Source organism: Anser anser (genome assembly GCF_964211835.1).
Source record: "Anser anser genome assembly, chromosome: 16".
In the NCBI taxonomy this organism is placed as follows: domain Eukaryota; kingdom Metazoa; phylum Chordata; class Aves; order Anseriformes; family Anatidae; genus Anser; species Anser anser.
In genome coordinates, this window is record NC_139737.1 from 14,263,618 (window position 1) to 14,518,307 (window position 254,690).

Below are 254,690 nucleotides of genomic sequence, written 5' to 3' on the forward strand. Positions count from 1 at the left end.
GCCCTGAGCCTGAACGCAGCAAGAAGCCCCAAGTGCACCAAATAAATCAAAGCTCACAATTCACCAGGACCAAGAAGCGGAGGCTTTCCTACAGATTTTATATGCAGGACGATTTACGATTTAATTTAAACGTGCAGTTTCCAGCTGTTTCTTTTTGCAAGCAATCACCTAGGCTACATTAACCTGATGGTGACGTACTGCTGTCCCGGGGAGCCCTCAGAGAGACAGAGCGAGACCACAGCGCTCAGAGCTGCGAATTTCCCCGTTTATCTTGGCGGGGGTGAACACAATTTTGCCAGCGAAGCAGGTCCACACACCTTCAGCGTGTCATTGCCAGCCGCTGCTGTCGAAAGGGCTGGCTGTACAGCAGCGTGTCTTCCGTGGGCTGTTCCCTTCCTTCGCTTAGAGCCTCCCACCATCGAGGGATGCGAGCTGTCAAGGGGGTGAGGGAGGTGCAGGAGGCCTGGGAAGGTGCTGCAGTTATGCTGGAGCATCACAGAGCAGGTTATAGGTTTGGAAGGGGGCTGTGAGTTCAGAAGGCTTTTTATCATACGTCTTGTGGCAGTGGATGTGGCCACAGGTGTTACGCTTTGACACACCTCTGAACAAATTCTAATTCTCCCTGCCTCTTGGGTTCTGCCAGGGGAATGGCGGCGTAGCAGCAGCTCCTCGCAGGCTCTGGTCAGACCTTAAGCTGACCCTGTGGGAGACTCTGGTCGTTATCAGGACGTGAGCTCGCAAACCGGGCAGCTCCCTTCGCAGGCAGAGCTCGGCTGGCTGCCAGCAGACTCGCAGGGAGCGCAGTGCTGAGCCTCCCGTGCCGCTTTGGAGACTCCCTTTTGCCACCAGAAGTGCGTTCAGAAATGCCTCTGAAGATGGCAGCTGCTAGAAGAGGTAGTGATCCTTCCCTCTGAGCGGGGCTGGCTGCAGTGTGGTGGGGGTTGCGGCAGATCCCTTTCTTGCGAGGCCTCATGAGCAAGGCTTCTCGGGGGCCTGGAGATACGTAATCTTTAACAAAAAAAACCCTGCTGTTTCAGAAGAAAGGGCTTTTAGGAATTTCCAGTGCCCAAATCTGGACATGCCAGACAGCTCCCAGGCTGTCCACCGTCACAAACCTCAGCTTGTACAGCTCTGCGTGGCAGCGAGGGTGGGCACAAACCCCTGGCTGCTCCGAGAGCCCCCTCTCATCTCGTTCTCGTGAGCTAGGGGCAAGCACCTCTTCCAACAGGAGAGGTGTCTGAAACAGCCTTTTGACTATGTTTAGATTTAAAAATCTAACAGTGACTAAAGCAGTTTGCATAATAAACAGCTCTAGAGCCAGAAATATTTGTCTGCTCTGGTTAAAAAAAGGAAGTCCTCAGATCCTCTTCTGAAGACTGCAAGAAAGTGACAGAGCTTTCCCTTTGCAGCACATAAATATGCAGTGCAAATAGGTGGCTGCTGTCCCTGTTACATTTTGATGCATCTCTTCAGATAGCCTGGCAGGGCTGGGTTATTTTAGTGTCAAATCAAAGCTCTGCTTGTGTGTAGAAGCTGAGGAGAGGGGCAGGCTGTGTCGCAGGGTGGAAGCTCCAAGAAGACTGGAGGCAGCCCTGGGAGCCAGGTACCAGCCACGCATACTAAACCTGCCGTTTAGCACACCGAAGAGAAAACCCCTTCGGTAGAGCTACTGCAGAGCAGGAACAAACGTCCTCAGACAGGGTCAGGGAGGGACTGTTGTTACAGGAAGGTACGTGATTCGTTCTCACGTTAGCTAAAAGAACATAAAGCTTTTGTTTTCTTTTTACCCTCAGTTTCCTCACAAGAGGAAAAATTAAAAGGCCTGTTCGTATTGAGAAAAAAAAAAACTTGCTGGCTGATCCCTTTTAAAAAGCAGGAGCCGCTGAGGAGCCCCGCACGGTGCCGCCGCCCGGCTGAGGGGCGCTGAGGGGCCGCCCCGCTCCCCCTCCCCACACGGCCCGGCGCCGCCATGTTCCGCTGCCAGCGCGGGGCGGGGCCAGCGCGCCGGGGGGCGGGGCTCGGCATGCAAAGAGAGCCCTGCAGGGGTGGGGCGGGGCGCATGCGCAGCGGGGGAACGGGCTCTTACACAATGCCGCGGGTTCGTCCGGCGGCGGGGAGGGGCGTGGCGGAGCATGCAAATGAAGGGCAGCTTGCGCGGCGCGATTGGAGGAGAGGGAGGAAGGGGCGGGGTCGGATATGTAAAAGTCTGTGCCGGAGGGGGCGGGCGAGTCGGCGGCGTTCGGAGGGAGCCTGAGGATGGTGACGGGGGCGTGGTCTGTATGTAAATATACCCGGTGGGGGCGGGGCTTGTATGCAAATGCAAGAGCTGCCGTTTCCTGGCTCCCGCCCCGGCGTTCTGTCTAACGTAGCCCTGGCCCCGCCCCTTGGGTAACCGGCGGCGCGGCTGCGCAGTGCGCCGAAAGTCGGACTTAGCGTCTGTTACACAACGGCTGAGCAGCCAGGGGCTGCGCTCTCGGCGCGTCTCCGCTCCGCGCGTCCCCGGCGGCTCGGCTCGGCTCGGCTCGGCTCCCTTCTTTCCTCTGCCCCTGCTCCGCTCGGCCTCCCGCACCCTCCGGCATGAGCGGGGACCAGCTGCACAACGATTCCCAGGTGAGCGCCCCTGCACCGCCCCCGTGCCCCGGGGGTCCCCAGCCCTTCGCCGCCCTCCGGGGGGGGTCCCTGGGGGGCCCGGCAGAGCCCCCCCCGCTGCCCCTCTCAGCGCTGGGGTTCGCGGCCCGGTGCTGCCCCCTGCCTGCCCCCCCGCGGGGTGACCCACGGGGCTGGGGTGAGCCCTGTCAAGCCGGCCTGCCACCCCCCCCCCCCCCCCAACCCCTTGCTGAGCCCCCCCCGGGGACAGGTCCCCCCCGAGAAGCGGGCTGGGGGACAGGGGACCCCGGGGAGAGGGGCAGGGGGCGGCGGGGCGACCTCCCCCATCACCCCCATCCTCATCCCAGGGTGGTTTTTTTTTGTTTTTTTTTTTTGGGGGGGGGGGGCACCCCGGGGAGCCGCGCGGGTCCGGATCCCCTCCCCGCCGTGAAGGACACCTTCTGCATCGTGCTTCTCATTTGGTTATTTAATTCTCCTAAAAATCAGAGGGAATTGGGGGGGGGGGGATTCGGGGGGAGAATTGGCGGGGGGGGGGGGTGGTTTGGGGGGGATCCGTGGCCCCGGGTAGCTAAAGAAGTGACCCCCCCCTGCCGGGACGGCGCTTTTCACGGCCTCTCCGTGTCTCCTCTCCCCGCAGATCGAGGCGGATTTCCGAGCCAACGGTGAGTGAGCGTGGCGGCCCGGCCGCGCCGCGCACAGACATGGCGTCCCAGAGACTAAGTCCCGGCTCCGCGCTCACCGGCCCCATTGTTCCCATCGAGCCGCCCCGAACGGCCCCTGGCCGCCCCCCCCGGCCCCCCGCCACCCCCTCAGCCCCTAGTGGGGGCACCGGAGGCCCCCGATCCGCTCCCCTCGGCCCCGCCGGGGTCGCCTTTGGGCCCCGATTCCTCCCTGGAAAGTCGCCTTGTCGACGGTCGGGACTTAGTCTCTGCGCCATTTTCTTTTTCTCCTCTCTTCTGTGTGGCTTTCGCTCCTTCTCCTCCTCCTCCTCCTCCTCCTCGCCAGCCGCCGAGGAGCTGCCCTCCTGCCGGGGAGCCGGGCAGCCAGCCCCAGCCCCTGCTCGGCGAAGGGGAAAGCGAAGTTGTTTTATTTATTTTGGGGGGTTAAATAAATCCCCGAGCCGTTTTTATCGCGGCCTCCCTTCCTCCCTTCCCCCCCCCCCCACGGCTCCCCGGCCCTGTTCCTTTCAGGGAATCCCTCCCTTCCCCTAAAATGAAAGGTGATTGCAACATGTTGCTCTTCAGAAGGATCTGCTGCATCCATTTTAAGAAGGCTCTTACTCCTTTCCTGCCTGGTTAACTGATGGAACTTTACCTTGCTGGGTGGGGCTTTTTAATTAAAATAAAAGCCCACGTTAGGATGAAAAAAAAAAAAAAAACCCAACTACACAAGCAGTGCAGACAATTCCAGAAAGGTAGACAGCATCGCTTCCGTAAGTTTGCAAGCTATAACTGTTCATTTCATTTAGAAACACTGGAGGAGTCCTGTGATTTTTTTTTTAATTTATTTTTATATATCTGAATATATACATATATCTGTCTGTTATTTATATTCATATATATTCCTGTATATATAAACCTCATAGCTACTGCCTTTTTTGACTGTACATTAATTTTTCCAGGATGCTAAGTGATCGCAACCCCCCTCCCCGTGCCATTAAGTGCCAAACCAAAGGGTGTGAGCAAGGTGGGGGGAGCTGGCAGGGTCCGACCTACCTTTGTGTGCCTGTGTTGTTGTCGCTCTCTTTGGGATGTTTGAGGAACTCTGAGCTCTCCCCCGAACGGTAGAGGACAAAAAATGGTTGAAGATGGCTTTGCTTTACTCAGTGCTCTCTTACAACAATATTTAGCATGCTTTTCTGGGCAGTGCCCATGTGCCCTGGTTGCTTTGTAGGCTAATGTGTGTAAATATTTACAAATCTGCGTTTGTGTGCACCTCTCTTTCTGTCCATTCATCGGAATGTGATTGTCTGTGTGCAGTTGGAGTGTGCAGTAGTTTTTGAACTTTATTCCCATTCTGGTGCTATAGCAAATCTCTAGGAATAAATTTTAGCAGGAAGAAAAAGGCAAAGTGGATTTCCCAAGAAGTGCAGTAGGAACTCTTGAGGCAACTTAAATACAAGCATGTATGTGAATACTTGTAGCCTTTTTATGCTGAGAAATATTTGCCTCGCGATCATTTCTATTTAGGGAAAAGTACTCCCTGGAAAGCTTCAGTTACTTGCTGATTTACATAGGGGAAACGATGCACATTTCGACCCTTCCCCTTCAGCTTCCAGTGAAGCTCTTTGAGGGTTTTCTCTCCTCTGTTATGACCATGGGCCATGTTATTCTTACAGGGTTTTAGGCATTCAGTGCTTAAAACTCCCCCAGTTTTGATTTCTACCATGTGTTGGAAGAATTCAGGACGCAAATTTAAAGTAAGATACCTTGATGTAAAAACTGAATTCCTGGTAAATCGAACACGCAGTGAATTTGTACCAGCGTAGGTATCAGCACCCTTTTCCTCCTATTGAAATTATTTTTATGGCTGTCACGAAACATTGTGGCCGATCGGAGGTCCCGAAAATCCAAAATCCTCTTCAGTGGTGAAAGGTGCGTGTAACCCTGTTAGTCTTGTTACGAGAATAATGCTGAATAGTCGCTGTCCTCCCTGACCTTGCGACCAGGACTGATCTTCCTGAAAACCTGTCACCTCTGCTTGTGCTGCAGCTTGTTTCCTCCACCCAGTTCTTTGCACTTCTGTGTTGGGAATTGTCACGCATGGTCTGAGAAAAGCAGCCCTGCTTTAGGCGTAGTGGTGGTGCTCTGGCTCCTATTCTAGTTTTCATCCTATTTAGTGGCAGAGTGGAAGTGGGTGGTGGGAATCTCAAGTACGTTTTCTTCTTAGAGTTGGTTTGTGCTTCGGTTATTGTCAGACGGCTCTGAGCAGTAGAGGCAAAGTTTCCTTTTCGGCTGCCTTTGGTCTTCACGTTTGGGGAAAGGGAAGTCTTTCTGAGGGCTAATTCAAACTGTTGAATGGACCAGCAGTAAACGTTTTCATTAACAAAAAGTGCTTTGGGTGACTTCTGATTAGTGTATCAGTCAGAGGGCAACTTAAGCGCTTGAAAGCTTCCTGTTGTTACAAATGTCTTTCATATTTAGGTCAGGGGACATACTGCCTTCCCTGTGATCATGCAAGGTGTTGCAGCCGAAGCAGGGTGGGTGGAGGTGGATCTGCCAGCTGATTGCAGGTCACAGAGGAGCACGCTGGCTGTAGCAAAGAACTTGGATCTTATTCCGGGCCGGTTTCATTGATAGCAGGATACTATTAGGTATGAGAGAGGATGCCACTTGTAAATATGTGTTCTTGGCTATTTCTTGACATCAAATAGCCAGATCCTTCTGGCTACTCTAAGCAAGAGTGTCCTGGGCAAATTCCAGCTTGGGTAATTGCATTCCATCTCGATATCCAGATTCTCCCTCCTGTTTAATTTGGCCATAGTGGGTGATTTTTTTCACCTTAACTGTATTTTTAGTGGCGGTACACGCTGCAAAGAATTTTCCATGTTCGGCCCTAGCAGTGGCTGTTTGCAAACCATCCCGAGAACAATATTGTGCTGAAACAGTAAGTCTTTTTTGCAAGTAACGTCCTACAGTCTTCAGCATGCTAGAAGGGAAGCGGTAGTCTAAACCTGTCATTTCCAAGAACAGCTTGGTCATTGAAAATGACCCCTTCTTCACAGCTGTGAATGTTGAGTCATAACTGTGTACCCTGGAGTACAGAAGAGATTCTGATATTTTTTTTTTTCCCCTCACTTGGTGAATTTGAGGTCGCTTCAGATGTAAAACCTGCTTGGATTCTGTTTAGTTTAGCTTTAAGAGCTTTATTGCTAAGGTTGAGTATAACAGCTTCTTGCTCCTGAGGACAACGTTGAGACTGAAAGGAATTTATCTTAACTTTCAATTCTCTTATTATGCTTGTGGGGTGCAGTAGATAAAACTTATTTTTGGTTGCAAAATGATCAAATTCAAGACAAAGGCTCCTAAACTGCAGTAACTGCTGCGAGTGCCATGGCCGTTTGTCAGCCTGCAGGCAGAGCTGCTATAAGATCCAGCACTTTTTTAAAATCCAGCACTCTTCTAGGTAGGAAGGGAAGGCATTACCCGAAGTGAAGAAAGATGCCTTGACCAATAATGATAAGACTGAATTTGCAACCATTAGAGTATGTTAACAGGAGTCGTGTGTGAATTTGTCTGTCTAGAAGTCATCTAGAAGCCAAGCGTGTTTGAGTGGGAGGCTCGCTTTAATTGCAGTTTTGGGATGGGGGTGGTGGTGAGTCCTTTCTGCTCCAGCTTGTGCTGCTTATCAGAAACTGGCAGGTTTTTTTGTTGTCCTGAATGCTTATATGGCACCTCGGTATATCAGGGTGAAGATGTGAAGGGGAGTGAGCAAGAGGGAAATGTAATTTAAATAGCCAGGGTGCTGAACAAATGCCTTACAAGTTAGGGTATTTCAGCACCCTTGTGTTCCGCATTAAATTCACTTTTCCTTTACAACGACAGAGCTGGGCACACAAAAGGTGGGGATGGCTTAAATGCTGGCAGGCTGAACACCAACACAGCAGAGGTCCTGAAGGTTTTTTGGTGGTTGGGAACCAATCTGCTGGCACCCTGGTTTGTTCTTCCTCCCCTCTGCCTCATTGGTGTCTTCTGGATGGGCAGGAGGATTTTTGGAAGGAGAGCAGGGTCACGTCCGCTGGGTCTGTGTACCTTAGCGCTGCTGCGGGAGCCGCAGTACCAAACAAACCTCCTGAAGTTAGGAAGCTGGAAGGTAAACTCTTGTGTTCTATCCCTGCACACATCAGGGCGAAAGCGTCTCTTAAGTTCCCTGGGAGCGTGATGTCATCGGCGCTTTTAAATGTCAAACGTTTGGCCAGGGATCCACCATACAAAAGGTAGCTAATGGTATTTAGAAGCAGATTGATATCTCCGCGGAAAATTTCCTTTCCCTTTTTTGTGCTACGTTCCTTAGGACGCACGTTTCCATGTAGCTTGTTCCTTCCAACACAAGCCTTGAATCTGCCTCCTCCAGCCCAAGGCGCTGGGCGAGCCAGCGCTGTGAGCAGTGCTGCCCACAGCCGGTCCTCGGAGCAACACTCAGGGCAGTTTTAAATCTGAAACTTCAAATCTGAAAAATATTTCGTGTCAGACCCTGATCCTTGTGAGGTTTTTAATGTGTGTGTGTTTTTTTGTTTTGTTTTGTTTTTTAGCATTGGTTTCTAGCATCTCCAGCAATCTTTTGCAAGGACTGTAGGATATAACAGTGCAGCTTTCCTACAGGAGTCCCCGAGATGCTGGCAGTGAGGGTATCCTGCAGTAAGTTGATCATTTCTGACACGTCTCAGAAAGGCAGACTGCAGGGAGACCTTGTGAAATGTAAATAAAAATATTGCTGGTAAGCTGCTCCTGCGTCTCATGCGCTGCATAAGTTGTTTGCATGTATTTTCCCAGCAGTAGCTTCAGAAGGGCTTTGTGAAGACCTAGAGGTCTGTTGTGTTAATTGTTCCGACACGTTCAGCGTTCAGGTTAGGACTTAATGGGTGTCTTGTGGGAGTGGGGAGTTGAACGCATTTGTTATCTGCGGCCAACTTTTGTTTTTGTTAAAACTCAGCAGAATTACCTAAATGTGCTGGAAGATGTGTTTTGGGGGTTAATGGCCTGTGTGCTTTCTACTTTCAGATTCTCTTAAGATGTTTTTCCTTTTACTGCAGTATTAAGCAATATTCCTATCGGGGCTGCTTTGTTTACTTTGTAAAACATGAAAAAATTTTAACCAAGGAACCAATATTTATGCAAAAGTGTGGCTTTTTACATGGCTTTACGTAAACTAGGCACACGGCTCATAAGCATAATCGAACAAATTCAGATTTAATTTCATTTTACAACTGTGATTTCAGATATTTGTCGGATAGTTCATTGAATTCCAACCTCCTGAGTTGTGCTGTCAGCAGAAACTGCAATAATATGTAATTATAGCAAGTACTTAACATCTCATTGACTCAAATTCCTCTGTTAATGATTTCACTGGATTCCTGTTAAAGTAATACCTGCTGAAATAGCACAAGTCACTGCCCTCTTAGAGAGACTCGCGGCCAGATTCTTACCGATGGTGTAAATTGCTGTGATCCCACTAAAATCAGCGGAGTCCTGACATTATACCTGCTCCTTTGTTGTTGAACCGGAGGGATGGGCTTTAATGATACGCTGACTTCTTTATGAAAAGGATAATTTAACTTAAGAAATCAGCGCAGATTTCTTTCTGCGGCTTTTCAAGATAGGATAGTTTCTCTTTCAAGTCTGCTTGAGCTGGCTGGGCTAATAAAATTCCTGATATCCTTGTAAGACATGCAGTCATTCAGAAATATTTATTGGCTTATTAAATTGAATTGCCTTTGCAGCTGCTAGTTTTATGGAAACTGCCCCAAGTTTTATATAAAACCTCACACTGAAACATGAGAGCAAAATGCTGTTTAGCACTGTGTATTCTGCTCCTGCCTGTGTTCTTAAAGGAGTCGTAGGTGCCCAAATCTGAGGGAGGATCCTCGTAGCGGAAGGCGGTGTGTATCACCTTGCTTTTCTGAGGCTGTTTTCTTTGACCGAGGCAGCGTCAGATGACAAATAAGCCCAGCCATGCCTTCTCCCTGCATGACTATCAGTTCTGAGCTGTTTAGCACTGTCAGCGTTTAAATATGTACCATCATTAGACTTCAAAACGCTTTCTCCCCTTAAATGAACAAGAGGAGGGCAGGGACTTGCCGGTATTCCAGCAGTGTGTGAGTTTGTTGCTGACCTGTGCTTCTGAAAGAGCAGCTGAAAATCACAGCTTAAAAACAAGTCTTCAGCACGGTGGGACGAATCCTCCTGAACAGTATTCCCGGTTGCGGCTGTGTACTTCCTCTGTTCTTAAACGCCTGCTCCAGGGAGCTCCCACTCTGGCTGGTTTAACACGGGAATTCCTACGGTGCTGAAGCGCTCTTCTGGGCAGAGCCTTTTCTGCTCTTTCCCAGTTCTGCAGAGCAAGGTGTAGTGGCTGCCCGGTGTCTGCGGGGCTGAAATGTTTCTTAGCACAGCATTTGTTCACAATGTCCTTGCTGACACAGACGCTAAGTATTTCCAGTGGGTTTTATCGGGTTTATCGTTAACAAATCTTTTCGATGCTAGCTTTTTAAACTGATAATGGTAAGGAGAGAGCTGCGGTAACATCTCCTGGTATCACAGAGGTGGGACACTCGGAAAGTGATGTGAAGAAAGGGGTGAAGCTACTCCTGTGGTCCATGGGGTATAAAGAACAGTTGGTAGTTGCTGTTGGCCTTAGGAACATGAGCATTATGCGTATTTTTTTTCAAATTGAAATTTGCTTCCTAAATTTGGCCTCAGCTGATGAACAAGTGAGAGCTGCAGACCTGAGACTGAAAGCAGAGAGAACAGAGCCGCTATCAGTCCTGAAACTCATTCTTTTGTAGCACCTGCGAAATATCAATGGTCCTCAAACTTCTTTGAAGTATAAGTAGCATTTTGTTAAACCTCGGCCCGCGTTACAGTGTCAGCAGAGATGCAGGTGTGAAATGTTCCAGTCCTTGCAATAAGCAATACTTTGGGAAATCCTCCAGCACAAGGAGTGCTCCTGATGCTCTTGGGGAAGTAGGAGACATCAGCAATTAGTTCCCCGTTAACTGCTAATAACAGAGGGGGAGCTCTGCAGTGAGGGAAGGTGAGCGGAGAAGGGATTGCACCTTGAAAAAGAATTGCCTCATATGTTTGTGAGATCTGTTGCAAAGTTGTGCTGACGTTTCCCATAGTCTCAGGCCTTTTTGTCTGTTAGAACAACACAACTGAGTGTGGAAAAAGAAACCGATGGATAGGGTTTGTGAAAACTACGTTTTATACCGTTGCTCCACTCGGGGGGAGTTTCCTTTGTTCGTAGCTGCTACCTCAATCCCAGCAGCTTCGCTTGGAGCTGGTCGCTGTAGTAGCTCAGCTCAGGCAGGTCGCTTGCACTGACAACCGCTCTGCGCCTTCAGGCCGCCAGCTCCCACCCCAAAGGAGTCACAAGGACTGACCGGACAGCGCTGAGCCTGCTTTGCTTCTGTCATGGAAAACTTTGGAGGCAGGGGCTGGGAAACGTCTGAAATACGTACCTTGATGGGATGGGGGCAGTGCAGGCTCAAATACGGGAGGCATGGCAGGAAAGCTGGTGTAGGTACTTGCCGTTCAGCTTCAGCAGACAGTGCCTCATCAAGAAAAACAACACGTCTCCACCTGAAGTACCTAAGTCGTTTCTTAGGTTTGAAGGCCATAACCCCTGGAACTGGGATGATTGTGGGGTGAACAGGGGCAGCATCGGGCCATTGGGAAACTCTCTTGTAAGAAGGATCCTGTCAGGCTCTTAAAGCCAAAAGGTGCTTCTCACAAAGCTGCTGATCAGCAGATCTTTTGGGCTTCTCTATCGATATTTTGGAAATGACTGCGCTTGTTCATGTTCACGAGCTCACCATATGTTTTGTGCAGTTGTGAGCTGTGGGGGTGTGCGTCTGTATTTTTATCTCATACCTTCATCAGTGAGAAGGGGTTTTCAAGGAGCGTTACAAAAACAGTGGCTTCCTTCGGAGCATGGCAGAGTGCTAAGCTTTGTGGTGCCCACCAAAAAACGGAGATTAGCTCCTTCGTAATGGTGCCCTGCGTGGATGGCTGCCTCTTACAGGCAGACGGACACAGACATACACCATTTTAGCACACAGTACGGCTCTCTTTGAGGGAGGACTGCTCCCATTCTCAGTGCAGCCATAGTTCGGATTCCTCAAAATGTCCGTTTCTCCTGTAACGCCATTTTTCAAAGATTTCCTACAAAATAAGATGCTGGTGACTTTCGCTAAGTGCTGCTGAGTTCGAAGTCCCTCAGTCATTTGCGACATCACAGTAATCTTTGCAGCAAGCATCTGGGACCTCACTAGTAAAGAATTCGGCAGTGTGAGAGAGTAAATGATGGGCAGAAATGAAACACGAGGTCTCATGTTCAGCACGGGTAAGACTGCATGCAGCTTGTCCGTCTGAAACAGCCTGGGCTAATGCCTGAGCATTGTTCAGCAGCTCTGGAATGAGCTTCCCAAATGCTTTGTAATTCCTGAAGCCTTGGGCTCGCTCCACTACTCAGCGTATGCTGCATGGGACTGGAAGTTGTCTCGTCTCCATCCAAGTGTCTGTCATTCTGGTGCAGCTGGAAGATCGGTGTGGCAGTGCCTAAATAGAATAGCGTTAACAACTTTTTCAAGATTTTTTTTTTTTAATCGAGCAGGGATGTGCCTTCGTGGTAAGAAGTCAAGAAAATAATTAGTAAGAACGGAGTAATGCCCAAGCACAGATAACTTTTTAACTTCTCCTGGCATTTGTCACTTACCCTGATCTATTGCCTAGCACAGCTTCTTACACGAGAATATAAATCTCAGAGTGTTACCCAGGAGCTATTTTCTTCCTTTATTTGCAACCTTTCTTCCCTACACCTTTTAGATTTGAATGGCAACGTGGTATTTTTTTCCTTGTGTGTAGCACGGCGTAGATGATCAGTGTTTTAGGGTCAGGGCGATGTACTTCAGCTGAACTTTTTATTGATGGCGATGTATCACTGCCCAAGGCTTATATTGCAATATTTGAACAAGGGCCAGGTTTGTCAAACAGCTGTTCGTCTTCCTCGGAGCTTGCAGCTCTTGTTTTGGAGAGATGGCTCGAGGTGGCCTAAAAAGACCTTTTTGGGAGGTGAATGAGGAAAAAGCGGAAGCTCACAAAAACGTTTGTTTTCCTCTGGAATACGACAAATGTCTGTTGTGGGTTTCTAAGTATCAGAAATAAGAGTTCAGAAACCCATAGTGGTCTTGCAAGCGAAGCGCAGAGAGTTCTGCAGTTGGGATAGCATGGCAAGAGACAGGCTGCTATTTCTGCTGTCTGCAAAGCAGTTTTATGGGGGGAAAAGTACAAACGGTGGCAGGGGACAGGCTGTAATGTCGCTTGTGAAACGAGGTATTTGGGACACCTGATAACCAGGTAGGAGAGCTGCCTTGCTTGATCTTCGCTGCGGTGGACGCGACTCAGAGGTGAGCTTGTCCTGTCCCCGGGGAATCCAGCAGCTCCACGAGCTGACGATGGTTATTCCAGCATCGGGCTTTGTGCGATGCGGCCGTGCCAGCTCTCGGCGCGGTCTGTGCTGCTTGGTGATCCTTCCAGGCTGTGCGGGGATGCAGGGTCGAGTACAGAGAGAGACTTCAGAAGGTGGAGGCAGGGAGCACCGGGGAGGGACGTTCTGTTACGGACCCCGTGCCTGGGCTTAAGGTCCTGTGTGCCATGTACATTGTTACCCTGTCCTAAGGCCCTGCTGTTTAAATAGGCAGCCTGGGAGAGGGGGAGGGCTGTGCTCTTTGCAAAGGTGGAGAAGCGAGAACAGAGTGGGAGTGACTTCTCCCAGCACAGAAATAGGCACAAAGCTGTCTGGCTAGGACTAAGGTTCAATTCCAACTTGGACTTTTGTTTTTGATCTTTAATTCTCTCCAGTCGACGACTGAAATGGTTAGGAAAAAGCAGTACAAAAAAAAAAAAAAAACAAACCTTTCTGCGGTTTCAGCTTATATTTTTAGATGCAGAATGCATCTCAGGAGCTAAAGCCTGTATATTTTTTTTCTGTACTAAATAATTTGACAAATTTACAAATGTTGCATGTCGAGTTTTGTAATCAGTGAAACTGCTGGATTTACAGCAGTGAGATCAGTGGTTTCCTGGTCTGCGTGCGGGGTTCTGGCACCACGTACTTCTCAGGTTAGTCTCTTGCACCACACATGCCAGCATACACGAGTGTCTGCTAACTGTGCCTTGAGCAATAGGAAAAGCATCAGCAGAGCACATTGCGTCTTTTGGCAGTTTGTGAATCCTAGCAAGCATGTGAGTAAGATCAATTACCGAAGAGATAAAACAGCAGGGAAGGGCAGGTACCAGTTCGTACTTGCCTCAGAAGGTACCCTTACGAGTTAGACGAGCACTCTCCATTTTAATCGAGCCGTTTGGGAAGCTGGAAGCAGGAACCCTTTGGAGAGATCCGTGTGAGTATGATTCATTGCAACACAAGCAGCGTGTACAAAATGGAGGGATGGAGTAGCACTACTGACGTAGGCTGAGGTTTGTACGCTAGAGTTAATGACCACCAGATGGGGAATAAAAAGCTGCCTGCTCCTCTTCTGAGGACCGAGAATGTCATTGGAGCTATTAAAATGTGCTCTCTCTGTTGTAACGCTTCCTTGTGTGCAGTAAACCCCTTTACGTGCGGATCACAGTAAGCCTTCCTCACTGCTGTTTCCCCTCAATGCTTAGATTTTAGCTTCGGTTTTTATGGAGGATGAGGTTCCTTCGGTTTGGTACAAGTCAGAGATACAGAGGGAAAAGGCTTGGGTGCTTTCTGGCAGGAGGAGAGCAAGGTGCAGGTTGTGTTGTAGCGCGCTGCCGCGAATTGCCAGATCTCGTGGCAGCAGCTTCGTGTGTCTAGAAGTACAATGCAAAAGATTAATTCGTAACAAAAGTGACATTAATGCTTCGGCAGCGTTGCCCCGTCCCCGTGTAGATGTCATCTTCATCCGTCCTTTTAGCAAAGAAGCAGCAGCACAACTCAGGCAGGATATCTGCCAGTGCTGCTAACTCCGAGTCTCGCAAGGCATCGTGCTGGAGCTGTTTGGTCACGGGCTGCAGCACCTTGCTCCAGCAGATGGAAACATCTCTCCAGCTCTCCGGGATGTCTTTGCCTCATGAAGGTGGATAATGAGTTTTTTTTGAAGAGTCTTTTCTTTTTGTTTTCTTCCATCCTCTGGTGTTCTTCCTACTCCAAAACCAGGAAGCCTCTCGGAGGAGCTAGCCTCTTGTCTGAGTCATAGTATTATAGCTGTGTGTGTCACCTGCGCTTTATTAGGGAAGCACAAGCAAGCTGTCCTTGAAATACCTGTTTTTATGAGTAGATGCAGTCTTCTAATTTAAAATGTGCTTCTCTCTGGAGTTTGATGGCTGTCGTAAACAATTAAGTTTTCCTTTTATCATCAAGTGGGCTTATTCAGCATCGCTTGTATTTAAAGCAAGCTTCTTTTTAGGTCTTTAGACTGCTTTAATTGTCTAGATGTGAGGAGAAAATGGGGCTTAGCACTTGACGCTCTGTGCTTGGATTCTTAAGTTGTTGGTGGGTGTCTGGTGCTGAGAGCGTCCAGCACGCTGCGGTTGTACTTGTCCTGGTCCATAGCTTGTCTTGCAGTGCTTGGAGACAGAGCAGGTAGCAACAAGCTGGCTATGCTAGTAATTAAATCCTTAAATTGAACTTTATGCAGAAGTCAAGCACTGGAATTGATGATCAGTTTCTTGTTTCATAAATGAAGGTGTAAAGCTGTTGCTCTTCAGCTTTTCCAAGCATTGACTTCATGGCTAGCGCTTGCCCCTTCCCTCCTGCCCCGTCCTGTTGTTGAGACATTTGTCCAGCGCCGTGCGATCTGCGGTTCCTGGCACTGCTGTGCCTCGCTGTCGGGGCGCGAACCTGTGTGTGTGCTGAGTTAAAAACGTTCTGGTTTTCTGTGCTCGTGAACATGCCTCTTACCGTACTCATCCTGTGCAACTCTTCTCTCTGTTAGGAATCCGATTTTTGGGTTGTTTTTTGAAGCTGCTGGTGCTGCTTTTGCGAGCCAGATTGATCCGTTCTGCGTGCAGTTTAGCAAGCAGGTTACGTCTGGTGCTGACAGCAGGGAGAGCTGGTTCAGAAGGTGGGTTGGGTCTGCTAGGAACAGATCGGTGTGCCTCGGGCTTTACTCACCAGCGTGCTCGGTTAGAAGGATCAACAACAATAACCCCTGGCCACGTTTCTGAAGGATCGGCAGGTTTACAGAGTTGTGGTGTGCTGAAGTCAGTGTGTTTTTAAACGGAGTCCTTTGTGGATTTGTGGAGAATGGAGCTGCGGAGCATTGTTTTGTGAAATGCATCCCCTGTAGCTGTATTTCCCAAGACCAAGAAACAGTGTTCAAAACAGATGTGAGCCTCATCTATTAATGTCAAAATTAGTTTGTTTTTAATTTAAGTTCTAATGTTTTTCTCCCTTTCTGTAAACACTCCACCCATCTACCCAGGCACAGGAGCCTTGTCCTCAGATGCTAACCCAGGCTACGAAACCTTAAACCCCAGAGGGAACTTGTTAGCATGTAGTTCGAGGAGCCTTCTTTGCATCACACTAGTGTGTTTGTGTTTTGGGAGGGCAATTGAGCCGGGGAAAGGAACACTTCTCGGCTTCATTTTTATAGAGGAGTCCTGGAGAAGAAGTCTGTCAACTTGCACATGGCAAATATTTACTTTTTGAATGGAATCGAAATAAATATGCTATTAGATTTTTCTGAGCTGAGTTTTTATAGTGCCCCTTTGTGTACACTCACGGTTTAATCTCAGCAGAGCTCTGGAATTAGTCTTTGGCAATTAGCTCAATAGGCGAATGCAGCCAAAGAAGTTCTCACTTCAATTGTTCTTCCCCAATACTGAAAAAAATAGTAATTTTGTTGGGGTCTGTGGACTACAAACAAGTTTAATGGCGTTTTTAATAGCTGTTTCAGTGACTGGAAAGGTAAGCCTTCTGCTAGTTTTCACTTTGGACAAGGGCTGGTATCCAACAGGGCTTGCTTGTAAGCATCCATGAGCGTTTGAAGGCTTAAAGAAGGCAAATCAGTGGCGTGGCTCGTAGGTCTTATTTCCGTGTTCTGAAGTCAGTGTCATTTTGTCAGCAAGCGTCAGTGATGTTTGCTCGGTTCTTCATCCTGTAAGCTGTATCCTAAATTTTAACCACCTCCTTCCCATCATTCCTAAGTAACCAAACGATAGATCAGTAGCATTGTTAGTGCTTTGCTAAATACTGGTATGCCATTTCCCAAATCCTGTGAGCCAAATGGGTTTAAGTACATGGAGAACTAGATTCAGATCAAATTACTGATGGAGATTGATACTCTAAAAAAGACGTCAGTACAGGAATAAGTTGTCAAGCGTCTTTGTAGACCGAGTCAAATGAGGTTTCTTCCCTGTTGGTCACTGCAGTTTACTCTTGCCCTTGCTCAAACCAGAATTGCTCTTGCATCCGGCTGTGCAGTAGTTCATAAAGCAACTTCTAGAGCACACCTCGATGGAACAAATGCTGATTTAAATGCACACTTAATTGTAGTGAAGTTAGATTTTTGAGAACATGATGCTTGGCATTAGCAAACAGTTTCCTTGTGTTACTTGTGTGTGGCTATTGCTTTCTGCACTAAAAAAAAAAAAAGGAAGTGCAGTTTCTGTATCATCAGGGCAGCTGTCTTGCTGTAAAATGCTAGAGCTGAGATTCCAGGATTCCTTACAGTGACTGTAGTGGCACAAAGTATCTCGTTTTATATTTCAATCGCTAGGTAACTGGTACTTTCTGTAAAATCTTTTGTCGTGAAAACCAGTGTGGAACTGTTTTCCAGGTCACAGATGCTTTCTCGCGTAGAGGCTCCTGAACTATTTTGCCTCTTAGAGCTGCAAAGAAATGTCCTTAGGAAACCAGGTTAACCTAATAGTGTTTCTAGCCAATGTGGAGTGTTTAGTAACGTCACCACTAGAAGTGAAACGCTACTGTTAAAGCAGTTACTTTAATTTTCAATTTCATCATACCCTTATCTCCGGGGGTATCTGGATCTGTGAGTCCAGGGTGTTAGTCTTGGGGAGGGAACATGAAGTTAAAGATCTCACATCTCTTGCTGATTTTCAGTACAGGTTTTTTGCATTCATCCTCTACCTTATTAGAGCTGCTCATCATGCAGTTTGCTCACTTGCAGGCTTTACGTAATATTACCACTATGCATTAATAAAGACTCGAGGCTCCCGTATATCGGTATCACTGCCTTTTCACATCTGATTGTCTCAAGTAAAGCTGATCACAGGTCACAGCTGTGATCACAGGAAAAACAGGGAGTTTGTTCTGGTCTGCAAGGGACTAGAGTACAGGAAGTAAGATAATTGCTAGCTGTAAAAGATCCAAGTTCAAAAATAAACTGGTACATTTAAAAACTTGCAAACAGCGTTGCCTAAATGCATGGAGCCTCAAACAGGTTCGAGTGCGTTCAAGCACTGCGGGTTCAGAAGCCCCTGGGGCTGCTGCGCTCCTCTGGGGCAAGCAGCTTCCCGAGAGGAAGGGAATGGGGGAACCCAGCACGGATGGCTCCCGGGGCGCCTCGGTCCGGGAAGGGAAGGAAAGGCAGGAGGAAACGGGACAGCAGCTGCTCCGGGCTGTCTGCAGAGGAGCAAATGCTAAATCCCTGCAGTGGCTGTAGCTTTCAAGGTGGCACTGGTCCTCGATGTAAAATTCATCTTAAAATTTAACAGAGGTACTGTTTTAACTTTGACTCTAACAGTATTTGTAATAAACCTTTAAAAATTTGTCTCAACATAAGTAAGACTGGCAGTCAAGAAACCTTTAAAATATTTATTTCCTAGCATTATAGCTGAGCCGTTCAGGAATTAATTATTAGATTGTAAATATTCGTACTAGTTACCCTTGTTTCCTTTGCCTATTTCTGCCATCAAATGAGCAGGTGCAAAGCAATCTCTTAATTTTTCTTTCGGAACACTCCTGCAAATAAGCTGTACCATTTTGTTTTCTCATTTCAGATTACATTAACGAGGAATAACAAACTCTTGAGTCCCTGTGGGTGCTTCTGTAGTGCTCGTAGTTCTTTGAGCATCTTTCTAAGCCTCTTACCAACCGACTTCTTAAAATACCTAAGTGATGTCAGGCTTCGTGTTCAGAAAACTTGAAAAATAGTGCGATCGTGTTGCTGTAGCTGTAAAGCAGAACCTCAGAGATGATGGAAGTCATTAGTTAAGCACTTGTGTCTTGAAGTGCAGTGATAAACCAACCATTGAAGACTCTTTGCACCTGCAGCATATTTCCTTCAGTTTGAACAGCTCATTTAGTGACTATGATAGTGGAAACCATTTGAAAGCTGAAAAAGGGAAGCTAACTTTCACACCTAGTTATTTCTGCATTGGTAAAGACGGGTCTGCTCGTAAAATTGAGGAACGAGTTAACCAGAAGCAATTGGTTCTGTTCAGTTTTCAAGGATTACGCTTCTCTCCTTTTAATAGGGTCTAGGCGTGAAACAATGTAAATGTTTTTCTCCCGTTCATAAGTCATTCAAGGCATTTGTGAATCTCGTGTGTGATGGAATCTGAAAATGTTGCCTGTGAGTTTAATAAAATTTTGATATCCATCCAGAGATGCAAGCCATTCAGAAGGGGGGGGGGGGGAGGGTAAGAATATGTAGAGCTGCTTTTAATTGAAGTTAGGAGTTTATTAAGCATACTGATCTGCAATGGCAGGTTACATGGGCTTTCAGGTACCTGTGTCGGTGTGATTTAACAGCCGGCAGCTAGTGAGACTTGACCTGTATTTAACAAAACAGAACACCAACACGTAACAGGGCTAAAATCAGTGACTTCAAGTAACGCTTCTTGTCTATTGGTTTGAATGGAAGGCTTCTGGTGGAGTGGGCGCGCTGCATGTAGGAGCTCTGCTTATTAGTCATGTAAGTATTGCCAGCACAGCCTTGTGCATTTTAAAACTCACATTTCAAGCTGCTGTCACCTGTGCTGCTACAGAGGTGGCTCTGTGTCCTCGCTGCCTCCCTCTCAGTAGGCTCAGGAGCACTGCGGGAAGTGCGGAAATCTCGGCTGTCACTGAACCTTTTGTTTAGTCCCGTGCCTCCCGTGTGTTCTGGCTGGCACCAGATTTCTTCTTGTACGTTAATTGTGGCAATGTCTCCTTAAGGCAGGGGAGCTGCGTTCCCCCCCTTGTCTTGAGAGTGGGACTTGGGGCAGCGCCGGCTGGTGATGAGACGTTTGCAGACAACTGCTGGATTTAGCCTGGCGTGGGTGCGCGGTCGCATAACTCACCCGCAGTGCAGGCGGAGGTGAGGTGGTCTGCGTCCAGCCAGCGTGCCCCGGGCTTGGAAAAATGCTTGGAGGTGGGGGGGCACCACGGCACCAGCAAACCCACTGGCTGGGATCGGCGTGGGAGTTGCTTCTGCAGAGAGGAAACGAACATGATAAAAGACCAATCGCTTACGTTGTTTTGAAATAAACTTTTTATAACACTGGCCCATTAGTTCAGCTTTGTGGGCACGATATTAGGCAAGTAGTAGGATAAACATCTGATTCCGGAGCTTAAAACAGCAGTACTGCTTGGCAGAGCTAATTTCAGCATCGTACCAGCCGCTTGCTGTCTTGCAGGCTCAATGTGTACCGTAATACGGAGCAGTGCGGAGGCCTTGGGCTGTTCCCAAGGGTGCTGCCGCCTCAGGCCTTTCCTGCCCACAGCAGGCAGAAGACCAGCACTGGCCAAAGCCACATCTCGTTGTCCAGGGCTGGTTAATAAAAACCTTTGAACAATGCCATTAGAGCCTCTCTGAGGATGCTGGGCACTGCTTGCACTGCTCCTGCGTGCACACATGTGCATGACGCTGCCCGCTGACAGGAGTCTCGTCGCTGACTGCAGTAGGAGAAGCATTTCAATGCGTCTGCGTGTTTTGATCTGTGGGAATTTGGGTTTCGGGGAGCCCCTGTCCTGGGTCAGGCCCGGGATAGCCGAATGTGCCAGCCCTGTCCTCATGCTGTTGGGGTGAGCGCTGGCTTGGTTTGAGCTGCTCTTGAGAAATCCCTCGTGCGCTGAGGAAGTGTCAGGATTTCAGGGAATCTTTAAAGAAAAATAAAATAAAAACAAAACTCTTTTTAGTGAATCCAAAAATACTAGTGATTTACACAGCCAGCAAGTGAAAATATTTTTCTAGTTGACACCATTTGCAGAGTAATTATTTCAGACAACACAGCTGTTTTCCTGCTGGCTAATGCAGTTTTTAAAATTGAAACTTTACTTCTTATGCCTCAATATGATACGAATCTCCTTATTTTTTAATATAGCTGAAGTTTCCATTATCTCCTCTAAGAGCTGGGAGTTAGTTTTCTCCTTTCTTCCTCCTGATTCACCTGTCTTAAAGGTTTGGCTGCATGCGGGAAGCAGCTGTTGACTTTGCATTACAAATTGCGTTGTTTGCACCTTTCTGCTACTGGTACAGAGAGCAGTTGGAGGCGGAAAAACCTTCTGCTAGGGGCACTGACTCAGCCTGTGGATGGAGTACAGTACGTGAAGTTCTCTGACTGCAGCGCAAATGTGTCAGGTTGCACCAAAAGGTTTGCTTTGCTCTTGACCCAGTCTGCTGAGGTAACTGGTAAAGCTGCTCCCTGGGTGCTTTCTCATCAAAAATTTCCAGAAAGGGTGATTCAGCCCACCTCCGTGTGTCAGTGGTGCAGGCAGGAGCCCAGTCCCTGCACTCCTTGCTGAAGAGCTAGGCTTGCTCCTTCTCCCACAGTTGAACGTAACCTGGACAAGATTCTCCAAGCCGTGACGGACCCGAAGAGGTTCACCTCAGGAGGAGCTGAGCCTCTTTCTCAAGGAGCCGTGGATCAGCCGGTGCAGGCAGCAAGCGAGCCTGGTGAGCCTGGGCGCAGGGGCCAAGCAGCAGTGAGCTCGGCGTTCCAGCACAGCTGTCACGTCCTTCCCGAGGGGGACTGCTGAAGTTCAGGGTGGTGTCCCCAAAGTTCTGCTGGATGAGAACTCAAGAGCTGAAAGGGTCAGCTAGCGGGAAGATAAGGGTTAACTGAGCCACGTTGCTTTGAACCATGTTGAAGTAAGGGATAGGTTATCTTCTGCAGCCGCTGATGACTCTGAAGTCTAAACATGACGGCGTGTTGCAACTGCCCGGCCGCAGCACGCTCCAGAGAAGCAAGGCAGAAGGCGAGCAGAGGCGGGAGCACCCCTGGGCCTAGCTCCCCAGCGGCTGAGCGTGACCCTGGGCCGCTCCTTTGTCTCCATCTGCACGGTGCGGACACGGCTCCTTTGTCTCTTCCTGAGAGCTGACTGCGTGCGACAGCGCTGCGTGGCAGCTCCTGTGCCAAGCCTTGGGTCCGTGCTGAAGGTTTGTTGCTTTCTGACTCCGGCAGTGGGATCAGTCTCCCTCGCATTATCCATTTGAACGCCCTTAAATTTTACTTTCTTTCATCATTTTGAGCTAGTTTTATACTCCTGTATGCTAGACCGGCTTGTGTGCAATCGTCCAGCCCTTCTCAGTCCTTCCTGCTGTGCCGGTTACGTTAACTGCATTTTGCACAATGGGGAGGAAACGGATGTGAATTTGGAGAAACGTGAGATTAGATGGTCTAGTAAAAATCATTCAGTGTTAGGGGATCCAAAGGAAATCCACAGGGAACCTACCTGCAGCTTCTATTTTATGCAACTTTTTTTCCCAAAGCTGATTCTTGTTTGTGTGTTCCCCAGCAACATTCACTTTATGCACCCATCAGCCCTCCAGAGTCCGTCCTGTACACGTCTGTTAGCTAATTGGAATACACGTTTGTAACGAGCGTAAGGCTTTTGGAACCAGGGAGGTAATGAAGCACAGGCTTGTAGCCGTCCTTTGTTTGCTCCTACGTTTTGGATCTGATTGGGAAATGCAGACAGAGGCAGAGCTGACTTTGAAATGGGTCACTAGCTAGCTGCCACAGTTGTCTAGCTTTCCACTTTTCTATCTATTAGGACCCCTTCGCTGACCCTGAAAAGTAATTGTGGGCTAGTCTGAGGTGGGAGGAGGAAGAATTGATGCTGAGGGAAAGCAAGACGGTGGCTGAACATGACAAGGGCTAGGAGTGAAGCAGGCGTATACCAAATAAACTTAGACATGCTTCCAGCGCGTCCTGGAGTATTCCTGAGTCCCCCGGTGCTCACTGGGTGGGTTTTTCCTTAGACCCTGCTCTGGCTTCCTGCTGTGCAGAGATGTGATGGGCAGTGCCTTCTGAAAATCAAGGCAAAAGCATATCTTCAGTCTTGCTGCTGCTTTAAAGATGTACATACAGTGCGTAGCTGTGCTTATGCATGTGGGTAAAGACTTCTAAACCAACAGGAAAAAATGCTGAAACTATTTCTGCCCCAGTAAGGGAAGGAGTCCATTACTGTGCACGCTAGTCAAATTCTGAATGGAGGAGGCTATGGAAAGCACTTCTACTCATAAAATAGTGTAGCCATATAAGAATAAACTTTGCTAGGGACAAGAACAGGGTGAGTCTTATCTTCTTTTCTTAAGAGACTACTCCTGACTTTCCTCTCTTCCGTGCTAGGAGCTTTTTAAGCTGTGTGCTGATGCTGGCAGTTCTGACTTGCTGTTTTATTTTATTCTGCTTGGTTAATGGAAGCATATTAATGGATTTCATTCTCTGACTCTTATTTATGCAATTACAGGAGAATGTGTTACGTCCTGGGAATCCCTGGAAACACATGTTTCTGTTCACATTGATTTTTTTTTTTTCATTTTTGAATGCAAATAGTGGGTTGAAACTTCATTGTTGCCTCTCAGTCGGGAGCCCTTTGGCATGTGTAAGAAGCAGCTCTTAATTTAGCCTTTCTCTACTGATCAAACATGTATTTTCATGCTTTATAAGGCTTCCCCACTCTTGTCCTTTGTGTAGTGTGTTCTAGTGCAATTGTTCTTGCAGTGATTTTGTGTTTTTTAACTCAATGACTAAGATATGCTGCAGAATAGTTGTATGTGAACATGCCACCTTTTTCAGAAGAGGCTGTGGAGAAGGCACTGACAGTTCATTAGACTTGCTGCTGTCTGTGCTGTTGGGTTGCTGCAGAATACATTCAGTATAGCAATGTAAGGTCATCGTCCTTTTGTAACACAGAGCATCTCAATTATTCAAGCGTTAATTGCTGATAATCAGAGAATTTAGTATTTCCCTAGCAGGTGAAAATATTTGGTGCACAGAAACTGAGTGATTAATCCAGCTGGGGAAAAAAAAAAGGGCTCAAAACAAGTGTATTGAAGAATATCTGCCCTTCACTTTCTAAATAAGCTCTCACAGCATGTCTTGCTTATCAACCCAACTTCTGCAGGTTTGTTTAGATTGATGAAATGCCAGCAGTGACATTTGCTTCAGGTTAACTTCATTCATGTCCCTGAGGCCTCAGTCACACAATATAGGAATGATCAGTCTGTGTTTGTTTTTTTTCTGGCCTCCTTAACCTATCCATGATAAGCTTTAAAGTTTTGGAAGGATAAACGAGTGTGCAGCTCAGCTTGCAGACTTGGTGCTGTGCCACTGTGCTCTCTCCCTGTTAGCACTTCTGTCACATTGTTTACCTTTCTTCCTTAGATTGAAGTTGCCCTGGGGTTTCGGTGGAGCAGAAGGTGCGTTAATCTTGTTTTGCAAACTTTGTATTTTAAAAGCTGTGTAAGATCCTTGCTTGCATAATAAAACTTCACTGGGGAGAAAGTGGAACTTCTCAATAAGTTCACAGGAATTATTCTATTCCTATAGATAGAGGCTGGAGACATTTCTTCAGCAATTTATCTATTTATCGGATTACAAGATGAATGAAGAATGCAGCAACTAAGGGGTCTGTCTTGTTCTGAAGCCAAGTATCCCAGCAAAATCCTTTTAAGGAAAAAAACACAATATCTGTCTGCCCCTCTGGTGTATCTTGCCTCAGATAACTGAAAAAAGTATGGAGAGGGGCTGTAAGGTCATTGGCTTTACTCTTCCCATCAAAATTAGGCAGTTTTCAAGCTTTAGGAAAGCAGAAGTGAAGGATACCAAGTAGTGTGGTCGGTTCTGGCTCAGACCAGATGTTTGCTTGGTGGACTACTTTGTGAACAGGAGAGGAGGATGCAGCAGTTCTTTGTCTTGGAAGAACTACCCGGGAAAACAGGTTGACTCAAATCTACTTAGTGTTGATATATGTCTTCATTTGAACCCTTGGAAAAGGGAGAATGCACTTTGCTGGAGTCGGTTTATTATTAAGTTACTGCCTTAGGATGAACTGTTTGCTTATTCTGTTGTACTTTTCCAGACTCTGTTCTCAATGAAGCTTTCTTGTCTCTTTCCTCTATTTTTTCCCTTGTATGTTTGGAAAATAAATAATGAGTATATGAAGCTTCCAACCAAGAGCTGCTTTCCACTTGTGTTTAGTCAAAATTGATTTAGATGTTTGGCAGTAAAGCATAAAATTCGTGTCTTACTATAGTTTATGAAGGAAAACAGAGAGGTTTCTTTAAACACTGTTAAGAAAGTGTCAGCCTCCCTGGACTGGTGCACCTGATTCAGTGATACACCTGAAGCAAAGTAAGTTTGTGATAGCACAGCAACTATACTTCATTTGAATTAGACTTCAGAAAGGGTTTTCAGTATTTAGAAATAGCTTTGATATCTATTTAGAGTCAGAATAGGCTGTCTAGTGTACAGGCACGTCTGTGTAATAATAAAATGCAAAATATTATTGTGGAAATAATAAAATACATAAAAGTACACAACAGGCCAGAGAGAATCCGCAGCAGTGTTGATTGCGGAGATGCCTTTCAACACCGTAGGTAAAGGATTGCATGTGAAGTTGATTTTGAAAGGTGTACATGTTCTTTTAATTATGGCACTCAAAACGAGGAATTGGAAGCCCAGCAATCTTGTTTTGCTGTCGTAGTGGTTTCCCTCCTTTCTTGGCACAAACTGAACGCCTGGTCCTGCTTCTTTCACTGAATGTCACACTTAGGAAGCATTGCTTGCCCAAACTGTATTTCAGTCAGATCAGATGATGATGTTCTGGTGAATTACTCTGATCGAGGTAATGGCTATGGGGGTCTCAAATCCTGGTCTCGGTGTTTTAGTCACTCTCATTTCAGGACTCCAAATATTTTGCAGCCAGCTATTGGAGAAATAAAACAGCACAGCAAACAGACCTGCAATACCTTTCCAGGGTAAATGTTTTATGTGTATTCTGTAGTTGCGTAAATAGGGCCATTAGGCCAGTAAGTGACTTATCCCGTTTCAGATGGGAAGTTTATTTTAGATTATGGTTTTGTGTTCCAGAGTATCATCCACAATACCGTCATCTGTCTGTAAAACACCTTCTGGGTATGTTTGGTATGGTTTTTGTTGTTTTTGAGACTTCTAGCTGCATACAGATGTTGTCCCTGATACCTGGATGCAATTCTGTTTTCTGTACAATAGTTTTTCTTCCCCTTTTTTTCAGCTACAGCAATGACAATCCACTTAAACAAAGTCCAGAAACAGTGTAATCAATTACTGGAACACCATGATCATACTGTGACTTTCTCCAACTGCAATACAAACATTGTAGAAAAATATAAAGCTCTTCCACACTGGTCTCTGGCCTTGCAGAGAGATCTTGACAAATTAAAAGAGCTGGGCAATCACTAATTGCATGAAGTTTAACAAGACCAAGTGCCACATTCAGCACCTGGGATGGGGCAACCCTGGCTGTACGTATAGATGAGGACGAGAGGCTGGAGAGCAGTCCCACAGAAAGGGATCTGGGGTTTCTGGTCAATGCCAAGCCAAATATGAATCGGGAGCATGCCCCAGTAGCCCAAAAGTCCAACCCTGTCCTGGGGTGCCTCAGGCATGGCGTGGCTAGCCTGGCGAGGGAAGGGATTCTCCTGCTCTGCTCTGCGCCAGTGCGGCCTCACCTCGAGCACTGTGTGCAGTTTTGGGTGCCACAACATAAGAAGGACCTAAAATTATTAGAGAGCCTCTGAAGGAGGGCTACAAAGATGGTAAAGGGTCTGGAAGGCAAGTTGTATGAGGAGTGGCTGAGCTCGTTGGGTTTGTTCAGCCCAGAGCAGAGCAGGCTGAGGGGAGGCCTCATGGCGGCCTGCAGCTCCCTCACGAGGGGAGCGGAGGGGCAGGCGCTGAGCTCTGCTCTCTGGGGACAGCGACAGGACCCGAGGGAACGGCACGGAGCTGGGACGGGGAGGTCAGGCTGAGTGTTAGGGAAAGGCTCTTCACTCAGAGGGTGATCAGGCACTGGGGCAGGCTGCCCAGGGCAGTGGTCAGCGCACCAAGCCTGCTGGAGTTCAAGAAGCGTTTGGACAACGCTCTCAGACACAGGGTCTGATTTTTGGGTGGCCCTGTGAGGAGCCAGGAGCTGGACTTGATGATCCTGGTAGGTCCCTTCCAACTCAGGACAGTGATTGATTGATCAGGACGGATTATTGTATGTGCCTTTTGAAATTGTAAATCAAAACATGTAAATTCAAGTGACTTGCCCAAAGCCATAACCTGTCTGACAGAGAGGATCCCCATCCCCTGTGCCTCAGACTGTCCAGCTTTCTGCATATGGCTGCCCTTGTGAGCCCTATGGGTTCTTCAAATGGGTTTCTGCATCTCCACACAGTAGCTCCTTTCTCAGATGAATGGTTTATAAATTGACCAGAGCCTCACAAAGCAACCTTTACACACATGGAATTGCAGTTGTTTGTTTAGGTAACCTGCCAACCACATCACTGTTCATGTTAAAGATCTTTGATATTGACTGAACGTTACAATCTTTCTACTTCCAAGTGTAATCTATATGTTGTCAAAGTTGCTCCAACACTAAACTGTTGTGATCAGATGCCTGAGGCAAAAGTACATATTCTTTGCCAGGAATATGAAGAGTGTTTTAGACACCTTGAACTACGTTCACGTGTTTGAGCATTCATAGCCCTTCCAGGCATCATTTAACCAACTGAACCTTAATGAATCAAATGGTAGTCTTTTATACCCTGTATATGGGAAATTAGAACTCAGAAGTAATATGATTTAGTAAAATAAATGGTAACAAATGGTAAAATTTGACTTATAAAACTGGAAGGTAAGAGGCCTTTTTCTGATCATCTACACTTCAAGATGACTGCTTCTGGGAAGAGCCTGGGAGGAGGAGAAAAATCTGTGAAATTGTTTCATTGAGGTAATACGGGGTCTTTTTGCTTTGCTTACTTTTATGTCACTACAAATGAGAAGGAAATTAGGCTAAACTGTAAAAATGCTGTAGTTGTGTAGTAAATGGTCTAAGAGGTGTTACAGCTGTAAAGAGACCACCAATTTCTCAGGTGAGGATGGCTATTGAGAGAAGATTTTGGTTTGACCAGTTTTTGAAACTAATCCAGTGTTACTGAATTATCTCTTTCAGCTGCATAATTTAGCAGTGGAACTGAAGCATTTTTTGTTTTTGTTTTTTAAGACTTTCTTCCCTTTTCCAGAGAAGAGACTGAAAAGTTGCATACATACAATCACCCTGCTGTAACACAATACATCCTCTATTGCAATTGCGAAGGATTTCTTGCTTGTGCTTCAAGTTTGAGATGGATAAAAGTCCCAGTAATAGAAAGCACACCACACTCATATATACCAATGATTCTGAGAAAGCCTTAAAAGCTCGTATGTTTCTCTTGTAACCTGTAACTAGTATCAAGGCACTGGACCTGGGGCAGAAATTTCAGCCCATTTGCTCAAGCAGAAGTGTCATGGAAGTAACAAGTAGTTAAAATGTTTTTTTGACATGGTAGTGTGACTTCCCCCCCCTTTCTTCATACTACATCTTCGGATTTGGAGACAGATTTCAGTCCCAAGAATCAAGTAAGCTTAAATTGCCATTCTGGACATCAGTGTAGATGGTGTTTTGAACAGACAAAATATCAGCATACTTACTAATTGAGGTATTTCTAGGCTGTCTAATGGAGAGAAACAAGTGGGGTATTGCTGGAACCAGAAGGAAAATACAAAAACCCCTTATCCCCAAAACTTAGTCTGTTCTTTTGTTATATTTTGCTGTTGGCAGAAACCTGTCTGTAAGCAGGTTGATAAAGTATTCAAATTGTACTTGAAAAAAACTACAAGAGCGTGAACCCAAAGATGGCAAATACGGAAGGCTAGTAGATTTATCTAAAAAAGCTACTGTTGATGAGGAATTGGAGTTACCAGGTGTTTATTTGCCAGCTATCTCACTTAGTTTAAGAGAAATGAGAAGGGCCAGATTGTTGCTCTCATCCTTTCTTCAGTGCTTAAAAAGATGATTCTAAAGCAAACTGCCAACGATATTCTCCCAGATCATATTACTAGCTGCACTGATTTGTTGTACAAGAGCCTATTTCCCTCTATGCAATTTCAGGGTTTAACTAGAAATGTTGCCACAAAAACTGAAATATTAACGTAAGGAGTAGGCCTGCTTCCCTTGATACGTAAGTAAACTTTATTGGGGGAGCGGGGAGAGAAGAGTGCTCAAAAGGATTTTAAAAGCCAACGATCTTTTCATATGAATTAAGACTATAGTTCCCTGTACGTTGGTTTTGTGGCCAGCCCAGCCCGTTAAGGCCATTGAGGAGGAGGCTGCTGGCACGCTGCCTCCCCAGGTGCCGACTGCCCGCCGCAGGAGGGCTTTCTCTTCCTGCAGCTCTCTTCTCGTCATGCTGTAGTTAAATAGATGCCTGGCCTTTTACAGCTCTGTTCCTGGATAAAGAGGAAAACTGCACTGTTCCAGTAATACGTGTATACAAGTATTGCAAATAGGGTTATGACTCAGCCTTTCCGCAGAGACTTAATGGCGGGGGGGGGGGAGACGACAAAACAGGGCCACAGACCAAAAGTGCTTAGAATTTCCCATCCCTAAATCAGGCGTCCTTGTAATTAAACAGAGTTCAAAGATGAATCAACATACAAAAATGCAGAGCTGCTCGTGATTGTTGGAGGTACAGAGAGAAAGGCAGGAATAGCAGGGGGACTGCGGTAATCTTTTGGAGACATACCAGGCTCAGCATTAACAGACAGGCATCCAGTGCCAGAGACATCAAGCTCTCTAGAACAGAAGAGATGCCAAACGCTCTGTTTGGGTTAGTGGATACCAAAGGGAGAGCCTTAGGGGTGGTGGATCCCTGCCCAGTGAGCGTAACCCCTGTCCCTACTGTAACCTTGATGCTGGAGAGACTCATTGACTTCTGAAATCCTTTAAATGTCACACGGGCGTTTGGGCATTTGAACTTTGCTCACAGTAGATAGTGGAGTCTGCTAATGCTCCTGGAGAATTAGTCATATATATCTCCTTGTTTAGCACGAGAGGGAGCAGACATAAGGAAAGACATAAAAGGCAGGAAACAAATGTAAATGTGTGTGATAGTGTCTGACCTCACTCCAGCTCATGTGAGGCTGGATCTGGTCAACTGTTAGTTGGCTGCAAGCTGGGGGAGAGTTACTGGAGGCTGAAGGATTCTTCTAGGAATTGATACACGAAGTACATCAAAGAAGATATAGACGGTAGTCATGAGCATTTCCATTGATCGCTTCTGTATTAATGAGGTTTGGTGTGAGGAGCTCCATTGTGTCCTAAAGTTTCGTTCTAAATTCAGTTTTCTGCCGCCTGTGTAATGCGGTGGAGAGGATGTCATACTGGTTTCTGTGAAGTGGGGACACAAACTGGAATAGCTGAACTTGTTTTGTCAGCCACCAAATAACCATCAAGTTGGTCTGCTAGATAAAGCCAGTCTGGAAAAAAATATATGACGTGCCATTGTGTCCTTTTTAGCAATCCAGTCTCCTGAACTGCATTCAGCTCCACCCTCAAAAAAATAAAAATAAAAAAAATCTGAGAGTTTCAATGCCTTCTGGTGATGTTCATGTGTCGGCTCAGGGTTATTTAATAAAAGCTTTAGAAGTTCTCAGTCTTAACCTACCTTATGGCATGGTGTCAGAAAGCGACAGCATGGAGTCTGAGCGCTAGGCAAATATTCCAGAGTAATTTAATTCTTAGGAGATGTGTCTGGGAGGTAGTATGCTTGCCTGCATGGAAGTACTGAATTTCAGGTGTTGTCCGGTGTGTTGAGAGGCCCAGTACGTATCCAGGGTTGACTGCACTCAGGTTAAAGCTCTCCCGCCAGCTTTTCCCTTCTGCTTACAAAACCATGCACACAACCTCCTGTTCCCCAGCCGCTAAGGCCTGCCTTTTAGGCAGAATACCTCTATAAAAAGGCTTTTCTGCTAGAAGTCTTTCGGCAATGGAAAGCTAGGGAAGACAAATGCCACCAAGCAGAGCTGGTTTAATTTTTATTTATTTATTTATTTATTTATTTTTACTCTTGTACCGGGCTTGCGTTGCCTGAAAGCAATGAGTTATTGGAAGCAGAGCAGAGGATTGCGTTGTTGGGCTCCAGTGACTCCACGGGTATGGCCCTAGAACTACTTCTCAAAAGCAAATACTAATTTCAGCTGGAAAGCACAAGTCATTTGGAAGGGCATCTGGAGAAGAAAGGAAAAGGCTGTTCCGTTTTGCAGGGTTTTGCAAAAAAAAAAATGATCACGTGGCTCTAAGCTCTAAAGAGAATAGCATTGAATAGTTGCACACATTTTCCATCAGTTTGTTGTTATAAAAAAATTGCGTGTTGGTTTCTGCTCCCTTAAAAATGAGTATGTTGTAAAATGAGTGTGCGTATTTCTATGTATAGCATCGTGATGTTTTTTCTAGTGATTTACCTACTCATCAAGTGTCAATAGATGGCTGTTCGCTTCAGCCGGTGCTTTAGGAATTGGGGAGTGAACTCTGTGGAATAAAATGCAGGCAGTTTGCAAACAGCCTGAACTTCCAGCTCCTGGCTAAATTGAAGAATCTGAAGTGTGAAATGTGCTGCGAAAACGCTTTTGCCAGTGAAATGTGTGCTGTCCTGGTGGGAAGGAGAAGGGTACCAAGAAATTGCTTCTTGGCACTTCAGAGAGCGTAGGTGTCCGGTCCCTGCACGGTTCGTTAGAGGTTGCTGGCAAATAGGTTTTGTTGTTTGGGTACTTGCAAACTCTGAGGTGGTTATGCTCTAACGCCAAATGTTGCACAAATCCTGCCACATACCTGGGTATCAAAGGGCAGAAAATTCGATCTTGCTCTTCAAATGTGTATGTGGTGTGGAGGGCAGCACCGGGAAGTGTTGCCAAGTTTGGGAGGATCGAGGCAGAAGGCAAGCTGGAGGCTTCAACGTCAATGTTTGTGTGTTGGTTTGTGCTGTTTTCCTGCAGGTGTCTGAAAGCAGCACCTGAAGTTAGGGCAGCAGCAGGTTGCGATCGGTGGAAATGTGTGACTGGGGGGCTCCCCACAAAAACCGGTTGAATATTGTGAGTTTGGAAGCACTGGTGTCAGGTAAGGAGAAAAATGAACTTGTGGCAAAAGACGTGGAGGATGAAGGCGGTTCCTGGCTCTGCAATGCATTTCCCTTGTGACTGTGGACATCTCAAACTCCTTCTGTTGCAGTTTCCTATTGTCATACGGGGGCAGTCGCCTTTTTAGAGGCATGTTAACATCTTTACAATCGATTAATCATTACTGCCTTACATCCAAGATCTGTGGTGGAAGTGCTGGCACTATTATCCGAAAGCAGTTGCCAAAGTCATCACAGCCTTTCAGGTATCCTGAAGAGCTATTTAATTTTAGTTGCTTGAGAAATGTGTATTAAAAAAAAAAGAGAAGTTGAGGGGAGTGTTTTGGCATGGGTTACAGGAGTGACCTTGCCTGTAGGTGGTTGTGCCTTTTGTCCTGGGTTTGAGGTGCTAATTCAGCCTCAGCTCCTTCCTGATCTACTTATAAAGAACATTTATGGGCCTAAAAATGCTCGTCAGTGCTTAGTTAAAATTCCAACTCTGTTGCTCTTTCGCTTTGGCGGATCTTGTTTTCTTCAGTGCTTTGGAAGGACCTCATTGTTTATTGCACGGTGCAGTTGTCACCGAGGATGGAAAATGTAACTGGAAGTAGAAATTGATACCACTAAAATTACAGTGTTTGTGTACACTCACTGTGTGTGCCATCTCCTATTTCTGACTCGTCACTTAAATTGGACCAGTCCTGACCTGTGTAGGTGGGTTTCCACCAGCACGTGCTCATTGCAGCTCTCCCGTTGCACTGTCTGGGCCCTGTTATGGAAGGGAGGTAAGTGTCTCCTAGTGTCCCCTGCAGGAGACGGCATGAGGAGAGAGTTCCCTGTCTGTTTTTCTTCCTCCATCTTTTGTTTTCCTCTTCCCTCATCGTTTGATCTTTCCCTCGCTGTGTGCCTGTCATGCCACGTGGGCATAAAAATAAGATGATTTTAAGGGGGGGGAGCGTTGGTGCCCTTTGTCTAGACTAGATACTTGTGGAAATAGTGACTACATTTTAGATCCAGCAAGCCTAACGTTTCAGCTTTATGCTCGGTTTCTGTATCCTTGTAATCTATTTGACATGAAATATTGACAGGCATAGGAAGCTAGGTTTCAGGTCTCTGCAGAAAGATTCAACTTGCTGTAGCCATACTTAACTAGTTAACAAAATGGGTCGTGTTTCTTCAGGATCTGTAAAGGTTTTAAAGATCATTGAACTAAGGACCGTATAAATGCAGCTGTTGCCAAGGTAAATTAACTTGTCCTGCAGGAACAATGAATCCATTTAGGACCTCTGAAAACTAAGATTTTTGTTACAAATTTTGCATCTCACGAAATACTGGAATGGGGTGGGGAAACATGCAGAGGTTCATGAGGGAGGCATGGAGTTTTCTCCCAACTTCATTTCTTAATTTTTTTTGCCTCTCTGCTTGCAGATTCTCACAAACACAAAGATAAACACAAAGACCGAGAACACCGGCACAAAGAGCACAAGAAGGACAAGGAAAAAGACCGGGAAAAGTCCAAGCACAGTAATAGGTGAGGAAAAAATTGACCAAACCCTCGTAGGCTAAACCTCTGTTGCTCATGCAATCTTAGAATTTACGAGTGTAGGTGATTAAAGTCTAAATTATGTAATTGCATGCATTTCTATATGGGTAGCTTAAGCTGTGCATCTTGCAAATGGGATCCAATATTTTTGTGTATAAGATTATTGTAGCATAGTGTGACTGAAGGTGAAAACTAGTTTAACCTCATCTTCATGGAGACTGATGAATTTTGCTCGTAATCTTTTGTGTGTTTGCAATTGTTTGTCAGAAACGTGGAGCACTCATAAGTGTTGCTGTAAACCCTGCTGTTTTAGCATAGATGAACCTGATGTGACTACTCAGGCTCCTAATAATTAGTAGCATCTGGAAAAATGGTCCCCTGGAGTGATGGCGATGTCCTTGGCCTTTTCCTATAACGACTGAATATCTCAGCGCTGTCAGGCAGCTTGTGGGGCAATCCTTTTTACATTCGCCAGGCATTATGAGCACGTCTCAGCTGCTGGGTTAGATGATAAATCTGAAAGGATTGCCTGCTGGTTTGTCTGGTCCGCATGACAACTGCACTGCCGCTGTCTGGGGAACGTGTGTCATGGGACTCACCTGCAATATCACCCACACTGAACATAAGATAAGCATTTGTTTACTCTGCGATGATGGGGGGCACTTGCAGTGGTGGTGGGTTCCACAGGCCAGTCTTTCTCCTAACGTAAGCTGTGGATTATAAGAACCGGAATATGCAGGTCTGTCCTTGGTGACTTGGTATAACACAGAGGGGCAGCTGTGTCACACACAGGGCATTACACAGAGAAGCTTTCCTAGTTGTAACTCCTGACATGCAAGCGCCATGGAGTCTACACTGAGTATTTGCAAATCAGGCGCTGGAGGGTAAGTTTCTGTCCCAGCACTTGGTGACCGGCAGGGAGTGTTTGTTATGGCCAAGCAAATGTTCTTAACTAATGGCTGTGCAAATGTGACAACCCAAACTAAAAACAAATGGGTAGTCTGTATTAACAATTTCTATTAAGAAGCAAAGAAAAAAATGAGTGTGTGCTGAGCAATGGGTTTGTTTTATTGGGGTCACACTTTTCCTGTGACCTTTTAAGAAGTTGTATAGCTTTCTTTTAGTTTCTTCTTCACAAATAGATGACAGGAAAAAAAAATCTAAGCAAATTAAGTTGCAGCATTTACTGGCTTCCATGGCAAAGACTAAATGCTTTGGACACATTGTTTGCGCTTTTCTTTTTTTCTCATGTATCTCTATTGCTGTGTTTTCTGATTTTTCTTATAGTCAAGCATGTGCCCCAAAACTGATTTTACCTCACATTTCCAAGTGTTTATTGCTTCACTTGGAAACCATTCTCCTGCAATCTTAGCAAAGTACATTCTTTTGTAAGGAGTAATGTAAGCACGATCTTTTCAAACTTCCAGAATTCATTAATGATTTGGCTTTCTCTGTGTGGGAGGTGGAAGGATATTTTTAACTGGAAGAAATATTTTTCACCAACTAATTATGACTTGTAAGTTGAAGCTGCCCAGTGCTAATTGTGTAAATAATAAATAACAAAACATTAAAAAGGAGATAAGAATGGCTAATGTGTTGTGTGAGTTGTTGCTTTGTCATGAGCTGATATGTAAACATTCTTTATCTTGAAGTAATTCCTCCCTCCCTTCAGCATTGCCTTGAAGTCCCTGTAAGAAAGGTAGCACTTTTTCTAGACACTGCGCTTAAAGCTTCCAGTTATTTTCATTTAAATATTCGTTTGTTCTTTGAGCACGATATACTGCATTTTTCCTTTCACAAAAGGACGCACCTGTGTGGATAACGTGACTGAATGCATGTTTTGCAGGGTTGTTCTTTGAGGCGTATTTTGGGAAGAGATTACATGATATTGCCTTGCCCCTTAGGCCACTGCACAGGGTGGGACAGTTCCCCAGGCTGAGCGCACAGCTTGCAACATTTTTCCATAGTGTTTCCTGCATTTTAAAACTGACACCTTAAGAATTAATGTATTGGACTGCTGAATCGTGGAGGTGTCATTCAGGGAAGATAACGTACGCAGAAACATGTGCAGTGCTCTGGTTGGATCCATCCTTCAGGAGTCTTCTAAGATCTGCACTGCCCCATTCGTGCTCAGTCGTGCACGAGGCATGCGGCCACTGGCGGTGCAAGCCCAGCTGTCTTCTAACAAACCTTTTAGAAATAACTGACCCCATAATTGAAATTTAAGCACTTCCTCTCCGAGTCTTTCGATTCAGCTGTCATGCATGTAATTCCATGAATATTAAGCTGTGCCTGTAAGGGTTAGAGTTAGGTAACAATTGTCTTATGGAGGAGATAGCCCAACAGCTCACATCATGGGGGTGGAGGAAGATCTGTGATGAGCATGGAATTACTTAGAGGGGAGCTTCTGGAAGGACCTGAACGGAGCGTGTTCTTGTGGCCCGGTGACTGCCAAGTGTTGATGTGGAAGGTGAGACTCCAAGGATGGCAGAGAGCAGACTAGTGAGTTACTGGACAGGATGGGGAAGGACCGGAGCAAGCTGCAGAAGTGTACAGTTAGAAGTCCTGTCTTTGAAAATATGGAGTTTCATCCTAATACAAAACCTGGGGTGGTTAAACAGAACGTGAACCTGGGAGGGGGCAAAAACCACCAGCATCCATCCTGAAACTCCTGCTGGCCCTGCGCATACTCCTCGATGAACTTCAGTTATGGCTCTGTTAATACGGTTGCTGTACCAAACTACTTCCTTGGACAGAACCAAGAGTAAATGAGAAGTCTGGGTTTTAGGATGGCCTCTGTGACTGTGCGACTGGTGTGCAGTAGTTGGGAATCATTCCAGTGACTGTCAAGCGCCTCTCGCTATCTTACTGCTAAGCAGACAGCTTGCAATGAACAGGTTAAGGGGACTATTGATCACTTTGCTATTTTTAATAGCTTTTGATTTTTACCAGCAATTGGAGGGGAGGAAGCTGCTTTGCAGGGAAATACTGGAGAATTGTCCCGTCTAAAGCGTTGTCTTTCTTGTGATGTAACAAGACAGAGTTCTTGTTGGAGGAAGATGTAAAGCACAGCAGGTGAGCAGAGGCAGTGGCTGGTAGGCTCTGAGAGGCTCTGCCCTGCTAATGAGAATCCCAGTAGCCATACGTCTTGCATTTGGCAATGAAATGTGAGTGAAAATAGCTGTTACTCCACTAGAAATTAGACAAAACTTACAAGGTACCAAGAATGTGGGATTTTCCAGTGGTTTCTACCTGTACGGGGAGTTCTTACAGCATTTGATACAAACTTCTTGCTAAAACTGAAAAGGAATCTTTTAGAAAATTTTCTTAGATTAATCGAATTGCACTTAAATCTTGAGAAGTTCCATTCTGGACTTCAAGTCATCAGCTTTTATATTGCAGGAGATGTTCTGTATCTTTTTTAGCTCTTAAAGAGGTTGAGCTGTGTGTTAGCAGAAATCCAAGCCGTTGTTGCTGGAGAAACTTGGGCTTGTACCTGTGTGATGTGTTGTGCAGCGTCTGAAGCATCCCCTGACTGCTTCCTGAGAAGTTTGGTATTGCGTCACGCATCGCATGCAGTTTTAGAGCATTGTCTGGTTGCATCCAAAGCAGATCATTTTTAATGTCTGTCTGCGGTAGTGTCACCATTTCATCTCCTGCCTGGTACTAAAACAAGGTTTTTAAAATAAAACCTACGTCAAGAAGGCAGAAAAGCTCCCGAATAAATGTTTCCTGTATCCAGACTTTGAAGGAAGGATCTACGCTGTCAAGATAAATCCCAGAAATACCTAAAATAGATTATCTTAATTTAATATGGCAGAAGTGTGTGGACTGGGATGTGGAACTTCCTAATTTTGCTTCTTGCTTTCTTCCTTTCCCACTCAGAAGATGACACTCCTGTACCTTAATCACTTCCTTGTAGCTGTAGTGAACTGGGAGAGCCTTCCTGTGCCTCATGAGGGTCTTCTCAAAGATCTTTCACCCTCCAAGAAAGTGTAAAGCCCATAAAACAAAACTTAGAGAATAAATCCACATCATTATCAAGCAATCGCTATCAAGCAAAGTGTTTTCTTTTGTTCCTTTTCTCAACCCTTTATTTCCTGGTTCCCCAAAGAAAATCTTACACACACTCATTAAATATAAATGTCGGTAGTTAAAAAAAATAAAATGAAACAAATCTGATGTGGCAATAGGTTTCTGATCTCTGGGAGACGAGCATCTCAAACAAGGAGACCGTGTAAAATAATGAAATAATGGTCCCTTTGAAGCCAAGGCGTGTAAGAGATTGGTGTCGAAGTGTTCACAGTAATGAGTGTCTTTCTGCTGGGTGTCCTGGGCTTTGCGTGGAGCGTGGCCTGTGCCGTGCAGAAATGGCTGTGACAGTGAACGGGAGTAAAGGGGCTCCTCTCGCAGTGCCGATCCCTGCTGTCAGTGTGACAGGCATCTGAGCTGCAGGAAAAAATCCTCTGTCAGATTGCATATTCCCTTCGTTTACAAAATCTCCTGTGATCACAGCTTGAGATGAACAGAAGCAGGGAACATACGGGATTTATAGACCTGATCTTCACTGGCATCTTCTGAGTTTTGTGGTTTTGCTAGGAAAAACAGATCCAAGGCATTTGCTTGTGGTGAATGAAAATAAATTTCAGTTCTGGCATCTCACACACCTCCTGACGGATTTATTAAGTGATCCCGAACTGCGAGGAACTGTGTGCATCTGGGGCACGAAGAGGCAGAGAGATCTGCCTTAGGGTTTCAGCGCCCCTGTTCCCCTAGTGTGGGTGCTTCGGTTTTTCTCCCCCTCTTGAGCGCACAGTTGACCTCCATTAGCTTTCTAACGTGATCCCTTCTAGTAGCAAAAATTTCTGCTTTTTCATTTAACGGTGTACCTGATTTTCTAGCACAGGCGTAGAAAGTACTTGCTCTGCCTGATCCTCATCTCAGTGTGTGAGGAGTGTTTGACTTCCGAGTATTTTTATCACCTATTGATTAATGCAGCTTTTTATCTCGTTCCCCTTGCTGAAAGCTTGATCTCTTATCTGTGAGCACCGAAGGAAAGACTCCAGCTCTGGGAAAAAATGGCTTCAGATTTTTACCATGTTGCTGAAATCCCAGCAGAACCGTCGAGGCTCACGTGCTCATACCCCTTAATACCATACGACAGCTCTCTAGCAGCGAGCGCTGAACACTGCAAGGCAGCTGAAAACTTGGCCTTTGCCGGGGTGCCTCCTGTTCCTGAAACTCCCCGCACAGCCAGCCGGTCCTTGGTATGCGTTAGTCTGCACGTGAGCCCATTTTTCCATTAGTACCGTGCTACGTCAAAGGAGACACGGGCCGCGTGACGTAGGCTCTGTCCCTTTGTGTTTTTAGATTTAGCTAAAGTCACAGCTTCCTTTTATTTTACGCTTCAGTTGTGCCGCAGCAGTTAGCGAGGAGGCAAGCGGAGCTCTGCTCGCGGCAGGCTCTGCGGCTTGCTAGTAGCAGCTTCTCAGTCGCAAGCTAATTACAGCTGGGAAAATGAGAGAGGAAAAACAAGAGACGCTTTAGATAAAGCACCCTTCCCAGCTTGTGATTCTGAAGCTGGAATGGAAGAGGGCCTGGGAAGGGATTATTAACGTACATGAATGGCACCTGAAGAATGCGGCGTTGAATTACGGCGACGCTGTTGTAGTTCGGAGAAGGAAGCTGTGAGCGGCACATCTGCCGCTCTTTGGAAGCACTTCCCACTCACGGCTTTCCCAAGTGGTCGCAGCCGAAGCAGCTGCTGCCAGGTGCCTGCTCTCCCTCCCTCTCCTGCCTTCCCGCGGGCATCCTCGCCGGGCACCGCAGCTGTACTTGCAGGGGAGAGGGTCGCTTCCGTTAGGTTTCTTGCCTTGGGCACGCCATCCTGAAAGCTCCAAGGCCTTCCAATGCCCTTGCTCACGCTAAAGCTCTGAGGCAGCACGCTAGCAAAAAGGCTGCAGTGCGCTAGGAGATGCACTGCTACTTGTCCGCCCTTCGTCTGAACTACGCCAGTGCCACGGGATGTCCCTGGGTGATGCAGTCCCTGGTTCTGCCTGCCCCGTGGGGGTGTTACGGTATCCTACTCGCTTGTACTTTATGTTAAAAATGAAGAGTGGAGCAGGTTGGCAGCATTAAGCACTGCCAGAGGGGCAGAACTTGGAGTGCTGTTGCGGTGGTCCAGTTGTAATGGCCGGGGTGCAAAGGAAGGTCTGGTGCTGCCGGCGCGGCTGGGCATTTCTGAACCAGCGTGTGAACAAGTGTGTTGTCACCATTGTCCTCTCGTCAGGCTCACTTGCAGTGAAATTGCCTGTCTTCTGGGGGTTTTGCCATCCTACCTCAGTGACTCGAAGCTGGTTTGTTGGCAGAAAGGTATGTGCAGCAAAGGATCCGCAGTGCTCTGAGACGGGGATCCAGGATAAAAAATATCTGGGTGCCTGTGGTATCGAGCCCTTCTTGTTCGGTTGTTCTGTCTGTTTGCTTTTAAAGAAAAGTGAGTTTTTTCCTCCAATTTTGAATTGGCAAGGAAGACAGACTTCGGATCTTTAAATTGTTCCCAATCCCTCCTAATAATAGCTTTGAGGATGTCTGGAAATAGCTTTCTGATGGAAGGCTGAAGCCTCTTCTTTAGGGTAAGGATGGCATCCTGTTGCCTTCTCTTTTCTTTCGAGATTAGTGTGGTGGTTAAATTGTGTTCCCCTGGAGGCTCGCATAAGTGTCTTAGCTAACTGAAAGACCAGTGCTGCTCAGCTTGCTGGCTGAAGTTGGTATGTGACAAACTTGCTTTGCTTTTGGAGAAAAATAACTTATTTTTTTTAGGATTGTTGGTAGATGACTTTGTTGTCAGTGTGTTCCCAAACGAGCTTTATCAAGAGACGCAGATTTCAGGCTCTCCCAGGGAAGAGTAGCACATGCCTTCATCTCTTCGTGTCACCTGGGGAATTTCTTCCAGCCGCATACCAGGGCCAACAACCAGGGCCTCAGGTCTGGCCACCAACACTTGTTTTGAAAACGAAGCTGCGGAGCGAAACCAGAGACCGGCTTATCTTGGGTTATCTGAGCCCATGTTGCTTCAGTGAGAAATCTGCTTCGGTGCTTGCTGCAAAGCAAAGAGGAAGGATGGTCTCGTGATTTATTTAAGAAAAACAAAAAAAAAGAGGACAGACTGAATCAGGAATCCAGGCTTCTTGCTTCTGACTCCAGCGATGGTAAATGTTAGCTTTAGACTGCATGCTGCTTTTCACTGGTGGCCGTGATGGTGGCCCTCTCAACAGGGACATCATTCAGGTTTCTACTGAAGCAACCAAAAGTTTTTAGCACTTTTTTCTTCCCCCAGTAGCGTGTAAGCATTCGGCACACGTAAAGACTGTCACTGCTTTTCTAGGCCAATGGGATTTTCTGCCTTTTTCAGTTTTAGCTTTGCAGGTGTAGATTGCCATCTATTAATCTGCTTTTAGTCACATTTTGTGTACTTCCTGGGCTCTACTCAGCACACTGAAAGCTAGTGCTTTTGGCTGCCAGTGAGAATGAGTATGGTGCTTCTGAAAACTTACCTTTTAAAAAAAAAAAAAAAAATCTTTCTATTTCAAATTCCCAAGCAACAGGCACAGTCATGAACTGTACCCTAGAGAGCTAACCCCATTGATGGCAGTGGATACTGTGCTTTGGAGATGCAAACTGTTGACAGAGTAGAACATGTTATTGCAAGTAGAATTTAAATACCAAATAAGAACAATAAAGTGTCAAAAAGGAGATGTAAGCAGGCTTACAGAAAGCAAGATGGATCTAAGCCCTGTGTTTCTTTGTTTTTGTTTTTCCTCTGTATGATGGTACACGTTTGTAATTGAAATACTTTAATCTTTGGTGAACGAGGTGCCTGTCTTGCATACAGATAACAGAACAAGGTGTCAGGTCAGAATTTCCAGACTTTTGAGTTTAAAAAAGATTGCTAACACCCATGGGGTTTTGTGCTTTCGGTTGCTCAGTGAATCTAGTTGAAGCAAAGGAAGAACGAAACGGGTATCTCGAGTCTGAGATACCGATGAATAAACAGGATAAGGAAACTGGAACGTCTAATCTGAGTGAGAGTAGCAGGCATCTCCTGGATTTCTGAGGTTCAGTGTCAGGATGTTCTGTATGTACTTGCATGTCTTGATCACACCGTGTACACAACACGATCTGCTGGGTAAGAATAGTCTGCAGTTGTTGAACCTTCACTCACAGCCAACATGTGGTGCTGTGCGTCTGCCTGCAAGAATTTCTAGAGTGCCAGTGGCCTTTTAATGTTTAGGCATTTCACTTTGGTTTTATATGTAGTATAAAGAGAAGTTGCTAGAGAGTTAAAAATGAAACTGGTTTCTCTTCCTACTGGTCTCTTTTGATGCAACACAGTATATGAATGTACTGATTTCCTCTAGAGATTAGTTTTCTTACTTTATCCACTTGGGTTTGGAAGGCCAGCGTGTATTGATTGGAGTATGCGCCACCCTAAGCTTGAATAATTGAAACCTTTCGTAGGTTCAGGGCCATTTGTGCTGGTGTGATGTGAGGTTCTGAACCTCGCTGGACTTTACACTGCAGCTGGGTGTGGGGTGACGTGTTTGTGACTGGTTGCCTTCCTCTTCGTCACACGCAAACGTTACGGGAGCTGGTTAACATGCTGCTTGCTTTCTGTAGGCATCAAACATCCAAGCCTCCTGCAGTCTTTTTTTTTTTAATAGAAACAAGACTTGAAGCCTATGTCTTCTTTAAACCTCCCCCTGGCATTCCAGGCTTGCTGTTTTCCAGGGCTGTGTTCTCCCAGGTTGGTTTGGGCTTCACTTCAGTGTTGAAATAACCAAAATAAGGAAGCTGCCTGCTTCTGGTACAGCTTTGCGTTAAATTGCGTCTTCTGAAGGAGAAGCAGAGCGTCCCAGAGAGCAGCAGGGATGGAGCGTGCTGTCAGAGGCAAGTGTGAGGAGGAGCGTGAACTGCCAGCGTGAGGAAGGCAGTGGGCTTGGTGCTTAACCATGCCCAGCAGAAGAGAGCCCAATTTCCACTGTGCCTGTGGCTTGCTTGAGCCCGCTGTGATGCCAGAGTACCCCCAGCCATACATATGGGCGTGTATTGGAGGCCCATTGAATTGACAGGCTTGTTGTTCGGCTTTGCAGCAGCGCGACTAAGCCGCGTGCTCGGTCCTTACAATTTGTACCGTGAGTATGGTGAGAGCATTTCCTCGTTTTCTGGCTCCAACCAGTCATTCCACAAGAAACTCGTTTTCATTTGTAAGCAGGGATGTTTCCTAGCTTGCTCTCTGGTTGATGGGAAACGTTGGAAAATGCGATCTAAATTTACCCAAACGTCTCAGAAATCAGAAAGGGGTGAAACTGAATTTAAAAAGTACCTCAATTTTATTTTCCTTGGGGGTATCTTTTTCCTCCTTTGCGACTTGGGGCATTAGGCATGCAGTGCTGTAACGTCAGGCTGAGCTCTAGCAGAGCAGACGGCCTTGGAGGCTCCTCTGGTGGGTGCCCGTCCTGGCCTGCGGAGCCAGGGCACTGCCGCGGTGCTTCTGGGGCCCAGCTGCTGAAACAGCTCCGAGTGAGGACTGCGGCGTTATTCCTGCCTTTTCTGTTTGACTTTGCATAAACACAAGGACACCGCATATCCTGTTCACTCTGGTTTTCCCATCTGTTTGAGAACAGTAGAGATCAGCGATTTTCTCTTGGTTCCAGAGGAGGGCTGTTAAACTTGTTGTCGGAACAAAAGCTCACATGGGCATTGACAGGATGGACAGCTCTATTGCAGTGACCTTTTATGTGGACGTAAAGAAGAAAAGCAGAGACGGTGGGAATTCAAGCTGAAGCATTGTACTACTTTAAGCGTAGCAGTTGTGGATTTCATTGGCAGTCCAGGCTGACGGGGTTTTCCTGATGGGAAGTGGTGGCTGCGGTTTTGTGGCGCGTTCCTCTTCCTCCTGAGGAAAATGGAAGACATGTAGCAGGAGGCTGGGTTGGATCTTCCTGTTCAGCTGTCACTGACGTTTTGGGGTTGGTAATGATGTGGGCTCTCTTTTTACCATTGGGGGTTCAGTGTGTTGGTTACATTGCTTCGGGTGTCCCCAAACATACACTCTTGTCTTGCAGTGAGCACAAAGATTCCTCGGAAAAGAAACACAAAGACAAGGAGAAAACCAAACACAAAGATGGCAGCTCAGAGAAACACAAAGACAAACACAAAGATAAAGACAAGGAGAAGAGAAAGGAAGAGAAGGTAGGTGTCTCCTGTGGGACAGATGAGAGAATGGTTCTGGTTTATACTGCTGAATGGTGAAAAGTCAGTGGGGTGCGTGTGGCTTACGCCTCAGAGTTTTTATTAACCTGGAGAGAGGTATCCCGACGCTAATGACTAGAGAGAGAGGTGTTTTGTGGAGTGCTAGATGAGAAGATACAAGGGCTTTATCTGCGGGTATTGGGAATGGAAACAGTTCCTCAGTGGAGCTGCGTCTGCTTGCTTTACATTTTTCCATGTTAGTATTTTTCACGTTGCCGAGCTTAAATTCAGAGACGAGAAAGGAAAAAAAATCTTGTTAATCTCATTCCTTCTGTATGAGGACAAACAGACAAGCACTGAATGTTGGACTGATTATACACTTCAGTTCCTTCCATAGCTGGGAGTCAAGGGCCAGAAAATACTGAATCAACTAGTACTTACAGAAAATGTTGGCTCTTTGGTGCGTCATGTTGTTCTCAGGACTGCAGGGGATAAAGGTACCCTTTGGTTCCTTCAGCAAATTAGGTATCCTGCCTGTGGTATATGTTGGAAAAACAAGGTGCTCTGGGCAGCGCTAATCAGCTCCTGTTTCTCTTGTTTTTCAGATGAAATCTTCTGGCGATATAAAGATAAAGAAGGAAAAGGAAAATGGTTTCTCCAGGTAAGAAACAAGCTCTGTGATCTGAAAAAAGTAGCATTTTTGGCTTTTTAGTTGCTCGGTTTTGACTACTCTCACATGGTCTTGGGGAAAAAATTGTGAATGCTTTTGACCCCTTCAGATGATATATCCTCCCCATCTGAGGGAACTGGTGGTAATTGATCCACTGACTTAGTAACTAGAGATGAAGCTGTTGAACACCTGGTGTCTGCCTGCACTTGCTGGCTTTGTCCAAGTATCAAATAGTTGATTTCTGCTGAGAACAGATTGAACCATGGAAAAATTGATAGTTGGACTTGAAAGCACCTCTGTTGTAGTTGTAAAAATGGGTACTTGAACCCTGCAAGTAGTCTTTTGGAGATGGGACCTTGTAAAGGCAGTCCAGATTGCCTTTGAGTGTCTTTCATGTAAGTGACTAGAGGCTAAAGCCTTTCCGGGTAAGGGAAATGGTTATGTAAAATGAGGTACCTTCAGAAAAATTCTAATGTCTGCTAAATTCCTCCTACTTATAGAGCTTCCTGGACTTAGGTGTTGGATCAGTCATCACTGAATAGCTTTATTAAAATCCCGAAGTGAGCAATTCTTAGAAAAATGTTTTTTCTTAATATTTGACCAGCTAATATCTGCCACTTAACCAGTGGCTGGATTTGGACATTCTTAAGGTGGTGCGTCTGGTCCACTGACATATTGGAGATGTATCGGGTGTGATAGGTGTGTCTGTGTGTGTCCATATCTGTTTTCAGGATGTGTTTTCAATCATACCCAGTTCTGAGTCCACTTAGAAAACCAATAATTAAAAAAACCCTTCTTGTCTCACCATGTTCTGTGGATGCAGAGAGTTTGGGAGAAGGCATCTGTTTAGCTGGTGCCTGTTAGTGATTCTTTCCACATTTTGAATGTGCCCTCATCCGTTTCATTTTCTTACTCCTGCTTAAAAATGCAGACTCTGTAGTTATGCTTGGCACAGGAAAGAGGCGCCCTCTCCAGGCCTTTTGGAGGATACTCTGGAAATAAAGCAATGATGTTTAGGTGGTTTATGGTGTAGGAGACTATTTTTATAATGCTTTCTGACCTCTACCATTTGGCAGAATTTCATGCATGTGCTAGCCTTGTCAGGGACATTGGATGTTCTCACGTCAAAGTAACTGGGCCTTCTTTCGGTCTGAGTGTTTTCTGTGTTAAAAAAAAAAAAAAAAAAGCCTGGAGGAATCATCACTATTGTGCCTTCTTGAAGGCCAAGATCTGGCTAAGAGCAATTATTCTCCTGCTGAAATGTTCTTTTACAAGTTCAGATGGTTTTGATTTTCTTCTTTAAGACTTGGGAGCATGAGCAATATTACAGCCTTGGGAACAATGCAAGTCAAGGTTCAGCTTGCTCATGCAGCTCCTTTCTTTTAATATTTTCATGCTTTATTTCCCACTATTGCAAAACATTGGGAAATGTTTCAGTATTAAAATAGATAAAATTCCTAACAGCTTAATAGACAGTACTACTAGGTTTCTGCCTGGAAGAGAAAACAAATGGGACAAATCTCTTTTACCATAGATGTTTTGCAACTGTGTGCGTGCTGCAGACTCGTGTCTTAGTTGATCATATGTGATGCCGCTGAAATGGCTTCTTACAGTAGCACGGATCTGTTTGCTCTGAGTTGCATCTGCCAGCACTGCAGTGGCTTTACAGCTGTGAAAGAGCAAACTGTCTTGTTCTGCTTCATGGACACATTACCAGCTAAAATAAGACTCCAGAATGTCTCTTGCTGTCTGTGATCTACAAAGCAAAATGCTGCTTTTTTTTCTCCCACTCCACCCAATCGCAGAACGCGTGTGTTGACTTGGAAACTGAGTCAATTTGATACAGAAATTTTGGATTGAATATGAATAGGAAAGCCCAAGATGGCAGTTACTTTTTGTACCTGAGTAGAGTATCACTAAGTGCTTCAAAATGTAATTTTGGACTCTTTGCGATGTCTTTTTATTTATGAAGATAAGTGGAATGCTTCTGTGAAATCTAGAAATAATGAGCATGTTTAAAGAGAGAGTCTCTCTACCCACTCATACCGTATTTTTCTGCTATTACTGGTGTCTGGGGGACATTATGGCTGAAAGCGTTGAGCCTAATTTAATATTTGTGGTTTGAGAGGAACAGGATTGTTTGCTTCCCGCAGTTTGGATAGTGAAAATAGACTAATCAATTTACCTTTGCCAGATCTTTGTTTCCTTCTCTGCTTTTCATATGCCTCAATATTTAGTTGGCAAAACATTCAGGAGAATAGCTTTCAAGTCTCTGTTTACTTGACAATCTTTTATCAGGCTCAGTAAGGATATTGAGCTGAAACTACGTAACGTCCCTATGTGACTACACACATGCACGGATTTCAGTTTTGTTTTAGAAGTGCTGCAGTTGTTTTTACTCAGAACCTCAAAGAAACAATGAAATCCAAGCTGTTTGTTGAAATCGATCTCTGCGTTGCTTGAGAAATAGCAAATGTGTAGCTGCTGAAAGGCTTTTTCCTTGTGCTGTCTGTGGAAGTTCAGAGAACAATGCACCTCAGGTGTTTGGGGTCTGAGGAAGACAACCCAGACCAGAACTGGAAGGACGTGCCTTTTTTTGCAGATTATCATCTCTTAAACTGAGGTGGTGCTGGTTGCTATGAATCTTACTGTTTGAAGTTTAGAACCACCTTTATTTCTTTTTGTAGTCCGCCACGTATTAAAGATGAACCAGATGATGATGGGTTTTATGCTTCTCCTAAAGAGGACTCCAAACCACTGAAGAGACCTCGAGAAGATGATGAGTAAGTGGCCTGGGTACTGGGGACTTGAATGCTTGCCTTTAGTTTTAAAAGCAGAACACTAAGGGAGCAGGTAGGATATCAGATATTCAACATGTGCTGGTTCAGATGTGGGACTGAAGATCTGAGACCAGTTGCCTTGTGCTGTGAGAAGTTCTATGAGCAGGGCAAGGGTAGTATTTGTGCTGTCTATGGAAAAATACCATTATCTGCTTCTGCAGATAGTGTTGGAAATTACTGCAGTGTTAGTAAATAATAATAATAATAAAAAAACACGCAGAAGGTAAATGGAGAAAAGACAGTGATGAAGACTGTAAAGCCTAAACCTGAACAAGTGAGGTATTAGTGCTAGCTAAGTGGCTGCAGTGGTTTCTGTTGGATGAGGAAACAACTGCTCAAGAGGAAGAAAACGCAGTCGGCCTATTCAGGGTAGGGAGGAGGTTTGCATGCACTGCTTGACATTCCCTTTAAAAAAGTTCTTAATACGTTGTGGGTTATGCTGAGGGTTTGTCTAAATCGAAAGAAAAATACACATGATGTTTGATGTATAATAGCCCACCCAGTAAATAAAAGTGCAGCTCCATCGTGCTGTGATCTGTCACCATCCATGTATGTCCAACTTTCAGATGGTGTGACCTTGTTAGAGGTCTCGAGTTAAAGGGTTGGAGGAGTTTAACCAGAGCGGCATTCTGTTCCTATGTGGTAGTTCTCAGTTTCCAAGAGAGACGGGTGTGACATCTTTTCTTTTGTGTAATCATTTGCTGCCTTCTGTTAAGTTTTCATGACCTCCCATCTTGTGCCTGCAATGGAAAGATTAAGAATTTGCCAGCAGTCAATTTTGCTATTGTTCAGACTAGTGGGGGATGCAAAAATTGGGCCTTGTGGGCAGATCCCAGACTGATGACTAGAAGAGGGGCAGCGGGTTGGAGGGGAACATGCCACTAAGCTTTTGCTGATTTATCCGATCCCATGCAATCACTGGGTGGCTGCTAATGCTCTTGAATGGGTTCTTCCTCAAGGAAGGTTTTTGCTTCAGCAGTCTGAAACTTCTGGACAATTATTTGCAGCAACAGCCCATGTTTGTTTGTTTTCTATAGGCTGTTCTCCTGGATAGGGATTATTCAGCCTTCTGAGAGAGCAGGGCACAAAATTATGTTCTTTAGAGATGAAATATGCCAGTAATAGTATGAACTTGCACACAAGTTTTGTATGTGTAGGATTTTATTTTTATACTCAAAAGTTGATTATTTTCATCAGCTAGTCTCTGTTCTTACAGTGCTGAGTACAAACCCAAGAAAATCAAAACAGAAGACATAAAGAAAGCAAAGAAAAGGAAACAAGAGGAAGAAGAGGTAATGCAGAAGACAAGCTTATTTCTTGCAAGAAAAGCAAGACTGACAATTTGGTGTTGAATTATGTAGAGCAGGGGGAATCTGATTCAAGGGAAAAAAGGCAGGGACCAGTCCTGGGACAAAGCTGCGTGTGGTAGATCCACTCTGATGGTGTGAGTTAACTTGTCTGTGCCATAATGGATAAAGTCAGGAGACGTTTCTCTCCTACACGTAAAACAAGAGATGGAGAAGATGCCTCTGGAATGTGAACTCACAGCCTGTTCTTGGCAGTTCAGTCTTTCTGTTAAGAAGCTTGCAGAGGGTAGAGGAGCCTTATTAACAATATCTGGTAGTTGCACAAATGATGTAGCACAGTTCAGGAGCAGAGGAGATGAAACCTAGATTAGCTGCTAGAAAGACACTTAAAGCTTTTAGGTGAAGCCTAGGATGGAAATTAGGAAAGGGAGTTGGCATGGAGATGTTAGCCATAATTTGAGACTAAAGATCTGTGTTGCTGCATCTAGCAAAGACACCCTTGCGAAGCACATGTTGCAAGCAGCCTCTGGTAGCATGGTTTATTCTCTAGTTTTTAATAGAAGTGTCTCTATAGTGAACGTATGCCATACATTCCCAGAAGCCACCTTACAGAGCTACAGCTGTGCTTTATAGCATTTGCCAGATTAGATACAACTAATGCAGGCCCAGGAGGGTGTTCCTATAACTGAGCAATCATGTTACTGTGGCCCAGACTTGCTGCTTATCAGATGAGGCACAATAACTGGCTTTGTGCACTTAACATGCCCCACTTCTACAGCAAAATAATTTGGCTTAAAACTTTGAAGTGGGGCCATCAGTAGACTGACTTAAGAAGATGGTCTAAGAGCACACTTAGGTATTTAGGCCTCAGTAATTCAGTTGTTTGTGGCCAAACTAATGCATCCCAAGAGACGGTTGTTTAGTTTTAAAGCATCTTTTCCTGGGAGAAGAGGAAGGAGTGGAATGTGGTAGCTTGTTCCAACAGCTTCTCACTCATTTTACAGGACAGCAAAGCAAAGAAAGCTAAGAGCAAAGATAAGAAAGTTCCTGAGGCAGACAAGAGAAAGAAGCCGAAAAAAGAAGAGGAGCAAAAATGGAAATGGTAACTATATATTGATGATGTCTGCTACCCTCTGCACCTGCACTTTCCCTGTTACCTCCCATGCTGACTGAGTAAGCACATCTGACTTTTTGTTGATTCATGAGGATTTGTTCTGAATAATTGGCTTACTTTCTGGTAAGCCTTAAATAAACTTCTCATTGAGGATGTTCATCCTCTCAAGTAGAAGTGAAAATCCCTTTTTTGCTATACCAAAGACAAAAAATGTTTCTATCTGTAGAACAGAGAGGCTACCCGTAACGATTAGCTACTGATGTTCTTGTGCCCAGAACCTGGCCCTTACTGACACTCTTCAAAGCAATATGAAAGCTTGTGAGCTTGGGCTATCAGCAGGAATGTTATAAATGTGTGCAAATGTGTTAGCTGATATGGTTCTGATGTAGCTTTATTTTAGTGGGTCTTCTCTGTGTTGTATAAGGCTACAACATTGAGTGTCCACTCTGCTGTTTGAGTTGGATGTCAAGTGTGTGTCTCACAAAACTGGTCCTGTCTCAGGCACAAGAATAAAGGCTGGTCAAGTGACCAGTTAAGCTTGGGCTATTTGGAAAATGAATTTTGAAAATAAGCTTTGAATGGAAAGTGCTTTCTTGCCCATGATCCTAAAGTAAAATCACTAACTGACGTTGTTTTATTTGGCACTTAAATTTTTAGAGCCTTTTCTAATAGATCTGAACTTCATGGTTTGTGTGGAAGACAGTCCTACGCTGCATCAGTAGTCCTCTATGAGAAAAATGCTAGTTTTTTTTAAACTATCCATAGTAATATAATCTATTGTTAATGCTAGATTTGAGGAACTTGTGTGTTTTGAAGTTATTACTTGTGTGTTTTGAAGTTCAGACCTTAGTACTTCCCTAGATTTACTGTGTATGTGGTTTTCAAAAGCGTATGTGTTTTCTGCACTCCTGTAGTCTTCTGTAATGTGTTTTTATGACCTTTTGGAGAAGATGTTTCCATGAGCGTTTTCTTTCCTCAGATCAATTGGCAGTTCTAAATAGATCTGTGGTGTCAGAGGATTGCAAAGGCATTCCCTTAAATCCTTTCAGGCTCAGTCTTTCACATGTGTACACACGCACATGCACACACCCTTATTGTCTCCATTATTGATTCACCTTTAAAAAAAAATCTTCTGCATTGTTCATAGTCTGCATATTCCTTTGATTGCTACAGCTTCCTCAAATAGAACATCAGCACTTGAGTGTTTTTTCGTACTTGTCTTCTCTCCAAAATTTAGTTTTCAGGCCTTTCCCTGTAACTGTTCTGTTTTTTTTTTCTTAGTGGTCTGCTTTTCCTCGGTCCCTCTGACAGCATATTTTCAATGTGCTTTGACATTGAAGGAACTTGAAGTGAGAGAAAGCCACCGAAGGTCTCTTTAAGCCTAATGATCTGTCTTTTTTGACTTTGTGTCAGCTCTCCTTGCTGGTTCTGTCTGACTTTACTATAACTAATACCACAGCTCCTTTTTATTGTAGTCTGTATCCTTCAACAGCAGAGCTGTGCTGGAAAGCCTTACAATTCTCCCCTCATCTGCCTCGGCAGCACAATTCCAGGTAGATGTGTTAAGCTCTGAGATTTGTGCTTACTGTTGAGGGGAAAACTGCCTTTGAAAGCACGTTTTGCAAAACCTGGCAGTAGGTAACTGCATCCTTCTGCTGATGGTTCGTGTCATCCATCTGCGGCTTTGTATAGCATGTCTGCTGGACAGGGTTTCATCTGCACTTCAATTGCATCTCTTAAGGGCATTTTATGTTCCATCTGAGCCAATTTTCTGAAAGTCTGATATCTTTTTTTGGCTGCTTCCTCAAGCGCTTGCTGCCTTGATCATTTTCATCCTCACTTACATGGATGCTTGATGCTAGCCGTTCCCAAGGCATTGGCATTGTTCATCACCACGTGGGGATCTTTCTTAGAGGTCGTTTTCACACCCTGTCAGCGTGAAATATGAGATCCAGAAGCACACCTTACGAGCACTTCTCCCACCTTGCGTTACAATAAGTTAATTACCTTGAAAGAACATATCCCTGAGGTACATTCTGTTTTTTGTCAGAATTTTCTGTTTTCATTCCAAATGAAAACCAGTCCTAAACTACCGTCCTGAGTCACCCTGGCGTTCTTGGATTTGCTGCGAGGTTTAAATAAGGAGCCTGTGTGACTGATTGGCACAGTTTCTGCTGAAATTAGTAAGGTGGTTTTCTTGATAGATACCATTCTCCTTGCTCCTGCCAAAACATTTGCAGAACGTTGCTCTAGGAGCAAGAGCTACCACAGGCAGGTTTTTTATTGTTTAAAACCAAATGAGGACCAAAAAAAGGGCTGAACTCAGGAGGCTCGCTTCTGTCTTTTGTCTTGATGTTTACATACGAGGTTTAAGAAGGTGGAGGTGGGGCTGAAAATGATTTGTGATCTCTTTGTGGCAAACTTTCTGGTAGTTGTGGGTTTAGAAACCACCGTATGGATCTCGTGTTTCCTTATAGCCCTCCCAACAGGCTTCAGCTATCTAATTACCTTAGAATTACCTTACCTAAAGAAAAAACTCAGGTCTAGTGCTTCAGTCAAAGGTGGTGCCTTTCTAGCTAGAGTAAAATACTATCTCATACAGTTGTTGTTCTTCCTAAATTGCCGACATACAGGGACTGCTGAAGCATTTTGAGTAATTTCTAGCAGAAGCTCTTTTCTCCGAACAATGCTCATCTTCTGTACGGTGGCCATGACGTCTCATTAGGAATGAAGTATTTAATTGTGCGTCACGCTTCCGGAGGTGCATTGCAGTACGTGTGCATTTCTTCTGGGTGCAGCAGCAGCTGAGAAGGAAACTACTCCATAGGGCTGGCACGAGGGGGAAGTTTAAAGTTCTTATATCGTCGTGGCTGCTCAACAGAGTGGTCGGGGTAACTCAAAGACTGAGCACTGTGACAGGTTAATGGTCTTCCAGTTGATTGATCACCAAGGTAAAACAGCCTGTCTCAGCGGGGGATCCTGTGCCAGCTGTATGGAGCAGGAATGTTCTGGTAATCGTGGAAGAAGCGGAGAGGGGAGGGAATATGGAATCAGTGGCTTGGGCACGGGACACCAGGAGCTGGGGGAGGAAGCGGGCCTGGTGGGACTCCTGTCCCCTGTAGAGGAATTGCTGACCCTGTGAGTTTGTTCAGCTGGAACGTGGGATTGGCGGCGCCTACCTTGCTGTGCCGAGAAGCTTGATGTGTCATTTACAAAACACTTTTTATAGAGGTGCTCCAAGGCAAGTTTGCTTTTTTCTTTGCTACTCTGCTTTTCTTCAAGAACACTTCTTCGTACCCAAAGAATTTCAATGAATTTAAAATGACAAAGCAGGTTTTAGTCTTTCTTGTCCAAGCAGGTTTGTTCTCATTTAGGTCGTAAAGGAACATCTGTTTCTTTATCTCTGCCCTTAATGGGATGCTTGTCCACATCTGAAAGCAGCTGCGTAATATACTACAGTTGTTTGGCTTTGCTGAGCAGGCATCCTGGACCTGATGTTAGATCACAGCTGACTATAATTTGGCATGATCCTTGATGCTTTACGAGACTGAATTCTTCATTTTCTCAAGTTCTAAGCTTTTTCAGCTGTGTCTTTGTGAAAGGAGGAGCAAGTGGCAGGTGAGGACTATGCTGTATCAGATATCTGTGACCCAAGGTGTTCTGTTTGTGGACGTTGCTGTGCTTTTGTTTTTGTTTAAAAAGAAAAAAAGCGTGAATATTTGTTCTTGGCCAGTGTCTGGCACAGTAATGACTGCTTTCTAATTTTCTGTAGCATACTCTTACACCAACATAACAATACAATGAAGACTAGGAACTTAATTATACTGGTTCATATGTTTCTCTTGAAGGTGGGAAGAAGAGCGCTACCCTGAAGGAATTAAGTGGAAGTTCCTAGAGCATAAAGGTCCTGTGTTTGCTCCGCCATATGAACCTCTGCCTGAGAATGTCAAATTCTACTATGATGGTGAGTTAATCTGCAATTCCAGCTTGCACTCTCAGGGCATTGTTGCAATCTTCTGAGGGGATGAGGAGGTGGATTTGTTTCAGTGGTTAGTTTAAGAAAAGTTCTTCAACAGCTTAGAAAAGGGCGGGTCTGTAGAAGTAAAGGGAACAGCCTGCTGAATTGACACGGAGATGAACTTGTTCCCGTTCTGCTGTGGTAAATCTGTCGGCTTCATTAATAACGTGAGAGGGGGTCTGATGCCCAAGAGTAGCATTGTGTAACCAGTACAGTACATAATTAGAGCTACTTCGTCACTGGTCATCTTCAGGCTTGCTTTGTGTTCCTCAACATTATGAATTGAAATTTCCATAATCTGTAATTAATTTTGTGATCATTCCGTGGCATTAATGGAACGAAACTAGGTAGTTTTGTTTTACAAATGATTAGGATCTTGCAGGAATGCAGGGGATCAGCCTGATCTCAAGAATGTAGCCCCCCAGTGTATGTCATGCTCCCGTTTAGCTGCTATTGTGCGTCGGAGAACTAATTGATGTGGGGTTCTAATCCGCTGGGCTGACTGGTTGTTAGAGGCTCATGTGGATAGGATTATATGATGTGATGCCTGATGGAGACTGGACTTGATGACCCATGTATTTCCTTCTAGTTCTGTGATCATGTTAAATGAAGGATCAAATTAGCCCAGGATTAAATTAAGTGGGAGGCATTTGAGTGGATGAAAATGTAATTTTTGGCGAAGTGGACATCTGTGTGTGGAACTCTTCCAGAAGCAATGTGATATTTTCATGTGACGTGACACATATTAAAATACTGAGAAATAGGTGGCACTCACTTTCAGCAGCAAGGTAGTGAAATAAACCTACTGCATCCTATTGAAGACCATCTCTAAGCAAACAGCACAATGATCAAGGATGCCCATTTTCCTCTAGCTGTCTTAGGGCTTGATAAGAACTTGTAGCAAGGTTGCAAATATTTCTCTCCCTCTACTGAAGAATATATATGATCTCTCCTGCTGTCTAGTTAAGAAGAGGGGCGAATTATGCTATAATTATCCCTTTCGTGCAGGCAGCAATGAGCTTCCATCTTGCCACCTATTTCACAAAACCTCCTGGAAACGCAGGGATTTGTTGCAACCTCTGTCTTTGTCATGGCAAGAATTGATCAATAGGCTCAAAAATTAGGGGCGGGGATGGATCCTGGCACACAAAGCAATCGCATACATCTTCCCTGAGAAACCGGGGGGGGGGGAGGGCATCAGATGGCTGATTTACACAGCAGCTGCTGAGACCGCTGTCTGTGCTTACAAGGCATTGTCTAATTTCAAGATTATCCTAGGATGATTTGTAGAGTCCAATAATCACGCTGTGCCAGCCAGCTGCCAGAGCTCACTGGAGGAATCCCTCCCTTGCCTGGTGATTGCACTGCAGCGAGGCTGGCCCTGATTTCGTCCAACACGACTGCGGGGCTATTGTCAGTGCTTACAATACCGCGCTCGGGGAGTCTGAAATGCCAAAAGCCATCTTTAAGGGCTTGGCTATATTTTTGAGTGACTATGGGTTAACGAGCTACTGCTCGTACCACAAAGGCGGCTTGAACTTGTGTGTTTAAGGCAGCTTGAACTCGCTGTTTTTCTGTAGATGGACAAGATAACAGTGGAGATGATGGCAGTGGTGTTTGTCACTGCAGTGTGGTCTCTTCTGCCTGTTATGTCCCTGGGTTTGCTCCCTGACTCGGTTTTTACGACAGCAAACTAATGCTCAGGGCTCTGAAATAAATCTGTTGTGTTTTTTTTTAATATATAATACTGTCACTGAGAGCTTTTTCAAACTTTTTTAAAAGTGGGAATTATGTACAAGGAAATCTGTTCTAAAGTGATTAGGTAAAGATGACTGAGCCTGTACTACTCTTTAGGGATTTGGGAACAACTTTGGTCATTTAAGCCCCATAATGTGTTGCTTACTTGATAGCCTCTTTCAAGCTAGACTTGCAGCCTGGAAAAAAAACACTTCCCTTGCTGTCTCTCCCTTCCCCCATTTCCTGTTGTAGGCAAACAAATGTAGTATTTTAGGTTGCAGCTTACAAACTGGCAGAGTTTCTGCTGGTTTTGTTTAATTGTGCGATGTTCGCAGATCGCTGGGAGGACTTTTTGCCTAAGTCCCGTTTTACAAGACTTTATGGATCTTCAGGCTCTATAGAAAACTCCCGTGCTTTAATTTTGGAGATGCTGTAACTTTTCCAACCATGGAGTAAATCAAAAGCATGCTATTTTTTTCCACTAGCATAGAATCAACCGTAGTGTTTCTTGTATTGACTTTTGTGCAGTAAAACAGTCATTAAAAAATCCCCAGGTGTTGACTGCCTGCCAGCCCACGGGGACTTCAAATATTCCTTGCAACTAGCTGGAGATGTGAGTTGCATGCAAAGTCCTTCACGGGGTTCGCTCACATGTTGTCAGGAATGCTGTCTGGACTGAAAAGACACTCAGTAGGAATGTTAGATGTTGTTGAATCTACAGCTCCGGTGTTGCAGCAGCCTCCGTTCCCTTGTGTCCTAGCCTTTTTCCTTGCAGCAGTTTCAGTTTGTACTGCAGTCTTGCAGATAAGCTGAAATGTGACCTCCCTGCTCACCCAAAGCTCAGTCTGTCTCAAAAATGACTATCTTTTGAGCCTGATTTGGAGATAGAGGAACACATTCCCACAGTGAAGGACTCAGGCTATTAGCAGAATCCTGACACATTTCCCTGCAATGAAGGCGAATTAAATATTTGGCATCGCTTTCCAGCCTATTTGTGGTGTGTATATATAGGAAGGGCTCTTCCTGGCTAGAAATAGCTAAAGGCTAGAAGGGGTGTTCCAAAGCATGTCTGTCTGTGGGTAGGAGAGGAATACAGAGCCTGTATTTCCCATATGTCTGAGTGCCGGAATATGAATTTTAATGAAATTCCTTGCCTCTTCCACTTCAAACAGCAGTATCTCCCCAGGAGCGTACGCACCACAGGGAGGGCTCAGCACAGGGTTTCCTGCAAGAGGCCTTTTCCCCTTCCTGCCCTGCGTCTCTCAGACACCACATCAGACTGTTATTGCTTTTTAATAATGTTTAACTTCCAGAGAGGACTTTTTTTCAAAATCTTTGATGGTAGGTCGAGCAAGTGTCTTCCTCTGTTTCTTTTGCCCATCCAATTTGCAGTACTATGTAACACTTTTGTGAAAAACTTCAGAGTGGTATAAGTATGCTCTTCTTTAAGGGAGTTACTGTGGCTTCTTTCTGGCTTCAGTTCCTAATTTTACCACGTGCTTTAAAAATAAAACCTTTCTTTGTAGGTAAAGTCATGAAGCTGAGCACCAAAGCAGAAGAAGTTGCCACATTCTTTGCAAAAATGCTTGATCACGAATACACTACGAAGGAGATCTTCAGGAAAAACTTTTTCAAAGACTGGAGAAAGGTACGCGGGTAGTCTCGGGCTGTGGTGACTGCAGGCGTGGCTGGTGTCTCCTCGCTGCTAGGCAGTGAACAGAGGCTGCTGTCCTAGGCTCCTGCCTAGGAGAGCTAGCTTGTGGCAACTGCAAGTTGCCTCAGGCCTTAGCCATGAGGTTTCCAGGTAGTCCTACAGCTTCTTCAAGAAGGAAGGCCCTCAGATGTTTCTAAACTGAATGTCAGAATTTTCCAAACCAAATTTGCCTGTTGCGTGATGGGGTTATAGCTGATCTGACCGTTAAATGCTTTGAAGGGCCTTCCTTATAGCAGAAGGAAGCCCTTTCCAAAGACCTAAAAGCCAGACCTTCCTCAGTGAACCTACCAGCCACAAGGTCAAACCTTTAGATTAGATGACCCAGTTCTCCTAGATGGGTTACTGGATTTTACTCCCTCAACAGTGCCAGCCCCTGTTAGTTGAGAGTGCTTTGCAAGCTGGTACAGCATTGCCCAGTGCTTGCAGAGATGAGGCCATGCATTGTGTACGCCCTGTTTCTTGTCCTTTGCTCTTTGACCTTAGCTGGAGTCAGCATGTACAAGAATTTAGGGATTCTTGGGGGATTACTCTGAGAACCTATGCGTTGTCTCTGTTTAAGCTGTCACGGGTAGGGTGAGCTCTATTATACGTGTATGAAAATGTAAAGCACTACTTTTCTTTCTGCAAGGAAATGACCTCTGAAGAGAAGAGCACTATCACCAACCTCAGCAAGTGTGACTTCACCCACATGAGCCAGTATTTCAAAGCTCAGACGGAAGCTAGGAAACAGATGTCCAAGGAGGAGAAACAGGTACCAGAGGGGATTCTAGGAGACTTCTTGATGCTTAGCTGGCTTGTAAACATCTTAGTGTAATTGTTCCTCTGCCTGCCTTGCCATTTATAAGTCATTGTTTACTAGCTTTCACACTATTACGTTCATGTTAATTGTAGAAATCTTTACTCTGCAGCTTAAGTAGTGCAAAGCACTGTGTTTGCAGCTGAACCTTCATCCTGATTTAAAATGATAGTGATCGGGGTTAAGGCTCCTGATCCTGCTTAGGTAAACAAAGAGAATAAGAGGTGTTATGTTTGATGGGACCCTTGGTCCCTGGCCAGTAATGAGCAGTGTATGCTCAGGTAAGGACAGATTTTTATTTTAAGAGTTCCTTAGGTTTGAAGGGCAAAATTGAGGATAGTGAAATGGATGCCGCAATGATAGTTGTGAGTAAAATATATAGAGAAAAAATCTTTAAAATTAGGTCTCCACTTAATGCAGTTTTGTAATCAAAAATGGAATTTTATTTTCAGTAGCATGGCTACAGTGGCTTGTGGGCAAAAAAGTCGATTTTGAATGAATGAAACATACTGCATGAAACTTACTACAATAAAAGTTGGAAACTGGCCCCAAGTTCTCAGTTGATCCTTTCCGACACTACAGTAATTCTCCTTGGAGTGAGGGGCCTGGTGGCTTGGAATTACAGCCTTTGGGGTCAGGAGTCCTGCCAAAGTAGAGTGCCCATGTCATACTGCTGTTTCGGTTTGATATACATGGGGGAGCCTTTCCTGGTTCCCACTCACCGTAACTATTGAAGTGGAGCAGAAGTGGCTTTTACTGTTAAGTTTCTTAGCTTGTGCACCAGTGCTGTCTATGGGACAGATAGTTTATTTTGGGCTGAGATGTTTTTATTTTTCCCTACTTTTCCTTCCATGTTATTAGAGTTCAAGCACAGAAGTATGCAGTGAAATCTCAGCACGTTCTTAGGAGACCATGTTCTGCCTTTGAGACCATTTGCTGACACAGACTTCACATGCCTTTAGCAGCAGACTGGAGACATTCCTCTGCCTGCTTTCTGATGCTGAGTTCAGACACAGAAAACTTTTTTTTCCCCCTATATAAACAACAAGATGCAATGTCCAGTGGATGTCACCTGCTTGTTCTGGGCTGAATATAGATTATAAACCAGCAGTACTGTGGTGGGGCTGTTGTACTTAAATGGCCTTTGTAGATGTGGTATGTGGTGGAGGTAAATGCTTCTGTTGTGGCAGAGTAGGGCTGGTGAAGATAAATATTAATCTGTTCCACTCAAATACAGGTTTTAAGAGGGTTTTTGTACTTTTTTTCCTTTTTTCCTGCTTGTCTTGTTTCCTGCATCTTATGAATACTTACCTGAGCAGTCTGCTGCCCTGTGTGTTGGTACAGCACTTGGCACGACCGGAGTCTGGCTTTGAGTTGGTCTTCGGTGTTACTGGAGTGCAAATATCAAAAATATTCAGTCTTATTGTGTAGAGATGTGTGGTGCTGGTCATAGTACTTCATCTTTGCTTTTGGCTTTTTCCAGAAAATCAAAGAGGAAAATGAGCGGCTATTGAAGGAATATGGCTACTGTGTGATGGACAACCACAAAGAGAGGATCGCAAACTTTAAGATTGAACCTCCAGGTCTCTTCCGAGGTCGTGGGAATCATCCCAAAATGGGCATGTTGAAGAGACGCATCATGCCGGAAGATATCATCATTAACTGCAGCAAGTAAGCACTGTGTGCTTTGCTTTCTAGTTAGGATAGCTTCTTTTCTAAAAACCAGTAGGGGTTCCTGTGCAAGCATGTAGAGATACACATGCTGCTTATCTTAGATTTACGTGGATAAGAAACTGAGTCATACAAGCAGAGACTGAACAAGACTATCACGAGTTTCATGTAGAACTTTGTCGACGCATTTTCTTCCTCATCCTCATGTGCTTAAACATTCTTTCCTGCTGCAAATGCCTAACATTAATTTTGTACTAGGTAGGTTGTCCTGCTTTGTTAAACGCTAGGGTTTGATGGGCTTCTCTTTGGTCTTGTCCTGATAAGCATCTTCACTATCATAGTGTCCACAAATCAAAGTTGGTCCTAGGAATGTGTTGCCACTGATAGCAATTACACTTGATCTTTTGCTACTCTGATTCACTTGATTTCCCACTTGTTGAAATTTGTAATTACTTTGCCTTGGTTTCTTTGCCTGTGCTTTCTTCATGTGATGGTATTCATTACTTCTCTCCATTTTGAAGCTTAAAAATCTCTTTAAATAGCTTTTTTTTGTTGTCCTCTTAACTCTGTGCAGGGATTCCAAGATCCCTCCCCCTCCACCAGGACACAAATGGAAGGAGGTTCGGCATGATAACAAGGTTACCTGGCTAGTGTCGTGGACTGAGAACATCCAAGGCTCTATCAAATACATCATGTTGAACCCCAGCTCAAGAATTAAGGTACAGATTTAGTTAATAATAATAAGAAGAAAATACTGGTCATGAAGCAAATGTAGCTGTTGGCTAGGAGAGTGATAGGAAGTAAGTATCTTGCTATTTCATCCTGTGCTGATCGAATTCATATGAAAGTACACGTGCTTCTGTTCTGTCTTGAAAAAATAGAATGCAACTGCTGCACAAGAGAGATGAAATCTGAAAACTCTATACGTATTGAAAAGCAATATTGTGTCATTCCTTGTAGGAATCCTTTACTCTTTATAAGCTGAAAAGGCAGTAATTCACCCAAGAATGGACTTGTTCTGGTGGATATTTTATCTTCTTTTGGCCCTGATTTGGCCCCTGCCTGATCACATAGTGAAATTCTAGCTGTGGGCCGATCATTAGTCAGTTCTAAAATTTAAAACGTGGCCAGGTTACTGGCTGAGAAGACTGATAAGGAGCCCATGGCTGAAGGAAAGCAAACCCTGCTGTGGGAGCAAATAAGTGGGCAATGGATCAGTTCCATAAAAGAAATGATGAGCCTGTTGAACTATAAGTAGTTTCCAGTTTTGGGGATAGAATTTAAGTTCTTCTCATAAAATCAGTTTTCTAAGAGATTTTTTTTCCTGTATTGGAAAGGAGGAGTTTGTCCTACAAGTGTGAGAGAAATCTGTTCCTTGTTAATTTACGTCTTCTTTTTGCCATGACTTGAACGTATAATAATACTGATGAACTGAACTGGTGGTGTTGCTTGTACGTTTTATGGGTATTTAATTAAACAGATGAAAGAATCTAAGCGTTATCTGAATAGAGCAGAGGAAACCATTTATATATTGAGAAGCACGGAAGACATAATGTCTCCTTGCGTCTCTATAGTTGCTTCCGTGCAAGCATTTCATATCATGGAAATCTGAATTGCTTACAGCTGCCTGGCAGCATAGTTTGGAGCTGAGCTGTTTTAGCAGTGAAGTCTCAGTGCTTTTGTGCAGTGAGACCATTTGCCACTCATACTTGTAAAACCTTGAGAGGCAGATTGGAACTGGTCCTCTGCCTGCTTTCTGATGCTGACTGTATTCCAACTTTCTCTGCAGGGTGAGAAGGACTGGCAGAAGTACGAGACAGCTCGGAGGTTGAAGAAGTGTGTAGATAAAATCCGAAATCAATATAGAGAAGATTGGAAATCCAAAGAGATGAAAGTGCGGCAGAGGGCTGTGGCGCTGTACTTCATTGATAAAGTAAGGCTCCTTCCCCAGCGCACTCCTCTTACCTTTCCTGTCCTGTTGGGAATACTCGGGACTGCTGTGTGTCTGTTCCTAAAGCAGAATTGAGCCCAGTTACTAAGGTATCCTGAGACTTTCTGGTGGGCAGGAATCCCACCCCTCTCCTTTTCCTTCCCATTACCTGGAAATCAAGAGCAATAAACTATTGTACTGACTATGGCTATTTCAGGCAGCATTGTTTTAGCTCAAAATTCACAGCTGGGTTCCAGAATCTCCCAGTTGGATTACTGGGAACTTTGTGTGGACCTTTTGTCTCCAGCTGTTTCAGTTTTCCTGCTGGGAGTTCTGCTACTTGGTCACCTCATAGTCGCAAGGTTTCATAATTATGCTCAGTTTTTCACTGCAGAATAAAGAAAACTGAAGTTGTATTGATTCACTTAATACTATTTAAGGCCAGCTCCCATAGAGTTGTTGCCCTACTACGTTTGATTTTGACCAACCAAATTAACAGTTTGTGTTCAGAATGGTTTGATTTAAATAGGGGAACTTCAATTTGAATAATTGTGGTTTCATATGAATGTTTAAGGTTTTCTTCAAAAATCAGAAATAGGTTTAGCCAGTACAGTTACAACATATTTTTATGCAGCCAAATGTAGCCTTTAGATTACTTACGTACCCTGAAGAAAGTGTCATATATGCTGTTTAAAATGTGTTTCTTTAGCATACTGTGAAGAGTAAGAAGGTGCATAACTAATGGACTTTCTGATTTTGTATCAGGTTGAATTCACTTGGAAGTCAGTCAAATATTTTAAAAAACAGCAAACATTTTGAAATGAACTTTGTTAGTTGATCAGAACTACCCTATAATTTGAGTTAATTAACGTGAGAAAGCTGGTAAAACATCTTGCTTTAATCTTCCTTTTTGAAATGAAGGTAATTTGGTAGAATGATAGAAGACTTTTGGCATTAGTGTAGGGTTATTTAAAACATTTAAAGGCAACCTAGGGAGTTTCTGAGAATTTTGTTTTGTCCCTTCAAAAGCATATTTCTCCCTTTTCTACTGTGGACACCCCTGATTTGTAGGCCCATATCTGAAAGTTTCTAGTATCTATCCGCTACTGAGATGGTTCGAAATGCTTACCTCTCTTGTCTTGGTGTAAATGTAGCTTGCTCTGAGAGCTGGAAATGAAAAAGAAGAAGGAGAGACAGCTGACACCGTGGGCTGCTGCTCTCTGAGAGTAGAACATATCAAGCTGCATCCTGAACTGGACGGCCAGGAATACGTGGTTGAGTTTGACTTCCTCGGAAAAGACTCCATCCGATACTACAACAAAGTCCCTGTGGAGAAGAGGGTAAGGCACCTCCACGAACGCATACACAGTCTGAAATGCAGAAAAATCCGGTCAACGCGGTCTTAGTGGCAGTAAGAGGGTACTTTGTCATTGGTCAGAAAGCAAGTCAGTTAATGTCCTTCCCTTCTTACCGGTTGTGCCTTGGGAAGGGAGAAGGCTTACGCACTGATACTTCTGGTCTGTGTACATGGGTATCTACCAACCACGACTTCTTTCTTAGTGTTATTTTCTTTATTCCTGTCGCCCACCAATTACTGATCTGTTGTGATCTTGGCATTATTCCAGAACAAATCCCCATAAAGCAATGTGAACTGGAGGGCACTGTCCAAAAAGGCTGCTTTTGTGGGTATAACCAGGCTTTGCACCTCACCCACACCTCTGCAGTTAGCACAGCATGTTAGATAACACATGTGCAATACTGTGGTAATTGTAATGACAGAGAGCCATAAGTGTCAACCTCTTGGCAAATGAAATGCTGGGGGGGGAGATAAACAAACTATAGCTGCTATAGGAATCTAGAATTCTTATTTCTTTGTTTAAAGGGGGGAAAAAAACAAAACAAGAAAACATCTTTCAGTTTAAATTTATTTAGTGTTGATCGCTCTTGGTGTCTCTCCTTTAATGCTTATAATGGGGAATTGATTATTTTGGAACTAGAAATCTCTCCATCTCTCCGTATAAGGTATCTAGAGAGGAAGAACGTGTGTTGATGAGAAGCTGGGAACTAGGGATTTGGAGTACACAGAGCTGGGATTTGTGGTCTCTGTGTAATCAAAAAGGTTTTGATTATTTCCCCGCCTCAGTGAGACTTGTTTGGGATGGACTTGTGTGAAACATTTACTGCAGTAATGAGAAGGGCTGGGTTTTGGTAGCTTTAACTCCATGGGAAATTGCTCAGGGGTCTCTTTGGTCGGAATAACCATGGAGAGTAAGGGGAGTAGGTGGTAGCTTTGGAGTCTCTTTCTCTGTTAGGTAGCTAAGCCAGAGCAGAATCGAGTCTTCTGAAATATGGATCTAAAGAGTGAGCATAAAGGACATCAGATGCTCAGGACTCAGGATTGCTGGGGAAGAATTTTAAACACAAGTGTTGTCTTGAGAGATGATGGCCTTTGCCTATTGGGAAGTAACGTCCAGAAGTAATGTCCAGCATCATCGGTGTTGCCTGAAAACAGTTCAAGTGGTGTCTCGGCAGCGTTGCTTCTACCCAGCACTGTTCAGTCCGAGTGCCTTAAGATGAGTGTTTTGTCTTCTTGCAGGTTTTTAAGAATCTCCAGTTGTTCATGGAGAACAAGCAGCCTGAGGATGACCTCTTCGACCGCCTCAATGTAAGCACGTAGTTACTGGTGAGGAATGGTGGTAGAGCACCAGGCTCACTCCGCACCAGGCAATAATAGCTGCTCTGTTCCAAAAATGGTTTCAGTAGCAGGTTTTGTTTCTTGTTTTTTTTCAGAGCTGTCCTGGGTGACCTGAGTGAAAGACACACACCTGAGTGAGAGTGTCTCTCAATCTGGTGTCTGTATTGCTCACTGTGCCTGCAGGTTCCTGAAGTGATGGGCTTTTGCCCTGTGGAGCTTGGCTGGCTCTGACATGGGAAGGTTTTTTCAAAGTTCAGAAAAGATGATTGTGAGTTGACGGATTTTCAGATGCCATCCCTGGTTGCACATTTGGCACTGTGGGAGCACTGTGGTTGTTTAAGCACCTTCCCTGGGATGGGACAGGCATGTCCCTCCTACCTACTGGGAACCAAAACCTCTACAGTGAAGAAAACTTGACTGTTTATGATACTTGATCCTGATCTAATACTTGCTGGTTCTTTATTCACTTTTCCTGGGGTTTCAGTGAAGTTTTGGCCATTGGGTGTCAGGTCTGAGTCCACTAGTTAGGTTTTGGCTGTGAACTGTGTGTCTTCATTAGCAGTGTGTCCAGAGGTTTCACTACTGAAGTCAATTCTAATGCTGTCATCTTCTTTCTGCTTCTTTAGACCAGTATCTTAAATAAACATCTTCAAGACCTTATGGAGGGACTGACAGCCAAGGTATTCCGTACTTACAACGCCTCCATCACGCTACAGCAGCAGCTCAAGGAGCTCACTAATCGTAAGTCCTGTCCTTGCAACCGTGAGGGGAACAGTTCCCATCCTGCAATCCAGACCTGCCTTCCTCAGCTTAACCTTGTATCTGCATACCACTGCCTGGTTGCAGTTCTCCCAGTGTAAATGTCAAACAGCTGAAGTCTGACCAAAAATCTGTTGCCAATCTTTTGGGGGTAGCTGAGCAGCCCAGCACTGGGGCAGTGCAAAGCTCATCTGTGAGCGTACTATGGTTTGCCTGCCAAGATATGCCTGGCTTTAACCAAATCTTTCACTTGTTTCCTCTTAGCTGTAAAAGGCTGTAGGTGGCAGGCAAGGCAGATACCTCTGTAACAGCCCCATGTTTCTTGGCTGCTCATTAACAACTTCTCTGCTGAGCACTGCTCCCTTGCACGTCAACAACTTTACAAAATGGACACGTTTGGAGGAAACTGAAGTCCAACAGCATCTTGAGCAGTATGGTCCTGCTGCCCTCTACTCACTCTGAGCATGGATGTGCTTCCTGAGTGGCAAATGTCTTTGTTGCTATTGATGGAACCAGCACAGAAAGTTAGGGTCTGGGATGGAAGTGGTCAGGCTCTTAGCGCTGTGGTTAGAGCGCAGTGTTGAGACTGTTCCATCAGAGAGCAAGGTCACTTCTGCAGTGGCTGTGAGATTGCAGGGATGGTGGGATGCTGGCTGGGACTCCTTGGCCCTGGAGAATACCGGTTGTTCACCACTTTCTTGTACTTTGCAGCGGATGATAACATCCCAGCGAAAATCCTTTCCTATAACCGTGCCAACAGAGCGGTTGCCATTTTGTGTAACCACCAGAGGGCTCCGCCGAAGACCTTCGAGAAGTCCATGATGAACCTTCAGAGCAAGGTACTCTGAGTTGCTGCATCTCACAAGTCGTGTTTCCTTTCAGATGAGGAAAAATGGAAGCAGAGCCTGCTCTCCCCTGTCAGGAATTGATTAGTGCTGCATCAGAGATTGGCCTGCTTGGAGAGGCAGACTCTAGAAGCACAATATTGAGCTGAAAGGACCACACTTCAGTTAGTCGTCTTTTACTTGTAAAGACCAAGGCCAGACCCTTTATTTGCCATTCATCACATAGCAGTGTTCTGCTGCCATCAAAATTTCAGGGCAGCAGCCTAGCTCTGATCTGCTTCCCCTAAAGAGCCCAGAGTGGACATCCGTTCCTACTGCGTGAATCCCAGGCCACTGTCAGTGCAGGCTGTGTACGTGGTGCGTTATGCCCCTCTGACCTGACCTCTTCCTTTGCAGATTGTTTCTGGTGAAGGCCATGAGGTCCAAAGGGGTTAGGTCTGTTCCTGGTCTGGCGTTAGAATAACCTTCACATAAGGACTTCTGGTTTGGCACTGCAGTGACCCCTGCTTCTGTAACACCTAACATGGCTGCCTTCACCCTAGATCTTAGAGCCTGGGGAATGGTTGAAGGGGCTGAAAAATGCTAAATCTCCCTGAATTCTAAACTTACCAGAGGAGAGCTGCCTGAAGCCTTAACAGTTTTCAGCCTGTAGGATTTGGTGGCAAGAACCCATCCCTGCTGAGGGAACAAGGATCATCCTTCTGTGGTGCCATCAGAGCTGGTACTGGTGGGACACGCTGGAGACACACTTGGGTGTAGCTGTGTGAGAAGGCTTCTGGTAGCTTTCTGTCAGCGCCACCTTGTCTTTGGCCCTGTTTTGGGGGAATACAATACTAGGGCCCTGTTTTCTGAGGGGAACTTTTAACCACGATAGGACTTGCAGCAAACTGAAAGGCTAGTGGCCCAGTTGTTCTGCAGAACTGTGTCTGAGCGCTGATAAATTCTGACCGTGCTCACAAACTCGCTCCCTTGGTCATGCTGTCCAGGGGTGACCGTCACAGTTGTCTGCAGATTGTTCACAGTGCTGCCCTCTGGTTTTGCCTCTCCTAGATCGATGCCAAGAAGGAGCAGTTAGCTGATGCCAGGAGAGAACTGAAAAGCGCCAAAGCTGATGCCAAGGTCCGGAGGGATGAGAAGTCTAAAAAGTAAGGCTGGTGTTACGAGGCTGTGCAATGCTCCCAGTACTTTGAGCTCCAAATGGGTGCTTCAGCCCTGTGTTCTGTTTCCCCAGCCTGTGATCCAGGAGATTTGGGAAGACTTTCTCAAGCTTTCTTGTCCCCTCTTTCTTCTGTGCATGAAGAAATGGCCTTCAAGCTGAGGAGCATAGGGTGTCCCGACACTGCGGTTCCTGAAGTGGCCTGTAGCGTTAGTCTGCACTGTGTCCCTGAGCACCCGCCAGTGCCAGTGTAGCCACCCTGCTGCCCAGGACCAAGCAAAGTAATGGATCGAGCGTGCAACATTGCCGTCTTTAAGGGGAGCCAGGAGTTACCCACTTGCAAATGCACTTTCCTGGATCCTGCTCTGCTCTGGAAGCTCACAGTGCAGACGTTGTGTGCGCTCTGTGGAATAGTCACAGGGGTCCTGAGTTAAGGGAGTTCTGAAGGCAGAATCTCTATGTGACTTTTAGAGAGGGAAAGTTGGGCTGGATTTAAAGCGGGCGTAGCATCAGTATAGTTGAGGCTGTTGCTTCCAACCCTTTAAAGCAAAACTGCTGCTTAGGATTTCTGCGCTGCCTCTTTGAAAACGTCTATTCTTAATTGCATGTGCTGATTGTTTTGTGTCATTATCTGTGCTGACACAACTGCCTTTTGAGGCTGGTGGCATTGCTTATCTTGAGCAGAGTCCCTTTGCCTTCCTGCAGTGCTGCTGTTTCAAGCCCAGTAGGGCATCAGGCATTAAATATTTTTCCTCCCTCACCCCAGGACAGTGGAGAGCAAGAAGAAAGCAGTGCAGAGGATTGAGGAGCAGCTGATGAAGCTGGAGGTTCAGGCTACAGATAGGGAGGAGAACAAGCAGATTGCCTTGGGCACCTCCAAACTCAACTATCTGGATCCCAGGATCTCCGTTGCTTGGTAAGCGTCTGCCCTGGGCTGTGCTGGAGGGAACTGCTCCTTCCCCTGTGTGCAGTCCCGCAGGTAGTAGACAAGGGCTGTGGCTGAGAGCAGTGCCCCTGTGCACAGAGAGACAGAGCTCTCTGGCCTTCCCTTACGTGTTAAAATGGTTTGGGGAAGCTTTTAATGAATCTCTTGGGGCAGATGTCATGTGCCAGCCACTGCCAGCACTGCACTGGGAGGTGGTGGGTCAGAGAACCTGCAGGGTGCGCTGCTGGGAGGCCGCTCCTGCTCAGCTGGGCGGATTGTCTCGCAGCGAAGCAGGGCTTGGACGGTGCTGGGGGAAGCAGAGCAGCTCTGCTGCACCACGAGGGGCTGGGGGCCTGTGTCGTGCTCACCCTAACGGCATCTCCTCTTCTGCAGGTGTAAGAAGTGGGGAATTCCTATAGAGAAGATATATAACAAAACCCAGCGAGAGAAATTTGCCTGGGCTATCGACATGGCAGAGGAAGACTATGAGTTTTAACCTGTTTTTAATGAGCTGAATGTTATGGGGGAAAAAAAAAAAAAAGGGGGAGTAGCCTGGTTTTTAGGAAGATTGATAAACTGTGAGCCTTACTTGTCCTTGGATATGCTGGGGAAGGGGGAGGAAAGGGGCAAGTGAGCATCAGATAAAACAGCCAACATCTTGTAGAAAGCATAACCTGGAAATATCCTAAAGGAGCTGAGCCAGTTGTCCTATGGACAACTTATTTAAAAATGTTTCAGAGATCCAAATTCTAGCTGTCTGGTTTGTGTGGTTTTTCTCTTGAGGCAGAGCAAGTGGATGGGGGATTTGTCAACCTTCCGCCAGGCAAATTCACCATCACACTGAGAGCGTGGGAATCTTTAGCTACTGTATACAAAATCCAATTATATTGGTGCGTTTTTACAGTTAGGGTTTTGCAATAACTTCTATATTTTAATAGAAAATGGACTCCTTAACCCCTGCCCTTCCCCTCCCCCTCCCGCCCCATTTCAGAATTTAACAAAAAAAAAAAATTTAAGAAACCCAACGCACCTGTTACAGCTGTCACTTACTGTCATGGAAATACCCAATTTTTTTTAAAATTGTCACTTGAAACAGTCGTGGCATCGGAACATGAATTCCAAATATCCACCGCATTTGTTCAAAGCAAAGCGTGATGGGAAATCGGCCTCCTGACTTTTGAGTGTTCCTTTTTTTTAAATGTGAATTTTTATTTCTTTTAATTATTTTAAAATATTTAAACTGTTTTTTCTTGATCTTAAAGATCGTGTAGATTGGGGGAGCGGGTGGGGGGGGCCGCGTGATAGGGAGATGCGTGTGAAATCTGAGGACAAGTGAAATCTGCAACAAATGACATTCCCATCACCCTTTGTTCTGAGCACGCTCTGTACACTTCAAGAATATCTACTTTTTAGGTTTGTCAGACTGTTTTACCTTTTCCCCCCCTTTTTTTCTAAGCCCCACTCCCCTCTTTTACTTGAAAGATTTTATTGTGTAAAAAGAAGTTTCACAGGTCAATAAATTTCGAGGGAAATGAGCATCGGTCCAAAAAGGAAAATAATCGAGATTTTAGGGCTTTTATTTTTTTCTTTTGTAATTGTGTAAAAAAATTTTAAAAAATTAAAAAGCAGAATTTTAATGTGAAACCTTTTTTTGCTATAATCATTAGTTTTAGAGGCATTGTTAGCGTAGTGTGTGTGCGAAGACCATTTCCTGCAGCCTTTCCTCAACAAGTATCTTCTATTTTTATCATGAATTCCCTTTTAATCAACTGTAGGTTATTTAAAATAAATTCCTACAACTTAACTGAGTGTTGGTGTCCGTGTGTTCTTTCACCTCAGGCCCTGGGCCGAGGTCCCCAGTCCTGCCCCTAGCTTGGGGGGGGCTGTCAGGCTGATGCCACGCTGGATGGTCCCAAAAATGGGGCTGAGCCCCTGTCCCTGCAGCCCCGTAGAGCGGCTGCTGCCTCCACGGTGAGGCCCTGGAGCCTCACTCGTCCCACCAGGGCCGCACGGAGGATGCTGAGCGCGTGGCAGGGTGTGTGGGGAGGGACCAAGCGACGTGTCTCCACCAGGGATGGGTTGTGGGGGGGTTCAGAAGGATGCCAGGGATCTAAAACTGAAGCAGCTGGCTGCAGCTGGCTTTTTGGAGGGGACGAGACTTCCCACGGCAGCTGGAAGCAGTCGCTGCAGTGCTTTAACTCTCCAGTGCCTTGTGCTGAGTCGCGGTGGCCCTGTGGGCATCTCTGCTGTGGTGCTGCCGAGGTTGGTCAGCGTGTTTTGGAGCCTTGGTTAGAGGCACGGAGAGCTGACCAGGCTGTCCCCCCAGCCTGGGATCTCGCTGCCTGTTCAGGAGCTCGTGTTGGTGCCAGGGCTTCGAGGGGTCCCTCAGCTCGCCTGGTTCCCAAATCTGGTCTGCGCTCCCTACGTGGCAGCGTGCTTCCCTGGCTTTGTGCAAACCGCAGTGAAACAGCCGCAGCCTGACCTGCCGAGCTCGTTTGGTGCAGAGCCGCTCGGGCCCTGTGCTCGCCTCGGCCCGGGAACCCCTCGCCCCGTGGGGCAGCAGGATGGGCTGAGATCCGAGCTCCTGGCGTGCTCTCTGCTGCCTTCCACCAGCCCCGGTGCTGGGGAGCAGCCTGCGGGGAGCCGAGCCTGGAGCAGACCCCGGCCCCTTCCCCGAGGCTGGAGCAGCACTTTTGGGGCTCCCAAACCCGCCGAGGGTGGCTGCAGCGTCAGGCCCAGCCCTGCCGCCTCTCCCCAGCCTGCCCCAGCTCCCCGCTGTGCTGTTTGGAGGTGCTTTGTTGTGGCTGCGAAGCCTCACGGCTTGGCAGCAGGCACCGTTTACTCTCTGGGGCCTTTCCAAGGTGCAGCGGAGAAAATGCCAACTGACGAGGAAAAGGGCTCATTGTGCTCCCAACCTGCCCGTGCCTGGAACAATGCGGCCCGTAAAAATATCCTTTCTATTTATACAGCTTGCCCGAGTGAACCTCCCGGATCCTGTGCTGCTGAGCAGGGAAAAGTGCTTCTCCCTTCCCCTGGCGGCTCGGTGTTGATGGAGAAACGGCCGGGAAAGCTGCTGCGTCCTGCTCTGCGTCCCACCGCCGCCACCCCGGAGCACCCAGTCCTAGCCTGCTGGGGTGCCCCCACCTCGGGGTGCCACCGCTCGGGGCAGCTTGCCTTCCCCAGCAGCGCTGGGCCGGGTGCTGCCCTGGGGTGGGCAGTGGGGGCTGAGCCCAAACCTCTCCTGGCATCACGGGTGGTCCTCCTGCTCCCTGTGCCGCCGGGGGGCTTTTTTGGGGTCACCTGGGAGACGTCGGGGCCAGGCGTGCGGCTCCTCTGGCTCCCAGCCAGATGGAGGGAGGCGGGTTTGGAGCAGGGGGGACCCCAGCCCTGTGCCCGTGACCCGGTTTGTGCCTGGCAGTGAGGGAAACTGAGGCAGCGAGCGGTGACGTGAGCGGAGCAGGGGGCAAAACGCCCCTAAACTGGACCCCGTGTGCTGCAAACCCGGGCAGGCCAAGGGGAGGCTGCAAACCCCGCTGGCTGCGGCCCCATCCCCCTCGGAGCCTTACGGGCTGCAAATTGGAACCAGGTGAAGGCAGGAGGTGAAAGAAAGTGCGTGTGCCTCGCAGCCACGCCGGGCGGCGGGCTCAGGCTGGGGCAGGTTTCCCCTCGGGTGTTTTATATAACCCAGCGGGTTCTGAGGAGCCTGGAAGGGGCAGCGGGACCCCAGGGGCAGGGGGAGCGGGAACGGGGGGCACTCGTGCGGCAGGCACCGTGCCAGCATCGCCGGCTGTGTGGCCCCGGCGGGTCTGCTGAGTCCATCGCGGGCAGGAAACCTCCTCGTGCTGCCCTGCCTCTGCTGCCAGCACCCCGGGACGGGGCAGCTCAGCACCACCGCCCCTAAGGTGCTCCAGGACTCTTTCTCCAATTGCTGCGGGGCCAGAAAAGCTCTTCCCCAGGTGATTCTTCTCAGCCGTTGGGTTGGTTTTTCACTTGCCCACCCTGGGGGCTGTGTTTCCAAGAGCAGCAGCGCAGAACAGACGGGGAACGAATAAATAACCCGGGGGGTTCACCTCTCCTGGGGACTGCAAGGTGCCAGGTACCGCTTGGGCACCTCCTCGCGGCGCAGGGTCCCCGGGGTTTTGTGGTGGTGCTGGGGCACTCATGTCAGAGGGATGGTGAACCAGGGTTTTGTTTCCCTGGGTTTTGCTCCCCAGCCCCAGAGCGAGGCCCTTCTCCAAACAGCGCCTGCGAGGAGAGACTTGCAGCGAGTGCAAGGGGGAATTTCTCCGAAAGCAAAGCGCCCCCAGCCTGACCCGCTGCACCCCGACCCCGGTGCGGGGAGTTGGGCTGGGACAGCCGGGGACCCGACGGATGTTTCTGCTGGGGGCAATCACTGCTGCCCGGAGCAGGAGCCGGCACCGCCGAAGGATGCTGGCAGGCAGCAGGCAAACAAAAGCGGGTTTGCGTGCTGCAAAATTAAACCGTGAAATTCCTCGGCACGCAGCATCGCGGACGCTGGAAGATTATGCAAGCCTACAAAGCGATTAGGCAAACTTGGAGAAGAAAAAAATCCAGCCAAGACACCTCATCACAAGGCTCCACCGCCTGCCCGAGCGAGCCAGGTCTGCGGAGCCGGGGGGGACACAGGGGGCTCAGACTCCCCCGGCAGCATCTGCCCATGCTCTCCGTGAGTGAGCCCAGGAGGTGTTTGGGAGCAAGGCAGTCACCTTTTCTGCTTCTTCGATGGCCATGCTCCCTGCTCAGGTTTTGCCCTCAAAAACAAGGGTGTGCCCGTAACGCTCGGCTATTTCAAGGGCTCTGGGAGCCGGCTGCTTCCTGCTGGTCCCGAGCGGGGCCACTCCACCAGCAAGGAGCAGCTTCCCTGGGGAGCAGGGGGCCGGGAGGAGGCCCCCCCGGGCTGGAGGCTCACCTGGCTGCCTCGCCAGCGCCGTCACACTCCATTGTGGGGCAGGTCCAAGCTCTTATCCCACTGTTGGTCCTTTCCTGCCTTCCAAATGCCCTAGAATTGGGTAGGATCCTAAACTGGGTAGGATCCTAAACAACTGTGAACCTTGTAGGGCTGCTCACGCATGTCCCTGTGAAGCCTCCACGCGTGTAGCCGGGGGTACGTCCCGTCAACCTCCCCCGGTGCCGACCCCTGCCCACACCACGCTGCTCTCGGGCACCGGGGCCGTGCTCGCCCTCGCTGCCTGCCAGGCTGGGCGACGCACCCGGCCACCAAACCCGAGGAAATCACGGGCTTTAACCGCATGAATGGAGCAAACCACCCCGAAACGCTGCCGAATTCAACCGCTTATTCCCTCGCAAAACCCCGGTTTTGTGTCCCCTCCGCCACGGCCCGGGCCCCCCACGCCGAGCGGCCCCGTTGGCCTCCCCCTGCTATGGGGCACGGCCGCGGTCCCGCACGGCTCCTGCAGCTGTTTGGCAGCCGCACATCTGCCGGCCAGCTGGGCCTGGCTGCGGGGCCGGGGTGCTGCCTGGGGGGCCCGGGGGGGCTCTGCCCCCAGCCCCGTGCCGCCGCCTGCTTCTCCCGCTGTCCCCAGGTGCAGCTGGGCCCCCACCCCCCCAATTTATCCCCCAAAAGATCCGATTTGGGTCCAGCCGCCGGTGCAATGCTTGCGGGGAGGTCTGGGGACCTGCAGCCCCCCGTTGCCCCGAGTGTCCCCCCCAGGTTGGGCCCCCCCCCCCCACCGGTGGCCGTGTCCCCCGGAGCACGAGGGGCACTGGGGTGGGAGCACGGAGCTCTGGGGGCCGAGCCGAGGGGCGGCGGCGTGCGGCACCCCACGGCCCCCCGGTGCCGTGAGGAGGCTGCGGCGTGCCCCTGGCACCCCCCGGAGCCCCCCGCTGGCTGTGCCGCGCACCCCACGGCCCCCCCGAACCCCACGCGTGTCCCCCCGTCCCCCCCCCCATTCCCCCCAGGGCTCCCCAGACGCGGCGCGGGGTGCGCGGAGCCTCCCCGGCCTCAACCCCCCGCGCGTGGGGGCGGGCGCGCCGCGAGGCTCCGCGCTCCTCCTCCTCGCTCCTCCTCCTGCCCTTCCTCCTCCTCCTCCTCCTCCTCCTCCTCCTCCTCCTCCTCCCCGCCGGCCGGGCGGGCACGGGGCGCGGCGGCGGCGCTGCGGGCGCTCCCGCTCCCGCTCCCCTTTGTTCGGAGGCAGCGGCGGAGGCTGCGGGAGCCGATGGCGGCCGGGCCGGGCGGCGGCGGCCCCGGGGCGCCCAGCGAGGCGGAGGCCGCTCACCTCTGCCGCAGCCTGGAGGTGGGCACCGTCATGACCCTCTTCTACTCCAAAAAGTCGCAGCGGCCCGAGAGGAAAACTTTCCAGGTGAAGCTGGAGACCCGGCAGGTCACCTGGAGCCGAGGCTCCGAGAAGACCGAGGGAGCCGGTGAGTGAGCGAGGGGGGCTCCCCCCGACCCCCCCGGGCTCCCCTCGCCCCCCCCCCCCCCCGACGCCCCGGCCTCCCCCGATCCCGCAGCCCCTCCGGTCCCCCCCCGGTCCCCCCCCGGCGCCCCCCGGCGCAGGGCAGGAAAGGCAGGACGAGGTTTTCCTGCTTCCTGCGGGCGGGGGGCTGGGGGGGGACACGCAGCCCCTCGCCTCCCTGCGGCTCCCCGGAGCTGCCCCGGGGGGAGGCTCGGTGGGAGGGGAAAAGGGGGGTGTGGGGTGGGGGAATAAAATAAAAATCAAAACCTTAAAAAAAAAAAGGAGCGAGCAGCGCTGTGTGCCCGGCGTCCCCGCGGGGCACAGCACGCGATGATGGGGAGCGGGGCCGCCTGTGGTGCCCGCGGCTTGGTGGTGCCCGGGGGGAGCCCAAAGGCCCCCAGTGGGCTCCAGCAGCCTCCTGCGGCCCTGAGCCCCGAGGACGGGCACGGAGCCGGTGCCCCTGCCCTTGCTGATGGCACCTCGGGGCTGTGGCGAGGACAGAGAGGAGGCACGAGCAGTCGTTGGAGCCCTTTTGGGGTCGCATCTCGGAGCAACAGACGAGAGGAAGCAGAAGGCGCGCGAAGCACCCCCAAATGCTGCAACGTGGGTCCTGCCTCCTCGCATCTGCCCCGGGATGCTGCGGGGTCGGGGTCGGCGGCGTCGGCCTCGGTGCAGCCCCTGCGAGCCGTGGTGGTGGCGGTGCGGGGTTAGGGGCAGAGCAGCGGTCGGGCAGGGCAGGGGAAGGATTTGCAAGAGCTGTGAGCGTGAAACCACGGAGATAGGTGGGAAGGGGGAGAGGAGGGAGGCCCCGCGCTAGGAAACTTCCAGCCTGGGTTTCCTTGGCTGCTGCTTCGCTGTTTTATTTTTTTTATTCTTGGAACTCCCTGTCCCACCCCGAGCATCCCTGTTCGGTGGCCCCGTGCGGGCGATGGGGTGCTGGCCTCGCCACGGGCCACGGTGGAGGTCGTTGTCTTCTGCTGGCCCTGAGTGGCAAGGTTGGAAACTTGGAGTCTTACCGGGGCCTCCGGCGAAGGCCAGAGGTGGAGGCGCCGGCTGTGCCTCTGTAGCAGGACCCTGAAATGCCGGAGCTTTGGTTCTCCTGCCCACCTGGGAGCCTTCTGGCTTCTCCCCAGCAGCATCTCCAGGCACGTCTGGAAGGAGACGTGGGCCCTGTTGATGTTTTGGTGATGCCGAGCTCCCCGAGGAGCTTTAGGGCAGCGGGAGCAAGGGAGGAGCCTGAGGTTCTCCGTCTGCCCAGGCTTTAAGGCATGTTTAAATGTCACCATTTTTAAGGCATGTTTAAAAGACACCGGTTCGTGGTGGTGTCCGTGGGGGAACAAGCCCTGGGGGGACCGACGCTCCCGCTGGCCTCCTGCGGGCAGACCTCAGCACCTGCTGGAGCCTCAGGGAGGCTGGGACCTCACCTCGGGGTGAAGCTCTGGCTTCGGCACCGAAGCTGGGGCAGCGACGATGGCCGTAATGCTGCGCCCATGAGGGCTTCTTGTGCTCTGCCAACGGCCACAGGCTGGTCGGTAAATCAGAGAGTGTGTCCCGGGGACCGAGACGGTTACATGAAACTCCACAGGTTGCCAGCGAAAAGAATAATGCAGGTTGTGAACTCGGACCAGCCGGGTCCCTCGCCTCACCTGGGGAGTCCCCAGGGGGCTGCCCCGGGGGGAGCTGCCAGCCTGGTGGCCGCAGGCTCCGTGTCCCTGCATGCTCCTCGCGGGGCACACACGCCTTTTGGCACGGTGAGGTGGGAGAGGGCGTTACGGCGGAGCTGCCGTTTCCCCAGCCCCAGGCTGGGCTCCTCCGGTGTTCCCCAGCCCCTCCTCTTGCCCCGCTCCCTTTGCGGGACTTTCTACGTGGAAGCGTGGCAGTTCCAGGTGGAATTACGGGGTTTTGTGCTTAAATAGTGCCTGTTGTGCTGACACGGTGTGCGGGCAGGCCAGGCAGTGCCACGCCGCTGGTGTCCAGCGTTACCAGGCAGTTGGCCAATTCCCCCAGTTCATGGGATTTGGTTTCTCTGTGGAAAAGGGATGCCTGGGAAAACCCAGCTCCATTTGGCATGGGAAACGTGCTGGCTTACTGCCCTCCTGGCTCATCCCACCCTTTACCAGTGCAGCGTTCACGTGGCCACGGCGTGAACCAGATGGGGAGCTGACCCGGGGCGAAGCTTCCAGCCCAGGGAGCTCCGGCCAGGAGCAACCACCGAGCCGGGCTGGGAGCAGGAGGCTGGGGCTGGCGGCGAGGGCTGGGGATCGGTCCCCGCAGGGCTGCTGCTCGGGACGTAGCTCGCATGTGTGTGCAGCTGTGAGCCGAGGAGAACAGGCAGCTGTCAGGAGGTGTGATGTGCCTGGGCGTGGGGCAGCATCCCCACCGGGCAGCGCCGGGGGGTCTGCAGGTCACCAACTGCACAGCTCGTGGGTCAGGAATGAACAATCCCGTGTTTCCTGAGGGATGGAGAACGGAGAGGAGCTTTGGATGCCCCTGGGCGCGAGTTGGTTGCCTAAGTAGGAATGATCCTGCGTTTTTTATCTGTTTTGGAGCAGGAGAGCATCTGCATCGTATCACACAGCTCTCAGACTTGGGTTGCATCTGTGTAGAGTCCTTGTCTCGGTGCAGGGCCTGTCTCCCCGAGCACCCCAGCGTGGCGGATCCGTGCTCTGCCCCCGGCAGGCTTAGCAGCGAGCTGTGCATTCGGTGGGCAGCGCCGGGGGACCCGGCTCTACCGCCCACCTCGCTGCAGGACCGGGGGCTGCAGCTCGGGAAGCCCCACGCTGCGTGGGAGGCAGGGCAAGGAGCGGCACGGGGCTCGTCCCCGGGTGGCCTTGGGCACGTGGATTGAGTCTGCGGCGTGCCGGGAGGGGACGGCTCATGGGCACGGCCCTTCGGTGCTCCGTGGCGTGGTGCTTCCAGGTTCAGGGTGTCCGTGGCAAAGCCCGCGGTGTCTCGTGCTCTTCGTGGCGGCGAGCTCGGGGTCGTGCCTCGGGGGTGGCATCGCCGTCGGTGCTATTGAGCGCTGGATGCGCACGCAGAGGCACAGGCGAGCGGGTGCCCTCGTTGTCCCCACCAGACTCACCCACGTCGCCTTCCTCCTGCCTGCTGGCCAGGGTGCCAGGGCCGGGGGGACCCTCGCTGGTGTCACAGCCCCCTCCGTCCTCGCTCCGTGACCCTTGTGTAGCGCTTTGTGCGTGCTGCATAAAGAGCCACCTTGTGCGCTGGGCAGCGCCGGCTGCCGGCGCGCGTCCCCCCGGGGAGCGGCGTCGGGCAGCAGGCAGAGCGGGGCTGCAGCCGGCTGGGCGCGGGGATGGAGAACCTCTTCTGTCCCACCCCTGCCCCGCCGCCTGCTTCGCCGAGAGCCCCTGCGTGGCCGGGAGCCGCTGATGGAGCGGGAGGAGGGGGAGACCTCGGGGACGGGGGGAGCAGCTCGCTTTATAAAGCTGCGGCCTCCGTCTCCCGGCGGTTTTGAAACCAAAACGATGGGCGAAAAGCAATCCCGGTACGTGCAAAAAAAAAAAAAAAAAAAAAAATTGTCATTTTTCAATTCCTATTTGTTTTTATCCAAAGTGGTTTCAGTCAGCTCGAATTATCAGCGCGTTGCTTTCGTGCTAATCGCCTCTGCAGAGGGTTTGGCTGTGATGGTGGGAAGAGCTCTACTAATTTTCTATTCTTTTTGCTAATCATCCAAAGCAAAGTAGAGCTAATCCCTTGAGTCCTTTGTCTTTTATGCATTTTTTTTAAACTTCCTGCGTTATGTAATTCTTTTTTAATGTAAAAGGGTCCTGCCTTCATAACTTCACATACTGGGGGGTTATAGGCCAGTTTCTAATTGACCTGTTTTCCTTGAAACACGTCAGAAAATTCAGAGAGCTTGCTCAGAGAGCGAGCTGAAAATTTGGAGCAGATGTTTGTTTTATAGGGGAGAGAGGGGGGAAAAAAAAAAAAAACACCTCGAGAAAACCCTGGATGCATTCTTGCTTTCAGTGAAATGAGCTCAGTCCCGTGGAGGTGGAGGGAAGCCATCGCACCAAGCCCAGGCCAGTGCAAAAGAAAAGGCAGGAACAGTAAAATACAAATACTACAAAGAGACTGAAGGGCAGCTCACGCTCACCTCGTCCTTGTGAGCTACGTGATACTTTCGTTAACCCACCAAGGTACAGCAAAAGAAAGAAAGAAAAAAAAAGCCATCCAGATAAGCTTTGGGGTTTGGAGCCCTTGGGATTCAAGCAGGAGTGGCTCTGGGGAATCGGCAGGCTCTGGAGCGGGACCTGCGTGGGGAAGCCTGGGTCGGTGGGCTGAGACCTGTGCTCTGTGTGCTCCTGCCGTGGAGCCGTGGTGTCCGTCCGTCTGGCTCCTTCCTTTCTCAGGCGGCCCCGTGCAACGTGTTGCTTTTTTATGGGTTTTAAACCCAGTAATGCAAACGTGCTGGGGAGGTTCTGTGCAGCACCGGGAGGGTGAGCAGCAGCCAGTCCGGGGACCCCAAGCGCTCCCGTCTTTAAGGAAAAGCGATGAGGCCAGCCTTCCTCCCAGCCCACTCCGAGGGCAGGCAGTGGGGTGCTGAGCATGGTGAGAAGCATCCAGAGGAGCTGCATCTGAACAGCTGCCTTTCGGAGGTCTCCTAACCCTCGCGCTCTTGGTGCCGTCAGCTCCCACCTCCAGGGGCAGCTCTGTTGCAGGGTTTCCTACATGGCTGTTAACGTGCCCTGTCTGCGAGCCTCGCGCTCATCCAGCACGTCTGGTGACCTTCGCCGCTCTTTTCCTGAGCCTCCCGGTCTGCGCCGCGGGGTGGCCGCTCCTATCAGCGCTGGCAAAGCGTTCGCTCGGCCCCGTTATCTAATCGGGGCGCTGCGAGCACCCCGCCGGCGTGCGGCTGCCGGCAATACCCATCGCCGGCCCCCAGGCCCGGGGGAGCGGGCGGGCGGCCTCCTGTCTATCTGGCAGATTGCAGGGGGAGGCGAAAAGGCTCGCCCACAGTCTCAGCGGGAGTCGGTGCTGAAGTCCCTGTCCCCAGGCGGTGCGTGTGGCAGCGCGGGCTTGGCCACCGGGTTGTAGCCAAGGTGCAGCCTTCGTCTGGGTTTTGTGGCCCTGGGAGCGCAGGCACTGCTCTTCAGCTGAGACGTTCTCCTGCAGAGCTCCGGGACTGCTGTGTCCCCTGGGAGGTGACCGAAGTGACGCTGCTGCGCTGCGATGGGGACGCAGAGCAGGGACGCATCCCCTCGCAGTCGTCCATGGGCCGGGTTCGGCTTCCTTTCTTGAGTGCAGCCGTGAGCGTCTCACCGCCGTGAAGATGCGGAGTGGGAGAGGAGGTGCCGTGGACAAGCCACCAGCTTCCCAGGGAGCTTTTCTTGCCCTGAGCTGCCACCGTGTGAACGCTCCACGGTGCTGTGAGCACAGCAGGAGCCCCGCGAGTGCAAGCACGCACCCTATAGCTGAACCTTCTCCTGGTGTCCTGCCCTGAAGGGCTGCAGCGGCTCAGCTGGTGGCCAGTAGCTCATGGGGCTGCTGGAGCTTGAGCACATCCATGTGTCTGTGTCCGGAGTGGGATCCCACTCGGATCGCTGCAAACACCAGCGCTGGGCATCTCCTCCGGGTGTTCTCGGGGTCAAAGGAGCCAGCAGCGCCATCGGGAGCCGCGGGGCAGCGCTGCCACCAGCGGGGACAGGGCTGGGCGTGCCACGTGCCGCGTGCCCCTTCCTGGGCTGCTGCGGGCTGGGTGAGAGCTGGCGCGAGGCGGGGGGATAGGGGTGGGTGCACGGGGGGCCAGAGGAGCTCACAGCCCCTGGTGGGGAGGTGCAGGGCTTCAATCGCAGGAAAGAACGCGAGGCCCGGAGTTTAAACCATTGGCTAAACCTTATTACATAATAGAAGGAAATGGGTGAAATCAGTGGGGAGGTGGTTTTTTTTTTTTTGTTTTTTGTTTTTTTTTTCTGGTGTGCTCTCAGGTTTAAGGGCAGTGGAAAGCACTGAAATGAAAATGTAAGCCCTTACAGTGCCTTGGAAAAGTTATCCCCCTCCCACCCGCATCCCTTCCCCTTGGCCTGACAAATTTGGAGAGCTGGTGGTGGAAGGATGCTCCGAGAGAGCAACTGGCACGACGCCTGCCTGGAGCAGGATGAGGGCAGCGGGTACTGCAAAAAGGTTCCTGCGTTTGACAGGTACCTGCGGCTGTACGGCGAAGCTTATTTGGTGTCTGAAAGCTGGATGCTCACGGAAACCTGCAGCCGTTCGAGCAAGCTCGTACCAGGGAGGCTGGTCGGCTCATTTCCGTGTTTGATGCTGGCTCTCTCTTCCTGGTGTCACGTATAGGATCGCCCTAATATCTCACACATCCTCTGCGTGGCCATGGAGCCCTGCCACGCCTGGGGGCAGCTTCGGTGCGCTCGCGGCTGCTCCTCTGCTCGTCTCCCACCCGCCGTGTCTTCTGCCGCCGAGGTGTCCCCCTGCCCAAAGCCGTCAGAAAGGGGGCACGGGGACAACAGCCGCTCCCAAGGGGACTTGGCAGCGCTGGAGAAAGCTTCTTTCCTCCGAACGGTTTTAGTGCTTAAGTTTTGTGCTTTGAGGATTTTTATGTTGCGCAAAGAGCTGCTTGTCAGGGGAAACACACCCCCCCCCCCTTTTTTTTTTTGAGAGAGAGATTTTTGATGCTGATTCAGATTAGCAACTTCGATTTCTGAAAGTTTTCTGCCCTTCCTAAGGCTGCAGGGTGGGGTGGCACTTCTACAGGGCAGCCTTCGCCCTGCCGGCTTTGCTTTTTGTCCCTCCTTTCCTGGCGCTGCCCATCTCCGGGCACCTCAGTGCAGCCCCGAGCCCCACCACGCCGAGGTGGTGTGGGCCCTCTCCCAGCTGGGATGGAGCTGCAGCCCCTGCCGGCATTGCAGGGGGCAGGGGTGGGCACAATTCAGCCTGCAGCGTGAAACAGGGCTTCTGGGGTTAAGTCATTCCTGCCCCTAAAAAGCAAAAGGTCGAGGGATGGAGCATCTCACGGCAGCTGGCAACGTGAAGTCTGGAGGGGCCAGCAGAGCTTTATGAAGCTGACGGCCTGCACTCTGAAGTCTCACCAAAACTGGGATTTTTAAATTGCTTTTTGTGCTGAGTGTGTGGTCAGGTGGCTTTTCAGCTCCATTTGGAGCTGTGCATTCTGGGTTTAGCTGGCTGGAAAGCCACGTAAAACCATCCAGACTCGAAAATGGACCTTTCTCTTGCTTTCCTCTGCAGCTCATACCTTCTATTTACAAAAACTTGTGGTTCTGAGGTTTCAGTCAATAATCTCTTCTCGTGTTGCTAATGCGGTGCCCAGGAGCGCGCCTGGCGTTCTGCAGGCAAACCAGCCCGCATTGTTGTTTTAAAGATTTTCCAGACAAAGGTCGCAATCCGGCAAGTGAGCTCCCACAAAGGGGATGCTTTGCTGAGCTGACTTTGCCTGCAGGCCTCGAGGAGGAGGAGGAGAGCAGCGCTGCGGCAGAGAAGTCAGAACTGTGCCTGTTGGGCTATTTTTTTCCCCCACCCCTGTTACAAAGGCATTTACTTTCTTGAGCGTGACTTTTTTTTTTTTTTTTTGCCTTGACACATAAAATCACCACTCCTGGATTGTCGCAGGCTGCCGTGCTCTCCGTGGTATCATTTTGCATCCTCTGGTGTGAAGCATGTGGTGCTGCCACGCTGGCTTCTGCCACCAGCCTCACCTGGCTGCCGTGCCCCTGGGCTGCTGCGGCACCCGGTGCCCGGTCGTGTCCCTGCCACAGGTCCCCTGACTCACCCTGAGGCACGTTGCAAATTTCCCATTTCTCTTTCCCAAACCGTGTAAGGATCTATCAATGCTGGGACCACACCAGCCAGGGCCTGAAACCAAGGTCGCTCGCCTTCCTGGCAAGCATCTGCTCCACAGTGGGCCCTGGCTGCCGACCCCTGCGTGGGGCAGCAATGTGCCCCCCTGGTTTGCAGACCTTTTTGACTCCTTTTGTGACTCTGCCAGCCCAGGGCAGCGGTCGCCTGGGCTGGTTTTGGATGAAGTGATGCGGGCAGGTCGGGCCTGCGTGCCAGGGCGAGCGGTTTCTCTGTGTTCCTTGTCCCCGAGAAGCCTTCACGAGCGCGCGCGTGCTGGAGAGACATCAAGGCGGGCTGCTCCCTGCGGGGACGCTGGGTAGAGCAGCTGCTCGAGAGGCTTTTTCCTGTTTACTCGCTCCAAGAAGTGCCGGGTAACGTGGTGATTAAAAGACATCCCTCCCGCCTGTGCCTGCGTTGTCCTCCTCCTCCTCCTCCTCCTCCTCCCGGCCCTGTCTGTGGGGTCACGCTGTCGCTGCATCTGCAGAGCGTCATAAAGATGGCGCAGGTTATTTGGTCGCTTTGCTGCGTGCGTGCTGCTCTATTTCCCTCCTCTTCCTCCGCTCTCTAGCTGCAGGGTCTGCTCTGTTGATCATTGTGGCTCTTGCAGCCGGTGTGCGGGTCCCAGGCCAGGTCCCGGGGCGGACACGGGGTGTCCAAGGGGACTTTCACCCCTCCGCACCCTGCCTGCACCCCATGGGTCTGCCTTCCAGCTGCCGGAGAGGCACGGGGCTGGGTTTGTTTGCCGAGCACTCAGGTGCTGCCTGACGACATGGCCTTTCTCCGCAGGAGCTGAGGGTGAGCCTCAGAAAGCCCTGGGCTGAGTCAGGCCACGGCAGGTAGCCCATGAGCAGCTCATCAGTAGGGCCAGCCCCGGTGAGGAAGGCTTCCTTCGTCCTCCTGTGGCTGGGACACAACTCAGCTCTCAGTGAAGCCTCAGAAAGTTTACTCTTTCTGAGGAAAAAAAAATGGGTTTGCTGTTAACCCTGGTGCAGATCAGTGCATGAGCAGGAGGTCTCTGGTGCTGGGGACCAAATACCTCACAGGTGGGGTTTAAAAAAACACAAGCTGTAGCAGAGCCTGGCTGTGAGGCCGTGAAGACCAGCACCAAGAGCTCCTGCTTCTTCCACGTGAACTGAAGGTAGCGCCTCGTCCTGGGACATGTCTGCCTGGTGCTTGGATGGTGCTGTGCCCTGGTGCCAGGCTGCTCCAGTGGCCGCAAGTGACTCAGCACCAGGCAGGATCTTTATGTTATTCTCTCCTTCCCAATTTTACTCCGGCACTGAGGAGCTCAAGCACTTGCAGCGACAGGAATAAGCCACCTCGTTGGTGCTCATTTAGTGTTCCGGGTAGCAGTCATCTTTGCTGTGAAGTTACTGTCACGGAAACTCAATTGCGTCGAGGGGTGGGATGGATGAAAAGTGAGTCATGGCATCTGAGCGTCGCTGGCATTTGCTGGGAGTGTGACAAGTCTTCTGTTTCCACTCCTCACCTCTGTGCCCGCCCCGTCCTGGGGACAGCCTGTGGTCACTCTTGTCTCCGTTTGCCTTGTGGTGAGCCGTGACGCTGTGGGCACAAGAGCCAAGAACATAAAACCCCGCAGAGAGCTGCAACGAGCGCGTGCTGCTGTCGGGCACCCAGCTCCACCATGGCTCCCAGCTGGGCCTGCCATGCCGGCAGCGGCGTGAGGCCTGCCCATCCTCCCTGCTCGCTCTGTGCTCTCAGCCCCATCCTGTTCCCCTCGTGTATGGTGCTGAGGGCTGTGCTGGCAGTGGGGGGGAGGGAGGCGTGGGGGGTGTCTTAAAGCATCGCTTTAAGCTCCAGGAGGGACGTGGAGATGCCGCCTGGCCCCTTGCCTCGCAGGCGCGGTGCCATGTCAGGTGCCTCGCCTCCATCGATCCGCCTGCGTCCTCTGCGGTACCTTTCGGATCTGGTTACCACTGCACGTCCGCTCCGCAGGGAGGGAGGGAGGCTGGAGGAGCTCTTCAGCCTCCCCCATCCTCCCCCCCTTTTATTGCCTTCCTGTAAGGCCGTTACGCTCCTAGCCGGGGCAGGGCTGAGGGGACGGAGTCCTCGATACCAGGCAGGAGAAGGTCACCTTGGGGCGGCTCGTGGAGCTGTCCCGGCCCTGCCAGCCATCCGGCAGCACCGCTGCGGAGCTTCCTCTTTCCATGTGAGTCAGTGGAAGCTTCTGCCTCTCAAACGGAGCAGGCCGGTGACTGAGGGCTGCCGCCGGCTGTAATTTATCAGGAGAAGGGATGTGTTTTTTAAAGCAGTGTCCAGGCAGGCCAAACCCAGGGCTCAGCCTGGCTGGTGTTGCTGTTTGGGATGGACACACACGCTCCCACACCCTGCATGGTGCGGGTGCAAGAAGTCTGGGGGCTTTCATGGTGCTGGCCTTGTGTGTGCTGGGGAGCAGGCCTGGCCACCATGGACACCCAGCTTTGGCTTCAGCACCAGCCAGTGATCCTGGCACAACACCCCCAGCTCCCCTGGATATAATTTCTGTGGAAAACAAGAGAGGGCCCAGGAGCAGCCCCAGAGCAAGGGATGCCATCCAGCTGCCTCCTCCCCATGGGCGGGAGGGGAGCAGGGCCCTGCCGCTGCCTTCCTGACACCACCAGTGTCCGACAGGGACAAGTTGTGTGTCCCCAACGCAGGCACCGGGCTGGGGGGGTTCTGCCTCGTGAGCTGTGACTCCGCATTTGTGTTCTGCAAGGCTAGTCCTGCTGCCTGGGGCTCAGCCCTGCTCGTGGTGGCTGTCCTGAAGTGGGGTGCCTGCACCCCGCTGGAGACCGACAAGGAAATTGCAGAGAGAGACCTCAAACTGCACAACGGTGGCTGGTGGGAGGGCGCCCGGGGGGAGCTTATCCGATAGATTTGCCCTGTCCTTGGCGTTTCCTGAGGCGTGCCCTGCTGGCCAGGGACAAGGTGTGGGCTGGGTGTGCTGTCACCAGTAGTCACTGAGGGGATGTCTCCACCCCGAGGTCCCAGAGGCTCATGAGGCACGGAAGGATTTGGGGAACTGCTGCCTGCAGATCTGTGGGCTCCTGGTGCTTCGTCAGGGGCCCGGGCTGTGGCAGAAACAAGTGGCTATGTCTCAGGGCTGGTGTGCCATGTTCGCTCCCCTGCTTTACTTGCTGCTGTGGTTTCTTGGCCTCCTCGGCTCAGGGATGGGCACAGTGCTGCCATGTGTGTAGCACAGCGGGAGGCGCTGAGGGCTGAGGTTCCTGTGGCCTGTCCCCACGGGTGCTGCCCAGGGGACTGCAGCAGAGGCTGAGGAAGGGGCTGGAGCACCCCGCCAGAACTGGACGCTACCTGGCGTGAGAGGCAGTGCCCTGCTCGGCCATATGGCGGTGCTGGGGACGTGGCCTGCTCTGCAGGGCAGGGAGGCAGCTCCCGAGCGTGAAGCCGGCCCTCGGAGGCTGAGACAGGCACAGTGGAAACTGCCAGCCTTTACATCCCCGCTCTGCTGGGCTGTGGGCAGAGATCGCGAGATAGCGGCATCCTGCTTTGCTCACTTGGGGGACCAGCTTTGGGGTTTTTTTTAACACATGCCTTCTTGCAGCTGAGAGTAATCTGGAGAGATGTGCTGATGATGCAGGATAGGCAGTTGTCAGCCCCCAGCCACCTCTGCTGCTAGCAGCAGGAGGATGTTTGTGAGACCTTGAAGGTCGCCTGCATGATGCCGAAGCTGGTGGAGCAGCAAGGCAGGGGCTGCCTGGGAGAGGTGGGAGCTGCTCTGTAGGGACAGGGTGGTGCCCTGGCACAACCTTTGCCTCCCTGCTCCAGCCCACAGCACCCAGGAGGGAGGACAGGCGGGCAGTTCCTCGTGTCCTGCTCCAGACCGCATGGCTGCAGAGCTGTGAAGGCTGAGAGAGAGAGAGCTGGGGATATTCAGCCTGGGGAAGAGAAGGCTCTGGGGAGACCTCATTGGAGCCTTTCAATACTTAAAGGGGGCTTATAAAAAGGATGGAGGACTTACTTGGGTAGATAATGATAGGACAAGGGGGAATGGTCTTAAACTAAAAGAGGATAGACTTAGACTAAACGTTAAGAAGAAATTTTTCACTGTAAGGGTGGTGAGGCACTGGCACAAGCTTCCCAGAGAAGCTGTGGATGCCCCATCCCTGGAGGTGTTCAAGGCCAGGCTGGATGGGGCCTTGGCCAGTCTCATCTAGTGGGTGGCATCCCTGCCTATGGTGGCGTTAGAACTAGGTGATCTCTAAGGTCCCTTCCAACCCAAGCCATTCTACGAAGCACCTCCAAGTCCCCTGCGCATCTCCTTGTCACTTCCGCTGCCCACGATAAGGATTTCGGGGGGGGTTGGGCACAGGGAGGGGGAGCAACCAGAGCTCAGAAGCCGCAGCACACGTGATGCCGAGGTGCAGCCGAGGCAGCGGCAGCTCGAGGCGAGGGCAGGAAGCCCCAGTGCCCACAGAGCAGCTGTTGGCCCCCACGTGCTGCCTGCGCTGCTGGGGGAGCTGCTGCCGGGGGGGAATCCCACGAAGCACTCTGCCCCGTCCCTCCAGCGGCGGTCAGCCAGGATCTGGGCCCCGGGTTCGTGCTATTCGCAGCCATCCAGGCGGACTGGGAACTCCCGTGTCCCATCAGAGCTGTTTGTTCCGAGCATCCTCCCTGCCAAAGCGCTCTGTGGATGCAGCTGCCTCTGCAGCAGAACCATCGCAGCAACCGCTTCAGAGCAACGCTCAGCGGCTCAGAGCAAACGCTGCAGGTTGCTGCTGCGGGTAGCGGGTGAGACGTACCGACTTGCTGGAGCAACCTGAGGCACGACCCAGCCAAGTCTGGAGGGGAAAATAGCTTAACCTGCATCTTCTCCTGAGACCGGAGAGGTTCCTGCAAGTGCATTGCAGAAGCAAGAGCGGTGGGACCCAACAGGCCCCCAAGCACCAGGGCTGCCATGTCCCTCCCTGGGGCAGTAGTGGCAGTGAGAGAGCTTTTTGCAGGGTTTTCGGGTGCCTCACTAAAATGGCAGCGCATCCGTTTTCGGTTCACAGAAGGGACCAGGGACTTGCTGGGGCACAGGGCTCTGCTGTGCCGGCGTTTCTTTTCTTTTGGTTTCTGTGGACGCCTCAGACCCGCAAAGGAGCCATCAGGTCGGATTTGAGGCCCCAGCTGGTTTATTGTTTCTCTGGCTGGAGCAGCCATCTGCTAATGCTGTGGGATCGTATTCCTCCAGAAACCTGAGAGCTGATGCACGGAAGCACTGATGGCAGCGCGGCGTGGCCAGGAGGAGGGTGCAGAAACCCAGCGCTGCATCTCCGTGCGCAGACACTGTTAATTCACCGTTGCACTGCCTGGTTTCGTCTTGTCTATTAAGGAGAGCTTGTGGAGCTAATGCTGAGCTGTTACTGTGAAAACCCGGACTAATGAGAGATGCACGGCTCTTCCCTCTGAGATAGGTTTCTAATGCGGCGAGGTTCCTGCTTTCTTTTGGATGGGATATTAGGTATTGTAGCCCGCTTCTGGTGTTCACCAGGGGCGCAGCACGGTTTTGTAAAAGCCGCCTTAGTAACGACTGCGGTCCAGTCAGGTTCAAGCTCAGATCGTTGCTGTCTGCAAGATGCCCGCATCATCCCCGTTGGATGCGGCACAGTGCACGGCAGACACGCCATCAGGAGGATTTCAGCATCGTGCAACCCCCGGCACCTGAGGTGGCTGCGTTTTGGCAGGGACGGATCCACGTGTGGACACGGGACGGGCTCACGCGGAGCCTCGCAGACGAAGGGGGCTCGCTGGCTGCTGCGGGGCACGGCGCCTGGCTCCAGACCGCGAGGTGCTGGAGGCTCTGGCCCCGCTCCAGCAAAGCACTTAGTGCTCGCTTGACCGTTCCTCTGCAGCCCGGTGGGATTCTTGCATCTCCCCGCGTGGCATTCGGTTGCAGACAGCGCACCAGAAGCAGCCTGGGTAGGGCGAGGGCAGCCCAGCCTCCTGCTGCAAACCTCTGCAGCAGCCAGCACCAGCCCGAGCAGCACGTTCAGTGGGCTCCTATCAAAGTATTCTGAGGGAAATACCACTGCTTTATTTTATTCCCCGTGCTGTTACGTAATAGATTTCTCTGATTTCTGCCCCGACACACACGTACAAGTCGGGTCTTTTTTTTTTTTTTTCCATCTTCCTCACTTCTCACTTTCCCTGCGTGCCGGACCTCCCTCCTGTGAGTGATGGGAGGGCCAGAAATAATCATTGTGTTCGGGGCAACGTCCACTGCCAAAAAGCATGAAGACATTTCTTGCTGGCTTGGTACTGGAGGAAGAAGCCCAAAGGCTTCTCCGCCACCGCAGGACAGGATCAGCCTGTGCCAGCTGAGGTCAGGCTGCAGTGAGAGTGAGCGTGCGGCTCTCCCTGCGCTGTTGGTCCCCACGCAGCCACGCTGCACCCAGATGTGCTTGCCAGGGGGGTGGGTGGGTGTTTGCTTGGAGGCTGTCCCTGACAAATCCATCCTGGAAGGTAATCTTGCCTAAATCCTGTTTTTTTGTTTTTTTTTTTTTTCTTTTTTAATCAGTCTGACATCTTTCCAAAAACCCTCTGGAGGTGGAGATTTTGCAACCCTTGGAGCCCGTTGCAGGGTGTCCTTATCCTCACGCGTTACAATGCCCGCTCCATCACGGGTTATAAGCGAGGCCTGGGTGAAGTTCCAGTTGTGAACAGCTGAAGGGTGGATCTGGCTTTCATGTAACCAGAGGGGAATTTTTTTTTTTCCTAAGTGGTGCAGGGGGTGGGTCTGTGGCCAGTTTTTTCTTTCTGGTGTAACCTGCTCCTGCGGAAGGGAAGGCTGCTGGCCCAGAAACGCGACCGTGTCCTTTTTGAAAAGGCGTGTGGAGGTCAAGGCTTTCTCTCCCTCGTCCTGCTGCTGTCCACGTGGGATGAAGACCAGCGCCCGCTTTCTGCAGTGGCTGCTCCGTCCCACAGCGGGGCGATGAGATGTGGTTCACCCCGGTGACAGGTTGCCTCTCTTTGGCGGGTTTATCCAGGGTTATCTGGCACTTGTTCCTCCGCCCTGGCACATGTGGTCCCACCAGATGCTCTTCCCCTAGTCCTCGGCAGCATCCCTGGTAGGTCATTCCCAGCACAGACCCACGGTGCGGTGGGACCTCGAGCTTCCCTGTCCGTCTGTCCTTGAGGGAAGCCCAAGAGGGAAGAGCATGGTGGCCATCAAGGAAGCCACCTTCTTCTCGGTGGCCCCCGGCACCTGCCACAGCAGTTGTGGTCAGGGCAAGCTTCGGGGCAATAAAAAGAAAAGTGGGTGGCCGAAGCTCGCAAGAGCATGGAGAGAGGTGGCAGCAGGCTCTGGGTTTCCTGTTTGCCTTCCGGAGGGTGGCTGGTGTTTGCTGAGGTGTCTGTGTTTTACTTGTGGCCCTCGCAAGCAGAGGTGGAAATATTTATGGGCTGGGGTTGGTTTGGTGTCTGGAATAGGGTGCCAGGCCTTGGCACTGGTGGGGAGGGCTGGGGAGCGTGGCATTGGGGTGTGTGGGACGGGGTTTTGGTGCAAGCAGAGGGAAAGAGGAGACGTGAGACGTGGCTTGTAGGCTTGCACCCCCTGCTGAAGCAGAGCTGGGGCGGCCTTTCCTCCCCTCCCCACTGCCAGCTGACCGCTGGTCCCAGGCTGGTGCCGGGGGCTTGAAGCCTGGCAGGGGCACAGCTGGTGTGGAGACACCTCGCATATTGGGGATGGTGGCGTCCGTGTTCGCTGTGCCTCCTGCTGAAGTCATTTCCTTCCAGGGTGCAGGGGGCCGGGAAGGCGTTTGAGTCACTCGAGGCAGTGGGGCTGGAGGAGGATGATGGTGCTGCTGCGTGGCAAGGTGCGAGCTGCAGAAACCAAACCCTGAACCGCCTTCTCCCCGGCGCACGCGGGCGTGTTTGGGAGGATGAGAGAGATGAGCAAGCAGCTGCAGGCACGCGTGGGCTGGAGCTCGTTACCTGCTCCCCTGCGTGCATGGTGCTCGCGGCAGTGCACCCCAGGAGTAGCCCGCACCCCTGTGCCTTCGTTGGGTGCCCCGTCTGCTCTGGGGGCTCTCCCTGGTGTGGATTTTTGGGGATGCGGTTTGTAAGGGTAGCTCGCAACCTTCACAACCCCGCGGGCACTTTGCAGCGAGAGGCGGATGCGGGACAGAGTCAGAGCGCCGCGGTGCGCCGGCACGGTGCGGGGTTAGGCCCTTGGAAGGAGGCTGCCGAAATAGCAGAGACAGCACATGCTGGTGGTTACCGCCTACCATGAAAACCAGCTCTTTCCCACTGCTTTTGTCAAATCCTCCGACAGGAATAGCCTTTGCTGTGCGTGTGATGGAGGCAAAGACCGCAGCTGTGATGCATTTTTTTATGCTAGCGATAGAGGAACATGTCATGCCGCTAAGGTTGTGAGCACGTGGATGGATTACGACGGGGCAGGCTAATGTTTGAACCTCCAGACAGCCAGTTTCTAAAGGGCAGGTGATGCCTTAGAAAGGCACAGCCCTGCTCGTTTTAGGGAGCTTGTTCAGCTGCCCTTCACAGCCCAAGGAGCTGCATCTCTCTGTGCACTTGTCCTTGGTTGCAGTGGCCAAACGGGGTGTCTCTGTATCAGGAAATGAGGGGGCTGTGATCGTGTCTGGATGCACACCGCTGTGCTGCGTGGTGTAGCCTGTCCAGGGGTGAAAGACCCCTTGACAAGGTTTCAGTGGGATTCTCTTCTTTATACATATTTTTGTGCACATGCAGAGTGCACAAGCCAGCACAAAATGGTTTTATAGCAAGCATCCAAGGCTGCTGCTGTGACTGCTTCAACAGCAGTGGTTTAAAAAGGTTCCCAAGGCTCCTTGTACAAGGTCTGGGACAAGTCTCCCCAGCACCAGGCCACATCTCCCGGCTTGCTGTGGGGTTTGCTGGGAGCAGGCCCCTTCCCCCGTGAGCCGGTGCAGCGCTGCCAGCCTCTGCTGCGGTTGCTGAGCAGGTCGCGTTTCTGTCTAGCTCTAAACTAGAGCAAATTGAAATGAAAGGCGAGTCGATCCACAGTGACTGCCCTAAGTGGAGTTTAATTGGGATGAATTACACGCCAGGTTTGCAGTAATCGCCATCCCACACTGCTCAGAAGCATCGTCTGCTTTGGAAACGTGACTCAGAACTGTTGTTATTTGATTCCCCCGAGCATTTAAGAAACTCTTTTTCCAGGAAGCAAAGATTCTTGGGTTTGGGGTTTTTTGTTGTTTCTGCTGCTGTGTTCTCTGTGTTTGATGGTAATGAGCGTCCTTTCCCAGAATTTCCTCTGGGGAGGAGGCTGAGGCACTCTCTCCCCAGCATCCCTCCATCTCCTTTGGCTCACCTCGTGTTTAAGATCCTGGCACGCTCTACCCCGCTGCAGATTCCCTCGGCCGCGGTGGCCGGGGCGAGTTAGCTGCTGCTCTCCTCCTCCTTGAGCGCTGGGGAAGCCGTAGCTGTGCCCAGCCTGGTTCTCACCTCCCGGCCATGTTCCTTGCTGTCGCACTGCTGCCCAACGTGTCACCTTTGGGGGAGCTCCAGGGGACAGCTGTTGAGCTGCGACACCAGCCCCGTGGCCTCGGGAATATCCAAAGGACAGCGCTGTCCCCGTGTCACTGCTGGTGCTGCCCACTCTGCAGCAGCCTTGGTCTCAAAGAGAAGCTGGAATTGTTAAAATAAAGCCCGTGGGACTCACACAGATGAGAGCAGGTCCAGGGGTCCTGGTACCGCTTGGAGCGGGACGGGGGGTCACCTCTCGAGAGATGGGAGAGCTGTCGGGGCAGGGGAAGGTGCCAGAAACTGCAGCCATAATTTAGGGGGAAAAGGGAGAAGGGAAGAAGAGGGGTCACAGAGTTGTTTAAACCAGGAACCAACTCAGGTTTCAATATCGAATTTGGATAGGAGTGGATCTTGAACCCATGGTGTTTGTAAGACGCAGAGGCTGCAAGCAGGGTTTCGTTGAGCTGGGCAGAAGGCTGTGCCCCCAGAGGTTTCACCCCAGCAGAAAGGCTCCTGTTTAAAAAGAAAACAAAGTGACTCTCGTAAAGGCAAAAACCCCTGCAGTTCACAGACGTAGGTTGAGCAGAGGAAGAAAGAGTGAGGTGTGAAGCTGACGGGCGAAGGAACCTGCAGGAACCAGAGCTCTGCCCTCTGCTCCTCGCGACTGGGGAGCGCCTGGGTGAAATACCGAAGCCTCCCTGGGGACACGGGGACAAACAGGGACAGGGCTGGCTCGGAGGCTTTCTGGGGAACCAGCATGAAGGGGCTGTGCTCGCAGGCTTGTGTGCGCATGGTCTCGTAAGCATGCGAAGAGAGTGGTAGAGGCAGGTACCCAAGAGGTCAGGGAAGCCCAGGTGCTGGAGCTGAGCCGTGGAGAGCTTGGTACCCTCCTGCCACAGCCATCACATACCAGGGGGCAGTCCAGCTGCACAATCCATGCCCTTCCTTCTACTCTGATGTGGCATTTAGGATCTACAGAGCCTCATCTTCTTGGGAATTTCAACTCTTCACTGACCTCTTATTTTTTCCCCTTTGTCTCATAGTGGACATTCGTGAAATCAAAGAGATTCGCCCAGGAAAGAATTCGCGCGATTTTGACCGGTACCAGGAGGATCCATGTTTCCGAGCGGACCAGTCTCACTGCTTCGTTGTCCTCTATGGCACAGAGTTCAGGCTGAAGACCCTCAGCCTGCAAGGTAAAGCACTGGGTAAAGCCCCTGGGCAGGGCGGGCAGGCCCTTCGCAGACTTCCCAGGCATCCTTCCAAGGGTGAGCTGGAACAAGTCCCCGGGCACATAGATGCCTTTTTGGCCATGCTGAAGGGATGCCTTTGGAAGCAGGTGACAGCAGTTCCCTGACGGGTACGCACTGAACCAGGCTCTGGTTAAGTCAGTTGATTCACCCAGTGTAGCCAGAAGTTACATGAACTGAACACCCTGCTTCGAAACTTGCAGTAGTGTTCTTATCTCAGCTTGGCACGTCAGTGCTCGTCAGCTGAGCTTCCTCAGCCATGCACATGGAGGGCTAAGAGCTCGCTTGTCCCTGCCCTGCAGTCCTGAGCAAGGAGATGTGTCTGGCTGCTGCTGGCGGCACGGGGTGACTCTGACGCCTCGGTCCCAGCTTTCCTAAACATCTCGTCCAGTGACGTAAGCCGGACTCGGAGCACCCAGCCTTACGCTTTGCTACTGAAAGAGCAGAGCCTCGTGCTGCCGAGTTTCCTCTTGTATGGAAGACAGGCTCGTAATCACTCGCTGCAGTTCAGCTGGTGGATCTGCCGTGTTCAGCTAGCAGTACTCACCCTTGGGTCTCATTTAGACCCCTGTAGGGGGTTGTGCTGACCCCTGAGTGTCCATGGCACATCTGCCTTCTGGCTTGTGCTGCAGCCCGCAGGGACAGAGCCAGCCCTTCTGCCCTCGGGGAGGCTGCAGCGGGAGCCGGGGGGGCTGAGGAGGAGCTGGCACACCTTCCCCGGGAGCTGCTGGCCCCTGTCACCCAGCCCAGCCTGGGCATTGCTCCTCGGGGACAGAGGTGACACCCAGCTCTCAGGAGGGGCATGGAAGAGTGCAGGGGCACGGGGTCCAGCCAGCCACATACGTCCCGGGGGGTGGGCAGGAGCTGGGCAGGGAGAGGAGCGCACCAGAGCGTCTGCAGGGGTGGGAGCTGTTGGGAGGGGGTGAAGGAAGAAGGAAGGCATTCAAGACATCGGGGGTAGCCTCAAGAGGGGCTGGTGACCTGCCTCTGTGTCCCTTCCTCCCATTTCTCCTCTTCCTTCTTTCCGCAGCCACATCCGAGGAGGAGGTCAACATGTGGATCAAGGGGCTGAACTGGCTGGTGGCAGATACCCTAAGGGCTGCCACCCCGCTGCAGATTGAGAGGTGGGGAGCTTGGCCCTGTCCCGTGCTTGTGTTATTTTCCCTTCTCCATCCCTTGCGGTGCTGCTCCCACCCTGGAGCGCCGTGCTGGGGTCAGACCTGTACAGCAGCGCGTGGTCGGCGGTGTCCGCAGCTGCTGGGCTGGGCGATGAGGTCTCCTTCCCCCCCCCCGGGGCCGCGGTGACCTGGTGCTCCTGTATGAGGGGCTTCATCCCACTGACCTGCCGTCCTACGGCATCTGCGGCCAGGCAGAGCCTGACCTCGTGCCTCTCCTTTCAGGTGGCTCAGGAAGCAGTTCTACTCGCTGGATCGCAACCGGGAGGACAGGTAAAAATGGAGAGAAAACACTCATTTGCACACACGTTTGTACAAAGAAGCCTCATCCTACCCAGTGCCAGAGTCCCCGTGTTTAACAGAAGCCCACCTTGCTCGAACCAGCCATGCAGCGCTGCTAGAGCCCCCAGGAAGCCCCCCGGCACGGTGCCCTCCCAGCCCCTGCTCGGTTTGGGTGCTGGATGAGGCCCCTGGTTTGCAGTGCTTGCAAGAGAGGGCTTGAGCTGTAAGCACTTACCTCTGGCTTAAAAATCCACAGCAAAGGCTAGGGTCTGTGTTGGGTCCTGTAGGGTTTTAGTTTTCACTTCCAAGAAAGCTTAATCCAAGCTCCAATACTTCCCTGGCTCATTTTCACTGAATTAAAAAAAAATCAAAAAATTATCTCATTTCCCTGACCTGTTTCTCAGCGATTTGGACCCAGGAAGACCTTGAGACCCCGTAGCTGTGAAACACCCTCACCCCAAGCTGGCAGCACCGAAGGAGCAGAGCTCCTTTATCCTCCTCGAGACCTGTGGCTCACCCAGCTGCGCCCTTCATCTGCCCGGGCTTTCTGCCCTGGAAGCAGAGCCCCTTGTCGGGAGCCGAAAAGCCTTCCAGGGGTCAGCTGGACCTGGCTAAGACTGGGAGACAGGAGTGCTTTGCCTTGCTGCAATCCCAGCGCAGAGGATGCGCTCAGCTCTTAACCCCCAGGGGACCGGGGGAGCCTCGCCTCTCCTGCTCCCCCTGCTTAGGTCAGCCGGGGAGGTGCCTGCGGGTGGCAGCGATGGCAGTGCTGCAGACACAGGCCCTGTCTGTCCTGTCCTGTAAGCAAAGAACTGATGTGGCTGAAATTGGGGTCTGACTTCTGTTGTCATTGGAGGGGGAGCGCGCTGGAGGTAGCCCGCCCCGTCCCACTGCTCGCAGAGGGACGTGGTCGTGGTGGTCATGAGAAACCCGGGCTAGGTGTCCGTGCTGTAACAGCCTGCCGCTGCCAGGAACGGGGGACCAGCGGCTCCCCCAGTCCCTCCTGGTTTTGTCTTTGCAAGGATTTGTGCCGTGCCGAGAGCAGCGCGGTGCATTGGGGTTTGGCGGAGGAGGGGTAAATCCTCTCCGAGGCAGAACGGGAAGGAAAAAGGCACCCTTAATCCCCTGCAGCTGCTCCGCACGTGCCACACACCTTTCAAATCCCGGCTCAGGTTTTATGCACATCGTACTGGTGTTCGCTGGGGACTGGGCACCGGGGGAAGGAGGCAGGAGTGCGGCTCGCTGGCTGCTTCGAGCAGAGCCCTCGTCCCATCGCTGTGGCCGGGTCCTTGGCGTGCATCACTGACCCCCTTTGTTTGAAAACTGTCTGAATTCGGCAATGGGGAACGTGTGTGGGGGTGGCCGCGTGGGGGGTTGCAGTGTGAACGCAAGAGAAATGGAAAAAATTGGTCCTTTTTCTCATCCGGTTACACAGTAACGCTGCTGAAATGGCATCGGGACAGGACAAAAGAGGCTGAACGTACAGCTTCGTCTGCCCAAGGCACGTTCAGCAGTCGAAAGGCAGTCTCTTACATCTCTCCTGTTGTTTTTCTTAATATCATCTTTGTATTAGCATTTAGAATTAAGCCAGGAAAAGGCCGTGTATTCTTTATCTGTCAATCAAGGGAAGGGGATTAAATGCAAAGCATTTAATTGAAAGAGCTGCTGCTCCAGCCCAGGCTGCGAGCGGCGCACAACAGAAATGCCGCAGCGTAGAGGGGGGAAAGCAGAAAGGTTTCAGGCCTCCCCATCCTACAAGCATCCGTGTGTTCCCTGCAAAGCAGAGACGGCAACTGCAGGTCCTTACAGACCTTTGGATGATGTCTTCCCCTGACTTTGGTGTCGCGTTTTGCTTTTACTTCTGAGCCGGGCAGCGGGGTTTGAAAAGGGAGCGAGGTGTTCTTTGAACACAAACCCCCCGCAGCACAGGCAGCTTTGGGGCAGCTGAAGTTCCCCATTCCCACCCCCTGCTGGGGTCCCAAGCCAGCAGCGGCCACCGGTGGCCGCGTGCCCCTGGCCGGAGCCCACCCAGCCGCGGGCCTCGCAGCGCACAGATGCTGCCTGTTTGCACTGGCGGCCGTGCCTCTGGGTGTTTGTTTTTCCAGGGGAGGTTAGGTGGGAAGAGGAGGATAACAGGATGCTGGTTTTTTTTTCCTAGCTCCAGGGGAGGCCGTTTCACCTCTGGCTAGGAAAGCTGCCCGAGGCTGGGAGCAGAGTTAGAGCACCGGGAGCGGGGAATGTTTTCATGCCCTTGGAGAGGGCTGGATCCGTCCTCTGGCTTCTTCATCCTAAGCCCTTAAAAAAACTTCCGCAGAAGAAGAAGAAAGTTTTTGTGTGTTGTTGTTTTTTTTTTAACTTTCTAGTCTCAAAATAGTACCAAGTTATTTTTCCAAGCTCTCCAGCACTTTAACCTTATTACTAACACAGTAAATAAAATCATCCCATGCCCTGCCCTCCTACCAGAAACAGAGGGGAAATGCTGGTCGGAGCTTTTACATGGTTTGTTCTTTCCTCTCCTTGTTTTGTCACCACGATGAGCAGTGCCTTGGCGCAACACCTCCCGGGGACAACAGCCCTCTGGTGCTGGGGCAGGGCTCTGGGGGTGGCCGCTGCGTCCCATCCCTTCCTTCCTGCCAAAGCTCCTTTGTGGGCTCAGCATCACGGGGAAGGGATGGCCCGTGGCACACAACCAGCACATATCACATTGTCCCTGGTGTATTTAGTTGGGCCCAAGTCCGTGAGCGTTCCCGGTGCCAGGCCTGCCCCGTGCGTTGCAGGATGGGGCAGCATCCTCCAGGGTCCCGGCTCCCACTTGCTTTTGAGGATCAGGCACAAAAGCACCACTGATGATCGCTGGGCAGACTTGGAGGAATTGTCGTCAATGCAGGCGCTACCTCCACCTCCTTCTGTGTGTCAGGGATCAGATTTTGGTCTCCCAGCTTCCATGCTGGGGCGCAGATGCTCTAAAGGTGCTTCTGCCCGGTCGCTCCCAGCAGCCGGCAGGCGCCGTGTGCCCGCTGCAGCCTCGGCTCCCAGGGGCCACGTGAGGCGAGGATGCTGGGGCTTGCCCCGCAGTGCCAGCGGCTTGCAGGAGCTGTCTGCAGTTCCCAGCAGGATGTAGGCAGCCCTGTCCCATCTCTGTGCGCTCCCTGTGCACAGCATACACGTGAAAATGTAAAACATTCTTCCCTTTCGCCTTTGGGTCCCAACCCCGGTGTGCTCCCAGGGATGCGCGTCCGTCCTCGCCTTTCACAGCTGATGCCTTGGTCCCAGAGCTCCTGAACGTGTTTTCCCTCTTTGCCCTGCCAGGATCTCCGCCAAGGACCTGAAGAACATGCTGTCCCAGGTCAACTACCGTGTCCCCAACATGAGGTTCCTGCGGGAGCGGCTGACGGTGAGCACGCGGCCCCGCTGCTCTCCCCTTCGGGCTGGGTCCCTGGGCAGCGCCGCTGCCTGCCCACGTGTCAGCTCACCTAGGAAAGGTCCCACCAAAGAGGAGCGTGCACCTTGTCTCTTGCAGTTTCTAGATATTGCAGGTATTCCCTGCCAGCAAAAAAGGAAACAATCCTTTTGTAACTATTCAAGTAAGCTGTAATGCTTGCTATGTGGGTGAGCCTGGGGAAGCACGTAACGGGGGCTTAGGATGCGCCCATGTCCTGGGTGCTGTCGGGGTCCCGTTGGCCCTAGTGGAGACATATGAAGGTAGGAGGCAAAGGCTGGCCACGTTCTGGCCTTTCCCTCCTCCTCTGCAAAATCCTGGGGGCAGGTGACACCCGCAGGTGACAGGAGTGCAGTCCTCTTGCTTGTGGCTCTGTAAAACCTCGGTGTTTGTGGGTTTTTTTGGCTGTAGGACGTGGAGCAGAGGAACGGGGATATCACGTACGGGCAGTTTGCACAGCTCTACCGCAGCCTGATGTTCAGTGCCCAGAAAATGGTAAGAGCTCAATTCTCCAGGGTGGGGTAGGGGAAGCAGAGATAATATTTATTACTGGGCATCCCCTCTTAATTGCCTTCTTAGCCCTGCCTCCCTCCACTAATAGCTCCTGTTTCCTACCTCTGGGCTAGGGAAGGCAGGGAGCACGTAAGTTATTGCTTTTGCCTGAGAGCCAACCTAATGCCTGTGCTTCTTCTTTTGCAGATGGATGTCCCGTTCCTAGACAGGTGGATAACTTTCTTGTGCTTGCGGGGGAAGGGGCTGCTGCTTTTTGCTCCTTCGCGTGCTTTGGTGCCTGCCGCAGTGGGTCTGGGACGAGGCATGCTGCGTGCTCCTTGTCACAGCGCTGCGTGCGTTTCTGTGCGCTGTGAACAAGCACCTTTGTTGTAGATGTTTCAGGTCAAGTTGGGGCTCTCTTCCTCCCAGATGTCCCTCTGGGAGCCAGCTCAGGTCAGCTGCACCCAAAAAAAATTGTGGTTTTTTTTGTGGAGTAACGAGACCCCCTAGAAGTTTCCCCAAAGGTACCCTCATGGTTGGTGCTCACTGGGCGCTGCGGCCGTAAGCGATGGGCCACCCGTAAGCTCTTGGGCTCCTCTCCAGGCAGTCCCTTCCCTCAGCTGTGCACAGCACTGCCAGCTCCGTGTCTGTTTTCTTGTCTTGGTCCCAGGCATGGCCCCTGGTTGTGCGCTACAGCTTGGTACAGCCCAGCCCTGCCTCCCTGAGCCCCCAGCCTCCGAATACCCGGAGGTCTGGCCTGGCTGCAGTCACCCTTGGCAGCCCCAATCCTCTTTAGCTCTTTTCACTCTTTCATACAAGAAGAAACCCCGTTTTTGTACAACTCAGTCCCTCTGATGACTTTTGCTGCCCTTGACTGGAGTTTCACCGCCCTTGAGCAAAGTTTCACATCGTCAGCCCCTTGCTGTGAGCCCTGGGCTGCCCAGGAGCACGGGACGAGGAGATGGAAGCTCAGCTGCCGTGTGTTTGCCATCGTGCCTTGCTGACCATCGTGCTCAGGGTGCACGGCGTGGGTCGCCTGCTGTGCCGCGTGGCTTGCGGGTGGCCTCTGGCGCAATGCTGCAGCCAGGCATCACAGGAGTGACTGACGTTTCTCTCCTTGTGTTCTCAGGGGTGGAGAAAGGTCCGAGCACTTCAGGGTGTCGCTGCTGGAGTTCCAGAAGTTCCTGCTGGAGTACCAGAGGGTGAGCTCGGGACGGGCGAGGGGAGGGGATAGCTGTAGGGACCCGCTTCTCTGTGGGGTTGGAGTTTCACCAAGTCCTTGGGGCTGGTGCAGAAGGCAGCCAAAGCTCCCTGGGCCATCCTGAGCAGTAGCTGATCCATCTGCTTGCTGCCTTTGCTTCTAAAAGCCATCTTTTGGAGGCATTCGGTGAGCTCAGTGTGTGCTCAGACACCCATGTGGGTGCCCGCAGCCTGTTTGCAGAGCGTGCAGACCCTTCTTGCAGGCTCTCGCAATGCCGTGCCTCGGGTGGGAGCACAGGGCCTCTGCTGTGTGCCATTCTCCCATCTCCCACAGCTGCAGGGAGGACAAAATGAAGCAGCAGAGACGCAGCCGTTTGGGTGACTTAATGCAAGACAGCCAGGGAGAGAGAGGAACCAAAGGAAGCCACGCTGGCTTCTGCTGCGGGGGGAGCTGGGAGAGCAGATGTGTGCAAAGGAGCTCTCAGGAAGAAAAATGCACAATGCCCAGACGATGAAGACCACTTAAAAAGGGGCCAGATTGCCGCAGTTGCGCACTATCTGGTATTTGTGCTGATGGTTGAATTCCCAGGCAGAGATGGTTAAAGCTTCTAGTTGGGCAAGCTGCTGTGGTTTTGAATAACGCTTCCTGAAACGCTTCCTCCTTGATGTCTCTTCTGGGGTTTGCAGGAGCTCTGGGCTGCAGATACCCTCCAGGTACAGGAATTCATGTTCAACTTCCTGCGGGACCCTTTGAGAGAGATCGACGAGCCGTATTTCTCCCTGGACGAGGTACGGCACCTCGGATGGCTAACGGGAGGGCGGGAGGTGCCCAGGGGAGGGGGGCTGCGTCTTCGAGGCGTGACAGTGCTGGAGGGGAGGGTGCTGTAAGCAGGGTGATCCCCTAGGGCAGCCGTTTGCTGAGCTGCTCAAGGGAAGGTTGGCACAGGGAACGACTTCTGGGGACTCTGCTGGTGGTGGATGTGTGCAGCTGGGAGCCCTCCTCGGGCACTTCATTTGGGGAGTGAGAGGTTACGCAGGGGTACACGTCCTTTTGCTCCATGTAAGCATCTTTTCAAAGCAAGGAACTTTGTTATCAGCCTTGCTGGAAACAAAAGAATAAAAACAGCTGGAGATCACCATGTCACAGGCCCTCTGGACCAAGTCCCATCCAGAAGTCCCTTGATCCGCGTGGCCATAGTGAGCTGTTGCTGCCGTGTGAGCTGCAAAATAAAATGCAGAGCTATTGATTTGTCTCCAGCTGGGGCAGTCTAAGGATTTGTGCGCAGATATCTGGCAGGGAGCAGAAGATAGGTGCTAATGCCTGGAGCTGTGTTGCTCAGGCACGTTGGGTCACGTAGCTGTGCACTGGGCAGGATTCGGTCAGGCCCCCGCTGCCTGGTCCCGGTGCAGCCAGTTGGCACCTCGCGTTGCAGGATGCGGTCTGTGCTGAGCTTAGGAAATAGCTGCTCGCCAAGGGTGAGCTCTGTGTGTGAAACTGAACCGCAGCGCCCAAAGCCTCCGCATCAGTAACACGCTTCTGTTTCTTCCTGAGCAGTTTCTCACCTTCCTGTTTTCCAAAGAGAACAGCATCTGGAACTCGCAGCTGGACATGGTGTGTCCGGAGAACATGAACAACCCCCTCTCCCATTACTGGATCTCCTCCTCGCACAACACGTAAGGACCCCGGAGTGGCTCCCTGCGCCTGCCCCTGCCCAGCGTCCCGTGCTAGGGGGCTCTGGTCCCGGCGAGCTGACGAGCAGCCCTTTAGACATGGGATCAGCACTTCAGACACCCTCCGCTTGGTGTCCCAGTCCTCCCTTCATGGTTTAGCCATCTGTGTTGTGCTCTGACACTGGCAGCACAGCACATCTGCACAGACTGGGCTTTGAGGTCCCAGGCTGTCTCTCGGGCAGTTTCCTTCCACGGGCACCATCGCCTTGCACAGCCTGTAGGAGGAGAGGTGCTACAAAACGGGCAGGCTGAAATTGGCCATTTGCTTCTCCCCTGGTGGAAGCATTCTTTGCCAAGGGGCACGTGCACTGGCTGTGCTCCCTGTTCACCCAGTGCAGTGGCAGCACATCAGCCCAAATTTAAAGGACTGAAAGCCTGGGGAGCAGACGGTGGCTGAGCTCCTGCCTGCAGGGGCTGGACCAGCTCTCAGAGCGGTGGCAATGGCGCTGGGTGCAGGGGCATTGTGCCCACCTAGGGCTTGTAGGAGCCATGAATACAGCCCTTGCAGTGGGGATGGAGCCGCGCAGGGCTGCGATGTCCCAGGAGCCATCCCCACCCTGCCTGTGGCTGACGTGCTCATCTTCCCTCACGTGGCAGGTACCTGACCGGGGACCAGTTCTCGAGCGAGTCCTCGCTGGAGGCGTACGCCCGCTGCTTGCGCATGGGATGCCGCTGCATCGAACGTGAGTACCGGTGCCACCAGCAGTTTTGTCACCGTTGTCGCGACAGCTGGCAGCGGTCGGCCAAGTCTCCGTGCGGAGGCAGGGCTGCAGGAGGCGGTGTAACCACCGCGGTGGGCTGGAGAGGCTGAGGCTGTTCGCTGCACGGCGCTGCCTGGCGCCTGCCTGAGCCCTTGGTCCCCCAGAGAGGGCTGGCCTTGCACCTCTCCGTTATTTCCACCCAACGTGAGCTCCCAGCAGTGCCCACTCTCATGTCCGTGTCCTGCCCAGATTGCAGCCCCTGGGCTCATTTCCCCCTTGGGTCTCTTTCAGTGGATTGCTGGGATGGTCCTGACGGCATGCCGGTCATCTACCATGGGCACACCTTAACCACCAAGATCAAGTTCTCTGACGTCTTGGTCACTATCAAGGAGCACGCCTTCGTCACCTCCGAGTGAGTACCGCAGGCACCTGGGCTGCCACGAGCAGAGCTGTCAGAAAGGCAAAGAGCGGGCAGGCACCACCTGCAGCCAGGCGAAGCCCACCTGTACCAGGGACCTGGCACAAGACCGTGCATCTGGGACTCAGCGGGAAGAGAACGTGCTGTTGTGGCTCCAGCCAAGGGGAGATTTCACCCTGAAAAGAGTCTCGTGGGAGGGAAGGCTGTGGGTAAAGCTCAGCAGCTTGCCAGTCCCCTGCCCACAGCCAGTGGTGGGGACACCTTGCTGGAGGCCATTTACACTGAAGGCTCGAGACAGCACAGCTGCAGACGCAGCACAGAGAGGTGTGGGTGCAGACTGCTCTCGGAGGGCACAGAAGCCAGGTTTTCAGCGGAGCTTCCTGCAGACACGGCTCCAGTAATGGCAGCTCTTTTCCTCCTGCCAGCTTCCCCGTCATTCTGTCCATCGAGGACCACTGCAGCATTGCTCAGCAGAGGAACATGGCTCAGAATTTCAAGAAGGTTTTTGGGGACATGCTCTTGACCAAACCAGTAGATATTTCTGCTGACGGGCTCCCCTCTCCAAATCAGCTCAAGAGGAAGATTCTCATCAAGGTGAGCTCCCTTCCCCGGCAGAGCTGATAAATGGAGAGAGTAGGGGCAGGTTTGGCTCTGGGACCATGGGGAGCTGCCTGCTTTTGGAAGGGCTTGGCTGTGGCATGAACCCTGAACCGTGGTTGTATTTATGTCAATGTCCCTGGTTAATTCTACCTTGAGAAAAAGGGTTGGGTCTGGATACAGATGGGAATTCCCCCAAAGTTTTAGGGCAGTTTGGCTTCAGGTCCCTCCCGTAGCCCCATTTTGCGCGCACTGTGGGTGATGACCTCTGCCTGCTTCACCGCTGGAATTTCTCGCTCCGGGGTTACCGTGGCCCCATACCAGCCGCAGAGGACACCGTCTGCGTGACTGACAGTGCTCGGGGTGGAAGTGGAAACCTGCTGCTGAAAGCATGGGGAGACAAAGAGCTTCTCTTGCTTTGTAGGAGCTACTGGGACATGAGCCCAGCAGCTGGGTGCTGCCATGGGAGGATACTGGTATTTCTACAGCAGAAATCACCTCCGGGAAGACAGGGTGGCACGTCAGTGCCATGAGACAGTCTCTTACCTTGGTCCTTTTGGTCTGGGGGGACCCGCTGTAGGAGACCTGGAGTTTCAAGGCTGTTCACTGGGAAACCCGTGCTGCTTTTGGGTGCCCGCTCCGCTCGAGGTGCCTTACTCACTCTCTTGTCCCACAGCACAAGAAGCTGGCCGAGGGCAGTGCTTACGAGGAGCTGCCCACCTCCGTGATGTACTCCGAGAACGACATCAGCAACTCCATCAAGAACGGGATCCTCTACCTGGAAGACCCCATCAATCACGTACGTGTCCGCCACCGCTACCCCAGGCTCCGTAAATGACGCCACGGGGTGCTCGAGGGAGATCCCTTACGCGGGGCTGTTTGCCCCTCCTGGGCCTCAGGAGTGCCAGACCCACGGGTCGCTGACGGCCGGGGGAGTTTTGATGCTGTGCTCTCCCCTAGGCGTCTCCCGCCGGCCCTGCTAGCGGCGCAAGGCTGAGCTCAGGGAGCTCTGGGCTGGTGCACGGCAGCCGCTTCGCTGCTCTTGCGCGACCCGCGTAACGCGCTGGCTGCTCCTGCAGCAAGTCGTGGCGGCAGCCCAGAGCCGGCTGCCTCCTGCCCGAACGCTTCCCGCACCTAAAGGAGCATTCTGCTTCGTAAAGCGCTGAGCATTCATTTCAGCAGGTGTGTTTACTTACCCGCAGTCTGCTTCTTCAGCTGCTTTGCTTTGATGAGGATCTTTCAGGCAAAAATGTATATGAAAGAGCCATTTTTTTTTGGGAGAACAACAGCGCAATGGTAAAGCCGCACAGCCGTCTCTGTTACCCCCATCTCTGATAGCCCCCCTGCCGAATCCATGCCCAATGTTTCCTTTTTGCAGTGATTTGCTCTTCATTTGGTCATCTTTTAATACACGCTGGGGTGGCTGCAGCATGATCTGCAGTCACTTCGTGTGTCAGACCTGTCGCGTGCAGGTTTTTTCGCTGCTGATAAACCCATGCTTCAGATCGGGGGCATGCCTTGGGAGCTCCTGTTTCTCTCCACTGAAACCGGTGCTGTTGGTGACTCTCCTTCCCAAACCCAATCACCCCCCACTGCTTGTGCTAATCGGGGAGAGAAGATCCCACCGACGGGTGCTGGGCCAGCTCGGTGCTTCCTCAGGGGGCCTCTTGCCCAGAGTTTGTCTCCTTGCAGGAGTGGAACCCGCATTACTTTGTCCTGACCAGCAGCAAGATCTATTACTCGGGGGAGACAACCAGTGACCAAGGAAACGAGGATGAGGAAGAGCAGAAGGAGGTGAGGGCTCCCTTGTGCGATGGTAAGTTGCTCCCCTCGGGAAAGGAACTCGCTGCCCAGGGGGCTGAGCACCTCCACTGCCAGCTTCAGAGGGAGATGCTGTGATGGGAAAGGTGGGAGCTGGTTCAGAAAGCCGCCGACCCTTGTTAAAGCCCCGCACGCGGAGCAGCCCCCGGTGACCCCAGTCTGTGCCTTCTTCCCTCCAGGTGAGCAACAGCACGGAGCTGCACTCCACGGAGAAGTGGTTTCATGGCAAGCTGGGAGCGGGGCGCGACGGGCGGCACATAGCCGAGAGGCTGCTGACGGAGTACTGCATCGAGACGGGGGCCCCCGACGGCTCCTTCCTTGTCAGGGAGAGCGAGACCTTTGTCGGGGACTACACCCTCTCCTTCTGGTAAGGGCTCGTGAGCTGCTCTGCGTGGCGCTGCTGGGGTGGTCTTCACCTCGGCACGGTCCCGGTGGGCTGGCAGCATTGGGCAGTGGGTCCCCGGTGGGGCACCGTGTCCTCCTCAGCTGCACCGGGCTGGAGACGGGGCTGGTTGGCGCCGTCTCTCCGCGGACAACCCCGGTTTTACCCCATCCCTCCTCTGCAGGCGCAACGGGAAGGTGCAGCACTGCCGGATCCACTCGCGGCAGGACGCCGGCAGCCCCAAGTTCTTCCTGACCGACAACCTGGTGTTCGACAGCCTCTACGACCTCATCACCCACTACCAGGAGGTGCCGCTGAGGTGCAACGAGTTCGAGATGAGGCTGACGGAGCCGGTGCCTCAGACCAATGCCCACGAGAGCAAAGAGTGAGCGCGTGGGCGAGGAGGGCGAGTTGCGTCCGTGGCAGCTGGGACCCCATGGGAAGCCCTCCCGGGTCTCCCTGCAGCCCCTGCTTCCCTGCTGGGGCTCTGCGGTCCCCTCCTCACTCCCCAGTGTCACAGCAGCACGGCCACCAGCTTCGTCGTTCCCAAAGCTGGCTGTCCCTATGCAAAGAGAGGACTGTCAGGCTTGGCTGAGGTTCCCTCACCTGTGCTACACATCACCAGACAGCTCTGTTCCTATTGCATCCCCTGCCCGTCCCACAAAGGGAGAAGACAGCCCCCGTTGCGGTGTCCCCCGTGTGGTGGGCTCCTCTCCCTGTCCTCCCCACGGGGACCCAGGCAGCCTTTCACGGGGCCGGGGGGAAGCGGCACTGCGTGCTGTGAGCTGCGCCGGCTGCGTGGGGACCCGCGCCCAGCGCCGTCTCTTCTCCCGAAAGGTGGTACCACGCCAACCTCACCCGCGCCCAAGCCGAGCACATGCTGATGAGGGTGCCGCGGGACGGAGCCTTCCTGGTGCGCAAGAGGAGCGAGCCCAGCTCCTACGCCATCTCCTTTCGGTGCGTCCTGGGAGGAGCGAGGCGGGACGGGGTGCGGGGCTGGGGGCGCGGGGAGGGGGCAGGAGCGGTGGGGGGGCTGTCCCTGTGCTTTCCTTCTCCCGTGCCGTGCCCGCGGGCTGTTTAACCCTGCTCCAGAGGGGTGGGAGTCCGTGTCACAGCGCAGCTGGCACGCTGCTGATGGAGCGTTTCTGGCCTCACGTGAGCCCCTCCGGAGCTCTTGTCTCACCTGGATGGCCTGTGTAAGCCTTTAGGGCCACGCTCCTCCTTTGCCATGCTGGTCCTCATGAACCCTGCAGGGCCATGCTGTTTTCTGCCTCTCTCCCCGCCCTGTATCCCTGTTTTTGCAGGGAAAGTGGCACCTGGCTGCATGTCCCCATTGCCCTGCGTGGCGTGGGGCATGCCTGGCTCTGGTGCTGGGGTTTGTGGCACACTGCGGCCGTGCAGATATATCCCCGAGGGGACACACAGGTGCTGGGAGATGGCTGCGCACAGCAGCCAGCCTGGGGACACCTTTTTTGGGTTGTCTTTATGTCGGGAGAGAGCCTCTTGTTGTGCTGTGTGCCCAGCGGCTCCTCTCCCTCCCCGTGCCAGGGCGGAAGGGAAGATCAAGCACTGCCGCGTGCAGCAGGAGGGCCAGACCGTGCTGCTGGGCAACTCCGAGTTCGAGAGCCTGGTCGACCTGATCAGCTACTACGAAAAGCACCCGCTGTACCGCAAGATGAAGCTGAGGTACCCCATCAACGAGGAGACCCTGGAGAAGATAGGGACAGCGGTGAGTCCTTTTTGGAAGGGCTAAGCCAAAGGGTGGTGGAGAGGTCTGTTGTGAGCTAACGCCTTGAAGCAGCATTGTGTGAGCTGTCTCTGTGCTTCATGTGGAGCTTTTTGCCCCACCTGTTGGAAACATGTTGGCTTCTTGTGAAGTGAGGCTTCTTGCTGCCCCTCTGACCCGTGACAGCCAGGAGTGTGGCTGCACACCCGTTTGCTGGGTGCAGCATCACTTCTGTGGGGTCGCACCCTCCCCTGAGCATCTTCCCCATCTCCCCCAAGCTAGGGGACCTGTTCTGCTGAGCCACAGCTCTCATCACTGGCCCTTTGCTTTCACAGGAGCCGGACTACGGAGCCCTCTACGAGGGACGCCACCCCGGCTTCTACGTGGAGGCCAACCCCATGCCGACCTTCAAGGTACGCTCCCACGGCTTGTCAGGGCCAGCGCTGCTCCCTGCAGCCCCTCTCCATCCTCTGCATCCCTCCCTGCCCCACCTCTTGGTCTCTGTAGGGGAAGGCAAGGACGAGGAGGACCTTCCACAGGGCTAGATAAGACCATAAGACCCACCTCTCTCTGCCACCATCTGTTTCCCTTTTAAAGCTGCCGAGGGTCATTCCCAACCAAACGTTGTTCTTACCAAGAGCTCAGTGGAAGACAAGGACTGGCTTTCCTGCACAGCTTACCACAGCTTTCCAGCTCCCCAGCCTCTTGTAGGGTTTAGCATCTCTGGGGCCTGAGCAGTTCCCAAGTGTCTCTGTTTTTGAAGAGCTTTGTTACTTTGCACAGTTATTTCTAGACCATGCAGGTAGGCGTGCTCTAGGCTGGGTCTGCAGGTTCCCTGGCTGTGCTGTCTCTGCTCAGAACTCTCTATACCAAAGCCACCAGTGGCTCCTGCAGAGAGGAAAGTGCCTGTGCGGGGCCACACCAGGCTCCTGACCTCTGTGGTTTGGTGTAAACGGGGGTCTTGATTTGGTCTGCATCAGTGGGGTCTGGTGGCAGACATGCCTCATTCAGCCCTCTCCACACCCCCATCAGTGGTGGGATTTGGTGGCCTCCCTGTCCCTGTGACGGTGCCAGCTGCCCAGCCTCACCAGACCCCTGCTCTTTGCAGTGTGCAGTCAAAGCCCTGTTTGACTACAAGGCGCAGCGGGAGGATGAGCTGACCTTCACCAAAAACGCCATCATCCAAAACGTGGAGAAACAGGAAGGAGGCTGGTGAGTTGGTCCCGATCCTCCTTTTCCCTAAGGGACACGGTCAAACCATGGTGTCACCATCCATGCAACGGTGTGTCCCCTTTGGGATGGGGATTGCCCCCAAGCCTGCCGTGTTCTCCCAGAGCCTGAAAGCAGATGGCAAAGGATCCTCAAGTCACCTGGGATCCCAACCCAGGGTGACCTGGGGTCCCACGGTGGGTGCTGACGCTTCCCTCTCTTCCAGGTGGAGGGGAGATTATGGCGGCAAGAAGCAGCTGTGGTTCCCCTCCAACTACGTGGAGGAGATCAGCAGTCCCAGCAGCCTGGAGCCGGAGCGGGAGGTGAGCTGGGGAGGGCAGTGGGGAGGAGCGCGTGTGCGCGGTGCCTGGCGTGACCGTGCCTGCGCTTCGCTCCCAGCAGCAGCTGGACGAGAACAGCCCCCTGGGAGACCTGCTCGGAGGCGTGCTGGACGTGCCCTCCTGCCAGATCGGTGAGTGCCCTGAGGGACAGAGGAGATGCCGTGCTCTGTATGTGGGGTTTGGGGGCTGGAGGGACGTTGGTGTCTGCCTCCAGGAGCCCCTGTGCCTGTTGCAACTGAGCGCACGGCTGCGGTGCGTGCTTGTAGCGTGCTCGGCTGCTGGGCTTGGGCATCTCCCTGGAGCCCAGCTGCAGCCTAGGAGCATTTGGTGGCTGCGAGCAGCCCTTGGGGCCATGCGGAGCTGCTCCAGCACACCCTGAGCCTGCTCTGTCATTCCTCTCCGCTCGCCTGAGCCTCCCCTTCCTCCCTCCCAAGGACTTGGCCCAGCTTCTGCTTGTGACCATTCTTCTGCCCCTTTCCCCACACAGCCATCCGCCCCGAGGGGAAGAACAACCGCCTGTTCGTCTTCTCCATTAGCATGGCCTCGGTGTCGCGCCTGTCCCTTGACGTGGCAGCCGATACGCACGAGGACTTGCTGGACTGGGTGAAGAAGATCCGCGAGGCGGCCCAGACGGCCGATGCACGGGTGAGCCTGGAGAGCCCTCAGCAGGGGAGACGTCTCGTAGTGTCGTAGCAAAGTTGGGGGATTCCCATTGGCACGAAGGGAGGCCGAGGGAGCAGGTTTGGGTTGGTGGGGAGGGCGGCGAAATGGCTGCCAGCAACTCCTGGCGGAGCAGTTGCAAAGAAAATAGAGCCGGGGCCAGCTCTGCACCTGGGAACGTTCACTCAGGGGTTGTGGGGTGGGCACCAAGAGGTGGGCACCTCCATCCATGGAGGGCATCAAGCTGCTGGTGCCAGTCCCTCTCCAAATGAAAGCCAGGACCTGCCAAGGGCCCTTCCCTTCCCGTGGTGCTTCTGCAGTGTCCCCCCCGCCCCATGCAGACCCACTGGCTGTGCCCACACCGCGGGCAGGAGCGGCCCCACCAAGCCAGCACTGCCGCTGGTGAGCTGGGATGTCCAACGGTGCCGCTCCCAACTGGCCCTGGTGCCTCTCTGTCCCCCTCTTGGCAGCTCTCCGAAGGGAAGATGATGGAAAGGAGGAAGAAGATTGCCCTGGAGCTTTCGGAGCTGGTTGTCTATTGCCGACCCGTGCCCTTCGATGAAGAGAGTGAGCATCTGCTGGTCTCGTGCCACCGCAGGCAGACCCCGTGGTGTTGCAGACCCCGCTGTGTGCCCCCAGGGTGCTGCCCTGGCCTTTGGCTAGCTTGCAGCTGAGGATAGGTGTCCAAAGCAAGCTGGAATGAGTTTAAATCGGAGCTCTGAAAACATCCTCCACCAGAGGGTGGAGGTTCCCTTCCCCATCCTTCTGCTGCTGAGATCTGGCTCTGTCCTGAGCAGCCCCTGGGGAGCGTCGCGCTGCGGCTGTGGTGGCAGAGCCGTCCCCATGCCGTCAGCCCCCTGCCTTTGGCACCCAGCAAACCCGCTGAGAACAGAGGAGGGGCTGCGTGGCCGGATTGTGTCTGAGCCAGGGGAGGAGGAGAGGACAGCGTTAAGAAGGGGCATGCGGTGGTTGAAGTGTCTGGAACAGGGATGTGCTTGTGCCTGGGAGCCAGAGCGCTCTGTAGCGGCGCTTTTCCCATCGCGAGCTCCTCGCCTGGCCTCAATCACGTTCCTGGCTCACTCTGTGCTCTGCCTCCTCCCAGAGATCGGCACAGAGAGGGCCTGTTACCGAGATATGTCCTCCTTCCCCGAGACCAAGGCAGAGAAGTACGTCAACAAGATCAAGGGCAAGAAGTTCCTGCAGTACAACCGCCTGCAGCTCTCCCGTATCTACCCCAAGGGCCAGCGCCTCGACTCCTCCAACTACGACCCCCTGCCCATGTGGATCTGCGGCAGCCAGCTGGTCGCCCTCAATTTCCAGACCCCCGGTGAGGGCAGCAGGCAGGGGAGGGTGGGTGGGCTTGTCGTGCCCCCAGTAACAGCACCCAGCGCCCTTCCCTCATCCTGGCAATAGGAGGGGCTCTGCAGTTCCCACTCTGGGTGTCACCCTTATTGGGAGCCAGGTCAGCTGATGAACGCACCAGAAAACTCTTTTTTATTTTTATTTATTTTTTCCTGCTGGGTTTTCATTGCTTTTGTGAATTAAGGCATCTTGCAGGTTGGTTTGGCAAGTGCTGGAGGCAGCACAAGAGAGCAGAAAGGAGAGGGAAGGGGAAAAGGGGACGAGCCAAGGAGCACGGGGTAGCTGGGCAGACCACATGTGAGAAGGTCACTGCACGGTCCAAGCGTGTGCAGGGCTTTTGGGGTTTCGGGGAAGATGAGCTGGGTTCCCTTTCAAAGGGCATCCTACAAGGCACAAAGACCCCAGGAAAAGGGGAAGGGGCCTAGGACCCACCTCCTACCTGTGCTCCCCAGACAAGCCCATGCAGATGAACCAGGCCTTGTTCATGTCCAGCGGGCAGTGCGGGTACGTCCTGCAGCCCACCAACATGCGGGACGACATCTTCGACCCCTTCGACAAGAGCACGCTGCGGGGCGTCGAGCCGCTCTCCATCTCCATCGAGGTCAGTGCCCACCTGCGCCCAGCCCTGGCCACGCGCTGCGGGTGGGAGAGGGCTCGCGGGGAGCCTGGGGTGCTGCTCGGGGGGTGCTGCTCAGGGGGGGCACCCAGGACATATCCTGGGAGCCCTGCGGGATGCTCCATCCACCCCGGCAGCCTCCACGGCCGGGCTCTCAGAGCCAGCAGGTGGCAACCACGCGCCGTGGGTGCCCTGGCCCTGCCACCAGCCCCGGCCCGCAGGGTGGTGGCACAAGAGCCGAGCCCTGTCCCCTGGGCTGCCAAGGGGCAGAGAGGGACAGCGCCGGGCTCAATGAGGCCGTGTCCCCTTGCTCTCAGCTCCTGTCAGGAAGCTGCTTGTGGTCAGGGTGGGGTTTTCTGCCCCGTTCCTGGTGAGGAGAGGGTTGGGGGCAGCAGGGCTTGGGCTGCAAATGTTGAGCTTGCAGGGCTGGGGCTGAACTGCTCTGGTTTCGGCTCACGGAGCTGCACTGCAGGGGCACGGGGCAGCTCTCCAGGCACGCAGCAAAGCTGGAGGGGTGCGGAGGCGGTGGCAGAGCCAAACCAGACCGTTCCCATGTCAGAACCGACAGCGGTCCTGCTACCCTGCACAGACAGCCCCCGTGGCCTCGGAGCCGAGCTGACTGTTCATATATCTGGGTCGGCAGCCTCCTTTGCAAGTCCCTTTGTCTGAAGCAGCCCTCGGGACGAGGCAGTGGGGATCCTGCCTTTAGTGCTCACGGCTTTCTGACAGCATGAGCAAACTCCTGCTCCTCCGAGGGCATTGCTGTTCCGGAGTGATCCCACCTAAGAGCGCCACTGCCCTGCAGGGGAGGACACCCCACTGTGTCCCGTCAGCACCATCGGCCCCGAACTCCCTAAAAATTCCTGGCCCGTTTCTCCACACCTCCTGTTTCCCAAAGTGCTGCTCCCCAAACTCGTCCTGCGCCTCGGGATGGAGCTGCACCCTCCGGGTGTCAGGAGTCACCGTGCTGCAGCCTGCTGCTGTCTCCTTTAAGAGATGGGCTCAGCCTTTTGTCCTCTGGCAAAACTGCCCCGTGTCCCCTCCGAGGCCGGCTTCCACAGGCGGAGAAGCCGCCTGAAGCCCAGCACGGCTCCAGGCACATGATCCAGCGCTGGCAGCGCGTCCTTCCCCTGCGACAGCAGCGTGCCGGCGTGACATATGGCCCTGGCAAGAGGGAGCGGGGATCTCTTGCTCCTGCGAGGCAGCAGGGCGGCCTTTCAGTCGAGCACAGCCTGTGCTCAAGGCCAGCGAGGCCACGTCCTCCTCAAGCCAAGGCAGCGAGGCCGAGAAGCTCTGACAAAGCTGCGGGTGTCCGACGCCAATCCCCAGCCATGGCCACGAGCCCCAGCTCGGAGGAGGCGGCGCAGGCTGGAGGAGCGGTGCCGCGGGCACGGGCTGCGCTGGGCAGGCTGCGGGCAGGACCGGTGGCAGCTTGGCTGCCTGGCTGATGGTTTACACGTCAAATTGGGGATCGGGAGCACACCGCAGCCTCTAGGTCTGGGAGCTGTTTCTCTCCGCCTGGGCCAGATAGCACCTCGCCTCTAACCACCAGGTGCAGCCAGGGTGGTTTATCTGGAAAGAAAATGTCTCAGTATGCAAACAAGTGTTTTTTTTTTTTTTCCCATCTGTAACAAAGTCCCTCCTGTTCTCTTCCCCAGGTCCTGGGGGCCCGGCACCTTCCCAAAAACGGGAGGGGAATAGTTTGTCCTTTTGTGGAGGTGGAGGTGTCCGGCGCAGAGTACGACAACACGAAGCAGAAAACTGAGATCGTGGGTGAGTGTGGCAGGCGAGGTGACACGGATGGGTTGGGTTCCCCCAGAACTTGGCCTCTCTCCTGGCTGTATCGTTAGGCAAGGTTTTGCAGTAGCAGGAAGGGCTGGGGGGGGGGGGGGGGGGTGATGGTCAGCCACCCCTGCCGGGGCTGCTGTTTGACTGTGGTGTTTTTTGCCCAGCGGACAACGGCCTGAACCCCCTGTGGAGCCCAAAGCAGTTCCACTTCCAGGTCAGCAACCCCGAGTTCGCCTTCCTCCGCTTCGTGGTGTACGAGGAGGACATGTTCAGCGATGAGAACTTCCTGGCCCAGGCGACATTCCTGGTCAAAGGCTTGAAGACCGGTAACGTGGTCGGGGAAGCTGTGTGTCGTGTTGGTCCTCAGCGGTTTGCTGCCCACATCCCGAGAAGGGAGGTGTTGGCTTTGCTGCAAATAACGCTGGGGCTGTCGCTGCTGTAGGTTTCCGAGCTGTACCTCTGAAGAACAACTACAGCGAGACCCTGGAGCTGGCTTCCCTGCTTGTCAAGATCGATATCTTCCCCAGCAAGGTAACTGGGTCACACACACAAGGGCCCCCCTCAGCAGGGTTGTTTGGGGCAGATTCTGGCCCAGGCTTCATTTCTCTTCTCTAAATCCCATCACCGGTGCCGGAGGAGGCAGCTGTGGCTGTCCCAGTTCCCATCCGCTCTCTGGGGACATTGCAGCTCGGTGCCATGGGGGTGGCAGGGTGGCAGAGCTCTTGGAGACAGATGGCTCTGTCGTTTCTTCACTTAAAATTATGCACTGGAACGGGCTGCCTGGGAAGGCGGTGGTGTCCCCATCCTTGGAGGGATTTAAGAGATGTGTGGACGTGGCACTAAGGGACATGGTTTAGTGGTGTGTCAGGGTGAGGGTTGGACCTCGAGGTCCAAAAAACCTTGAGGGTTTTTTCCAACCTGCACCACTCCACCACCACTATTAAGGCCAGCACAGCCGCACCCTGCACACCCTGAGCCCATCAGCCCCGGACCCCCATGGGGGGTCAGCTCTCAGCACAGCCTGCTCTAGGGCACCGCGCCACCCCCAGCCCTTCACTGCTCTGTCTGCTCCCATCCAAGCAGGAGAACGGCGAAATCAACCTCTTCAGTGCCTCAGCCCTGCGGGAGCGAGCCGGGGATGCTGCCAGCCAGCTGCTGGCCAGCAGAGGCAGGGAGGGCTCCTTCGAGGTGCGGTACCAGCAGCCGTTCGAGGACTTCCGAGTCTCGCAGGAGCAGCTGGCTGACCACTTCGAGAGCCGGGAGCGAAGGTAGGCCAGCTGGAGAAGACCCTGAGCGTTTTGGGGCTCCCTGGTGGGAGCCTAGGCCTGAGCTGCAGCCTCATGGAAACACTGAATTCAGGTGGACAGGTGGGGTGAGGTGTGGGGGAGTCACTGCTTTTGGGACGGTGAGGGGGTGGGATGCAAGGTTGGGGGGGGGTGTTGTAGGAGCCGTGAGCTCTTCCATCCTCAGAGGGGCTTCCTAACAGCTTCTCCCCACCATGGCCAATGTGCCAGGCCCCCTCCTTGCAATTCAGGCAGGGAGGTGGCAATGGCATTGGCTTGAGAGCCCGGCTGGAAAAAAATATCCCAGCTGATGGGAGCTGGGGAGGGAGGGACAGGGCTGAAACAGGCAAGGAGCGAGACGTGGGGGGGGGGATGCAGCACCAGCCCCCTGGGCCAGAGCATCCCCAAAGGCACCAGGCCGCGGTAGCTGGGGAAGCCAGCACCCCTCGTCCTCCCAGCGCCGTGCCCCCTGTCTGTGCCCCCTGCAGGGTACTGCGACGGACCAGGGTCAACGGGGACAACCGGCTGTAGGGACAAGCGGCTGTAGCGCTGCTCGGCCGCCCGGGAGCACCTCCCGTGCCTGTGAGTCTCACGGCACGCTGTGAACTGGTTTCTATGGAAACGGCACTGCTATGGCCTACTTTCAGGCAGCTTTTCCAGTTTCTCCGCTGAAGTGTGTTCAAGTGGAGAACTAAAAAAAAAAAAAAAAATCGGGGAAAAAAAAAAAAAACAACAACCAACGAACCACCCCAAACACCCACCAACCTTCACCACGAAGCCCTTAATGAAGTGTATGGATGTGCACAGCCTGCCAGCCGCCGAGGTGAGAGACAAAACTGTCTATAATCGCAAGGAACGAGACGAAAACAAGGAAAAAAAAAAAAAAACAAACCACACCACCCTCTGCCGTCTCGGCGCTGCCGGCGTGCGCGGGGAGCCTGCGTGGCTCGGGCGGCTGGAAGCCGTGTGCTGCGGGCTGCGGCCCGGTGGCCTGCACCGCCCGACCCGTATAGCCACTGCCTACGGGGCCAGTAGTGAAACTCGACGTTTACAAGGCCGCTCTAGCTTTAAACGACAATAAACGTGTCAGTATTACACGCCTGCTGTCTCCGTTTTCTGGTGGTTTGCCCCAGCGGTGGGACCGGCCACTGCCCTCACCTTGAGGTTAAGGCCATGGGGAAAAATAGCCCCGGGTTCAACACTGTTCACCCAAAGGGATGAGATCAGGCGCAGGGGATGTTCCCCAGGGAGGTTTTGGGAGAAGGATTGATCTGTTTTGTGTCACCTTTACAGCCCAAGCGGGCCTGCAATCACCAGTCGACTCTTGCTCGTATTTTACGCTCTTTATTTAGGAACAACCAAAAATGTCTGGTTTCATTTCAACAAACTGTACAAGCAAGCGCTTCCCCTCGCCCACCCTCACATCCACATATACAAAAGGAAGGGAAACTTGCCGTTCACTTCTCAGAAGTGGCATTGTTGCTACAGGGAGTTTGTGCCCTCAGAATAAGAGCAGGTAAAGTCCATAGCAGGTACAAGCTACCCTAGCCCTAGTAATAGCCACAGCCCACAATCACAGGCAGCTTCACTTTTTTTTTTTTTTTTCCTCCTCTTTAAAACCTTTACCAAAAGTAAAAACTATTTCCTGTCTCACACGGTTGCCAAGGTGACCATCGAAAATTGTGGTCTTAAAAAACACGATAAGAACCCCTGGGAACCCCCCGCGCCGCCCCGGTACAAGACGGTTTCACGCAGCAGAGCCGCTGCTCCGCGCCCCAGCTACACGGCCACCCTTATGAAAGGTCCCGTTGCAGCTACAATTACATTTTTCTTTTGGATAAATCCAAGCAAAAAAAAAAAAAAATTCCAGGTCATTCAGCACCAGCATGATTTCTAAATAATAATAATTAAAAAAAAAAAAAAAAAAAGAGACCCCATTAGGCTGACTTTGTGGTCTGCTGAGAAACAAAGTGATCAACACGCTGTTCCCAAAGTCTCTCTTTTAGTGCAATGTTAGTATGTGCAAGGGGAGTCACAGCCACGTACCCATAACACCACCAGCCAGATGGGGCAGACAGAAAGTGCAATTTTTAGCAAGAAGTTTTCTATGCCATGGATTCCTAGCCTGACCTTCACTAGCACCAGTGAGCAAGAGTCCTCCTAAAACCACCCTCCATCGGTAAAGGGAAAAACTGGCTTTAATAGTGCCATCAAAATATGGCCAAGGGCAGCCAACAGAGCACTCTACTGGAACAGGCAACAAGAAAAAATATAAATAAAAATCACTCCTTCTTAGGTAACAGCGCTCACTTGCTCTGCTTTAAAGTTTTGTGATGCCAATCCAGCATTCCTGGCAGGGAGCACTGCCAGTAAAAGATACAGCAGAAACTACACTTGCAAGAAAAGGTACAGCTTGCAAATCCCCCACCCACCCACTTTTGAGTATTGCCTGATCTTTCCCCCTTGGTTGTGATCAACTGAGAAATTAAAATGGAGGTTACTGCAGTGAGCCGAATCACATCAGGCCACAGATGGGAGTTGAAAAGAGTGGGGCCAAAATTAATCTGGGAAACAGGAGAGAGATGTTTAAAAACCTTTTAAATACTGCCCAGTTGACAAGTGTAGTATCACCTTAACTTGCCAATTTGTGCCTAAGTGCTGAAAATCATCTTTCTCTTCTGGTTCCCAGTGACCCCAGGTTCCAACCATCATCTCATCAGGGCTCCTCTGAACTGTTTCTGCAAGAGGGACAGAAGGGGAGGGAGGAGTGCAAAACTTCTCCCTGTGACCAGAAATTGTTGCTTTGCATTAAAAAAAAAAAATAGCCAAAACCCTAAATGGAAAACCAGCCTAGCAAAAATTATCCAAACAGACACATCGCAGCTCCAGCTTCTGCGCGAGCGCTGCTCTGCCAGGTGAAGGCTCTGCATCAAGCCCTGCGTCTGACTACAGGGTTTCAAATCACAGCTGCCAGCAGCTCCTGATTTTGCTGGTGCCCAAGAGAAGCCCCCGGCAGGGAGGGGACAGCAGACATGTTAAATACCTGCAGCTGGAGCTCTGTGTGCTGACGCTGACCGCCGCATGCCGTGCGCTGAAGCAAGCACTTGTGTCCACTCCTCTTGCCAGGGCTGCGAGCCTGATGTGCAGCAGTGCTCTGCTCTCAGGCAAACAGGAATAATGGCTCTCAGGAAATAGAAGCCTGTAAATCACGGTTTGTTTAGTGTTCTGCTTAAAAAAATAAAATAAAAGTAATGATTTCCAGGATGCTACTTAAGGAACAGAAAAATTAGCTACCCAAATAGAACACAGAGCTATGGCTAGAAATCAAACAGCTTGGCCTGCTGATACGGATGAATAAAGCAACTCTGTTCCTTGCATCGGGAGAACCAGCAGCCCTTTCTGTGAGTGAGCCAGGCACAGCACAAACCAGGGTTTCAGGTTATTAAGCAATTGGATTGTGACCTTAATCTAAGCAGCCTCAGAGACAGAAGTAACAAGATTCACGTGGATTAAAAATGATGCTTACTACTGTGCTTATCAAGCCTGAGCTCGCACACAGCTGATGGAGGTGAAGAACTTAATTCCCTTCCTTACCGAGGCTGGCTACATGACCTCTACCTTACGCTCCTCCTTTCAAGTCAAGATAGTCATCTTTGATTAGATGATGATAAAAATTGACACTAAGTGTACAATTGTGGTGATGCTTCCTCTTACCACCAGAAGAGCTGCTGCTGGGACTGTGGAGCCACCTCTCAATTATTTCTTTCAGTTTCAGATGCAAACATATTATTTGTAATGTCCTGCACCAAAACCTGAGTCTGTTTGGAGATGACACCTGCTTCTCTTCAGCTTCAAAAGAGATGTGATAGGGAAACAGAAGACCACAGAGCTAAAACCCTCAACGCTTCAGCTTATACTTTCATAGAGATTTCAAGTCGACTAAAAATGCAGATAACGAGGAATGTGGGAGTTAGAAAGCAAACGATTACTTTTTGATTTTGATTTTTGTCCCTAAATCTCACCCTCCCCACGCAACGAGCCTTGCCAGCCCGTCTGCTCGGCCTTTGCGTACGAGGGGAGCCTGCATGGAACCACTTTTTAAAATTCCTCTGACCCAAAAGAAAGAAAACTCCTGCTGTGCTTGTATGAATGCATGCAGACAAAGCTCAAAAACCTCAGCAGCTTCCAACCCTCAAGGCTGTTTTTTCTGTGTACACCGGGAAATTCTCCCTCCAGCTCACAAGACTTCTCTTTTCATTTTTTTTTCTGGAAAACTGGCCAGTACAATCCAAGTGCAAAACATTTCAGCTAGTGCATGGAAAAATGGTTCAAAGGGACCAGTTCACACCATCGTCCTTAAGCATTTCTGTCGATGGAGTGGGGACCACTCTTCCAATCAGCCACAGGCCTTTAAAGTGTACACCAAAAATCCCACAGAAAATCACCTTGAATGGGCAAACTACATTTCCAACATATTTATATAGCAAGTAGTTAGTAGAAGTGTACATTTTTAATGTACATCTTAATGCGATAAAGAATCAATGGCATATCTGAACTGTATATATGTGTACTTAAATAAACCTGCATGTACATAGACAATAGAGACTAAATTACCTACCTGTATTTGTTCTCTGAAGGCAACAGTGAACACACACGCACACACTCTCAGGCCACAAGGCTCCCCGGCCCAGCACCCTCGGCTCTAGCACCACCCTGCTTCCCCCATCGCCCGTAGAGCTTGAGGGCACGAAGGATTTCACCCACGAGGGCTGAATCCTCGGGGCGACGGGCCCAGGTGAGGCGGAGGTGGCGCTGCTGCTGGCCCTGCCTCGAACCAAGGCACGGCTGGCAGCAGTGCTGCTAAAGAGAGAAATTTAGGGAGCCCGCTGTCAGCTCGTGGCATTTTGGGGAGGATTCGTCTGGCTGCTAAGGGGGGTTACAGTGCAGGCGTCTGAGCACAGGCACCTACCGGGCAGGCACGTACCGTCGGTGAGAGAAACGCTCCCTGCAGCACTTGTCAGATGGAGCCTCTCCCAACATGTCAGTAAGGCAGCCTCGTAAAGAGGGGACGAAGAAAGAATTGGAAAAGCAAAAGCAATTAAAGGTAGAAATCAGACACCATCTTTGGAAGAGGTTCTGAAAGAGCTTTTTGTTTTTAAAACAGATTTTTTTGTAAAACTCTGGATCCGATCCTTTGGGGCTTGCTACCCACCCTTCTAATAAATATCATTTACCACCAACAATAAAGTCTCCCACATTAAAAAGCTCCCACTAAATAAAAACCTTCTACAGAAAAAGCTTGGCTGAGTTAGCTTGGCAAAAATAAGGAGCTATGACTACTCTCCATAAATACATCAGCGGATAAACACCAAAAACTATTTAAGTTAAAGGACAATGTTGGCTCCAAAACAAGCCAGGAACGAACTGGCCACGAATTAATTCAAACTAGAAATTTAAAGAAAGTTTCTAACCATTCAAAGGCAGTGAAGTTCTGGAATCGCCTTCCAAGAGCAAAAGTGAAGGCAAGACATGGAACCAATTTTGAGCTGGGATTTGATTAGTTTATGACAGGATGGTCTGACACAGCATTTGGCTAGACTCGTAGCTCAAGAGCGCTCTTCTAGACCTTGTTTTCTATTAGAAAGGAATATTAAAAAAAGCCTTAAGTTGCATCATGCAGCAACCACCCGAGACAACGCGGGCACATGAAAAACCTACAGGTTCTGGGAACCAGGAAAGTGACCTGGGAAATTGTTTTGCTGTTTCACACGAGGCCAAAACTACTGTGGATGGACCAAAAAATAAGAATAAAAAAATACCGGAGCAAATACTTGAAGTTATCAGTGCTGCTGCTGGAGGATCAGTTGCGTAGGGCTGACAGAGGGAAACTTCCTGACTGCAGAAGAGCTGCTGCCTCGCAGATCCCTTGGAGACAACAATAACTTGAACCACTCGCAGCAACTCTGCATATTCTCCCTATTTGTTCTCTGAAGAACAGCTTGTTCTCTCCGAACAATGAAAAGGATTCCAGGTCAGGATGGAAAAATTATTATGTGCTAGTTCTCAGTGATTAAAGGGAGACTTGGAGATTTAACAGCCTGCTGCAGTCGGTCTCCAAGAGCGAAAGGAAAAATATTTTGGCCAACAAGGGGCAAATGACACCGAACTGCCTCTCCTGGGTTTTCGGGGTCTTGGACCTGCTACTTACTGGAGAGTAATGCAATGCCAAATCTAACCTCATCCGTGTGGATGAACACCTCACTGAACTCCCACCTGACTTAATGCAAGACTGGCAGCTTTCTTCTCAGGTCCTTTTCCTTTCCTAACGCACACGCTCACACATACACACCTGTGCGCACACACCCTGCAGAACCCTTCCTTGCCAGGGCCCAAGGACCAAAAAAGGCAGAGAGGATAGAGGCAGCCATGCCAGCCTTTAGAGAACAAACACCTTAATGGGCAGATGAAAAAAAAAAATGTATTGTGCCATGATAGTCCATATCTAAGCAACGACCTTGTTTACACAATGTCTGAGATTTCGTTATGCTTGTATAGGCAGCTGTAGGCATCGGTATATGAGTATGAAATCTGAAAGTCTGTCCACTGGAAAGCAAACAAGAGCATCCTATTTCCTGGGTGCGAGCTGAGCTCACGGCCCCCACCTCTGCCAGCTCTCAGCTGTCTCCTAGGCTGGGCCAGAGAGCTCTGCACTGGGTGCCCAGTTTTTGCACGCACTCTCTCTCGTGTGCTGCACTCAAAGGTCTCATTTATGGCAGTGCTTTATCACCGTGTCCTGCTCCTGAGGTTTGTATCAGGCCAGCCCATGGTCTTAAAGACCAAAAAACTTCTTCTCAAGGGTAAGAGCGGATCCTCTGGGGCAGGTGGTTTGAGTTCAGTCTGTTTCTGGAAAAAAAAAACACACAACAACACAGGTGTCAGAGATGCTCCAGCATGCCGCAGGTGCCTGCAATGCAGGCAGAGGTGCTGGGCGGGGAGCAGGGGGTGCACGTGCACCCCGTGATAGCAAAAGCAGAGGCCTGACGGAGGCAGCTGCAGAGCAAAGCCAGCCCCAGGCAGCTCGGTGTTGGGATGGGGCAGGAAAGCTGAAATCCTTGTGGGAGCAGGGCTGGCTCTTAGCCAGCAGCAGGACAGAGGAGGAGCGTAGCCTGCAGAGCTGCACGCCCTGCACGCCCTTGCCAAGCACCTCCGAGCCTTGTGGGGTCACAGAACCTCACTCAGGTGGCAAAAAGCCACGTCTGGAGGGTGCTAGCAAGGACAGCCACCCCCCACCCTTCCCCAAACCTTCTGCTGCACTGCCTTCCCAGCCTACTCCTCTGGCCACAGCTGCTTCCCGGTGATGCACATCCAGATTTCTCAGCTGCAATAAAGGCAAGTCCCATTCAAACCCACACTTCATTTCCTCTGAATTACAGGGGGAAGGGAACCAATGAATTTTTTACAATTTTTTTTAAAAGGCCTGGCAGAGGTGTGTGGGAGGACCCAAAGCCATGCAGCGGGGCTGCAGCAGCCGGTGGGAGGAGGTGATGCTGGTGGGAGGAGGTGATGCTGGCTGGCGAGGGGCTGTGCGGCAGGACAGGGCGAGCGCAGCCCTCGGCCATCCCCATCTGGTGGGAGCTCTGCCAGGGAGGAAACAGCCCCCAGCTGCTTTTCCGAAGAGCCCACAGAGGGCTTGGAAACCACCTCTCCTTTCCTCCACGCACGCCTTTCAAAAGCGAGCCCTGGAGGAGGGGTAGGGCCAGCAGCTGTAAATGCCACTCCGTCTCTCGTCTCTCCGTGTCCCCTCCTTCCTTGTGGTCTCTATCTGCGCTGCCCAAGCCCTGCTAAAATGACAACGCTCACGTCGGAGAGCCGGCAGCAGCTCGCAGTGGGCAGCAGGAGAGGGAAGGGAGGAGACTTTTGTCCCCACAGGCAAGGAAGCGAGAGCACCCACGGGCTAACCGTGCTGCCTGGGGCCAGGGGGAGACATGGGAGAAGCTGGGGGCAGAACTGGGAAACAGCAGCCAGACCCCTTCCTTCCCAAATATTTACAAATAAATATTTTTACAAATAAACCCAAGGGCCACCTTCCCCCAGGGCAGGTGAAGGGATGGGGCACTCCCATTGGTTTTGCTCCTAAAGCCAGGATTTGGCTTCAGAAGGGAGCTTGTGGCACCTTGCCAGACCCCCTTCTCCCCCTTTCCTGAAGGAACCTGGGGGGGTTCCTCACTGCTTACTCGATTTAAACCCCAAATAGCAAGCCCGGACACCAAACCCCCACCTAGAGCACTCAGTGCCTCATGCTCACCCAACCCTGCCCGCGGAGGCCTTGCACGAACTGCCCAGGGGCCCTTACCGAGCTGCGCGGCGGGCGGCTGCACGGGGGCGCCGGGGGGCTCAGCACCACCCTCGGGGCCGCCTGGCTCCCAGGGCTCGCTGTTCTCCGACACCTCCGAGCAGGCGTCGTACGGCCCCTTCTGGCTTCCCGTTTGCTCGCTGGTGCCGGAGAAGGCATCCTCGGAGGCGCCCCTGGTCTCCTCCTCCGCCTTCAGCGCAAACCACACCTTCACCTGCTGGGCGCTGAGCTGGGTGCGCTCGCAGAGGCTCGGCACGTCGTCCTCCTGCAGCGCCTTGTGCTGCTTGTAGTAGTCCTCCAGCACCTCCCTGCCGGCCGGGCTCACCTCCACCAGGCCCGGGGGGAAGATGCCACGCCGGTAGTTCTCATACCACTTCAGCTGCCCGTTCTTGTAGCCGTACCGACTGTCTCCAAACCAGCGAATGACCTCAGCCCGCGGCAAGCCCGTCTGGGACACGATGGCGTCGTACTCCTGGTTCGTCGGCCGCTGCGTCTGCACGAACATTTGCTTAAGCAAGTGCCGCTGCTGGGCAGTTTTTTTGAAGTTCAGTTTGGTTTTCGGAGGGGTGGGCGGCCGGCTGGAGCCGCCGTCCCCCTTCTCGCTCGCGGCGATGCCCGGCGCTTCGCTCTTGCCATTGGACTCTGTCACCCGGAGGTTCTTCAGGTTGATTTTGATGGGGCTTACTTTCCGCTCTGCCGAGTTTGGGTTGTTGGTAGAGGCATCGAGCGAGCCGTTTTCGCTCAAGGCCCTCAGGTCATCTGAGGAGTCTTCTCCTTCCCCGCAGCCGTTTTCAGCCTCCTCTTCCTCCTGCTGAACTGCCTCCTCCGCTTTTTTGTTCTCTTCCGCCACCTTCTTCTTCCTCCTCTCCGAGAACCAGCTATCGATCTCCCTCCGTGTCATCTTCGTCTCGCTCCTCAAGCGATTCACTTCTTCATCTGGAGGAAGAGGATTCTGTGCAAAACTGCTCTCCAGGGCCTTGAGCTGCTCGGGCGCGCGCTCCTTGTACTTGGTGGGCGTGAAGTCGGGCGTCTGGTGCCAGGCCTGCCGCCGCGTCGGGTGATGGGTGACAGGCGTGGCCGCAGCTGTAGACGTCAGCTCCGCTCCCTTGGGCGGCACGTCGAAGGGTATTTCGGGCAGAGAATCGAGAGCACTGTCTCCAGGAAAGATGGCTCTGCCGCCTCGGACGTTCCTGTAATGGTATCTCCTGTCGCTAAACCATTTGCGAATCTCCTTCGTGGACAGCCCGGTTATCTTGGTCAGCCGCTCGACTTCAGCCTGGCCGGGGAACTGATTCCTGCAGAAGCTGCCTTTCAAGGCAGACAGCTGCTCGTGGGACTTCTTGTTCTTGTAGACGTTGGGGTCCAGGAAGGTTTGCGAGGATATGGTGGGGCAGGCAGTGAGCACTGACGGGGCTGCGTTCACCACCTTCACGGCCGAGGCATTGCTGGAGCTCACCGTGCTGTGCTGCGCCGCCGGCTGGGGCTTGGGAACTGTCGTCACCGCCAGGGTGAAGGAGGAGCTGGTGCCTTTCAAGCCGTTGGCCATTATGGGCTGTGTGACCAGCAGCCCCCCCGTGCCCTCCGGCTGCCCCACCACGTGGCCCGGCAAAGTGGCCTGGATGAGATGCGGGACGCTGCCGGGGTTCGCAACCAGCGGTGTGTTCAACACGGTAATGGTGGGCTGCGGCACAGACTGAATGACCGTGTTAAACATCTTCTTCCTGGCGTCTTCTATCTCCTCCGGCGACCAGCTGATGCCCTGCTTCAACCGCTGGGCCGTAAACCAGATCTTCAGCTGCTCTTCTGGGTACTTGGTCACCACGGTCAGGTAGCAGAGCTCAGCTTTTGTGGGGTAGGGGAACTTGTGGAAAGAGTTTTTCAGGAAGCTGTTGGAGTCCATGGCTGCGTTGTATGTGGGAATGCTGCTCAGGGGGATCATCACCTTGGGAAGGGACTTGGATGTAGGTAGCTGCTGGTGCAAGGGTGGTTGCTGCTGCAGTGAAACAAGTTGGGCAACACCCGCTGGCAGAACGGGCACGTTTCCGAGGATGGAGCCGTTCACTACATGAGATGATTTTGTCGAACTCGCGGTGGGCTGGCTGACCGGCACAGGCCCGTTCGTGAAGGAAGGCTCTCCGTCTTTTGTCTCCGACTCTCCGCCCAACTGACCGGACACATTCTCCTTCAGCGTGTGGATTTTTTTGGCCTCGGGTTTGCCTTTCATTATCTTCATGATGGGGGTTTTGGTGATGATAATTTCAGACTGACCATCCACTACTTCCTCGGGGACCTCTCCCGGAAGGTCGTGGCTGCTGGCGGCATCGCAAAGACTTTGCTCCACAGCCGTCCGATTGTCCTGCTTCACCAGCCTCCAGACGAAGCTCGTCTCGCCAGCATGCGACTCCATGTTGTGCTGCGAGAGCCCTTCGTGGCTCTTCGCCAGGAAGTTGCACGCAACGCACACAAACGCGGGGTCTTTGCTGAAGTCCAAGTGCTCAGAGTCCAGGTGCGCAAAGAAATGGTGAACGTCTTGAGATCCGAAGTCGCAATACTTGCAGACAAAAGTATCGCCCTCGGCGATGCCGCGGTGCCCGTTAGACAAGGCTCCACTGTTGCTGGCACCAGCATCGCTGGCTGCCGGCCCTTCTGCGGGAGCATCTTGTTGTGTTCCTTCACGATCGTCTTCTGCAGCCTCCAGCTCAGTCTCCTGAAGCACCAGAGTTTTTACTGGTATCATGCAGGGAGTCGTGGATTTTCTCTTGCTAGCCATCACTACGATTAATCCAGATGAGATTATTTTTTCTTTAATTTAAATTAAATTAAAATTTAAAAAGCGCTATTGCAAGTGCTCTGTGGTGTAGATTCCAGCAAATTCATGATGTCCCAAGGAGTTGTTGTCAAATGTTGACAAATGTTCATATTTACCACTGAACCTGAGGACAAGGAGAGGGAGGAGGGGTTAGTTCCCTTGGCATGAGACAAAGCACAGCTATCCTGCTATTTAACTGTTTCACTCAACAAATCATTCTCAGTGTCTTTTGCTGGAAAAATTCAACTTGACCTTGGATTTACCACATTTTCATACACGCAGTCTGTGAATTACCTGTTTAGAAAGCAAACACACAAAACCAGAAACCAGCTGTGACGTGGCAGCGGGGAGAAGCTGACCACACGACTCCTTCCCCCCCAGCTGCTCCCTGGAGCCCGCTCTCCCCTTCCAGCTCGCAGCCCCAGCTCCCTTCCCCTCCTCCAGCTCGATCCTTTTACCCCCGAACCCACGAAGCAGCCAGTTCCACCCACACCAGCGCTGGACGTCGCAAGGCAGATCTCAGGGCTGTTTTTCCCCCCAAATCTCTTACTTGCAAAAGAATGCCAGGTATTCGCGGTGCCGTGCGTGCACAGCTCCCATCCGCTGCTCGGCTTCACACGCTCCCACGCAACGAGCAGCAAAACCAAGAGCGATTTTCCCAGCTACGCAGTGCAACCGTGCGATGCCTGTTTTACAGCCTGTACCAAACTCCCCTTTGAGGAGGACGCGGGCTGGGACGTCCCCTCGCCATGCCCTGCCAGCCCCGGCACCGGTGCTGCTGCAGGGAGAGCGCTGCCCCGGCTCCCTGCACGCCCGGGTGCCCGCCGGGCTCCCAGCCCCTGCCTGCTTCCCATCAGAAAAACCGGATGAAAATCAACATGCTCCCACAGAACATTGCGATTTCTTCAAAATCGGCACTTTCCAACCATCCTGTCAGAAAGCTGCTTGCCAGCTCGAAGCACCATGCCCGTGCCAAAGGCTTCTGCGTGCAAAGTCCTGGAGCTGCGCTGCAGACGGCAGCGAGGCTGCAGCTGGAGCCGCGTATTTTAGCCATCCTCGCTCAGGAAGCCAGCAAATCATTTCTGAGATTCCCTCCCCACTCCACGCACATTTTCTTATTGTTTTAACAGCATCTGCTGGGTCTTTGGCTGGAACTGCACGAGAAGGTAAGGCCCCCAAAAGAGCTTTAGCCACCGCCGTGCCGCTGGCCTGCTGCGGTTGTGCAATCTGCGCAGCGGATGCTCCATGCCTGAGCTCACGACCCGAGGGCAGTGAAGCTGGCTGCTGTCGCTGGCACCAGGAGGCACTTGCCAAGACGGGTCCTGACGACAGGGAAGGCAGCACGTCTGACCGAGCAGCGTCGCTGCCTTAACCCCCTCACCAACCTTTCTTACAGCAACTCTGTGGTTTTTTTTTTTCTTCTTCTAAACGCTCGGATAAAACTGTATTTTTCCAGATTGCGAGGTCACTCGGAGGCACATGGATGCGCTGATTCGCGTTACAAAGACTCTGTGCCAGATTTTCCTGGGATTTACAATAACAGAGAGGGAGCTTTATAAAAACACTCGTAAAAACTTAAACTATAAAAAAACAACTTACCATCCTACCAGATGACCCCAGAGCCAACTCCTACCAGTTAAAGCAGCTGTGCACCCGGAGCTCTCATGTCAGGTATGCCGAGCTGACCCCATGCACAGAGAAATGCAGACCAGGAAAATGACTTTGTGGTGCTTATGCAAGAGCAACTCTGCCTTATTTTTGTTGGTAGCTTTTAGACCAGAGGAATGAAAGATCCTAAAGCAAAAATCAGACTGAGGAAGTATGATCTGACCTCTGTAACTTCATTTGAAATTTTTTAAAATGCTGTTCTGGAAAAAATTATGTCAGCTTGCAAATAGGAGAGCCCGGCTGGGCAATTCTGGGCTCAGCAACTCTCCGGCACAATTTAAAAGACTGATGGGAAAACGTAACTTCCCGTTAATGTGGGCTGATCTGAGATTACAAAACAGCCCTGTAAATAGCGTTAGTCATCACTGAACTTGGCGTCAGAAAAGACTGTTTGCTATGCTAAAGCTTCATGAAAAGCTAGAAATTATAACTTGAAAAAATCTATAAATAAAAAAGCATTAAAGCTGTGACCTGGATTTAGACGGCGCGAATTTCATGCGCTCAATACCTGTTTTATGCTGCTCTTATCCCACCTTCTCGTGGTTAGTCTTTCCCTCTGCAGAGGGCCAGAAAGTTATTCATGAGCATTAGCAAGCAGAATACTTGGATGACTATGAATGGGCTTTGCTATTCAGCAGGGAACAGCATCAATTTGACACCAATCCCAAGATCCTCATTTTTGATGCTAAGTTAAATATTACACAATCTAGCAGGGTATGATGACCTTTCCAAGTCGAGTCAATTAGGAAAAAAACAATGAGAACGGCCTGAAGGCTACAAAATATAGCTTTAAAGGCTGAAAGGAGTTTGGCGTCACGGAGGCAGCAGTAAAAGTGAATTCTGTTGCTGCACGGAGATCTGCAGAGCTGCCTTCCCCTCCTTTACTGCACCAGGTTTGCACCGATGCTGGCTTAATCTCATCCTGCAGCTCTCACGCAGGCCAGGGAGAAGCTGCTGGGCACTTAGCAAAGTCTTTGGTTTCCAGCAAACGGCCAGTGGAGATCTAGTTCCAGCATCGCTGTTACTGGAGACAGCTCACGTCTCAGATGGATCTTACATTGTCGCTATAGATTCACCACAAAAAGACTGTTTTTATCTGTCGACGGGGAGAATTTGATACAGGGCAATCGAGATGCACAAAGCCCCCCATTGTGCCCTTTTAGCCGAGTGCCTCTTCAGAGCATGCAGTCAGAATTATTTGGGGTAAATGTGAACGGTCGGACCCACCTACAGAGAACCTAAAAGCTCTGCGTTTCATTTACCCGCGCATTTGCATCAAGCTCAGTGCTCTCTCCAACTAGTTCCGTTAAAAATGCAATCAAAGCAGCACCAGCCAACACAGCTCTCCTGCTGGGGATCCAATATTAATGCCACCTGAGAACACAGATTGCAAATTTAGCTGGAAGTGAATCACAGTGCCAATTTACTAGGAAAAAAATTAATCAAGTGTACTGTTTGTCCGTTTCATTTCCACGGAACAGTTGCATAACCACATGTTAAGAGCATGTTTTATTCACTGCTCACCTTCTGGAATGTACTAATGCTTTAATACACCGCTAATATATAACAGAACGTACAATTCACTGATCTCTGTCATTGAAACAAGCAAGGATGTTTAACGGATAGGTTAAATTAATGGCAGAAAAATTATTCAATTAACAACCAGCCTTACGGCGGGACTCAGTATACCACCACTGCGAATGCCTCCGACCAATTTGCACAGCCACGTGTGAAGGACTCGATTTACTACGTGTTACTTTATGATCAACTGGAAGAAAGATGAGCTGCATGGAACAGCTACCCTGCTGACAGGAAGAAAAAGGGATCGTGCCTCAACTGATGGTCCCTATTTAATCGACACCTGCTAATTTAATAGAGGGGTAGCACAGCGAGCAGCAGCCACCGCTCAAATGACCTGCGTACTTAAACCTGCTGCTGGAAATTCGAAGGAAAAATGACTTCAGGCAGAGTGCAATGGATTTGGCACCCGAGATGCTCGCAGGGAACTAACGAATGGGCTGCAGGCATGGCCACCTTCTCAATGAAGCATCGGGAGGGGACTGGGGGCAGATGCAACCTCTGAGGTGGGACCCACGCACGTGGTCCTGCGACGTGGGGGACCCCTGGCACCTTTGCACCAGGCAGGCACAAAGCCAGACAAGTGGCTCAGGTTGGTTTGCGGTTCCACGAGACGTGCCGGGCGGCGATATAAACACCCCTAGCGACTGGGAAAGAAGGAACAGAGGAGGAAGACGGAAAATGTTAAACTCAGGATCGCTGTCTGTGAACACGGCATGGCATTTCTGACCAGCCCTGAACCCCAAACGCTGCTTGAAGCGTTCCCCCATAAGGCATCCGAGCCAGTTCCTGTCCCGACGGCAGGCCCAGGTACACGCCACCAGCTCACCCCAGAGCTGCTCTGGGTCTGACGAGGAAAACAATGCCGAGAGACTGGTCAAAGTGAGCTTAACAACTTCAGAAAATTTACTTCTGCAGAAACTAACAAAGGGAGGTTTCGAAATCGGCACTGCTGAGTATGAACTTTCAGCTTTTTCCAGCTTGGCTGGATACAACTGGTTTGGTTTTAAATGTTTCAGTGAATTAATGAGTTAGGTTGTTAATGCAAAACATTCGTTCTGCGCAGCGCCAAGGTCCCCAGTTAGAAGATTAATTTTGTGACCTTTTGCAAACCTCGCCTAGAAACAGCAACAAGGAAACCCACCACGTGGCATCAAAAGACATCCAGCACATGGCCCCGCAGCAGCTGTGGTCCCCCCATCCCACACGGGGACAGCAGCTCTGCCCCCAGCCCAGCAAACGCCAGCGATGCTCCCAGCAGGGACGTGCTCCCCACCGACGTCCCGGGTGACAAAATCCTGCCGTGGGGACTCCGGTGCTGGACGCAGCTCTGCCGAAGCATAAAGTGCTCGGTTAAAGGGGGAAAAAAAAAGATCAACACCAAAATAGAAGTAAAATAACAGTTTTCTCAACACTTTCTGTGCCTGCTAGGCAGGCAGACGCACTCCCCAGGTCAGGGACAAAGTTGATGTTTCTGTCTCATAGGGAGCCAAGCACAATATTGGCACTTCAAATAAAAGCGGCTTGTTTTTCAGCTCAAACTCTGCGGGCCCTGGTTGATATCATAACATGGAAAAAAAAATTAAAGAAGGAAAAAAAGTTGCCATTTGAGTGTTTTCTTCCCTTCCCTTTATGCCCTACCTGTAGCAAGGCCCGGAAGACGCAATCCTTCCCTTGGGAAGTCATCTGTGGACTCCCCACCTTTCCACCAGCAAGCAGCAAGCAGAGGACGGCAGGTAGAAAAATTTGGAGGTCAGCAACCCAGAGCCGGTGCTGTCGGCAGCGACCAGACCCCGGGGGGTGAGCTGCCTTCCCCCTCCCACCACGCAGCATCCCAGAGGGAGATCCCGGCGCGTTTCGGAGCGGGTGACCCCGCAGCACAGCACAGCACAGCACCGGGTGCCAGAGCTGGGACTGGGTGCATTTACCTGGGCGCTTGGGAGGGCAAGGGAACACCAGGTCTGTGCGGCAGCGAGGGCACAGTCCCTCTGCTGCCACCGGCCACGGCAGTCCCAGGACTCTTTTTCTCGGGTTAGTCATTAACATTTGTTTTGCATTTCGAGTCCCTTCATGAGAAATTATGTAGGAGTTCATCAGCTATATTAATTATCCAGCTTATTGCCAAAACATGCCCTGCTTGGGCTGGCGGGAGAGGGGAAGGCTGGAGCCTCCTGCAGTTCCCAGCTGAGAGGAGAAGAGGTGAAGGTCTGTCCCACGACAGCTCTAACCAGGGCTTCCTCTCCACAGCCCTGGAGCCACGGGCTTTGAGTACAACAAGAGCACAACAAAGTATGGGGCGAGGGCATGCAGCAGCAGCACCACCCAGACAAACCCCGTTCATCCGTCCTGGGGACGTGCTACGTGGATGGACACGTGGCAGTGACTGGCAAAGACCTCTCTAAGTACTCCTGCGTTCAGCACGGACAGACACAGAGAGAAGAGCCCACCTCTCCAGAGCACACCTCACCTCCTGGGCGTGGACAGGATGTCCCTTTTAGCTGTGCCAGTGTGGCTCTGTATCAGAGAAGGAAAGGCAGGATTGGGCAGGTTGCGAGGCAGCACGGAGCCCGCGGAGCTCCTCCGGTCCCGGTCTGTGGCTGTGCATCCCTGGGACTGCAAGGCCTGCAGCTGGAAGGGTGCTCACGGCATAGATCTTCTCCAGCAGCCTAAAAGCACCAGCACCAGAGCATCACCCAGGTGAGCAGCGCGCATCTCCACACCGTGCCATCGCCTACGGTGCGCGCCTATAGGTACCGCCTGCCTGGGAGCAGTAAGCCCACCACTTCTCTGCCACCCAGAGCCCACACCGAGACCACCACGCACCTCATTCTGCAGGGGTTTAACCCTGCAAAGGACTGCCAGATCCCGTGAGGGAACACTTAGTGAGACTCTCCCCTTGGGCACAGATCGCTGCTGCGCTGCAGGCACTCCAGTGTCAGGTGCGCTCGGCAACAACAGGGAGAGCCACGAGCAGTAAAACAGCAGCAGCCCAAGACAAGCAAAGCCTCTTCATATCTTACTATTCGGTGCCACACAAATGTACAACACACGCACCGATTTCAGCAGTTTCAAGCTCCCAGCAGCATCGCATAGTCAACATTTGTGCTAAGGAACAATTTCTCTTTATGCCGACTGTTCGGGGTGCTTTGTAGCTTACGCCTGGCTTTGCAAATGCGCGCACAGTTTAAAGGCAATGGAAGCTGGCTGGCTGAACAATCGCAGTCATTCTCCATTACTTGGCAGGCCTGAAGTAGAAAAGCGTCATTTTCATTTAGGGTAGTTAAACAGAGCTATTCATTAAAATTTCGTCCTTCTACAAGCTGCTGCACCTCTCCATTTAAAGCATGCCTGTAAGAGAAGACCTCTCCTCTACCCTGCCGCATTTTGCACTGACCTGTTTCAAGTCACCACCGATCTGTGAGCTACCTTTTCGGATCGGTCTCGTACTTTCAGAACAGCAGCAACTTGCCTTTGTCTTCGTTACCTGGGTAGAGGCTGCTTTTCTCCATTAGCACTCAGGGACTAATGGTAATTATCTCAGCTTTTTTCAGATGAGCACAAACCCGAGCGAGATGGAAGGCTAGAGAGGGGTGGCTGAAACGGAACGCGATTAGAGTATAAAAATAGGTCACTAGGATAATATAACCTTTAGACTATTGGCAATGTGCCCCCCTTAGAGACAAGCCTGTGTGCTATATTTCAATAGAACGTCAGGAATAAAAAACACACCACACATCAAAACAAAACCAGTGATCATCCCTCCGAGCTTTGCGTGCTTCTGTGTGAACGTTACCACCACTAATTCACTCACTCTTTTTCCTCTGCTCCCATCCATTTGACCAAGGACCAAATAAACGTTATGCAATCACACCCTTGACATCTTCAAACAAAAATCTCTTTTAGCATGCAGGCTTCATTACAGATTTGCTCCGAGTCACACTACCTCAGCAGGGTTTACACTCCCGGCGTCCCGGGGACCCACCTCCACGCATAGCTTCGATCCTCACATTTTGTCCATGTTGCAAAACATTCCTGGCGTTGCCCCAGAGGAAACGATCCGGCAGACAGACAATCGTCTATCCGCACAGCCAGCTCTGAGGTGAACGCTACCAGCAGAGGACACCAGACAGCATTAACAGGGCTTCAAGAAGTCCCTCAGGTCATCGGCATCTGCGTCCCCCATCACCTCGCACTCGGCTGGTGAATACCAGCAGGTTGGCTTGTGCCTCGGCAGGGCCAGTCATGTTTACAAGTGCACAGGGGCTCTGATTTCAGTCCCTCGTGCTTTCTCTAGGAGGTCTGCTTTTGCTTTAATTGTGAGAGGGATCTCTTTGTGATTGCTGCTTGATCACTGACATCTAAAATGGCCACACATGCTCAGAAGGGTAATATTCTGCCACACCGTGTCCAGAGTTGCACGTGTAGAGATTATTGTCAAGTATCACCATTTAGACAGAGCAAGATCAGCTTTGGTAGAGTTAACTCTTTGGAATCCATGTGAAAACGGACAAATTAAGAACTAAAATATACCTCTCTGTATTTTTATTATTGGAAGCTGTCAATGAGCTCCAAGCCAAAAACTGGGGGAGCTTGGAGTGAAGACTCATGGTTCCCAAAGCAAAACAAGAACCAGAGTTAGAGCTTGGTCACTGTTACGGTTCTGGCAAAAATACTTGAGTCTTCTAAATCAGCAGGAGATGCTAGGAGACACTGAAGAAGCGTTCACAGGCCTGAGCCCCCTACGGCAAGAGAGCAGACGAAGCACACAAGCCCGCTGTGCTCTCAGCACAGCTGCAGACTGCCCAGCACCAGGGCAAGTCATTTTGTGGGAAGCCTCTAAACCGCATTTCCCAAGCACTTCTGCTCACAACCCCACTTCCAGGTTTGCACATCCACTTCCAGATGGGTGACCCTACTTGGGGGCCACCACCCCGAGCTCAGGAACCACAGCTCTAGGCATTATCGCAACATTTACTGCTACAAGAAAACCAGCATCAGCTTTTATTTCGTGACTGAAACGATCCCACTGCAGGACCACAAAAACAAAAGCCTGCTAGAGAGACACACAGTTTTCTCACCAAGCATCCAAGGCTCTTGTGCAATGAAGAAAGGCTTGCTGAAGACAGGCTGATCACCAGTTACTGAGCAGCCACATAAGGGCAGCGATTCCGGGGAAACTGAGTGTAGGGTAAAGGACTCCAAGGTCCAGATTTTAAAATGAGATGTGGGACGTGAGTGGGAAGGACTAAACTGAGCTACTAAATAGTACCAGACACCAAATGTGGGGTGCTGGAGCTGATCATCTGCAGCAGCGACTGAGGACTATTACAGCGCCGCACCCCCTTCCCAGCTGAGCATTTTTGGATTACTTCATTCCCCATGCCCTTTTGCAATATGCTAGCTCTGTGAGCTGCGTTGCGTTCTGGCTCGCCATCAGCTCCCATTTCCCCACTTACAGTCGCTATGACCAAAAAGACAGCTGCAAAACGCTTCAGCTGAAAGCAAGGAAACAGGGCTGGCAGGTCGGGATCGTGGATTTTTCTCCCCCCACGGATCCCGCTTCAGAGTTGTCCTTTCAGACGCAGAGTGCAGCCGATCGCTTTTGCAGCTTATTGAATACGCTGGTTTATGGCAATGTTTTTCTGCTCACTGAACTGGCTCATTCTTTCAGCAGAACAAACTGTTCCACGTTGAGGCAGGAGTTGGCTGTGTTTTAACAAAGGATTTTTCCCTTCTGACAGTGTTTTGCAAAAGACCCAAAAAAATGAGTTTGGAGCCAAGTTACAAAAGGTCAGGAGAGGCTAGTCAAGCCATGGGTGTAGTTCCTGTATGTCACAGCCAGTAAAGGAAATGGGTGGGGAGAAGAGAAATGGCATTTTGAGCTGAAATAATATGTATAAAGTCATTATAATGAGGAATGGGCTTTTGAATGAGGATGGCAAGTATGCCAGCGCTGTAATTTCTGCTTTACAAGGGTAGGCTCAGGTCTCTGCAATCATTTATCCGTGTGAAGTATGTATTTGACACAGCTCGAGTAGCAACAGTAGCGAGAAAAAGGCAGTTTTGCTTGCTTCCCCTCCCCAAGCTGATTTCAAGGCGCTACCATACTCTCATCTCCCATCAGCCAAATGAATATTCAGGAGCCTTTTGCCGAGAAAACACCAGTCAATCACCAGCACAATGCTGGGGGAAGAACATACTACGCTGAGAAACGCACGGGGGACTGGCAGCTCATTCCCTGCTCTGCTTGAGCACCCCAACCATTCCTAATGCGGGGCAAAGCACCGCGGTGGAGGCCTGTCTGGTGGAGGCCCACCATCTTGGCAAAGGCCCACCATCCCAGTGAAGGCCTGTCTAATGGAGGCCCACTAGCTTGGCAGAGGCCCACCATGCCTTTGAAGGCCTGTCTAATGGAGGCCCACCATCTTGGCAGAGGCCCACCATCCCTGCAGAGGCCTGTCTGGTGGAGGCCCACCATCTTGGCAGAGGCCCACCATCCCTGCAGAGGCCTGTCTGGTGGAGGCCCACCATCTTGGCAGAGGCCCGGCCCACGCCGCCGCTGTTCCCCGTCGCCCTTCCCTGCCACCCAGCAGGACAGGTGAGCCCAGGGCTGCTACACAAGCAGCGAAGGATCAGGCCCCAGGCTCCCAGCAGCACTGCCTTCCCTGGACTCCAAGCCACGTTTTCATTTTGTTTGCAAGCAACGAAAGGGTAAGCGGTAGAATTGCAGCCCCACACGGCACAGCTACCTAAAAGGATATCACCGGAGGGTGACAAAGCCAATTTTTCTGCTTTGGTAAGTCTTCAAACTCCAGCTTCTGGGTTATGTTTCCTTCTGCATCAAGACCTCGCTAAGAGGAGCTGACAACAGAGCTTCCCTCTCCTCCTGTGGGAGCTGGGACCACAAACGCTTTCTGCAATGGACGACCAGGCTTCTGCTGCAGCCCCGCTCCCCCTTCGGCAGTGCCAGAGTCTGTGCCAGGTATGGGGCACAGGTGAGCCACGATCGCCTACTCCGGTCCCGTGGATGTTGAAAGGAGGAGAGCCAAGGGGCTCTGCAGCAGCTGACAGTATGTCATGCCTAATGCTTAAGCATTTCCAGGCCTCAGAGGATCCCTGAATAGAAAGAAACCACCCGCCACTGGAACACAGCCACTTTTGTGGCTGGAAGGGGCAGATGTTCAACCCCATACAACAATGCAACACAACAGTTGAGATTGTAAGTGAAGAATGCTGCATCCACTTAAAACTGAAGAGGGAAATTAGGGACACCATCTAATTCTACAGTCACCATTGTCCTAATGCTTTGAGTTCACATACCTACTGTGCAAGAGGGGCACAGGGTTTTCTTCCATTGCCTTAAATAGCCAACATCCTGGCCCAAAGCATTGAACCACAAGAACTTCAGAAGCATATGGCCAGACTGGCAAGTTTTCAGCTCCTTCAGCTGGAACACAGTTTTCCAAAAGAGCCCGTCTCCTTTTTAGTACCTACATAAGTGACAAGACTTCCAGAAGTCCCCACTTCCCAACAGTTTATGCTGGCATACAGCGGGGCAGATCATTCAGAGAGCTCAGCTTCCAAATGGCCAAAGCCTTTGCTGAGATGCTTGATGGGAAGCTGAGCTTCAGAAGTCTGCAACACAGCAAGCATCAGGTACTTCACCACCAAGAAGAGTGGTTATGGAGAAATCTATAGCTCAACCACCAAACCCTCATTCACTGACCCCAGATTGCTCACATGAGACAGCCTTTCTTCTCCCCTTCTTTAAAACAATCACTACCTCTTTTAGGATTGGCACCAAGAGAAAAATGGATTGGGGATTTCATTCTAGATTTCCATGGGCTGGAGATACCAGAATCCCAACCGAGCACCTGCCAGCCAAAAGCAATCCCTGTCACCTGCTCTTTGGTTTGAAAACTAGATTTGTTCAAAACCATTTGTCAAGCTGCTCTGGGCAGCAGGCAGAGAAACAGAACAAAGTTCAAGGGTTAGTTGTGATATGAACCGTGCTTGTCAGGATTCTTCACTTCCTCCGGCTGTTTAGCGAGACTTGGAATGGATTATCCATGGAGAGGCAATTATTTTTTGCGTTGAAAGCTCACCATCCTCTGTAGGTCAGCTGTGAGCTAAAAGCATCCCAGTTATTTACTGCTGGAAGCTGAAGGAATTTCCTTACTCTCTGAAGACAGACATTTAAAATTAGTTTCAAGTACAGTTGTGATAAACAAATCACGTCCTCCTCCCCTCCCCCTTCTGTTTTTTTTCTGCTGGATTTTTAAATCATGCCTGCTGCTCTCACCGGCCATTTCCGAAGCTGCCCTCTGCAACTCCTTATTTAAAAATCCATTCACAAGGATGCAGGGGAATTATGCAGAGCAACACAGACGTCTTCCGAGAAAAATCAGCAAAGCCAGAACCCTCTTTTCCAAGCTCTCCCTTAGACTCTTGATTCCCCAGAGCCCTCAATTTTTGAATTCCTGATACCATTAAAATAAACAAATCGCCAGGAGTTTGACTATTCTCACGGCGGAAGGTTAGGAGTTGGTTCGTTACCTTATTGCAGGGAACACGGGCTAAAAATCAGATGCCGAGGCTCGTTCAGGACTTCAGCTCGTTGCCGAAAGTCAGCTGCTGGTGCCTCTCGCTGGGTGGAACATGAGCTCACCAGCCCACTTCACGTATGCTACTGAATAGCTGCTGGATGCAAGCAGCTTTTGGCAGCCACGCGGGGAAAACGAGAGGTGTTTTAAGGTGGTATGACGGCCTACGCAAAGGGGCTTGGTTCGGGGACTGAGGTTTCCTGCGAGCCTTTATTCAAAATATTGATGTACTAATTAATTTGTGGATCACAAGGCCTTAATACGAGGAAATTCGGTTAAGAAATTCAGGCATGCTGGGAGAATTGCTTCCTTGCCATGCATTAGCGACTATACCCACAAAATGCCAGCAATCACTAAGCCTCCACTCTGTATTCAAAGCTCTGTACAATAGAGTTTATTATTTTTAAGCTTTTCAGACATCACTGTAGCAAATTTAAGAGCACTATTTGGAAGATTAAGATATGAACACCACCATATTATTCAATTTAGTCTAACACTGAACACTTATTTCTGTAAGTAGTCACAGCTAACACTTCGTTTCCAGCCGCCAACAGAGAGAAATGCTTACAGCTCTAAGTCACATTTCAGTATGGTCTTGCAAACCAAATTTAGGAAATGAGAACAAGGAAATTACTATCATTATGCAAATACTGCCCAATTACTGCCAAGCCATACAGAACCTGTCTTCAGGTCTCTGCCATAGGTTTTGAAATTACAGACATACAGATCACAATCAGGAAAGCCCCACTTTCTGTGTGTGCAGCCGAGTGTGAAGTTATTAGTACATCTCCAACAGCTGTATTTTCTAAGTACTCACTATTTTCTCTGTTCACACGGACGCAGAGAGGCATGTACCTCTTGCTATCAGCTCATCCATCGCCTGTAGCAGCAGACAGTCAGGCAGCTGTGGGTTTTAACAGCGACATGCCAACCCCACAGGCCCCAATACGTGTGGGATTTGGGTCTCGTTCCCATGGCATCAGCCCGCAGGAGTGCCAAGAGCAGCAGAAATCTTGGTTTCGGCCCCACAGGTACTGTCTCACCTCGAAAGCGTGATGCTTTTTCTGTGCAGCCCCACTTGCAGAATTAAGGCAGCTGCTGAGCCGCATTGCTGGCTCATCTCCTGAGCTCCTATTTTGGGGCCTCCGTGGATGTCACAGAAACACACAACAACCAGGATTGGGAGGGACCGCTGGAGGACAGCTGGTCCATCCCGACACTCAGAGTAAAGAGTGTCCATCAATTTTTAACCAGGCAGGCAAGGCTTCCTATCAGTACCAAGCCTGTTTCCTATAAACTCCTGCTGCATGGATTCAGAACTGCTTTTTGGCCACTTGTGTAATTTACCGACACCATTAAGTAATACTTCTTTCAAAAATCCAGACGAATTGCCCAGAGAAGAGAGAACAAAGAAAAAAAAAAAAACAGAAAAAAGCCATAAAGGCAGGCAGGTTCCAGGACTTTTTACCCCTCCCAGTGACAACAGCAAATAGAGCTTACTAAGAGCTGGCTTATTTGCCCAAATCAGACATGCAGACAGGTGACAAGGGGGAGTGATGGGAGAAAAAAGAGAAAGGGCTTGTGCCTGTTTTCTATCACGATGCTGCTTAAACGAGAGCTGACTGCTGCATTTTGTCCTCTTGAAACCATCCCACCCTTTGCAAACAACTGTGCAAGCTGGACTAGATGGGATGCAGAACAGAAACAACGTCCTTCGGGGGGAATAAGGGAATAACCAGGGAATTAAGTGAAATGAGAGTCAATTAAAAAAAATCACTTTGCCTATCTGAAAGCTCTCATTTCATTAGAACTGATTTAGCTAGCTTAGAGAAAAGCTCTTTCAGGGGTCTAAAATTTCCCAGCCTCTCAAGTGAAAGTGGAAAAGCTCTCATTGCAAAATCCCAATCTATAGCACCCAAAGCATCACAGCCTATGCTATTCCCTCAGAGAAAGAGGGAACAGCAAAAAAGACGTTTTTTTTTCCAAAAGGCTCGCTTCTTTTTCGGAGAGAAATGGAGGGCAGTCTCATTACAGCAGTCTAAAACGTTCCCCACCATCATTAGGATGAATGGCATAGCATAAATTATTAACTCTGTTCAACATAACTCGGAAAATAGCACGAGAGACCAAACTGCGGGAGGAGTCAGCACAGGGGACCACAACGCCAAAATGACGGTCGTGCTGTGTCAGCAGGCTGTCTGCAAATACAGGAATCGGGCTGGCTCAGGGGCTTGGTAACAGCATGACGGAGCCGTTCGTTTCTAGGTCAGCAGTTCAAATCAGAGCCACGCTCAGGGAGATGAAGGCACGCTTCTAGACAAGGTGAATTTACAGGATCCGTCCAAACCCCAGCACAGCTCTGCCTGCTGCAGCGTGCAACCCGTCGCTTCTCAGTGCTTGGGGCAGGACGAGCATTTGCTGAGACTGTACCCAAGAACTGCCCGACAGATTTTCATCCCGAAGTCCTGGCTCCCAGGGCTGGGACATTTTGTAGAGGTGTCCATCTAGAAGCGTGGAGGTGCTGGAGGCCACGGGGCTGCAGCCTGGCCGGGGCAGCCTGGGCACCCCAATCCCAAGCAGCTGCAGCCACAGCTCCGCGCTCCCCCAGATCCACGTGGCAGCTGGAGGCACCCCGGCTGTCGTGCAGATCAACAGGAAAACAGATGCACAAAATACACCGTGAAAAAACACATTGCGGCACTTACGTTTCACAAGAATGGGTCACTTTCTCAGTTACTGTCCCGAAGCTGCTCAATGTTACTTCATCTTAATTCTGCTTAGAGTTTGAAAGCCCAGAAGTTGAAGTTATTTAGCTACTGCCAATTGTGAAAAAAAAAATAAAAATCCAGACACTGTGGACAAAGGAGGCAAACAACAACCCAACGCCGTTTCTCCAGGCAATTGTTTTCTTCCTTGGGCTGGGAGAGAAGCAGACTTGGAAGCACCTCAATGATATTGCAGCAAAACGACAGCGTGTCAAGCTGGATAAAGCTCAGGGCAGCAGGAATTCCTCCCATATACAAGCCCATAATCACCTGCCGGGAAGAGATTAAGTGAATGGACGTCTGCAATATCAGGGGAACAAGGGGAAGAAACGTTAACGGTGTGTAGGACACGTCTCCAGTCAGCTCAGAAGCACACAAGGCAGCTTCACAGTCAAACCCTGCAAGGGCAATGTCCTTAAGATAATCACGCAAACCTTTGTATCAAGCTGCTTACTCGAGTGGCCAGCGTTAGGCAAAACAATCAAGAGGTTCATTAAGTGAACTCGCCCTGGATTAATGCCATAAAACTGTACATACCTTCCAGTGACAGGTGGAAAAACGGTTTGCAACACCGTCCCAGACACCAAAGAGCTACAGTCACAGCGTCAGTCCCTTCCAGACCATCTCCTTTCAAACCCAAAGGACTTCGCCATCACTAGGGGCAGCCCTCAGAATTCAGGGCCAGCGGCTCCCATCTGTACCCTTCATCCTCTCCCCCCTTCTAAATTGGGCTCGAGCCTCATCACACCTGGCAAGTGCTGGTGAGTGAAAAGCTGCCCGTGAAGATTACACACCTCCTGGATTACACACGTTCTTCAGCAATGGTCCCACGGGACCCCAGCTGCCCCCCAGCCAAGCCTTGCTCATACGAGGATATTCAAGTTACAGTGAGGAACACAACGCCTGTGTCCCCCAGAGCATGCGGGTGTGCTGGACGAGTACCCCAGGAATCCATCAATATCAGGAAATTGCAGCTAACCTCCTCATCGCTCCCTTCCTCTGCCGCCAGTTCTTGCCATGGCACATCAGATTTTCCCCAAGGGACCCTTGCCTAGCCTCTCCCCACAGCCCCTCCTTGTAGGGCACCCTAAAAGAGGGCTCTGAAGGCTCTCACAAGGCACAGCTGTGGGATCTTACTTCTAAACACACACATGCCAATTTGAATCTCGACCTCCCCAGCACACAAAGTTGGGTGAACCAATAAAAGACCCACAATGTAGTGAAGCCTACAGCCTTACACGTATGTGTCCCAGGGTGAGGATCATAAAACCCAAGAAGGTTAGACTGCAGAAGTGCTTGCATACAGTGCACCCCCTATACTGGGGATTCGATTCTCCTCCTGGCTGCAGGCAGAACCTAAGGGAAGACCTACCCAAAATCTCCATGCCACCCAGGAAACAGCTTCCAACTTTCCCCAAAGCCCTAACCTGAGGGTTACAGCCCCCGGAGGAAGCAGTCCCAAGCTGCTGCCCTGCCCCGGACCTGCCCAGCCTCACAGCACCGAGCAGACACCAACAGCGATGCACTATTTAATAGTTCAGGCAAAGATACCCTGGAGAGGAAAGGGTTTGGGGTTTTGGGAAGGGCTGCCACAGACACGCAGAAGCACGGACTACACAGTGCCCCTCCACTGACCAGGCAGGGCTGAGATGAAAGCCAAGCTTCTCTCCAAAAGGGATGGGTTTTCCCAGCTATTGGGCCATGCCTCTTTCACAGACGATAACATCTTTGCAGGATAAATACACCGAAGATGAAAGAGCTGGCCCCAACTTACATTCCTAACAGCCTGCTGCTAGGTTGCTTTGGTGGGCTCCTCAACGGCAGGCACAAGCCATCGTGCCCGGCTGCAGAACCAGAAGGAGCGATTTCGATATAACACCGAGGGGCTCCAGAGCAAGCCCCTGCCTCCCCTGCCCTCCCGCTTTTCAGGGATGTTGGGAAACCTGACTCTTGCCATTTGGGAAGCGGTAACAGGGAAGGCCAGCACCGTTAACCCCACTCTAGGAAAGAGGAAACAAGCACGGAGAGGGAAAAGGGTCTCGCCGAGGTAAGTCCCGTGGGCTCCAGCAGGGAGCAGCTCCAGGTGCCAGCACCTCTGTCCTCAAAGCCATCACCTCTCCCTAGCATCCACCAGGGCCTAAAGCGGAAAGGCAGTGCGGGAGCAAAAGCAGAAGAATACTTTAAAGGAAAACTTCACGCAGAGGTCAGAGGAGCACCAGAAACCTGCTCTACCGAAACCGGCCGTTGATTTAAAGCTAATGGAAAAAAATAAAAAAAAAAAGCAATGCTGGGGAACGCTTCTCCGCTCAGGGAGCACGCACCTTTGTAGCACGTCTGTGGCTGTGCAGGGAGCTGCAGGTTCTCACAAAGTGAAATAAAGCTGTTTAAGTGGATATTCTATTCTCTTTTCCCCATGAGAACAGAAGAAAGGCCCATAAGATGGTTGTGCCTTCTGCTCTGGGCTCTTCATTCGCTGACCACGGAAAAGGCTCTGACTGCCTTCCCACTGCCACAGCACTCCTGGGCTGGAAGGGAAATGCTGTTACCGGCAGGTTACAGAAAGGGAAATGAGGCACTGAGCAATTTTAAATAGCTCGCCCAAGGTCGCAGGAAGCTTACTGCAAAGCAAGAGATTGAACCCAGGACTTGCGAGTCCCAATCCAGTTATTTATCAGAAATCATCCTTCTAATAGATCACCTCTTGTCAGAAACCCTCCTAGTTTGCATATAGAGATTATGCTGAATTATACTGGCACAGCAAATTTCCACTCCAGCCCAACACGCTCAAATTGCTGTTTTGGAAATAAAATCAAAGCTGCAGCGTGTTCAGCATGCCGAAGCAGACAACTCCCTCGGTGCTGCAGACAGCCCCACCACCACCAGAGTGCTTCTAAGACTCCAGATCAAGATAAGAGACTGGTTTTGGTTCACAGCTAATCACTTTGTTTTGAAGGGTGGCCTCCCATGAGTAAGCCCTTACCGGTTGGCAAGGTTCACCTCGTGTTTGCATCTTCATTCATAAATACTTCTGCACGCCTCTGGCTGAAGCAGTGTTACAGCCCTAGTGCTGCTCCAGACACCAAAAAGCCTCTCCCTCTGCACAAGGCCTCACCTTGAACCCGGAGTGCGGTCAGTCTCTGTGTTGCTAAAACAAAGACTGAATGCATTTTATCTGGGTTTTTATGGGCCACAGGAGCAACTCCTCACCTTCCCAAAGAAAATCTGCTTGGAGCCTACAACACCCCTCAGCCCCAAGGCTCTAAGCAGACCCTAGTCCCCAAGCAGAAAACCATTGGTAATGCCTTCCACACCCTCCAGGTACCCTGGTTAAGCAGAGCTGCCTCAAGGCATCCCAGTGGCACTGCCAAAATCGTGCCGCCTTGGGGATGCGGGGCTGGGGCCAGCACGGGGCAGGCGGCAGCATCACCCCTACCCATGCCCCAAATCCCGCTCAGCTCCAGCACCTCAAGCAGCAGCAAGGACAAAACCTTCCAGCGGGCAGATGAACTTCTAATACAACCGACAGTCAAACCACATCTGGGTATCTACAGAGCTCAGGTAATTTTCAGCTGATGACAAACAGTAAAAGCGTGAGGCAACAGGCCTGGAGAGGGCCGCACGAGGTGGAATTTTCTTTTCCATGCACTACAATGCAGGCTGCTTGGTGGGGGGTCGAAACAGCATGGGTCTAGCCAAGAAGTTTATGCAGTGTTTAAGCATTCGGTGGCCTCAATCTCCCTGTATACAAGCAATTTAATTTGTCCAACTCAAATCATATACAAACTCCGAGCAGCTATGTCAATAAGAAACAGAGCAGCTCCTCTGGGCGGAGTAGGAAGGGAGAGCTGAAGGGAAGGGATGCAAGGACGTCAGGAAAAAACTGACTTGCTAGTTGGGAAAACTTCACAGTTACACATCCTGAGTGGGCAGATATGAAGAGGAAACCAGAGGTACACACACCACTGCAGTCGGTTCCCAAAACAGCCTCGCAGCTACACGGCCACCTGCTTGGCAATCCGTGAGCTTTGTCCAGAGCCCCAACCATCACCTTCCTATGTGGGACCAAAGTCTGTCAGCTCAACAGAAAAAATAAGATAAAATTAAATTAAATAAAAGAGAGAGAACTTGGCCGCCACCGAGATTGTTACAAAATAAAACACCCACCAGAAAATTAAATGGGTAAAGAACAACCCTGCTCCACAAAGCCTTCAAGTGGTGAATTCTTCACGTTGTTCTGCTGCACGCAAACGCTCTAACGAGAAGTGTCTCTCTCAGGGCAAAAGACTGTGGGAACTGAAGATATCTTTCTCCCATCTCTCCTCCACTGGATGAGCAGAGGCAGCCGCTCGGCAGTAGCTGATGACAGCCGTACGAGCACGACGGCCCTGCCCCAGCCGGGTCTGCTTTTCAGGCTGCTCACCAGCAGACCCTGCTGTGCCTCCTGCTCCTCTGCGCACAGCCTGACCCCAAACCCAGGTGAGGAGCAGGCTCAGAGCTGTAGCTGGGGCTGGAGACGTCCTGCAGAGCACCCCCTTTACTCACCGTGGCAGCACCACGGACTTTTCATGCCACAGGTCCTGACTCCACTGCACCTCGCCGCCTGGTAAGGACAAATGCTTCATCCTCTGCAGCAACCAGCCCAGCACAGCCCTGCGGGAGCACCTCCAGCAGGTCATCTTGTTACTAACAAGACTAAACCAGCAGCCTCCGGGTCCTCGGGCCCTGAACACGGCCCTGAAGAGGCGTGACACGAACAATGCCAAAAATTTCCTTGCTTTGAAACCCTACCCCTGCTTATTTACGTTGCAGGAGCACCTAGGGGCCCCAACCAAGCCAACATCTGCCCTGCAGAGCTCTGCCCGCGCTGTGTGCCCGCAGATGTGAGGGCCAGCTCCGCGGCACCGCGCAGCCCATCGGTGCACAGCAGCAATACAGCACGGCCCCAGCCCGGCTGGGGAGCAGCAGGAAGGGACACCCACGCCACACACAGGGGACAGGTGCTGCCGGCCAAGCCACGCAGATCCCGGCACCCCGGAGCTCCGCTGGTGGCCACCCGAGCTCGTTGCAGCCTCCCAAAAGCCAGCAGACCCTCCAGCACAAACCCCAAAGCCCGCTAAGCCCTGCCAGCTGCTAACACAAACACTCAAAGATTGATTCTTAGGAAGGATGAAATCAAGAGGTAAATAACATTTCCAACACACCAGTGACGTGCCAAACACGTCATCCAGCAGACCGTCGGCAGGCCAAGAGCATTTTTCACTGCTCTGACCTCCTGCTGCCAGACCCGAGGCAACACGGCCGGGCAGGAGCCAGCAGCACGGGGCTGGGGTCCCCCGGCCCCCCTGCCTTCCCTGGGCCCTCCAGGGAACACAGCAATTCCCAGGAGGGAAGGAGAGCCAAATAAGTGACGGGACAGCTCAGTACAGCCCGCTTTGTTTCGCTGCGCAAGCCAAGTGCCGAAAGCTGACAACTCCAAACATTTCCTCTCTGAAGGCATTAAATTACCATTTTCTCATTTCAATGTCTTCTACTTGCTTCGGCATCCAGATACACACTTCCCAAATGTCCTGCTAGGAATAGGGTGTTGTAAACAAAGTTTTACAAAAAAGGAAGGTTAACACACAGCATATTTTTCCCATTACTTCAATACATCCTGCAAGCTCTGCAAGCTTGGTAGAGAAAGAGTCTATTTAAAAATCTAGGGTGGGGAAGAATTAGCTCACCAAAACCATAAACAGATTTGCTTTGCACTTTTAGTCCAAGAGAAAAACAAGACAGGCTATGTGCATATTGATGCACACAATAGCAAAATCATTTTAAAAACAAATGAATTGGGAGGGAGAGGACATCAGAGATGGGTGGGGGAAAGGAAGAGTTGAGAAAAAGGGGCCAAGCCCTAAGAGCAGAGATCCTGAGAGTCTGGTTCTCAAAGCTCCTTCAGAAGATACTAGAAACCCTGCATATGCCAGGGCACGGCATGCAGAGCATGCAGAGGGGATGACACAATTTGCTATAATGCCACGATCTGTCTCTCTGTGCAAACCTTTGAGTAATAAAAGACATTAATTTCTGCAGACGAAACAAAGGAATCCTTTCCATTTACCTCATGACCTTCCACACGAATAATCCAAACGCATTATTATAGTCGTGGCAAATACTGAGAGATGTAAGACTTGATCCCCTTCTCCCTACTCTTGCTCCCAAGAGGCCCCGACTCTGTCCAACAAGCTGGGTTGGCAGAGTTAAAAGCTTTACCTGCTTCCTCTCACCAAATTCTCCATCTCTAATGGTAAGACAAGTTGTGAGAGAGCAACCACATTCCCTGCACTGGCAAGATTACCAACGCAAGGTATTTGAGGGCCCATCTAGCACGTGATTCATCAGCTCTCAAGGCAACTTCAATGAGGACACTTCTCAGGAGACCGAGCAGTGCACGCGGACACCTGTGCTACAGCAGGCTCCGTTAGTGCACTTCCAGGAGCTGAAGAGACTGGGTTTAGCCTGCAGAACTGGAAGTGGGTCAGGGAAGCTAATAACAAGAAGGGCACCAGCCCAGTAGCTGCACTCCTCACAGGTCACTGACCACTGAAGTCCAGAGCAAGCAGGCCCCAGGCATGGCACAACTGGGGTGGAGAAAAAAATCAGAAATCAGTCTTGGGGTGGAAAGTCCCCTTTCCAGAGGGACACTGTCATCTATCTCACAACCATGAACTACGGGAAATGAATTCTCCATCGGTTAATGTCTGCTCACTAAGGCTTAACCACAGAGCTTCATTTCTTGCACATAAATTAACTCTGCTCTGGTATGAGACCCAGTTTCTTCTTCAAAGCTCTGGAATGGCATAATGGAAAAATGGAGGGTTATTTCCAACCACACATTATCCACCCACAGAAGGCAAGGGTGAAATGCATCGCTTTCCTGACCCTCTCACCTGCAATACAGGGCAGATGCACATTTGTTAAGTTGCACAGATTCACAGGGCTGGGGGAAAAACAGACTGGTCTAGCACAAATACACGAGCACCAGCCAGGAGAAGAGTACAAACACACAGGATGTCTGAACTCTCTTGTCAAAGGCACAACATCCAGATGCAAGAAAAACTGCCCCCTTCCTCAGGGATTGCTAGGAGCACAGCCCGAGATCTATACCAAGTGTGCAGCAGGGAGCAGCTCAAAGGTTAGCAGAGCAAACCATTATGTGATCATTTATTTCAGCCAACGGGCTAGAAAAGCCGTCATGAGAAAATCTTCTTAACTACTTTGAAGCCTTAAAGAAGGCCCATCTTTCCCCTTTCCCGATGGCTCACAATTACTACTCATAGGCAGCCACTGAAATCAGTAATTAAGCCATAGTTATAAAGCAAATAGTTATTTTATTCTTTCATGTATTCCATTGTACTTCACAATACAAGGGTATCTCCTCCAATTAACACAGTTCTACCTGATTTTACCAGCACAGGAGCGAGTACTCGCACCAAAACACCAGATTTCTCCATCCAAGCTAGGCAAGACAGAACCGTGCACCGAACACACCACGTCCTGACAGTGCAGGACCTACCTGCCAGGCGGACCACGTCCTTAACACGTCACCTTCCAGTTCTTCTTCTTTGCTTGCGCGCATCTTTAAAGTGTCAGCAGTCGCTTCAGGTGTGCCGAGATTCAGGGCTGGAAGAGAGCACAGTGCACCAAAAATTACTGCTACGGCTCCAAAGGAGAAGGTGACCCTTGGTTAGTAAATACTAACAGTAAAACCACAACGCCAATCAGTTTAGTCAGCCTCCCTGCTCACGCCATCCGCCCCACCTTCTGCAATAAACCTTCAGCAAAGCACCCCAAAATGCACACCTCCGATGTTTCTCCCACGCGATTAGTGAAGCTAGGGCTCGCCAGCAGTTAACCAAGCACCTGAACCAGCTGCCCAGCACTCGACCATGCTGCTCTTGCCCCAGTAAGAGGAAAATAGAGGAGCACAGCGAGCTAGGCACCGGAGACTATCGGTAAGCACTCCGCTCATTAAGCGGGCTGAGGACGAGAAACCCCAACGAGCCAGGGACATATTTAGGGAAGCAATCACAACAACCTGACCAAGATGCCGCAGCCTGCGTCTATATATAACCCGCAGTTTTACTTTTAGCTATGTGCTTCCTCTCTCCCCTCCATTTCCTCAGCTGCCGCCCGTCCCCATCGCCGCACCCGCAGACGAGCAGTAAAGCCAGCCCTATGTATTTCATCATTCCTACACTTAACCATATACAGGGATAAACGGCCAAGAGGATTTCTGGGCCTAAGTTCAGGCAGAGGGAGAAAACAGCATATCCAAAAACAGAGAGTCACCCTGGAAAAAGGTGAGCCAGCACTTGCAGCGAGGATGAAAAATAGGAAAACTATGCTGCGAGTCCTAGGCAAAGGAAAATTTTCACTTGTTGACGGCTCCTGCTAGAGCGTGGTCAGTGACAGGTTCTCCTTGCCCGACGTGCGTCACATCCCCAGCACCACGTCCAAAGTGCCTCTGCTGCTTCAGCCAGCGCACAGCCTCAGTCAGCCGGCCCTGGCCAAACCCCTGCCGCTGGTCGAATTCCTTCTCTCGGTTAGGTCCTGCTCACTTCACAGCCATTTCACTCCCAAACGTCGGTTTCTCCCATTAAAATAAGTAAGTGAAGTGGCACGGAGAGATTTAACCAAATAACTAGCACATTCACATGACAACTCAGGAGAGCGCCTCATCAGCCCACCTCACACCCCACAGACAAGAAGCTGCTGCTCTGGCTGCAGCATCACAGACAGGAGTCCTAGCAGGAGTCAGAAACGAAAAAAGGCGAAGAAATTGGGCAAGTGCTGAAGGATGGACTCGTGAGCTCTCGCTCACCGGGCGCTCCGGTGTTCAGACACACAGGTCTTGGTCCTTGCTGCAAAGCTGTGCTTGTACAAAGCTTCCCCGTGCGCTCACGCTGCTGCTTGCTGTGCATTATTTTCATGATCTAATGAAATGCAAAATGAGCACAAAACTGGGGGAAAATTGCAGCCCTAAGTCGGGCACACCACCGGAGCCGAGAGAACAAGAAAAAACACTTTAAATGCCTGCTAGATGCCACAGCTGTTCCTTTTCCTCCCCTAAAACGAAGGGAAGGTTTATTCTTAACCAGTTAGGTTTCAACACGCTTGGAAAGATCCCACTGTTGAATGCCGGGACCTTGACATAACAGGTGACAACCTCTTACACGCCAGAAAAGGTTTAACGTATAATAAGAAACAAATATTAGACTGCTGATCAAGTGGTTTTTATTCCAGCAATTTGTGTAATTGTCCTGCAACAACTTGCACAACAACATAGTCTCCAAAACTACGCGATAACAAAACAGCCCCGGCTGCTTATCTGCCATTCCTTCTTTGATAGCAGCAGCTAGAGAGCCCCAACCACAGAGCTGGTGGCTGTTACACCAGCTCTCTTGGCTATGGTAGGTTTAATATCATCTGCATGCTCATTTAGGGATGAAACATATGTCTAAGATTTTAACAAACAAGATTTCTTGATCCTCGGAGTACCTAAATTAAGAAGAGTGACCTTGATCATAACAGTTTGATCATAACACTTTGCGCTTCCTGCAATTAAAGGTGTTTTAAATAGAAACTCTGGCTTGGAGGCACAGAAAATCTCAGTTTCCCAAAATCTAGTGCTGAAAACATGGAGCAAAAAGCTTGCAGATTTGGCAACGAGAGCCACTATTGCCCTTTGCAGCTCTTTCTTGAATTGCCTGAGGCTTAAACTTCACGTAAAATAACGCATGGGAGAGGTGGGGGTACAGGAGCACGGGCTGGGGTTTCCTTGGAGCAGTACATGCCTACAGCTCAGCTGCCTATCACAGGAACTAGAAGAGCAGACAAGGACTACCAAGGAATGTTTTTTTTTTCCTAATTTCTTGCAGATATAAAAATCCCAGGCACATCTGATACCAATGACACACTCAGACTTGTTCAGGTCCTTCCACGTCAGGGATTTCCGCTGTATGCCAGAGCTATTAATCATAAAACTTTGCATCCCTTCTGCCCTTCCTTTCAAGTATTTCAGTTTCCTCAGGATTGAGTAAGTGCCTCAAAACCTGCAGTGACTGCTCGAGAACGAAGACAAACATATTCCCAAAACATTAGGCTTGATGCAGAGGATAAATCATCCTAATGCACCTGTGGTTTTACAGTCTGTAATGCCTGAACCATCTGGGATGGGAGGCTTGTAAAAATAAGGAAGGAAGGAATTCCCAAATTCCTGTGCAGGATCCACTGCTGCGTTTGAGCATACACCGGGTCTGATGTTTAAAACTCAAAACCACTGTAAAGCTCCAAGAACAGATTTCTGGGTTTTCCTTTCACTGGGCAACCTCACCTCAGATTTTTCTAAATGGCTGTTGGCCCTCTTCCTGCTCCGTTTTGGGTCCTTTTTGGCATTAGTGGAAGCTGAACAATGCTGTCCCTGATCAAAGCTTCCTTACAGAAGCAATGCACAGGCCAGCCTGATATCTGCAAACAGCAGAGAAGGTACAACAGGCTCTCACCAACCCGCCCTGCAGGAGGTCAAGCCACAAAAGAGCAAAATGATCCTTAAAAAGATGGAAACATCCACTCTGGTCCCCAGCGGAGTGCCAGGATGCTTCACCTTTTTCTTGCTGACTTTCTTTTCTTGTGTTTCTGGGACAGGGAAGCAGTTCAGACGTGCGCGCACTTTGCACGACTCCTGCTCCAGCAGAGCCCAGCAGGTCCCTGCAGGAGCGTGGCACTTCGTCCCCGAAGCAGACCGCGAGGTTTCCGCGCTGTGCTGCTCCGCGTCCCAGCACCCGCAACGGAACAGGCCTGCTTCAAAACACCCTTCTGTTCCCTCCAGCTGCTGTGCCAGCCCAGTTTGTGATGGTCACCAGTGAGCAGCTTTCACAGGTGATCCTGAACTTCCCTTTGCTGCTTAGCACGTCCTGAGCTGACCCTCGAGCGTGCTGCTCCTTCCTGGGACACGACCTCTGCAAGGCAGCAGGAGACATGGTTTGCTCGCACGCCTAGCACAAGCAGTATGCTGGTGCGAGCACAAACCTCAAAGCAGCTTCTCTCTGTGCTCCATTTCAGTAACTCACCGGCTGCCTGAGCCCCGTGAGAGCCGGCAAGCCCTGAGCCAGGCTCCTGCCTGCAGGGCTGGCTCCCTGGCTGTGCCACGCACACCTGGGGGACACCATGAACACAGAGCTACGTGACCCCGGGCTCTTCTTAGAGCAGATTAAAGGTGGTTGTCACACCTAGCAGGGAGTGAAGAGCTCATCTATACCCTGAGACCTAGGATGACTGTGCTGCGATGCCGGTTTGCAGCCAAGAAAAGCTCCTTCCTGGCCTGGGATTGTGCACCTCACTTGTGAACCCATCGCACTCAACAGCACTTGTCTAAAAAGGCTTCCAGCTCCCAAGGTACAATTATGGGACCGAAGAGCTACCATTTAGGATCTCCAAAGTGGCTGTTTCTATTTCTCCAACACTTGCACTGAGCTGGGAACTTGTCTGTACTGATACTTCTTTGAAGAGAAGTAGCTACCCCACAGACACCACCACTCGCGCCCCCTCTCCTCCTCTTCCAGCCCAAGCGGACCCGTGTCCTGGAAAGGCTGTATCACCCAGAAAGGCAAGTCATACAATTCAGCATCCATAAAATTTAATTTTAGAAGCAAAGAGCATAAAATATTTCTAGCCAGCATCTGCTTTTGTAGGGAGACATGCAAACTTACAGTATCTTTAGTCACTTCAATCATTTTAAGTGCCAGAAAATTTAAGCCACGGAATGTAATTTGCCGTCTCTTTCTTATTTTAGACTGCAAACAACCCTTCCTAACCTTACCACAGCAGGCCAGTGCTCTGCAGAGGGACCACAGGAAAGCATCTGGACAACTCCCACTCGTGGGAGAACAAACTGCACCTGCACCACGGGTGCGTTCCCATCACTCGGTATTAGAGACGGATTTCTAATGCATTTCCATCTTCCAGCAACTGGCGCGCCACAAGCCCTCTAGACCATCAAACCCAGTGTTTAACGGTTGTCACTTTTAGGAAAAGTATTTCTCAATCTGAACTTTTTTCTCTGCAATTTAAGACCATGACCTCTTGTCCCGCTCCCTGTAAACATGGAAAGCCAACGCCACCTTCCCTTTCACGCACTTTTAGGTACCTGTAGATTTACTTCCTCCCTCCCTCTTCTCTTATCTGGAGCCAAACAAGCCAGGTTTGTTCAAATGAGCATTTTCCAGACCTCCAGCCCATCTCATTACTATCTTTTAGACTTCCTCCAGCTGACCTCTTCCCCTGGGCTAAAAACCGAAGAGGACACCTTCCCTCGGTGCTCTGCCACCATGCAGCCACCTGCTCCAGGATGTTCACTTTCAGCTAAAGAGAGCCTAGTTTATGCCCAAGCAGACACAAGCATGGCCCAACTCACAGCTGCCTTAGTCATTTTTTCCGTCACAAAAGGAAGGAATTAGGGAATTATTCTCATTAAGCTAAAAATGCCTATTGCAGCATTTTAAAACTTTTAAATCCTATTCAGGTCAGATTTAAAAAAAAAAGGGTATACTTGTGGTATGCACTAAAGCTCAGCAAACTGCAGTCAGCTTCTCCCTCCAAGAGAAAAAAAAACAACAGAGCAGACTCTCACTCCTCTTGTTTTCTTTTCATGGCCCATAAAGATGCTCTTAGGACCACAAGCAAGAGCCAGGCAACCAAACTCCTAAAGATATAAAGAGATAAAATAGGAAATTCTCAAATGTCAAAAAACGCTTGTACTCCATAGTCAAGAGTGTCTAAGCTTTCCTTATAGCCGTCAGTTACCTGAGAGCAGAAATCACGGCTTTTGTTACAAGTTTTACATAAGGCATAATGGTGCTCTGATCGGCTGCGCCATTATTCGGCCGAGCTGACCCTGCAGAGCACCGGCTTCCCTTTTGTCCAAAACCCTCAGGTCTGCAGCATTCCCCTGGGATGCGGGAAACAAACCCCACTCCTGCAGTGCCCGAAGGGTTTTGCATCGTTGGCTTCAGCTCCCAGCGTGAGCTGGGATATTCAGGGATGGGGAACGCTGTCGGTGTCTCCTGGGATCTGCTTCCCGCTGTGAGTAACGTACCTAAACGGCCGGGAACCAGGGGACAGAGCGGGTTCCTTATCTCGTGACTACAGTGGTTACCTGATGGGCAGGACATGCTCCTTCCCTGCCCCGTGAGGGTTTATGCTTGCGTCCAGCGTCAGGACCAGGACTTCCTGCACCACCTGCCTGTTTCCTAGGGGCCGAGGCACTGCTAGGAGGGAGCAGACGTGGATGGAGATCCCCCCGGCACAGAGGAACAACCGCTGATGCTTTATTCTGCTCCTTTTCTGAATCCAACCATCTTCTTCTTCCCTTACCTCCAGGTTTACCCAGCCGCATTTTCTGGTCTCATTCCCAAGCAGTTTATGGGAGCAAGAGGACAACAAAAGCAGCACTTGGGATCACGGACATTCCCTGCAAAATATTTCCCTTCAGCCAAGAAGCTGAAGCACACTGGGACACAAATTAGTAACGCTGCAGACCTCAGCGCTCTCCTCTCCCGCACGCAGCATGGCTAAAGCCAAAGGGTCCCATTATTCATGCAGGGACCTTGCTAGCTCCGCAGTTAGCAGAGAAAAACCACACTGACAGTCCTTGTGCTGTGCACAAAAGTCTTTTTAAGGTGATTTGTCATTTAAGCTGTCAGCTCGAAATCTAATTGTTATAAAAAAATGAATAAAATATTATATATTACATTCGCAGGCTGCAACCGCTGCCAAATTCCTCTGTCAATTTTTACGGGATTATAATCACATTCCTCTTTTAATGTTCTACTCTCTTGCTTCGGTGCCAAAGAGCCAGTTAAGCTACACAGTAAACTGGGTACTTAAGAAGAGAACATAACTATGACTCTATAACAATCCAAACCAAAACTGAAAGCAGAGCAAAACGCCACTCTCCCCTGCTCCAGGGAAGGCTCTAAGGAAAATCAGTGTCAGGTGCTGGCTGTAAAGCAGCAGCCAAACCACTTTCAGACAATATTAAAGCAGGTTTTACCATTAAAAATGTTTTTCTTTTAAAGAAAAAGAATTTTTAATTGCGGGGGGGAGACAAGCTCGAAGCTCCTGCCATCCAGAAGCACGCAGGCCTCGCACGGATCGCAAACAGCTCAGCACCTAACGCGACGGAGCGGGCACCTGGCAGCAGAGCACATGGAAGAGCTGAACGCTCTAGGTCTTAACAACCCTTTGCTGTTACATTTGCTACTCACAAACCCCATCACCTCATCTTCTCCTTACACTCTCCTGCTCGAAGCACCAAAAGCTCCCTGTGCTGCAAACAAGCGCTCGCTGCCTCCGCGGCTCCAGCACCAGCCCGGCAAGTGACAGTCGTGTCCCCGTCCCGTCTCCTGCAGGGACGTGGCTGGCTGGCTCCTGCCTAGGGACATTAGGGAGAGTTACACAAAACGAGGATTTCGGCATTTGTTAGTCAGCATCTAAATGTCTTCTTCCCCTAAATGCCTGGAGCTCAACTAGGGCTCGCTAGCACAAAGAGGACAAACAAAATTGTCTAGAAATGGAAGCAAAATTGTGTTTGCTCAAATTAATGGGCAACTTTTACACCAGTAACACAAGAAAAATGTCGGGCTTGGTTTTCTTCCCCCTGCGAGGCACTTTGCTGCAGGACAGCGTTCCTTTATAAAAGCATTCCTCTGGAAGCACTTCTCCTGTGAATCTCCCCCTCCGACAGCTCCTGTTACAAATCCACGATAAAAGACTTATTCAGCGAGCTTTGGCACATGAACAGCACCCAAACTGTCACTGCCAAGCCATGCAACTTTATCACAGGCTTCATAATATTAGGAGAAAAGAAAAGATGCGCGAGCTGGGAGCACCAGCTAGGAAAAGCCTCGGCTCCCAGGGTCATGAGAAAGTCAGATTTCATCGGCAGGGGGAAGGACACCAACAGAGATAAGCGTCTAGACATCACGATTCTGGAGAAAAACTCCCAAGCAGGAGTGCAACGTGATCCAGACTTCCAAGGACTGACGGATGAGCACCTTTGGTGTATTATCAGTGCATTTTGCGCTGGTGACTTTTGAATTTTTGTGGGTTTTTTTTTGGTGGTTGGGAGCCACGCTGGCAATTTCAGCTCTAGAGGCACCACCTGGACGTTTTCATCCCGAACGCCTCGCAGGCTCAGTGCCGCAGCACTTAACTGCAGGCACAGGGGCAGTGGTGGAGGGGATCTGCTGGAAGCAAGGACGGAGACGTTTTGCTTGCCTTTGCTATTGAGCTGATCCAACCCTTTAACCCCCTGTAAAACCCGAGGTCTTGCTCTCCTCGCCACCCTCCCTGCCCTTGCCTGCAGCCTCCCCCTGCCCCTCGGCCCGTGCCAGACCCTTCCCAGAGCCAACCCGGCCAGCAGCAAGCTGTCTGCTACCGCTCCCACACGCCAGATCGGCTGCCTCCAGAGCTCAGACTTCAGTCTGAAGCAGAGCAAGGGAAACACAAACGGAGACCGACCCCACGCCGGTGCTCAGCAGGTCAGCACAAACCAGGCAAGCACCAGGAGCTCTGGGGAAAAGCTTCCTGCTGCAGAACCAGGGCACGGAGCTCCCGGCACGGAGCTCTAGAAGCTGCTGGTGAGACCTTCCAGCAGCACCAGGGCCACGATATCCATCGTCTCCAAGGATTTGGTTAAGCTAGAGGCACGTTGTGTGCTTTGTCCACCCTACACATACGTGCACGACACCTACGGTGCATCTTTGCTCGCACATACATGCGGCTTTGCACAGCCCCAAGTGCAGCTCTCCTCCCATTCTCCTGTTCTTTCCCTTCTGTGCCAGGAAGAAACCACACAATCGGACCAGACTGGGCATCCGCGGCACAAGGGAAAAGAAATATTTCAGCCATGAATAGATTTTCAACTGGAATCTCCCAGGAGACGATATTAAAACGAAGGAGGGAAGAAATAAATAAACAGAGGAGAAAAAGAATCAACTTGTCAGGATTGGCTCTGCCAGCTCCTAAAGCCGTAATTCAAGCCCCAAACACTGTGGGAACGGCTCCAGGTCAGGAGATCCTGGACAACAACCAGGATAATGCGAGGTGCTGAGGGGAGGGCACCTCTGGACCCTTCTCTGCCTGAGGATGCCTATTTTGCGGCTTTTTTTTCAATTTTTTCTTAAAAAATAAAAGGAAAAGATTTTAGCTGGCCCAACTGGTGGGTTCCGCAGATGTGGAGTTTAACCCCAAAACTGTAATGTACAGCAAGAGGAACAATGCCATAAACGCGTGGCTACGTGCCACGCCGATCGGGTCTAGTTCTAAAACTGGCTCACCCACCGGTCCAAAAAAATATAAATATCCCCTCTGTTTTTCAGTGCAATATTCCCAAGCTGATCTGCAGAACCCAAGGAGTCACCAGGCTGTAATGAGAGGTTTGTTGCAAAAGGTGTTCGGGACGCCTGTCAGCGCGGCCCCAGAGCTGAAGGCGGCTCTGTATTTAAGGTACCCGGAGCACACGCAGCGACAGCAGGCTGGTTTGGGGCTTTTATTTTAAAAAGTCAGCTTGTTTATTCACCTCAGCTGACCTTCCCTGGCCTCTGTTTCGTGAGAGTATTTTCAGCCTCTAACTTGATTAATGGTGTTTCAAAAAGGAAAAAAGAAAAAAGCCATCAGCGAGCTGATTTAAAAGATACATTTTTATCCATAGCTTATAATGTGATTACCAGCTAAATCTTGCCTTTTTTTTTATTACAAAAAAATAATCGGGTGCAGGACGTGCATATTCACCCATTCGTTATTGCAGGACTGTTGACATTAGCTTTTATTTTTAGAAAAACACGAAGTGTTGAGGGGAAGTGAAACAATGCAACACTTCTTTGAGACCGTCCCTAACATTAGGAAAACATACAAGGAAAATACCGCGGCGATCCGCTCGCATACCTTCCCACAGGCTTCAGTTTATGAAATAATAAATCCCGTTTCAAAGCACTTGGACAGGCCGGACTGTTTAAAATTAAAAAACCTGACGGCTGTACGTCACCGTATCCCGAGCCTTTGGGATGGAGGGAGGTGCGAGCAGTGCAGCACAGGGATCCTGGGGACCTGCTCCCTGCGCCGGCATTAAAACCCCGGCAGCAGCCACATCGCCCTGCAGAAAGCCCCGGTGGGGTGACAGGGCGACACATGCCACCAGATCTAAGCGCTTGCACGGGTGGCTCCATTCAGTTCATCGCATTTCTTGCCTTTCCACTGTAGTGCACTACACTCGTATTTAATACTTGTAGGGCCAGGGTTTAACAGGCTATCCCCTGCCTTCCTAAATGACATATTTTTAGGTCTTCGAGCACCGAGATGCATCAAAACTTTGCAAGCATCGCTAAAATTAAGTTTAAAGTGGAATAAAACCACCTCCAGGCAGGCGCTCTCGTTCAGCAGCTGGCAGCAGCGGCGCTGCTTCGCTGATCCCTTCTGCGCTCGGAGGGTGAGGGTTGGGGTGCTACAGCCGGAGGATGGCCGGGGCTGTTCGAGGAGGGGAAAACCAGCGATCAGCAGGTCAGGCAACCTCTGCTAACGCAAAACATGAGCTCGGGTACCTGCCTGCTCCTGGGGCACCACGCACGGCCACAATTCAGTTTCCGGAACCCCATTTCTTTTTTTTGGTAATTGCATGGAAAACTGCAACGCCGCACCTACCACTTCTCACCATGAAGATCACTGCACTCAGCTTCGGGAGAAGTTAATACTTCCTCCCCACCTCATCTCCTTATGAAGGTAAGATGTGATTTTTGAAATTAATTCGGAAAACAATGCGCGTTCACTGATCAGTTGGGGCTTTCTTCATGCGACGGTTACACGCTAGTTATTGTAGCGGGGGGATTATTTCCCATTCACATTTGGAATTTACAGTGCTGCAGGGGATTAAATTATTAGAAAAATGCAAAAGAAAAAAAAAGAAATAACACGTTTTAAACTCAGCGTAATTTTCTTTGAGTTTTGAGTCTTGTGCCTACGAGGAACTGAGCCAGCCCAGCTCAAGGCAGCGCTGCCGAGCACTAAGGGGCAGAACAAGAAGCCTGTCCCCAGCACGGATGGTGTCCATAACGCCAGCCTCTCCTGCCTCACACTAATCATGCCCTTTTACACACGGCCAAAACCTGTAATTAAAAGGCAAAGCCTCCTGACGCGTGGGACATAAGCCTGCATTTCCAAACCCAGGACCTGCGTCTCACTGCGAGGAGGAGCGCCAGGGCTGAAGGCAGGCTCCACCAGCAGCCCGGCTCCTGGCGGCTCCAGCCCCCAACCTGGGTAGGGCAGGCAGGTGGGAGAGGGCAGAGCCCCCGACAGCCACCACCACGGGCTCATTTCTCAAGCTTTCGGGTCTGTCTGCACTATGTCGGTCACCGATGGGGACCCTCTTCTGAGGGCCCTGCCAGAGATGCCTGGTTTTGCAACGTTAAAAGCTCAAATCCTTTTACTCCCTCGCATCACCTCGCCAAGCACAACAGGGCGCTGGGGACGCGAGGGACGTCGTGTTTGCTTGGTGGCTGTCCCTGGAAGCAGCAGCTCCTCCTCGTACTCAGCTCAGCTCCAAGCGCTCTGCCAGCATGTTGGGAACTACAACGGGGGGTGGTGGAATTAAAAGAGAAAGAAGAAAGAAACCTATCCCAGATGCCGGAGAAGATCAAAGTGGGAATATGAAAACTTTGAAGTTCTTTAAACAATCGAGTCTCTCCTCCTTCCCGAGCAGTGGCTTTCCTCCTGCTCCCCACAAGCCGCTGGGGATCCACAGGCCGTGACTAAGAAAAGCAAATTTATTGCAAATTACTGCAACCTACAGCTGTGACATTCCTAAGGGAATCAACACCGCCCTGGAAAACATGTAGGTGTCCCCAGCTTGGAAAATAAGGCTGAAAACTACACCTGAAGAGCAGGCATGACGAAGCAGCAGCATGGACGTGCAGCAAGGCCAGGTACCACAGGGAAACTTATTTTGCCACCATCGTCTACGGTCACAGGCATCCCCCTCGTGCTGAAGGCACCTTCAGGCAGCCCGGCCAAGCTCAGCCCCCCCAGGGAGGCAGAAATGCTCCAACAAACAGGCTCCAGACCAACCGCCAGCCTTCCTGCTGGGAGCGAACAAGCCCTACCTGATATCCCACCCGTAACAGCCAGGCTCCTTCAGCTCCCCTGGGGCCAGCAGGGGGTTCAGACGTGGGCTGTAGGGCAGCAGAGGTGGCACGCACATGGGGACGTGGGCTGGGAGGGCGGCAGGAGGAGGATCCTCAGTGCGGAGTGGGAATGGTGCACCACCTGGGGCAGGGCAGTGAGCAGGACCGGGGGCCTGCCGCCTCTCCAGACACACAGATCAGCACGAAGACGATGCTGGCAAAATTAGGAGAGCAAACGGAGCTCAGGGAAAGCTCGGGAAGGGTACAGGTCCAGGGGGATGGAGGCAAAAACTACCCATGAGAGACCTTTGCACAGCTCCAGCCCCCAGTGCGCTGGTCCAAAGTTGCCTCTGCCAGAGCACCGTCATTTCTAAGTGTGATAAAAATCCCTGAAAATAATAAAGGGAACAGCTCAGCTGCACTACCAGCACTGAGAAGCTGCCGTGTGCACAGGATCAGGCCCACCATTCTCCGTCGTGCACACAACCAACGCGCACCATCCAGCAGCTCGCCGCCAGCGTGGTGCGACGGCGTAGGCACGGCGGTGAAACAAAACCCTCAGCCCCCTGAACAGGGGAAGCAGCAGCACCCGACACAGACCTGCAGAGAGCATCCAGCCCTGCCTGTAAAACAGCTGCGGGTTCATCCGGGTACAGGGGAACACGGCCTCTGTGCTCACCCCCTCCAGAAGCAGCGCTTTCACGAGCACTGCAGCCGTTCCCAGGGCCAGAAGGAAACGCAGCTGGCCACGTACTGGTCCTCACGGGCAGGTCAGCGGGACAGGAAAGGCAGTGAGACGATTCCTTCTTCTGGAAGCTCAAAGCCTGAGAACACAGGAGAGGCCGGGACCTCTGGAGCAGCACCACACGTGTGGCTGAGCACCACAAACCTCATCACCCACAGCCCCCATCCTCCCCAGCTGTGAAGCAGCATTAAAACACCGCACACCCGGTATTTATTTAAAACACCTGGCTGTTATTTAAAACATCCGCTGCACGTCAGGGTGCACAAATGGCCGGAGGAGCAGAGCGCGAGGCAACAGGTGGGCTTTGGCCTTCACGAAACATTCACATCCATCTGCTGGCTCCGGGTCCAGCCCACGAGCCTGCTTCTCCTCTGCTAGCGCAGCTGAGGCTTTTTCCCAGAATTTTGTTTCTAAATCAGCTCTGCCTCCGATAGAGACACTCCCCTTTTCTTAAATATTTCCCAACACGGAAACGACTCTTAACAAAGCAAGGAAGGACGAGACCCGTTGCAGAAGAGGAGCCCGCGTTTACACCCTGCTTACCAAGCGCGGCACGCTGGCCCCGCGTAACGCCCTGCACGTGTTAGAAGATGACACGCTTCCAGCGCTCACACCCGCATGACTACCCACAGCCACAACCGCCCCGAGAGCCAATTAACCTCGATGCACGGGGTAAACAAGCTCCTCTTGCCAGGAGTGGGAATACCACGCTTCAAGAAGCCCCGCTCGTGCCACATCCGACCTGTCAAGGTCTCCGAAGCTGCTGAAAGAGCGGTGTGCTGGAGGCGCCGGGTGAGCTGACAGCCTCCAAGGTTTAGGGATGAGCAGGACCTGGAGCCACCTGGGAAGGTCTTCAGGTATCGAGGTTTGTCCTGGAGTAGCAAAAGACCTTTGCTACTTCTACGCTGAGCACATTTGGAGATGAAGAGCTCTCGGATCTAGTATTGAAGGCTTTGAGCCTAATTCCGGTCCTCTGAAACAAACCTCTTTATTTTTACCCCTTTAAGAGCAGGCAGAAAGGTTAAATCCCTCTTCGAGTACGCACAGATACCGACGGGTTCCCGGGGATCTGGGACAGACGGCAGGACGAGCTCCGTGGGACGGCTGGGCACGCGCTGCCAGCAGTAACCGTGCTGCAAGGTCCCAGCGGGGCAGCGAGCCCCGAGGTACACGGGAACAGCACTGCTGGGGCTGCACTGCGGGAAGATGAACCACCAGTAGACCAAAGCAAGGTGTTTTTTTTTTTTTTTTTCTGGTTAGGATTTGCTGAGTTCTGGGAGCTTTGTTTTTAAGCTGGCTGAAGCAGTCCCCCAACACAGAGGAATAAAAGCAGTTCACTCTCGGGAACCAGCGCTGGTGCTGAGTGCACTGCCTCCTATACAGTCTTGGACCCCCAGAGAGTTTTATGCCCTTCGGACAGCCCAGCTGGCAAAGGATGCCTTCAGTTCACACACAGACAGCGCAGAGCCTGGCTGCTAACCCAGAAGACAAACCCTGGCCCTTGCTGAAGTCCTGGCACGTCATCACTCCGTGCCTGAGGAGAGCTTCTTCCAGCCTTGCTGATCCTGCCCCTCACCTGCCTGACACGCCACGGAAAATTCGGTGTCCCACAGCTGGCTTGAGAGGGAGGAAAGCTCCCCGGAGAACAACCATTATCCCCAGCGCTTTCTGATCAGAGCCTGGACACAAAGAGGTGCCACAGCTTCTGATTTACAACGCCACGGGGGTAAGGTCATAGGAGATGCCCAGGCTCCAGATGAGAAGAGACCACCGGCTTGACTCTGGTTACACGCAGTCATTAACCTGCATTTATGCACTACCCCAGAGAGCACTGGTTATGCACAAAAAGAAACAGCAGGAACAAACAGAATGACTACCCATTTGAGTGTCCGTGCACTACTGGCATGACACCTCAGGCAAACAAATACTTGCTTGACCTGTCTCAAAGAGATGTTCCTCTAAGTTTCACGAAAACCTCTCTCTTTATCAAAGCGTCGGAGCAGAGCACGCACCTGGCTGAAGGCAGCCCACAAGCCGAGCCACAGGTCCACGCAGCCTCCTCATCTTCCTCACGGGAGCAAACTAATGCTTTTTGTACCTGTAGCACAAAAAAGCCAGTCTGGAAACAGCCTCGAGACAGCTCCTGAGGAGAGGAAGAGTTAAAGACACTGACACGGGTAGCAGCGAGCCTCCTTACCTCCCCAAACAGGACACCCCTCTCAACCGCCTCTCGCCTCGGTGAGTTTTGAAGTGCTCGTTGCTCGAACCTGTCCCAGCCAGGCACTGCTCCTCGTGAAGGACACTCTGCAGGCCACATTCCAAGGCTCTCTCCCCACCCTGTTCCTGACATGGCCCTCTCAAGCATCCTTGTATTAAGAGGAGAAAAAAAAAAAAAAAAAGCTACGAGGCTCTTCTCCTTCCTCTGGAACAGCCTCCCTCGAAGTCTCTCCCCCAGAAAGACCTGCTCAGAGGAAAGCAAGCGAAGCCCTATCACCCAGGCTGAGTTTCCGAGCGTTACTGGACGGGATCATTTGGGTGGAACCCAAATGGAAACTCTGCAACCCTAACAACAGGCTGTTTGCTTTTCCAAGCAAGTGCTAAAACACACGGGGGGCCTGGCTGGGGCAGCGAGGGTGGTGCTTGCCATCGGGAGTGATACAAGAGCCATCCCTGAAGCTGAACGCAGAGCTTATAAGGCTCGCTTCCCAATGTTTAAATGTAAAATAAATAATGATGTAGGAATAAGGAGTGAAGAGGACACAGATAAAGGGAGTTTGGTTAAATATCTCCCTATCAGCTCTGTGGGGAAAGGCGAGGGCACCGGTACACCACTCTGAAAGGAGAGAGGAAAGAATCACAGGATCCTTTAGGTTGGAGAGCTGATGGAGGAGGTTCTGAAACATATGGGAACATCCTCCTTGTGAAGACGAGCCGTGGCCGCAGTGACTGCGACTGCCTCTGGTGACAAACAAACCGCTTTGGCTCTCCTCTTGTGCCATATGTCATCACCAGCTCCTCCGCGTCCACCGCAGCCCTCAACCAACCAAGGCTTTCCCAGTGATTTCACTCCAAGCAAACTTGCTCCATCTGCATTTTAAGCTTTGTTATTTAGAACATTTGTCCAGAGAAAAAAAAAACACACCAGAAAACAAACAAAGAATGGGAGAAGTACATGACTTTTTCTTCTTTTTAATTAGAAACATCACCCTTCTCCGACTCAACAAAGCAAGAAAGCCATCACAGCTGAAAGAGGGCAAGAGATGCTGCAGACCTTCCCCACCATCTTACTGCCAGTCCCGCAGCAAGCAGGATCTCCTCCAGATGAGCCTCTGCATCAGGACCTAGATTTATTCCACCTGGAACAGGTGCCTAAGTCATAAACATCATCATCCCAGGCTCCTGTTTAATTAATACACAGGGAGAAGCACCTCCGGGGGTGAATCAGAGTCTGGACGGGGTGAATCACCCTCAGGAATGACAAATCTGTGCCCCGGCGAGGTGGGAGGAACCCAGACCTGGCGCTGGGTTCCTGCTGCCCCGAGCAATCCCCGGATTTCAGGGCCAGGCCAGCTCCCTGCGAGAAGAAGGGCGACAGCAACTTGCACGGACAGCGAGCAAACTCGGGATCCGCTCCCACCGCCTCCCCGTGGGATGGATCCCCCCTTGTGCCTTTTTCCATGCAAATCAGGTAGAAAAAGACAGAAAGGCAAGATGTCAGAGGTGGGAAGCGAGGCCTGCCCTAGCGAGGCAGGCGGCACCGAACCAGCAGCCGCGAGTTTGCTCGGGCACTTATGCAAGCTGGAAGGGCCGAGCAGGACGGCGGCGCCGGGGGAAACGTCTGTTCCCATCTTCTGCCTTTTGTTTGCACGGATTTCCACAGACTCTAAATTATTTGTTTCCATTCCCAACAGCCTTCCGAGTGAGCTACAGCCCTGTCTGCACCAGGCAGGAAACGAGCAGCCCGGTGCCCGGGAGGGGATGCACGCAGGTCTCCCAGGGCTCGCCGCCTCCGAGGGCCAGCCCCGAGGTCGGTGATGACAACGAAGAGTGAAGCCAAGCACCGGCCTCACGCTGCTGAGGTCGGTGTTTTGCTGGAAACCTCGGAGCAGGCTCCCCGAGGACCTTGCCCAGCCTCCAGACCCACTTCATGGCAGGCCATGCAAACGGGGAACGGCTCGGTAAGGGCCGGACGCGGCGCTCCCTGCTCACCGGCGAGGGGACACCAAGTTTGAGGTTTTTTACGAGCTCCCAGAGTAGCTGGCAGAGCTGCTTCACACACCAGCACCATAGTAACCGGAGCAGAAGATAAAGAAAATAGCATAGCTCACATCCACGGAGGCAGCACATTTTTGGAAGGGGAGAAGAGGAGGTCTGAATAGGGAAAGGAAAAGCTTGCTGCTGTGCACCCTTAAAGCCACCCGAGTGCTGCCACTGCCCGCCCCGGGGCTCCCCGCAGCACCCACCACCGCCGACGGGAGGCAGAAACCCACAGCGGGCAGGTCCGGGCCAGCAACTATCCCACCGACAGCGAGGCGTTACCAGGAGCGACTCGGGGGCTTCAAATCGCCCCGGCTTTCTTACAGCAGCAAGAGCTGGGGAGGCTGAACCCCGTCAGGAAAGCCCCTGCCGAACCCCAGCCGTCTCCAGTCCCGTTAGGGGATGCCACAGATTAGGCTGTGTCGGAAACAAAACGCAGCCCCACGGCCTCCTCTTCGCCACCCCCAGAGGTGGGTCAGGGCCCAAAGACCGTGCGGGTATTACTGTGCCGCACGTTACTGCGACGAGTTAGGAGGAAACAATAAAGGGGCCGAAGCAGCCTGCTGCGGATCCAGAGCTGTGGATCCAGAGCTGTAAAACACGCCGAGGTCACAGTCCCAGCCCGGCTAACCGGAGTTATCAGTAAATTGCAGCTTCCCCCAGCAGTAAATAGGAGGCTCGCTTTGATTTGTTTGCCTCTCATCTGGCGTTCTGCGTTAGTTTTCTTTTCCTCTTCCCCCTCCTCAGCCCTTAAAGAGCGATCGGTTGGGAATAAGCCGCTCCAGACAGCGAAGCGCACTCCTGGCTCCGCACCCGCGGAGATTCGCCCCCCTCGGGGACCCGGCGGCGGGGGCCAGCAGCTGGGCCGGGACGAGGAGGGTGCCCGCGGGGGGCTGAAGGCTCCTCGGGGGCTGGCAGCCGAAGGAGGGCCGGCACGGAGCCCTGCAGGTACCCCGCGGGACGCAGCTCGCCCCCCCCAAGCCCCCCGTCCCGCAGGGGCTCACAGCCCTCCTCCGGGCACCCGGGGCTGGCGCGCAGCACCCCGCGGGGCGCCCAGGACGGGGCTCGGGGGGCCGGGCGCTCCCGGCGGGGGGGGGGGGGGGGCACCCCCAGGACGAGCACCCCTGGGCCCCCACCCCCCCGGGACCCCCGCCCCAGCCCCTCGGCCGCCCCGCGCACAGGGCACACGGAGCCCCCCCGGCGGCGGCAGCAGCCCCCGCTCAGCCCCCCCCCCCCTCCCCGAGCCCAGGGGCCGCAGGCTGAAGCCCCCTCCCCGCGGCTCGGCTCCTACCTGCCGAAAGCGGCCGGGCACCGCCTCCCTCCCGCCGGGGCGGCCCCGCTGCCCCCGGCGCCCCCCGAACCGGGCAGCCCCGGCCCCCCCGCCCGCCCTACCCTCACCTGCCGGGGCCGCCCGGCTGGGGACGGCGGGGAGGAGGCGGGCACCGAGGGGAGGCGGCGGCGGCCCCGGACCCTCCCCCGCTCCCCTCCTCCTTCCCTCCCCAGGCACTCACCCCCGGCCGAGGGCCCCGGCCCCGGCACCGGCCCCGGCGGCTGAGCGGGGCGGGCGGGCGCCGCCGCCGAGCGCAGGCATGAGCGCGGGGCGGGCGGGCGCGACACACAGCGGCATCAGCGCGGGGGGAGGGCGGGAGGGAGGCGGGGGGGGGGGGGGGGGAGCGTGTGCGGCTTGGGGGGGGTGACGTCACCGCGGCGGCGCGCGCGCGCGGCTCGGCAGCGGGGGCGCGCGTCCGTGTCAGAGCGGGGCGGCCGCGGGGGGCCGGCAGCCGCGGGGCGCGCTCCCGGGGCTGGGGCAGCGCCTCGGGGGCTCAGGGAGCGGGCAGGGCCCCGGCTCCCCGCCTTATTTATTTATTTATTTATTTATTTATTTATTTATTTATTTATTTATCATGATGATTTTTTGATCTAAGCGTGGCTCGGAAGCGTCCCGCGGCTCGAAATAAAGACAGCGGCTTCGGAGCACGGGTTGGAAGGGTTTCCAGCTGCCCCGAGGGGCGCGCGCGCTTCGCTCCCCTTCTTGCTGGGCTCCAAGCTGGTGGCGAAGCTCCGCGGGGGCCGTGCGGGGCCGTGCCGCACACCCAGAGCCGCGCGGCCGGGGCGGGGAGCTTGGGGGCTCCCGGGCAGCCGCGGGCTGGGGGCTTCCCTCCTCGCCCCCTTCCCTAGGGTGCCCCGCGTCCCCCGACAGCCCCGGCCCCCGGCGGCCCCCGCCTGCGGGAGCTGCCGCGCTCCGGTTTTTCTTCCCGAGGGGGCTCGAGCCCTTTGTTTCGGGGCAGGAACGCGAACTTTCAGCAGGTCAGAAAGTGGGAGATCAGATCCAGATCGGCGGAGCGGGTTTATGGAGCAGGACGGGCGGTTTTCAGCCGGTCCCGTGGCCAGAATTCAGGCTTTTCCGATGCTTGCAGTTGGCGACTGGGGATGGCATTTCTTCCTCTCGGGGCAAAATGGCTTTCCACCCACTCCGTCACATGCCACGCCAGTCTGACCTGATCTTTCTGGTAATGGAAAAGAGAAAAAAAAAAAAAAAACAACCCGCCCTGCGTTTTGCTGTTGCATTCCTGGCTCCAGAACCTCCCCGAGCTAGCGGGACACCTGAGCCTTGCTGCCTTTTGCTTTTGCTTTTGCTGGATGGGAAGCTCACCCCGTCCAGCTGCGCTGACGGCGTTCCTGCCTCGCTCCCCGCGTCCTCTTTTGCTGAATCACCCCTTTCACCAGCCCGCGCAGCTCTTTGTTGAGCCGGGGAAGGAAATCGGAGCGGCCAGCTGAGCGAGGCAGGAAGCACCGTGCTGCCGGGCGCTCTCCCTGCTTTCAAAAGGCTGCTTCCCCCTGCGAGGAGCAGGGGCAGCGACGCAGGGCTTGGGAAGGGCTTTTTGCATCCAAGCCTCCAGCCCTGGTGAGGACTCCCCAGCCCCACCAGCCTTGCAGGGGAACATCCCTGCCCGGCTTTGGGGCGCCGTGTTGCTGCTCACCATTGCCCTGTCCCGAATTACAGCTGGGTGCTGGAGCCCCCCGGCCTTGCCATAGCCCCTGACCATCACCGTAAGAGGTCACAGCCTCCTGACAGGCAAAGCTCAGCTCTCCCCTCCCACCCTGGATGAATCCTTGCTCCGCTGCAGTGCCCCTGGCGAGCCGAGCTGTGTCGGTCCCAGCCAGCCGGCTTCCTGCTTGCATCCAGCCTTCCTCCAGATGTTCCACCCCAGGCCCGCAAAGGACCGAGCAGCGAGGAGGGTTCAGAGGCAAAGCGTCCCGAGGGGCTGCCAGGCTGCTCAGAGACAAGCTCGAACAGCTGGGAACAACCAGGAGAAATAATGGGATGGCTGAGGGAGGAGGCAGAACTGACACCAGCCCCACCTTGGAGGCATCCTCAGAGCTGGCTGCCTCCCGGCCTTCCTGCAGCAGCTGTCGAAATACAAAGAGGGGGGGGAACAGCCCCTCACTGACACGGCGCGTCCCCCCTTTCACCCACCGGCTGGACGCAGGAGGTGTTTTTTCTGGGGCAGAGGGAAATTGAGAAGGCTCTGTGGCTGCTCCAGACAGCCGAGGAGATGGTGGCAGGTTTCCTTGGGGATGCAGCTGCCAGCCAGCAGAGGCACAGCGCTCGCAGCCATGCCAAGGGACCTGAGCGCAGCCATCCCGTGCCAGGGGAAGCTGCAATCTGAGACGGCCAAGGAACGCCAGGGATGCAAGAAGCAAGCTGCCAAGACGGACACGCATGTGAGCTTCGCTTTGCACTGGAACACAGGGAGCTGGGGGCACCACATTTCAGTTGACTAATAGGAAAGAGCCATCTTGTTATAAAAAGCTCGTTGCAAACATCTGCGGGTTGTGGAGGTCCCAAAAGGGGAGAACAAACCTCTCCCTGCTGGACCTCTCCAGGTGGGAGGATGCAGAGAACTTGGGGTGCCCAGGGAGTGATGGATCTGCAGGGCTTGCCTTCCCCCCCAAAAAAAACAACAGAGAGAGAATATGAAAAGAACATGTCTTGTGGTTCAGAGGCAGCTGGCAAGGACCAAGATTAACCCTATGGCTTTGTAGAAAGCGACCAGGGCAATGAGAAGGCCAGGAGCTCCACAGCACGGGCGTGACGCAGCGGCTGGGCGAGGGGGAGCCGTGGGTACCGCGGGGATGCTCTGGGTGCGTGGCGGTGCCCAGCCGCTGCTGTGCTGGGAGAGCTGCGGCGTCGGGGAGCAAACCTGGTGCTTTGGGAGTCGGGGGAGAGACAGCCGAGCCAGGAGGCCTGGAGCAGGTAAGGGGTGGGAGCTGCTTCTGTAGGGTGCCGGAGTCCCAGCTGCTTACCCCAGTGCCCAGAGGATGGGGGCTTGGAGCCAGAGCAAGGCTGCGCTGCTTGTGTGCTCCTGCTCGCTCTGCCCGCCTTCTCTGGGCTCGCCCAAGGATGCATTCAGCTGGCTGACAAAGAAATGCTGCCCTCTTCTGAAAAGGCATTCCCGCGCTGCTGCAAATCGCTGCCAGTTCCTGCCCCTGGCAGGGGTGCATCTCCCAAGGGTGCTGGCCACGGCGGGTGGCTCCCATGCTGACAGCACCGGGTCCGCGGGAGATTTTCGGGTGTGCTGCCAGCAGGGCAGGCAGCTGCCTCGCAGCAGGGACGCGGCCGGAGCCTCCCCACGTCTCCGCAGCTGAGAGCTAACAGCCTGCTGCACGTTTCCATCCCCTCTGTTACCTGGAGCACGTCCTCAGCCCTCGAAGCTCCTTTAACTTCTCCGGGGGGGGATTTGTTTAGCAAGACTTAAAGAGCTTGGAAAAATTCCCCCCCCCCCCCCCCGCTCTTTTTGCAAAGAGCAGGGCAGGATAGGGAGCTTGAAATAAGCGACCCAAGCACGTGTTTGCATCTCCCCAGACTCAAGGCATCCAAGAGCCCTTGCAGGAGGGGCTGAGCCCTGCAGGAGCTGGAGGCTGGGCTCAGGATGGCTCTGGCTTGGGGCATACAACCCTAGGTCAGGCAGTCTTCCCTTGGAAGCTTTTGGCCTGATGTCAGTCCTAGGTTTTGCGGGGAAACATCTCGCCAAAATCCACTCTCCCAGTTTACTGGGAACAGCTAAATGTACTCCCTCTGAATCTCCCCCACACTAGAATCTAGTGAAGGTTTATTCCTCCCCGCTAGCAGCCCACCTTCCTCCTAGCCCACAGCCCAGTTGTTCTTATATAGTTTTTATATTTTCTTATATATTTTTTCCAAGCACCGCACAAGCAGCCTCTGTGTGCCTTTTCCAAAGGGCTCGCTCAGTCTTTGCCAGGGTCTTGAGAGCTGGGGCTTCATCCAGTTCATGCCCCAAGGGGTTAAACACTCGGAGATCTGGTCCAGAAAACGAAATAAGGACGTTCCTGGGAAACGCCAGCCCTGGGGTCAGGCTGCAGCAGCCTTGCGGGATGCTGGCTGGGGAAGGATGGAGGAACAGGTCTCCGCCAGTGAAAGGCAGCCGGAGCAAACCAGCCGGCTGCAATGACACGCAGCTGCTCCCCGTCTCCAGATCCACCCTCAAAGCCTCCCGGGAGCCCTCACAGGCTCAGCAGGAGGCCTGCGGCAGGGGCTGGGTGCTGTTTGGGAGCCGGGGCCCTCCCCTGGCTCAGGTGAGAGGAAGGAAGTGGTGGGGAGAGGAGGAGCTGCGGAGCTGGGTGCTGCAGGTGGTGCAGAGCAGCTCCGGGGGGTTCTGGTCGGTTTGCCCCAAAATTGAGAGGGTGCTGAGGTGCCTGGTTAAGGTAAGGGGAAGGTTCTGGGTGGCTTGTAGCTGTGTGATGGATGGGGAGCAGAGGGAAGGTGCTGCTCCTTATGGGGTGCGTCAGCTGTGGGACAGCTGTCCCTGTGCCACCTGCCTGGTGCTGGGGACAGGCAGGGACAGGGGGGCTGCTGCTTGGAGCAGAGCCAGGTGGTGAGGGGCCTGGGGTGCTCTGGAGGTCCTCAGCTGGGGGGTGGGCTGTGGTAGTGTCACCCCCTGGGGGGGCTGTCCCCTCTGCAGGAGCTGTATGGTGTGGGGCTGCGGCCCTGCTCTTTTTGGGAGTGGGGGAGCCCCCTCCTACCGTAGGGCTTACTTGTTGTCTGTGGCTTGGTGTCCTCAAAACCCTTTCTCCTGGCTTGTCCACCCGTTATCTCTTTCCACATCATAACTTTCTCTATCTTTGTGGTGGACCTGCTCCATCTATTGCTGGGCAGAGGGCTGTGAGAAGTCCCAGCCTCTCTTCTCTGCCTTCTGCTCTTCTGGGTGAAGCCCCCAGAGTGTTAACTTCAGCAAGCTGAAAACGGCCCCGAAGCCATCCTCTTCCCACTGCTCCGAGCTCTGACTCTGTGCAGGTCCCAGCAGTGTGTGGGCAGAGAGCTGGGCAGGGGACAGCTGTGCACCGAGGGCAGGCCCCCGCGGAAATTCACCTGGAGAGACCGAAGTGCCCTTTACCACCAAGACCCCCCCAGCTCCCCCGCTCTGTTTGCCCACCTTTGTTGGGCACAAAACCCTAATCTGGCCCCAGATGAGTGCTGTCCTGCCCTGTGGAGGGGCACAAAGCCCTGTGGAGGAGATGCTGGCTCTGCAAAGGGGATGTGGCCGTGGCATGCGATGCTTCACAGCATGGGCCTGTTCACAGGGGCTCTTTCCCATCCCAGCCCCCGTGGGCTGTATGTGTTTATCTGCCTGAGCATTTCCCTGTGCGTCCTTCAGGTCTGTCTCAACGTGCATCCCAGGCATCCCCTGGGAGCACTGTGGCTGAACAGAGGCTCCTTGTCTCCAGAAATCCCCTCTGCTGCCACAAAGAGCTCCCTCCTGATCCCTGCTGTGTGCTGTGATGCAGCAGGGAGGGCTGCCTGCCCTGGGGAAGCTGGGCTCAGCAGCTCAGTGCCATCAGGGCTGGGAGCAGAGCTGACGGAGGCACCGATGCTGACAGAGGCACTGATGCTTCTGGAGCCAGCCAGTGCTTTCCTGCTGCCCTGGGGGGCATCTGGGCTTTGGTTTATTCCTAGCAGTCAGGGGAGGAGACATGTAGTCCCCTCCTGCAGGGATGTCTGCGAACAGGACAGGGCTGAGCTGCTGCAGGGCAGATCAGAGAGGCTGGGTGCACGTGGGGACAGAGGGCTCGTCCCTCTGGGTGAGGAGCCAGCACTTGCTGGGTGTGCTCCGGGGACTGTGCTGAGAGCCCTTGTGGGTGCTGTGCTGTGGGCTGGCCCTGCTGGTGAAGCAGGAGGTTTCCTTTGGGTCTCTGTGGTCCTTCTGGGGTGGCTGTCCTGTGCGCCCTCCTCTCCTCGGGGTGAGGTGGGGTGCAAAAGCCTGCTGTACGTGTGTTGTTCTGTGATCCCCAGCATGGACCATGCAAACTCCAGCTTTGCAGGCATGCATCTCTTCCACGTGCCTGCTTGAGTATGGCAGAGGGGGGTTCGCTTCTGCTGTGGGTATGAGCAGATGAGATGATGACCATGCAGCAGGCAAAATTTTCCTTCCATGTGTTTTTACTAACAAAAAAACAGAAGCCATGCAACCTCAGAGCCCATGAAAATGGTGTTGCAGAGCTGCCTGGGTGTCCTCTGCCAGCCTGTGGCTCCAGGCAGCACAGCCTCTGGGCAGGGGCTCCCTGGGAAGCTGGGTGATGGCAGCAGCGGCAAGGTGTGAGGACTGGGGAGCTCTGGTCTTAGCGAGGGCTTTGTCTGCCTGTTTTGGTGAGACTTAAATGTATACTTCTGAGTGAGGAAAGTGGCTTTGATAGAAGTGAGCATGTGGTGTACGTAGCAGCTCCTTGCGCTTCTCACCTCTCTGCCCTGAGCTTCTAAGGCCAGCCCAGGGCAGGGGGACTCCCTCCAAGCAAACTTGTATGGTAATAGCTTGATGGCAAGGTGTTGCCTCAAAGTAGTATTTGCTCTTGCAAGTGACAAATGTGGTGGTGTCCTAATGGCAAGGAAATCTCTCCTCCACGCTGGATGCAATGGTTAATGCTCAGCTTCTGCCCTGTTCTCCGGTGCTCAGTCCCTGGCTGGCCTCCATCAAGGCCCTTTGTATTTTTGCCTTGGTTTCCCTGGATGCTGACCTGTCCCCTTGATAGGGACCTGTCCCCTTGATGGGGCTGTGCTTGCAGCTGTGGGTCAGCTCTCCTACAGCAAGCTCACACCTAGCTGCCGGAGTCCTTTCCTCCCACCTGAGCCTGTTCCTGTCTCTGCCTTGCAATCCCAGACAATGAACTACGTGGGGCAGCTTGCTGAGACTGTCTTCGTCACCGTGAAGGAGCTGTACCGGGGGCTGAACCCTGCCACCCTGACGGGCTGCATCGATGTGATCGTGGTGAGGCAGCCCGATAACTCCTTCCAGTGCTCCCCTTTCCATGTGCGCTTCGGGAAGTTGGGTGTGCTGCGCTCCAAGGAGAAGGTGGTAAGTGGTGCTGGCCCTGGCAGGATGTGTGCTGGTGCCCTTGGGTTCCCTCCTCTGGTGTTCAGGGAGCTGGGTCTCTTCCCCTGTCACAGCTTCTTGTGTGTATGGGGAGGGACCGAGGTTTCTTTCTGGTGTCTCTAGATCCAGGATCTGAGTAGTGCCCTCAGTGTCCCCCCCCTTGGGTTATGGAAGAACCTTGTTTGAGGAAGGGTAGCCTTGTCTAAAGGCGTTCTTGCTATTTTCTGGAGGGGATGCCCCTGAATGGAACCTAGCCCCTTTCAAAAGGGGCAGTGCTCCCTAGGATTTTCCTAGGGGAGAGGTTCCTGGTCCCAAAGGCCAGGTGGCTGTCAGCCCCCTGAGCATCCCCAACCCATCACCTCCGTGGGGAAGTGCCTTGCTGTGCCCTGATGGGTGAGCGCGTTCAGGTGGACAGACACCTTCTGCCCCATGCTAGGTTGACATCGAAATCAATGGGGAGCCTGTGGACCTGCACATGAAGCTGGGTGACAATGGCGAGGCCTTCTTTGTCCAGGAGTCTGAGGAGAATGAGGTCGGTGATGAAGAGGAGCTGCTGCTGTGTGTCCCCTCACTTCCAGGTGGTCACAAGGGCTTAGGTGGAAGGACCAGGCTTGGACTGCTGCCCTTCCCTGGGGTGGCTGCATTAGTCCCTGTTCTGTGTGCCCAGAAAGGTTCCTGCTCAAGGGATCTTACCAGCGTGAAGCACCCTGAGCGAGCGTTAGACCAAATATCCCCATCCCAGACAGGCCTTCCTCCCCGGGCATGGCTCCTGGTCAGCCTGGCAGGTATCTTGAGCTTGGGCTCTTGAGGGATCTTGTGACAGGGTGGAAGTGAGCCAGATGTTGTGGCAGGCTGTCTGCTCCACTGGTGAGCAGGGTGAGATCAGTTGTGGCTTCTGGAAATCTCAGCCAACTCCCTACCAGGATGACCTGTGGCTGCTGCTGGCTTGGGCTGCTTTTGAGAGCAGGGAGAAGGCACTAGAAACAAATCCCATCTACACCCTTCATAATTCTGGTCTTGTGGTGTCATCTCCTGCCTGCATCCCCTTGCCCTTATTAAGGATGTCTTTAACTTGTGGCTGCATAGCTCTGTTTTTATTTGCATGTCGCATGCATAAAACCTTCCTTGTAGGCCTAGACACAACTACCCCCAGGGGCAGAGCTCAGTGGTGCTGTGATTGTGGAACATCTTGGATAGGGCTTGGATGGGCTGCCAGCCTGGAAAGGAGGGAGCTGATGGCCTCTGCCCATCCCTGTTCCAGAGGAGCATCCCATCCCGCCTCTGCACGTCTCCCATCCCCACGGAGGAGAGCCCAGAGAGCGCAGCTCAACCCTCTCATGGCCAGGAGGCCCCGAGCGCTGAGGTGGCCCCGCGCAGGAGGAGGCGGCACAGGAGGAAGCCCAGGAGGAAGGAGGTGACGGGCCCCGCACCGGGAGGCTGCGAGGAGGCCAGGGGCGAGGTGTCTGTGGAGGAGCTGCTCAAGCTGCCGGCCCTAGAGTGAGCTGCTGGGGCTGGGGCCAGGCCTGTAGGCCCCCTGGGGGTGCCCAGCAGTCCTGGAAATGGCAAATTTGGGTATTGCCAGCTTTCCAGCAGAGGAAGCTGGCTCTTGAGAGTAGTGTAACTATATACTCCTGCTTTCTTTCCAGTGATTCAGTGTATTTTTCCTTCACTGATCTCCCCAAAGAAGAAACCGGGTCGCTGCAGGCGAAGGAGGTCCACCCTTACTCTGATGGGGAGCTAGCCTCCATGGACAGGTAAAGGATGGGTCCAAGGTGGTCTGCACCCCTTTGGTGGGAGCAGAGAGGTGTGCCTCATGGCTGGGGCAGGTGGTTGGGAGAAAGGACCCGGGGGTGTCAGGAGAAGGCAGCAGCCTTCCTGGCTGATAAGGTGTGGCTGTGGAAAAGCTCAGGGCTGAAGCACTTTCGTTTCTTGGACCTCAGCTTCCCATCAGTCCTGGCAAATGGTAGTTTTATGGGGCAGAAGTGACTCTCTGGGAAACCAGCCTTACAGGGATTTTGGCCCTAAATATCTTTGCAGTTGACAGGAAAGCATGGGGCTATATAAGGTGGAGCAGGCCCAATATTGCCTTCTCTTCTTGTAGCCCAGCCCCGAGCCATCTGTCTTCTCCCAGAAGTGACTCCGAGCTGGAGGTTGGGCCGCAGGAGAGTTTTGCCCTAGGGGCTGGATCCCACATGCAGTGGGCCTGGGGACGGCTCCCTGAGGTGAGTGCTCTGGTGCCCCTCCAGTGGGCAGTGGGAGGGGGTCTGAAGCTCCTGGGGTAAGTGGAGGAGGCTGGGGCCAGGCAGCCTCAGAGGGCTGGCCCTCTTCTCCCTGATGCTTTGAGAAACGTCCCATCCTCAGACCTGTTCTTCTCTTTTTGAGGTGAATAAATCAGAATGGGTTGAACCAGCCAAGTCCACAAAGACTGCAGCAACCACTGTCTCTGTGACACCAGTGCCAGTGGATGAGAGAACCCATTTTCTTGCCATCTCTGAAGGTCTGGGAGGAGGTCCATGCCCAGCAGGACCTCAGGACCCACCTCGTTCCTCTGCAGTGCTGGCTGATGAGCCAACACTCATGCCTAAGGAAGGCAATGGCCCCCCTGGACTGATGGATAACCCCAGTGCCATGGGGGCAGAGAGCTCATCAGGTGCCACCTCAGCCCCACAAGAGGAGCAGAAGGGAGGTGAGAAGGTTGTGCTGAGAGCTCAGCCAGATGTGGAGTCCTCTGAGGGAGCTGCTGTCCTGAGCCAGGTGGGCTTGGAGAGCTGTGAACCCCAGCAGAGACAAGGTGAGCAGATGACTGGTGCTGCTGGGAGCGGTGTCTGAGCCCATGGACAGAGCTGGACTTGGAGAGGGGCTGGGTTCTTGGTTCAGCATAACCCCTTGACTGTCCTGGATATTTGAGATGTGACATGTTTGCTTTGCTCCACATGCCACCAGCTCCTTTGCTTTGAGAAGACATTTTCTGATTTCCTACCTTTGGTGACCCTAGACTTTCTTGCCTAGTTTCCTGAAGTCCATCCTCAGACGTCTGCTTTTGTGCAGGCTTAGGCTTCTCAGCAATGTAGACTGTCCCTGAACTTGAATTGTCTGGCAGCTCGTGGCCTGCATCTTCTTCCTAAGCATGCCAAGTCAGGTAGAAAATTACCCAGAACAAAGCATGTATGTCTCCCTTGGTGCTGTATTAAGGGCTTTGTTACCTGTCCTAACCAGCCTTACTTCTCCAGCCAGCATAAATTCAGGAAAAAAATCTCTGAAGTGATATTTTGGATTCCTTCTTGTACAAAGAGGAAGATCACAATGTTATGATCTTGGAGGTCTCTTCTAACCTAGATGATTCTGTGTTTCTGTTATCTTGTATGGTGTTAATTTCAAACGTCACCTTCAGGCTGTTGTAGCATAACATAGGTAGGACTTTACTGTGTCCTTCTTACAAGTGATCTCATGTCAGTGAAAGTATCTTGATGTACTTCTGCTGCTGTTGATTTAAGACAGAATACATTTCTTTGCCTACTTGAAAAGCTTTCTTTGTATGTTGATAGTCATAAAATCTGTAGGGTGTAGAGTGAGGGGAAATGCTGTTAGCTTTCTTGATGAATTAGCCAAATTACTTTCCAAGCCATCTCTGTATCTGTTTCCTTTCCCTCTGTGCATTGAGGATCCATCAAAAGAAGCCCTCACCTGGGTCCTACTGATGTTTACCTTGAAGACCTCTCTAACCTGGATGAGGAGCAGGTGGCTCTCTATTTCCCCAGGAGGTATGGGGGGCCCCAGTGAGCAAGCTCAGACCTCCTCGAGCCCTTACACCAGGGGCACGTCTAAAGCTATTGCCTGATGTTGCTGCTGTTCCTTCTCTTGCTGACAGTGAGGTGGAGCAAACTTCAAAGCCTGTCGCAGACCCTAGCATCCCTTCCTGTGTCCAGCTGCTGTCAGATGTACCTGCTGAAAGCCCCATGGAGTCTGGCTCTGATGTGATGCCTGCAATTGCTCTGTCACTGTGTGGAGGCCTTGGGGGCAGCAGGCAGATTTCTCGTGGTAGGTGTGAGGGGAAGGGAGTCTGCTGTCCTGAAACCCATCCTGTATGCCAGTGGTATGACAGCCTCTGTCCCGCCAGAGAAGTTCATGGAGCACATCATCTCCTACCAGGAGTTTGCTGAGAATCCAGGGCTCCTTGATGACCCCAACCTGGTGATCCTGATCAACAAGAAGTGAGTGGCCAGCTCTTCTAGCTTTGTCCCTACAGGAACACCCTGTAGGACTGTGACTCCATCCTAGGCAGTGGGTGAGGGCTTTCTGACCGTGCTGCAGAATGGTGACCTGGAAACAGCGCTCGCAGCTCCAAGAAGTGGTGATACTCCCATCCCTCTTGTTTCTTCTAGGTATTACAACTGGGCAGTGGCTGCTCCCATGGTCCTGTCCCTGCAGGCTTTCCAGAGGAACATTCCTGAGGTCAGTGGCATGACACTTCTACTGCTTGCCCTTCTCAGCAGGGCTCAAATGCACAGAGGGGCTGCAAGAGGCCAAGCTGCCAGGCTGGGGCAGAGCTGGGCCTCTCTCCTTTCCCCAGAGGTACCTATGGGTGGCTTTTAGATGCATGGGTACCACTGAAGTCTGGAGAGCTGAGGTTTCCTTACCAAAAATGACCTGTTCTGATGTCTGTCTGTGCAAGGGCTGGCCAGAGCTGGGCCTCCTAGCAGTCTGGGAGGGTTGGGGCTGCATAAGTCTGTTCTAGGGCTCGGTAGAGCTGGCTGGGGTTGCAGGTGACTGATTTCCTCCTGTGTTCTGCCACACTCACAGCACACCATTGACCGACTGGTGAAGGAGAAGATGCCCAAGAGAGGCAGCAGGTGGTGGTTCTCCTGGAGGAGGCGAGAGTTCCCAGCAGAGGAGGTGTTTGCAGTGCTGGCTGTGACAGCATGCCCCCGGGGGATAGGGGCCGTTCTGGTGGGGAGGAGAGCAGCAGGGTCTTGGGGAGGATGGTCTGAGGCTGAGCATGAGAGCAGCCAGAGGGACCTTATGGCAGTGACCTGGGAAGGCTGCTGTCCCTTCAGGTCTCTTAATGCCAGAACAACGCCTGGTAATGCAGTAGCACAGACCTGGCAGTGGTGAAGCCTCTTGCCACGTGCCCCTCATGCCACAGCCCAGGCACCACATGTGCTTGGTCTCCCTGCCCCTGTCTGCCACCAGGTTGCAGCCCCTCTTCCGTGGGACAACATCCCCTTGAGGGCAGGGGAATGCATTGCCACTGCTGCTTTGGTGTCACCGCTCCAAGTGGCACTGAAGCAGCCCTGCCTGTGACACCAAGGTGTTAATGATGTCCCTTTCCACCCACAGCAGCAGACAAGGCCAGGGAAGGCTAATGTGGGGACACTGCAGCCCAAGTCTGCTCAGCAGAGGTGAGTGCCTCTCTCTCCTGCTAGGAGGCTTGAGCTGGAGCACCCAGGCTACCTTCAGGAGTATGTGGGCTTTTCTCTCTTCTAAATGACCAGTTGTTCCCAAATCTGCCTCATATATGAGGACAGAAAACTCTTTTAAGACTCAGGCTGACCCTCTGTCCAGCCAAGCTCCTCCATGGCCAGGTGGGTGGGTTGTCCTGGGTCCCCTCCAGTTCTCCTCTCATGCTCATAGCGAAAGCTGTGAGCTGCAGAATGGAGGTACTGTGCTCTTCCCTTCCTTGTGTAGGCAGGAGGAGGAGAGGTCCTCCAGTGACGAGGAGCCCCTGCACCCAGGGGATGCACTAGCAACAGCTACCTCTGCACAGAAATCTCTGCCAACCTACAAGAAATCCCTGAGGCTGTCATCGGAACAAATTGTATGTACTCTCCTCCTTCATTGTCTGCTTGTGTGTAGGGAGGAGACAACCTCTGAGTGGGGTTTTCTCTACTCCTGACCTTAAGGTTCTCTAGGGCATTTGAATACTTTGCCCTGGGTGGCCCCTGTGTAGGGGCTGGGGGGTCTCTGGGCTGCTCAGGCGTTAGTCCTGGCCTGTGGAAAGCCTTGGTCTGGCATGTCCCAGTGCTGGTGTATCGTGCTCGTTTCCACTTTGCTGCAGGGGAGGCTGAACCTGCAGGACGGCCCCAATGAGGTGGCGTTCAGTGTGACAACTCAGTACCAGGGCACGTGCCGCTGTGAGGCCACTATCTACCTGTGGAACTGGGATGACAAGGTGGTGATCTCTGACATCGATGGCACCATCACCAAGTAATGGCCCTTCTCCCTCCCCGGTGCCGTGTTAGGGGAAGGTGTCCTTCCAAGGCTTGCACAAGCAGCCAGGAGGGACCCCAAACCCCATTGCCTTCTGGATCCCACCAGGTTGGATCAGCCTAACCTGGTCTCCTTTTCTTTTAGGTCAGATGCTCTTGGCCACATCCTACCACATCTGGGGAAAGACTGGACTCATCAGGGGATAGCCAAGCTCTTCCACAAAATCCACCTGTAAGTGTCAGATCAACCAGGAGACCCCAAAAGGAGGTAGGAGGCTGACGGAGAGACCAAGTGGGAGCCAGTATGGCTGATGGAGGAAGATGACAGGGAGGCTCTCACTGCAGACACTTGAGCTCCTGCCCTGTTACCAGCACTGTGGCGTGGTCCAAGTGTCTTTGTCTTCTTCTCTTGTTGCAATCCATGAGAGCAAAGATGTACTAGAGGGTGCTGTGGGTGTCTGAAGTAGGGATGGGGCATTTCCCCAGGCACTGGGAATGCATGGTGGTGGAGGTTCTGCCAGTGAGATGCAGCTGATGCTGCAACCATGAGGAAACCTGACAAAACCGTAGCTGGGAGGCCACGCACGCAGCCCTGTGCCTCTGGGTCTCTGTACAACAGCAGCACAAAGCTGTGCCTAGCACTTCCAGCCCCTTGGATGGGTGCTGGTTGCCTTTACAGGCACCCAGCTGTTGCTTGCCCTGTCCCCCAAGGGGCCAGACCTGCCCAGGGGTGCAATGCTGCCCTGGTGCCCCCAGCCGAGGCTGGCAGCAGGTCCCAGCTCTGTCTCTGCCACCGGGCCTCTGTGGCCACTAAGAGGCAGTGTGAGCCTGCAGATGGCTCATCTCCACCTCTCAGCTGTCTCTTACCATCTCCCCTCCTGCAAGAGCTCAGTGCCATCCCTGCCTGAGCTGGTGGCTTGGCAGGGGGCTGTGACCAGCTCCCCACACCCCTTGCGGAGCCTTGGGGGGGGATGCAGTGAAGGTGCTGTCATCTGCTGGCCTGGTCCAAGTGGCTGAGCTCCGTGCAGGGCAGGAGGCAGCTGTGGGGCAGCAGAGGCACCTTGCAGCTGGTGGCCCTGCTGCTGGGCAGGGGGCACATGGCTCCCCCTGCCCTGGGGGTCAGTCTCAGCCTGCACCTCCTCTGGGTGAGGGAGTTGTGAAGGCACCTTGGGTGCTGAAGGGGTGAGCAGGGTGTGGGCTCAGGCCAGGTATTCAGCCTCCCCCTCCACCCTTTGGGGTAGGAGGGTGCTGTGCCCAGGGCACAGCTCAGAGGGTTTCCCTGTGCTCTCTTTAGGAATGGCTACAAGTTCCTCTACTGCTCAGCCAGGGCCATCGGCATGGCGCACATCACCAAAGGCTACCTCAAATGGGTCAACGAGCAAGGCTGTGCCCTCCCCAAAGGCCCCATCCTGCTTGCCCCCAGCAGCCTCTTCTCTGCTCTCCACAGGTACCTGTCCTTTCCTCCTTCCTCATGCTGTACCCCTGGGGGTGGCATTCCCCCCCTGTACACCCATCTCAACACTGGGGGCTGCTGCAGCCTTAAAGTGCTTCCTGCCTCCTCGGTGCAGGGTGTTGCTCATGGGAGGCAGCAGGGGAACTGCCTGTCCTCCCCGAGCGCTGTGGTGAGGCTCTTGCAATGCACAAAATCCCTTCTGCCTTTCCAGTCTCTTCTTTGAGCCCCCACAGGGCCTGGCTGCGCGCAGTCCTGCCCTGCGGGTGCCACTCTGACCTCTCCTCTGTGCACATGCGTTGTGCTCCAGGGAGGTGATCGAGAAGAAGCCAGAGGTGTTCAAGATTGCCTGCCTGACAGACATCCAAAACCTGTTTGCCACGAAGCTGCCCTTCTACGCAGCCTTTGGGAACAGAGCCACTGTGAGTGGGTGTCCGGGGCCTCCGGCCGGGCTGGTGGTGGCACCTTGCTGCAGCTCTCACGCCTTGCTGCCCTCCCTTGGCAGGACGTCTACGCATACAGGCAAGTGGGCCTGCCCGAGAGCCGCATATTTGTGGTCAACCCAAAGGGAGAGCTGGTCCAGGGGCTCGTGCGGAACCACAAGTCAACGTAAGCGGCCTGCTTGTTCCTCTCTCCTCTGGGTCCTGTCTCGTGGGAGCTGGTTTCCTTTCCTACCCCCCTGGTTTAGAGCAGGAGGGGCTCTGAGCCCTGTGCGGTGGTGTGCTGGGGCACAGCTGTGTGGCTGAGCACACAGCTAGGGTGCCCTGTAACACTAGGCAGCCTTAATGGCCTAGTTGCAAGGCTGCTCCTTATAAGATGGCTTCAAGCCCTGCTGTTTTGCCCATTATTGCTGCAGTTCCTTCCATAACCCTGTAGGTACGAGCGGCTGTCGGAGGTGGTGGAGCTGATCTTCCCCCCCCTGGGGCAGAGGGGGAGCATCGCTCTGGCGTGCCCCGAGTACAGCCACTTTGCCTACTGGAGGCCTCCCCTGCCTGCTGTGGACTTGGAGGCCTTCTCCTGACCCTCTCACCTGTGAGTCCCGGGCCAGGACTGAGTGTTACAGATGTCTCCTTGTTTGCTGCGAAGGACTCTTGTACTTGTAATACCAGGTTTTGGACTTCTATTATCAGGTCATGTTGTGCACCAGGAGCACCCCTTCTCAAGGTGCACAAGGGGTGGGACAAAGGGAGCTCTGACCACCAGAAACTCCATTTACTAAACTGAACTTCCTGTAAAGCCTGTGTCTTAATGTTCGTTACCTTTAAAACCTGGCTCTATCTTAAAGGTGGAGCTGGGTCACTTCCTGATGAGCCTCTGGTGTGACTACTGCTACCTGCAGCTTGGTAGCTGGTGGAGTGAAGCTGTTGTGTGGCTTAACTTGTAAAGGTGGATGGAAAATGACATTTGAGTGCTTTTTCACTAATACTAATAATAAAGGCATTTATAAGAGGTATCCAGGCTGCCTCTTGATCACTGTAGCCCTATGCATAGGAGTGGGAGCCAGGCTTGGTGTCTGTTCGTGATCCTGGCTGGAATTATCCTGCGGGAGGGCCTACATGAAATTCAAGGCAGGCAGGAGCACGGCTGGGCTCCTTCCTCTGCTTTGGCATCTAGCTTCTTCCCTGACCGCTGTGTGCAAGTGTAAATCACTTCCTGCTAGGCTGCCTGCCCTCTCTTCCTCTCTAAATAGCCTCAGTGTTTTAACTTAACAGAATGCTGGTGTTATACTTTTTTCCCCGAAGCCACAGAAGTCATTTTGATACTGGAAACCTCAGCAAGAAGTTTTATTTTTTTCCTCTTCCAGTACAAACAGTCTTTCAGCTTTTAACTCTGAACAAATGTACAAGGTTTAAAAAAAACACAGCCTCTTACCCACAGCAGTTACCAACTGCTGCAGAAAGCTGCCCAGCGTAAGAGCAAGCACGTGGGCATTATCTCCTTCCCTCCTCTGCAAGCAAAGTAAAAAAATGCCCTATTTTATACAAAGTTCCTTTCGCTTTTAAACAGGGATAGCTGAGAACTGAAATAAAAACTGTATCTTCAAGTGACTAATCAGGAACAGTCCAAACATAGCACCATGTTCTGGAAGGTCAGACTTCTTCCTTGTCCTAGTCTTGTTAGCACTAGTCCTGGCTCCCTCTGAGCTGCAGGAGCCTCTTCCTCTTCAGCTGCTTTTTAACCAAACCCTGGCTGCCCAGCTCCCCTGGAAGGGGGTCAGCCTGGTGCTGGGTTCAGTTTTCTCTTTGGTTGCTCCAGCCCTTTTTGTCCCTGGTGTGTGAGGAGGGGGAGGATGGCTTGGGCAGGATGTGCTTGTATGGTGAGGGTTCCCCTGGACCATCACACAGGGCTGGCTTGAGGTTCCTTCCCTGTGCTGGGGGAAGAAATCAGTCTCCTGTTTAAGAGCAGGTTTTTGGGAATGCCCAAAAGCAGCTGGAGGTTGCTCCTCAGCTGGAGAAGTGGCTCACCAGCTTCAGGATGGTCCCAATCAGCCCAGCCACAGGCTGGGCATGGTGCTCACTGCTCCCACGGCCCATCCTCGCGCAGGGGGGGAGCTGGTGTGGAAGCGCCCATCAGCTGCAGTGCTGAACTGGTAGAAAAACATATCCCTCTGCTATAAGGGGGCCAGAACTGGCCAGGTGGAGGCTCTTTAATTTTCTCTTCATCCTTTCTGGTAACAAAGCCCCTGATGGCTGAGCAGGGGAGGGTGCCTGTGCTGGCCTCCCTGGGAAAGGCAGATTTTGGTGAGACAGCGACACGGTACAGGCACCTGCTCCGTGGGACAAGGCTGGCATTGCTCAGGAGCACAGCGACCTTATCCAGTCTTTGTGGGAAGCCAGAGCGAAGTTGGGTAAATTGCTTTGGTTTTTCACACCGCCTCCAGCCCTGCTCAGAGCCTGGAGCACAGCTCAACCTTTCCCCAGGGCTGAGCTCAGGAGAGGACTTCTCAAGATGCCCTGCCATCCTCCTCCTGGGTGCTTGATGGTGGCACAGGTTCCTGGATCCTCAGCATCCCACGGGACTCAGAGGACTGCAAAGAGGAAGCAGGATCCTGGATGGGGAAACCCAGGCAGAGCAGGTGAGTCCTCATGCTCATGTCCTGGAGCAGCTGCACCTCGCCTGCCCTGGGCTGAGATGGGGGAAACCATGTTCACAGTTTAAGCAGTAAAACAGGAGAGAACCAGAGCTGGAAGCCAGGAGACTGCTCTATGCCTGGCTTTGTCTCTTCTGAGACCTACACGCACACACGTCTTTGGGAAAGACACAAGTTTTCCATAACCCTTCACATCAGTCCCAGGTGTACCCAGCAAGCAAAGTAAACAAAGTGAATGGGGACTGCAAACCACAGCAGCCCCCAGGGGCCGCGTGGGTTCGTGCAAATGCTGCTGGGACAGTTGACAGCTGCTCCATGTGGCTCCTCAAAGTACAGCAAGGGAAAGGGGGGCAGCGAGAGCAAGCTCTGCACTCAGATGAGCCCTGGGACAGCGGATTGTTCAAAGATATATACACACATACCATACACGCGTTTTCCTAATGCGTATCCTCACGTGCTCTGTAAGGCGTGTGCGTTTGCATGAAGAAAGGAGCAGTACAAATGGATTTACCTTATGCAAGGAGGGCTGCCATCTTGAAGAGGGGAGTGCAGCTCCCCAGGGGCTGTGCGAGTACGTGTTTTCTTTGAAATCCACAGTTCCTGTGGTGAGTTTTGTTCCCTGCAAGGAGCCCTGGCTCTGTTCAATCCCTGGATTAAGATGCAGGTGGTCTTTAGTTCAGAGAAACTCTATTCCTCAACTGACAACTACAGGGTTTTATTCTTCAAGAAGCGATAAATCCACAAAAATAAAATTTAAAAAACGTCCCCGCCTCCAGCTTCCTCCTGAATCGTCCTTCTGGGGTCATCAGCCCCAGAGCCAAAGCAACACCCCCGGCCCCGAGGCAGTTCCCTGCTCCAGCAGGGCTGGCACAGCTGCGCGCTACGGAGGCGAGCACATAAAAAAAAATAGAGGAGGAGGAGGAGGGTGGCGAAGAAGGGTTCGTAGCAGCTTTTAATTTATCTTTTCATTAAAAAAAACATCCAAAGACCTGTTGTCACCTTGGAGCCTGTGTGATATAAGTTAATGGAGCAAGGAGCACGTTTCAGCACAGCTAATGCTGCTTCCTCTCCGCCTGCTCTTCCAGGTGGCCGACCTGCTCCGCCAGCTCCGAGACCTTGGCTTGGCAGTCGAGCAGGTTGTCCTTCAGCCCCGTTATTTCCTGAGAGTGGGCAGCCAGGGTCCCGTTCATACGGTCCATGTAGTCCCACAGGCTGCCCGTGTGTTTCTCCAGTCCGTCCCTGATGCCATCCAGGCTTCCCGTGACGGCGCCCAGCCTGCCGCAGACCCTCTCCACCCGTGCCACCCGCTCGTCAAAGTGTGCCACCTCCTGCTGCAGGTCCTGGGCCACGCTCCTGCAGGAGCTCAGGTCGTTGACGATCCGGGCTTTGAGTCGCTCCAGGTCTCCCTTGAGGTTCAGGACTCGCCGGTTGCTGAAGAAGAGCTGCGAGCCTTGGTCGTTGACTTTCTCCTGGATGGAGTGGACCTCGTCCTCGATCTTGCGCTCGTGCTCATCCAGCGAGGAGTTGATGTGCGTCATGGTGTCCGAGTACTGCGAGACGGAGTCCTTGAGCCCCGTCAGGGACTTGCTCACGGTGTTCAGGTTGATCTTCAGCAAGGTGATCTCTCCTTGCAGAGCCCCCGCCGCCTCCTCCTCGATTCGCCGCTGGATCTCCAGGATGGTGGCGTTCAGCTTGCGCAGGAGGTCGTAGTTGCTGTCCATCCGGAGGAGCAGGTCCTGGTTCCTGTTCTGGCAGTCCTCGATCTCTGTTCGGAAGGTCTCCACGTCTCTGGAGGCAGAAGTGCAGCCCGAGGAACAGGTGCTCTCCAGCGTGACGAGGCGACTCTGCAGCACCTCCAGCTTCTCGTCCGTGCGCTTCTTCATGCCAGCGAGCTCCCCCTCCAGCACGGGCACCACCGCTCCGTCCATGCCCGCGGGAGCACTGATGTTGTTCAGCTCCCCCACGATGGTCATGAACCTGTCCTCCAGGGTCTGCATTTTGTCCTCAAAGGCAGTCCTCATGCCATCCACCTCTGCTACCACTGTGCCTCTCATGCTGTCCTCTATACTGGAGCAACAGCTCCCTGTTTCCCTCTCTGTGGCATTGAGTCTGGCTTCCAGGTCCTCAAAGCGCCCTTCAAAGAGGTTCCCCAGGGTGACGGTGGAGATTTCTCCATCCAGCTGTGAGTGCAGGTTCTTCTGGGACTCCGAGATGCTGTGAAGACCCTTCTCCAGGATGTTCATGCGATCGGTGAGGTAGTCGAGGTTGCTGCAGCAGCTCTCCACCACCGTCAACCCTTGGATCTGGGTCTCCAGCTGGGAGATCTCCTTCTTGATCTCCAGCTCCTTCCCGTCCAGCGTCTGCTGCAGCCGCAGGTTGGCAGCTTTCTCCTCCTCGCACTGCTGCCGCACCTCTTGGATCCGGAAATCACACGTGGTCTGGATCTTTCCCAGCTTCTTCTCGAAGCCATCGAGCAGCTCTCCACGCAGGGTGCTCAGCCGCGTGTCCACGTACTCCTCCAGCAGGTCGATGGAGGTGAGGGGCGAGGGCCGGGCCGACTCCAGCAGGTGCTTGATCTGCCCGTCGTGGTCCAGGACCATGCCACGAACCTCGTGGAGCAAATCCGCCTTGGATTTCAGCACGTCGCTCACCTCCGTCACCTTGGTCAGGATCTCCCCCACCGGAGGGAACGCGGCGATGTCAGCTTTGTCCGCTGCGTCCACCAGGCCATCGGGGATGATGCCGAAGCCCACCGTGGAGTCAGATGTGCCAGGGCTGTTCATCAGTGAGCCGATCATCTTGGTGGTGTCCTCCTGGATGGCCAGGCGCAGGCGGTCCCCCAGGCCGCTCACCATGGCGTGCAGGCTGTCATAGGACTGGGACAGGCGCCTCACCTCCTCCTCCAGCCGCTCCAGGCGGTCCCCAAAGAGCCCAGGCAGCTTCCTGCCTGCCCAGGGGGACAAAGAGAGGTGACAGTCAGTGCCAGGGCTCCTTTAGCCTCCCCCCTGGCTGCTTCTCCATTTGAGCCCTTTTCCTTACTAGCATTAGCTCCCACCTCCCTCTCATTGCCATTTCAGCCAGATCTCTCCCCACCCTTTCTCCTTTCCCCCAGCATCTTTTCTCGATTAGACGGGGAAAACCCGCCCTCTTTCAGTGCGTAAGGTCAGGCCCCCTGATCTCAAGTTCAACAGCAGGCGATGAGAAGAGCCCGGGGAGCTTCATCTTGAGACGCACTCTATCAACCCCCAAATTAATAGAGAAATGCTTTAAAGCAATGAGGTAAGGCAATTTCCAAGCCACATATTTTGAAAGACAGCAGGTAAGAAAAGCAGGTGAGCCTCAAAGCAATCAAAGGTCGGGTTTCTGGGCAGAAAATAAGTCACCCGCTGGCGTGCTAAACTCATGCCCTGTGCTGGAACAGAAAGGACCAGGAGGTTTGTGACCAAGGCAACAACCTGGGGACGTGAAGCAGACATGAGGTCTCACCGTATTGATTCTTCTTGGGTCCTGCAAACAGGTCAGGGTGGCTTTTCGGATGGGGAGGAACTCTGGGGATCGGAAACGTCTTCTGCCCAGGCGGCATTTTAGGGCTGGGATGCTGGGGCAGGAGGCCAGGCTGGTCGGTCGGGCTGTCGTGGCACCCTTCTCCCAGGAAGCCCGGGCAGCACCTCCAGGCCAGCTCGGTCACTGTCTTGTAGCCAATCTTGTATTTGGGTCTGAAGAAGGTGCGGTACCTTTCCAGGAGAGGGGAGGAAGAGAGAAGACAGTTCAGAGAGGCAACCTCAGCTTCGAGCACTACCAAAGAGCGGGGCCGGGGTCCTGCTGGGTGTGGGGAAGCCCAGCTGAGACCCAAGCTCTGCACCTACAGAGCACAACCCACCTCCTCCCACAGCATCCCTCCAGCTGGGGCTGCAGCTCGGCAGCTGGCACCCCAGCACACTTGCCCACCCTCCCCAGGACCGGTCCACGAGGTGCCAGGTGTCACTGTGCTTGCTGGGGAGGTTTTGGTGTTAAACAAATTGTATTCCTGATGCTAGTTTGGAGAAACAGCAGGGTGTGTTGCTCTGGTTTCCAGCCCAACAGGTGCTACATGGTTTGGCAACTTCTGGCCTGGAGGAGCACAGGGTGAAGTGATGCAAATGATTCCAAAACCCCTGCAACCCTTCCTGCCGGAGGTCCCTGTGTCAGCAGGGAGGGCTCTCAGGGCTTTCCCAGGTGGCGCCCAGAGCCCTCACACTGGGCTGGGACAGGACCAGGACAGGAGCCAGGCAGCATCTGTGCCCACCACCAGCTGAGTCCTGTGGGGCTGAAGACAGCGCAGCCCTTGCCACCTCCAAGGTCCCAGTGCTTTGAAACTGCCTTTCAGAAAGCTCCCGCCTCAGGTTCTTCAGCCCCTTGTAAATTGGGGTTTGTTGTTTTGACACAATGCACACAATTGGTCCTTGGTCTTCTCCAGTGCCCTCAGCAGAAGGTTTCAGAGGAGGCAGCACACACGTCCGTGCTGCACAGACCAGGACAGTGAGGAGCAGAGCAAGACACTTGCACAGGGCAGCTCCTGGTCTGAGCACCATCCAGCACCATCCCCCCGTGTCCCCAGCTGGGTCCTCGGCATCCCTGCCCACGCTGCAGCCTCCAGGCACTGCTGCCTCCACGGCAGGAGCGACCTCTGCGGCCACCTCTGTGCACAATACAGGGAAATCGGCTCGCAGGGAGGGCAGGAGCAGAGAGCAAGCCCAAACCCTCTCTGCATTGCTTTCACATTTCTCAACATCAATAATTTGTCCTGTGTCTTTGAGAGTCTCAAACAGCATTGGAGAAAAAAAAAAATGCAAGCTCTTCCTTGTGCTGTTCCTCTTCACAGAAGCTGCCAGCTGCCAAGTTCCTGTGCTCCTTCCTTCCCTGTGTGCAGAAACCTGCCTGCAAGTACCAGGGCAGGAAGAGGCAGGATGTGTCCGTGCCCAGCCACCACCAGCAGCATGAAATGAAGCAAGGCTGAGCACAGCACCCAGGACACCTTCCCTGCTGCTTGCCAGGCTCCCACGAGAGCCCCTTCCAGCCCTGTTTTCCTCAGCACTGCTGCTCCAGTGGGCACGGGGAGGATGCAGGAGCACGGCATTTCTGCACAGAGAGCATCCCCAGCCGGGGGGGCAATGCACAAAGCCCCACTGTCTGCCCTGCCCCGGCACAGTGGGGTGTTTCCCTTTGGCATTTACGAGGTGGCAGAGAGGTTTGCAGATATTTTCCCCGGGGCAGGAAGCCCTCAGCCTTCCTCAGGCTCTCCCCTCGCTGCCACCTTCCTGCCAAATTGCAGCTCTGTGACAAAACGCTTCCCTGCGCTCCCCCCCTGCTTCCCACGGAAACATTCCCCGTTTATTTCTGGCGAGAGGCCGAGCTCACTCCCTCTCCTAAATAATCACACCTTGCCTCCTGCCGGTGCCGCAGAATTAACCCCCCTTCAGCCCCTCTTGCTGCCAGGTGCCCCCCGTACTCACAGCACTTTCCCCGGGCACTTGGGTCCCCAGCTGCACTTGTGGTACTCGGCCTTGACGTAGCTCTCGGCGCCGTCCTGCAGCGCGCAGGTGACGTTGCGCTGCACCACGTAGGCACAGTAGCTCCTGGGGGGGAAGCACGGCAAGACTGCGTCACCCCCTGCCCCAGGGCCAGCACCACCAGCAGCCCCCTGCCAGGCTGGGGAGGGGGCAGCAGGAGGGTCCTGGGGGAGGAGATGCCAGCGGACATGGAGGCAGGGACAGAAGCTAGGCCAGGTGGAGGCTGGAAGCCTCTTTGGTCCCTCGGATGGGTGGTGCGGGGAGCAGAGCCTCACCCTCCTGCCTCCCTGGGGGCCTCCCTGGAGCAAGCGGCACAGCCGGGTGCCGAGGATGAGGCAGCCGGGAGGAAGGCTGCAGGGACAGATGGAGGCCAGGGCTGTTCCGCTGGAGGCCGGAGCAGGTGGTCCTTGGGGGTAGGGACAGCGGGGACATGCAGCGAGGCAGGGATTGAGGGCAAGGGGAGGCGGCAGATGGCAGAGCGGGAGGAGGAGAGGGCAGAGGCACCGCAGCTCGGGGACGGAGGGTCAGCAGGACAGAGCAGATGGGCCAGAGCGAGCTGCCGGAGCAGGGAGGTGTTTGGTGAGGCGGGAGGACCCAGCTCATCCCCGTGAGCTGCAGCGGTGGCTGCTCTGCCTGGCCACAGGATAGGAAGCAGCCTGGCTCCTCCAGCTTCGCCGTGGTGCAGGGAGCAGCCTGGGGCTGCCCAGGGAAATGAGCTGCAGGGCCTCAGCCCGGCTCCTGCGGCACCCAGGCAGGTGATGCAAGGGGATACCCCGGCTGCCCCCACTGTCCCCCAGCCCCACAGAGCCCCTGCTCCCCCCACAAGCAGCACCAGCACCCCTTCCCCAGCCCCTCTCCGAGGGCTTCTTCGCACCCCAATTCCCGGCGGCGTTTCCAGCCTGCCCAGGTGCAAGTGGCCGTGCCCCAGCAAGAGGCTGCCAAGCTCCAGGCATGTGCAGGGCCCGGTGCTGCTCCAGAAGTGAGTCATTTGTCCGTGCGCAGGGCTACCCGAGAGCCAGGGCCAGCCACTTTTCTTAGCTGGAGGGAAGGGAGATCATGTGTGCATGTGGAAATTTAGGATCACTGTCTATCCATAAATCCACGATCTGCTTATAAATGCTGCAAGCCTCCTCTTTAAGGAAGCTGGTAGTCAGCAGAGGCAGATCTGCTAGCCACTGCCCGTGACTACCTGAGGCAGGGTGGCTCTGGCTCCCTCTCCTCCACAGAAGTCCTTTTCCCTCTCACCCACCTGTGGCGAGCAGTTTTATTGCTCCAGCCTGATGCTTGAAGAGTGAGCAGCTGGAAAATGTTACGGGTTTTGGAAAGCTCTCACTGGCACTGCCAGTATTGTTTGTTTCAAATGTTACTTTATTCATTTCAGCTTGTTCGGAGCTCTACGTCCTCCCTTTTGCAGAGAAGCCCGATAAAAAGCCTGCTCTGGCAAACAAGTGGGGGGGGAGAGCCCCCCCCCAAAGTAACACTTTTTCCATTCGGTCGCAAAATGGGTGCATTGTACACGCAGAGCCCACATTCCTCCGCCGCCTGAGCTTTCCAGGTTACCGAAAGCATATTTAAACCCCAGTAATTCCGTGCTCTCTGGGCAAGCGGACGACCCCGCGCCGAAATCAGCCCGCGGCTCCCCGGGCGGGGTCGCCCTGCCCTCCCCGCATCACCCCCGGTACCCACGAGGAACAGGTACCCACGGGCAGCCCCGCGGACCCCCGCCCCGGCCTCACCCCCCTCCCCAGCCCCATCCGCGGGGGACGGCAGCGCCCCCATCCCCACAGCGCACGGAGCCCGGTCTCTCTGGGCTCCGGGCCCCCCGCACCCAGCGGGGGCACAGCCGGACCCTCGCTCCCCGGTCCCGACCCCGCTCCCCGGTGCGGGGATGCCCGCAGGGTCCGCGCGTGGGGTCGCTTACTTGTGCTTGCCCACGGGCTTCCCGGGGCCGAGCCGCGGGCTGGAGCCGGCCGTGTAGAGGCTGTACCTGCCGCCGTAGGGCAGGGGGGCGGCGGGGGGGTAGAAAACCCCCTTGGCATCAGCGAGGGCCAGCAGCGTCCCCAGGGAGATGCAGGCGAGCAGAGCCCCGCGGCGCAGCGCCCGCCGCATGGTCCCGGGGCGGGATGGGACCGGGAAACGGGGGGAGGGGGGTGGGGAAAAAAAAAAGGATCGGGAAAGGGGAAAAAGGAGCGGGGATGGGAAATGGGATGGGAATTGGGATGGGGCCGGGACCCCGCCCGCTGCGCCCTGCCCTGCCCGGCGGCACACGCCGCTCGGCCGCCCGCCCGACCCCTTTTGTAGGGCGGCGGCGGGGGCGGGCCGCGCTCCTCCCCCCTGCCCTCCCCCAGCCCCCGACCCCCGGCCCCGCGGGCGGGGAGACAAAGCCGAGCCCCCCGCCCCGTCCCATCGCAGCCCCCCCCCCCCTCCATCCCCCTGCACCCCTCGCCCCGCCGGGGGCCGCCCCGACCCCACGCAGCCCCCGCTGGCCGCCCCATAAAGGGGGCTGGATGGGGCAGAGCCCCCCCCCGCCCCTTTGCACGGCCCCCAGGCTGCCCCTGGCGCCCCCCCGGCGGCAGCAGGTGCCCCCACCCGCAGGAGACCCGTGGCAGAAGGTGCTGGGTCCCTGCGCCGCCCCAGCACCCGCTGCAAAGGTGGCGGACCCAGCACCTCAAGGCGCCCTCCGCGTGAGCCCTGGGGCCTCGGCCGCTGGGTGAGGGGGTGCAGGGGGAGGAGAAGACCCCCACCCGCGGGGTCACACCCCTGGTGCTACCCCGCAGAGGTCAGCCCATAGCCCCGCAGAGGTGAGGCCACCACCACGCGGATTTTGTCGCGTAAGCGGAACCTGGGCTGAGCATCCCGTGGCACCGGGACACTCGCACCCCTGGGCACCTCCCCAGGAGCAGGTTCTTCACGGGCTCCTGCTGGGGCTGGCAGAGGCCATCCCGGGCAGGGAAACTCCTCCAGGAGGTATGCAAAGCTCCTCCGAAACGCTTGGAGGGAAACGAGCGGCTGAGAAAGGGTGGCTGGGTGGGATCCCAAACACCAGAGTGAAACCTGCTGCTGGGGGAAGGAGTCACCAAGGCTTGGGCTGACGCTGAGAGAGATGTTAAGATACCGAGACAAACGGCCTTTTTTCTTTTTTTGTTAAAATGAGCTTTTGGCTGGGTCTGAGGCGGATACGGAAACATTAGCGGGAGAAGAAAATCCATAGGAGAGCCGTGCCGGGGGAGGCAGGCTGGAAAGATCGGGCAGGAAAGCCAGAGAAGGTCTGCACAATGAACCAAGGCTTGCCCACCGCCGCTCAATGTGCTGCAGGGTGTTGCTGCGAGCTGCAAAGGGCTTGGCAGGCTGTGCCCTGCGGTGGCTGCGCTGTGGCTCCTGCACGGTGTGTTTGGCAGCACGCGGAGCAGTGCTCGTCCAGCTGGCACCTGGCTGTCCCCATCTGCTGGGACAGCACAGGAGGGACAGTCCAGAAGCAGCTCTGTAACAACAAACCAAATCTACCGAGCCCGCATGGTTTCATGCTGGATGCTAACGCCGAGAAGTAACCTTGCGCACAGCCTTCGTTTTTTTTTCCCTGTGTTCAGGGAGTATGATCCAGTTTTAATAACAGCGTGCTGCACGTGCGTGTCTGAGGTCTCGGGAAAAAACATCTGCTGCTGCGTGGTTTCAGCAGAAACCCACGGTCCTGCCTTTCGAACCTGCGGCGTGACGAGTGGGCACAGCGGGGCAGCTCAGGGTGTTTCATCGTCCTCCCCAGCCCGGCTCTGAAGGGGAAGGAGGTGGGAGCCATCGCACTCGCAGGGCTGCGGGTGCACGTGCCTTTCTGTCCGCCTGTCCCTGCTGTCTGACCCCATTTCTGAAACCCTGGGTCACTTTCTGCCAGATTTCGTAGCGAGGCAAGATCCTCAGAGAGAATGAATTCCGTTATACTGTTCCATTGTCTAATTGTTTAATGAAAAAAAAAAAAAGCATCTGGGTAGACAAGAGAGAGCCAAACCTGGGTCCCCACTGAGGAAATGGATTCGTCATCAACTTTATTATAAGACATCAAAGAACCCACACGGGAGAGAGCCATAACGAGTGCCCCAAACCATGGGAAAAACTCTCATGTGCCTTATTCGCCGGGAGCTAATCCCACCTTGAGACATGGGGCGGCAGGGAACGGGGACTCGCTGAGCTGCGCTCCTCCGGGAGCAGCTCGCTTCTCCCTCCTCGGTGCTCAGCTGTGCTGCCGCCGCCCTCACCGCGCGCCCCCTGGGGCCGGTGTCCCAGCTCCGGGGAGCGACCACCCCGGGGTGAGCCTCAGCACCACGGCGTCCTCCTGATGTGGCCATGTCCCAGGGTTAGCAGAGAGGACGCCAGACTTCGTCCCCCAAAGCCACCAAGCGGGACAGGAGGGCTTTGCCACCCTGAGCTGCCACCAGCGGGCTCTGCAGGCGTGTTCCTTGGTAAGCTTCGTGCCCAGGGGTGCCTGCCAGAAGAAAGCCCGGCTTTCCCTCCTGGGAGAACAAAGGGATCATGCCAGAGCTGCTGCTGAAGATCAGTTCTGGCCGCTGGGTAAATCTGAGACCCCCCCCGGGGGGCTGTGTCCATCGGTGCCCCCCATGTGAGCAGCCCTGCAGCAGCTAGGTGTGTGATGGAGACCTTTTTCCCTGCTCTGGCTGCCAAAAGTTGCTCGTTTCTGTCCCCCCGTTCGCAGAAGGAACTGGGTTTCACCTCTCGCTGCGGGATGCCCAGACTTTCAGGCTGCTGTTACCCAGGGGAGCGGCGACGGGCTCAGTTTGCTCTTGCTGTGGGCACAGCGAGCTGCTGCTCGCCCCACAAAGTGGGGACACGGGCAAACAGATCCTGCCTGCGGGGCGCAGGAGGGGAGCCCAAAAGCTCCGTGCCAGCCTGTCCCTGGGGCACGGCTGCTGCCCGCTGGCTGGCCAGTGCCCAGAGCTTGGCCACAGGCATCAGGACCTGTATCCCGTCCCTGTACCCAGCTGTGCTGCTGGGGTGAACGTTTTCCCTATTAAGGATCCAGCAGAGATCTGGCTAAAAAGCAGGGGCATTGTAGATGGCCCGAGAGGTGCCCCAAAATAGGAACTCGGTTGGAGATGAGAGCGGGAGCAGATGTCCTGCGGGCAGCTCTGTCCCCCGGGGTGGGCTGGGTGGCGAGGCCAATTTCACAAGTGGATGACACCAAACACTGCCCCGTTCTGCTTCACATGCTTTTTAATTAACACCTGCATGGCCTCTCCAGCTGAATAATTGCCTCCCTTCATGGGTCAACAAGCCAGCAGCCTCTGACCTCCCGTTCCCACCTGGGTACGATGTTTGGTGTCTGCACCACCAAACCCCCTGCAGGCCCACACCAAGGTGGGAGAAGTGGAAGGACGGTCCGGGGGCTCTGCAACGCTGCTTGCTCCTGGCCGGGACCAGCCTTTTCCATCCCCATCCCGAGCCAGCAGGGCTGGGCAGGGGGCACAGGGCGCGACGGTGGGAACAGAGTTGTCCTCAGTGCTGCCAAGGGGTGGGAGCAGGTCCCAGCAAGGGAAATTTAAGATGGATATTAATAAAAAAGTATTCTGGTAGTAACATTAATATAGCCCTGGAGGAGACTGCATTGAGCCATCTGGAGGTTTTAAAGGAAAGGTTAGATTAAAAAAAAAAATCTGTCAGGACCAATTTGGGGTAGGGAAATGGATTGGATGTCTTCCCAAGACCTCTCCCAGCCTGAGTTTTTCCGAGTACAAATTCATTTCCCAAAGTGGCAAGGCAAGAGAGCAGCCCAAGTTGGAGGCAGAGTTTCTCCCGAATGATCCCCCCGGAATCAGGAGCACTCCTTGACCTGGCGCTAACGGAGGCCTTTTCCCTTGGCAGCAGGTCTGTGTCTGTGAGAGGGAGACTTCAGGAAACCCCAGCCCTCCCAGCTCTGCCTCCAGCAGGATCTGTCCAAGGCCATCTCTGCTGTCCCCGTGTCTCTGGAAGACACCGCAGCCACCCCGTGGCTGTTTCCCCAGCCGGGGGGAGCCCCGAGGAGGGATGGGGATGCCGTGTTACCCAAACGGGCAGGGGAGACGTCCCAAATGCCCCAGGAGCGCAGCGTTGTGATACCAGCGAGGCACCAGTCCAAGGGGAGCGGTGTCCCCAGCAGGACCTGGGGGGACAGGACCTCTCCAGGTGCCCCAGTTCCCAGAGCAACATAAAAGCTAGGACTGGAAGCCCTTTGCCGGTTCCCAGTACGCATTTCTCCTGCACCACGGCTCCGAGCTGGGCAGGAGCCCCCTCCCCTGCTGGTGCCCCCAGGACGGAGGGGCCGGCACGCAGGCAGGAGGCAGCCGTGGTCCGGCCGTGCAAGAGGAACCCAGGCAACATTGCCACGTGCCTCGCTGGGAGGATGCTGAGCTTTTATTCTCAACCCCCCCCGGCCCCGCTCCCAGGGGGTGTGAATGTCCTGCCAGGCTCGGGGCAGGAAGGCAGCACCACCAGGGGCAGAGCCCCCCGCAGAAACCCCTCGATGGGGTGGGGGCACCGGGGTCTGCCCGGGCTGGGGCCCTTTATTCGTGGGAAAGCGCGGTGACTTGAAGCGCTCAGGCAGCCTTATCTCTGGTCCCGAAAGCCACACGCTGATCGTTTGTCAAGATCAGCGCGTGCGGTGGAAGGGATGGAGCTGTTCCAAACCCCGCTCAAGCCTCTTCCCGGGCTCGGGGCCATTCACAGAGATGCCAGAGCGGCGGTGCTGGCAGGCAGCGCGCACCGGGGCTGCGGTTTGGGGAGGGCCGGGGGGGGTCAGCCACAGGTTGGGCAGCTCTGGGCGGGGAGAAGGATACCCAGGTGGCTTTATTTATATACCCGCGAGCATCCTTCCGCCAGGAAGGCTGGCAGGGCAGATTTGGCAAGGGAAAGGGGCAGGCAGGAGGTCTGATGTGTAGAAAGGGCCGGGGGGGGGAGGGTGATGGGTTTTAAAAAGCTTTTCCCAGCTGTGCCAGCACCCTGGGGACAGGTGAGCATCAAGAGGTGACAGCCGTGGGCACGGAGCAGGAGCATCCCCAGGATCAGTCCCAGCTGGTTCAGCAGCGCACAGATGCAGGTGAGGAGGATGAAGACCGAGCAAGGATGAAGGAGGTGATGCTCCCCCAGTAAGCCCCAGCACGTTGCTGCTGGGGCACTGGGGACCCCACCTCGCTCTGGGCTGGCCTGTAAGCCTGAGGAGGAGCAGCCCTGACCTCAGCTGGTGCCATCAGCTCGGGCTCAGCTGGGCAGGAGCCAGGAGAGCAGTAAAAGGCTGCAAGGGGGGCAGCTGGAGGTGGTTGGGGAGGGTGGGGAGCAGGTGTTGTCTGGGGGCAGCGTGTTTCTGCACCCAGGGCATGCAGAGGCATCTTTTTGCAAGAAAAAAGCTCATCAGCTCCTGCCTGCCTGTGAGGATATCACCAAGGTAAAGTGACAGAGGAGGGAAATGGCTTTGGGGTGGGGGCTCGTGGCTGGGCCAGGCAGGGAGTGGTGCCGGCAGGAACTGGGCTGGAGGGGTGCTGGGGGGGTAGTGGGGGGCCTCGCTGGGAGGCATGTGTTCCTCCTGTGTGTGCTGGGGAGAGCTCTGGCAGCTGACCTGGGTCTTGTTCAGCCTGGCTGGGACCTTGGGGGTCCCTGGTGCCCCCTGCTCCAAGCAGGGTCTGAGCTGCCTCGGGACTTCCCTGTCCCGCTGTGCCAGCAGAGGGGCTGGCTGGCCGCTCCTCTCCCAACGCCAGCAGGTTACCCCGCAAATCCCGGGGGGATTGCAGGGCTCTGGGGCTGCCTGCAGCTGGGAGTGCTGCAGGAGGGCTCCCCCCGAGCGGCTCTGCCACGTCCCAGCCTGGGGCTGCCTTCAGCAGGAGGGGATGGCATTGTGCACTACAAAAAAAATTCAGTATTTCCACTGCAGTGGCTCGGTGCTTGCAGTTCACATGGCCCTTTCCATCTCTGCCGTGCCATGTTTTTCCTAGGCACAGTCCCTGGTGCAAGAAGCCCTTCACTGGAAGGTGGAGGAGCAGCAGCCCGAAGCTTTGGTTTAAAGAAATGCCACAAGCTGCGATGTTTGATCGCTTCTTCAGGGCTTGGCCACGTCCTCCCCTGAAAGCTGGTGTGCTCTGCAGAGCCGTGCCTCCGGCTGTTGGGAAGAGCCCTGTTCCTCCTTGGCTGCGCGCTCAGCTGGGCCAACCTCTGTCTTTCCTGCGGGCCGATGGCAGCAGCCCAGGGATTTAGCCATAAAACCTCTGCTCGGTGACCTCATTGCTGCGCACGGTGGAAGAAAAACACCGCAAGAGCGGAAAGAAAATACTTTTCCTTTGGGACCTGGGGAATACTGAAGGACACTAGCATGAATTGACCTTTTTTTGCTGTGTTTGAAAAGCCAGCACCAAGGCACAGTTGAGCTAATCGTAACCTTAGAGCCTGGTTTCTGACCCTCCTGCAAAGCCAAGGGATCGCCCACATCCCACCCAACGCTCGGGGAGGCTGCCTGCTCCTGCAGGCACGAGTCGTGTTTGACGGGGTGACCTCGGTGAGAGCCGGACCTCAGGCAGCTTTGGAGGGGGGGTTCGCTGCCCGGGGGGTGATGGCCACGCGCAGAGGCTGCTGCAGGGATCCGTGAAGGAGCAGCCTGAGGGCTGTCCTCTGTCTCCATCACCTCCAGGGTTTTGGGGGCAGGAGCCGCTTGGAGCTTTCCTGGCTGCTCCAACAGCCTCCTTGTCTCAGGGGCAGGTGTGTGTCTCTGGGGTGGCGAGCCACTCAAAGAGCCCATGTGGGACAGGGGACCAGCGCACCAGTTACCCTCCAGGGCAGATTCTCCGGTTTGTGCCTGTTTTGGCCAAGCTGTGGCCGTTTCTCCTGGAGATGGGATCCAGGGGAAGCAGGCAGGTTCCCCATGCTGTGGGGCTGCTGCTTCTTGCCCGTAGCCAAGAGCTGCCTGCTCCAAGCCACGGCAGCGCAGCCCCGGGCGCTGGGCGACTTCTTGGAGAGACCAAAGGTGGGAACAGCCGGGCTGAACCCCTGCTGTTACCCACCCTGCTTGTGACAAGGGGGCAAGGGATGTGTTTTCAGGTCCTAAAAGGAGCCCTTCGGGCCTCCCTGCTGCAACCAGCTCTCCGGGGTGACCCTGCAGGCACGCGTGCCGTGTGTGCGATGGGGACGGCCGTAAATAACGTGTGGTTATTTAGGCGCGTGCAAAGGAGCAGGGAAGAAAAGTATAGCTGATACCAGCCTGGGCTGCTTCCAGACCTGCTCGGAGCTGGGACCTCATGGATATTTGGCTTCGCAGGCTTCCCTTTGCTAGCAGCTGTTCCTGCGGGCTCTGCATCTGCATTTGGCCTTCCGCAGCGCTTTGCTGATCTCTTTTCTCACTGTGCAGCAGCACGCGCCTGCCAAGGTCCCACTGACCCATCACCAAAAAAAAAAAAGAGAGGAGGAGAACTCGATATCTTCTGCAAGTGAAATAGCTTGGGTTCAGGCTTGGAGAGCTTCCCGAGCTCTCAAGGAATTTCCTGATCTTAGGAATCTGCCAAAACTTGGGATCTGCCTGAATTGGACTGCGGATATTTCCAGAGCACATGCTGCCGTGGTGTGTTTTGGGTTTCCACCCGTGTCTTTGCTGGGGCACACTCTATCTGAGCGGGTCAAGAAGGCCAAGAAGGAAAGCCTCTCCGTCTGCACTAATGCGCAGGGATTTATTTAACATCCCCCCTGCCTTTATTTTGGGATCGAGGAGATGTTTGGTTCTGAAATCCCATATAGCTTCCCCGTGCCAAACCCCAGCCTGTTGCTGCAGCCCTCATGTGAACGTGGAAACGTGCAGTTGTAATACTGTAAGTCAGTGGTTCACCGGCTGAACTGAAATTAAAGGCATGACCCCAGATTGACCAAAATCCTGTGTTTTTTATCAGAAATCATGCCTGAGGCATTTGCACCAGAAGGCAGCCTCTTTGCTTGTAGCTGGAGCTCGACACTTGTGTGTTTATTGCACATATTTCAAGAGCAAACAATCTTCTGGGTGGGAAAAGCACAGCCCTTCCCCTTAGAACAAACTCAAAAGAAATTCCTCAACTTTTTTTTTTTTTCTCCCCAAAATTAATGCTGCCTGGATTTCGACCAGGTCGTTTTCGACCAGCTTTAATCTGTGAAATCAACACCAAGTCAGGAAATGCTTACATTGACTCTGAAAGACAGCTTGGCCAAAACTTTTCTCCTATTTTTGGGGGTAGTTGGAAAGGGGAAAAACATCCCGGAGGGGACGTGTCCTGACCTCCCTGCTGCCCTGCTTCATTTCAGTCCCAGGAGCTTGCTGGTCCCACTGGATCATGACGATGCTGGGATCTGGGACAGTTTTCCCATTGTTTCCAGCAGGCTTTGGACCAGGGTGCTGGGACCCGTTCCCCTGTGGGCCAGCAGTGCTGTCTTGGGGAAAATCCCAGCCCCCGAGGCAAGGGGTCAGGATTGAACCTTTTGAACCAGGTCTGGCACCGACCAACCCTGAGCTTCCTCGTCGTGAGCTCTCCAGCCCCGACAGTGGGGTCAGAGCCCGTGGTGTCCCCGTGTCCCTCCGTCTCTCACTGTCCCCTCTCAGCACCTCGCTGGAGCACAGCAAACGTTGCCCATGAGCGGGAGGAAAAGAAAACCCCGTGTGCACGCATGCGGTGGGCAGGGGGAAACCGCTGCCGCAATGTAAGCGGTGCGCTTAAAGAAGTGTTTGTCTGGGGTTTGTTTGGTTATCCTCTAGGTAATTTCACAGCTGAGGAGGCCGGGCCGTTCAGGCAGTGGCCCAAACAATATCCCCACTGTCTGAGCTCCGCACAGCTCGGCGCTGCTGGGGGAGCACAGGGAGACGGGGAGGAGAGGTTCCTTCTGCCAGCCGCAGGCAGCAAACCCCATGGAGGATGCCCTATAATTAAGACGTCGCTCCGACCGATCAAGTCACTCAGCTGTCAGGTTGAATAAACCTCTGGGTGCGAGGGGGGAGGAAGGGACTTTGCTGGAAAGAAGCCCAGCCGCAGTGTCTCTGTCGGTGTCACTGGCACAGAGCGGGGTGCCTTCAGCTGCTGGCTGGGGAGGAGGTGGGTGGGATGCTTCCTGGGACTCGGGTCTCTCCGTCCCATAGGCAGCAAGTTTTTGGTGCCCTGTGCCACGTTAGGGCTTTGTCTGTGCTGCCTGCACTGACCTCTGCCCCTGCAAGCCCCTGGGATGAGGGGAGCTGGGGTCCTGGACCCCTCACTCGGTGGAGACATGTGCCAAGGCGGATTTGTCCCATTGCCCCGACGTCCCTGTGAAAAACTCCCCTGCCTCTTCCGAAAGCCTCACGCAGCCCAAGCTGGAAACACGGGGGCTCGAGTCTCACAGCACTACGTGCAAATAGCTCACATCAACTCATAGCATTGTTCCCAAGAGCCGCGGTGCTCGCAGCCAGCTTGCAGGAGGATCCTGATATTTCATGCAGACATGGCGAGAAACCAGCCCTGTTTCCCATTCACAAGGGGTGGCTCCAAAACAACACGGAGATCTGTCACAGCATATATGCGGCATCTGTGCAAATTGGCCTGACTGCCTAAATAATTCCGTATATATTTATAAACTGTGAGATGTAACGTTTTTTCCTGTTTACTTTTCGGTTGAATTCCTCGCTCATGGAAATGCGAGCCGCACCGCGGCGGCTAGACACAACCATTGTATAGGGAGGACACTGTACAAACTGTCCTAGAAAATTCTGCCAAAGTGCCAGGCCATATCAGCTCTGATCTGCAGCCCCCTCGCCCCTTCCCACACATGTCCCCACCTCCACGTCCCCCCCTCCCTCTGCTCCAGCCCGCTGCATTGAACTGAACCCAGCTGGATGCTCCCGTGCCAAGGGCGCGTGCGACGTGCCCAGATTTTCATCGGGACGGAGATCCCCGCGGGTAGCTGACCCCCAGGTTGGGTTTGGAGCCACAGCAAGGGTGGTGGAAAGGAGGGAGGGGAAGTTTTCCACCCGGGCAGGAGTTGGTCCAAGCCCCCGCAGACAAATCCTCTGCCTCCCATCCCAGCACGGTGGTGCTGGCAGTGTCCTGAGCAGGCACCGAGGGTGGTGCAGGTGGCAGCGTCTGCCCTGCGTGGCTGGGGTGCAGGTGAAGTACCATGACTGCTGCTGTGGTGATTTGGGATGCCTTTAGGGGCGCGTTCCTGGGCTCTGCTCCTTCTCTTGTGCGTTTGGACACAAGGGATGGTGTCCAAGTCGCATGGCGGCTGCAGTGCTTCTGCAAGATGCAGCTCTGCAGCGCGTGTGCAGGCGCAGGATTGAGGTGCCAGGAGTGTTTGGGTACCTGTAAGGTGAGGGATGCATGCACGGTGGCTGGTCAAGGAGGGGAGCTTGTGGGGGCGTCAGCCAGAAAGGTGACGGTGCCCTGCTCGTGCCACAAGCGGCGCCGTGAAGGGCCCTGCAGGGACGACGTTGGCTGGAGCTGGGGCTCTCACAGCTGCTGGGGAAGGAAGGGAAAGGAAATGAGAAGGGAGAAGGGATTTTAAACATGGAAAGTGAAACGTGAAACCCGCTTTACGGATGCTCAGAGGCCGCATGTGAGGCTGTCGGCCGCCCAGGTGGGCTCTGGGGGGCGAGAGGGGCTCCCGGTGGGGACAGCAGCCGGGGACCCGTGGTGGAGCTGAGCCAAGCTGCCCACGCTGGTCCCACCACACTGTGGGGATGTTTTGGGGCCAGGCAAACACTGGGGAATGGGACAGGGTTGGTGCTGCAGCCGGGGCTGCTCCGCGCCCTGCAGGACCTTTACATTGCACCCAGCTCCCATTCGCTTGCACCCTTGGAGCGACTCAGCCCCAAATATCGGCTGTGGCCGCTCCTCCAAAGCAGGAATGGACAGAACAGCCCCAGCCACCGCTGACATGGACGGAGCGGGTCGGTTAGGGGTCTGTGCGGGGCAGGGGCTCGCAGACAGAAAGGGGTTTGGTGGGGACGTGCTCGCCCTCGAGGCTCTGCACCGGGGCATTTACACCTGCAGCCCTCGCTGCCGTCCCACGGGGCTGTGCCGTGCGGGCCAGAGCATCGCTGTCACTCCCTGCCTCAAACTCACGTCACCTATTCGTGGCTCTTTGCTTTCACCTGTCTTTATACCATTAATTCTATCTAAAACAGCACTGATCACGGTTATTGTGTCACATTAATTTATAGGTTTTCTTCTTGCTTCTGTGCGCTCCGTCAGCTATTTATGGCACGTTTCTTGCCCCTTCCATAGGGGTCAGGGGACAGCTGTATGGGAGCAGATCTGGGGACCCCACATTTGCTCCCCAGTCTTGGACTGGGGGAGGGGGAATGGGACGTGCTGGGCCCAGCCGGCAGCGGAGGGGTGCGGTCAACCCCGCAAGGGGCTCGGCAGCCCCGTCGCCTCCCCGAACCTCTCTAATCTCTTCTGCAATGCATTCATACCTCTGACCTCCCCGGCGCCCTGGAGAACCAATGTCATGTTTAATGGTGCCTCACGAGGAAGAGGGCTTGGGCCACCGTGTCTGCTGGCCTGGGGAAGCTGGGGCAGGCGGTGGTGGTGGAGAGCCCTCGGGAGCAAGCGGGTTTGGTGGAGATAAATGATGGAGAGTCGTCGCTGAGTTCCTAAAATTGCCTTAGGATTTGGGATTCGTGTGCATAATGGCCATGCAGCCTTGCACCCCCTTGTTGCAGGGACATTGTGGGGACGTTGCGGGGACGTTGTGGGTGGCAGCACGGTCCCCGGACCTGCTGGCCCCTGGCTGTTTGCACAGTGCCCAAGGCAAGGAGGCTGCAGCTTGGGGCAGCGGCTGAGCTCGCAGGAGGATGAATCGGCTACGGGGTGGAGCTGGGAATCAGAAGAACCAACGTTAAAGTCAGAGTCCACGGAAATCCCAGCCTCTGGACACAGTTGTTTCACACGGTGCCAAAAAACGTCAAAAGGAGGCAGAAGGGAAAGTGTAATTGGATGTTTTTGTAATCCCTTTCTGCAGGAGGCACAGCAGCCCATCGGACCAGAACAGGCAGCGGCTCATCCTCTCCTGGGAGGGCTGGGAGAGTCCCGGCCACCCCGCAGAGCCCCTGGCCATGGGGTGCCCCAGCTCCTGCCCCTGTCCTGGGCAGGGAGGAGCCACTCCGGGGGTCCTGGGGTGGCTGAAGGGGCAGGGAAGCTGCTGGGGCCATCTCACAGCTGCTGCTGGGTTTATCGGCATTCAGTGCCAGGGATGTCCTCTGGAGAGACAAACCTCAAAATTACACTTTTGGCTGTCATCGGGCAGTGGCCGGGCTGCGGATGCGACCTGGTAAGGCTGTCCCTGCACCCTCCCTTGGCCACAACATGTTCCCAGTCCCGCTCAGGGCTCGGTCCCTGCTCGTGGCAGTGCTGCTGGGCGAGAAATCCTTAGCTGCATCACTCAGAGCCTTTTGCCTTTGCTTTACCCAGGTGCTGTCCGGGCAGCCCAGGAGGACTGGCCAGAGCCTCGGGTGGGGGCTCCCTCCCTGCGGCAGTGTCCGGGCTGGCACCGTCCCCAGAAGCTTTCACCACGGGGATGTTCGTGGGCAGGATGGAGGAGGTGGGGAGGTCTCGGTGCTCTCCATCTTTCGGAGGCCCTGGTACCCCACAGCCCTGCCAGAAGCCCAGGATGCTCCCCCCATTTCTGCACCAGGGCTTTAACCACCGGAGAGAAACCGATGGCAAAGTCGGCCCCGCTTCCCCCCAGCTCTGCTGTGAAACTGGATCTGTTTCCTGGGATTACGTGCAGCACCTTAAAGAAAATATTTACAGAATTTATATTCACATCCCGTCCGCCCTCCTCTCTGGGGGCTCTCCCGTGCCGCCCTCCTGCTCGCGCTCCATCCCCCCACACCCCCACCCGCTGCCTTTGCCCCCACAATGCCCGCCTTTGTCAGGGGAACAATGTTTGCTCTCCATCGAGGATGGGGGGATTGGAAATGAAAAGGAGCTGCCCCCCCCTCGCCCCAGCCCCGTGCTGCACTCTGTGGCAGGAGAAGGAGGAATTCCTGCAGGAATGCCGGGGCGAGGGGATAAATATTCATGTGCTGGGGGAGAGGGAGGAAAGACAGAGTACGAAGGGCCCGGGACCGGCGTGTTGCGGGGTGCGTAATTTTGTGCTGAATATCAAGGGCGTGCCGGGTGTTCTGCATGGGGTTCGCAGCTCCGGGATGCAGAATGGGTGCGGGAGATAAAGGGTCAGCCCGGGCTGCATGGCTGCCCCATAAGTGGGGAAGGGGATTTGGGGCTCGGGCGAGGTGAGGGCTGCGAGAGCCGGCATGTGGCTGCAATTAGAGGGATGCTTGCGAGGACGGTGTGCTCGAGCATTACGAACGCATGGCCCTGCCTCCCCGCCCTTCCCGGCGCTGGCCGCGTTTCCCCACCAGAAGCCAAGGTTCCTGCTGCCGCCGCTCGCTGGAAGCCCTCCAGCCGCGGGGAGCCGGGGGGAGGCCGGGCGGGGAGGCTGGGGGGCAACCTCAGCCTCGGCGAGCCCAGGCACCGCACTGGTGGCAAACGTTCAGCGATCCGTCAATGTTCAGCAATCGGTCAATGGGGAAAAAAGGCAAGCTCGTCCTGGCTGTCAAGCAGAAGTGCCCGGAAAGCCTCCCAGCACCAGCAGACCTCCATCCCAGGGCTCGGTGGCAGCCCGTGTCAGGCTGCTGCTCATTCCCATCGCAGCACTGGCCCCCTGCCAGCTGCTCTAAGCCTTTCCCCATGTGCAAGCAGGGGGGCTGGCGAGGGTGACAGGCATTTGGGGTCCTCTGATGCCTGAGGGAAGGGCTGGCAGGGCAGGAACTGCAACAAGGGTTGCACTGAACCAGAGATGGGCTTTGGGAATGGTCCTGGTGCTCTGGTCTGGAGGCTACGAGCCACCTCCAGAGGTGGGCATGAAGTTTGTGCAAGTCTCCTTCTGTTTCCTGAAAAACTCCAGTGTCTAAAATGAAGAAATGCTTGGGCATCTTACTGTGGGAAGGGAAACCATCCTGCTCCTCTCCTGTTTGCACAGTGAGGGCTGCCCCGTGTCCTCTGCCTGCTCCTGGCACGGGGGGCTCCTGCTGGTGGGGGCTGGCTCCCCCCAGCCCTGGTGCATCCCCTGGACCAGTGACCTGAATGATGTGGGGAACCCCATAGCACGCTTTGCCCTGAGTCCAACATGTGGAAAGACACTGCTGGCTCCTGGAAGCAGCACAGCTCTCTTCCCAATTCGTTCCAAAAAGAGAGAGAGAGAAAGAGAAAATTTGCTGTTTCAGTTCAGTGCCAAAGCAGGAAATCCTCATTCCCAGGACACCCTTTGCCTGCTGAGCTGGGACACCCTGCTCAGGTACCACATCCTGCAAGGAAGAGGTTTAGGAAGAGGCATCCATTGGGATTTTCATTAAAACTTTCTGTCATCCCTGTCCAAGAGGAGATTTGGGCATAGGAGCCCGTAACGTGGTCCATCCGTGTCGCAGGCAGGAGCTCCCTGGGTACCCGTGGAGCACGCAGCTATCCGTCTTGTCCCTGTTTTCCCACCCAGATAGCCGGGTCCATCCCCTTCCCTCCCACTCACTAATGTTTTCCTCGCCTCGTTTCCAGATGCTGGAGGAAAAACGGGCTGTGCAGTGGCCCTACAGCCAGACACAGCCCTGCTAGCCGGGCTCTCTCACCCATCCTGGGGCTGCCAGGAGCAGGGGCTGGGCGGCCGTGCCGCAGCTGGGGTCCATCAGCCCTGCAGCCACCCAGCTGGCTCTGTGCGCAGGGGGTGGCAGGTCCCTCTTGTCCCTGTCACCATGGAGGGCTGTGGGTGGTCTGGGTGACCCACTTTTGCCCCTGGCCTTTGCTCCTCAAATCAATGAAAACAAATGAGCGGCAGCCGCGCCGCCTTTGCGCTCTCCAGCACGCCGGCTCCCGGCTGCTTTCCCCTGGTGCTGTTACCGGGAGCAGGCAGTGGGAGCTCGGAGCATCGCTGTGCCACCGTGCTTGTCTCCAGGCAGCACACCCAAACCACTGCTCACCGCCGAGCCCCAGCAGTGGTAGGGATGGCAGAATCCCCACAGGGCTCGGAGGAGAGCGCACGGCCTCAGCAGAGAGGCTGGAAGGCTTTGCCCCCCTCTCTAATGTGATTTCTTGTAATCCCCCCGTGATGGGGAGTTGCAGCTGCTGTCGGATCAGCAGCGCACCAGGACAGCCGTGATAGCTGCTGCCCTGGAGACACCCAGACGCTCATCATCTCCAGGACATGCCAAGGTCCCTGCACTGCTTCAGCACCCCACAAACCACACCTGTCACCAGGGTCACCAGCCAGAGCAGCAGGGATCGGGGTTTTGCATCTGTGAGCTTCACACAACATGCCCCGTGCCTCCCCATCCCTTCCTCCCCCTTTCTTCGGCTGCGGTACAGCGCTGGCAGCTCGGCAGGGCACCCTCCTGATGCCCCTGGGTGCCCACCCAAAGGCCACTTGGATCCCACTCAGCCCCAGCCCCCAGCCGGTTTGGGGCTCCTCTCACCATGTCGGCTGGAGGAGGCTCTGATAGAGAGCAGGAGTGAGCTACAGGGTGGAAAGAGGCCCTGCCTTTCTCTGGAAAAGCAAGGAGGATTAAAATCTCTGGTCCCTATATTGCTTTTTCTATTTCCTTTTTTTTTTTTTTGTGGTATTATTTGATGGTTAGAGAAAACAATCTGGAAACATAACTGCATGAATTGCTGTTATTTCCGGCTGTCCCTGCAGAGCCCGGCGCTCTCCTCACCAGATGGGCTGGCTGAGAGAGCCTCCAGCTCCAGCGTGGCTCCCCGGGGGCCACCGCTGCCCTCTCTTCCTTTGCCATGTCGAATCCTGCTCCCACCGCGGGGCTCGCAGCGGGAAGCTGTCCCGCTGCCGAGGCCAGGTAAGGGAGGCAGCTGGGCTCGGCCGCCCCCGCTCAGGGAGACACGGAGCCCTTGTTTGCTTTGCAAAATGAAAACCATGCACAGCCCGCGGCTGGAAGCGGTTGGGAAACGTCGCTGTGTGCAGGTTGGGGTAGGCGCCGGGGCCGCTCCAAGGTAATGGCTCGGGGGGTCTAACACAGCACACGTTTGCAGCAGGAGAGCAAAATGTCCCTGTTTGCAAGCCATAAACCCCCCGAGCTCTGCTCTCTGTCCCCGGGGAATTGCACGGGAGCCTGTGCCCATCTGTCCCCCCGCCCAGGGACAGCACTGCTCCCTGTGCCTCCAGGACACCGCGGGGACCAGGAGGGTGCCCACCGGGCTGTGGGAGCATCGCCAGCCTCGGAGGTAACCCGGGGTGCCCAGAGAAGCACGGGGCGTCCCCGAGGTTGTGCCGATGGTGGCAGGAGACCAGGACCCGGAGCTGAGACGCCCGGGATGGGTGAGCAAGGGCAGGGGTGGGTGGGAAGCAAAACCTCTGCTGCCCGGCGCTGCCAGCTGCAGCCATGCTGGGGGAATTGGCACAGGCTCTTACCGGGGAGGGCTCCAGCGTAGCTCTGCTCGCACAACCACGCACATCACCATGCTCTTCGGTCCTGCACAGCCCAGGCAGTGCAGCCAGCTACGGCCGGGTGGAGGAGGCTGGAAGGAGCGTGACACCCACGTTCACATCCCTGGTGGATGCAGTCTCAGACCCGGCTTTGTCGCTGGCCGATGGCAGCCCAGTTCATCAAACAAAACAGAGCTTCCCAGAGGAAATGGGACAGGAAGGAGCCTACAGAGGTGATCTGGCGATGCGGTGCCCAGCGGGAAGGAGGAGAAAGGCAGATCCCTGAGTCTTTGGGCTGCATGGGACGGGCAGCTCCTGCCACGCAGCGCTGTTCCCCGTGAGCTCGTGGCTCCTCCACGTCGTCCCCACACCAAAACAGGCTGTCCCTGGGGCAGAGGCTGCTCGCCGCTCCTGCCCCAGCCTGTCGGCATTGCCGGCTCCTGTGCCATGGCCAGCAGACCATGCAAAAATTCCTCAAATGCGGGAGCACTGCTGTGTTCAGCCTCATATGCGAGGAAAAATATGTATATGTTCCATATGCACAAGAAAGAGGCCTTGAAAGCCGGGAGGATACAATGATCAATAAATTATAGCTTGGATAATATTTTTCACCATCACCAAATAAATCAGGCCTTATTTTTCCCCTATGTCCACAGATTTAATGGCAGCAACAGTGCCCTCGGTGCTCGTAAAACTCCATCCTCTTGCCGAAGGGCCTCCCAAACAATTTGTCATTTGGCCTTTCCTTGTTTGCTTTAAAATTAGCTGGTCCAGACATTTAATAGCCCAGGAGCTAGGAAATCCATCAACCTACCCCAGCTTCCAGCTATCTGTGCGTGTGCTCTTAGGGCCACTCTTGCTGGCTGCATTGCAGCGGGGCGGGTGGAAGAGGGGTGGGGAGCCAGCGAGCCGTGGAGTCAGAGACAGCGGGCAATATATTTTGTCTGGGCTTTAATATCACCTTTCTTATTTCTATTTCTCTCGTTCTTCCCATCTTTTCTTCCCCCCCCGTGGTCACTTCAGCTCTCCAGCTGCCATCAGCAATGCTCTGCTTCCAGCCGCAGCGAGCACGTCAGGAGCTGACCCCTGCTCATAGGTGTAAACACTGCCTTGTTAAAAGGGGATAATTGCCGGGGTCTGGTTAACCCCGGTGTAAAATCAAAGTGAATGAAGCCCCGCTGAGACTTCCAGCCATGCAGACCATGAAGCCTGCACTCCGTGGTAAACAGCCAAAGCTCCACTGCTTGTCAGCTCGGTGCATTCGGTGGAAAGTTAACTTCTTCCTGAAACAGAAATGCTGTCGTTTGGGGGCATTTCTATCCCCCGGACACAGGACCAGCAAAGGGCTGTGCTCCTGTCCCATCAGAGAGCCTCCCCAGGATTTTTTCTGGCTGCCCATGGGCTGTTGTGTCAGGAACACGTGGGGTTTTACCTGCAGGGTAGGCGATGTGCCACTGCGCAGGCTGCAAGGAGCATTCTCAGCCCCAGAGCCCCTGTAACAGGGTCCCCGGGGTCCTGGGAGAGGCCAACCCGGGGCTGTGCACAGGAGGGGGCAGCTCGGCTGCCACCGTCCCTGCTCCATGGAGGAGTTCTTGGGTCGCCACCACGGAATAGTTCCTGTGTGGCTGGAGGGCTTGCAGGGTAGCCAAAGGGCTGCTGCTGCATTTCCAGCATCTGCTGCCTGACCCACATGGCCGTAATGCCCCGTTTCCCCTGGGCCACGAGCAGGTTTTAGCAGCGAGGATGCTTAGGGAGCTCTTCTCAAGCCACAGGGAGATGTGCACCAGATGTGGGAGCGGAGGGCAGCCCTTACTCCGCGTCCTTCCCCCCGCACTGCCAGGCCTGCTTTTGCACCCAGGGGTGCTCAGCAGGACCCGGGGGGGATGTGCTGAGCAAGGCGCCGAGCAGCCAGTCCTGCCCTGCACAACCAGAGCACCTGAGGGAGGTTTCGAGGCCAGCCCGCGGGAGCAGACCCCCCTCAGGCTCCTCCAGCCGCGCTGAGCATGAAGCCAGCTCCCTCTCGTCCCCTCTCCCTCTCTGACCAGCGGGGAAGGCCGCAGACAGCCCCGGTAATGCAACCTGAAAGGCCAGGAATCGTATTTCTGCCTCCGCTCGCTCGCCAAGCTCTGCCGTGGCCTCTGTGAGATAAAATGTCTGTCTGGGAGTCGGGGCTGTGACCTAGGCCACGGGCTCGGCCTGCGCTGCTGAGAGGGGCTTTGCAGTGAGAGCTGCAGGCATCGCGATCGCACCCAGGGTTACTGCCCAGCGTGTTTATTCCTCGAGCGAGGAGGACTTCATAACTCAGAGACTCCTGACAATGTATATATATTGAAATCTTATAAGAGTAATGACCATATCCAGTGATATTTTGCTCTCATCCTGCCAATATAAACAGCTCTCCGGACTTACTGAATCGCAATGGGTCAGCCTGAATAATTAGGCTCGCATGTTCCATTTATTACCTCGAAAATCCTTCCTCATTGTACTTTTTATATATATATTTAAATGCAATATGTTTAAATGAAAACCAGATCCGGCTCGGAAGGAATTTGAAATATGAGGCCGAGAGCACAAGAAGCGGCAAAAAGGTCCTCTGCTAATAGGAAAAGCTGGGCCGCCGGGGGGAGGAAGGGAGGGAAGGGCAGGCTGAGGTGCGAGCTGCCCCCGGGGCTGGCCTCGGGCTTGTCTCTGCGGGCGCTGTGCTGCTGGTGGTGCTGAGCGCCTGGGGTGTGGGGGGGAGCAGAGCCCGGTGTCGGGGGTCTGCTTTGGTGTCCCTTGGAAAACAGGAGACCCCCAGAGGGACAGAAAAGCACGAATCCAGGGTGGCGCCAAACCTTGCTTTGGTCAGGGCCCAGACAGTCTCCTGTGGCATCAGCAGAGAAGTGAAATGTGCTGCCAGCACCCCAAAAACCGTCCTTGGAGGACCTACACTAGTGACAGCAGCAACAGCATTTCGCTGATAATGTCCGGATGGAGCAGTAACCATGGGGAACTGGATCTGTACATAACCCCTGTCCAAGCCCCCTCTCCCCAGAGTGCCATACAAACAAGTGGGGTGAGCAGCACCGTGGTGCTGAGCCACAGCACACCGGGCATTATGGCAGGGCAGGCAGAACGACATGGTCCTTCAGTGCAAAAGCCCTGCGTGCTTTGTTTCCACTGTTCTTCTTTTCTCAGTAATATCCCTCAGCAAAATTAAAAGGAATTGTGATTAGCACGGATCTGACAGAGCCCGGTAAGTGGCACGCCAGGAGCCAGAGCACAGCGGGTGTCGGGAATCCCCCCTGGACACTGCACGCCTCAGCCCTGGCTCCCTGAGTGTCTGAGGGCTCGTGGCTGTGGGCCTCCAACGGCAGGTCTGTTACTGTTTGGGTTTCTTCTCTCCATACATTTCTTCTCTCCTGAAGACGGAGCAGACAAGCACATCTTGCGTCAGGGCTGTCCCTTTGCCATCCTCCTCCTCGAGGGCTGCCGCAGACACCCCCGACATGGGCACCAGGGAGGGAAACGTGCCCCAGGCTCTTGGACCAAAGCACCGCGGTGGGGTCACCAGGAAGAGCGCCGTGTGAGCCACAGCCCTGTGCGGGGTGGGTGTCCTCCAGCGAGGCATCATCCAAAACCCCGTCACGGGGTGGGTGTCCTCCACCATCCCAAGCCCCGACACGGGGTGGGTGTCCTCCACCATCCCAAGCCACTCGAAGCAGCACGGGGCTGTCCGTGGAGCCCCAACAGGGGGTCCTCGCATGGTGACCCTGCAGCAGGGCTGCGGCTGGGCCCAGCAAGGCCGTTCGGGTTCGGCGCGGAGGCGCGCGGTGCATTGGTGTGGGAAGCTCGGAGCAGCCCTGCCGGCTCTCCCCATGGTTCTGGCCAGCACTGCAGAGTGCTTCACTTGCCTGAGCACCGAGAGTAAAAACAAAATGACATTCATTAGATGTTTTAAGGAGTGTTCAGGCATGTAATCCTCCTGGAATGAGGCAGCCATAACAAGTTACTGTAGTTATTGATGGCCATGTCAGTTAGCCTTTTCCAAGGATTAATCACCATCCTGTTCATGCCCTACAGGATGTTTTTATCTCCATTTTCTCCCAGTGTCGCACCATGCAAAGCCGGCTGGTCTGCATGGTGTGGCTTCCGAACCCGGGGGGGAGGCTGGCTCCTCACGCCTAGATCCTAAATATTTAGCAGTCTGGGAGAGCGCAGCATTCAGAGGCATTGCGGGGGCAGAGCTGCAGTACTTTGAGGTTTCGCCATGGAGAGGCTGAATTTAAACATCTCCTTCGCTGAGATCCGGGGTGGAAAAAGCCGGGACAAGGCCCCCGCAGAGGAGCACATTGCTCGTGCAGCCAGGCTGCCTCCCCGGCTGCCCCTCTGCAAAACCTGGCAGGTCTTGGTGTGCAGCCGACTTCACTGGGAACAAGTGCTTCCAGGAGGCCCTGGCCTTGCAGCATTTGCTGGGGCTTGGTCAGACCCCATTGCCTGCTCAGGGGGGTCAGGGAGGGGCAGATGCCTTTCATTTACCCGCTGGCTGGGGCGGCTGGACGAGGGCCAGAACTGGGCTCCTCGGCAGTGCCAGCGTAACCGAGCCTGGAGCTGGGTTTGGCCTCTTGCCCTGGGTGTTTGTGCTGGCACAGCTCAGCTTGCCCCTTCCTGCTGCTCGGGACAGCTGCCGGGCTCATTTTCACTGCAGCCCTCATGCTGGGGTGGTCCTGAGTCTTACAAGGGCTCCAGAAACCACCCAGCAGGGTTCACCAGGGAAGGTCCTGACCCACTGCTGTGGGGTACGGATTTCTTACTAATGCTGCTCTGTATGGTGGGGAGGGAGAAATTCAAGTCCCAGCGGAGGCTGGCTACGTCCCCAGGTTAGCACATAGAGCAGGCACTCATGTCCTGCTGGTGTCTGGGTGACTTCAGGAGCCAAGCACTGCTCCACGTGGCTGTCCCAGTGGAGGCAGACTGGGATCACCCAGTGCATGGCTCAGGTGTGCAGTACCCCAGGCTGGCTGGGGAGTCCTGGGCTGCTGAGGCTGCTGAGGTCCTGGCTGACCGAGGGGTCCCAGTGAGGTCCTGCCATTGCCCCATCAAGCAGGGACCTCCAACGCCATCTCCATCCCCCCAGCCAGCAAGGGGAGGAGAAGAAAACAATCGCAATGCTTTTCTCCTGCCCTTCAGTGCCTTTTTGGCAGACCTGCTTTTCCCAGAGGTTTCCCAGAGCTGACCGACCTCCTCACCAAACGCTGCTTGATGGAGAGTGCGGCTTGGCAGGCGGTGATGCCCTGCCCTGCGTCCACAGGAGCAGAGACCACAGGAGGGATGCCCCACGGGCTGGGAGATGCAGGGGCCAAGCTGCAGCAAGGAGGAGTGGGCTCAGTTCAAACAGGAGGGGTGTCCTGCTCAGCACCCAGGGACACAGCTCGTCTCCAACAACTGATGCTGCAATGGGGTAAATGAAACCTTTTGTCAGCATCATTTCCCCTGGTTCAGCTGGGGGGGAAACTGCATTTTATAGACCTTTGGCTTCTTATACAAAGGGGAAAAAAAAAAAAAAAAGGGAGAGAGGAAAAATGCCCTTTAAATAGAACTTTCCATGCTGGAAGTACCTCTGGAAACAGCGAAGGGGGAGCCGCCAGCACGAGCGATAGGTGCAGCACGGCGGGACGGGGGGACGGATCGGGACATGGCCCAGGAACAGATGTCTCTGTTCTCTTCCCAGCTCAGCTCACCCTGCCGATGCTCTGCCCTCGCCAGGGGAGACTAAATCCTGAGCCCTCACCCTGCCCAGGGCTGCCCCACGGAGCCTGGAGGCTGAGCTGATCCCTGTCCTGGCTAGGGAATGTGTCACCTGGTGCCATCCAGACACAGGTTGCTCCATCGCCACCCCCAAAGCGATGGGACACAGTTCTCATGCCCCAGCAGAGTTCCCTTTCTCAGGACAGCCACAGATGCCTCTTCTCTTGTGTTTAATGTTGCCCAGCTTCTGGGTGCACTCTATCCCTCCCCGGGTCAATCTCCCCGTCTACGTTGCCTTTTCCCCAGAATTGTTTAACAGGAGAACTCCCAGGATTATTTTTGCTGCCGGAGCTGCATGCTAGCAGCTGGTGGGAACGTGGGCTGCCTACAGCAGGGAAAGAGAAACAAGATGCTTGGCTCATTTATCCAGCTCCCTGGCCCCCGATAAAAGCCACGCTAGCTTCGTATCCACTGGAGGAGACCACCAACCAGGCCTTTAAAGTCCAGCCACAACTGGGAATTCACGCTCAGCCCACGGTGCTGCGGCTGCAGAGCGCCCTTCACCTGCTGGTGCTGGAGCTGAGCACGGAGCAGCCAGACCTGTGCACTCCTGGGCACATCGCCTTCATCCAGAGCCTTGCTCTGGTGTGCCCCACTCAGCAGCTCCTGGCTGCATGGCAAAAAAAAAACACGGTGAGCCACGGCAGGGGATGGGTTTGGGAGCTTTTCACAGTGTAAGGCTGCAGATGTGGGCTTGCACTCAACAGCAGCGAAGCCACTCTGAGGGAAGGGCGCAGCTAGATCTCCGATGGAGGACGAGTCATTGGAGACAGGAACGAGAAAGGACGTCTCTGGGACGGGGAGGTGTCTGCAGGTGCTGACGTGTTCGGACGGAAGGGCCAGGCTCCAGGCACGGCCACCAGGTAGCAAACCAGTGCAAAGATGGGAGCTGGGCAGGAGGACGGTGTTGCATTGCTCCAAGTAGCAATAAGGGCTGATTTGCAGCAAACACTGCTCCACAGACCTCACTCTTCCATTGTCCAAGTAATTTGCATTTATCCTATACTTTTTTTTTTTTTTGGCCATTTTCCCCCCCTCTGTGTTATCCCCAATGACCCTTATTCCCTATGGCAATGACTTATCGGTCTTGCTTTGCTGTGACTTGGGATATGTCACCAATGCCATTTCTTGGCTGGGATGAGACGAGCAGGACCCAGGCTGGAGGAGGGCTGGGATACGCCATCGGGTTGCCCCGTGCCTTGGAAAGCAGGAGCAGACCAGAGGGGCTGGGGACCCAGACAAAGAGTTACACCATTTCCCCATGTGCAAGACCTGAAGGTTTGGCTTCTGTTGCGCCGAGCCCAGGTGAGGGGCAAAGGCTCAGAGGCCAGCGGAGGACGAGAACAACGGTGGTCGGCGCTCAGCTGCGCAAAGCCCCAGTCCTCCGTCTGAGCTCATCGCCTCGGAAAACATTTGGGGAGGACGCGTCCAGTTCAGATTCGTAATGCGGAGCGGCTTGGCAGGTCTGCAAGCCCCTGGGGCCCTTCGCGAGCATTAACCAGTGGGTTAGAGCAGCCCAGCCATCACTCTCCTTGCTGGGACCTGGATTTCTCAGCGAGGCTCTGCTCAGCGCCACGTGATCTGGGGAAAAAGCTCGGCCGGTCCCTTTAAGGCCGAAATGACGAATATATTTCTGGAGGCTCTGGAAAAGAAGTCAAGTCTATTGGCTTCTGCGTCACCAGCACCGGCCATTGATTCCCTGTAAATGTTTCATAGTTGGCCAAACTGGCTGTTGACGGAATAGTTTCTGATTTAACACTCTCGGCTACAGCCGAGACCCAGATGGGTCCCATTAGCTCTGGAGAGCCCGTCCTCTCCATTGGCTGCCGGAGGAACACTTCCTCACGGCCCCCTCCTCCTTATTCCCAAATAGACACTTAAGTCCCTCTAACGAGATTTGCACTGGAATCCTGGTTATTTCAGCCTTCAGCGGATGTTGCCTTTTATCGTTATTGTTATTAGTCTCGTGTTTTAATGCAAAAAAAAGGACATGCGTGGAAGCAAGCCCCGAGTCCCAGTGCCACTCTTTCCCCACTGTTGGGGTCCTCGGTAGCTCCCAGCCCTGCAGCCCCCCCCAGCCCGGCTCCCCCAGCCCCACAAGGGTCCCCCCCCATCCTTCCCTCTCCCCCTCCCACCATTTCTCTCCTCCCCTCTGCCCTTCTCGCTCCCGCTCTATTTAGTCTGTGTTCAAAACCCTGCACAAAAGCTCTTACAGATCCCCGGGCTGTGACCCAAACAGTAAAGAATGTTTATATGCTGGTCGCCTTCCATTTCTGTGTATTAATATTGCGCACACACGCTCATGCACTCACACATGGCGTTTCTGGTGCCTCCTCGGGCTGCCGGCCAAGGGAGCCCAGCCAAAGTAAAGGCATCTGGGCCCTTTTTGAGAAAGCAGGAAAAGGAGAAGGAAAGAAATGGCAAACGCAAAGGCATCTCGCGATAGAAGCAGCCCCCCCAGCCTTTGCCCCTGCACTGCCAGGCTGTGCCTGCCCCAGCAAACCCCCCCGTGTCCCTTGTCACTCCCCGCACGGCTGCCGGTGGCTCTCTGGGGACAGGGGTGGCAGCGTCCAGCGGAGCCCCAGCAGCACAGGGGCTCGGTGGGAGCCACAGCTCAGGGTTAGGGTTTGAAGAGGGTGCACAGAGCCCCAGCGTGAGCCTTGTTCCAGCCTTTATCCCTGGTCTCTGGAACCTGGGGTTCCCGAAGGCCGGCCTGGGTAGTAAAGACCAAGGCGAAGAAGTCCTCCAGTACCTTTTCACCATCCCATGTAATGAGGTCTCCTGTTTTATTCAGCATTGTGCTCACATTTTCCACAGTCTTCCTTCTGCTGCTGCTGTACTTACAGAAGCTCTTCTTGTTGCCATTGACATCCCTGGCCATATTCAATTCCATTTGGACTTCACCTTTCCTAACTTCATGCCTGGATGCTCAGACTACCTGTGTTCCTCCCAAATTATCCATCCTTGCTTCCACCCTCTGCACGCTTCCTTTTTATTTTGAGCTTTGCCAGTAACTCCTTGTTCATCCACCCAGGCCTCCTGGCACTTCTGCCTGCCTTCCTCTTCGTTAGGATGCATTGGAGGAGGTGATCCTTCAATACTGACCGGCTTTCTCGGGCCCCCCTTCCATCCGGAGCCTTGTCCCGTGGCACTGTACTAAGCAGCTCTTTGAAGAGGTCAGGCCCTCCTCTCCCCACATCCAGGTTTGTGAGCTTGCTGTTCATCCTCCCCACTGCCATAGGATCAGGAACGCCACCATCTCAGGGTCACCGCAGCCAAGGCTGCTTTTGACCTTCATGTTCCCTGCAAGCCCTTTGGTGCTGTGAGGATGAGGCCCGGCTCTGCCTCTCCTCTCTGGCTCCGTTATCATGTGGAGAAGGAAGTTCTCATCGATGCATTCCACAGGGCCTCATCTGTTGGTTCCACCTGGCCGGGCGGCCTGCAGCAGACCCCACTATAGTGCCACCTAACCCCGTCCTCCCTCAGCCCTAACCCCTAAACCCTCAGCCATCTCCTCACCCGTCCCCAGGCAGAGCTCGGTGCTGGTCCCTCACGGAGGACAAGAGCCCCTCCTCGTCTCCCCGGCATGTCCTAAAGAACCTACAGGCTCCCATGGCGGCCTTCCAGTCGTGGCGGCAATCCCACCACATCTCCAGGATCACAGCAACATCACAGCCCTGCAACCACATGCACGTCCCTGGCTCACCCTGGTTTTTCCCCATCCTGCCTTCATTACAGTACAGGAGCTCAGAGGAGCTCCCCAGCATGGTGGGCTCCTAGGAAGGGGTTGGGGGATTTCTCCATAACGGAGCCTTGTGGGTTCCTAGGAAGTGGCTGGGGAATCTGTCCGTAATGGAGCCCCGTAGGTATTGCCTCGCCAATCTGCAGATGCTGGAGGTGACCCTGCTTAATCCCCATTTTGTTCCTGTTGTGGTTTCTCCCTCTCACATCGCCCCGTGCCCTTTGCACTCCCTCCCTCCCGCCTCATTCCCAGCCGAGAGCAGCACCCAGGCTGTCGGCCACAAAGTGCCTGCCTGTCTCGCTCCTGTCTGTCTCCTGGTCATTTTCCCTGGTGCTGCACAACGTACCGACCTGTTCTCACCCATCTCACCTCCTGCCCCCCTTCTGCACTGCCCTTGGTGTCTGTGGGGCTGTTTCTCTCTCATTTCTCATTCGTCTCTCACAGATGCTGTTGCAAAGGATTTTTTTTTTACCCTTTCTTAAATCTGCTTTTGCTGAGGCCGCTCATTGGCACAGCTTTATCAAGCAGAGGATTGCTTTTCCAGCTGGCTGGAACTGGCCCTTATCTAGCATGGGACAATTATTGGATTCTTCTGCCACCCCTGCAGCCCCCCACTACCAAAACCTTGCCTCAAAACAAAAACCAAATAAATAAAAAGGGAACTGCGACAGAGGCTCCTGACCCTCTAGTGTAAGAGCAGCAAATCACACTCATTAGAAACACCTAAAGATTGTCAGAAACCTCTAGATCTTCCTCAGGTCCACACCCTACTGGCTCACGTTAATTTTCTACTTCAGCAAAGAACAACAGAGGCAGCTGAAATACCCAGACAGCTCAAAGAAACTGCCTGGTGTTCCTGGACCTTGTCTCCAGATCCTGAAATTCCCGAAGAAGAACAAACCCCGATGCACAGACTGCGGGGTCACCGAGTTGGTCTGTGTGGGATTTCAAGGGGCTGCTAAGGAAGGTGAGGTGTGCCTTGGGCACTGGGGGCTGTGCCATGTGGGGTGTCTGTGGGGCTGCAGAGTCCCACTGCGAGCGGGGTTTGGACAGGAGCAGGCTCTGTTATTTGCAGAAAGTCAGGGTGGATTTTAGCAGTTGCATTTTGGTAACTTACTGCAACGGGCTTGAGCCCACCTCTCTTCTGCCACTCCCCAGAACGCTCTTTGAAAGCTCAGATATTGGGGCCAGAGCACGGCTGCTGGTTGGAGGATGCTCGCTTTCCTCATTAAGTGCCACTGATGGCAAAGAGCTCATTAAGCTGCTGGCCGGGTGCTCTCCAGCACGGCTGCTGGAGCCGCTGCTGGCAGCGGATGCCGGTTTACATCCCGCGCTGTCTGCGCGAGCAGATCTGATGGGGGGCAGAATGGTTGTTACTGCCCCCCAAACTGCAAGGAGCTGCCTCTATGTCAGCAAAACAAAGTAAAAGTGGCTAAATGTGAGGGTGAAGAGGAGTTTCTTAACCTGGTCTTGCCTGAAGACCCCTGTGTACGTGTACTGAGGTCTTCAATGCTGGGGCAAACCTACCAAGCCGTGGGCTGCCTGGGAAGCGCCAGGTCTTTTGACTGAGCTCATTTTACTTGTCTGTGGGAGCAAAAAAAACCAGTGCCACACAACTTTACCGGCACCTGCAGGCTGTGATTTTGAGACGGAGCAAGAGGAACCCTGCTCATCAGCGTGGTGAGGGTGCTGCCTTCCCCGGCACGTGCTGATGGCTGCTGCAGGCTGAAGGGCGGTGGAGTTTGGTCCCTTACCCTCTGCAGGACACACAGTCTAGCACTGATACCCACGAAGGGGAAAAGCTGCCTGGTGCCAGCAAAGCCACCAAGCCTCCTGCCGGATGCTGTGGAAGCTCCCTGTGCTGCTCAGCTTTTAACCCAAATGATCGGATGGGCACTGCATTTCCTCCTCGCCTTCCAGAAAAATGATCTCCCGGAGGTCTCAGCAGGGGTTAACTCTGCACAAAGTAGTCACGCAATGGGGAGGTCTTCTTCCAAGCACCAAATAACTTGCAGAAGTAATGCATTTGTTCCTAATTAGGATAATTGCCCCATCACTTTTCTCTGTGGCATCGGCCAACCTAACTCACAAATGTCTGAAAACACTAGCTAAAGTATGACCAAATTTAGGAGCTGAGTCGAGTAATATATTGCCTTGATTTGTCCTAAAACATGAATTGGCTGGGAGTCCTCCTGCGTATTGCATTTCCAGGGAACATAAGGAACCCATTGTGTAATTAGCAGTAGTATTTTCAACGTGCTGTGGTGTGCAGCCTGCGCCGCGCTCTGCCCTCCCGTCCTGGGCTACTGCACCTCCTGGGACCCTCGGTTCGTGGCTGAGAGCTGCTAGGGGGGGCTACCAAACGCCTGTGTCGCAGAAGTGCTGAGCATGGCTGTGGTTAAGCAGGAGGTAAGGGCTCACCTGCTCCTTCCTCCCCCCAGTCCCCTGTCCAGAGGCAGCCAGAGCAGGGATGTGCCTTGCTGTAACCTGCCGGGGGGCCAGCAGCAGAGCTGGGGAAGGACAAGGTCCTGTGCTGGGGGACCCCTCTGCCTGCCTGCAGTTGTCGGCTGCAGCAGTCGATATCTCCCAGCCCATGGGATGTCCTTCCTTGGTGCCTGGCACCGCAGCAAGAAACTTCCCCCTTTTGCTACAGGGAGGTCGTGGAGCTGAGCCGCAGCAGGACCATGTCCTGCCCTCCTGCCCACCCATACCCCACTCCCCAAGGCTGGAAGGACTCCCCATGGCCCTTCATGGAAAGAAACCTTCCCCAGGTGGGAAATTTGGTGGATCCATCCTGAATTGGATGAGAGCTGGGCTCTCCCACCCTCCCCACATTGCCTGCAAGAAGTGATGCTGACACCAGCTTTCCCCACGTTGGTCTAATCCCATGGTTGACAACATTCCCTTCTCTTTTCCCTTGCATCTCCCTTTCACCATGCAAGACACCTTGTGTGAGTTGGAAGGCTCAGAGCAAAGCCCTGGGGGTCGCTGCCCGGGCCATACACCAGTGTGCCCAGCACAGGCAGCTTGCTGGGGGACTGGCAGAGGTGATGTCCTGCCTGCAGACTGCCTGGACCTCTCTTGCTCCTCTTTCCACATCCACCCGGTCCCTCTGAATGCCATACAAAGCTTCTTTCCCCCAGGGGCATTGACATTTAAAGGTTTTTTGAGAAATCCATTTGCACTACAAAAATGACTAATGGGTGAGGCCTGGGAGCAAGTTCAGTCTCCTCCAGGTCTCATCCCTGCCAGGCCAGGAGCTGGCCAGAAAACAAGCGAGAGTGCTTCCCCCTCCCTCGGCCCTGTGCTAACAGCATCGTGCATTTACCCCTCGCATCTCGTCTTGAAATGTTGTCCCCCCCCCTTGCGACTTTTGGGAGCTTTTTGGAGGGATCAAGCGCTGCTGCCCTGGTTGAACAGCCACGTTGCTGCCCCAGGTCTCTGCTGAGAGCCTCTTTGGAGGGGAGGTCACGCAAAGGGTCTGGGGGTGCCGGAGCTCCTGAGGAGCCTGGCTGGGTCTCCTCCTGCTTGCCCTTCCCCACGAGCTCTGTCCCAGCCTGGGGACTGTCCCCTGCCACCCGCTGTCCCCCCGTGTGGAAGGGTTAATGGTTAAAGGATCAGGGAAGGAGATGAGAGTGGACTTTCTGCATGCCAGGACATCTACCCAGGACAGCTAGTTGGCCCGTTTGAAACCTTGCTCTGCTAAAGCCATGCATTTCCCCTCCATAGGGATTTTCCACCCCATCTCCACATTTTACACGGACTTGCTGTGGGGGAGGCCCAAGCTGAAGCTTGTTCATTCATTTCAGAGAGCTGGTTCCTGCGCCTTGCACCGGCTGCCCCCTGGCCTGGCTGTGCCTTCGCCTTTGCTTCCCTCTCCTCTCCCCCTCCACCTTCTTTCTCCCCTTCTCCGGGGCTTTGCCCCACATCAGAGCAGGGAATTCCCCTCCACCAAACAGCCTGCTCCTGGCACTGCTGGCCCTGCACATGGTGGCTTCATCATAGGAAGAAAGGGGGAGAAAAAAAAAAAAAAGAGGACTCATTTTCTTTCAAAAAAACATGGAAACCTTCCCATTGGTGTGTGAGCTGATGGATTTCCAATCGGCTCCATGACCGAGGCGGTCTGCACACACAGAACAGGGACCTGCCGCCTGCCTCGCGCCGTAGTCTTTCTATTTTTTGATGGTAGGGAGGTTCAAGTCGAGACAGAGCAACCCCCAGGGGATTTTTTCTCGCTGCAGTTCTGCCTGTTTGAAAATCCCAGCCTGGGAGGTCAGCGGTGTCTGTGCAGGACCTGGGCAGGGAGCTCGGCCCCATCCCCTCCGCAGGCTGCAAATCTGCCTGAGCCCGGCCGCTCGCATGTCTGTGCTCTTGGGAAAGCACTTAAGCCTCTTGCTTCCAGTCCAAGTGCATCCTGCTTAAATCTCCCTCCTGGATCTGGGCGCTTAATAAGTCTTAGCATTTTATTAGCAGATGCTAATAGCAGTGGCTCGGAGCCGCGTGCTTTGAATTCAAATCCCCCTCGGCTCACTCATCCGCCTGGCCGCTCGGACGCAGACATCTCCCACATCCCCTACGTGGAGCCCTTCCTGCCCAAGGCGTGAGCAGCCAATTCCTGCTAATTGCAGGCTGAATCTCACCAGCACCATTAACAGTGGCAAGCGGTGCTGGAGAGAGGGGGCCACCAAACCTGCAGCCCCCAGACCTGCACCGGGGAAGCAGAAGCTACCGTGTCCAAAAGTGCCTCCAAAAGCTTTCCCTCCCACCTCCGGTGGCCTCTCCAGGTCAGTGGGCCTCTAGCAGGCAAGATGAGCCAAGGCTGAGCTGGTGGATATTGATGGCAACGTAGGAACTGGGCCAGAAAGTTGCCTCTGGGTAGGGAGGAGGAGATGCAGTGGAGAGCAACCGAGCCACGTCCAGGTTTGAGGATGAGCCAAACACCTCCGAATGGCTACACGAGGGCTCTGGCTGATACGTTTACACCTGCCGTGGATGGAGAGACACAGAAGAGAGTGGGAAATCACTGCCCTGCCTGCTGGTGTTTTGCAAGCAAGCCCTGCAAGAACCTCTCTTGCCTGCAGGATGGGCGCACATCCCACAAAATCCCACCATGTCCCTTGGACTCGGCCCCTTGGCGTTTTCCAGGCTGTTCCTGCAGGCTCAGTGGGGAGGTGGCAGTCTCTTTCCTCAGCTCCTCCCATTTTCCCTCTCCACTTCCAGGTCCAAGGAAACCCCAGACTGGTTCCTTCCTCCTAGCAGCCATGGTGTCCAGGTTTTTCTCACAGCTGAGAAAGCCCCCAGCATGTCCTGGGAAGGCCAGACGTGGTCAGCTCATCAATTCCTGTCCCCAGTTATTGTGGATCCCCAAACACGTAATTCTCCCCATCTGTTTGATGGCGATGTGATGCTTACAGGCAGTCCCAGCGAGTCCCACAGCGGTGTTCCCAAGAATTGCTCCTCACCCCAGCATTGCCAACCTCTTTCTCATGCATTGCTGAACAAGCCGGTGCTCGGTGACCCTTCTTGCTGACCTCCTCCAAAAACAAAATGCGGGACCCAAGGTGGCTGCCAAGGATGGTGAAAGCTGTGCTGGAAAAAAGGAGAAGGGAAAGTAATGCTCTGGGAAGATGCCGCCCCCAGGATGGGGACATCTCGCCCGGCTCGGGGGCTGGCTGCTCCCCCTGCTCCGCAGAGGACCAGGCAGATGCCTCGAGTCCAAGCAGCACATCTGGAAGTGGGCTCCATTAAAACAAACCTTATTACATAACAGCAGACATCTGGAGCCTGTTACCACTACATTTTTAGTAAAAATAGTTTTTGATATGATCTCTCCGAAGAATGTGGCAGAGGGGCTCGGAGCCAAAGTCCTCTAAGAAGGGCTGTAACTGCTTCTCATAAAGCATCCCCCTCTGCCTGCTCGGGGCAGGGCTGTTTCCTCTCCGTGCACACACCGTGCCTCCCCGCTGGCGCTCGGGGGCACCAAGGGGAAGGATTCGGGCTGAAGGCAGGTGCAGGGCTGAGGGCAAAGCTGAAGGGTTCACCAGGCCCCAAGCTCCGAGGTCTCTGTAGGCTTCACACAGCCCCTGGGATCAAGAGAACCGAGCAGTGTGCACCCAAAGCCTCAGTTAGTCAGGGCAGGAGGCTGTTAGCTCACAGGAGCCTGCCTACGGACCATCTCTGCACGCAGGGAGGAGCCCCCCATGTGCTGGATGCTGCGGAAGTGCCAAAGGGCCAGGGCTGGATGAAACTCGCTGTTTGTGCCTTCAAGGTGCAGCACGATGAAGCAAGCCGTGGGCTATGTTCCCCTCTCTGAACTGGGGGCCAGGGTCCGACCGCCTCCGTGCTGCTGCCCTCGCTGTCCCTGAGCAGTCTTCCCCTTCTCCTCCCACCCAAGTCCTTAGGCTGGAGGTACTCGGTGGCCCCACGTCTCCCCTGCACAGCACCCCATCTCCTCTCCGCCCCATCCCGATTGAGAGCCCCAGCTGGTCTTCATCATCACCTGTAACTTTAGCATCATCCCCAGAAGTCCTCTTCTTACACCTCTCACTACCCTTCAGCAGCCCAAGCGCTCAGCACCCTCCGCCCCTCTGTTTGCTGACTTTCCCTGCAGCCTCTGCTGTGCCGAGACCTTGGTGCTCCCGGCCAGGAGGAAGATCCGGCTGGAGCATTCTCCTCCTGTTCCTTCCGTAGGTTTTGAGCCGCGCGATTTCTTTCTGGCGTCGTGGCTGCGATCCTGGCTCCCCCCGAGCTGTCCAGGCCACGTGCCGGCTGCCTGCTGGTCCCTCCCCAGAGGGCTGGGGAGGCTTCGCCCGGCGCTAGCAGACCCCGTGCAGCAGCAGCAAGGAGGGATTTGGCCGCCCTGACTCTTTTGCAGGTCAGAATTGGACCGGCAGAGGAATGATGGAAACTCCCTTCCTCGCTCTTGATCTATCTGCAAGGTTCTTAAGCGACGGGTGGAGCTGGAGTGGGACAGATCCCAGCTGCAGCCAGGAGGGCTGGTGTCGAGAAACCCATGCAAGATGGGGGATTTTGCTGCTGCTTTGGGATGCCAGCCCCGAGGACCCCAAGTCTGCTGCTGCCTCTCAGCACCCATAGCCAGCTCCACTACCAGTGTGGCCACAGCACCCCAGCCAGCATCTGGCCCCAGCCGTGGCCGCTCCCCAGCTTGTCCTGACCCTCTGGGAGGAAAGCGTTGGGGTTCCTGCCCCACACCTGCCCCGCTGCAGGGGAAAAGCCTGCCCCAGCACGGAGAGCACGGCCCCGCTCCGCCAGGAGCAGAGCAGATCAGAGAGCTTTAACCGTACCTGGACACGTCTGAACCACAAATCCCCACGTGGCCGTGTGGTAAAAGCTCTTCTGGCAGGCAGCAAAAGAGCCGAGCGGCCGAGTATTGCAAATGCCTCCCTGAAAGCTCCTGGCAGGGAGGAGGCGGCCGCGCTCCGTCCGGCCGCTGTCCGGCTTGGGCTCGCTCCTGGCATGTGGGTCCCTAGAGGGGAGGGAGAGCAGAAGGAAAGCACGACCCCCGCTCGGGCTGGGGCGGGGGATTGCTGGGGGGATTTTGGCGACTGCCTTGCCACATCCCAGGAACAGCTCTGCTCTCCGTACGGGGCTGGGGGCCACACAGCATTAACGCTGTCAGTGCCCCGGAGCGAGGCTGTACCCATTTCCTTTTGCACCAGGCTATGAAAGACGTGAATTTAAATCCAATCTCTCCTTTTTGCTCCCATTTATGCCAACCAGACTGCGGCTTTCCAGAGGTTATAACCTGGCTGCATCTGGGCAGATTTCGTGTCGTCACCAGAACACGCACTTTGTGTGAAGCCGTCCCCCTGCCCCAGCAGAAGGTTGCTCGGGGTCTCTTGCAGAAAATGCCCCTCGCTTTCCTCAGCCTGCTCCTTGCAGATGGCAGTGCTCGTCCGGCTGACACGCAGCTCGCCTAGGAAAGCCCAAGTGGTTAGTCTGGCAAAGCTAAAAGCAGATGACATGAGAGCCCTGTGACTGGAAGCAGGCTGCTTGCATTACAGGTGAGGTTACCAGTTCCACCCACACTGAAAACTGTCAGAAATTTGTAAGAATGCTCCTTGCTCTCTGCTTTTCTTTCTTTTGCTTGGAGACTCTCTCCCAGTGTGCAGCCTCTGGCTGAGATCAAAGCAGTCCCCACACCCACCCCACTTCCCATTTGCTGTAGGGGCTCTCCTGCACCCTACAAGCAAGCCAAAGGGGCAGCTCCCGACAAGCTGCAGGAAGGGAGAAGAAGGGCAAGAGAGAGAAATGGGTCCCAAAACCCTGCTCGGGGCTTATGTGAACCTGGTGCCTGCTCTTGGCTTCACCTTTGCAGCCATCATCTTGGAGACGTTGTCCAGCTGCTTCAAGCCTGGAAAACAAAAGGTCTTTATTTTACATCTCTCCTTTTTTTTTTTTTTATTTTTAGATTAAAGGGATGGACATTTATGGGAAAGTCCTGCACAAAAGGAGCCGAAATGCAGGCTGCTGGGGAGAAGGGCTCACGAACTGAGTGCAGTTCCTGTGCTCATCCTTCTCCTGTGGTTCCCCTGCATCTGCTGGTGCTGTTTTCTCTCACACCCTTCCTACCCCTCTCTTTGCTTTGGCTCACGCAACATTGCCACTGATTTTCCACCAATTTTATCGTACAAAGCCTGTGAACAAACACAGTGGTTTGGAGAGAAAACAGAGGATCAGATTAGCTTCAGCTGGCATTTGCCTTGCTATTTCCTACCAGCCCTCAGCCTGTGGATGTCATCTTTTTCTCGCTGGAGCAGTGAAGTTGCTGGACCTGGTGCTTTTCTCTGCTCCTGTGCTCTTGCCTGGTCACTGGAAGCCCTGGAGAGCAGCATCTAGGCTTGGAGTGAGGAAAAGGGAGATGTTTCTGCAAGCACCAGGCTTTCCCCTGCCTGCTACTTTCACACAAGCAGAGGTGATCCTTCCTGGACGCAATACTGCATCCTCTGCTGGGATGCTCGGGCTGTGCTATTTGTCCTGGAGAGCTGCAGGAAGAGATGGGGCCAGGGCTGCCCAACCCACGGAAGGTGGTCCCAGGAGCCCAGGTGCCCCACACCTCTCTCCCAGCCTGACACAGCTCGGGGACGTACCTTGTGTCGCAGCACCGCGAAGGTGCTGGCAGGACGCCGGCTGTGCTCAGACAGGACGTAGCTCCCTGCCCACAGACCCAGCGTCTGGCCTCAGGGTGCTGCAGCACGAGGAATCCAGCTAGTTGAGCAAGAAGTTAAAACTCCGATTTGCAGATATTGTTAGGAACAAAAGCCCAGAGCTCTGCTCATTGTAATATCTGACATAATCGCTGTCATTGTGTACATTCCCTGCTTGAACGTTTGACACTGGGAAAATACTTGCAGTTCCTGAAGGACTGGCAAAATCAAGCAGGAGTGTTTATTCATGCCAGAACCTAATCCAGAAACTCATTTTTCTTTCTTGCTGGATAATTTATCTGAGAACATGGGCTGTGGTGAGCCGGCACCGCCCGCTCCTCGCCAGGCTGAGCCGCTCTCAGGCAGCGGGTGGGTAATGGAAACAGGATCCCACTGAGAACCCATTGGGGAATTCATTCCTAATGAGACATGGCCAGCTCCATACCACCCTCCTGGTCCTGCCCTGCATCTCCCGGCTGATCCCACCACCAGCAATGGGCCACCCAGGAGATGTCCCCGATGTGCCCGGGCTGGAGGTCACAGTGCCGTGGGACACCCGTACCCCGGTGGTTTCCAGAAGCCCACTGTGCTTCCCGTGGCACACCGTACTGCTCTGCACGCCTTCCTGGGACCAAAACCATGGGTTTTTGGCAAACTGTGGCAAGTGTGAGCTGAAAACTGTCCTTCGAGAGCCCCGTCGCAGGCAGGGCAGGGCAGGGGAACCTCTTTGCATGGAGCATCCTCGCCTCCTCTCCTCCCCAGCCGGGCAGGGCAGCGAGTGTCCCCCAGCCGTGTCCCTCCCGGCGCTGCCGTCCCCCCGTGCCTGCTCGATGCCTTTGCCTTGCTGCAGAGAAGCACTCGAAGAATGGGAATTTAAAAAAAAAGAGTGGGAGAAGGCGTGAGCCCCTTCCCCTACCCCTGCACACCTTGCCAGCAGGCAGGGGAGCAGCGATGCCATTTCCAGCCACAAACCCAGCAGCTGGACCCGGGTGGGCAGCTGGACTCTTGTCCCTCGCGAGGCCGTCAGGGAGCAAAGCCCCGGCAGCTGCCACGAAGGGAGCAGCGATCAGAAGAGCCCTGCTTGTTTTGGCACTGCAAAGGGCTGGAAATAATGCTTTGCTAATTGGAAAGCAGTCCCTGGGTCAAAGTGGCTTTCCCAGAGCCAAGAAGCAGGCAGAGGAGCGTGAAGGAACCCCAGGATGGTGCGGGGCAAGGAGGGGAGGTGAAACATCTGGATTAAACGTCCAAGATTAGGTCTGGATTAAATGCAGGTGCTGGATTAAACATCCAAGATTAAGTCTGGATTAAATGCAGGCACGGGATTAAATGGCCAAGAGTGAGAGGCAGACAAAAGTGTCTGGCGTTCAAGGTTTTGCCCAAATTGCTTCAAAGCTCCCCAGCGAAGGGAAAAGCTGGAGATCCCAGTGCTTCTCCTTGTTTTGCAGTGCAGCCCTCGTGAGAAGAAGGGGAGGTGCTGTGGGGCTCTTGCAGGAGTAAGCCCAAACCCCAGGGGACAGTCCCCAGCCAGGCAGGGAAGTACCCCGAGGGCTGCGGACAGGCAGGGGATGGAGGCACTGAGAGCGGGCACCAGCAGACCCCAGTCCCACCCTCCTGTGGGTCACCTGTGGAACCTCAGGGTGATGGGACCCTCTGAGGTGCCACCTATGGGGCGCAGGGCAGGGTTCACCCGAAGGGCCCTGCCTCTGCTTCATCCCCATCAGCCCCGGGCAGGTCAGAGGCCATGAGGAACCAGCACGGTGCGGAGCAGAGCGCGGGGTTTTCAGGTCCTGGCCCCTGTGAGCCCCCACGCCCCCCGCGAAAGCGGCCCCTCGTCTTCTCCCCCTTCCCCTCCTGCACCCCCCTGGCTTTGGCACCTTTCCACGCAAGGGAGTTTCCACTGCTCCTCTCAAACCGCAGCCCGGGAACGTGAAACCTGGGCTCGATGGAGAGAAGGAACCAGATTGTAGGAAACGCTGCACATGGATAAAAGGGGAGGGGGGGACGGGGCCGAGAAGCCGGTTTTTATTGCTCCCAGAGCCTCTCGCCGTGGTTAGGAGCGTGCTTCTCATTCCAGCACACAGCAGGGCACCACGCTGCACAGAGCAGCCTCCTCCCGACGCCTCGCAGAGGCTTCAGGGGCAGCGCTCGGTTCGGGTGGCAGTGGCGAGGGGCTTGTGTTCAGCTCCGGGGCCTTCCCCCCACCTCCAGCCCTGCTTTTCTTTATTTACTTCCTGGGATATTTCCTAATCCCTCCCTTTTTCCATGGCTGTCACAGCCCCACTTCCATGGCCAAGACATGACGGAAAATATGCTTTATTTTTTTCCTGGCAAGTACCTGATTTTTATTAGGGGAAAAAAAAAAAAAAAGAAAAAAAAAGACAACCAGACGACCATCCCTCCCTGCCCCCAGAAGCACAGGGAAGGTCCCCGTCCTCCCTGCTCCCTTCCCAGTACCGTGGTGCTGGGGTGCCCAGCGAAGCCCCCTCCCTGCCCCATGAATCTGGTCCCCAGGGCTCCCACCGCCCCTGGAGCTCCGTGTCCATCTGCAGCACCAGCGCCCTCCCCTCTGCTTTGCATCCTCTTTTTTTTTTTTCTGCTGCCAAATGATTCAATACCCTAATTACAACACTTCAGCAGGCTGTAAAATTACCAGGCATCCAACAGAGCTCTGCTCCAGAGGCCAAAGGAAGACGGGCCTAATCCTGTCCCTGCTGAGGGGCCCTGCACCGGCTCACAGGGGGTGCTCTGCTCACCACGCACCCTGGCTGCAAGGAGGGAAGGGTCTTCATGCCAAAAAGGTGGGGGCCAGCACAGACACCCCGATGGCCCCATATGCTGCAGGAGCCGGGGTCTGAGGGTCGGGGCAGGATGCGTGCACCGGGGGCTCCCCGTCCCTTCCAAGGGGCCAAACCAGGTGGCCAAGACCCCACTGAGTCCCAGCTGAAGGAGGCTGGACCATCCGGAGAGCCAGATTGGAAGAGACAAGCTGCGGAAAGAGGTCTTTGAGGAGCCCGCAGCGGAGACGGTGATATCGGATAGCAGCGGGACGCAGGGGAGGCTGCGGCTCCAGCAGAGGGGCCGGGGAGGGGAGCGCAGCCACGGGGCTGAGCCGCAGGATCTGGCCCCGCGAGCTCTGCCCCACGGGGAGGAGCTGGGTGCAAGCGCAGAGACACCAGGCACATCCCGCAGCGGGCAGAGTTGGCACCCGGGGAGAAGCAAGGCTGGGAAAGGATAAAAATGGGGATTGCTGAGTGGTGAAGCATGAGGTTAGGGAGAGCTGAAGTGGGGGAGCTGCTGGGGGCTGCGTGCTGAGGACCCCAAGGCAAAGAGCTCCGGCTCCGTCCCTGCGGGGCATCGCAATGCGCAGAGCACCTGCAGGTTCAGGGGTGCCCCTGGGGGCAGCGAGGGTGCCCTGGGCTGCAGAGCTGCCGGAAGGGGTTGGGGGATTTTCCCAAAGCCACAAGCTTCAGCTGCGAATTCTTAAGAAAAAATATTCTTCATGGAAAGCAGCTGGCATTTCTGTTAATTTAACCCAAAGCTCCCATGTGGGGATAGCTGGCATGGCCAGCCCCCCTTCTAAAACAAACATAAGGAGGAAGGAGATAAAAGCAAAATAACAGATTTTAAGTTTGGGGTTTGCCTCTTGTTTTGTTCTGCTTTTTTTTTTTTTTTTTTTGCGAGGCAGCGCCGCATTTGCACACCTCGCACTGGGAGATGCTGGCCTGGGAAAACGAGGGGACATTTGTGGGCTGAAGCCCACCCCGGCCACGCTCTGCAGCAGCCGTAGGCGTGATGGATGACCCTCGTGTTGTTGCTGGTGCTCGAAGCCGAGCCGCACATCGGCGGAGGCTGTGCAAAAGCCAGATGCAGGCTGCGTGCACGGACCCTCCCCGCGGCTCCCCTCCTGCCCCCGCCGCCCCGCTGCGAACCCCTGGCCTCCAACACCGCCCTCTCTTCTCACAGACCTCTCTGGACATGGCAGCGGGGTAGGAAGCGAAAGCTTTACTGTGCTTTTCCACCGCGCACGCATGGCCGGGGGCGACGCGGAGCCAACGCGGGGTTTGCGCCAAGACGGCGCTCGGCAGCCCCGCTCCCCGTCCAGCTGAGCTGGGTTAGGGTTTCAGCCGCAAGCCACGCGAGGAGGAAGAAAAAAAAGCAAGGGGCAGCGAGGCCGTGACCTGAATTCAACTCCGGGGAGCGGGGGTCTCCCCCTCCCTGCGTCCCCCCTTTGCTTCCGAGGGTGACTGCTCTCCGCTCCTGGGCTTCTCCCACATGGGGTGGCTGCCACTGGCAAGGGAGAGGTTGTGCTGGGGGGATTGGGGACCCCCACGTTTGGTGCCTCTGCAAACCCCTCCCCGGGTTGATGGCCCAGGAAATGCTTTTATTTTAAATAGAGAGCCTGGGAGCAGTGGCCCCCTCGGAGGCAGCTCCCTTCCCGCTCCCACACTGCAGCAAGCTTTTGATCAATCTAATCTTGGAATAAAACCTCCTGCAATTCATGCAGGCTTTTTTCCCTGTTTCCTTTCCCGTTTGGGCTGACAGCATCAGATCCGTATCTCCCCAGCAGACCGTCCTGCTCCCCGTCCTGGAGCCTACCCCGAGCTCCCCAGTGCTCCTGGGGAAACCGCGCTGGTGCCTTCCCTGTCCCTTCCCCTCACCTGGGGCTGCTGTAGCTCTGGGAGCAGGAGGAAATACCTGGCATTCCTGCTCCCTTCCCTCATCCAACAGGCAGGGCCCAGCTCTCGGGGCTCCCATCCCATTATTCGGGGAGTTTCTCTTCCCCTGGTGGTGCTGGGGCTGGCTGGGAGGCACAGGGAGCCCAGCTGCCCTTCCTGGGACAAGATGTGGGACAGGGCACGGTCTGGGGGGACTCAGCAGCACGTGGGGAGGTGGCAGGGGGTTAGGGACAAGTTCTGCTCCTGCCAGCACCTGGGGAGCAGCCCGGGAGGAGCTGAGAGGGGAAAGCGGTCCCTGAAAAGTGAGCCAGAGGTTGGGAGTAGCCCCAGCACAGGTGTGGGGGTGATTTCCTTGAGCCATCAGGGAGACGTCAGTCCCTTGTTCCTGGTTGTTTGGGAACAAGGAGGATGTACGAGGGGGATGGAGGGGACACAGGGATGTCCTGCTGCTGTGCTGGGGTCAGCAGGGGGCAGGGGCAAGAAGGATGGAGAAAGGGGAAAGGAAAGGAAAGGAAAGGAAAGGAAAGGAAAGGAAAGGAAAGGAAAGGAAAGGAAAGGAAAGGAAAGGAAAGGAAAGGAAAGGAAAGGAAAGGAAAGGAAAGGAAAGGAAAGGAAAGGAAAGGAAAGGAAAGGAAAGGAAAGGAAAGGAAAGGAAAGGAAAGGAAAGGAAAGGAAAGGAAAGGAAAGGAAAGGAAAGGAAAGGAAAGGAAAGGAAAGGAAAGGAAAGGAAAGGAAAGGAAAGGAAAGGAAAGGGTGTCAATTCTTTGCTTCTTTTTCCCCTCTGCTGGCCAGCAGCTGTGCACAGCTCCTCCAACATCTGGAGCCTCTTGGCCACCGGCTGGGGCTCTTGGAGGACGTGAGCGCTCGTGCACACACTGGCTGGACACGGCACGGCGGGTGAGGGAGGGATGTGCCTTCGTGTGCCTTCAGCCGGGGCAGCAGGGAGGCCACCAGCTCCGGAGCATTTCCAGCCCCGTCCCTCTGTCTCCTGGTTCACCGCCTCTGCCCCTGCGGGGTGCTCCCACACCAGGAAGGGGGTGCTGAGGTCCCCGTGGGCTGAGCCAGTGGGGCCAAGCCCAAATTTCCATCCCCAGCCCCGCTGCTCCGCTCGAGGTCTCCTCCCTCCCTCTGCCATCGCAGCAGGTGGCTGCCAGGTGAGGGGGCAGCGACGGCGCGAGGAGCTTGGGAGGAGCCCCCCAGCACCCCCAGCCCAGCACCCTCCCGACCCCAGCTGCTGGTGCAAAGAGGATGATTGCAGGACCCCGGCACAGCACGGGAAGCTCCCGGGCAAAGAGGGGAAACCCATTAGGTCTGCATCAGGAGGGTTGGGAGGGAGCTAGGCACAGAAATTTGGGGCACGGCCCCGGCCCCCACGCTGCCCAAGGGGGTCCCATCCCTGTTCTCTGCCCAGGGCAGGAGCAGGAGGGCAGGGAAGCGCTACGGATCCGCCGCTCTGCTGGCGCCGGCCGAGCCAACCCTGCCTTGGCCGGGGCTGGAGACTATTTTTGGAAGCTCTCGAGACTTCCAGGGAGGGAAACGCCTTTTTCTTTCCCTTCATTCACAGACAGGGTCAGTTTGATTTGTTACGTGGGGGGTTTTATTATTATTATTTATTTATCCTCGCTGCTGCTGACCCAGGACTTCGGGCTGTTTGTCCCCTGCACCCTGGTTTCCCAGCCCAGCCCCTTCCTCGCAGCCCCGCTGCTGGGGGCTGCCTCCTCCCCGGCCCAGGTGTGACAACCACCTCCCGCTTCTGGGGGCCCCTAATTCTGCAGTAACCCCCCCAAAACACCACGCAGCTTTTCTTCCTTGCATGCAGCACAGGACCCAGAAAGATCCCGAGCTTTTAGGAGAATTTGACCCTCCGCTGCGGTGCGGGCACCGAGTTTGGCCCCTGACCCGGAGGCAGAGGACAGAGAGGGCCGCCTGCTTTGTGACCCGCGGCCGAGGACCCCTCACGTCCCCAGCTCTGTCCCATCCAGCACCGCCACGCCACAGCAGGGGACACCACCGCCACAGGGGGGGCAGCCCCCCATGCGGGGACAGCCTGGGAGAGGAGCAGTGCCCCAAGGGGGGCACCGGAGGCCTAAATGCACTCCCTTGTCCCCCTCCCCTCCTTCCCCACACACCCCCTGGCTCACAGAAGAGGGCAGGAGGGGCGCTGGGGGAGGACAGTTGGGGTCCCATGGCTCGTGAGGGGAGCAGGAAGCCCCAGGGGGGGTCCTTGCCAGGGCCCCCACCTCCTGCTCACTGCTCCAGCCAGGCACCAGCATCCCCCCTGCTCCCGGCCCTGCACGGTGCCCCGCAGCACCAGGGCTTCGTCCCCGCAAGGAAATCACATCCTCAGGGAGAGGCTGTGCTGGGAGGAGAGCGCCGAGGTGCCCCCCGCACACCGAGGGGGCTGAAGGTGGCACCCAGCAGCCGGGGCAGTGGGGAGCCCAGGGGGCAGCGGCCGGCCTCCCGAGCTCCGTCCGGAGGGCTTGATGACACGTGAAAGCCTTCATGGAGATGGAAAAAAAAGACCCAGCAGAGGCGGTGGAATAAAATCCCCCAAAACAGCCCCCGGCTGGGAGATGCCAGCTCCAATTCCTGCAGTGCTTCCCCTGCTTGGGGACCCGGCTTCCAGCCTGGCCAAGGAAACAGCAAAAAGCAGGAAGGGCAGTAATGAGCCTGCGAGCAATTAGCACACATGGGGCCGGCTCTGCTCGGCTAACCTTGGCGTAAAGCTGGGGCTGGCGGTATTCCTCCAGCCCGACGCCAGGGAGGCTGTGAGCAGGCTTTGGTCCTGAGGAACACATGCAATAAAATAGCTGAAATCTCGCTAAAATAATGGGATGGGGTGGACTGCAGGCAGGTAAATCCCACAAAACGGCACAGCATCAATGCCTGCTAACGGCCAGCCTACATGGAGCATCCCTGTGTCCTCCTGAGCTGGAGGTGGGCTGGTATGGGTGTAGGACACGAGACCACGGGGCATTTTGCAGGGTCCACCTCATGGGAAGGGCTCGCAGGGCTGGACACGTGCTTGGAGGTGAGGCCTTGGAGGAGGGCAGCCAAGAGGGACCCCCCGGGGAGGGGCTTGTGCCACCCCAGCAGGCAGCTGCCACGGCTGGGAGCAGCTACGTGACCTCCCCGAGCTCCCCGAGGGACGCACGGACAAGGCTGGACCAGATGGAGGAGCCCTGACCGGGCTTGAGATCTCGCAGCTCTTTGGAGGAGCAGATGTGGTGAGAACCGGACTTGGCGCAAGCGAGCGCCCAGACGTTGGAGCAAAGAGAGGCAGGAGGGAAAGCAGAGAGGTGAGCTGCCTCGGGGTGGCGAGAGGTTCCCAGGCCAGGCGCGTTTCTGGCATGCCTGCTGCAGGTGGAAGCACAGACAGACGCTCTGGATGAGCAGCGATGTCCGTTCCAGCCCTCCTGATGTGGTCCCGCCGTGCTGCCCTGGAGAAAACCTCCTGGAGAGGCAGGGGAGCAGTTTGGGGAGACAGCAGGCATCTTCCTTGCCTCCCGAATCGCTGACTGCTCCGCTGAGACACGCTGAACATGGGTCAAGTGAACGCCGCCAAGGGGAGCGCGGGTGGTGCATGGAGAGGGAAGGAGGCTGAGAACAGCCTTTGTGTCCCACTGCTGCAGAGCAGCAGCTCTACATATAACGTGTCTGGAAGCTCGCGGGGAGATCTGGCCAGCGTGGCTCTGCATCCCTCCACCAGGCACCTTCCGAGGGGAGCTCTGCAGCAGCCTGGGATGAAATGGTGGCTCCCAGGCTGAGAAACATCTTCCAGCCCTCGCTGGGCTCCCTGCTGAAGCCCAGGCTGCTGTGCCGTGCCCAGGTGGCGTGGTTCAGACCTGCCCTCCCTGCACAGCCTCACCCCGATGATGAGCCCAGCAGGAGAGCTACGGCGTGGGTAGTTTTGTTTCCCTGTGTCCATTTGGAGGAAATCCATCGAGGCCACTAGATCTACCAGGGTGCCCCATCTCGGGCCATGACGCTTGGTGCTGACACAGAATTTTGCCTTTCTGGGTGCTGCAGCCATGGAGCAGAACCAAATCTGGGTCTTTCTGGCTTAACTCGAAGTAACCCAGCCCCCCAGTCCCTCCCTGTGCCGGGAGCACGATCCCTGCTCAGCTCGGGATGCTTCCCTGGGTGGCGGGGGGAGGAGGGTGGGAAGCGAGGTAGCTCCATTCCCCTCTTGATCCCTTGGCCGTGAATCCTGCTCAGCTCCCCTGGGGCCACAGGGCTGGGCAGGGGAGGGCGGAGTCCTGGAAGCATCCCGGGGATGGACAGAAAGCCAAGAAATTCTCCAGGATGGAAGCCATCCAGCATAAACACAAGGGTTGGGCATGTGTGTGGTCTCCATAAATTAAAGCTACTAATTGGCTTTAAAGTGCCATTAAAAAGAACACGGTCAGGGCTCACAACAGAAGCTGGGAAAAGCGAGCTGGGCCCTATAGCTGTGCCACGAGAGCCACGCCGTGCCGTGCCCCGGTGCCATCACTCGCCGCCGGGCAAGCAGCCGGCAAAAATCCTCCCTGACACCTCCTCGGAGATCTCCCTCCTCAACACCCTCGAGTGATGTCTGCCCCTGTCAACACGCCCTGGCCAAAGAGAAAAATCTCCCAAAGTAGCAGGTGTCCTTAAGTCCTGTCAGAACACATCAGCGCTGTCTCCGGAGCGGGGCTGGCCGGCGGAGCTCAGCCTGACCCCAGGGTCCGGCCGGTCCCCGCAGCACCACCGCGATTAGGGCTGGGGAAGGAGCGGGGCCGGCGGAGGGGAACTCCCAGCACCTGGGTCGTGTGGTCCTGCTGCCTCCATCACCTTGGTGGGTGCAGAGGACGGTGCAGGGGTGCAGGTGTGTGCAATGGGGAGAGCTGCAGGAACGTAAAAAGGAACCTTGTGTCCCACCAGGACGGCACTCAGCCGGCGCCTGTTGCATTCTCACCCCTATCTAAGGAGGCAGGACGCACTGGGGAACATCCCTCGCCCACAGCCCGCCATAAATCTTCGGCCACTGGACTGCCAAAGAGATTGAAAAGGGGTTAAGCACTCATTTCTCAGAGGCTGACAGATTTCGGCGCATGTAGCCTGGAGGTTCTCCAGGGGGCCTGATGTTTTATGTCTTTGGGATGTTTTTGCCTTCTTCCAGTTTTGTTCAGTGCTGGTATTGTGTTTATATCAGCAAAATTCTGGATTATTGCCTCTTTTTTTTTACATGCATCTGCTACTTCTGCTTGTACATTGCCGTACCAGTGTCCTGCTGGTGGGGAGAAGCAGCCCCCAGCAGGACTCGGATGCCCAACGCGATGCTCCATGGCATTTGGTGCGGCTCAGCAGGGCGCCCAGGGTCCGCCCCTGCTCTGGGTGATGCACAGCAAAGCATCTCCGCACCAGCTGCTCCGTAAGGAAAGGCACTGCTGGTTCATTTAGGGAATTAGGTGAAGTTCCCTAAAGTGATGGAAGGCGAAGCTGCAGGTTGGAGAGCTTGAGCAGGAACCGCTCATGGGGACCGAAGCCCTGAGCCCCAAGGTGGCACCTCCGGCACCTCATCTGTGTGACGAACGGATGCACATGGGGTGCAGGACCCATCGCATCTGGGGGCCTGCAGGACTTCAGCGAGGGCGCTGCTCCCCGCTGCCTCGCTGGGGATGGCGCAGCCCCTTCGGCACAGCCAGGGAGCGGGGACCCCAGCCCAGGCTCCTCTACTCCGTGGTGCTGCCTCCCAAACCACCACGAGCCAAGGGAGCGCGTCACCCTGCAGGCACCTCCATCCCCTGCTTCCCCCAGTTTCTTCCATCCCAAAACTCTGCAGGAAGAGGAATGCGAGCAAATGAGGTCCCAGCGGGCCCCTCCTGCCCCAAATTCCCGTCTGCACCAAACAGAGGGAGCAGTTTCAGTCACACCGGGGGTTTGCTTATGACTTCCAGCCAAAGGGGTCTGGAGACCTCCCAGCCCAGGGCTTTGCACCCAGCATCTCCCTGGAGGGGAGAGGCTTCTCCTCCCTGGGGCACATCTCCCCTTGGCTCATCACCTTCCCCTTCCCTCTGGTCTCCTGCCCTTCTCTCCCTTCCTTCCTTTCTGCATGTAGTGGAAAAAAAAAATATTTCTGTAGGGGAAAATGTAGTCAAATCAAAAGAGAAATGGAAAGAAGCGCCTCAAAACTTGCTAGACAGGCGTTTTCTTAGTGAGATCAAGGGCCAAATTCTGCTTTCATCACATTGGAGAAAAATCTGGACTACCTCCCCTTGAATTAATGGCATTCCTTTGTAAGGGGAACAGAATTTCATTCATTCGCGCCTCGTACAGCAGCACCGGGGCCATCAATCCTCGCAGCTTCCAGTCACGTCTCAGCCCACAGCTCCAGCACGGCCTGCTTGGGAAGTCCCAGATCGTTTCCTTGCATCCTTCCTTGACTTGTCAGCTCATGATAAACAGCATCTTGTCCCGATCCCAAGCGTACGAGCACACTGAGTGCTTACATCACCTCCGAACCCATTCCAATGAGATAAAATGTAGCTCAGATCCAGTTTGAATAGCTCGGTATTCCCAAATGGGCTCTCCCCGCTCATGCTCAGCGCTCAGGGGCCAAATCCTGGTGTCTGCTGCAACGCATTCGAGCTGGAGTCCCTCCCTGGAAGTGGGGGCTGTGAGCAAAGGCTCCCACCGGGCAGCAGACCCATAAATCCACCCCCAGCATCACCACACAGGAAGGAAGACCCCTGGGAACCCTGGCTTTCTTCTGTGCCATGTGCCAGGGAGGGGGAGATGGACACGAAAATGTCTGGTGCTTCTAAAACATCTGGGCCAGCCTCCCCTAGGTACATCGATGCTGCACCTACGTCTGCCAGGTGCCCTGAATGCTCCTTCAGATGCATCTCAATGACATAAATTGTCTTGGCCAGCCTCACCTGGGCCCCAGCCCACACCCCTGCCCTGGCCCCAAGCTCTATTTGAGCTCAGCCCCAGCTCTAAATCCTGCTTGGTGCTGTGCCCTGATGGTGCTGGGACCCCCTGTGCTGGTCACCTCTGGCCCCTGCCCCATGGGGTAATGCAGTTGTGCTGCTCCCTGGTAATGCTGTGACTTCTGCCTGCTCACACGCCTTTCTCCTGGGCTTCACTACTGGTAGGATGAGAGAATATTTTGTTACTGCTGTGTTTTTTTGCTAAAAAATTTAAAAATATATTACTTGCACCAAGAGCCCCCTGAGCAGTCACATCTCCAGCCCCTCTGGGATGGGCACGAATGATGGCCGTGACCTGGAGTCACTTGGACCAGGGGGCATTGAAGGTTTTTTTGAGCAAATGCTTAAAATATAATAAAATCAAATCTCAGTTCATCTGCACCGGATGGGCAGCAAGGTGCTGCCAGGGAGTGAGGAAATCACTCTTAACACATCTGAAGAGCCTAGCAAGGAAAACCAGAGGTCTTCCAGCAGGAAGATGACCGCCAAAGCAATGCCCAGGCTGCTTTTTAGGACCTCCCCTTCCCAGTGCATGGAGGGGAACGTGCATCAAAGTACCCCAGCCCTTGGGAGCAGGTACGGGACTGAAGCAAGGGCAGGGGGATGTGGCAGGCTGCGATAAGCCTGGGAAAGGCAGTACAAAAAGTACTGGGTACGAAAAGGAGCTGTGAGAGGAGAGCTGCCTGCCAGTGCTGAGGTGCAGATGGGGAGCAGGCAAGCAAGAGCGTTTGGTTGTGCTACACCTCTGGGGCTGCCACGGGGAAATAAACAGCTCCAGCTTCCTGCCAGGTCTCCAGCCTCTGCAAGAAGAGGCTTTTCAAAATAAGCAAATGCAGGGAATTCCTGCTGTTCGCTGTCTTACTGTGGGAAATGCTTGGCATAGAAAGGAGCCGTAACTGGTGCCAGGCCAAGCGCTGCTCCGGCGCGCATCCTTGATCGCAAGGGTGGAGATCCGCATCCCCTGAGCCTTGCAGTGTTTCCCTTCCAGAGCACAAACTCGGCTGCTTGCTGAGAGCTGGGACTCTGTGAGAAAATGGGTTGAGAAAAGCCTGACCCGAGCTCCGGAGAGCCCAGCACCACCCCACCAGGGCCAGCAGGGATGGGGCTGCGGGACCTCCATGGCTTGTTGTCTGCTCTGGGTTTGGACGCGATGGTTTTTCTGCCCTTCAGCAAGGACACCAGCCCAGAAAATGGCCGTTTTCAGCAAAACCCCTCGGAGCACTTGCAGATATGAACAGCAAATGGGGTCTGGGAGCAGCCCTGACCCCAGCTGTGGAGGGGTCCTTGGGCTCCCCTTGGTTCTTGATCGGTTTGCACGTGAGACAGAGCAGCCTCCCACAGATGGAGTAACCCTGTTGATTTACACAAATTCCTCCAGACATATGCTAGGGTTTATGCTCTACTGGCATTTGCATTTCTACAGTCTGGACTGAGGCTGGGAACTTTTATTGGGTGGATTCTAGGAAAACAGAAGCCAAGGAATAAAAATAACCCTTTTTTCTGGGCTGGGTTGATTGCTCTTGCACCGGCATGAATCCAGGCCAGCCCTATTGATTTTTATTTAAAGGAGAAACTGGGTTTATGTTGGTGTAACTGTGTCCCCAGAGCTGCATGAAATGTTCACAACAAAACCTGAAATTATGTGAGACCAGCAGAACTTCACTGTTTGGGGGTTTCATTACAAATTTGAATCTCAGATCAAGCTCGTCAAAGGATTCCTTAAGGTTCATGAACCTTTCAGTCAGGCCTTGGCCTCGAGTCAAGCCAAGGCTGAGCTGATTTATAGCTCGGTATTGAAATAATGTGAAATCGGTGGTTTTGTTTGGTCTTGAGGCTGAAGCTCAACGCTCACAGCCGAGCTTGGCTTTGGAGAGGTCAGTCCTCTTTGAAAGCCGAGCTCCAAACTGAATCAGCGGTGGGAGCTGGAGGAGAGGCTATCTAGATGAAAACCACGGGGCCAGGTTTCCGAAGGTAACAAAAACGAAAAAATCTTTTCCAAAGGCAATTTCTGCCCAGCCCCTGAGCACAAAATCAGCACGGCTCGGGCTGCGAGCATCACCTCGCCGCTCTGCGCTCGCGGAGCGGGGCGAGGAACCAGACACAATTCGTTAGGACGTGAGGGCAAGTAAGGATCACTTGCTTCAGCTGGCTGCCGCAGCGAGCTAAGTGCTATTAGCGCTAAGCTGACAGCCCCTGCGACCGCCCCGCGGCGAGGCAGGGGATGGGAGCACTCCTCTGATGTCCCGCTTCGCGCTCCAGAGACGGTGTTGTTCCCGCTGGTTATATATTGCCTGCGGGATTAGGATTCACAGGCAGCAGCAAAGCAGTTGACAATGTGGTTTGGCAGCGCCGAGACGGCAGCACATGCCTCCTCCCCGGCCAGGGCTGGATGCAAAGCGCTCGCGGCTGCCCCGGGAGGAGAGGAATTTCACATGCAGCTCCCTGAGCTGCGTGGGGCCATGCTCAGAGCTTGCCGGGCCAGCCTCTGTGGTTGGCTGCTTTCCTTGGCCAACTTGGGGTGAGGAAAGCCAGGAATGGGACGTTCCCCATCCTCCGTAGTAGGAATGGCCATGACAGGGCAGGGCCTGGCTCCACATGCTGTGCCAAACCTGCTCCTGGCGTGGCCCTGTGGCAGCAAGGGCCCTGTGTGGGCTCGGGTTTGGCTATCAGCTTGAGAAGACGCAAGGTCTCTTGACGGCAGATGGGAAAGAGCCTGGTGGAGGCAGTGGTGACAGCAGCCACCACAAAGCCCCTTCCTCAGGCTGCTGGGATGAGCAGCACGGCCTCCCCGAGAAGCTCCTGCTCGGACAGTCAGGCTTCTTCTGTTGCTGCTGTTCTTATTTTAATCTTCTGGTGGTACCCAGAGCATCCAGACACAGCCAGAGCCTTGCGACGTCCCCAGCCCTTGCTGCAAAGAGCAGAGCGTGGCCTGGCCGTGGCCCCACGGCGGAGCAGAGGCACTTCTCAGAGGGACGTGAAGGCAGGAGACAGCTTCCCACTCCTGCAGGAGCAGCACCACCAGCCTTCCTCCTGCAGGACTAGTTAGATGAGCATCGTGGAGAGCTCACTAACAGCTTGCTGAGCTCTTCCTTTGAATAACGTGATTGCTGCGTCCCGGCTGATTAACGGCAGTCTTGTCCGAGCGTTTTGGGGACTGGAAATCACTGGCCAAGCTGTGCTTACCTAATCTGAGACCAGAGAGAGCAGCATGTAATCTTGCTGGGCAATCACAGACAACAAGTGCTGCTCAAATGTTAACTTCTGGCCAGCCGCGCGCAGAGCAGACAAGCCAAAAGGAGATTAATTGAAAATCAATTGGAGGGACTTGACGCGCTCACAGAGATGGCCCAAGCAAAACCAGGGGCTAAATTCAGTGGATAAATAACTCATTGCGAGTTATTTGCTCAGCTCCACTTAAGTGGCTGATTATGTGGGCCTTTGGTTAATTGACTTATTGAGTGGCTGGCGTGGGTTTTTGGCTGCTCACTCACTCCCTGCACGTTTTTGCTATTAACTCAGCTGTTTGATGGAACAAGTAGTCTATTGTCTATTTTTTGCTGGCTAGGTTGGTGTTTGGTTGGATATTGGCTCTTGGGCTAATTGAATACATCTGCTGCTGGCTGTACGGTGGCTTTGCCAGGTTCATCACTGGCTCTTTGTTTCATTCCCTGCTTGACATCTTGGTGGCACAGTTTGTCACAGACCCGATGCTTGTCTATCTAATTTCCTCCTCCTTCACACTTGCAAACCAGGTTCTCATTTTTTCCCCTTTTTCATCGGGGTTTGCCATTGCTTCTTCCGTGGTGCTTGGGATCCCAGGTCATAGCAGGGCTCCTTGGCAAGCTGTGTTTGATGCTTCGTCTCTGGGACATCTGAGGATGGGCCATTTTCTGGAAGTCTGCTCCCAGCTGTAGCTGCAGTCTGCAACCCTGGCACGGCTCCATCCTGACCTTGTACTTTTTCCATTGAATTCCTTGTCTCCTGTGCCACGCTTCCCAGCAGAAGCTTTTGGTTTAGAAACAGGTGGGTCGCTGGCTCGGAGCGAGGTTCCAGCTCCAGGAGACAAGGGGAGCAGGGGAGAAGAGACCCGGGCAGGAAATGATCCCTGAAAACTTAATAATCTCGGTCGATTTGACAAACAGTTTTCATGCTTTTGCTTGCTTTTGGCCCTGATGTAACTTTAATTTTGGGGGTGAAAGTGTATTTTTCCGCTGCGTTAAAACACGATTCCTTAGAAACGCATGCTGTGTAGGCTAGAAATCAGCATCACATGGTGAAGGGTATGCAGGAGAGCAGAGCCAGGAGCCAGCTGAGAGAACTTTGCGAGGGATCTGGGTGGGAATGAGGGAGGGAGGGAGGGAGGGAGAGTGTTCTCCCTGCTTTTCTTCCACCTCTTTCTGAAGCACCTGACAGCGATTAGCACGAGGGTCCCCGAGGCAGCCTGGCCTGGCTGGTCTCCGGCTGACATGAGGTGTTGACCATAGCTGAGGCTGACTTGACAAGGCCCTGGGGAGATGCTCAAATTAGCTTGTTAACAGCTCTCCTGCCTTCATTCTTTTGCCATGCATGTAAAACGCTTGGAGAGGACAACAGTGCTCGCGTCCTGCTGGGCCTCCCCCGCTGCTGGAGGGGGCCCGGGGGAGCACTGGGTGCTGAGCAGCTGTGCCTTGTGGAGGGGATGCAGGAGTCCCCGTGGTCCTGGGGGATCCTTTCATGGTGTACCCAGTGCCACGGAGGGCTTTGAGTCTGGATGTGATGTATGGAAAATGCTGGTGGTGCCAGCTGTAAGGAGCCTTAACCCTGCCCTGGAAATCTGGGAGCAAAGCGATCTGTCCTGGGAGCATCCATCCCTTGGTGGCCCTGCCCTGGGCTCTGCAGCCCCCAGACCTCATCCCCGGCCAGAGCAGCCGTGGCTCAGGGAGTGTCTCCTTCACTGTTTCAAGGCCCGTCCTCAGGGATGCTTGTTTCTTCTCCCAGACCTATCATGAAACTCTGAATCACAGAATCCTCTAGGTTGGAAGAGACCACCAAGATCACCGAGTCCAACCTCTGCCCTAACACTAACAAGTCAACCACTAAACCATATCACTGAGCTCTACATCCAAACGTCTCTTGAAGACCTCCAGGGATGGTGACTCAGCCACTTCCCTGGGCAGCCCATTCCAATGCCTAACAACCCTTTCAGTAAAGAAGTTCTTTCTAACATCCAACTTAAACCTCTCCTGGTGCAACTTTAGCCCATTCCCCCTCGTCCTGTCACCGGGCACCAGACACTCACAGTGTCTGGGTGAAAGCTAGCTGCTTCCCTGGCTGGAGCACTGCAAAAAGAACATTTTCCTCGTTGGGGCAGTTCCTGTTGCCCCAGATTTTTTCTGCAATCCCACACAAGCCGATCTTTGACTGTTTTTGTCCCCTACTCCAAATGCTGCAGCGGCGTGTCTGACTGCTGGTGCTGCAGACGGAGCTGTTCCCCCTGTGCAGCTCTGCAGCTGGTGACAGCAGGCCAGTTTTCTGTCCTGCAATACCCAGGTCTGGCTGCCCGCAGGGGAAGGTCTGTAGCCCCAGGGTGATTCCTTGGCGGTGTGATGGAGGGAAGGAGTGGCACACAGAGGTACCGCTGGGGACGAGCCGTCTGCTTCAGACCTCCTCTTGGATATCTCCATCCCTGCTGTGGCCACGACCCAGGTGAATACAGTGAATGCAAACCTAAAACTTAGGAGTCGCCGTGAGCAACCAGGCTCCTTCGGCAGCTTTGTGCACTCAAAGAGCAAGAACTTGTGGCCCTGGGAGCACAATGCTCCCGGCTCCCACCACAAACCAGGCAGTAATGCCCTCCCTGGCATCTCTGCTTCCCCAGCCCGGTCTCCCCACCCGCCTTGTTCCTCCTCTCTGCATTCCTGTGGCTTCTTCCCCAGCAGGCTCAGGGCTGGGCTGGCTGGGGCTGTCCTGGGGCTCGATGGGGAGCGAGGGAAGGTGCTGCCTGTCTACGGCTCCACGAAGGTCACCGAAAGGTAAGGGAAGAGAATAAGCTAAATTCTGTACATTTTTGCCGGTCTGAAGCTTCTCCTGTCTTGGAAAATGCCTGCAGGGGCATCCTGCTGGAATCCTGCAGGAGAACACGGGGCTTTGGAGGGGCAGATGAAATGAGGTGGCTTGGGGCATAGTTTGTCTTCCTTAGCTTATTAGAGGGGCAGTGAGGAAGAAGAGTGGGATGATTCCCTGCTAAAACAAGGGAGAGAAAGACAGGAAGAAGTAGAGGAAGTGGGGAAGGAAGAAACTAGACTAGCCTCGGAGTTATTGCCTCCAGTCCTTGGATTTCAGTGGGCTGGGGTGGAGGGGGGTGTCTCACTGTGCCCTCCAAGCCAGGGCAGAAACACTTGAGCTGCCAGCTACGTGCCAGCTGTGTTTCATCTCCCAGCAGCGTGTGCTGAGGTGGCAGGTGAGGGTACAGGGCGCCGAAAAGTGAGGCTGCATGCCCCAGCACCATTAACAGTTTGGGTAACGAGGCAGTAAAACAGGGCTGCTGTGTCTATATATACGTATATATATATGCAACCATTTTCCTGGGAAGGAGGTGGGTAAAGGGAACCTTCTGACAGGCTGGGTTAGCTCCTCGTGGGTAGGCTTGCTGGCTGCCCAGCCCTGCCTCCCTCCTGGCAGCTCCCTCCTGCCTGGCAGCGGCCAGCACTGCGTAGTTTTGACTTGCGTTTGCAAATCTGTCCCGATCTGTGCCCCATTTCTGTAGCACCAAAGCACTCCTGGTGATGTTTCAGCTGCGGGGGGCTGCGCTGATTAAGCAATCAGTGAAGAAAAGTAGAAGGATCTGTCCAAAGGGAGGGCTTGAATTCCCATCCCCAAGCCAGCACCTAGCACGGTGCCAGCTGCCCCCAGCCGAGCAGGCAGCCCTGTGCGTGTGGCACCAGCTTTCTGCAGCCTGCTGGCGTCTGAGCAACCCCGACCACGTTTTGGGAGCCAGCTGGGGTCCCGTGGAGCTGCCAGGCTGCTCCTCGAGCTGGTGCGTGGCCGGGTGCCTCGCTGTGACAGGGACACCCAGCACCTCCATCCCTTCAGCCCCTGCCAGGATCCGCTCCTTAGAAGTTTTCCCAAAGCAGCCCAGTGAGCAGCACACGTCTGCTTCGCTGCAGCCCAGCTGGACTGGTCTGAGTTAGGAGCTGAGCTTCTTTACGGTGCCAGTTTCTCCCATCAAAAAGTGCTGCCAAGAGCCATACAAAAAGATGCTGTAAGAATGGGAGATGCAGGGTGAGAACAAAGGAGCTCCGAGGGGTCCAGAGATAAATGCCTGGATGGCTTGTGAGCGCTCAGCCTGATTTCGTGGCGTAAATACTGGTTACCCTGGGCATCTGAACCGGCCTTCTTAACCCCAGTGAGGTGAGGACAAGTGTCTTTGTATGGATTTTTGTTGGATAGCAAGGAAGAATTTTCTGGATGAAAGCTTTAATTAGATTTGTTTGGACCGTGTTCATGTGCCTCCTGGGTTTGCTTTCTGTGAATACTTTACGTTTTATTGGCAGGAACACTTGTGCAAACTGCAAATTTGGGGTCAGCATCTCATCTGATATAAATCAGTGCAGGCAGCGGAGGTCCACCAATTTACACCCATGGAAAGGCAGACTCCCTAAATGAATATTGAGAAATTGGCCTTGGAACATAAATTTGGAGTGAAAAACTCCAAGCATTTGTGCTGAAAACGTCACCCTGAGGCTGCAGCAGCTTTCCGGTGGCAGCAGGGAGCATCAACCACTGGTCAGCAGGAATCCTGGTGCAAAGGCGGAGCCCGTCATCCTCCAGCAGCCCCTCGCCTCCTCCGTCATGCCTGGCGGAGGGTCAGGAGGGCAGCTGCATCTCGTGGTTCCTCCCCAGACCGCAGTGCTCTGCTCCCACCAGCCCTTCCCATTCCTCTTAGCTTCCTGTTGCCACCATTTGGAACGAGCTCAGTGGTCTCTGGACCTGGTGATTCCTCCTCCCTCGGGGTACGTGCAGCCCTTGCCACTCCGGGGCCTGATCCAGCCCTGCCTGGGGCTTTGGGGGTGTTGAGTTTGGATGGAAATTATAGGGGATGGGGCTGAGCCTGAGGACAGCGGGAGGAAAAGGAGGAGAGGGGCCCTCTGATTGCTATCTCCTGGAGGGACTGGAGCGTGCCCAGAAACAATAAATGTCCAGCGATGATTTGATGTGAGTTAGGATGGAAAAGCATCACAGGGCGCGTCCGAGACGAGCTCTCCCTTCAGACTTCAGTGAACTCTTAAACAAACTCTTGTGCGCCTGCAAGGCTGAGCTCCAGATGGGCTGGGGCTGGGGGGGCTGCTCCGTGCCCCACACTGGGGGTGCAGAACCTGCCGGGGGCACCTTCGGCCAGGGCTGGGGGGGATACAGGAGGGCAGGGCTGGCTGGGGGAAAGGCTGCTGGCAGCAGGGAGCAGAGGTGCAGGGTGCTGTGCGGAGAGGCTGTGCTGCCTCCCCTCCCTGTTGTATCGGGGTGGGGGGCTTGGGGTTGTACGTGGCGGGGGGCAGGTTGAGGTCCCACGCTGCTGGCAGGGTGCTGCGCTGCATGCACCGGGCTGCGCATCCAAAGTGCTCCCTGGAGCATCTGCCCTGCAAACGCAGGCTGCGAAGTGCTGCAAGGGTGAGATCTAAAGGTGGAGGAAGAGACAAAAGCTGCTGCTGGGTTGCTGTGGGGAAAATCAGGGAAACTGGCTGTGTTCTGGGGCTTTGCGGACAGCCCCCATCCTTCACCGGGTCCCGGACAGTGATGGGACAGAGCTCCCTGTCCCGCCTGGCCCAGCACAGGGCTTGGGGGGAACTTGGGGCATCTCCTGGGATTGTCAGCGCTTGTTTCAAGGCAGCAGTGGGGGTTTGTGAGCGAGCTGAGCTGCAGGGCTGCTTTCCCTGCACAGATGCAGACAGAGCAGCAGGACTGAAGCCCCTTGGCACCCTGCCTCTCTCCCAGGAGCATCACAGCTCACTTTTCTCAGCCCTTTTTAGGCAAATTCTGCCTGCCCAGAGGCCCTGGCTCAGAAACCCCCTCTGCAGGGCCGCAGGTGGGTGGTTTAAAAGACCAGCAGAGGGTTTTAATCCCCCTGTGACCTGAGCAGATTATTCTTGCTTCCCAGGCCAAGCATTTTGGAAAGGTCGGGTGGCTCAGGTCTGCTCCCCGGCAGGGAGGGAAGCTGGTTATTTATCCCCGTAGCACCTCCCTGCAGAGAGCTGGCAGCGTTGCGATGCAAGCATCATCTGGAGGTCACCTGGACTTCTCTTCCCTCCTGGCTTGAAGCACTGCAGCTCTGCAGGATTTTGCAGCAAAGCATCAGCAAAAACAGCATCAGCCCTGTGCCTGTAAAAACCACCGAAGCCAGCTAATTCTCCTGCTCGTCGCTTCAATTCTGCTCGTGGACAGGGGGAGCAGCAACCTCCCTTCCCCTCTGTTCTCCCCAGGAAGGTGCAGGAGTCACTTGGAGGAGGGGATCCCCGTGAGCTGGGGTGCAGGGGCTGGGGCGGCTGAACGGGGCCCCAGGGGTCCAGGCCAGGACTTGTCCTTGGTGATCTGTCCCGAGAGGGGGGCAGGTACGGGGCTGGGGGGCTGTGCGGTCAATAGGAATACGAGGGAGAGGAATGCAGGGGGCTCGGCCCCAGGGGAGCAGGTTTGGGGTAACGGGAGCAAACAGGAGGCTGAGCACCTATCTAGGGCTTTATGGAGGAGCAGTGCTCCTCTGGGAGAAGGATTTCAGTCCATAAAATAACGAAGTGGAGGGAAGACCAAGCACCCCCCTCCTCCGAGGCTTGCATGGTGCTGGGGGCCCGAAGTCCCATCTCTTTGGCCCTGCTTTCCCCATCTCTCTGTGCGGGGCTGCCGTGGGGTTCCCTGCACGTGCATACACGTGTACGTACGGCCCCGTGTATGCTGCTAACCAGGAACATCCCCACAAGTGGCCAAAGCCCTCCGGTTCCACGCCGGCATCGTTTTGGGGTGAGAGCAGGGGAAGGCCGGATGCGAGGTAGCCCTGCCCTCACACCCAATAAAACGGCTCTGCCTCTGGTTTGTGTCTGAGGGGGGAAAAGGAGAGGGGGAAAAGCCTCTCCGAAATGAGATTCCTGAAATGACAGTGTGCTGACGTGCTCCGGAGTGATTTTGGCAAGGAATGAGAAAGCTAAGCAGGAGCAGGGGGCTTGCGGGATTGTGCAGGCACCCTGGGGGCTGGCGGGGGTGCGGGGCTGCTGCCGCCCGGCCCCATGGCCCCTGCTGGGCTGGGACCCCCGACACCAGCCCCCTGCCTGGTTCTGACCTCGCTGCTGCCGCACTTTGGCCCTGCTGAAAAGCAGATTCTGGACCTCAGGGTTGGGTGGTTTGGGTTTTTTTTTATTTTTTCCCCTCTCCGGCACCGCTCTCTCTCCATCCCTGGATAAGCCATCAGAGAGGGGGTGGAGAGCAGCTGCAGCTCCTGCACACAGGGCAAGCAGCTGTGCGTGGCCCCGGGGGGGAGAAATGCCACCCTGCAGCAGGCACGCGACCCAGCCGGGAGGGGTGACTGCCCCTATCAAACGTGGTGTCGGGGAAAGGGAGCGGGGAACCGTCGGGGTCACCGTCAAAAAGCCTTTCTGTCTGCGTCCCGCTATGGGAAACCCTTTGGGTTTCGCTGTTCAATGGCAAGCGGAGAGGGGCGTCACGTCCCAGCACACCTGGAGAAGCGAGAAGACCCCTGGGGGGCACCTTCGCCCCCATCGCCCTGCGAAAGCACCACCCGGACGCGTGCAGGGCTCGGGGGTGCCGAGCTCGGACCTCTCCGAGCTGCTCCACGCCGGGCGCCTTCTGCTCGCAGTACGGCGGGGCCGGAGGAGCCGTTTCAGCGCGGGGCTTGTTTACGAGCTGCCGGCTTTGGCCGCCTTCTCCTTCGGCCGTCGCTGCGGGGCTGGGGGCTGGCGAGCTCGGGGCTGGGGGCTGGGGGCTGCTCCGACCCGCAGGCGGGGGCCCCGGGGGATTCACAGGCGCTTTTTTTTTTGCGAGCATCTGGCGCTTGGATGCTTATGAAGCAGAAGAGCAAACCAAGCTCGTGCAATCAAAGGAAACCCAACCTGACGCTCGCAGTCGCAGAAAGAGTCAGGAGCCGGCTTCTTCCCCAGCGGGGGGAGGCTGCAGACAAACGCAGCAGCCAGCGCTCTCCCGGCCCGGCGTCGCGCTGCTGTCACCTGGCCCGGCTCCAGCGCTGCACGGCAGCACCGTGGATTTACGCCCTGGCCCCAGCTCCTTCATCACCCCCCTTCGACGGGATCCTGATCCTTTTTGGTTTGTTTTTTTTTTTGGAGAATTAAATGTTCTCCCTCCACACCGCAGGGAGCCCGGGGGGGTGAAAATCGTCCCCTGGGGGAATCCTTCGCCCTGCATGGCCACTGCAGCCTTGGCACCAGGCTCCGGGGCTCATCCCAAAATGCCATCCTGGGGGGGGCTGCAAAGTCCCCGGCAGCCCCCGGTGGGTGCTGTGACCCCGTCAGCATTTTGGAAAGGGCCCTGCCGGCTCGGCGGGGACATCAGCATGGGCAGCGCAGGGGGCTGGAGCTTGCACAGCCAAGGTTTATTTCTTCGGTCTCTCTGTGTTTATTTATTGTTTTATTTTAATTATTTTTAATAGTTTCTCTGAGTGCTCCCTGGGGTCTTGTTTCTTATTTATGGGCTTGAGGAAAGCCGGAGCAGAAGGGAAACGCTATCAGCCAAGCCGGGATGTCGACCACATGCACGCAGAGTCAGGTCCTCCCCCGTGCCCGTCACCACCTCCGCCCACGCTCGATGCTCCAACGAAGCCAAAAAAAGGAGGTTCTGCAGGCACTCAGCCCCGGGGAGCCCCGTGGCAGTGACCTGCCTCCGTCCCTTCCCTGGGTCCATCAGGAGGAGACCCATTAAGGCCCCTCCATGGGGGCAGAGGCAGCCTGCGGGGCAGTTTCTGGCAGCGTCCCTGCTCAGGTGCTGCTCTAGGGGGAAATTTGGGGCAGGCGAGCAAAGGCAGGCCAGACCAGCGGGCTCATGGCTTTGCACTGCTTGCAACCATCCCAAAATAAGGCAAAAGGCAGCTTTGTGCGGCTCGTCGTACCAGCCATATGGGAAGCATTTGGGGCCTGGGGGGTGAGATACGTCCCCACCGAGCCCTCCCCGAGCGCGGGGGGCACACAGCTCCTCCCGGCACGCCTTGCCAAGCGCTCTCCCCCTGCTTTCCATCCAAACAAGCTGTCAAGCTTTCAGCAGCCACCCCTGCGCGGGGCCGGTCACACTCAGGCAGACGCGAGAGAAACGAGTCCCACCTTCCGGGGGGCCAGGTGGGTCGGGGTCACCCCGTCCCCAGCCCCACGTACCGGGACGGCTCCGCAGCCACCTGGGGAGATGTGCCCCGGATAACCGGGCTGACGGGGCTCTGCGAGAGGTTGGCAAATGCAGAGCTTTTTGAGCTGGCACCAGCCCATGCTAGCATTTGCTGCAGAGCCCCCATAGCTTTGCACACTCCTCTCTCCACCCAAAAAAAAAGTCTGTGCCCCCCAAAAACCACTGAAGCAAACCCCGGGGCCCCCACGCTGCTCCCCACCAGAGCTGGGGCTTGCACAGCTGGGCTGCAAGGGGCCAGGCTGCTGCAGGGGGGGGTGGGGGCTTTTGGGACCCCGTGACCACTGCAGTGGGGACAGAGGAGGTGGGAAAACCCATGGGCAAGGGGCACTTTTTCAAGAAGACAGTTCACTCACCTGCCCAGTGAGTCTGATGGGTGGAAGGGAAAGCAGGAGGTGGGAGCGTTGGTGCAGAGGGAGAGATGCCTGAGGGTGCCTGCAGTGGGCAGGGATGCACATCCTCCGTCCCTCCAGGCCCCACTCAATCACATTTTCCTGCCAGCTCCTTCTGGTGGGTTTTTACCCATGGTGGGATCTGAAAAGCCGCCAGGAAAATGTCTGGTCTTGGTATGCCAGACAGGAACGGGAGCTGTGAAAAGCCGCGGGGCGAGCCAAGGGTGTTTTACCTGTCTGCGCATCCCTTTCATGTCTGGAGGTGAGCGGGGAACGCCAGGACCCCTGCTGCCCCACAGAGCAGGCTCGCACCAAGCCGGGGCTGGCTTTTATTTGGGAGCAGGAAAAAAGCGAAGAGCCAAAGAGGAAAGAAATGAGGACGCAGTGCCAGCCCCTGCCCGCTGGCAGCGTGCGACAGAGCGGGCCGGCAGGGAGCTGTGCTGCCCTGGGGGTGTCCCCGCTGGGTCCCCCCCAACCCCACGGCCCCGTTCCCAGTGCTGCCTCCCCCAGCCCATCTCCCTCCTCACCGCAGGAGGATCTGGCGGAGCAGCACGGGTCTGACATCATCCCAAGGAAAATGGAGAGCTTCAACATGTGTGACGGGAGCGGTGCAAACGCAACCCAGCTGGTGCAGCCGCCGCAAGGCACCCCGTCCCGCGCCCGGCTCCCCGGCTGTCCCCGAGGAGGGGTGACCCACGCTGGCGCTCGTAGCGGGGGCAGGACTCGGCACACCACTGCTGCTGGGGGAAGACGGGTGGGTGGGGTGCTGGAGGTGCTGCCAGTGGAGGGACTGGGATAACTGGGAGAGCCCCCGCAGCGGTGGGAGGGATGGGGTGCAGCCTGGGGACACCCAAGGGTGACGCCCAAGAGGAAGGGGTGGGTTCGGGTGCAAGCATGAGGGAAGCCCCTCGTCCCCTTCTGCAATGAGGGACGGGGGAACCAGCGGGGCACAGAGCGGGATGGGGCAGGGAGGACCAACAGCCCTGCAGAAAATGCGTATGAACAATTTAATAAGACTTAAAAAGGCCTCCCAGCTGGGATTCATCAGGGAGAGCTTTCCAGGAGTATTAATAAGGCAAGCAGACCCCAGCCAGCACAGCAATACCTTCGTGCCAGCCAGAGCGAGGTGTGCTCCTGGGAAAGCAGGTTCAGCAGCACAGGCTCCCCGAGGGGCCGCGCCAGGAGGGGTCTCCTGCACTGCTGGGGCCGGGGGCTGACGGTCCAGGGAAGGGGTGTCCTGAAAAGCCATTTTCATGCAGCCTAAGAACGTGCTTCAGCCCCAGAAGCACACACAGCACACGCTCAGAGGCTGCTTGGCTGCTGGCTGGCAGCAGGTTCGGAGGGACCACGGCACCAGCAGGGAGTGCGCTGGGGGAGCGGGGAGTGCTCCTTCCCAGGCCGGTGCGATTGACCCTAAAAAGGGAATTGTTGGAGTCTTTACCAAAGAAGGAAGGGTGGCTGTGGGGCAGAGTGGCATGGAGGAACGCTGTAATGTAGCCTGCAGGTTTTGGGGCTCGCTGCTGTGCTTGTTGCAGGCTCCTCTTGAAGGCACAGGGGTCAGATCCATCCCAGCACTGCTGCCTCGGGGCCATGGCAGGGACTGATCTGCCCAGGTCCTGTGAATCTGCATGCAGCAGGTGTGGGGAGGCAGCTGGGGGATGAGACCCACGGTCCTTTCCGTAAATTCACCCCATAAATTCACCCCATACCTTCCCTGCTTGCACCTGCACATGTTTAAGCAAGGATCCCACAGGGGGAGAAGAAGAAGCCATACCGCCAGCTTCCCCCTTGTCCCAGGGCCCTCCTCCATCCTGCATCCTCCTTTCTCCAGCCTCTCCCCTCCGCCCTCCCTCTGCCATTCTCCCTCTTCTCTCCTCCATCCTCCCTGCTCTATCCTCCCTTGTTTACCCACAGCTCTCCATCATCCATCCTCTGTCGTCCATCTCCAGTCCTCTTTTCTCCATCCTCCGTCCCGCATCCTCCGAGGTCTTCTGCCCTCCGTCCTCTCTCCTCCCTTCTCCAAACCACTTTGCCCCCAGCAGAGCTGCAGAGGAGGCTCTGCGCGGGGGCGTGCACAGCCCCTTGCCTGACCCAAGCCCCAGGAGGGGATCCTGGCTGCACCAAACATTCAGCTTTTTTCCACACCTCCCCATTTCTCAGCCTGTGTCACCATCAGAAAAGCAAAACTGTGGAAACCCCTCCCCGGGCACTGGCCAGTATGGACCAAGCTGGTCCCAGTAAGGATCTGCCTGGGGCGAGGGCTCGCGATTTGTTCCGTAACAAGGGACTGCAGCTCTTGAAGGGACACAGGTCAAACGCATGGTTATTAGAACTCAGTAAATGTGGTTTTAACAACCATCTGGCACTTCTTTTATATGCAATAACCATCCCATTACACTGAAATAAAATCCACATTTAAGGCGCTTAATTGCACCAGTGGCCTTTAACTTCTCTCTCATCTCGTAAAATCCTTCGCCTTTCAAGCAGTCACAGCAGAGGAGCTCAGCTGCGGGTCTCCAGCCTCCCCTTGAGGCCGGGTGGGTGCACAGGGGGGTTTCAGCCCCCTGGGGATTTCAACCCCCTGGGTTTTCAGCCCCCACGGAGATTTTGTGATCATCTGATGTGGACTCGAGCCCATGTTGGGCGTGAACAGGAGACAAATGCCATTTCTCGAGGGATTTTAAGCCCTTCCGGTTGGCTTCGCTCCAATCCTGGACAAAACCTCCCCAGGAAGGGCAGCGGGATGGGAAGCGTTATCGCAGATGGCTGAAACGTGTCGCTTGTTTAGTGCAAGCTGTAAGGTGATGCAAACTCAGCTATGCAAAACAAAAGCCCTTTCTGGGACAAAATATCAAAATCAGACACTCCGAGGCAGCACGTTTTTCCTTACATTTTTCCCCGTAAAGCTGCAGCAGCAGCCACAGGACTTTACAATGTGTTTTGGAGGGACTTCATTTCCCTAGGGGAAAGCCAGGGAGGAACAGATTTCCCTGTGGTGTTGTCCATGGCAGGCCTGGACCCTGTCTGGCCTCAGGATAGGGCATGAGGTGGCCACAGGGCACAGCGGAAAACACTGTGCCCTGTGAGGCTCATTAGAGACTCAGAAGCCTGGAGCAAGCTTGAGGATGGGAGCCCCACATGCTCAGGCTCTGTAACAGGGACAGGAGCACGGTGCTGGCGCCCGTGTTAGCCAGCAAAAGGAGGCGATCAGCCAAAAAGCCTCCGTCTGCACGCAGCTCTGCCCGCGGGCCGGCGGCTGGGTGGGCTCTTCGCCGAAAGCACCGAGCACAAGTTCCCAGTGCCCTCTGCAGGAGGAAGCTCAGCCCTTTTCCCCAAATCCTGGGCCCACCAGGAGGGCAGCCTGGCTCCCCGGGCTGGGTGCAGACCCTGCCCGTCCCCATGTGCCCACAGGGAAGGAGCCATTCCGCACAGTGCTGTGTGTGCTGCGTCCCTGCCCGGGGACTTCAGGACAGGGTGCCAGGGGCAAGGTGGCAGCACAAGGGCCGATGGCCGTGCACCTCTGCACCCATTTAATCACAGAATCATAGAATGGCTCAGACTGGAAGGGACCTCAAAGCCCACCAATTCCACCCCCCCCGCCATAGGCAGGGACACCACTCACTAGATCGGGTTGCTCAGGGCCTCATCTAAGCTGGTCCTGAACACCTGCAGGGATGGGGCATCCACAACCTTTCTGGGCAACCTGTGCCAGTGCCTCACCACCCTCTGAGTGAAGAATTTCCTTCTAACCTCTAGTCTAAATCTCCCCTCTTTTAGTTTAAAACCATTCCCCCTCATCCTGTCATTATCTGATTGAGAAGAGTCACTTTGTCTTTTTAATAAGCCCCCTTCAAGAACTGAAAGGTCACAATGAGGTCCCCCCGGAGCCTTCTTTTCTGCAGGCTGAACAGAATCACAGAATCACAGAATTGTAGGGGTTGGAAGGGAGCTCGAGAGATCATCGGGTCCAACCCCTCTGCCAAAGCAGGTTCCCTAGAGCAAACTGCACAGGTAGGCAAGCATCATTTGGATTGCACCTGAGAGAAGGCAGCCAGCATTTCCTTCCATTTCTTCGCCCATTTGATAGAATTTCAATAATGAAATGAGACAGCTCCAGTTCTCTCAGCCTTTCTCCATAGGAGAGGTGCTCCAGCCCTCTGGGCATCTTCGTGGCCTCCTCTGGACCCGCTCCAACAGCCCCACATCCTCCTGGTGCTGGGGGCCCAGAGCTGGACGCAGGGCTCCAGGTGGGGCCTCACCAGGGCAGAGCAGAGGGGCACGATCCCCTCCCTCCCCTGCTGCCCACCCCTCTGTCGATGCAGCCCAGGATGCAGTTGCTCTTCTGCTGGCTCATGTCGAGCTTTTGATCCACCAGAACCCCCAAGTCCCTCCCCGCAGGGCTGCTCTCAGCGAGTTCTTCTCCCAGCCTGTGCTCATGTCTGGGACTGCCCTGACCCAGGTGCAGCACCTTGCGCTTGGACTTGTTGAACCTGGTTAAGCTGACGTGGGCCCCCTTCTGCAGGTCCCTTTGGATGTGTGAGAAGCTAAGTTGTGTTTTTGCAGTAGAGAACTACTTTTCTGTATTCCAA

The 254,690-nt window shown here is 53.8% G+C and overlaps 6 protein-coding genes across 28 annotated transcripts; 4 read left to right on the forward strand and 2 right to left on the reverse strand.

Annotated features, from left to right (window-relative positions):
* The first annotated feature begins 2,374 nt into the window (after window positions 1-2,374).
* On the forward strand, window positions 2,375-69,481 carry TOP1 (DNA topoisomerase I). 2 transcript variants are annotated; one of them, XM_083801670.1, is made up of 21 exons: window positions 2,375-2,610; window positions 3,245-3,269; window positions 33,131-33,233; window positions 43,370-43,496; window positions 44,102-44,157; window positions 46,854-46,949; window positions 48,223-48,298; window positions 49,318-49,415; window positions 53,276-53,391; window positions 56,709-56,830; window positions 57,525-57,647; window positions 59,176-59,363; window positions 59,938-60,082; window positions 61,153-61,296; window positions 62,448-62,633; window positions 63,890-63,958; window positions 64,615-64,729; window positions 65,459-65,586; window positions 66,643-66,737; window positions 67,515-67,664; window positions 68,067-69,481. In XM_083801670.1, the coding sequence occupies exons 1-21, from the start codon at window positions 2,578-2,580 to the stop codon at window positions 68,167-68,169; spliced, it is 2,298 nt and encodes a 765-aa protein (XP_083657796.1). In that variant the 5' UTR covers window positions 2,375-2,577; the 3' UTR covers window positions 68,170-69,481. The 2 variants fall into 2 exon arrangements, with proteins under 2 accessions (XP_083657796.1, XP_083657795.1); XM_083801669.1 differs by lacking the exons at window positions 2,375-2,610; window positions 3,245-3,269 and adding an exon at window positions 30,913-31,704.
* A 4,275-nt stretch (window positions 69,482-73,756) lies between these two features.
* PLCG1 (phospholipase C gamma 1) lies at window positions 73,757-114,978 on the forward strand. 4 transcript variants are annotated; one of them, XM_083801646.1, is made up of 32 exons: window positions 73,757-74,075; window positions 92,452-92,604; window positions 93,689-93,782; window positions 94,059-94,106; window positions 97,425-97,509; window positions 97,966-98,049; window positions 98,254-98,276; window positions 99,176-99,248; window positions 99,934-100,035; window positions 100,802-100,920; window positions 101,575-101,660; window positions 101,970-102,090; window positions 102,522-102,690; window positions 103,370-103,492; window positions 104,386-104,487; window positions 104,694-104,881; window positions 105,081-105,281; window positions 105,734-105,853; window positions 106,445-106,625; window positions 106,958-107,035; window positions 107,731-107,834; window positions 108,058-108,154; window positions 108,231-108,303; window positions 108,660-108,817; window positions 109,303-109,399; window positions 109,935-110,159; window positions 110,647-110,795; window positions 112,469-112,583; window positions 112,763-112,924; window positions 113,041-113,129; window positions 113,679-113,866; window positions 114,370-114,978. In XM_083801646.1, the coding sequence occupies exons 1-32, from the start codon at window positions 73,871-73,873 to the stop codon at window positions 114,410-114,412; spliced, it is 3,855 nt and encodes a 1,284-aa protein (XP_083657772.1). In that variant the 5' UTR covers window positions 73,757-73,870; the 3' UTR covers window positions 114,413-114,978. The 4 variants fall into 4 exon arrangements, with proteins under 4 accessions (XP_083657772.1, XP_083657774.1, XP_083657773.1 ...); XM_083801648.1 differs by having other exon boundaries at window positions 73,758-74,075; window positions 113,682-113,866; XM_083801647.1 differs by having other exon boundaries at window positions 73,758-74,075; window positions 108,234-108,303.
* Window positions 114,979-115,209: 231 nt separating this feature from the next.
* On the reverse strand, window positions 115,210-165,523 carry ZHX3 (zinc fingers and homeoboxes 3). 8 transcript variants are annotated; one of them, XM_083801664.1, is made up of 5 exons: window positions 165,168-165,294; window positions 147,216-147,322; window positions 136,846-139,927; window positions 122,235-125,167; window positions 115,210-120,784 (listed from the first exon to the last, which is right to left on the reverse strand). In XM_083801664.1, the coding sequence occupies exons 4-5, from the start codon at window positions 125,002-125,004 to the stop codon at window positions 120,774-120,776; spliced, it is 2,781 nt and encodes a 926-aa protein (XP_083657790.1). In that variant the 5' UTR covers window positions 125,005-125,167; window positions 136,846-139,927; window positions 147,216-147,322; window positions 165,168-165,294; the 3' UTR covers window positions 115,210-120,773. The 8 variants fall into 8 exon arrangements, with proteins under 8 accessions (XP_083657790.1, XP_083657787.1, XP_083657789.1 ...); XM_083801661.1 differs by lacking the exons at window positions 136,846-139,927; window positions 165,168-165,294 and adding exons at window positions 161,632-161,717; window positions 161,817-161,952; XM_083801663.1 differs by lacking the exon at window positions 165,168-165,294 and adding an exon at window positions 161,632-161,761.
* Window positions 161,985-181,389, forward strand: LPIN3 (lipin 3). Of its 9 annotated transcripts, none has more exons than XM_083801653.1 (20): window positions 161,985-164,824; window positions 172,045-172,245; window positions 172,700-172,795; window positions 173,525-173,760; window positions 173,910-174,017; window positions 174,365-174,485; window positions 174,646-175,054; window positions 175,925-176,024; window positions 176,132-176,301; window positions 176,381-176,474; window positions 176,646-176,715; window positions 177,064-177,156; window positions 177,601-177,662; window positions 177,949-178,078; window positions 178,319-178,467; window positions 178,615-178,701; window positions 179,764-179,916; window positions 180,230-180,341; window positions 180,425-180,528; window positions 180,796-181,389. In XM_083801653.1, exons 2-20 carry the CDS (start codon window positions 172,054-172,056, stop codon window positions 180,938-180,940), a joined length of 2,631 nt encoding a protein of 876 aa, XP_083657779.1. In that variant the 5' UTR covers window positions 161,985-164,824; window positions 172,045-172,053; the 3' UTR covers window positions 180,941-181,389. The 9 variants fall into 9 exon arrangements, with proteins under 9 accessions (XP_083657779.1, XP_083657780.1, XP_083657781.1 ...); XM_083801654.1 differs by having other exon boundaries at window positions 172,051-172,245; XM_083801655.1 differs by lacking the exon at window positions 161,985-164,824 and adding an exon at window positions 165,391-165,463 and having other exon boundaries at window positions 172,051-172,245.
* Window positions 181,390-181,686: 297 nt separating this feature from the next.
* EMILIN3 (elastin microfibril interfacer 3) lies at window positions 181,687-190,811 on the reverse strand. The gene is made up of 4 exons (XM_083801668.1): window positions 190,481-190,811; window positions 188,503-188,625; window positions 186,497-186,744; window positions 181,687-185,957 (listed from the first exon to the last, which is right to left on the reverse strand). Exons 1-4 carry the CDS (start codon window positions 190,666-190,668, stop codon window positions 184,063-184,065), a joined length of 2,454 nt encoding a protein of 817 aa, XP_083657794.1. The 5' UTR covers window positions 190,669-190,811; the 3' UTR covers window positions 181,687-184,062.
* A 182-nt stretch (window positions 190,812-190,993) lies between these two features.
* LOC310882427 (uncharacterized protein) lies at window positions 190,994-204,497 on the forward strand. Of its 4 annotated transcripts, none has more exons than XR_014572959.1 (3): window positions 190,994-191,360; window positions 191,714-195,637; window positions 196,527-199,427. XR_014572959.1 is itself a non-coding variant. In XM_083801169.1 (3 exons), exons 1-3 carry the CDS (start codon window positions 195,915-195,917, stop codon window positions 203,659-203,661), a joined length of 1,059 nt encoding a protein of 352 aa, XP_083657295.1. In that variant the 5' UTR covers window positions 195,664-195,914; the 3' UTR covers window positions 203,662-204,497. The 4 variants fall into 4 exon arrangements, 1 of the variants encoding a protein (XP_083657295.1); XM_083801169.1 differs by lacking the exons at window positions 190,994-191,360; window positions 191,714-195,637; window positions 196,527-199,427 and adding exons at window positions 195,664-195,982; window positions 202,531-202,839; window positions 202,980-204,497; XR_014572958.1 differs by having other exon boundaries at window positions 190,994-195,637.
* Window positions 204,498-254,690: the final 50,193 nt, after the last annotated feature.

Bases quoted from the DNA above. Each gene is read 5' to 3' on its own strand.
- LOC310882427 (XM_083801169.1), top strand. From the start codon at position 195,915: ATGCAGAGGCATCTTTTTGCAAGAAAAAAGCTCATCAGCTCCTGCCTG. The intron at 195,983-202,530 runs GTAAAGTGACAG...CCCTTTCTGCAG, and splicing joins CCTGTGAGGATATCACCAAG to GAGGCACAGCAGCCCATCGG. The intron at 202,840-202,979 runs GTAAGGCTGTCC...TGCTTTACCCAG, and splicing joins CGGGCTGCGGATGCGACCTG to GTGCTGTCCGGGCAGCCCAG.
- LPIN3 (XM_083801650.1), top strand. From the start codon at position 169,274: ATGCTGGCTGGGGAAGGATGGAGGAACAGGTCTCCGCCAGTGAAAGGC. The intron at 175,055-175,924 runs GTGAGCAGATGA...CTGTGCATTGAG, and splicing joins TGAACCCCAGCAGAGACAAG to GATCCATCAAAAGAAGCCCT. The intron at 178,079-178,318 runs GTATGTACTCTC...ACTTTGCTGCAG, and splicing joins GGCTGTCATCGGAACAAATT to GGGAGGCTGAACCTGCAGGA.
- ZHX3 (XM_083801659.1), bottom strand. From the start codon at position 125,004: ATGGCTAGCAAGAGAAAATCCACGACTCCCTGCATGATACCAGTAAAA.
- EMILIN3 (XM_083801668.1), bottom strand. From the start codon at position 190,668: ATGCGGCGGGCGCTGCGCCGCGGGGCTCTGCTCGCCTGCATCTCCCTG. The intron at 188,626-190,480 runs GTAAGCGACCCC...CTTCCCCCCCAG, and splicing joins AAGCCCGTGGGCAAGCACAA to GAGCTACTGTGCCTACGTGG. The intron at 185,958-186,496 runs GTGAGACCTCAT...CCCCCTGGGCAG, and splicing joins ACCCAAGAAGAATCAATACG to GCAGGAAGCTGCCTGGGCTC.
- TOP1 (XM_083801669.1), top strand. From the start codon at position 31,638: ATGTGTGACTGGGGGGCTCCCCACAAAAACCGGTTGAATATTGTGAGT. The intron at 33,234-43,369 runs GTGAGGAAAAAA...CTTGTCTTGCAG, and splicing joins AAGTCCAAGCACAGTAATAG to TGAGCACAAAGATTCCTCGG. The intron at 48,299-49,317 runs GTAATGCAGAAG...CTCATTTTACAG, and splicing joins GGAAACAAGAGGAAGAAGAG to GACAGCAAAGCAAAGAAAGC.
- PLCG1 (XM_083801646.1), top strand. From the start codon at position 73,871: ATGGCGGCCGGGCCGGGCGGCGGCGGCCCCGGGGCGCCCAGCGAGGCG. The intron at 112,584-112,762 runs GTGAGTGTGGCA...TTTTTTGCCCAG, and splicing joins GCAGAAAACTGAGATCGTGG to CGGACAACGGCCTGAACCCC. The intron at 113,130-113,678 runs GTAACTGGGTCA...CTCCCATCCAAG, and splicing joins TCGATATCTTCCCCAGCAAG to CAGGAGAACGGCGAAATCAA.